Here is a 251,471-nt window from a genome sequence, read left to right as displayed (position 1 = left end):
GATTTTAACTTGTTTGCATTCTCGTTAATATTATTCACATATTATTTTGGGACCTCGGTCAAAAACAATTAACCTTTTTTTTTTTGTATTGTATTGCAAAAAATCAAGTCATACTTTGGTTGTATGTGGAGTATTTTGTGTGCTTGAAAGGTTGAGATAAACCAGGGGGCCGTTATTTGAATTCAAGTTCGTGGACATCCCTTTGAAGCGTGTGTTATAGAATTAACATACGTTTCTATGGGATGTCCACGAACTTAGACTTATGATGGTATTAATGTCACTGTAAAAAAATTACTCTTATACAACACCAAATCCTAAAAGAGCTTCTGCGAAAAAGAAAAATAGTTTTCCACTGCACTTCACTCGATGAGAAACATACAGAGAGAATAAGAAAGATGCAGTTTGACAGACTAAGACAGAGGATGTCATCACACATTTCAATCTGATTCGTATGTTTATTTCATCATAAATAAAACGGTCGACAAAAGTATTCTGGGTTGGCAGGATTGATTGGTAAATTTCAATGCATAGATAATAATAATCACAAACTAAACATCACAAAGGCACAATAAAGGAGTAGTTCTGCTTGTTTAGCAAAAAGATTTCTTACAATGGATGACTTAAAAAAGAAATAAAATCAAAAATAATTACCTCCCCCCCCCCCCCCCCCCCCCCCCCCCCCAAGGAAAAAAATATTTTAAAAAATCAGGTACCCATCATACCTCGTGTTACTTACTATTTGTTAGCTCTAGATCACACCAAGCTTACTTACTATTCTCATTTCATGTTTTATGCCCATGGATAAATTAATTTAAAAAAGAGATTTAGAAAATTCATTTTTTTTCCAGCTGGGTAAATAAACCTGACTTTTTTTTTATAGCTAATTTAAAAAAAAAAATAGAATATACCTGTAATTGTGTTTCTAGATCATCAACATACGAGACACTTTTTTCATCGAATCCAACTCTGTATTATAAAAAAAAAATTGATATTACCTTTTGTAAAATAAAAGTAAACAAGCTTAGGCATGTTAGAAAGCCATAAATAAAAGTAAAATGCATATAGAGATTGATAAATATAAACAATCCTAAAACTTATTTTCAAAAAAAGCACTGATTGGCACAAAGAAAAGAAATTCTTTCTTTAATTTTCATGTAAACATCATACTGTATAGTCTGGAGCAGCATAGTTGTACACAAGCATTCATGTATAAAGGGAATTGTGCTTTCTGCAGAGATTCAAGTCGTGGGTCAAGAAAATATAAGGTATTATACTCTCAGATAGTTACATCAAATTACACCAAATTATAAAGCATCTTCTTTTTAAATACAATATCGATCAAATGGAACTCGCCCACATCTAAAAACAGATAGATGTTTTCTACTGAGTGTCATTTCCCTGTAGGTCATATTCATATTTATAAAAGAAAAAAATATATATATATATACATATAAAGTATCAAGGTGATTTCATATTGCTTTCAATATTAATAACATCTATACTCACTTCATAATACGAATTGTTTGGATTTGTATCTAGTGCTTGATACATTTAACATAACTAATCTAACAGATATACAGATTATTTCCCCAGGTTCATGCTTGAGATTCAGATTTTCTTGCACTCAATTGCATACAACCTCCCCCTCGCTGGAGAGCGTCAGGCAAATCCAATTATTTGCAGATCAACACTCACAATGTGAAGCAATCTACAATAACTTGCCCATCCTTACTGGAAATCATTTAATACCTGGGAGGAGAGGAAAAAAATGTAGATGAAATGCCCTGCTTACAGATACGAGTGCTGGAATTGAAGTGGATTGAACCAACAACCTTCACATCTCCAGCCAAGTGTTTAAACCACTCGACTATCACATCTCTACATAGAGGTCAATTGCTCTCAATATTATGATTTACTACTATACACTGTAATACCGTGTCATGTGTACATGTATATCTAGAACAAAGTCACTGTACATGAGTAAGGCGTGATGGCTCGTTGGTAGAGCAGTGGTCTCATAAATGGGAGGCCCCGGGAACGAAACCAATTTGATGCGCGCTAGTTTCCTTTGGTAAGACATTATAATCCTCATTACCACGTCCCACAGAGAGGACTTAAAGCAGTCGGTCCCCTATAGTTTACTTTACAAACATACCCATGCTTTCTAAAACAAACAAATCCACCACAACCTGATATTAGACTTAACATGTCAGCAAAATGAGATGTGAAAAGCAGCATGTGTGTCACATCTGTATGCAACAACACACAGATCAATCTATTTTATACAGAGCATTCTTGGGCACAGCTGTTCTTTGTTTAACCTCCTCAAAATCATATCTAGCCGATCATTAACACATGAAATTTTGCCATTACTGTCTTTTCCAAATCCTGCCTCCATTGGGCTTAAGAACACTATATACGTGTAATAGATGATCACACTCAATTAGTGGATTTGGCAAACTCTTGTGAAGCAGAAAGCAGCTTGTTGCGATAATTGTAAAGGCTCTGCCAGTTCTGTCTGCTGCTATTCAACTGATTGTTCTTGGCATGTTCGTAGGTGAAGTTGGGCGTCTTCATCTCGTACCTGCATCAACAAAATTAAAAGGAAAATGGATAACAAGCATAGAACTTGAGTAATAAAAAAAATAAGGGAAATGTAACATTACTTCCTAATTTATGTTTACCCATGAAATAACCCTTACCTGTAACTTTACAATTGCCTTATATTTTAAAAAGATTGTAGAAACATGTAATGATATGAAACATAATGGTATATAGAAGCAAAAGCAAAGCAGTTTTTGTGTTAATAATTGTGTATGGCATATACATGTAAGACATTGTATTAGAAGAATATAGCACAATGTTTTGATGTTTTGATAATTTATTGCAGCGATAACTACTTGTTAGGAACCACACACATTCAATCCAAAACAGAGATTTGATTCTTCAAATCTTTGACAGAGTTCATACCCATATTTACATGTACATTGTATTTTGTTTTCGGAGGCATTACATGTTATTGTAACAATAAAGTAGCAATAAATTGAAAATATTATTGTTGCCAATTTGAAGAACAAAATGTAAAGAATTCTTACCACTTTGGTACCGGACCTCTGATTCGCTCCAGCTCCTCCTGCCTCTTGGTCTCCAGGATCCTCTGCTCCTCTATCCTGAGACGCTCCATGCGGAGCTTGGACAGCTCGTATTCAAAAGGAGACGCCACCACTTTCTCATCTACAAACTCCTGGGATGCCTGCATGGGGTCAACAAGAATGGGATAAAGTAGGGTTTTTTTTTAAAGAAATAGTTTTATTCTCAAATACTGGTAGATAACATTGTAAGATCATAATTTATCGCCTAAAACCCCTGACCTTCTGGGGCTCTGCCCCCTCAACCCCAAGCCAATTAATGTCCTGACAGTGTCACAAGCAAGTTAACAAAATATGCTCATCTGACTGGAATTAAATGCCTAAAATCCCTGAGCTTCCGGGGCTCCGCCCCTCGACCCCACCAAAGGCCCTAAGGTGGTCCCCTGAATGCTTATCTGACCATTATAGAATGCCTCAAATCCATGAGTTTCATGGGGCTCAGCCACCTGGACCCAACGCCAATTAGGGACCTGCCAGAGTCATGAATAAGGTATCAAAATATGCTCATCTGAGCGTTATTAAATGTCCATACCCCCTGAGCTTCTGAGGGCTCTGCCCTTTGACCCCACACATATTTACAATACGCTCTACCTGATCGTAAATACTTTAGCCTTCCCCAACCTACTTTGGAAAACGTTCAGCGGCGCCTGCATGTAAGAGTGGTGGTGATGCTGATTTTGTTTCTACTGCTTAGTCAATCCTTCACATCTGGCCCCCCCCCCCCCCCCCCCCCCCATTGAAAAATCCTGTCTACTCCTGAGGACACTTGTATTATGATTGTTGTGATACTCAGTAACAAGTTCATAAATTATCCACAGAAATATAGTTATTGAAAAGGATGGTTGGTTAATGGTTATGGCTATATTTGCTCTTTAACCCTTGGAACTAACAACATACATTGTACATGTACATGTATCTTTACATGGAAACATTCACTTTAAATAAACACAGTAGTTGGTAACATTAAATGAAATATTACCTTTAAATAGTTATAATCTTTCACTGCCTTCATTTGTGGATCCTGGGTGGCTACACCCTGCGAGAGTCGGAGGGACATTCCATTGGTGGGGAAGCCATTCCTAGATGAAGACCTATTCATAGCTTTCAGATTGTCCTGACTGTTAAACCTGCCAGAGGAACTCATTGGTCTGCCGTTAGGGAGAGGAGGCCTGCTAGAACTGGTCCTCCTTGGACCAGAATCACTCATAATACTCCTTGTAGTCCTGTCTACTACACTCCGTGTGGTTGAGTCCATAGGTGGCGGGGGTGTCAGGGTCTGCATGACTGCTGGCACTTCGTTGAACGTAACTGGAAAATACCTCCTTACTTCTTCATCGGATGAGATGCTTGACGCGACCTTCTTCTGGGCCATTTCTGTACCTAGCATACCCGTAGTCCTTTTTACTGATGACACCGTGTGTTCATTAGCTCCTAGACTTTTGAAGACAGGATACTGGGTTTCTTGTGAAAGATGGATTGGATCTGTAAACCACTGCGCAGTGGCTTTATTCTTGACCTTGCCAGCAAGGCTTTGTTCTTGGAGATGATTCTCACGAGCATCGTTTGCAATCAGCCGCTGAAGTTCCTCTTCAAACGTGTCATCGAGACTGTTCTCGTCTTCATCTCGTGGCTTTTTATAAGCATCTAGAGCTGCACTGAAAGTCACACTCTTGTTCAGGCTTTTGTTCAGGCTGCTGTTGAGGCTTCGTAGATCAAGGCTTAGCTCAGAACTCTTAGCCCGAAGGTTGTCCTGGATCTCTTCGTAAGGGTTTTCTGGTGAAGGACCTTCTGCCCATGACTGCCTGGTGTCCCTGAACGACTCTCGCCCTGTCCATGCTCCATTTCTGGTGTTGTGTAAAGTTGAGGTCTGTGACAAATTCTTTGTGCTCAAGGTTCGCTGAGAGTTGGTCAGATATCCTGAGTTTTTATCCCTGTTTGCGCAGAGAAAAAGAGAGAAAAAAAGGTTATTTTCGATAAGAAACATCAGGAAAACATGTTCACAAAGAGCTTAGTCTACTGAGCATTTATATTCTTGTAAAAATAAGTTGATAATTAGAATTAAAAAGAAAGGGTCAGGGTTTTCCACCACTCCTGGGTCATATGCAACCTGCCTATTCTGTGTGGGGGCTGACCTCTAAATCTAAGTTGAAGAGGTCAAAATACATCAGAGACATCTACAGGCCTGATAAAAACCCGATTTAAATCGGTTTCCCGATTGTTTTTATTTTTCCCGATTTTTTCCCGATTTTTTTTTTCTTCCCGATTTAAAAAAAAAAAAAAAAAACAGATTTTTTTTTTATTAACCAATTTTTTTTCTTCCGTTTTTATCCTGATTTTTCCCGATTTCCCTCTTATTTTCTCTATTCTTCCCTATTTTGCCCTATTTTTTCCCCCAATTTTCTTACTCCTAAGGGGGGAATGTTGTTAGATGCCATTTTTTCCCCGCGAATCCTCGTTTTTTGGGTTTTTTTTACAAGGGGGCGTGGTTGAGGGGAAAACGAAAAACCTTTTTTTTTTTTAGTGCTCACTATCACCCCTGCATCTAATCAGCAAAATTCTTGGAAGATATTTGATTTTTAGTTACATTGTATTATTGTAGACTGTAAGTAGGCTAGACCCTACATGTATTTCCATACGAATCATTCATGGACATGGCTTCAATGTGATCTCTATTAGAATCAATGAACTTGATCAAGTAAATTTTTCTGGCTGTCTTCTGTCAGTTATCTTGTTTCATTTTGAGAAACTCTTACACAAGATACATGTAGCACATGCAGGGAAAGGTGAAATTTAGCCTAGGTAAAAATGGCAGCTCCTTACTAAAGGGCTATTCTTCCCTTCAGTGCGCATATGATTGAATGATAATTGATATGTGCCTATTAACAACACTCAACAGTAACACATTATTATTCAGACTATAATTTCAAATGATTTTAGATCTAGAGTATAGTAGACTTTTCTAGTCTATTAGTCCAACGTTCTTGGATCTTGGATTATTTTCCTCCTAAATACTCCGAAGAAGAGTTTTGACTGGAGGTGGGGGAGGGTGGACGATTACATTTTGGAAAAAAGTTCTTTAGTAACTGCATTTTTAAATGAGAGCGGGGAGGTTTGGTCGATGGTTGATTGTTGTAGGTTGTTCCATGTCTTTACAGTTAGACCTCTACTCTAGACTAGATCTAGATCTAGATCTAGGTCTAGAATCTTAGTATTAGACTAGACCCTAGGTCTAGATCTAGGCCTACTACTAGATCTAGACCCTATTACTAATACTAGATCTAGACAATTGAATTCAGAAATTATTCGACAGTAAAATAAGAGGATGGGCATACATGTACGCCTGTAATCCAGCTAACAATGCAATGGAACTGGCAGTTAAAATTGATTCAGCCGAAGACGCTGGTTCGAAACCGAGTCGCGTCTTTCGGAAGACGGAAGATAAGGGGGTCTCGGTCCACAGACGTAAATAATCATATCTGATTGATACACATCTGTAAATACCTAATAACACACACACGGATGTCTCAGGCTCGACAGTGAAATAAGGGGATGGGGATCCGGAGGTCGATCTCAGGCTCGGAGGGGGCAATTACTGAATTAGATCTAGATGTCACATTCGCCGATGTGCATGTAGCTGCCGTGTTGCGGATTACAAGCCCCAGAGTTCTGGTTAAGAAATAGCTTAGCTACCGCTCCTCGCTAGTCGCATAGCCATAGGCATAGGCCCGTGCCTACATTGATACAATTAATTGTCTGGTTAAACGATGCGGTAATTGCTCGACAAAACAATAATAAGCATTTAACAAAAAGAACGGTCTCATGCTCACCTGACTGGTGTCTTGCGACCTTGCAGGACAAAATATTTATCTGGATTATGTTCCATTTTTCATCAAAAAGCATCCTCTCATTTTCTTCAGACCACGCAAATAACGCGGAAGTAAATCTTGCGCTGCATTGGCAACGCGCATGCGCATTTCCGGCTGGCGGATCATTCAAACAACGTGCATTGCATGGGCGTCGTATACTGATCTCATTGTGGGGCGTCACAAGAGAGAGAGGGGTGGGAGGGAAGGGTGAGTGGGAGGGGGAGGGGGTGGGGGAGGGGTGGTGGCTGATATTAGATCATCAATATATTCTGTCCATGAATGATAAACTTTTACCGCCAGTCGGCTGCCATAAAAATTGCAAGATTCATAAATGGGGGGGGGGGGGGGGGGGGGGCGGCGGGGTAAAAAAAAATAGAACAGAATGATCGCGAAAGCCTGATCTGTAGAGCCACTTAATAATATGTTCAAATTAATTTGTATTATTATCATTATCATTATCATTATCAATATTATTATCATGATTAATGTGGTAATAATGTTATTATTATAATTTTAAAAATGTCCCTTTCATTCTAAACAGCAAACTCTTATTTCGAATATAATTCAAAAAATTTAAAAAGTATAAGTTGGTTTAAAATATTGTGGTTTTCCTTCGGGAAAGTAACGCATGTACGTCACAGACATAAAGGTAGGATAGACAAATGTAGATGGAGTTCACATATTCTAATTCAAAATAGCAAACTATAACTTTAAATACTAAAAAAATATGGAAAGTAACGTGTGTGCCAAAGACATGGACATACATTCGTAAATAACTTTTCTAATTCTAATCAGCAAAGGTTGATTTTGAAAAACAAAGCAACGAACAAATTAAACGGTTTCATTTTGCAAAGTAATGTCTCAGCTATAGACTCTATGCCAAAGACGAAAAGAAATATACATAGACATTACAAAACTACAATGTACTCTAATTCTCAACAGCAATCTTTTATTTCAAGCCAGCGACGCAATATGAGTTTATAGCTACCTTGTATAATATATTTGAGAATACTTAACAGAAAACATTATCACTCTATACTAGACAATGTAAGCCTATGCAATTGCTTCGTGTAAAGCAATGTCTGTATGCCGGAAAGTAAAGAAGTTTATAACCGTATATTTGCAAACAGTATAATTATTTCTAAACAGAAAACATTCACATTCTTTACTGGACAATTTAATTCTAAGGAATTTTCTTGTGTACAGTGATGTTTGTATGCATGCCAGAGACGTAATTGAAGTTTATAGACGTGTAATATATTCGCAAAAAGTCTAATTAATTTTAAACATAATACATTCACATTAAATACAAGACAATATCAATCAAAACATCTTCCTTGTGTGAATAATGTTTGTATGCCAGAGACGTAATATAAGTTTATAGCCATATATATATTAGCAAATAGTCTAATTCTAAACAGAAAACATTCAAATTCTATACCAGACAGTATCAAACTAAACTAAACAATTTCATTGTGTAAAGTTATGTCTGTATGCCAAAGACGTAATAGATGTTTATAGACGTATAATAATATTTGCAAATATTCTAATTAATTCTAAACGTAAGACATTCACATTTTATACAATACAATGTCAATCAAAACATCTTCCTTGTGTGACTGTTTGTATGCCAGAGACGTAATATAAGTTTATAGCCATATATATATTGGCAAATAGTCTAATTCTAAACAGAAAACATTCAAATTCTATACCAGACAGTATCAAACTAAACTAAACAATTTCATTGTGTAAAGTTATGTCTGTATGCCAAAGACGTAATAGATGTTTGTAGACGTATAATAATATTTGCAAATATTCTAATTAATTTTAAACGTAAGACATTCACATTTTATACAATACAATGTCAATCAAAACATCTTCCTTGTGTGAATAATGTATAGACGTATAATATAATATACACGTAATTGCAAAAAGTCTAATTTTAAACAGAAAAAATATGTATTATATCAAACAATGTCAATCTAAAATTGTGCTTGTTTAAAGTAATGTCTGTATGCCAGAGACGTAATACAAGCTTGTAGCAGTATAATATATTTGCAAAAAGTCTAATTCTAAACAGAAAACATTCACATTCTATACAAGACAATGTTAAACTAAAATAAACAATTTCTTTGTGTAAAGTTATGTCTCTAATTAAAGCCAGAGACGTATACAAATATACACTGCCTTGAGAGGTTCTGGTTAAAACTATGCGCAAGAGGTGACTCCAATAGTACTAGTTTGCTGAGGGGCGCAGCCCCGAAGCAAATGGTACTTTTGGAGTCATCGAGGCCCATAGTTTAACCAGTACCTCGAATAGGGGGCATGATATATTTGTTTTATATCCTGCATCAAAAATTTATTTTAAAAAAAAAAAAAAAAAACATTTTTGGGAGAAAAAAAAATTTAGAACAAAAAAAATGTCAATTTTTATTTTAAAAGATTTAAAATATTTTGTTTTACATTAAATTAAGATTTGAAGAAAAAAAATTGATTCAATTAAAAAAAAAAAAAATCACATTTTTTGTTCAACTCCCAAATAGTAAACCAAAATAGTACTCTCATATAGTACTTTCTAAAATAGGTCAAGTATTTCTGGTCATGTGACGAGCTCTCAACCAATCAAAATCCAACAAATTTTTGATGCAAGATATAAAAGTTTATAGACGTATGATATATTCGAAAATAGTCTTATTAATTCTAAACAGAAAGCATTCATGTTTGTATACAGGACACCGTAATCTAAACAATTTCCTTGTTTAAAATAATGTCTCTATTCCAGAGGCGTAAAACAAATTCATAGGCCTATAGTATATTTGCAAATAGTCTAATGCTAACCAGAACACATTCATATTCTATACAAGACAGTGCAAAATTACAATTTTGCCGGAGATGTAGTCCTAATTATCAAAAGTTATGTCTGGTATATACAACCAATGTAATATTTAACGATTTTCCTTGTGAACATGAACGTCTCTATGAAGAAGGTGCATGGTGCATTCTTATGTAGTGTTGTTAACAACGTTGTTGGCCTTGTGACTTCTATAATTATGTCAAAGAAATCAAATATACAAAGAGATACACAAACAAGTTGCAAATGTTCTAAAGCCTAAACAACAATTTTGTTGGTTTAAAACAATGCACAATTCTGTGGTTTCCCAGACGTTTATAATTTTATGTTACAAAACATTACAAATTTTCCTTACTACATGTACTCAATCATATACCAAATACAAAAAGATAATCAGATAGTTGAAATTATCCTTATCCAGCAAACTTAATTGTTTGTACAAAATAATGCTCAATTCAATGGCTTTCTGACGTCTATAAATGTCATAGACATCAATATACCAATGGATAAAAAGATAGTTGCAAATATGATAATCCTAAACAACAAATTTGTTTGTACACTAAAAACAATGCACAATTCAATTGTTTTCCTGACGTCTACATGTCAAAGACATCAAATATACAAAGAGATAAACAGATAATTGCAATCATTCTAAATCCTTAACAAACTTGTTAGCCCAAAACAATGTTAGCCCAAAACAATGTACAATTCAATGGTTTCCCACACGTCTCTAATATGTAGCAACACTTTACACATTTTCACTTATTATTCTTACTACCTAATTATATATAGTTGTACCAAATACATGAAATGTACAAAGAGATTAACAGACAGTTGCAATTATCCTCATCCAAGATGTTGTGTTTACGAATCAGTATACAATTCGATGGTTTCCTAACGTCTGTAATATTATGTCATTAAAATCAAATATATACAAAGACTATAAGATAGTTGCAAATATTATAATCCTAAACAACAAACTTGTCCGTAAAAGACAATATACTATCCTATTGTTTTCCTGACGTCTATATGTCAAAGACATCAAATATATATACACAGAGATAAACATAATTATAGTTGGAAACATTCTCAATCCTTAACAACAAACTTGTTAGTACAATACAATGCACAATTCAATGCTTTCCCAGATAATAATGTAGCAAAACATTACACATTTTCACTTTTCTTTTTCTTACTACCTATATACCAAATACATGAAATGTACAAAGAGATTAACGGATAGTTGCAATTATCCTTATCCAAGTTTGTCCAAAAAAATGCACTATTCAATGGTTTCCTAGGTGGCGCCGATATGTCAAATACATCAAAATATACAAAGAGATGAACAGATTATGTGCAAATATTTTAATTTTAAGCAACAAGCCTGTTTGTATACAGAACAATTCGCAATTTATTGATTTTCCTTACGTACCGTTTATATTATGCCAAAATACATAAAATATTGTTATAGTTGCAAATAACAATTCCCCAACAACAGCTCTCTTGGACTTAACAATACACATTTCAATGGTTTTCATTACCTTTATTCCAAAGACATGAAATATACACATACATCAAGAAATAGCTTCAAATCATGTTATCATTTTGTCATATTCAGAGCAGGATTCATTTAGAAGACAGCATTTCAGCTAGTTAAACATCAGAATTAGGCCTCATGGACATAGAAAAAAAACAATCGTGAGGAGTATATTTAGCAAATTATCTTTACCACATTAAATATATTATATATATATATATATATATATCACCATAATGGCGCATGATGTATTCTTTGTTATGAATTGGAGTTTGGTGATGAGAAAATACTAAAGCAAATTAACTGCTAATGATCCTGAAATGTCTTAACCACTTGTTATAACTTTATATTTAGAGGCAAAAGGGCGTGAACAGTCATTGTGTGTCTTTCTTGTCTATATTGTCTCTTTTTGTTCAGAACTCGCTCCATCTAAATTTGCACACGCATTTATTCATGTTTCTGTCCTTCCATTGCGTTTTCTTCTCTAGCACGCCGCCCTCCTTTCCGAATCTTTATGTTTCATGTCTCGTCCTTTTGTGTTCTTTCTCTTCTCACTGACAGCCACTATAGCTCTTCACAGTCCCAGTCCTAGTCATAATCATCCCACTCTCTATAACGAACTTCCCTAAGTTGTCTTTCGATTTCGAACTGTTCTTGAAGATCGATCCCCAGCTCCTGTGCGTAGTCGATCCCCTGATCTTCCTCTTGATAGTCCTCGTAGCCGATGACAGCAGCGGTCGGCCATGCAGCTTGAGTAGCACCATCCATCTCGTTCGCCACTCGGTTTCCAGCGGTCAAACGGTGTCTCCCTCCACCGATTTTCGCTCCACACTCGGGGCACTTGGTCTCTTCCATAGCACCCCCACATTCGCCGATCGCATACACGTGACCTTTTGGACATTTGTACCAATGGCCTTGACTGAGACCGATGGCTTTGACAATCTCAACGCGTTCTTGATCGGTGATGCCGAGAACTACATGGCCCACCTCCTGCTTAAGTTGTCGAAGAAGCCGAGTTGCCTGAACTTCCTTCTCACTGGTAAATGGTGTATCCTTGTCAACGACACTGTCGAAGGCTCTAAGATGACGACTCTGCATGTTTCGATTCAACATGGCCATGTTGCGCGTAAGTGCCATCATGGCCTGTGTCTGAAGATTAGCCCGAGAAATTTCTTGTTGTACATCGTTCATTTGCTGATCCGTGAACTTATCCAGCTCTCCCCAGACGACTTCGTTCTTCAGTTCTCGGATTTGCATTTCTACCGCTTGTTTTCGAATGTTAAACTCGAAGTTCGCACCTGCAGTTGACACCTTGGCACGGATATCGGCAATCGCTCGCAAGAACGCGCATCTGTTGAGGCAAGCGAGTATCCTCTCTAGATGTTTCCTCTGCGTCAGGTTCTCGATCAGTTTCTGCAAGTCTTCCTCGTTGAGAAATCTGTCTCTAAAAGCCGTGTGGCTTCTGAGTAGAGACAATTTAGCTCTGAGCTCGTTCATCTTGCTTTCGATCTCTGATTCGCTTCCTCTCATTTTAGTCTTCACATTCTCCACGTCTCCTAGGGTCTGCTTGATGATATTACCATAGCGGAGATTTCTTCGAATGGGCGTTTTGCATTTGGGACAGCCTTTCAGCTGAAATTTAAAAACAAAAGAGAAAATTTTATTGAATTGGGCTAAAATGAAATAAATCGATAACTATACAGCATTCCTATTTTTTATATCTCATGAAAATCAAACATTTTATTCACTCATATCAACTTTACATAAGTACTTTTTTAAATGCATATAATATGTGCATTCCAGTTTAGCCACAATGATGCCTTACACCATGTAGGAATAAATGTTATATCATTAATCACAGTTACATTTAATAATATGTGAACAACAGTTTGGTTATTATTTACCTTCATTATTTCTCAGAACATAATTGTTGTTGGACGTATTGTATAAAGTCGTGTGTAAATTTTGTTTAGTGCATCCACGTTAATAACGATTGTCATCACCTAAATTAGTGACTAGACTTACATAATTATATCCAACTCACTACTACTTTTAAAGTCACGGCCCTGTAAAAATCAACTCCCATAAGGCAACGGGCAATCTTTCATACATTTTTCAGTTTCATCATTTTTTTTTGTTCGTTCTCCTAAGTTGCCTGACACTACATTATTCATTCAGACGTATAGACAAGATTTAATGAAATTATGCCCGAATACATGTACATACTGTAATTAGAATAGAGACCTGAATGTGCATAATATAATTAATATATTTTATGATTATAAAATATATGAACCTGAATAGTGACGTCATCACTGCTATCTTGGGTCATGCTCATGTACTGATCCAAGGCCTCGACCTCGATCACATGACCACAGTCCTCCAACTGAACAAACCTGTAGGATAAAGAAACAAAAACAATACTCATTTCTTTCAGTATCAAAATGAACTAGATATCACGTATTAAATAAAGCAAAGATAATTTTGTACATAAATATCTGAACGAGTTCGGGCTGTATAATACCTTTTTGAAGAACGTTGCTGCTTTCAGTTACTCTTTGAGGGTTGGTTAAATTAAAAACGGTTTAAATGTTTTAGTAAAACACAGTTTAAAAATGCAGGACTATACCACATCATTCATTAAAGCTATTAGAAGGAAATCTATACTGACGTCATATTCGGTTCCCCCCCCCCCCCTTCCCGATTTTTTGTTCACATTACTCCACATCCCATCATCCTCTAAGCTTTATTCTTTCATTTTTTTCTGAAATTAATCATATATAAATCCTGACTGAATGAATGTTAGAATCCGGTTGCACACGAAACGTCATGACTGCCTTACATAATGAGAAAGCATCAGCGACTAGTGGGATATCTGACGAGTCAATTAACATCGTCAAGAATTTAGTTCTACCAATGATTTTGATAACTGGCAGATGTGCTACTTTTTTCACGAGCTCCATCAGGGCTTGTAATAACGCAATCAAATGACGTCTCATGTGCAACTGGCATAACATAATTATTCCTACCTTGCGCCTTCTTCGTCCTCGCTACCGAAAAGAAGCTCTGTGACCTCCTCTCTGTTGCACACACGGCACTTGGTTGGACACCTTTCTCCACACATTCCAATGCAGGGATGTCCGCAAGGGAGATTCTTCTTACAAGGTTCATTACATGGCTTCCGGTTGCAAGGCTCTCCACACAACTTCGCACACGAGACATGAGAACATCGCCAGAGACATGATTCCTTACATGGTATACAAGCTTCCCCGCAAAGCTTCCTGCATTCACTGTGCTGACATCTATTTTGACATTGCTTCGTGCAAGGAGGACACTGTGCCGCACAATTACTCTCACAAGAGTGGCCACAGACAAGTGTCCGACCACAGGGCTGTTGACACACCACATGGAGTCTTCCACGCCGACATTTTCCACAAGTTCCGGAGCACGGGTGCCCACATGCTAAGACAAAGTTACATGGTTCTGGACACGATTCTGGGCCATCGCAGCAACGCACCTCCACAGTATGTTTGCAAGGCCAGTTGGATTTTTTTGTCTTCTCAACACAGATTTCCTTCTTGCATGGGTTTCCGCAAATGCCAGCGCATTTGTGACCGCAGCTAAGCAACCGTTCACATTTATCTCTACATGTAGCATGACTTGGGGATAGAAGGCATGGGAGACGTTGGAAGTGACCGCATGACAGCTGTTTTTTCCATCTTCTCTCTGCACTTCGTTTCACATGGTTCGGAGCAATTCCTGGTGCACTTATGGCCATTTTCACAGATGGTTTTGTTGCAAGGCTGCTTGCAAACGACTTTTGCTTGCTCAGAGTCATGATCATGACACGGTTCCTTACAGCCATGACCACAGTCCAGGCGAGCTTGACATGGTAGTCCACACCCATGCTTCTCCTTAAGCAGCTGAAATCCATCTACTGAGGAAACGTTGATTGGACTATCCGGGTGATGAGGGCATGTTAACTTCAGACAGCTATCAACCAATTCAAGTCGTCGTGCTTCTTCCAAGAGCCTAGCCCACATAGTACACTGGCTGGACAGAAATGAGAAATTGCCAATGATGTACAATCCTCTTCCTGCGCCGCTCAACACAGTGGCGATACGTTGATCCGTAAGCAGACCTCCCGGCCTGCTTCCTCTTTCGCTTCCGTTACTCATGAACAAGACGATGTCATTCCCACCTCGGAAGTTATCAACGGTGAGAAGTCGGTCCTTCATGTCATTGCCGAAGAGTTTCTGCTGGGCTGGGAATGAGACAAGGATTGAGATCTGTTTCCGTGAAAAGCCCTGACCTAGCAGATAGCTAAATAGTTCCAATAATAACGAGGCTTCGTGATTTCCTGGAGATGTGTGTATATTGTGATCTATGAGGAAGACGTTGTGCTTAATTCCAGTAATTGATGGTAGGTCAATGACTGACTGGTCACTCTGGTATTCGTAGCTGAACAGTTGGCGGCTTAGCTTGGATGAAGCCGGGCTCATTCGATGTTGCGTTTTAAGCTCATACACGGAGTAGTTTTTTTCGACCAACTGTTGCATAAGAGTAGCATGAATGCCGTGCACGTCTGCGATTTTCCTTACTGCTTGAAATTGGTCTACTTTGGGGACATTGTCTCCGATGATGATGAGCTGTTGACAGGCAGATGGGATTATGCCCGACGTTATTGACTGAAGAACATCGGCTCCTTCTTCAATGATGATGACTCGTGGGTTGATACGTTGTAGAACCCTTCGGTTCTTAGCAGCCGATGAAGCAGTCATGCCTATTACAGACGCAGAACTAAGAATAGATTCATCAATGACGTCATGCATCTTCTGACAATCAAGGCAGATCTGCTCCATCTCCTTGAAGATGGCTATGGCTCTTTGACGGCCTCTGGCTTCCAGTTTTGAAATCCAGAATTGATAGATTCTCCACCGGTCTCGCGAATGCAATCCCCAGACATCTTCTACCTTCTTTGACTCTGAATCTGTCATCTTGTCCCTGGAAGTAAATTGCTTACTCACAAAGATCCTTGTCTGGTATGACAGGTTTGGAGCTAGAGAGTCGAGTACAAATGGAAGACTTTGTTCAAACCAGGCATCTCCGTCTCCATCCTGACATGTAAAGCGGGACAAACCGAATGGGATACCTTCCTCAAGTTTATGCATATCGTCTCCACAGCTGTTGTCTGACAGAAGCCACTCCAAGATTACTGAACAGGAATTCAGTTCTGTCCCGGCTTTCAGCTTCTGGTAGTGTTTTTCATCCATGACCACTTTGAGGATCTCTTCCGGGAATATCTTGGTTCGAAGATTTGCGATGTTGACCTGCACATTCCCAAGTCTCCTCTTGCGATTTTCCAGTTTCTTACTAGACAAATGGTCTTCAGAAGCTATTGATGCAGCCTTATCTTCACGCAGATTTTCAATTTGATATCCTTCCAAAGTCTTTCGTGTATATTGACCAGCCCATCTCACTATTCCGCTCCGCTGAAAGAACGAGACTCCAGTAAGACAATCATCAAGAGTTTCCTTACTGGCACACATGAAGAGAAGGGGTCCACCATCATTTCCCTTGGTAGGTGAATCTGCAACATGACTCCATCGATCCTTATTAAGAACAAAGATCTGAATAAGCTTCAGACCTACATACGTTTTTCCGGTCCCTGGTGGACCGGTGATGACAGTTAACTTCTTCGTGAGAGCTGCCTGTATCGCGGCCAGTTGGTGCTCATCGACACAAAGCTGATCAGTTGGAGGCCACATTTTCTTGTTCAGTAGCAGCGTATGCCATGTTCGATTTCTAGACCTCCTTGCAGTGTGCTCGTCCTTCATCAGAGGACCAACGTCGTATTGCATGTCGGGAATATTCTCATTTTCTGCCATTTGGTAGACAACATGCGATACCAGAGGAAAGGAAGTGGTGCCGATTTGTCGCATGGCATCCAAAACCGTGTGTGATTCTTCAACATACTTTCGAGAGTCGATCATGAAAAAGTGAGCACCTGATACGAGCAATCCTGTATCTTCCTGCCTGAAGAGTCGGAGATCTACAAATCCTTGCTTCAGCCACTGTGGGTCTCGCTTCGCAACTGTGGCGAAAATCATATCATGGAAGTGGTTGTTGGTCAGACAAACCATATTCCCAAAGGACATGATCCTTGTTGTCTCCCATGACACATTCTGTAGGGAAGATGTGTCAAACTGAACTCGAAACGTCACACCTTTGGATGGATGTGTTGTGATGATCTCATGCAATTTGACATCATCAATGATATGGCATTCCCTCTTCGCCGCATCTAGCCCCATTTCTCTCTTTACTTGGTGATACTTAGAAATCACTGCACGAAGGGGTTGTACGATGTCTTCCCTCAAAAGTCGGTAGTGGCATTCCAGATAGTTTTTCACAGAAGGACCCTCCTCAGTGGTTGCATCACAAAGTACTGCAATATCTGGATCAGCTACTTCTCCAGCTGTAGGAAATATGGGAATGTTGCATATGTCTTCGGCGGATTCTTCTTTACCACTTTCCTCGTTGTTGAGTATCATCGTGACATCCGTGAGCCCGTTTGCATATCTTTTTCTATCGGGGATGTTCACACCATACTCAATTGTATCATGTAATACTGCGGCAACCATCTGAAAACTTTTGACGCTTTCGAGTCCTAACTGGTAAAATGCCATCAATACCGATATGACTTTGAGAAGAATATTCCCACTACAGCACGAATCAATGTTCATCCTGCACTTCAGGACGAACAGAAGCATATGAACCTTGATGAACTGCCTGCTTGCTAAGAACCGATATACCTCCTTTGCATCATCACCTCCTGTCTTTGAAACTGAGAGGAGAACATCTAGGAGACTTGCCATCGTCTCATCCCCCAAGTCATCCTGAAGGAGGAGAGTTTTCAACAATGGTTTCCGAGCTCTCAACGCAACCGCGGGGTTCCTGTCATCTTTTCGCAGATGATTTAATTCCTCTGCTGTCAGTTCTCCGCTGAAAACGCTTTTGTCCGTCCGCTTTTTGTTCACGTTCCTGGGGTATCTACCTGCCATAATGGAACGGGTATCTAGGAGACTGTTCTCATGGGTGAAATGCTTTGTCCATGGATAACTTTCGATGCATTTTCCTTTACTGTACTTGTCTGGGTGGAGGAAAAGAAGTCGATCTGCTTGAAAAACCTTTGGTATAGGAAGACGTCTGGTACTTTAACCTGATCCCACGATCTTTTAGAAAATAAAAGACAGAACACAAAACCTACGAATTTACCTGATATTTCTTGAGACAATCATTGATAAACATTGAGAAATCACAATGAAATGGTTCTACAAAATATTTATTTTTTAATTTTTAGATAAACACAATATACTTCTGAAAAATCAATCAATTTGGATTTAGGTAGTGCCATTCAACAGCAACTGCAATACTTGCTTTAATTAATAACATTAATGGCACTATGAAAATGGCGGACAAAGAAAGCGGACAAAATATACAGTTCCTCAGGTAGACAAAGGAACATCCCTTCACTGCTATTATGTAAAAAGGTGAATATGCATGTGACACCTGTTCTACACATTTTTACATAATAGCAGTGAAGGGATGTTCCTTTGTCTACCGGAGGAACTGTATATTTTGTCCGCTTTCTTTGTCAGTCATATTCATAGTGTGGGGCCATAAACATTACAGAATATGCACTGACAAATTTCATTGACTTAAAGGGCCCATGACATCGAAAAACAAGTGTATTCCTGTTGGTGTGCAGTCCTGCATACATCTCATATTTTGATATGTAAACTTCTGAATTTGTTTCATAGATTTTTAGTTTTTTTTTTTAAATCTTTGTTTTTCAAACTTACTAAGTTCCACCCCAAAAACCTCCAGATCTCATTCCCCTTGTGACATCATTATGTCAGTCATCAATGAGCTAACTTGAGAAAGTGGCATGTAACTTTGCCAAAGTTGACCACCTGTTACAATGCCACAAACTATAGCAACATATAAGTTGCTATGTCAGACATGTCAGACCATGGACCTATTACGGATGGACATTCAACGTGATTCTTTCTTTGATCCAATGATAGTCACCGCCTTCTGATTATGTGCATCTTAATGAGAACATTCAGCTGTTTTAACAATAACGACTGCGTAAGCATTTTCGGTCATTGACAAAGGAGCAGTTTCCCTCTCTTGGGTTTTGATTGGATAGTCTGCTCTGTAAGAGTGTGTCTTAAATAAAAGCATCCTCAATGGGGAGCAGCAAAGTTGAAAAAACAGACGATGTTGGTGATATGAAATGTATTATTACTGATTCGCAAACTTTCGCACACACATGTGACCTTATAAAACAATTAGAAGGCCATGATCTGTATCAGACCTGTGCGTTGTAACTCTGGAATATTATGAGGAAATAGGGGGAAACGGGATTTTAAATCATAACCAAAAAATCCAAAAATAACCTCTATCTGGTAATATCAACATGTTTTTCAAAATAAAATACATGTACAGTACACGGAACAACAATTTCCAATTATAAGCCAGAACTGCACATCTATTTTCCATGATTTAGGCGAGTTATTATCTTCTGCGCATGTAGATTAACATGTGTAAAATCACTATCTTGATTCTGTCCCGGCTTTTTGGCGGTGACCATCATGAGATCAAAGTGAAGAGACATGTAGGGAATGTTATTGAGACGACATTGACGGAGACAATCACAATGAATTCGTTAAGAAAACGATGAATGTCCATCCGTAAAAGGTCCATGGTCAGACTAAACTAATATTCTAGAATAGGCAATGGTATGTAATTTCCCCCAGGCAGCTTAGCACACGTTCATAATAGAATTGCATGCTTCCATAAATTATGTACAATACATCATTACCTTTGTCTTCCTGGTGAGGCTACAGCATGTCTGACATAGCAACCTGTATGTTGCTATTGTATAACGTATTGTAACAGGTGGTCGACTTCGGCAAAGATATATACCACTTTCTCAAGTTAGCTCATTGATGACTGACAGATGATGTCACAAGGAAATTACACTTGTATTTCGATGTCATGGGCCCTTTAAGCATTTGACGTTAAATAGACCATTCATTTGTAGTAATTAAATTACACTATTATGGTATCAGGGCACTCCACTAAAACTTTGTACAATTTACAGTTAACATTTATCAACGGAATTTCATCATATAAAAAAATAAAGTGTTGAGTACCACAAAGATATATTCTTGGACCCATAGGCCTTCTTTTGAAAATTTATATCAACGATTTACCACATTCTACTAAACATTTACAACATGTAATGTTTGTAGACGACAAAAGTATGTTTTTTTTTAAGGCCCCGGCCAGATCAGACAGTTTTACTTAATTATTTCACTGTTCAACTCACCAAAATCAGTGACTGGATGAAAGCAATTATGTTTTATTGTTACATAAACCATCATTGAACAGAGTTTATGCCTAAGCTATATGGAAATAAGAAAATAGAAAGAGTTTACAGTACCAAATTTTTTAAAGATATTAATTGTTATAGATGACAGACTTTCCTGGAACCCCCTTTAAAAAAACATTCATATCATATTCATGAGCGGAAGGAGACCGGTTTTCAAAGCTTCCGCGCTTTGCGCGTGAGGGGAGAAAGTCTCACCTGCACCAACCCCCCCCCCCTCCCCCAGTTATCGCATTATATGATTATGTTTGTATTGAAGAATGTATACTTCTGTTTTTATCTTGACGTGGATAAATGAAATGAAGAAAAAACTGAAACGCCGCTTGTCTGATACTGCAAGGAGCAAATCAGCACCATCTGCCGAATACGCGTAGGTGGGTGCAAATCTGCACCCCAATTGCACCCTTATTTCTTAATGTATATAAAATGCCTTGCTCAAGGACATAAATTCAGTGCCCGTGCCGGCAGGCGCGGATCCAGGGGGGGCGGAGGGGCGAGCGGGCCTTGCCCCCCCCCCCTCCCCCCCGCAAAAAAAGGAGAGAGAGAGAAGGGAAAGAAGGGAAAGGGAAAGATGAGAGAAAAAAAGAGGAAGAAGAAAAGAAAGAGGGAAGAAGGAGATCGGGGGGGGGGCAAAAGGACTTGCCTCCCAGGAGATAAAGGGGAGGAAAAAGGAGGAAGAGGAAAAGAAAAGAAGGGAGATATCAGTTGCTATTTTCCCGCCAACAAGTTGTGGATCGGGGGGGGGGGGCAAAATGCCCTTGCCTCCCCCCCCCCCCGCCCCGCCCCCCGTCCCCGCTATTTAAAAAAAAAGAGAAGGAAGGAAAAGGAAAAGAGGAGTGCTAAAAGCGGGGTGGGGGCCAAATTGACCCCCCAAAAAACGCCGGCCAAAAAAAGAGAGGAGAGAATAGGAAAATGACGTAGGAAGAAAAGAGAGTAGATAAGGAAATTTTTTGAAATTCAGACAAGGATTAAGAGTCGAAAACGGTACAACGATTCGTCTTCTTTCTCTAATAATTTAATAAAACGTCAAAGCTTCCGCGCTTTGCGCAGGAGGTGGGGTGGAACTGAAATCAGACAAGGATTAAGAGTCGAGAATGGTAATACGAGTCGTCTTCTTTCTCTAATGAATTAATAAAACGTCAAAGCTTCCGCGCTTCGCGCGGGGGGAAGGAGGAAAGAGGAACTGAATTCAGACGAGGATAATTTTTGAAAACGGTACAACGAATCGTCTTCTTTCTAAAATTATTTAATAAAACGTCGAAGGGGGGGGGGGGAAACTAAATTCAGACGAGAATTATTTTCGAGAACGGTACAATCGTCTTCTTTCGCTAATGATTAATGAAACGTAAAAGCTTCCGCGCTTCGCGGAGGAGGGAGGGGGAAATTTGCCCCTGCCTGCACCCCCCCCCCCCAATTACGTCACTGCTGGTCACCATTACGTACCAATATTTGCTCGCATAATTTCAAATTTGCCCCCCCCCCCCCCCCTAAGAAATCCTGGATCCGAACGAACCAACGACCTTTGCATTGCTGGCACATTCGACTGATCATAAGACCATTGCGCCTACGAGACTCCTACAATGCAAAAGCAAACATTTAGCATTAAAACAAAAGGAAATTTCCTCTCTGTATCTGACTTTATAATGTAAAAAATAACAACATTGGTTCAGCATAATACTTACATTCAATCACAGACCCCCCCCCCCCCCCCCCCCCCCCCCCCAAAAAAAAAAAAAAAAAAAAATGTGTAACTACTGTGAGAGCATGGACGGCCATATAACTACGCCAGCCAGACGTCTCCCCAAAAATATATAAAAAGGGGGAGGGGCTGATATTCCTGTTTCACTATATGAATATTACTATTTCCTTACCATGCGGCAAAAGTACTGCAGTTCAGTTCCACATAAAGTCCTTAAGATCGCAGCTGACTCAAGTTTCTACATCATAAGCCAAGGATGAGAAGGATGCATTGAAATGTTTCGTAAACCATTCTCACAGTCTTAGTGGCAGTCGAAGCAACAGCAACATGCTCATCGATGGTTTGGTACAGTTATACGGATCGAGGGCGTTAACGATCAGTGTATAGTCTGGGTGTATAAAAGTAGCTCTACAAGTCTGTACAATTATTTGTTCCACTCTGTAAACAGGAACTTCCCCATATCGGAGTTCATTGACGTGGGATTCCCCACCTCTTTGTCTTGTATGTGGATAAATGCCTGTACGTTTCTAATAATAGTTGGGTTTTCCACATTACACAGGCAGATTCTGGTGAAACTTGCCTCGGTGGCAATATCTGGGGGGGGGGGGGGGGGAAGGGGGGTTGTCATCAACCCTTAAAATCGATTTGATGAAACAGCTCACAAGTAAAAATTTCAAGCTTAAATTAATTCGGCCTTGAAATCATTTTTTTAAATCGAAATCAATTTTAGTTGATGAAACACCCACAAGGCTACAGGACCCGTATTCGATCTCACACTAACCTCTATAAAGAACGGGGTATTTGCGCTAGCCCCTTCGAATTTCAGGCCAGCTCCGCCTGCCCCTTCAATAGACTATGATTGTCGATCCGCCACAACGTGTCACGTGCCTGCATAATCTTGTCTCGGTTGAGTCAAGACCCTCAGTATGTTTATGCAGCTGGGAAAAGCTCAGCTATAGTGTCGGCCTACTTAGTAACCGTAAGGGGTGGGGGCGGAGAGTCATCCAAAGAGGGGGCACCAACAAAAAAGGAAACCTATAAAAGAAACCTTAAAACATTTTGTATACATTAGTATATACCCCTATACATTGTCATGATTATCAGAGATGCTTTCAATATTGTTTCTGTCTTGCAGTTGGATGTGATTGTCTGAATATAATTGCGAGCGAGCAAAATTATTTAGTAGTTTTTAGGTCGCAGTTCGAAAAATTACATCTTTTATAGAAAAAAAAAATCCTGATCAAGTTGTTTTTAAGCACAATCTTATCATGAAAGACTGAATATACCTTTATAAGTAACATAATTAGATCAAAATTGAGCGAGTGTAGCAAACGAGCTTAAGAAAACAAATTGCTTTAAGTCGCTTTAAGTTTGGGGCGCACGATTTGGAGAAAGGAAAAGTGGGCACTTATTAGATGGGAAAAGGACACGTATTAGGAAAAAAAGGCACGTTTCAAAATAAATGGGGCACTTATCAGAGTTAAAAGGGGTATTTATGTAAAGGGATTGGCCTGTAAATAAAATGGAAAACGGGCATCTATCAGATTTGAATATGATTATCAGGGGTGAAAAGGGGCATCTATGAGAAGAAAAAGGTGATTTTCAAAAAAAGGGGGGGGGGTATCAGAAGGGAAAAGGACACTTATTTGAGAGGAAAAGGGAGCATGTGTCAATATAAATGGGGCACTTATCAGAGATGAAAAGGGGTATTTATATGAAGGGATGGGCTTTTCATGATCAGAATAAGGGGTATTTATCAAATAGAAAGGTGATACCTGTTAGAAAGGAAAAATGAGCATGAATCGAAAGAAAAGGGGGACACACAGAGGTGACGGGGTGACTTAGCAGTGAAAAGGGGGCACTTATGAGAAAGGAAAAGGGACACGTATTGTAGATTTTGATAGGCGCACTTACCACAAAAGGGGCACGTGTAAAAAAAAGGGGGGCACTCATCAGAGGTGACATGGGACACTTACCAGAAGGGGAAGGGCACAGTAGCCATGGAAGGGGCACTAGTAAAAGTAAAAGGGGCACTTTTCCTGGAGCACCGCCTCTGCCAGTAACTTATTATAAATGTGAATAGTTTTATATATCGTTTTCAGATGATGCAGCCTGGGTTTCCCATACCGTGGTATTCCCCAATAGCCTCATCTCATGCAATCGTTGACGACAAGATCGAGCGACCCTAATAACAGTTGCGATTCCCGTTTATATACGCGTTTCGCGCATGGAAAACGTGACTTAATTCGTCAGTAATAACGGCCGTGTTTGTATTTTCGCCATGCACAAAGAATGTACCCCCCCCCCTCTCTCTTACAACTCATATTCTATTGCTATTTATTTATTTAATGTGTTCAAGGTGATTTTTTTTTAACAGATACAAACCTGGTAAGGAGACTAATCGTGTCGCGTCGGTGACCTTTGAGCTAAATGTGGTATTCCCCGTCCCACTATACTGCGCAGATGCAGTGTACCGTCGGCGTTTATAATGATGCATGTACTAATTCCTATTTACATTCTGCATTTGTGCATGAGATTTGTTCACTGACAGACCTGTGATTTATGTTGAACATGCTCGAAGATACACCCTCCTGAATTCTGAGGGATTTTGTATACTATTGTTCTCTGAGCAGTTTATGGTACATGTGCGTCGACGTGTCTTCAAGTTGGCTGTATGGATGACTCATGACACACTGTTTGTTATTCTGCTTCAAACCAGTTCAAGTTCAACTCCAGTGTTGATTCACTCAGCGTTTATTGATTATGCTCGGGGCTCGTCTGGGACTTCGCTGCATTGGACTCTAGAAAACTGCCGTATGGTAAGAATATGATAACATCTCTGGTGGAAAAAGCTGCACTTGCATTTTGTTAAAACTATTAATTACGTGATTACTTTTCAATTTTTCTTCCTAAACAAAGACCTAAGCTCAACACTAAGTCAAGTGGTTGAGAGAACCCTTTCACATGCAGGGCCTAATTCGCTGTGTATGCTCTCCCTCAAGGATCATATTTAGCAGATCAGCTAAAGTGTATACAAATATCATCTCTAGTTCATGTCCGTATACATGCAGGCGCGTATTCAGGGGGAGTTGGGAGGTGTTTTGGAGGAAAAAACCTTCCCCTTTCCCTTTTTTAATTTTTTTTTAATAATAATATTTTTATTTTTAAAAAAATATTTAAAAAAAGTATGCTAACGGGCGGCCTAAAAAAAAGGGTGACATTACCCCCCCCCCCCCCCCCCCCAACAAAACGAAATGTCGATCGGTCAAATTTTCAAATTTCGGGACAAAAAAAAAATGAGTCGTTGCAATTTTTGTGACCAAAAAAAAATGTCCTCTTACCCCCCCCCCCCCCCCCCCCCCCCCCACCTTTAAAAAAAATCCTGCGTTCGCCACTGTCCGTATATAGTCTATATAGAGTCTAGATCTATATCTTACTCCTGTTTTTGTTTGTTTTTGGTTACACAAGTGCGCCTTGATTATTTGATTTTAAGTGGACTTTGATTGATAATAGACTAGATCTAGACTCTAGGTCTACATAAACCAGTGAATGCCTTTCGATTAAAATGGATTTTAGTAGGCCTAAGTGGATTTATATTATTAGTGAGTGGATTGATCATTGATAAAATGGTTAAGACTGCATATATATCTTTCCTTAATATCTACATAATTTACGTTAACTTTCTGTTGGTTTGAATCCGCTTGATCTATTGCGCAATCCGTAGGCTGGCGGTTTGAAGAATTTCACATTTTGTTTATAAACACATGAACAGTATGATAGTTCTACGTTGTTCTACGAGGATTACGTACGTGCGTCCTGCAATCTTTGCAATATACGCGGGAGGCAAAGCATAACGAACACTAAAGGCAGTCGATCCCGGGGGGGGGGGGGGGTACTCACATATTAAGACATACGGGTGTGTGCCGCTCTAATGGTAACTTTTTCACTAAAAATCCCAAACATGGGTCCCATTTTTAATTAAAAAAATACCCCTAAACATTGGTCCGCTTTTTCAAAATTTTCCTGGTGTTTGCCATGCAAACACCCAGTGATTACCTGTAGTGATGACCTTACGCTGAACTAGGAAGCCCCCGTCTAAACATGGCTAATGTGTTCTGAAAGAAAAGAATTTCAATTGATAAAGGCTAAATGATCCCGACTGCATGCACTAACCTAACGTTCAGTGCATAATCACATGCAGTGCTTTACCCTCATGCTATTATAACTGATTTAAAGCAGGATGCAGTTGACAATAGAAAGCCCTTCAGGAAATAAGTTTGGGCAAACCGAGCCGTGCATGGTGAGAAAAATTGACATTTGTTTACATTTATTGATGAGTGATGACTAAACTAAATATTTGCGGCCTTTCAAATATCATCAATTTAAGCATGAAGTCGTGAACTCCCTGGTAATGCGGTCTTTTGTGTTAGGAATTCAGGCTCAGGAGCTACGAAACATGTACATGTATACGAACCTTCCGGAAAATGAGTACACCACCCGCTATTATGTGTGGGGTGATACTTTCGGGTGCCCCTCTTTCTATTTGAATCAAAGCATTGGTGTAGATTATTCCATGTCTTGTATGTGAAATGTTTATTTTATAAAATAATAAAGATTAATAAAGATTTCCTGAAATAAATTGTCATACTGGTCATATCGATTCATATGGATACTTCTAATATATTTTGTTGATCATGTTAATTATAAAGAAAAAAATGCACTAGAAAATGTAATAAGTTGGATCATGTATGTATATGTACAATAATAATAGGTTACCTTCTATTTTTGATAATATGTTCAAAATAAGACATGCTAATGAATTTATATATTCCATTGTTAAAATATCATACTTCACGTAGATCTGTAATATATTGCGGAGTAATTACTTGGAATGCAACACCTACTGATGGAAAGATGTACCCATCTTTTGCCTCATTCAAACGAAAATACAAACATCATCTTATGAAGGAATTTCTATCTTATGTTTAATTAGCCTGTACACACTTGTTTTACCACTCTTTCTGTTCTCTTTACTTTGTATAATTATCTGCGGCCATTTGAGCCCAGCCTTTGAAAGGCCGATGGCCGCTGCTGGCTCCTCCATATTCTTTGTATTGTTTATATATTTGCTTAAATGTATAAAGTATTGTTGATTGTATTTTTTTACGAGAATTGGAAATAAAATGAATGTATGAATTAATACAGTAGAGAATGTGAATCACACTGCATTGCTCTGTTGATACACTATTCAACAATATATCTCATAGAATCTCCTTTAGCATCTTCAGTTTGGGACTGTATCAGGCGAGTACGCAGGGGGGGGGGTTCCTTCACCTTTTTTTATGTGTGTGTTTTTGAGGAAAAAATTCCCCCCCCCTTCAATTTGTTTTTTTTAATTAATTTTTTTTTTTTAAATGTGGTAATGGGTGGGCCCAAAAAGCTGACCCCCCCCCCCCCCCCCGAAACCAAATATCGACAAACCAAATTTCCAAATTTTGGGACACACACACACAAACAAATGTGCTCTTACCCCCCTAAATAAATATAAAGATATAATTTGATCATAACCATGATAACAATTTCTTCCTCAACGTCATGTCCTACATGTACGTGTACCAGTAACTTTGTTGCGGGGTTATGTTTCCTTTTTTGTGCAAGCTGTGTGATCAACAATCACTACCCAGTGGTATCAATGATTCAAACCAATGTAAACGCTCGTCCTGCTATAATGTTATTGATACTACGCAATGCAAATAAGTGTTAAGTCCCCACCCCCCCCCCCCCACACACACACACACACGCACACACATAAACTGCAGTTTCGTTTGAAGTGGTGTAAATGCTCTGGGGCCACAAGAATTTAAAACAAAACAGAATTTGGAATTCATATCTTACATATTAAGCTTCTTCTATTTATATCATTACCTCATGTCAATATTAGTCACTGCTTATCTTAAGAAAAATTATTCTAATTCGTGATTTTTGTATTGTTTATTTTCTCATAGATTTCGTCAAATTTGGTCGGATATAGAACCGGACGTCCTTCTAGCTAAGGTATTTCAAGCAGATCGTCTTCTTTTCCTCCACCCAGACAAGTACAGTAAGGAAACATGCATCGAAAGTTGTCCATAAACAAAGCATTTCACCCATGAGAACAGTCTACTAGATAATCATTCCATTATGGCAGGTAGACGCCCCACTCCGTGCAGTGTAGATGTACTAGATGATGACAGAGGAAGCACTATACTAAGTGATACTGAATCAGTATCATCAGTTTCAAGCAGTACCACAGGCCAACGTAAAAGGACTAGAAAGAGAGACAACAGGAAAAAAACGCAAACCCACAAGAACCTTTTCGGTCCAGAACTTACAGTACGAGAACTGAATTATCTTCGACAAAAGGAAAGCGACCTGGCGATTACACTGAGAGCTCGGAAACCACTCTTGGAAGCTCTGCTTCTTAAGGATGACTTGGGGGATCATATGATGGCAAATCTCCTAGATCTTCTCCTCTCAGTCTCAAAGATAGGAGGTGATGATGCAAAGGAGGTATATCGATTCTTAGCAAGCAGGCAGTTCATCCAAGTCCATCTACTTCTGATTGTCATGAAGTGCAGGATGAACACTGGTTTGTGCTCTAGTGGCAATGCTCTCCCGAAAGCAATATCGGTTTTGATGGCATTTTACCGGTTTGGGTGTGGAGATACCGAAAGATTCCAAATGGTTGCAGCGGTGATACATGATACAATTGAGTATGGTCTAGACATTCCCGAGAGAAAGAGTTATGCAAAGGGGCTTACAGATGTCAAGAAGATACTCAACAACGAGGAAAGTGGTAAAGAAGAATCCGCCGAAGACATATGCAACATCCCCATATTTCCTACAGCAGGAGAAGTAGCTGATCCGGAAACTGCAGTACTTCGTGATGCAACCGCTGAGGAGGGTCCTTCTGTGAAAAACTATCTGGAATGCCACTACCGACTTTTGAGGGAAGACATCGTACAACCCCTTCGTGCAGTGATTTCTAAGTATCACCAAGTAAAGAGAGAAGAGGGGCTAGATGCCGCGAAGAGGAAATGCCATATCATTGATAATGTCAAATTGCATGAGATCATCACAACACATACATCCAAAGGTGTGACGTTTCGTGTTCAATTTGACACATCTTCCCTAGAGTATGTGTCATGGGAGACAACAAAGATCCTGTCCTTTGGAACTATGGTTTGCCTGACCAACAACCACTTTCATGATATGATTTTCGCCACAATTGCCAAGCGGGACCCACAGTGGCTGAAGAAGGGATTTGTAGATCTCCGACTCCTTAGGCTAGAAGATACAAGATTGCTGATGTCAGGTGCTCACTTCTACATGATCGACTCTCGGAAGTATGTTGAAGAATCATACGAGGTATTGGATGCCATGCGGCAAATCGACACCAATGTCCTTCCTCTGGTACCGCATGTTGTCTACCAAGTGGCAGAAAATGAGATTTTTCGTAATCTAAGGAAGGATCCCGACATGCAATACGACGTCGGTCCTCTGATGAAGAATGAGCGAACTGCAAGGAGGTCTATGCCTCGAACATGGAGAACGCCCCTACTAAATAAGGAGAAATGGCCTGCAACTGATCAGCTGTGCGTCGATGAGCACCAACTGGCCGCAATACAGGCGGCTCTCACGAAGCAGTTGACTGTCATCACTGGTCCACCAGGGACTGGAAAGACGCATGTAGGCCTGAAGCTTATTCAGCTTTTTGTTCTAAATAAGGATCGATGGAGTGATATCACATGTTCATCTCACGAGGGAAATGATGGTGGACCACTTCTCTTCATGTGTGCCAGTAGGGGAACTCTTGATGAATATCTTACTGGAGTGTCTTTCTTTCAGCGGAACGGAATAGTGAGATGGGCTGGTCAATATACAAGGAAGTCTCTTCAAGAATATCAAATTGAAAATCTGCGTGAGAAACAGGCTGTGTCAACGGCTAATGAAGACCAGTTGTCTAGTGAGAAACTAGAGAAGTGCAAGAAGAGACTTTCGTATGTACAGGACAACATAGCAAACCTTCGAACCAAGATGTTCCCGGAAGAGATCCTCAAAGTGGTCATGGATGAAAAACACTACCAGAGACTGAAAGCGGGGAAAGAACTGAATTCCTGTGCAGTAATCTTGGAGTGGCTTCTGTCAAACAACAGCTGTGGAGACGATCTTCGTAAACTTGAGGAAGGTATTCCATTCAATTTGTCTCGCTTTACATGTCAGGATGGAGACGGAGATGCATGGTTTGAACAGAATCTCCCATTTGTACTCGACTCCCTAGCTCCTCACCTGTCAAACCAGACAAGAAACTTTGTGAGTAAGCAACTTACTTCCAGGGACAAGATGACGGATTCAGAATCAAAGAAGGTCGAAGATGTGTGGAGACTGGATTCGCGAGATCGATGGAGAGTCTATCGACTTTGGATTACCAAACTGGAAACCAGAGGCAATCAAAGAGCAATGGCCATCTTCAAGGAGATGGAGCAGATCTGCCTTGATTGTCAGAAGATGCATGACGTCATTGATGAATCTATTCTTGGTGCTGCGTCTGTAATAGGCATGACTGCTTCATCGGCTGCGAAGAACCGAAGGGTTCTACAACGTATCAACCCACGAGTCATCATCATTGAAGAAGGAGCCGATGTTCTTCAGTCAATAACGTCGGGCATAATCCCATCTGCCTGTCAACAGCTCATCATCATCGGCGACAATGTCCCCAAAGAAGACCAATTCCAAGCAGTAAGGAAATTCGCAGACGTGCACGGTATTCATGCTTCTCTTATGCAACAGTTGGTTGACAACAGCTACTCCGTGTATGAGCTTAAAATGCAGCATCGAATGAGCCTAAATGCATCCAAACTCAGCCGCCAACTGTTCAGCTACGAATACCAGAGTGACCAGTCAGTCATTGACCTACCACCAATTACTGGCATTAAACACAACGTATTCCTTATAGATCACAATGTACAATCATCTCCAGGAACTTACGAAGTCTCGTTCTTACTGGAACTGTTTAACTATCTGTTAGGTCAGGGCTTTGCACGGAAACAGATCTCAATCCTTGTCTCATTCCCAGCCCAGCAGAATCTCTTCGGAAGTGACATGAGGGACCGACTTCTCACCGTTGATAACTTCCGAGGTGGGAATGACATCGTCTTGTTCATGAGTAACGGAAGCGAAAGAGGGAGCAGGCCTGGATGTCTGCTTAGGGATCGACGTATCGCCAATGTGTTGGGCAGCGCAAGAAGAGGATTGTACATCATTGGCAATTTCTCATTTCTGTCCAGCCAGTGCACTATGTGGGCGGGGATCTTGGAAGAAGCACGACGACTTGAATTGGTTGATAGCTGTCTGAAGTTAACATGCCCTCATCACCCGGATAATCCAATCACCGTTTCCTCAGTAGATGGATTTCAGCAGCTTAAGGAGAAACATGGGTGTGGATTACCATGTCAAGCTCGCCTGGACTGTGGTCATGGATGTAAGGAACCATGTCATGATCATGACTCTGATCAAGCAAAAGTCGTTTGCAAGCAGCCTTGCAACAAAACCATCTGTGAAAATGGCCATAAGTGCACCAGGAACTGCTCAGAACCATGTGAAACAAAATGCAGAGAAAAGATGGAAAAACAGCTGACATGCGGTCACTTTCAACGTCTCCCATGCCTTCTTTCCCCAAGTCATGCTACATGTAGAGATAAATGTGAACGGTTGCTTACCTGCGGTCACAAATGCACTGGCATTTGCGGAAACCCATGCAAGAAGGAATTTTGTGTTGAGAAGACAACAAAATCCAACTGGCCTTGCAAACATGCAGTGGAGGTGCGTTGCTGCGATGGCCCAGAATCGTGTCCAGAGCCATGTAACTTTGTCTTAGCATGTGGGCACCCGTGCTCCGGAACTTGTGGAAAATGTCGGCGTGGAAGACTCCATGTGGTGTGTCAACAGCCCTGTGGTCGCACTCTTGTCTGTGGCCACTCTTGTGAGAGTAATTGTGCGGCCCAGTGCCCTCCTTGCACGAAGCAATGTCAAAATAGATGTCAGCACAGTGAATGCAGGAAATTCTGCGGAGAAGCTTGTATACCATGTAAGGAATCCTGCCTCTGGCGATGTCCTCATGTCTCGTGTGCGAAGTTGTGTGGAGAACCTTGCAACCGGAAGCCATGTGATGAACCCTGTAAGAAGAATCTCCCTTGCGGACATCCCTGCATTGGCATGTGTGGAGAAAGATGTCCCACCAAGTGTCGGGTGTGCAACAAAGAGGAAGTCACAGAGATTCTCTTCGGTAGCGAGGACGAAGAAGACACAAGGTAGGAACCTGAGATCAAATAATACTTAAATTTAACAGGACAAATTGTACAGTCAATACAGGGGACATTATGCTATTTTTTCAAAGTAAAATAGATCACGTACCGCAGTACTTGGCAAAACAACCTGATATGTCGTCACTAGACATACGTCTAAATGCCGCAATTTCAAGTTATGATATATTTCTCTTTTTCGATGATAACTTTAAAGACGTTTCAGTAGTTTTCAAGACAGAAGAAGTTTTGAGAGCGGTAACCTATATTCGAAGTAAACGGCAACATTAGCCCGAACTCGTTTTGATGTACTTTATTCATACATGCATGCATTCTTCGCTTTGTTGATGCAGAAATAAATTTATATCATTGTTTTTGTTTTGTTCATTCTACAGGTTTGTTCAGCTGGAGGACTGTGGTCACGTGATCGAGGTCGAGGCATTGGATCACTACATGAGCATGACCCAAGATACCAACGATGACGTCACTATTCAGGTTAGTATTTTGTCCTTATGGTATTATGGCCAATGGGTCTTCATTCAAATTACATTAAGTAATCATAATTACATTTACCCTCGTCCTTACATATGTGTAAGAAGATCAAGAAAGCGCCGGCGTTTTATTCAAGCGTCATGAATGAAATGGCCATAGTTCGGGCGAGGAAATGTAATAGCCGCCATATGTACCAAAACGATGGGATTTTGACATGCATGGAAGCCGAACATATAGTCGAATTCTAAAGTCCTAAAGCCAGTTTATTAAGAAGATGACTATTATAAAATAGGCAATTTAGTCGATTTTCTTCATGTTAATCATTCCCTATGATGAATCGTTATTCCAATGAATGTACAGACATGGCCTACTTCTCGGTTTAACAAAATAATGTTGAAAGCACGAAGAGAGCCTTACATGTAAGTCCCACAATGTTTTAAATCAAATATTTTTTTGTTGTTGCTTTAAGCGGAATAACGACATTTTTTCAGATGAGAAACCAAAATTTGGCACCTATAGGCCTAGTTATGGTTTATTATTTGTTTTGCTATAATAAATTTGTGATTTGGTTTTAAATTTCAGCTGAAAGGATGTCCGAAATGCAAGACGCCCATTCGAAGGAATCTCCGCTATGGTAATATCATCAAGCAGACCCTAGGAGACGTGGAGAATGTGAAGACTAAAATGAGAGGAAGCGAAGCAGAGATCGAAAGCAAAATGAACGAGCTCAGAGCTAAATCGTCTCTACTCAGAAGCCACACGGCTTTTAGAGATAGATTTCTTGCCGAGAGAGACATGCGGAAACTGGTCGCGGACTTGACGCAAATGAAACATCTAGAGAAGATACTCGCTCGCCTGAACAGATGCGCGTTTTTGCGAGCTATTGCCGATGTCAGAGCCAAGGTGTCAACTGGAACAAACGTCACCTTTATGTTGAAAACTCGGATGCAGGCCTTGGAAATGCGACTCCGAGAACTGAAGAACGAGGTTGTCGGGGGAGAGATGGATAAGTTCACGGATCAGCAGATGAATGACCTACAAAGAGAAATTTCTCGGGCTAATCTTCAGGCTCAGGCCATGACGGTTCTTACGCGCAACATGACCATGTTGAATCAAAACATGCAAAGTCGATATCGAAAAGCTTTCGATAGTGTCGTTGAAAAGGAAACACCGTTTACCAGTGAGGATGAAGTTCAGGCAACTCGGCTTCTTCGACAGCTTAAGCAGGAGATGGGCCATGTAGTTCTTGGCATCACCGATCAAGAACGCGTTCAGATTGTCAAAGCCATCGGCCTCAGTCAAGGGCATTGGTACAAATGTCCAAAAGGTCACGTGTATGCAATTGGCGAATGTGGGGGTGCAATGGAAGAGACCAAATGCCCCGAGTGTGGAGCAAAAATTGGTGGAGGAAGCCATCGTTTGACCGGGGGTAACCGAGTTGCGAACGAGATGGATGGTGCTACTCAAGCTGCATGGCCGACCGGTGCCTTCGGCTATGATGAATATGAGGAGGAGGAAGAAGTAGAACAGGAACTTGAGTTTGATCACGAAGATATTGAAGAACAGTTTCAAATTGAAAGGCAGATCAGGGAAGATCAGGAAAGAGAGGAAAGAGAACGACAGGAAAGAGAACAGGGAAGAAATCGACTAGTGAATGAGGAAAGAGAAGGAAGGGCAAGACAATTAACATGGTTGGAGAGGATGCAAAGACAGGAGGTGGAAAGAGAGAGACAAGAACAAGAACGACTTGTGAATCAGGAACGAGCAAGACAAGAAACACAAAGATTGGCAAGGGAGGAGATGGCGAGGGTGGAAAGACGGAGACGTGAAAGAGAACGACTTGTGAATCAGGAAAGAGAAGAAAGGGCAAGACCGGAAATACAAAGATATGCAATGGATGAGAGGGTGAGAATGGAAAGAGAGAGACGCGCGAGAGAAGAGAGAATATTGGAGAGACAGAGACAAGAAAGAATGCGAGAGCAGCACGACTTTGAAGAGCAACAACGTAGACTAAGTAGAAATTACCAACGACAAGAAGAAAATAAAGGTTGTATAATTTCTTAAATGTACTACTTCACATTTTCAGGTAAAAAAGACAAATGGATGAAGGTCCGGTGAACTCTGAGAAGATCTATGTTGAAAAGTTAATGCTTTAAAAATCTTGTTCACTTAAATTTTCTTATAGTGTATACAAATAACAATTAAAACCTTTCGATCGTCATTAATTTCATTTTTGTCAATTTTGAATTATGGAGAGAAGTGTCATGGGTAGACCATGTGATTTGTAACTAATGGCATTACATACGGTACATGTATATAGTTATTGTATTTCTTACATACTTACAGTTAACAACTAAACTATGCATACCCTTACCAAGTTTATTATTTGTTTAAGTATGTGAAAAAATGATTTGTCTTGTGCTTCTTGAGAGTGGTACATAATATTTATTATAGATTGTATCTAATAGTATTCAAGGAAGGCAGTAATTGCACCAGTCCCCCTTTCATTCTTGTGTTACGAACAACAAACTAATAACATCAAATTTACAAGGGGTATGAATAATTTAGTTGTTAACTATAAATGTTATTTGTTTGCTTGTCATTGCTTATCATTATTCTGTAATGGCAATATGTAGGTTATTGTTCGCAGTTGTATTAATGTCCTTTATCTAAAAATCGTTATTTTGAAAAAATAACAGAATAATCTTGATTTCATACTCACATAATAGAAATGTAATGTTGTAAATATACTAAAGAATTTAATTGTGCTATTGATGTTATTGAAAAACTACTATCCATTGACAATTGTGTAGTCATCTGCATACGTCAACAAATGAAAATATAAGTTCACTAGTAGTTCATGTAGCAATTCTACTGAAAGAATATCTTATATAGAATACATGTATATATCATGTTGATCATACGACTTGAAAACGATTTGAATAAGTAATAATCATAGTTGAGGTGTCGCGGTCTAGTGGATATGTATTCGACTGTGGATCACATGGTTCGCCGTTCGAATCCCGCCGCGGCACAAATGTCATTTGGCAAAACATTAATCTAGATTTGCCACTCTCTACTAAGGTGTACCGGTAATGTGTACCGGTAGGAAGGAGTTCCTTGAATGTTGTGAGCACAGAATTCGGTCGCCTAGCACAGCCGATGTGATATTGGAGCGCATTGAGTGGATATGTGCGCTATATAAAAATCCAATAGTATTATGTTATTGTTACTGCAATTTAATTGCATTTATCACAACACTTTTTGTTGTTGCTTTTAGTGTCCTGTGAATTTATCATACCTATTTCGTACTGAACACTTATACTACAAAAACACTACATTCTCAATATATTTTACGCGTACTTATACTTGTTTTTAATGATATTGAGGAGCCGCCAATTATTAGAATTTGAGGAATTGATAAGTATGCAAATGTGCATTTTTGTAAATTAATTTGAATTCATCAAAAGACGGCTAACGGTAATGCATATCATACCAGCTATGTAAACGCTTTATCTGCTTGAGCACTTAACAGATTTTGACAAATCATAATATGGGTACATTTCATAGTAATTAAACAAAGATTGAAACGTAAATAACAATGTAACTTATTTAGAGGTAAGGATCAATCAGTAAGTATCACATTTCCTCCCTCATATTATTGTACATTCCGTGTTATTTCTTTGGACTATATTACCAGAGTATTGGTTATCGCTTTATAGTTACTCCTTTCATATTGAATTAAAAATAAGTCATTACTATGTGTTTACGTCCTCCCGTAAACACTGATCGTTTGTGACATGTTATCCCTTGTTGGTATTAGGGACTTTTAGATTTGCACAACGACAGCGTGGATTGCTACGATCGACGTCCTTTTAATGCACTGCCTTGAATGGACGTCACACGTATCAGTCCACGCAAATCTAAAAGTCCCTATTGTTTAGAAGAACACGATTTTAGTCAACTAATTATTTCATCGCTTGTTAAGGTTCTGCAATTTCATTTTGTTTGAAATATTATTATATACATGTAGTTAGTATAAGGTTATAGGAGTACTGAAAATCGGTCGTTACGCTGGGGTGTCGTGGTCGAGTAGACACGTCACCGGACTCTGGATCACACTCGACCCAGGTGATGTAAATGGGTACCTGGCAGGAATTAATTCCTTGAAATGCTAGAGCACCATAATTAATAACATGATAAAGCCGGGGTAATAATTGTGGAGCGCCAAGAGCAGGCGCGGATCCAGGATTTCTTAGGGGAGGGGGCCCAATTTTTTTTTTTTTTGCTCCCGAAAATTTGAAAATCGCGCCGGCCGAAAAGTCGCTCAGTGGGGGGGGGGGGGGGGGGGGGGGGGGGGGGGGGTACAGAGCACATTTTTTTTTTTTGCTCCCGAAAATTTGAAAAACGCGCCGGCCAAAAATTCGTTCAGTGGGGGGGGGGGGGGGTAGGGAGCACTTTTTTTTTTTTTGATCCTCAAAATTTTTTCGATTTGCACCCCCCCCCCTTGAGCGCCAGGGGGGGGGGGCCCAACCCCCAAAAAAGGTAAAAATCACGTGATTTTACATGATTTTTTTCTCAAGGGGGGGCCCGGCCCCCCCCCCCTGGATCCGCCACTGGCCAAGAGTGTCAAGTCTGACAGACATGAGCACTACACAAGATCCCACTATTATTATTATTAGTAGTAGTAGTAGTAGTAGTAGCAGCAGTATAGTAGTAGTAGTAGTATTAATACAATGGGTTCATGATGTTTAATTGGTCAATGTCACAACATCTTCTGGCTGTACACTGTGTAAACATGGAAGCATATGGAAATCAATCCTTCATTGCACCAGGGCCCTGTTTCATAAAACTTGATATCAATATCAAGTTACAAGCTACTGTTATAAGCTACTGAAATCACGGCATCTGATTGGCTGAGAGCAAGTTTGTCATAGAAATTTAATATTTGTTATAGATAACAAGTTTTATGAAACGGACCCCAGCTCCTTCTCCGTGGAATTCCTCCAAACTATGCGTTGATTCGGTTGAATAATTTACAATACAATATTTGTTGTTGATTTTGTTTTCATAGTGAAAATAAAGGAAGAAGTTTAACGATGACAAAGGTAAAAGACTTGTACTTTTAGTCCTTATTTTGACATAAGTACACAAATTTGATTTATCAAAGTGGATTGTATTAAAGTAAAATGCTCTTGTGTCTTAGATAGAATTTGGTGGAAAACAGAGTTAAGGGTTTGAAATCCTAAAGTGTGTTTTGAATAATTATATCTTCCATTATTTGTGTACTATCTTTCCCGACTTAGATGAGAATTATTATTGTGCGATTATCGGTTGGTGACAGAGAGCATTTGCTGTTTATTCCTTAATTCTGATTTGTGATTCAATTCCAGAAAGATTGTTAACTTGTTCATTTCAGATAATGTTTTTGTTGCATGAAATAAAGTTTATCGAATCAGATTTCACACTGCTTCACCGAGTCTCATTTCTTTAGGATATCACTTGCCGGAGAGATTGTACTTTCCCACATTATGAACGCAGTGTTGTGAATTATTTTTGAACACTTAAACAAAAAAGTTTATGTAGTTCCACATTTTACTCTGATCAATCAGTGATAAATAACGTCGGTGGTCCAGAAAGTTACCCCCGCCCCCCTCTCCTTCTCGGTGGCCTAGAAAGGAGAGGTCAGACCTGGACAACCGTCTCCATCAGGTAGTCCAAGTTTAAATTTCTTGATTTGTTCACTTTCCTATAAAAACACAATCACAAAGACATTCATACACCAAAATAAGTCCTTCGTCACATCGTCTAACCTCAAAGTTCATGTTAATTTCAATTTGTAGGCCATTAAAAATATTATTTGAAAAATATTCCCCTTTAATCTAAACCAACCGATATTGCGCCATTGTGGATGATGTGGCATTTTGTTGGGTCCATTGTCGGTCTGGTGTTGGTCTCTGTGGTGAGACTAGGATATGACAAGTTCAATGTCAATGTGCGACAATAACAATGACATAAGTATTACTTAATCCGAAAATAAAACAGCCAAACATTTCAATCACATTGCTTTTGACATTGTTCATCTCTTCAACATTGTTCACAGAAATAGTCTGTTCCACGATGCAAACACCCTCATCGTATGACCCCATTTCCTGTAGCAACGCCACTGTGACCAGACAGGCGTGATGATTACATAAACTTATCTTTATCATCTGATAAAAATCAGCTCGGTTTCAAACACCAAGACGTGATGCTCATTTCGCTTTATCATTAATGCGCCGTGTCCAGACAAAACATAACAGTTAACCCTGGATAATGTAGGGTAATGGGTGTTACGCATATCATTTGATAATAATAATAATATGTAAAATTTATATAGCGCTGGTATACACATATAGTTTCTAAGCGCTTTACAAAACAAAAGAAAATTACGTTTTATCTAAGTATGTAATAAACATCAACAGGAAACGTGAAATGAACATTGTGCATAATTAAGACGAAGCGAACGCTCTTACTTTAAAACTAACATCGATTTTATTATTTGATTGGAATGTTAATCATAGGAGTCGTAGGCTCATGTAAATGAATGTAATATTTTGTTCTTGAAAAGAGAAGGTTGAGACTATATCGTAACCCTCCTCCCCCCCCCCCTCCCCCTCCCAAGTACCATTTATCTCATCTCTTCTATTTGAATCTCTAACAAACCATGTCTATCAAAACGTGTGGTTTGGTCTGTTACCACCATTTGTTGGGGAGTTTATGCATTGATATTTGATATTAAACGAGTAGTGGTGTATGGTCACCCTTAGTACGTGCGCCCCACATTAGACTTTCCCTTTTTCGTGAGTGAGAGTTGGTTCATAGTGACGTGATTATGTAAGTCGGGTAAAATGCACAAGTCATACAACTGGGAAAAGATGCAGGTTTTTGAAAGGGGGCACGCTTGCGGAATGTCTGACAAGAAAAAAGAAAGTTATCACATTTTAGGTCGAAATTTTGAAATGGGGAAATGGGAGTATAGGTCTGAGGTATGCTGAATGTTGTGTATTCTTTAAGGTACATGCATGCTAAATGTTGTGTATACAGTTTAAGGTATGCTAAATGAGTTCTAAAAGAGTGTACGGGACGATTACGTCCTATATCCCTTAAAGGGACTTGGTAACATTGTTCAGATAAAAGAAAATGGTGAAAAGGTAGTGACTTCAATGCTAGATGGACAATTAAAGATAATTTGAAAGTTTGAGTGAAAACAAACCATTATTAATGATAAAAATTGGGAAAACTAATCTGATCGATCCTTAAATGATTCTCCCAACTATATTATTGCAATTGAATTACATTTTAGGTGAATGTAAATCGTCACAAAACAATGAATTGGCTCTGTATACCATTCCAAACATTTAAGTGTTGAAAGATTTTTGAAAGCCTGTCTTATGTCTTTTTTTCATGGAAAAACGGTTGTGAAAATTCAAAAATGGTTAGGATTATTACTGTAGAGGGTGTCGCACAGTGACGCCCTCAAATAAACCATAAATATCTTTGTGGTTTGAGATTTTGTTCAGGATTGTTTGAATGTTAGAGGGTTAGTACAGTAGAAGGAATCTAATAAGTAACATTTCATCCAAAAATTACGCATTTTCATCAACCTTCAACAATGTTACCGAGTCACTTTGCATACAACACTGCAGGAAAACAGTGGTGTCAACTCGAATGTGATGCAATGAAGGAAATGATTTTGGTTCTGATCTTATCACCTTCATTAGGAGGTACATTAGAATATAATAACAATGACTCAATAGAATTAAAATTTACCACAAAACACGGTCACCATGGTAACAGCCATCAGAACTTTTCAGAATTTTAGAATTAAGGAGCATATCAGAATTAAAGAGAATATCAATCAGAAACTGAATCTTTAGAAATAGAAAGCGTTCGACAAATTGAGTCGAAATTTGCTTCTGCAACAATTATTGCACCGGGCTTTATTTCGTCAAAGATTCATGGTTAAGATTGCAATTGGGTTGCAGGTTGGGTTTAGGGCTAGGATGAGGGTATAGATCTATAGGTAGAAGATAGGAATTCGCTAAGTGTATGACATGAAAGGGAAGTAATAATCACTGCACGGTAATCATGATTTATATTCAAATAAACAAATCCATGAATTACAAATTAATAATACATCCTCAATAGCCTTATTTCATTCGGTGACCTTTGATCTAAATGTGGTATTCCCCGACCCACTACTGCGCAGATGCAGTGTACCGTCGGTGATTGTAATGATGCATGCAATAATTTCTATTTACATCGTGTGCATGAGATTTGTACATTGACACGTCACTCATTAGTGACAGTTCTTTAACATGCTCGAAGATACACCCTCCTGAATTTTGAGGGATTTTGTATACTATTGTTCTCTGAGCAGATTTTATGGTACATGTGCGTCGACGTGTCTTCCACATGGATATAATTACACGCTGTTTTGCTTCAAACTTCAAGTTCAACTCCAGTGTTGATTGACTGAGCGTGTATAAATTATGCTCGGAGCTTGTCTGGGACTTCGCTGCATTGGACTCTAAAAAACTGCCGTATCATGGTAAGAATATGATAACATTTCTGGTGAAAAAGCTACACTGGCATTTTTTAAAAACCATTTATTACGTGAATACTTTTTAATGTGTACATTTTTCTTCAGGCTATACTCAACACTAATGCTATGGTCACATTACTCAAAAGTAGGCTGCTCGGCGGCCGAGCGGCGAGTTTTTAACCAATTATGCCCGGCGGCTGCCCGGCCACCGAGCGGCGGCCACCCAGGCACCGCTCGTTTTTAGGGGATCGCTCGGTCGCCGCTGAAGTTTTAGCGCGGAGTTAAAATTTGGGCGGCGCCTGCTCATTTTTCACTCGCCGCCCAAAATACGCTCGGTGCCTGGGCGGTCGCCGCCCGGGCACCGACCTAATCGCTGGGCGATGCTTAATTCCAGCAGCGACCGAGCAGGCTACTGATCGGTCGGTCGCTGCTCTGATTTGTGACCATAGCTTTAGTCAAGTGGTTGAGAGAACCCCTTCACATGCAGGGCCTAATTCGCTGTGGTATGCCCTCAAGGATCATATTTAGCAGACCAGCTAAAGTGTATACAAATATCATCTCTTTTATGTCCGTATACAGGCGCGTATGCAGGGGGGGGGGGGTGTGGGGGTTAACCCCCCCCCCCCTTCATTATTTTTAATGTGTGTGTTTTGGAGACCCCCCCCCCCCTATCCTTTTTTTCTTCTTTTTGTAATATTTTTATTAAAAATTCAAAAAATCCTAATAATTATAATGGGTGACCTAAAAAAGGTGACCTTACCCCCTCCCCCCAACGAAACGAAATATTGATCGGTCAGATTTTCAAATTTCGGGACAAAAAAAAGAAAAATTATGTCCTCTTATTCCCCCCCCCCCCCATCCCTCCCCCGCTTATTCAGCGGCTGGCTGAGTCGTTGCGAAATTTTCGGCCCGATTTATAAATGTTAACCCCCCCCCCCCTTGAAAAAAATCCTGCATACGCCACTGTCCGTATACATGTATAATGTATATAGTCTATATAGAGTCTATATCTTACTCCTGTTCTTTTTTGTTTTTTTGTTACACAAGTGCGCCTTGATTATTTGATTTTAAGTGGACTTTGATTGATAATATTTGATTTTAAGTGGACTTTGATTGATAATATTTGATTTTAAGTGGACTTTGATTGATAATAGGTCTACATGAACCAGTGAATGCCTTTCGATTAAAATGGATTTTAGTAGGCCTATAGTAAGTGGATTTATAATATTAGTTAATGGATTGATCATTGATAAAATGGTTAAAGGGAAAGTCCACCCCCAAAATAAGTTTGTTTCGATAGAGGCAGAATAATAAGAAAATCAGGTGAGTGAAAGTTTGAGCAAATTCTGAATGAAAATAAGAAAGTTATGAATTATTGAAGTTGTGATCAATCAAATACAAATTGGCAACTCTGTGACTTATTATACGAGCTCTCCTTCATTTGCTTTGTGCATAATATTCCATAAAATCATGTTTTCTTCGTTATTGATGACGGAATATGTATTTGTTCCTTGCAGGGGGAGTATAGAAACATATTTGCAATTATTATATTTAGGGTGCATGTATGGTTGAAATTTTTCTTGAGGGAAATTGAAAATTTTAGATTTTTTTAGTACTGAGCAAATGGAAGTTGAGCTCGCATGATACGTCATAGAGGTGCCAATTTGTGTTTGATTGATCACAACTTCAAAAATCCTAACTTCCTTATTTTTAATCGGAATTTGCTCAAACTTTCACTGACTTGTTTCTCTCATTTTCTACTCCTATTAAAACTAACTTAATTTCAGGGTGGACTTCCCCTTTAAGACTGCGTATATATATCTTTCCTTAATATCTGCATAATTTACGTAAACTTTCTGTCGGTTTGAATCCGCTTGATCTATTGCGCAATCCGTAGGCTGGCGGTTTGAAGAATTTCACAGCATTTTGTTTATAAACACATGAACAGTATGATAGTTCTACGTTGTTCTACGAGGATTACGTACGTGCGTCCTGCAATCTTTGCAATATAGGCGCGGTGCGGGAGGCAAAGCATTACGAGCACTAAAGGCAGTCGATCTCGGGGGGGGGGGGGGTACTCACATATTAAGACATACGGGGGTGTGCCGCTCTAATGGGTAACTTTTTCACTAAAAATCCCTAAACATGGGTCCCATTTTTAATTTAAAAAATAGCCCTAAACATTGGTCCGCTTTTTCAAAATTTTCCAGGTGTTTGCCATGCAAAAAACACCCGAAATTTTTGGAAAATGGGCTTTACTTCGAAAAAAATCCACCAAAATGACCCTTCAAAATGGATACCGGTTTTGAGGTTTCAGCGGCACACCCCCGTCAAAACCAAATCTGAGTACAAAAAGGGAAGGCAGTTTCATTAGCTATATATATATCCGCATAAAGTTTGAAGCATTTCATAACACTTTGCTTAGCAGTATGATAATTTCTACGTTGCATTTTATAGGTTTGATATCAAACAGTGTATATATATTATGATGTTACATCCAGGCTATAGAATACCGAAGATGTAACGGTTGCTCGTTCCAATCAATGTTGTACTAAACAAAGGCGTGGTGATCACACCAGCGCCAAACACTGAATTTGCCTGCAGTCCGTTGTTGTTGTCATTTGGTATAATGGCAATCAGTCAAAAACTGACTATAATCACAAACGCATTTCTTTCTAATGTTAGTTTACTTCTTTCTCTCTCTTTTAAATAATTAATGACATTAATTATTTAAAAGAGAGAGAAAAAGAGAGTGTGGATAACTGTTAAAAAATAAAGGCTTCTCTCTCTTTTTCTTTCTCTCTCTTCCAATATCCTATCCTTTTAATTTTAATAACCCAAACAAGGAATTAAAAACAAAAAACAAAAACAAAATATAGATTTTTGTATCTAGGTAAGAGGACACTTTTTTTTTTTTTTTTTTGGTCTCGAAATTTGGAAATTTGACATTTTGCTCCGTTGGGGGGGGGGTAAGGTCACCTTTTTTAGGTCGGCCATGGGAATAATTTTTTTTTTTTTTTTTTTTTTTAATAAAAAAAAAAAAAAAAAAAAAAAAAAAAAAAAAAAATCCAAAAGGGGGGGGTTTTAGGTTTTTTTTAGGGGGGTTTACACACAAAAAAATTCCAAAGGGGGGGGTTTAACCCCCCAAACCCCCCCCCCCCCCCCCCCCCCCCCCCCTGCGTACGCGCCTGCTTGTCAGGCCCGGTTCAAGGGATTGCAAGTTTGGTCGACGCAAAGGTCGTGTTTAGAGCTTATCGTGGCAAGTTGGTCCGAGTAAGAGGGTATGGACAACTAATGGTGAAAGTCAAATATTTATGGGATATTTACTGCTGCAGTGATTAACTAACGCTGACTAGGAAGCCCCCTTCTGAACATGGTTACTGTGTTCTGAAAGAAAAAAAAATTTAATTGATAAATTATCCCGACTGCATGCACATTAAGTGCATAATAACATGTAGTGCTTTACCATCATGCCATCATAACTGATTTAAAGAGGCTGCAGTTGGCAATAGAAAGCCCTTCAGAAAATAAATTTGTTCTTGTTGACATTTATTGATGACTAAACTAAATATTTGCGGCATTTCATATACTTAACGGCGTGATCAAATGTGATTTCGTCAACTTAAGTATGAAGTCGTGAACTCCCTGGTAATACGGACTTTGTGCTAGAAATTCTAACCTCAGACTCAGGAGCTATGAAACAAGAATACGAACCTTCCGGAAAATGAGTACACCACCCGCTTTTATTTGTGGGGTGATATTTTCGGGGGACCCCCTTTCTATTTAAATCAAAGCATTGGTGTAGATTATTCCATGTATTGTATGTGAAATGTTTATTTCATAAAATAATAAAGATTAATACAGATTTCCTGAAATAAAATGTCATACAGTTCATATCGATGCATATGGATACTTCTAATATATTTTGTTGATCATGTTAATTAGAAAGAAAAACAAATGCACTATAAAATATAATAAAGTTGGATCATTTATGTACACTAATAACAGGTTACCTTCTATTTTCGATAATATATTCAAAATAACAAAGGATGTTCATCCACATTACACAAGACATGCTAATGATTTATATATTCCATTGTTTAAATACCATACTTCACGTAGATCTGTAAAATATTCCGGAGTAATTACTCTTGCCTCATTCAAACGAAAATACAAACATCATCTTATGAAGGAATTTCTATCTTATGTTTAATTAGCCTGTACACACTTGTTTTACCACTCTTTCTGTTCTCTTTGTATAATTATCTGCGGCCATTTGAGCCCAGCCTTTGAAAGGCCGGTGGCCGCTGCTGGCTCCTCCATCTTTTTTGTATTGTTTATATATTTGCTTATATGTATAAAGTATTGTTGAATTTATTTTTTACGAGAATTGGAAATTAAATGAATGAATCAATACAGTAATGAATGTGAATCAAACTGCATTGCTCTGTTGATACACTGTTCAACAATATATCTCATAGAATCTCCTTTAGCATCTTCAGTTTGGGACTGTATTGTAAAGAATTTCATCATAACTTAATCACAATTACAATTAATAAATCACACATATTTGTAAAAGTTGGATCCTCCTTTATCATTTGATGTAACTAATATGATACATAATCATTGAAGAAAGTTGGCAAATGTTATTTTAATTTCAAAGAGAGAATCACATTTCCAGAGAATTCATTTTCTGTACTTTCATTAGTTTCATGACACCTCAACAGGAAAAATGAGCCAAGAACAAAAAATTTCTTTTAGTTTAAAGTAATGCTTGCATTTCCATAGTTTTATTAAACGAACTCGTTTTCACTGGCTGCCTGCCGTAGCAACAAACAACAAACTCCGCTTCATTGACGATCAGCCATGCATGAAGTGTTTCGTCTTCTTTCTTGTCATCCGTTTATTTACAATTTATATAAACCTAAAGATGCAATTTTTCAATGTTATCATAACAGTTTTTTCCTCAACGTCATGTCCTACGTCTACCAGTAACTTTGTTTGTTCCGGGGTTATTATGTTTCCTTTGTCGTGCAAGTGCGATCAACAATCACTACACAGTGGTATAGAAGGATTCAAACCAATGTAAACGCTCGTCCTGCTATAATTTTGTTAATACTACGCAATACAAATACGTTTTTAGTTCCCCCCACACTGCAGTTTGCTCTATTTATGGACCCAAAATTTTAAAAAGAAATAGAATTTGGAATTGATATCTTACATATCAAGCTTCTTCTATTTTTATTATTACCTCATGTCAATGTTAGTCACTGCTTATCTTAAGAAAAATTATTCTAACTCGTGATTTTTGTATTGTTTTTTTCTCATAGATTTCGTCATATTTGGTCGGTAATTCAAGCAGATTGACTCCTTTTCCTCGGCCCAGACAAGTATAAGGGAACATGCATCGACAGCTGTCCATGCGAACAGTCTACTAGATACTCGTTCTATTATGGCAGGTAGACGCCCCACTCCGTGCAGTATAGATGTACTAGATGTACTAGATGATGACAGCGGAAGCACCATACTCAGTGATACTGAATCAGTATCATCCGTTTCAAGCAGTACCACAGGCCGACGTAAAAGGACTAGAAAGATAGACAACAGGACAAAAATGCTTACCCACGAGAACCTTTTCGGTCCAGAACTTACGGTACGAGAACTGAATTATCTTCGACAAAAGGAAAGCGACCTGGCGATTGCACTGAGAGCTCGGAAACCACTGTTGGAAGCTCTGCTCCTTAAGGATGACTTGGGGGATCATATGATGGCAAGTCTCCTGGATGTTCTTCTCTCAGTCTCAAAGATAGGAGGTGATGATGCAAAGGAGGTATATCGATTCTTAGCAAACAGGCAGTTCATCCAAGTCCATCTACTTCTGCTTGTCATGAAGTGCAGGATAAACACTGATTTGTGCTGTAGTGGGAATATTCTCCCGAAAGCCATATCGGTTTTGATGGCATTTTACCGGTTTAGATGTGGAAATACTGAAAGCTTTCAGATGGTTGCAGCGGTGATACATGATACAATTGAGTATGGTCTGGACATTCCTGAGAGAAAAAATCATGCAAAAGGGCTAACGGATGTCAGGATGATACTCAACAACGAGGAAAGTGGTATAGAAGAATCCGCCGAAGACATATGCAACATCCCCATATTTCCTACAGCAGGAGAAGTAGCTGATCCAGATACTGCAGTACTTCGTGATACAACCGCTGAGATGGGTCCTTCTGTAAAAAACTATCTGGAATGCCACTACCGACTTTTGAGGGAAGACATCGTACAACCCCTTCGTGCAGTGATTTCTAACTATCACCACGTAAAGAGAGAAATGGGGCTAGATGCGGCGAAGAGGAAATGCCATATCATTGATAATGTCAAATTGCATGAGATCATCACAACACATACATCCAAAGGTGTGACGTTTCGTGTTCAGTTTGACACATCTTCCCTAGAGTATGTGTCATGGGAGACAACAAAGATCCTGTCCTTTGGAACTATGGTTTGCCTGACCAACAACCACTTTCATGATATCATTTTCGCCACAATTGCCAAGCGGGACCCCCAGTGGCTGAAGAAGGGATTTGTAGATCTCCGACTCCTTAGGTTAGAAGATACAAGATTGCTGATGTCAGGTACTCACTTCTACATGCTCGACTCTCGGAAGTATGTTGAAGAATCATACGAGGTATTGGATGCCATGCGGCAAATCGACACCAATATCCTTCCTCTGGTACTGCATGTTGTCTACCAAGTGGCGGAAAATAAACATTTTCGTAATCTTAGGAATGATCCCGACATGCAATACGACGTTGGTCCTCTGATGAAGAATGAGCGAACTGGAAGGAGGTCTATGCCTCGAACATGGAGAACGCCCCTACTAAATAAAGAGAAGTGGCCTGCAACTGATCAGCTGTGCGTCGATGAGCACCAACTGGCCGCGATACAGGCAGCTCTCACGAAGCAGTTGACTGTCATCACTGGTCCGCCAGGGACCGGAAAGACGCATGTAGGCCTGAAGCTTATTCAGCTTTTTGTTCTAAATAAGGATCGATGGAGTGATATCACAGGTTCATCTTACGAGGGAAATGATGGTGGACCACTTCTCTTCATGTGTGCCAGTAGGGGAACTCTTGATGAATATCTCACTGGAGTGTCTTTCTTTCAGCGGACCGGAATCGTGAGATGGGCTGGTCAGTATACAAGGAAGTCTCTTCAAGAATATCAAATTGAAAATCTGCGTGAGAAACAGCCTGTGTCAACGGCTAATGAAGACCAGTTGTCTAGTAAGAAACTAGAGAAGTGCAAGAAGAGACTTTGGTATGTACAGGACAACATAGCGAATCTTCAAACCAAGATGTTCCCGGAAGAGATCCTCAAAGTGGTCATGGATGAAAAACACTACCAGAAGCTGAAAGCGGGGAAAGAACTGAATTCCTGTGCAGTAATCTTGGAGTGGCTTTTGTCAAACAACAGCTGTGGAGACGATCTTCGTAAGCTTGAGGAAGGTATCCCATTCAATTTGTCCCGCTTTACATGCCAGGATGGAGACGGAGATGCATGGTTAGAACAGAATCTCCCATTTGTGCTCGACTCCCTAGCTCCCCACCTGTCAAACCAGACAAGAAACTTTGTGAGTAAGCAACTTACTTCCAGGGACAAGATGACAGATTCAGAGTCAAAGAAGGTCGAAGATGTGTGGAGACTGCATTCGCAAAATCGATGGAGAATCTATCGACTTTGGATTACCAAACTGGAAGCCAGATGCAATCAAAGAGCAATGGCCATCTTCAAGGAGATGGAGCAGATCTGCCTTGATTGTCAGAAGATGCATGACGTCGTTGATGAATCTATTCTTAATTCTGCGTCTGTAATAGGCATGACTGCTTCGTCGGCTGCTAAGAACCGAAGGGTTCTACAACGTATCAACCCACGAGTCATCATCATTGAAGAAGGAGCCGATGTTCTTCAGTCAATAACGTCGGGCATAATCCCATCTGCCTGTCAACAGCTCATCATCATCGGCGACAATGTCCCCAAAGAAGACCAATTTCAAGCAGTAAGGAAGATCGCAGACATGCAGGGCATTCATGCTACTCTTATGCAACAATTGGTTGACAACAACTACTCCGTGTATGAGCTTAAAATGCAGCATCGAATGAGCCCGGCTTCATCGAAGCTTAGCCGCCAACTGTTCAGCTACGAATACACGAGTGACCAGTCAGTCATCGACCTACCGTCAATAACTGGCATTAAACAGAACGTATTCCTCATAGATCACAATGTACAAGCATCTCCAGGAACTTACGAAGTCTCGTTCTTACTGGAACTGTTTAGCTATCTGTTAGGTCAGGGCTTTGCACGGAAACAGATCTCAATCCTTGTCTCATTCCCAGCCCAGCAGAATCTCTTCGGCAGTGACATGAGGGACCGACTTCTCACCGTTGATAACTTCCGAGGTGGGAATGACATCGTCTTGTTCATGAGTAACGGAAGCGATAGAGGAAGCAGACCTGGATGTCTGCTTAGGGATCAACGTATCGCCACTGTGTTGGGCAGCGCAAGAAGAGGATTGTACATCATTGGCAATTTCTCATTTCTGTCCAGCCAGTGCACTATGTGGGCTAGGATCTTGGAAGAAGCACGACGACTTGAATTGGTTGATAGCTGTCTGAAGTTAACGTGCCCTCATCACCCGGATAATCCAATCACCGTTTCCTCAGTAGATGGATTTCAGCAGCTTAAAGAGAAACAAGGGTGTGGATTACCATGTCAAGCTCGCCTGGACTGTGGTCATGGCTGTAAGGAACCCTGTCATGATCATGACTCTGAGCAAGCAAAAGTCGTTTGCAAGCAGCCTTGCAACAAATCCATCTGTGAAAATGGCCATAAGTGCACCAGGAACTGCTCAGAACCATGTGAAACGAAGTGCAGAGAGAAGATGGAAAAACAGCTGTCATGCGGTCACTTCCAACGCCTCCCATGCCTTCTATCCCCAAGTCATGCTACATGTAGAGATAAATGTGAACGGTTGCTTAGCTGCGGTCACAAATGCACTGGTATTTGCGGAGACCCATGCAAGAAGGAAATCTGTGTTGAGAAGACAACAAAATCCAACTGGCCTTGCAAACATACTGTGGAGGTGCGTTGCTGCGATGGCCCAGAATCGTGTCCAGATCCATGTAACTTTGCCTTAGCATGTGGGCACCCGTGCTCCGGAACTTGCGGAAAATGTCGGCGTGGAAGACTCCATGTGGTGTGTCAACAGCCCTGTGGTCGGACACTTGTCTGTGGCCACTCTTGTGAGAGTAATTGTGCGGCCCAGTGCCCTCCTTGCACGAAGCAATGTCAAAATAGATGTCAGCACAGTGAGTGCAGGAAGTTCTGCGGAGAAGCTTGTATACCATGTAAGGAATCCTGTCTCTGGCGATGTCCTCACGTCTCGTGTGCGAAGTTGTGTGGAGAACCTTGCAACCGGAAGCCATGTGATGAACCCTGTAAGAAAAATCTGCCTTGCGGTCATCCCTGCATTGGAATGTGTGGAGAAAGATGCCCTACCAAGTGCCGTGTGTGCAACAGAGAGGAGGTGACAGAGATTCTCTTCGGTAGTGAGGACGAGGAAGACACAAGGTAGGAACCTGAGATCAATACTTAAATTTAACAAGACAAAATTGTACAGTCAGGTTTAATTTCTACAGGAGACATTATTCTAGTGTTGTCTTAGTAAAATAGATCGCGTACCGCAATACTTGGCAAAACAACCTGATATGTCGTCACTAGACATACGTCTAAATGCCTCAATTTCAAGTTATGATATACATTTCTCTTTTTCAATGATAAATTACTAAGACGTTTCAGTAGTTTTCAAGACAGAAAAATATTTGAGAGCGGTAACCTAGATTCGAACTGAACAGCAACATTAGCCCGAACTCATTTTGATGTTCATATGTATTCATACATTCATGCAATCCTCGCTTTGTTTGAGACGTGATATTTAGCTGATTTTGATGCAGAAATAAATTTATATCATTGCTTTTTTTTTTTTTCATTCTACAGGTTTGTTCAGCTGGAGGACTGTGGTCACGTGATCGAGGTCGAGGCCTTGGATCACTACATGAGCATGACCCAAGATACCAGCGATGACGTAACTATTCAGGTTAGTATTTTGTCCTTACGGTATTATGCCAAATGGGTCTTCACTCAAATTACTTTAAATATTCATAATTACATTTACCCTTGTCCTTACATATGTGTTAGAAGATTAAAAAAGCGCCGGCGTGTTATTCATGTGTCATGAATGAAATGGCCATAGTTCGGGCGGGGGAGGGGGGGGGGGGAATGTAATAGCCGCCATATGAACCAAAACGATGAGATTATGACATGCATGGAAGTCTACATGCAGCTATATGGAAGCCGAACATAATAGTCGAATTCTAAAGCTCTAAAGCCAGTTTATTAAGAAGATGGCTATTATAAAATAGGCATTTACTTTAGTCGATTTTCTTCATGTTAATCATTCCCTATGATGAATCGTTATTCCAATGAATGTACAGACATGGCTTACTTCTCGGTTTAACAAAATAATGTTGAAAGCATATAAATAGCCTTACATGTAAGTCCCACAATGTTTTAAATCATATATTTATTTGGTGTTGCTTTAAGGGAATAACGACATTTTTTCAGATGAGAAACTAAAATTTGGCACCTATAGGCCTAGTTATGGTTTATTAATTGTTTTGCTATAATAAATTTGTGATTTGGTTTTAAATTTCAGCTGAAAGGATGTCCCAAATGCAAGACGCCTATTCGAAGGAATCTCCGCTATGGTAATATCATCAAGCAGACCCTAGGAGACGTGGAGAATGTGAAGACTAAAATGAGAGGAAGCGAAGCAGAGATCGAAAGCAAGATGAACGAGCTCAAAGCTAAATTGTCTCTACTCAGAAGCCACACGGCTTTTAGAGATAGATTTCTTGCCGAGAGAGACATGCGGAAACTGGTCGCGGACTTGACGCAAATGAAACATCTAGAGAAGATACTCGCTCGCCTCAACAGATGCGCGTTCTTGCGAGCTATTGCCGATGTCAGAGCCAAGGTGTCAACTGGAACAAATGTCACCTTTATGTTGAAAACGCAAATGCATGCCTTGGAAATGCGACTTCGAGAACTGAAGAACGAGGTTGTCGGGGGAGAGATGGATAAGTTCACCGATCAGCAGATGAATGACCTACAAAGAGAAATTTCTCGGGCTAATCTTCGGTCTCAGGCCATGACGGTTCTTACGCGCAACATGACCATGTTGAATCAAAACATGCAAAGTCGATATCTAAAAGCTTTCGATAGTGTCGTTGACAAGGAAACACCATTTACCGGTGAGAATGAAGTTCAGGCAACTAAGCTTCTTCGACAACTTAAGCAGGAGATGGGCCATGTGGTTCTTGGTATCACCGATCAAGAGCGCGTTCAAATTGTCAAAGCCATCGGTCTCAGTCAAGGGCATTGGTACAAATGTCCAAAAGGTCACGTGTATGCAATCGGCGAATGTGGGGGTGCTATGGAAGAGACCAAGTGCCCCGAGTGTGGAGCAAAAATTGGTGGAGGAAGCCATCGCTTGACCGGTGGTAACCGAGTGGCTAACGAGATGGATGGTGCTACTCAAGCTGCATGGCCGACCGGTGCCTTCGGCTATGATGAATATGAGGAGGAGGAAGAAGAAGAACAGGAACTTGAGTTTGATCAGGAAGATATTGAAGAACAGTTTGAAATTGAAAGGCAGATCAGGGAAGATCAGGTGAGAGAGGAAAGAGAACGACAGGAAAGGGAACGACTTGCGAATGAGGAAAGAGAGAGACAAGAACGAGAACGACTTGTGAATCAGGAAAGAGAGAGACAAGAACGAGAACGACTTGTGAATCAGGAAAGAGAGAGACAAGAACGAGAACGACTTGTGAATCAGGAAAGAGAGAGACAAGAACGAGAACGACTTGTGAATCAGGAAAGAGAGAGACAAGAACGAGAACGACTTGTGAATCAGGAAAGAGAGAGACAAGAACGAGAACGACTTGTGAATCAGGAAAGAGAGAGACAAGAACGAGAACGACTTGTGAATCAGGAAAGAGAGAGACAAGAACGAGAACGACTTGTGAATCAGGAAAGAGTAGGAGAGGCAAGACATTTGGAATGGTTGGAGAGGAAGCGAAGAGAGAAGGTGGAAAGAGAGAGACAAGAACGAGAACGACTTGTGAGTCAGGAAAGAGAGAGACAAGAACGAGAACGACTTGTGAATCAGGAAAGAGAGAGACAAGAACGAGAACGACTTGTGAATCAGGAAAGAGAGAGACAAGAACGAGAACGACTTGTGAATCAGGAAAGAGAGAGACAAGAACGAGAACGACTTGTGAATCAGGAAAGAGAGAGACAAGAACGAGAACGACTTGTGAATCAGGAAAGAGAGAGACAAGAACGAGAACGACTTGTGAATCAGGAAAGAGAGAGACAAGAACGAGAACGACTTGTGAATCAGGAAAGAAAAGAAAGAGCAAGACAAGAAACACAAAGATTGGCAAGGGAGGAGAGGGTGAGGATAGAAAGAGAGATGATGGTAAGAAAGAGACGAGAAAGAGAACGACTTGCAAATCAGGAAAGAGAAGAAAATGCAAGGCAAGAAATACAAAGATTCGCAAGGGAGGAGAGGGTGAGGATACAAAGAGAGACGCTGGAAAAAGCGAGACGAGAAAGAGAAAGACTTGCGAATCAGGAAAGAGAAGAAAATGCAAGACAAGAAACTCAAAGATTGGTAGTGGAAGATTGGGCGAGGATACAAAGAGAGAGGCGCGTGAGAGAAGAGAGAGTAATAGAGAGACAGAGACAGAACCCTTTTGAAGAGGGACAACGTAGACTAAGTAGAAATGAGCGCAAAGATGATAATAAAAGTTGTACAATTTCTTAAATGCGCTTCTTCACATTTTCCAGTTAAAAAAAACGGGTGAGTGCCCTATGAACTCTGACTAGATTGATGTTAAAAAATGAATGCTTTTTTTTAAAAAAATCAGGTAAATTTTCTCATATTGTATAAAAATAAAGACCTGTCGATCATCATTAATTTCATTCTTTTGACAATTATGATTCATGGAGAGAAGTATCATAGGTATTTAACCAACCTAGATTTTGCAAGAGCGATCTGTAACTAATGGCATTACATACACGTTTATAATTATTGTCATTGTATTTCTTACATACTAAGTTTTGTAATTTTAAAAATTGATTTGTCCCGATTTACGTGTCTTGAGAATGGAACATAAAAGCTTACATCTAAAAGTATTCAACAAAGAAAGTAATTCAACCAGTCCACCTATCATTCTTGAGTTACGAAAAGCGCTATATAAGAACGAGCTATTATTATTATTATTAAATAATTGAGTTAACTGTAGATGATGTTATTTGTTTGCTTTCCAATGCTTATCATTATTCTGTTATGGCAATATGTAGGTTATTGTTCGCACTTGTATTAATGTCCTTCGTCTAAAAATCGTTATTTTGAAAAAATAACAGAATAATCTTGATTTCATACCCACATAATAGAAATGTACTTTTCTAAATATACTAAAGAGTGTTATTATGCTATTGATATGGTTGAACAAACTGCTATCCATGTTTTTCTACATACGTCAAAAATGAAAATATAAGTTGACTAGTAGTTCGTGTCAGTTCTACTGAAAGAATATCTTGTATAGATATATCATGTTTATCATACGACTTGAATACGATTTGAATAAGTAATAATCGTAGTGGAGGTGTCGTGGGCTAGTGGATACGTATTTGGACTGTGGATCACATTGTTTGCGGATCGAAAACCGCGGCGGCACAAAAGTCCTTTGGCAAAACATTAATCTCTCTATAAGGTGTACCGGTAGGAAGGAGTTCCTTGAATGTTGTGAGCACCGAATTCGGTCACCTATATAGCACAGCCGATGTGATATTGGAGCGCCTTGAGTGGATATGTGCGCTATATAAAAATCCAATAGTATTATGTTATTTAATTGCATTTATCACAACACTTTTTGTTGTTGCTTTTAGTGTCCTTTGAATTTATCGTACCTATTTCGTACTGAACACTTATACTACAAAAACACTACATTCTCATTATATTTTTGGCGTACTTATATTTGTTTTTAATGATATTGAGGAGCCGCCAATTATTGGGAGACTTCCTTTACGTGGTACATAAATATTTTGTTTTGCGAGTATTATAACGAATTTGAGGAACTGATAAGTATGCAAATATGCATTTTTGTAAATTAATTTGAATTCATCAAAAGACCGCATATCATAGCAGATATGTAAACGCTTTACCTGTTTGAGCACTAAACAGATTTTGACAAATCATAATATGGGTTAATGTCATATCAATAATGAAACAAAGATTGAAACGTAAATAATAATGTGACTTATTTAGAGGTAAGGATCAATCAGTCAGTATCACATTTCCTGGCTCATTATTATTGTACATTCCGTGTTATTTCTTAGGACTATATTAGCAGAGTATTGGTTATTGCTCTAATGTTACTCCTTTCATATTGAATTAAATATAAGTCATTACTACCTTGTTTATTCGTCCTCCCGTATACACTGATCGTTTGTGACATGTTATCCCTCGTTGGAATTGTTTAGAAGAACACGATTTTAGTCAACTCATTCTTTCATCGCTTGTACAATTTCTGCAGAGAATTCGATGGAAAACATATTTATGGGTTAGGAATCCCAAAGTGTGATTTGAATAAGTATAGCATCTATTATCGTTGTATGCTATCTTTCTCGACGAAGATGAGAATCATTGTTGGTAGATTATTGGTTGGAGACAGACTTATTTGATGTTTATTCTGAACTCTGATTTGTGATTCAATTCCAGAAAGATTGTTAACTTGTTCATTTGAGATTATGTTTTGTTGAATGAAATAAAGTTTATCGAATCAGATTTCACACTGCTTCACCGAGTCTCATTACTTTATGATATTACTTGCCGGAGAGATTATACTTTCCCACATTGTGAACGCAGTGTGGTGAATTATTTTTCAAACACTTAAACAAAAAAGTATATTTATTTCCAAATTTTACTCTGATCAAGCAGTGATAGAGAACGTCGGTGGTCCAGAAAGTTACCCCCCCCCCCCCTTCTCGGCGGCATAGAAGGGAGAGGGGAACGGAGATGGAGAAAAAGAAGAGAAATGGAATTAAGAAAGAGTGGAAAAGATAAACCTAGAATGAGAGATAAAGAGAGAGAGAGAGAAAGGGGAATAGAATAAAAGAAAAGCGAAATGGAAGGGGAAAAGGAGGAAAAGACAGAATGTGAGATGAAAAGAAACAGGGAGAGACTGGAAATATGAAAGAGACTTGAATGGTATTGAAATTATAATGGAGGACAAAAAGATAATGAAGAACAAAAAGAAATGCGGAGTCTTCCGTTTGTGTATGTTTTCATTCAGTTATGGTACAGGGGTACCCCCCCCCCCCCTCCGGGGAGTGGCAAAGGGGAAAAAGACGGGGGAAAGAGGACGAAAAAATGAAGGAAGAAGAAATGGAAAAGAAAGAAAAATAAAGCATTGGCTTGAGAAAGAAACAAAATTTCTTGCATATCAGCATAATTACTGAAGACCTGGCTCATGCAGTTACGAACAAAGACAGTCATTTGATAACCAATCACAAATGTTTGGATTAATTGCAAGATTAATACTGGTCGAACAGCTTCCTTTTCTAGAGCCTGTCCCATGCACTTGACCCGCGTCCGAACTCACCCTTACGACCCAGATCATAATAACAAAGATTTGAAACCACTTTGTCTCTTTGAATCAGTTACCAATTTTATTTTAAAAAGCCAGTTGTACAAAACTGGAAAACCCATCGATCGGGACGATTGTTCATGATAGTATGCATCGGCGGTATACACACAAGGGGGAAACTAAATGTATTTATGAAGCACCACCATCACTTTGGCAATAATAATTTAGGGCGTCTCCGTGTGTAAAAGGTCTGGGATATTTGGGAGTCATTATTTTGTACAAGTGCTATCTCCAAAGTGGCTTTAAAAAAACTAATAATAAATATAAATCTACCGATGCATGGTGTTCAATAAGTATTCTAATGACCGCCATCTACGTTGTATTTTTGTCGTTCGGTGAGAATCGTCTGCTTTCGTTTGGTTCAAACCGAGAGAGGAAACATCACGAGTTAATACATACACCCAGGCCATAAACCACTCAGTAAAGTAATCACGATTTGATTAATCTATGCATTGGTGTCATAATTCTGTCAGCTTACTGTCGGCGTAAAAAATCTGTGCGAATCGTCACTACTTCCGGATCAAGCCAAATAATGTTCTTTCAAGATCATGAGCAAATGTTTCATCCGTATAGGGGGTACATGATAATTATTATACCTCCGTGTTGAGTCGAATCAGAGCCTTTTGTCATTGCAGTTCGATAACAAATCAAAACATGTTGGTGTTTATAACTTAATGTGGCCTTTGAAGTGCTGGTACCGGAGATCGATGTACATTCGAGGCAGGTACTTTGTGTGTTTTTTTAGCAAATACTTCCAAGTTAAATGACTGACCGACCGATGCAGTGATTGCGTGTTTGTCGTCGTCTGCATACTCGAGTAAACGCTTAAATAACTGTTCAGCTTCACCAATAAATTGATATATTAAACTTGTTGCGGAATGTCAAGCGCTGACACTCGGAATGTAGGCCAACATTGATTTTCCCGGTGTTATTAGAAGAGTTTTGGACGTTGAGTGACCAAACTGCTTCAGTAATATTATTGGTTGTCAGGTTCTTGATGAGACGTTGAGAAGTATCTTTAAGAAGAAGGCGTTGTCTGCACGTTCGGGTGAGCGCTTCTACAAACCAGTGGTGGCTGTTTGATCGGGGGCGAGTCCATGATGGATTCAAGACGACAAGACTTTGCTTTGCATTCCATCGGAAGTTTGAGCAGCGGAAGCCTTTCAAGCGGTCGGTCAGACCTGGACAACCGTCTCCATCAGGTATTCTAAGTTTAAATTTCGTGATTTCATTCACTTTCCTTTAAAAACAAAAACGCAAAGACATTCATAAACCAAAATAAGTCCTTCGTCACATCGTCTAGACTTAAAAGAGAATTAACTTCAAACTACATGTTAATTTCAGTTTGTAGCCCATTAAAAAAAAATATCTGAAAAATATTCCCCTTTAACCTAAACCAACAGATATTGCGCCATTGTGGATGATGTGGCATTTTGTTGGGTCTATTGTCGGTCTGGTGTTGGTCTCTGTGGTGAGACTAGGATATGACAAGTTCAATGGCAATGTGCGACAATAACAATGACATAAGTATTACTTAATCCGAAAATTATTTCTAAAGGCAATATACAATGAGGTATTGTAATGGTCCTAAAGATGATTTCTTGAAAGTCTATGTGATCGTGTCAGGAGTGCAATATAACCTGTATATCTGAAGCGAAACATATAAATTTCACAACGGATTGTAGAAAAGGGGGCCATGTTTTCTACCTTTCTTTTTCTGTCAGGATGAGGAAGTAATCAGATATATTGTTTTAATAGGACAGTGCCAAGGTTCATCATTCACAATGACAGTCGCTCTCTGTCTCTCTTCCTGTCTGTTTTCTCTCTCTCTCTCTCTCTCTCTCTCTTTCTTCTCTCTCTCTCTCTCTCTCTCTCTCTCTCCCTTTCTGTTCATTCTCTTCTCTCTCTCTCTCTAAAAAAAAAAAATGTGTTCATTTAACCTATCTAAATCCAGACCTTTATAACCTTGGGCCATACATTATTCAAACCTTGTATTTAAAAAAAAATAGCAACATATTTCAATCACAGTGCTTTTGCCATTGTTCATCTCTTCAACAGTGCATGTTCACAGAAATAGTCTGTCCATGATGCAAACACCCTCATCGTATGACCCCATTTCCTGTAGCAACGCCACTGTGACCAGACAGGCGTGATGATTACACAAACTATCTTTATCATCTGATAAAAATCAGCTTGGTTTCAAACACCAATTAAGACGTGATGCTCTTTTTGCTTTATCATTACTGCGCCGTGTCCAGACTAAAGCATAGCGTGACGTGATTATGTGAGTCGGGTAAAAAAAAACATACAACCGGGAAAGGATGCAGGTTTTTGTGTAAAAAAAGAGGGGGCATGGTTGCGGAATACCTGACAAGAAAGCTGAAAGTTTATCACATTTTTGGGCCGAAATTTTGAAATGGGGAAATGGGAGTATAGCCTACATACTTTTGCTGTGTATTACTTAAAGGTATCCTGAAAGTTGTGTATTTTTAAAGGCAAGCTAAGTGTTGTGTATACTTAAAGGTATGCTAAATGAGTTTTAAAAGAGTGTGCGGGACAATTACGTCCTATACCTCTTAACTGCATTACATCACTGCAGGAAAATAATGGTGTCAACTCGGATGTGCTGCAATAAAGGAAATGATTTAGGTTATGACCTTATCACCTTCATTAGGAGGTACATTAGTATATTATAACACTGACTCAATAGCACAAAACACACCATGGTAACAGTAATATAAGTTTACGCAACGGCATAAAATTCGTCAAAGATTCATGGTTAAGATTATGGTTGCAATTGGGTTGTAGATTGGGTTTAGGGTTAGTATTATGTCCAAAGGTAGAATATATGAATTCGCTAAGTGTAGGAAATGAATAGCAAAGTAATAATCGCTGCACGGTCATCATTCAAATAAACGAATCCATAAATTACAAATTGATAATACATCATACACATATAGAGTGAGTGGCGTGAGTGCGATGTGTTTAGTTTCTCCATATAGGGCATATAGGCTATTCAAATGTATAATAAGATGCCGATACTATATACTAAGGCACGGGTGGCCAACCTTTTAAAGCTCGCGGGCCACATCTAACGATTGTCATAACTTGGCGGGCCGTAGGCCAGGCGGGGGGGGGGGGGGGGGGTAATCACATATTGAGACATACGGGGTGTACCGCTCTAATGGGTAACCTTTTTTACAAGAAGAATCCCTAAACTTGGGTCCCATTTTTAACAGAAATATCCTTAATATGGGTCCGTGTTTTCAAAAAATTTATTTTAAAAAAATTCAGGGTTTTAGCCATGCAAACACCCGAAATTTTTATAAAATGGGCTTTACTTTCAACAAAAATCTGCCAAAACAAGGCAACCCTTAAAAATGGGTTGAGGTTTATACGAGGCTTCAGCGACACACCCCGTCAAAACCAAATCTGAAATCCCCCCCCCCCCACACACACACACACTCATGTACACACCTGCAATGTTGCAAACAACAAAATCAGTCGAACAAAATCAGGCTCGTTTTTTTAGAGTGATTTCTGGCTGACAAAATATGAGGCAAAGTTGTTTACCTTTCTCTTCTATGAAGAAATACTTCAGAGATCAATCCGATTTAAAGTTTCTGTCTTCATCAGAAACTTTCCTTTTCTTCGCACGTCTCGAAATCGATACCATGTTGGTTGTTATTTCAAACAAAATCAATGACACAGCAGAAAGAATATAAGGGGACTATCCACGATTAAGATTAATGAAAAAATTAAACGGCGGGAGAAAAGGGTTGTAAGTTTTAAGACAAGTATGGCATTTCAAACATATTTCTTGATTCACGATCGATTGGGCAAAAAGAATTTCCATTTTCGGTTTAACTTAATAAAATTTGGAGTGGATTTTAAAAGATTATTATTATTGTTATTATTTGTATATTTACAAAGGTTACTGCATGTGGAAATAACAAACTGAAATTAACACGGCGAGTGATGTTAATGTCGTTAATGTAATGTAATGAGAGGGAATTTGAGGAGTTTTGTATAAGCCACGTAACGAATCAATATGTTGTGAATGATGAAAACAAATTATGGAAATAGAGATAGCTGTGTGTAAATGTTTTACTCTATTTTATCGCTGTTATGCGGGCCGCATTTCATTCATTAACCATTTTTATAATTACTTTTTCAATGCTCCGCGGGCCGCACAAGAAGAGCTCGCGGGCCGCATGTGGCCCGCGGGCCGCAGGTTGGCCACCCGTGTTACTAAGGTAACCCATAGCAGTACAGCGTCGCCTTTTAGTGACTTTTTCGCATTATCTTTTGACAGGCCAGAGTACTAGGAATTACGCATTACATACATGAGCAAAAACAGCAAAAATTACAGAAAATATTTAGTCTATTTCCATTACTGATGGTACTTTGTGCCATTCCCAAATAAGAGCGTTTTAATTGTAACTAATCATTATGGTCTTTAAATCGGCCACGCGGCATGAAATATAAAATCACGTGTCATTTTTTGGTTAAATATTATTTGGCAATTTTATTTCATTTTCGTGAATTATTAATTTTGTTTAACAGACTATGAAGAAGTGGAAAGTGAAAATGAGACAATTCTGAACTGCTATGAGTTAACTTATTTACACTGTTTCATTTTAACCTCCCACGATAGCTAAACTGAAAGGTAGATTATAATTGTTACATTATCATGCACAATATCAACCGGGGATATTCATCATAATTAAGATAAGTTAACAGTGACAATTTGCCATAGTGTTTTTACGAATAAATCCATCAATAATATTTAATGATCCCATAACAAAATTCGTTTACTGAAATTGAAAGTTATTTGAATGATTTATTCAAGTACACCAGCCAGAAATGTCATAAAACAGTTTATAAATGCAAACTTAATATGTTCATTTATCATAACTATATAACCAATAAGTATTGAACATAACAATAGACTGCACATTTATACATTTGTGGGATATTTTAGAAGCCCACGAAATACAAAGGTTATAAGGGCATTGAGTTATGGGATATTCCTTTTGAATTTAGGGTCCTCTAGGTCCATGATTATAAGGTTATTCTCATTTAAAACAAATTAAAGCTCATCATGTCCGTCACAACGTGACGCCCTGGCGCTTCGTCATTAGGCTTCTTGTTTTCTTCTTTTTTTTTTACCCCGGGCATAGTCTAGCGGACAAAATGTAGCGCTCTATATCGGGTACCCATTTACACCTGGGTGGGGAGTAGCAAACGGATATTATTGTCTTACCGAAAGGCGTTACTGGTGTGATTGGTTTTACTATACCACGATACCTCTTACATCTTATCCACGCGAAATTTAGAAAAAAAAATCAACTATACAAGGCGATATGAAAATGTTGAACCATCCCTTTAATCAAACATAACTTACACGTCACGTCTCCTTGATTAATATCTCTAATCTTTATTCTATTTATAGTGATGCGTGGGCAAACACATTGCGATAATCACCGTGATTATTTCACCATAAGAGATCAACATTAGTCAATAAACAGGCTGTCAAAATAATATATAAATTTGAGACCGCAACGAAGAATGATTTAACTGGTATCCAATTTAAACTTATTTCCAGGAAATGGGGGAATCCCCATGGTCGCATGATGTTGTTTGAATACGGTAAGTTCATGGTTTTACCAGGAACTCTTACATCATCCTGGTTTTACCATGCATATAGCTTGTGCGAGATCTAACCATAAACAAGAGAGCAAATACCTCGGCAATCCAGTGAATATATATATATATATATATATATATATATATATATATAACATACAAGATATAATTACAAAACAAAATAGCCGGTATATAATGTACATAAAGGAACATACTAGTCAAAATGAGGAGATTACAGCAATACAACGGGAAGTTTGTAAAATATATACAATTTAATCTGCAGGGGCAATTAAGAGGGGAGACGATAAAAAAATGTGAGAAGAACAGTGGAATAGCACTGCAAGAGTCCACTTCGACGGCAGAAAAAAGCCGATGCCTGGATAAGATACCATGGTAGATACCATAGGGGCACGCATTACCAAAGAAGTAATGGACACACCATGCATGTTTTTAAGAACACGATGCCATAACTGATCATTAAAAAAGATGCCCTTGTCTATGATTAACTTTACCATTCTTCATTAGATAGATTAAGGATTATAAAGTGGATGTAGACTTTAGTGATATGATCATTCTTAGAAGTATTTAGAACGTTTAATTGAACTATAATTTTTCATGAATTAATACTTAATGCATTCTATTATTAGAAGGGTAAAAATCCTCTATTATCCTTTTATAATACATACCCACTCACATAATCTTACTGAAATGTATGCATTTTTAATAAAATACATTCAAATATAAGTTGGCAGAATTTCCAGGTGCCTTTTGGATTGAATTTGAAAAAAAATCACAATAAAACAATAGTATGTAATATTAATGTTGTACTAAATGCAGGTTCTATTGTGTTTCTCCGGGAGGGGGATGGGTAGGTTGTGCCCCCCCCCCCCCCCACCCTCTCCTTAATATGCTAACACCCTGATAATGTCCGAATGTCCACGATCCCTTCCTTATTCCTTATTCCTTATCCCTTATCCATGTTGTTGTCTGTTGGAGTAAGGTTCCACGTTGTTTGCTTTGTGACTAATGATGATGGCTATCTTCCTTAATTGTCATTCACATACAAACAACAAAACACGTCTAAATCAACGTTTGAGCTTAGCTGCGAGGAAATGGCTGCATGCCTGTTTCCCGTTATAGTTTGAAGAACCCTTCGCTCACGATACTTATATCACTTCAAATGTCAAATGCACCATAGTTTATTAGCTCTTCAGTTTTCTACGCTTCTTGTGCAAAGACACTGTTATCCATAGATCTGGAACAGAATCTTCTTATCATTTTTGTCATGAAATAATGAATTAATGATTGTAACAATATGATTTATTCTTGATTAATAAAGTTTACATCTTTCCCGGGATTTATTGATCAATAATGTTATCATTATGGTCGACAATGTACATGTCATCACTCTTTTCTAACGTCTTTCTTCATTGCTATCGAATTCAGATACAATATGTTTGTATTTTATTCGGGAACCTATAATATACAAGCCTGCTTCTCAATATGTCCCCATATATTTCACATCATTATTTCTTTATGTTACAAGTCTATCATTGTACTATTATTATACATTCTCTTGATAATTTGTTATGTATGAGACCAACTTATTAGGTGGAATTTGGAACAATAAAACAAAACAAGAGGGGAATACCCAAATATTTGATGCATTATCATTACAAATCCTAAATACATTGGAACTTTCATCCTGTTGGCGGAAAACATTTTCAAATCAATACGTCATCATACCAGCATTTTATTTTGAACGTCTGAAATATCACGCTCGTAAACAAGCGGGTTGTTTCTACACTGAGCGTATAAGTACAATTATCATTCATTTGGAGGTACGCCCGTTAAAGAGAATGCTGAGTTCTGGAAAAAGTGAAGAAATATAATTGAGAGCATAATCTTCCTGTTTATGTACGTTTTAACGAATATATTTGCTTTGATGGAATTTATTTATTTGATTTATTTATTACCGTTTCACTATGAAGATGATAAGCAAGAAAAGAAATATTGGAGAATTGAAAATGATAACGGAACATTGTTGACCTAAATGCAAACATTGAATAGGAGGGGCATGTTAAAGAAGCAATGCCTCCCCTCCCCTTGGCAAAAGAATAAAACTGTTAAACCCCTCGATCCCCCTCCCTTCTTCCCACCCCTCCACCTTCCCCTCCCTCCTGCCTCTCTCTCTCTCTCTCTCTCTCTCCCCCCCCCCCCTTCCGGACACCCTGGTGATACATCATAATGTCATGGCTGCAATCCATAGGCTCTATTGTGTTGTGCTCTGAAACGCTATGTATTAACATCTCATGTAGTCATTTTGCATAGGTCATAATCAATACATTTTCTACGTAGACTGGAAAATAGTCATTTCCATGAATGCCCCGTTTTTTCCTCAATATCCAAGTTAAGCTCTTAGCGGCTGTCTAAATTATTCTTCAGTATTATCACCCTTGATGTGTAGTCTTGGAAACGCACAATTCTCTCGCTTGGTTGCCATGGTGCCCGAGACGAGTATTTTCAAGAAAGACTCTTATTTTTCTCCTACGCGCTGCTTTGCACACCCAAACCTTGATGGAATTTCAATAGAGTATCATTCTAATAATTGCCACCGAGGTAATTTTGCAGCGTGGTATATGCATTTAAAAAGAAAAATCTATATTCGAGTACAGGCTTTCAGAGAAATCTATCCTAATTCTGATTGACAATAGTTTTAAGTAAAAGGAGCATCACTGACCGGTATTATAATCCCCTCTTCTTTCTTTGTTTTCCAAATGCGCTTGGACAAAGACAACTGAAGAAAAAAAAATATACATAAATATACCTACTTAAATAAACACAATTCAGTTTTGGAGGAAATATTACATTTGGAGTGCGTTCTTTCCTAGTGATTCTGTAACAATTGAAATGATGTTTCACTCAGTCCTCTAAAATATATTCCACTGTCTCTTCATTACATGGAGATTCCCCTAACAAGCTTGTCGTTTATTAGGTCATATTGATTAGGGTATGACCTCACAGCTACCGTCGTCGACCCTCCGGAATGCTTGAGCTCTTGCCTATTGCGAGTTTCGTACCATTTATGATTGCAAAAGGACGCGAAATCTTGAACCAATCTTGACAATATTTGCTTGAAAATCAGCAACAATGTTTTGAGATTGATTCGTTACGTAATAATTGTGAAATACCCGTGCTGATTCAAACTATCTAAACTCGCATAACTTGTGCTTTGGAGACGCCATAGCCAGGCCTATTATTTGTCCGTACGGATAATGACACCACTGAAAGAGCTACATGTGTAGGGGACTTGAAAGCAAATGAGTGACCAGTGAATAGCCACAACGGACAATATTGAATGGTCACATCGGACAAAGGATAGAATAATACGACCAAGAACGCTCCAATGGATCTCTATAAGGTATATATGCGTAACAAATTTGCACATTTTTTTTCTCTACGTACCTCTGCGTGTGGTATTGAAGTTTCTGAAATGCCCTAACCATGCTAACTTAATAAATAGTAAAGTTAAGTAGCATACGTATAGCAACTACCCAGCAGTGGCAGTTAACATGTTGGACAGGTGACCGATTTGTTTCTTCTTCTTCTCATTGGAGTCTTCTTCTTCTTCTTCTTCTTCTTCTTCTTCTTCTTCTTCTTCTTCTTCTTCTTCTTCTTCTTCTTCTCGTAAAATACAGTCCACCATCGCATGTATTGTCCTATTGATTGGTGCATATACAAATGTATGCAATGGAAGGTATTCATCAAAACTCTTCTAGAAGCAGTTCTATGTTTGTCTTTCCTGTAAAATATCGACCCTATAGGTTTTAAATCATCAAGACAGGAAAACTTCTTAGATATAATATATTATGCTTTACTTTTTTAAGGCATATTGTTTAACGATGTTACCAGTTTGACCAGATGCATGGCCCTACGTGTTATCAGTGGCTGTAATATGGTGTAATATTGAAGCCCTAAACAAATTGCGCTTCAAAATGATCATGAAGTGCTTCAAAAAAGTAAAAAAATCTTGGAGTGACCGGTTTTACCATATTCATTTTCCCCAATAGACTGTAGTGTAGACATTTTGAATTCCAATCATAGATATCTTGATAATCAAACATGCGATCGGCTTGTAAAAGTCATGGGATTCCTGACTGACCTAACGGTTTGTACTTATGATTGCAGCAGCCTGAGCTTAATCCAGGATTTTGTTTAGAATCTGAGGCAAAGATACCCAATCCCTTTAAGGTAGTATAGACAACGGTTTTTAAAATAGTGCAAGTCACTTTATTTGTCTATATAATATGTTTATTTAGCTACATCTTTGAGGTCTGGTCATCAGCATTGTTACTTTTAACAGATGCTTTGACTTTGTTTGGTGAAAAGGGCTTTCAGATTTAGTGGGGTTTAAGAGTATCACATATCTATTTAGGGGGAGGGGCACGCATACTTCAGGTATCCCCTTGGATGGATCCATATCTGGGTTTACTTTAAACTAGTTAACCATTCTCATATTATAGTCTTGTTCGTGTTTCTATGATTATCATTTGGCCCATGTGAGAATTCGAAAAAAATCGCGTTGAAAATAGCCATGATCACTTCAAGTCGGATATCCGCTCGTCATCCGAAAGCTATTTTCGTTATTATTGATTGCTATACAGTACGTTTACAAGGAGATTCTGGTTCCTAAATGACCTGTTTCAAAGGGAAAATAACGAAGGCCATGTTATTTACTGCCGATGATCTAGGAATTTGTATAGTGATGTTGGGTTTTTTACGTGTACGGTATTGGTGTGGTGATTTGCATAAAGATTACCAATGTGTACGAAATACGTAGCAGTCACGAGGATTTCAATGAAATGGCAGAAGAGATTGATTTCCATGGTAACACTAGCTCAGTAGTCTTGTTACCATACTTGCTTGGTGAGTGGAAGGCTGCTAATTCGAAGGAAATAACGCGTGCCTGTGCATATGGCCGTGCATGCAAAACACAGCCAGAATTATTTTTCTGCAAACTGATATTAATAGATGAATTGAAGTTAATAGAAAGATTAATATTTATTTCAAATTATCAGCTTGAGCTCATGAAGAGTGCTGAGAGCATGTACTGTAGATTAGACGTTTCCAAATCATCTATTTGGTGGGTAAATTTCACAACGCTTTCATTATTCCATTCTGTCCGTTTGTCTGTACGTCTTTCTTTCTTTTTGTTTTGTATCTTGCTTTCTATCTTTAATACGTTCTTCTCTTTCATTCTCTCCTTATATTTATTCATTTATTCATAGCTTTATGATTTGTGCAAATGTATCTATTTAATTGATTAATTAATGTTAATTAATATGTTTATTTTGCAGGCAGCAAAGTCTGGAAACTTGTCTGAAATTGGTCGGCTCTTGAAAGACGAAGAAGACGGTGGTAAAGATAGACTGAACGAACCTGATAAGAAAGACCGCACACCCCTCCATCACGCCTCTCAAGCGGGACATGTCAATGTCGTTAAATATTTGATCGAAAATGGCGCAGGTATGATGGTGATATAAATGGTAGTAATGACGATGATGCTGATAACTATAATGAGATAATAATAATGATAATACAAATGATAATAATAATCATGATAACGATAATAATATTAATACTAAGCATGATAATAATAATGTATAGACACTACTACTAGTAATAACATTAGAAACAGTATAGTAGTAGTAGTAATAATAATAGTAGTAGTAGTAGTAGTAGTAGTAGGAGTAGTAGTAGTAGTAGTAGTAGTAGTAGTAGTAGTAGTAGTAGTAATAGTAGTAATAGTAGTGGTAGTGGTAGTAATAGTGATGGTATAAGTAGTAGTGTTGGAGATTTTGGTAGATCGAACAAACCTCAACGTGGTAAATCCTTTGATAAAAAATGGAACACTGATATATATATAATGATATGGTAATAATGATATGATAATAATAATAATTAAAGGCTATCGTGTGACTGTCTAGCAGTTTCCTGACACCAAAGTTAAGATAGTCAGGTATTTTTGATGATGTGTACCGTAATGTGATCAAATTTTGGCTGTCCAGCTTCTTGATTCTAAGCTTACCATAAGGATATTATTATGGACTTTTCAGCTTACGAAGTCTTAACTTATGTAAGTTCATCATTTTTCTAATTGTTTGTCTTCCATTCTCTTCAGATATCAACGCTGAGGGCGATAATAAACGTCTGGCCATACACTTTGCGGCCATGACCAAACCAGGAAAAGCTAGCAAAATAGAGGTCGGTTTATTTTCTTGTTGACATCAATCGAACATGAATAGTTATATCATTTTATAAATAACGTAAATCACATGAAAATAGCATCTTACATATAATACAACCATTCACTTTAAACGTCTTTTCATTACTTTTATCAAATTGCAGTGAATGGAAAGTATTATTAAGTAAAGTAGTAACATAGTCCAGAAGATGATGGAAACTTGTAATTACTGTTTTGTTTGAAAAAAAGTCAGCCATGTTTTTTCATAATTTTCCAGACCTTTTTTAATCATGATAATGCATAGTGTTTAAAAATAGCGGTATTTCTAGCAAAATGATTAGTCATTCTGCTCATTAATGTAATATCTCTCGCTCTCTCTTTCTCTCTTTCTCTCTCCCTCTCTCTCTCTCTCTCTCTTTCTCTCTTTCTTTCTTTCTCTATCTCTCTCTTTCTTTCTTTCTCTCTCTCTCTCATTTTCACTCTCTCTCTCTCTCTCTTTCTCTCTCACTCTCTCTTTCTCATTTTATTGAGCGGCAATCGGAGCATATTCATAATTCGTCACTGTTTTCACGAAGTGACGGTAGTGAAAAAAAATTGCATTCACTTTGCGTTACGATTTTCCTCCCCACCGTCACTTCGTGAAAACAAGGACGATTTATACCATTTTTTTCTTTATGGAAAGAGCTATCATTTGTAATTATTTCAATGATCCATGTGGACTCTCTGAATCAGTTAAATCTAGTTTATTTCCTAATCAATTCATATATTCTTTTTCGAACTAAGTTTTCACAATCATAATATACACATTATATCATTAAACGTAACGGTAATATATATTTTTTTACAGGAATCAAGTGTGATACTGTACCTACTCTCACAGGAAGTCGACGTGAACGCCCGGGACACTTTCGGCCTGACTCCCCTCCACATCGCCGCTATGAGGGGCAACAAACCAGCGGTCTTCAACCTTCTCTCGGCTGATGATATCAATATAAATGTAATTATTTGGATTTCCGTCAGATTTTCATGATTTCCTTCATCGAGCAATTAGGAATCATTAGGGTAAAGGCCTTTACTAGACATGAATGAGAAAGTGTTGTCGTGACAACGACTGAATATATTATGACATCAGAAATATTGTTTGCTTGATGTCAGTAATTCATTTTAGGAGAAAGGGGTTAAAATTAAAGAATACTACTGACATTGTTCTCTTATTGGTATCATGATCATACATTTCCATGAGATATATTATTGTAAACAATTAGAAACGATGGAGACAATATTTGGTCGTGTTCTTTTTTAAACAACAAACCCGAATTCGTGCTGTTTCTGGAGGCTTGTGATTCTTTGAAGAGAAAGTACAAAAATTATGAGTCAACCATAAAAGATGGAAACACAATATGTATCTTTCTGAAAGATTAGTTTGAATTGAAACTGAATGAATACGATCCTTCTTTACTTCGCCATTGTTTAACCCCTCCCTGTTTGTCTCTCTCTCTCTCTCTTTCTGTATTTATCTTTCTTTGTTCTCCCCTTATCATTCCTGTTATTATTAATGTATAATATTTTTAAATAATTATTATTCATATTGTGTTTTTTGTTGTTAATATCATTATATCATTATTATTAATACTATCATTATTATTAATACTATCATTATTATTAATACTATCATTATAATTATCATTTTCTGTATTGTTATCATCATTATCTTTATTATCATAATCATTATTGTTCTCTTTGTTATTAAAATAATTATTATTTCTATTTCTATCTTTCCGTCTCTCTTACATACCACTCTCAGGAGAAGGATAAAAACGACATGACGCCCCTCCATGTAGCCTGTCTCCATGGCAACGATGACATTGCTGCGATGTTGGTTGGGGTCGGAGCAGAGGTCCAGTCTCAAGATTCGACCTTCTCAACGCCTTTACACGCAGCATGCCAGGGAGGACATAAGAAGATTGTTAAAAGACTACTCGATGTTTGCAAGAAGAAGAGTATTCTGCATACTGTAAGTTGATTGTAAATAATTCAAATTTAATCGTGTATTTTATTTTTGTGCATTTGTTGGTGTATTGATTTATGATGCCTTTGTTTGTTCATTTATTTCTCATTGGTCTATTCATTCATTTATGATTTTTTTTTTTTAACAAAGGTTATAAGATCTGCAACCTAGCAGAGCATTATTTTCCTTCTGAAAAGCTATCGTTAAAAAATCAATCAAAAGATAATGGAGAGCATGATTATGTAAGTTTAGAAATTTCTTCATAATTACATAGGCCTATCTTGTCTATATAATCAGAAAACTAATCCTACCTCGCTACATATTGAAATATGGATATTATCGTCTGCTTTTCGCATAAGAGCAGAGCTAGGTTATCAAATGTTTTTCAGTAACAAAAAACAAAATCATGATCTCCTTGGCGGGGAATCCTTTGGAAAGTGATCGTTGAAATATCAATCATAAGAATAACGGTGAAACATGATTACGGTGAAACATGATTACGGTGAAACATGATTACGGTGAAACATGATTACGGTGAAACATGATTACGTAGCTATCATAATACATTGTTAATTACAGATCTTGTCTTTACCTTATCATTTGGAGACTTCCTCGTAGGAATATGAATACAATCGTGACCTTTTTGCATAAGAGCAGAGCGAGGTTTAAAGGTGTTTTTTTTGTAACAAAAAACAAAAACATGATCTCCTTGGCGGGGAATGGAACCCCGGTCTTCCGCGTGACAGGCGGAGATACTCACCGCTATACTACCAAGGAAGAGTTGATAATGAAACAGAACTATTATTATTGCTTGAACAAAGGATTTAAGATTTGCAACCTAGCGTAGTAGTATTTTTCATCTTGAAAATGTTCGTTAACAAATCAAAGAAAGGTAAATGGAAGGGACACTTTAACGTAAATTTCGTAATTTGTTTAGAATAGCAGATCTTGTCTTTTATCTTATCAATTGAAGTCTATTTTTTTACCTCGCTACGTAAATATTTCAATTCGAATATGGATATCATCGCCTGCATTTCGGATAAGAATTAAGCCATAAAAATTATTATCAAAGTTTTTTAAGGCAAAAAACAAAATCATGACCTCCTTGGCGGGGAATCGAACCCCGGTCTTCCGCGTGACAGGCGGAGATACTCACCACTATACTACCAAGGAAGAGTTGATAATACAGAATTATTATCATCGCATGAAAAGGTGATATCAAATTCAAAAGCGAGCAAGACATTATTTTCCTTTTGGAAAGTGATCGTTGAAATATCAATCATGAGAATAACGGTGAAACATGATTACGTAGCTATCATAATACATTGTTAATTACAGATCTTGTCTTTACATTATCATTTGGAGACTTCCTCGCTAGGTTAATAATTCAGTAGGACTTATGAATACAATCGTGTCCTTTTTGCATAAGAGCAGAGCAAGGTTTAAAGGTTTTTTTTAGTAACAAAAAACAAAATCATGACCTCCTTGGCGGGGAATCGAACCCCGGTCTTCCGCGTGACAGGCGGAGATACTCACCACTATACTACCAAGGAAGAGTTGATGATTCAGGATCAAAATTATGATCCCATCAACAAGGGATATCAAATTTGGAAGCGAGCAGGTCATTTTGTTTCCTTTTGAAAAGTGATCGTTGAAAAATCTAAGAAAAGTTAATGGGAAGCACGATTACGTAATTATCGCAATTTCTCGTAAATTACAGATCTTGTCTTGTCCTTATTATCTGAAGACATTTCCTACCTCGCTTTACGAATTGTGGGAATATGGATTCTATCGTCTGCCTTTCGAATAAAGGAAAGCTAGATTTAAAGGGGTTTCTTAGTAACAAAAAACAAAATCATGACCTCCTTGGCGGGGAATCGAACCCCGGTCTTCCGCGTGACAGGCGGAGATACTCACCACTATACTACCAAGGAAGAGTTCATAATACAAAATTAATATTATTTGTTGAACAAAGAATGTAAGATCTGCAACCTAGCGTAGTAGTATTTTCCTTTTCGAAAATGTTCGTTAAAAAATCGAAGAAAAGTTAATGGGAGGCACGACTACGATTTTGTTTTTATTTTATTTAGAATAGCAGATCTTGTCTTTTACCTTATCAATTGAGGACTGTTCCTACCTCGCTACGTAAATAATTCAATTTGATTGTGGATTTCATCGTCTGCTTTTCTGATAATAATAGAGCCATGTTATCAAAGTTGTTTAAGGCAAACAAAAAAAATCATGAAGTCCTTGGCGGGGAATCAAACCCCGGTCTTCCGCGTGACAGGCGGAGAAACTCACCACTATACTAACAAGGAAGAGTTGACAATACAGAATTATTATTATTTCTTGACAAAGATTGTAAGATCTGCAACCTAGCGTTGTAGTATTTTCCTTTTGGAAAATGTTCGTTAAAAAATCTAAGAAAAGTTAATGGGAAGCACGATTACGTAATTATCGCAATTTCTCGTGAATTACAGATCTTGTCTTTTCCTTATTATCTGAAGACATTTCCTACCTCGCTTTACGAATTGTGGGAATATGGATTCTATCGTCTGCCTTTCGCATAAAAGGAAAGCTAGATTTAAAGGGGTTTCTTAGTAACAAAAAACAAAATCATGACCTCCTTGGCGGGGAATCGAACCCCGGTCTTCCGCGTGACAGGCGGAGATACTCACCACTATACTACCAAGGAAGAGTTGGTAATACAAAGTTGATATAATTTCTTGAACAAAGAATGAAAGATCTGCAACTTAGCGTAGTAGTATTTTCCTTTTGGAAAATGTTCGTTAAGAAATCGAAGATATATTAATGGGAGACACAATTACGAAATGTTCGTAATTTCTTTATAATAGCAGATCTTGTATTTTCTTAGTTAATTGAGGAAACTCCCTACCTCGCTACGTAAATAGATGAATTTGAATAAGGATATCGAGCCAGGTTATCAAAGTTGTTTAAGGCAAAAAAAAAAACATGACCTCCTTGGCGGGGAATCGAACCCCGGTCTTCCGCGTGACAGGCGGAGATACTCACCACTATACTACCAAGGAAGAGTTGATAATGATACAGAACTATTATTTTTGCTTGAAAAAAAAATTTAAGATCTGCAACCTAGCGTAGTAGTATTTTTCATCTTGAAAATGTTCGTTAAAAAAATCAAAGAAAGGTAAATGGAAGGGACACTTTAACGTAAATTTCGTAATTTCTTTAGAATAGCAGATCTTGTCTTTTACCTTATCAATTGAAGACTATTCCTCCCTCGCTGCGTAAATAATTCAATTTGATTAGGATTCTATCGTCTGCTCTTCGCATAAAAGGAAAGCTAGATTTAAAGGGGTTTTTTAGTAACAAAAAACAAAATCATGACCTCCTTGGCGGGGAATCGAACCCCGGTCTTCCGCGTGACAGGCGGAGATACTCACCACTATACTACCAAGGAAGAGTTCATAATACAAAATTAATATTATTTCTTGTACAAAGAATGTAAGATCTGCAACCTAGCGTAGTAGTATTTTCCTTTTGGAAAATTTTCGTTAAAAAATCGAAGAAAAGTTAATGGGAGGCACGACTACGATTTTGTTTTTATTTTCTTTAGAATAGCAGATCTTGTCTTTTACCTTATCAATTGAGGACTGTTCCTACCTCGCTACGTAAATAATTCAATTTGATTGTGGATTTCATCGTCTGCTTTTCTGATAATAATAGAGCCATGTTATCAAAGTTGTTTAAGGCAAACAAAAAAAATCATGAAGTCCTTGGCGGGGAATCAAACCCCGGTCTTCCGCGTGACAGGCGGAGAAACTCACCACTATACTAACAAGGAAGAGTTGACAATACAGAATTATTATTATTTCTTGACAAAGATTGTAAGATCTGCAACCTAGCGTTGTAGTATTTTCCTTTTGGAAAATGTTCGTTAAAAAATCTAAGAAAAGTTAATGGGAAGCACGATTACGTAATTATCGCAATTTCTCGTGAATTACAGATCTTGTCTTTTCCTTATTATCTGAAGACATTTCCTACCTCGCTTTACGAATTGTGGGAATATGGATTCTATCGTCTGCCTTTCGCATAAAAGGAAAGCTAGATTTAAAGGGGTTTCTTAGTAACAAAAAACAAAATCATGACCTCCTTGGCGGGGAATCGAACCCCGGTCTTCCGCGTGACAGGCGGAGATACTCACCACTATACTACCAAGGAAGAGTTGGTAATACAAAGTTGATATAATTTCTTGAACAAAGAATGAAAGATCTGCAACTTAGCGTAGTAGTATTTTCCTTTTGGAAAATGTTCGTTAAGAAATCGAAGATATATTAATGGGAGACACAATTACGAAATGTTCGTAATTTCTTTATAATAGCAGATCTTGTATTTTCTTAGTTAATTGAGGAAACTCCCTACCTCGCTACGTAAATAGATGAATTTGAATAAGGATATCGAGCCAGGTTATCAAAGTTGTTTAAGGCAAAAAAAAAAACATGACCTCCTTGGCGGGGAATCGAACCCCGGTCTTCCGCGTGACAGGCGGAGATACTCACCACTATACTACCAAGGAAGAGTTGATAATGATACAGAACTATTATTTTTGCTTGAAAAAAAAATTTAAGATCTGCAACCTAGCGTAGTAGTATTTTTCATCTTGAAAATGTTCGTTAAAAAAATCAAAGAAAGGTAAATGGAAGGGACACTTTAACGTAAATTTCGTAATTTCTTTAGAATAGCAGATCTTGTCTTTTACCTTATCAATTGAAGACTATTCCTCCCTCGCTGCGTAAATAATTCAATTTGATTAGGATTCTATCGTCTGCTCTTCGCATAAAAGGAAAGCTAGATTTAAAGGGGTTTTTTAGTAACAAAAAACAAAATCATGACCTCCTTGGCGGGGAATCGAACCCCGGTCTTCCGCGTGACAGGCGGAGATACTCACCACTATACTACCAAGGAAGAGTTCATAATACAAAATTAATATTATTTCTTGTACAAAGAATGTAAGATCTGCAACCTAGCGTAGTAGTATTTTCCTTTTGGAAAATTTTCGTTAAAAAATCGAAGAAAAGTTAATGGGAGGCACGACTACGATTTTGTTTTTATTTTCTTTAGAATAGCAGATCTTGTCTTTTACCTTATCAATTGAGGACTGTTCCTACCTCGCTACGTAAATAATTCAATTTGATTGTGGATTTCATCGTCTGCTTTTCTGATAATAATAGAGCCATGTTATCAAAGTTGTTTAAGGCAAACAAAAAAAATCATGAAGTCCTTGGCGGGGAATCAAACCCCGGTCTTCCGCGTGACAGGCGGAGAAACTCACCACTATACTAACAAGGAAGAGTTGACAATACAGAATTATTATTATTTCTTGACAAAGATTGTAAGATCTGCAACCTAGCGTTGTAGTATTTTCCTTTTGGAAAATGTTCGTTAAAAAATCTAAGAAAAGTTAATGGGAAGCACGATTACGTAATTATCGCAATTTCTCGTGAATTACAGATCTTGTCTTTTCCTTATTATCTGAAGACATTTCCTACCTCGCTTTACGAATTGTGGGAATATGGATTCTATCGTCTGCCTTTCGCATAAAAGGAAAGCTAGATTTAAAGGGGTTTCTTAGTAACAAAAAACAAAATCATGACCTCCTTGGCGGGGAATCGAACCCCGGTCTTCCGCGTGACAGGCGGAGATACTCACCACTATACTACCAAGGAAGAGTTGGTAATACAAAGTTGATATAATTTCTTGAACAAAGAATGAAAGATCTGCAACTTAGCGTAGTAGTATTTTCCTTTTGGAAAATGTTCGTTAAGAAATCGAAGATATATTAATGGGAGACACAATTACGAAATGTTCGTAATTTCTTTATAATAGCAGATCTTGTATTTTCTTAGTTAATTGAGGAAACTCCCTACCTCGCTACGTAAATAGATGAATTTGAATAAGGATATCGAGCCAGGTTATCAAAGTTGTTTAAGGCAAAAAAAAAAAACATGACCTCCTTGGCGGGGAATCGAACCCCGGTCTTCCGCGTGACAGGCGGAGATACTCACCACTATACTACCAAGGAAGAGTTGATAATGATACAGAACTATTATTTTTGCTTGAAAAAAAATTTAAGATCTGCAACCTAGCGTAGTAGTATTTTTCATCTTGAAAATGTTCGTTAAAAAAATCAAAGAAAGGTAAATGGAAGGGACACTTTAACGTAAATTTCGTAATTTCTTTAGAATAGCAGATCTTGTCTTTTACCTTATCAATTGAAGACTATTCCTCCCTCGCTGCGTAAATAATTCAATTTGATTAGGATTCTATCGTCTGCTCTTCGCATAAAAGGAAAGCTAGATTTAAAGGGGTTTTTTAGTAACAAAAAACAAAATCATGACCTCCTTGGCGGGGAATCGAACCCCGGTCTTCCGCGTGACAGGCGGAGATACTCACCACTATACTACCAAGGAAGAGTTCATAATACAAAATTAATATTATTTCTTGTACAAAGAATGTAAGATCTGCAACCTAGCGTAGTAGTATTTTCCTTTTGGAAAATTTTCGTTAAAAAATCGAAGAAAAGTTAATGGGAGGCACGACTACGATTTTGTTTTTATTTTCTTTAGAATAGCAGATCTTGTCTTTTACCTTATCAATTGAGGACTGTTCCTACCTCGCTACGTAAATAATTCAATTTGATTGTGGATTTCATCGTCTGCTTTTCTGATAATAATAGAGCCATGTTATCAAAGTTGTTTACGGCAAAAAAAAATAATCATGAACTCCTTGGCGGGGAATCAAACCCCGGTCTTCCGCGTGACAGGCGGAGAAACTCACCACTATACTAACAAGGAAGAGTTGACAATACAGAATTATTATTATTTCTTGACAAAGATTGTAAGATCTGCAACCTAGCGTTGTAGTATTTTCCTTTTGGAAAATGTTCGTTAAAAAATCTAAGAAAAGTTAATGGGAAGCACGATTACGTAATTATCGCAATTTCTCGTGAATTACAGATCATGTGTTTTCCTTATTATCTGAAGACATTTCCTACCTCGCTTTACGAATTGTGGGAATATGGATTCTATCGTCTGCCTTTCGCATAAAAGGAAAGCTAGATTTAAAGGGGTTTCTTAGTAACAAAAAACAAAATCATGACCTCCTTGGCGGGGAATCGAACCCCGGTCTTCCGCGTGACAGGCGGAGATACTCACCACTATACTACCAAGGATTGGTGAAAACACCAAAGAAATATGATCCGATTATCAAGGGATATCAAGTTTGGATGCGAGCAGAACATTATCTTCCTTCTTAAGAAAGATCGTTGAAAAATCAAACAGAAGATATGGGAAGCATGTTTTAATACATTATTTCTTTGTAATCAGAGATCTTGTCTTTTCCTTATTAATTGAGGACTATTCCTATTTCGCTACATTAATAATTCAATGTAAAAACGGATAGCATTGTCCGTTTTTGTATAAGAGCATGCAGTGCTGGGTTTAAAGGCTTTTTGAGGTAAAAAAAAACAAGAACAAAATCGTGACCTCCTTGGCGGGGAATCGAACCCCGGTCTTCCGCGTGACAGGCGGAGATACTCACCACTATACTACCAAGGAAAAGTTGATGATACAAAGTTGATATAATTTCTTGAATAAAGAATGAAAGATCTGCAACCTAGCGTAGTAGTATTTTCCTTAAGGAAAATGTTCCAAAAAAAACCGAAGATATATTAATGGGAGACACGATTACGAAATGTTCGTAATTTCTTTATAATAGCAGATCTTGTCTTTTGTTAGTTAATTGAAGACACTCCCTACCTCGCTACGTAAATAGATGAATTTGAATAAGGATATCGAGCCAGGTTATCAAAGTTGTTTAAGGCAAAAAAAAAAACATGACCTCCTTGGCGGGGAATCGAACCCCGGTCTTCCGCGTGACAGGCGGAGATACTCACCACTATACTTCCAAGGAAGTTCTGTATAATGATACATATGGTGGCCCTGAAGGGACATCGCGAATAGACTAAATCGTGAAAAATATGCGATAAAATTCACGATATCGTCAATTTTATCGCATATTTTTCACGAAGAAATTCACGAAATTGACGATATCGTGAACTTTATTGTGAACTTTTCACGATGAAATTGACGATATCGTGAATTTTATCGTGAAAAGTTCACGATATAAAGTTCACGATATCGTCAATTTTATCGTGTACTCTATCGTGTACTCTATCGTGTACTCTCCTGATGGGCGCTTCGTAAACAAAACCAGCCCTAGCTGGGGGAGACAGAGAGAAGGAAAAAAGGGAAAGGGAAAGAGAAGATAAAAGGAAAGAAAGAATAATAAGAAGAAAAGAGGGAAACGGGGGGGGGGGCGAAGGGCTATTGCCTCCTCCTCACTCCCCCCCCCCCCGCCAAAAAATAAATAAGGAGAGAGAGAAGGGAAAGGGAAAGGGAAAGAAAATATAAAAGGAAAGAAAGAAGAGGAAGAAGGAAAGAGGGAAACGGGGGAAGGGCGAAAGGCTCTTACCTCCCCCCCCCCCCCCCGCCAAAAAAATAAATAAGAGAGAGAGAGAGAGAGAGAGAGAAGGGAAAGGGAAAGAAAGAAGAGGAATAAGAGGGAAACAGGGGAAGGGCGAAGGGCTCTTGCCTCCTCCCCCCCCAAAAAAAAAAAAAATAAGAGAGAGAAGGGAAAGGGAAAGAAAATATAAAAGGAAAGAAAGAAGAGGAATAAAAAGGAAAGAGGGAAACGGGGGAAGGGCGAAGGGCTCTTGCCTCCTCCCTCCCCACCCCCCGCCAAAAAAATAAATAAGAGATAGAGAGAGAAGGGAAAGGGAAAGGGAAAGAGAAGATAAAAGGAAAGAAAGAAGAGGAAGAAGAAGAAGAAAAGAGGGAAACGGGGGCGAAGGGCTCTTGCATCCCCCCGCCAAAAAAAAAAAAATAAGAGAGAGAGAGAGAGAGAGAGAAGGGAAAGGGAAAGAGAATAAAAAAGGAAAGGAAGAAGAATAAGAAGAAAAGAGGGGCTCTTGCCTCCTCCCCCCTCCCGCGCCAACAAATAAATAGGAGAGAGAGAGAGAGATAGAGAGAAGGGAAAGGGAAAGGGAAAGAAAATATAAAAGGAAAGAAAGAAGAAGAAGACGGAAAGAGGGAAACGGGGAAGGGCGCAAGGCTCTTACCTCCCCCTCCCCCCTCCCGCCATAAAGGGAAAGAGAAGGGAGAGGGAAAGAAAATATAAAAGGAAAGAAAGAAGAGGAAAAAGAATAAGAAAAGAGGGAAACAGGGGCGAAGGGCTCTTGCCTCCTTTTTTTTCTTTCTTTTCCTTTCTTTCCTATTCTCCCTCTTTTTCGTTTTTCTCTTTCTTTCTTCTCTTTCCCTTTCCTTCTCTCTCTCTCTCTCTCTTATTTATTTTTTGGCGGGGGGCGGGGGGACGAGGCAAAAGCCCTTTGCCCCCGTTTCCCTCTTTTCTTCTTCTTCCTCTTCTTTCTTTCCTTTTATCTTCTCTTTCCCTTTCCTTTTCCCTTCTCTCTCTCTCTCTCTGATTTATTTTTTGGCGGGGGGGGGAGGGGGGCAAGAGTCCTTCGCCCTTCCCCCGTTTTCCTCTTTTCTTCTTCCTCTTCTTTCTTTCCTTTTATCTTCTCTTTCCCTTTCCCTTTCCCTTCTCTCTCTCTCTCTGATTTATTTTTTGGCGGGGAGGGGGGGGGGGAGTGAGGAGGAGGCAAGAGCCCTTCGCCCCCCCTCCCCGTTTCCCTCTTTTCTTCTTATTATTCTTTCTTTCCTTTTATCTTCTCTTTCCCTTTCCCTTTTTTCCTTCTCTCTGTCTCCCCCAGCTAGGGCTGGTTTTGTTTACGAAGCGCCCGTCAGGAGAGTACACGATAGAGTACACGATAGAGTACACGATAGAGTACACGATAGAGTACACGATAAAATTGACGATATCGTGAACTTTTCACGATAAAATTCACGATATCGTCAATTTCATCGTGAAAAGTTCACGATAAAGTTCACGATATCGTCAATTTCGTGAATTTCTTCGTGAAAAATATGCGATAAAATTGACAATATCGTGAATTTTATCGCATATTTTTCACGATTTAGTCTATTCGCGATGTCCCTTCAGGGCCACCATAGATACAGAACTATTATTTTTGCTTGAAAAAAAAAATTAAGATCTGCAACCTAGCGTAGTAGTATTTTTCATCTTGAAAATGTTCGTTAAAAAAATCAAAGAAAGGTAAATGGAAGGGACACTTTAACGTAAATTTCGTGATTTCTTTAGAATAGCAGATCTTGTCTTTTACCTTATCAATTGAGGACTATTCCTCCCTCGCTACGTAAATAATTCAATTTGATTATGGATTCTATCGTCTGCTTTTCGCATGAAAGGAAAGCTAGATTTAAAGGGTTTTTTTAGTAACAAAAAACAAAATCGTGACCTCCTTGGCGGGAAATCGAACCCTGGTCTTCCGCGTGACAGGCGGAGATACTCACCACTATACTACCAAGGATTGGTGAAATCACCTAAGAAATATGATCCGATTATCAAGGGATATCAAGTTTGGATGCGAGCAGAACATTATCTTCCTTCTAAAAAAAAGATCGTTGAAAAATCAAACAGAAGATATGGGAAGCATGTTTTAATACATTATTTCTTTGTAATCAGAGATCTTGTCTTTTCCTTATTAATTGAGGACTATTCCTATTTCGCTACGTTAATAATTCAGTGTAAAAACGGATAGTACTGTCCGTTTTCGTATATAAAGAGCATGCAGAGCTGGGTTTAAAGGCTTTTTCGAGGCAAAAAATAAAACAAAATCGTGACCTCCTTGGCGGGGAATCGAACCCCGGTCTTCCGCGTGACAGGCGGAGATACTCACCACTATACTACCAAGGAATAGTTGATGTTTCAGGATTAAAATTATGATCCCATCAATAAGGGATATCAAATTTGGAAGCAAGCAAGGCATTATTTACCTGTTGCAAAAGGATCGTTGAAAAGTCAATTAAAAAAGATAATGGAAAGCGTGAATGTGTAATTGTCGTAATTTCTTGTTAATAATAGATGTTGTCTTTTACCTTATCAATTGAAGTCTGATTCTACCTCGCTAGCGTAGTAGTATTTTCCTTTCGGAAAATTTTCGTTAAAAAATCGAAGAAAAGTTATTGGAGGCACAAGTACGAAATTTTCGTAATCTTTATAAAAACAGATCTTGACTTTTACCTTATCAATCGAGGACTATTTCTACCTCGCTACGTAAATAATTCAACTTGAATATGGATATTATCGTTTGTTTTTTTCTAAGAGCAGGGCGGGGTAATCAGAGGATTTTAAGAATAATAGACAAAAAATAAACAGAGACTCCTTGGCGGGAAATCGAACCCTGGTCTTCCGCGTGACAGGCGGAGATACTCACCACTATACTACCAAGGATTGGTGAAAACACCAAACAAATATGATATGATTATCAAGGGATATCAAGTTTGGATGCGAGCAGAACATTATCTTACTTTTAAAAAAAAGATCGTTGAAAAATCAAACAGAAGATATGGGAAGCATGTTTTAATACATTATTTCTTTGTAATCAGAGATCTTGTCTTTTCCTTATTAATTGAGGACTATTCCTATTTCGCTACATTAATAATTCAATGTAAAAACGGATAGCATTGTCCGTTTTTGTATAAGAGCATGCAGTGCTGGGTTTCAAGGCTTTTTGAGGTTAAAAAAAAAAAAAAAAAAAAAAAATCGTGACCTCCTTGGCGGGGAATCGAACCCCGGTCTTCCGCGTGACAGGCGGAGATACTCACCACTATACTACCAAGGAAGAATTGATAATACAAAATTAATATTATTTCTTGAAAAAAGATATAAGATCTGCAACCTAGCGTAGTCGTATTTTTCTTTTGGAAAATTTTCGTTAAAAAATCGAAAAAAAGTTATTGGAGGCACAAGTCCGAAGTTTTCGTAATTTCTTTAAAAAAGCAGATCTTGTGTTTTACCTAATCAATCGATGACTATTTCTACCTCGCTACGTAAATAATTCAACTTGAATATGGATATTATCTTCTTTTTTTTTTTCTAAGAGCAGGGCGGGGTAATCAGAGAATCTTCAGAATAATAGAAAACAAAAACAGAGACTCCTGGGCGGGGAATCGAACCCCGGTCTTCCGCGTGACAGGCGGAGATACTCACCACTATACTACCAAGGATTGGTGAAAACACCAAAGAAATATGATATAATGTTCAAGGGATATCAAGTTTGGATGCGAGCAGAACATTATCTTCCTTCTAAAAAAAAGATCGTTGAAAAATCAAACAGAAGATATGGGAAGCATGTTTTAATACATTATTTCTTTGTAATCAGAGATCTTGTCTTTTCCTTATTAATTGAGGACTATTCCTATTTCGCTACATTAATAATTCAATGTAAAAACGGATAGCATTGTCCGTTTTTGTATAAGAGCATGCAGTGCTGGGTTTAAAGGCTTTTTGAGGTTAAAAAAAAAAAAAAAAAAAAAAATCGTGACCTCCTTGGCGGGGAATCGAACCCCGGTCTTCCGCGTGACAGGCGGAGATACTCACCACTATACTACCAAGGAAGAATTGATAATACAAAATTAATATTATTTCTTGAAAAAAGATATAAGATCTGCAACCTAGCGTAGTCGTATTTTTCTTTTGGAAAATTTTCGTTAAAAAATCGAAAAAAAGTTATTGGAGGCACAAGTCCGAAGTTTTCGTAATTTCTTTAAAAAAGCAGATCTTGTGTTTTACCTAATCAATCGATGACTATTTCTACCTCGCTACGTAAATAATTCAACTTGAATATGGATATTATCTTTTTTTTTTTTTCTAAGAGCAGGGCGGGGTAATCAGAGAATCTTCAGAATAATAGAAAACAAAAACAGAGACTCCTTGGCGGGGAATCGAACCCCGGTCTTCCGCGTGACAGACGGAGATACTCACCACTATACTACCAAGGATTGGTGAAAACACCAAAGAAATATGATATAATATTCAAGGGATATCAAGTTTGGATGCGAGCAGAACATTATCTTCCTTCTAAAAAAAAGATCGTTGAAAAATCAAACAGAAGATATGGGAAGCATGTTTTAATACATTATTTCTTTGTAATCAGAGATCTTGTCTTTTCCTTATTAATTGAGGACTATTCCTATTTCGCTACATTAATAATTCAATGTAAAAACGGATAGCATTGTCCGTTTTTGTATAAGAGCATGCAGTGCTTGGTTTAAAGGCTTTTACGAGGCAAAAAATAAAAAAAAATCGTGACCTCCTTGGCGGGGAATCGAACCCCGGTCTTCCGCGTGACAGGCGGAGATACTCACCACTATACTACCAAGGAATAGTTGATGTTTCAGGATTAAAATTATGATCCCATCAATAAGGGATATCAAATTTGGAAGCGAGCAAGGCATTATTTTCCTGTTGCAAAAGGATCGTTGAAAAGTCAATCAAAAAGATAATGGGAAGCGTGAATGTGTAATTGTCGTAATTTCTTGTTAGTAACAGATCTTGTCTTTTACCTTATCAATTGAAGTCTGTTTCTACCTCGCTAGCGTAGTAGTATTTTCCTTTCGGAAAATTTTCGTTAAAAAATCGAAAAAAGTTTTTCGAGGCACAAGTACGAAATTTTCGTAATCTTTATAAAAACAGATTTTGACTTTTACCTTATCAATCGAGGACTATTTCTACCTCGCTACGTAAATAATTCAACTTGAATATGGATATTATCGTTTTTTTTTCTTCTAAGAGCAGGGCGGGGTAATCAGAGGATTTTAAGAATAATAGAAAAAAAAACAGAGACTCCTTGGCGGGGAATCGAACCCCGGTCTTCCGCGTGACAGGCGGAGATACTCACCACTATACTACCAAGGAATAGTTGATGTTTCAGGATTAAAATTATGATCCCATCAATAAGGGATATCAAATTTGGAAGCGAGCAAGGCATTATTTTCCTGTTGCAAATGGATCGTTGAAAAGTCAATTAAAAAAGATAATGGAAAGCGTGAATGTGTAATTATCGTCATTTCTTGTTAATAACAGATCTTTTCTTTTACCTTATCAATTGAAGTCTGTTTCTACCTCGCTACGAAAATAATTCGATTCGAATATGAATATCATCGTCTACTTTTCGCATAAAACCAAAACCAGATTTAAAGGTTCTTTTTAGTAACAAAAAACAAAAACGTGACCTCCTTGGCGGGGAATCGAACCCCGGTCTTCCGCGTGACAGGCGGAGATACTCACCACTATACTACCAAGGAATAATTGATGTTTAAGGATTAAAATTATGATCCCATCAATAAGGGATATCAAATTTGGAAGCGAGCAAGGCATTATTTTCTTGTTGCAAATGGATCGTTGAAAAGTCAATTAAAAAAGATAATGGAAAGCGTGAATGTGTAATTATCGTCATTTCTTGTTAATAACAGATCTTGTCTTTTACCTTATCAATTGAAGTCTGTTTCTAACTCGCTACGAAAATAATTCGATTCGAATATGAATATCATCGTCTGCTTTTCGCATAAAACCAAAACCAGATTTAACCCTAATAAGGCCGCGCTATTTGAGGTCTTAGTATGGCCGGGGGGAGCCATTATGGCCCCCCTTAAGATCTCGGCCGCGAAGCGGCCGTTCGCCGCGAAAATTTGCACGCATGTCAAGTGAAGTGTATAGAATAATATGATAATTTCAATTTTTTGAAAAATTCACTCATTAGCATATTTATGGTAATTTATGCAAATAAAGTGATAAAACTCACATTTTTACCCATAAATCATATATCATTCATAATTAGGCATTCTTTTTCACTACATATATTCATTAGACCATTCTGAATAATAATACAACAACAAAATTCGGAAGAGCCAGCTTATTCCTTATGTTATCCCTTGTTTTGATAATTTCTTATGTATTTCATTGTTTTTTTAACTTATGTATTTCATTGTTTTTGTTGTTTTATTTCATTTCTTACTACAATTCAACTATTTTGACACCCAAAACAACCACCTAAACTTTAAACAAGACCCAATAACCCATGTTTGATATGTTTTTAGGAAAAATGACTTTTCCTTATGTTTTGTACACAAATCACGAAAATGAGCGATTTTCGGGCTGACATGCAAAGACAAAAGGTCACGTGACCTTGTAACCGTAGGTCGGATTTTCAAAAAAATTCTTTTAAAAGTTGCGCAAGACTCGAAAGAAAAAATTCAGCGAGTGGCGGGCCGCCATCCATATGCGTTTTCGAGCAATTAGAAAAATCATGGAGGGGGGGGGGGGGCCATAATGCCCCCCCCCCCCCCCCGGCCTTACAAGGGTTAAAGGTTTTTTTAGTAACAAGAAACAAAATCGTGACCTCCTTGGCGGGGAATCGAACCCCGGTCTTCCGCGTGACAGGCGGAGATACTCACCACTATACTACCAAGGAATAATTGATGTTTAAGGATTAAAATTATGATCCCATCAATAAGGGACATCAAATTTGGAAGAGAGCAAGGCATTATTTTCCTGTTGCAAATGGATCGTTGAAAAGTCAATTTAAAAAGATAATGGAAAGCGTGAACGTGTAATTGTCGTAATGTCTTGTTAATAACAGATCTTGTCTTTTACCTTGTCAATTGAAGTCTGTTTCTACCTCGCTAGCGTAGTAGTATTTTCCTTTCGGAAAATTTTCGTTAAAAAATCGAAGAAAAGTTATTGGAGGTACAAGTACGAAATTTTCGTAATCTTTATAAAAACAGATCTTGACTTTTACCTTATCAATCGAGGACTATTTCTACCTCGCTACGTAAATAATTCAACTTGAATATGGATATTATCGTTGTTTTTTTTCTAAGAGCAGGGCGGGGTAATCAGAGGATTTTAAGAATAATAGAAGAAAAAAAAACAGAGACTCCTTGGCGGGGAATCGAACCCCGGTCTTCCGCGTGACAGGCGGAGATACTCACCACTATACTACCAAGGAATAGTTGATAATAATATAGAACAATATGATCCCATGAATAAAAGATATCAGATTTTCGACTAAGTGTGGCGTTATTTTATTTTGAAAACCGATCGTTGAATATGTATTCAAAAGGTAATCAAAAGTAGATTATGTAACTATCGTAATTTCTTTATAATTACAGATCTTGCAATTAACGATCTTTTCTCCTTTTTTCAGATGTTGACATCATGTGATTCCCAGAACTACACCCCACTCCATCTCGTGGTCGAGGGCGGCTTTTGCGAGATTGTCGACCTCGTACTCAATTACGGTGAGTTTGTGACTGTTCGTATCCAGCTCTCCCTGAAAAACACGGACGCAAAGATTTTCGAGAAAAAAAACAACCTATAATTTGCATAGTATTGTCCATATCCTCTTTAAAAATAAAGTTGAGTTCTGGTCATGCGATTGCATTGTGAAAGAAACGTTGTGGAATCGATCAGAAAAGGTTGATCATCTAGCATATACGTATTGGCGTGTACTGCAAGGTTCGGGAATCATCAGAATGATAAGAGATTTGGCCTGTCTTAGTAGAGTTACAATCACAGTACACAGAAAGATGTTAACGAACATGTGGCATAAAAATCCGCCCCGATTTGTATGATGTTACATGCCATATTTAGAATATTAAGGCATTTAAAGAGTCATGCTTTTCAGGGAACTTTTTTAATCTGATGTTCTTCCACACTTGCATAATAAAACGATAACGCTCAAAATTTATTTTTCACCTCTTCCCAAAACTTAACCTTCTCTGTAAAGATGTGCATGTTACAGTGACGTATTATGTAACCCGAACATGATTTTGGAGATATAATAAGGGAATCGAAAAATTGTTAATTAGTTGATTCTGATGTGTGATTGGGTGTCGTCGTGATTTTACAATTATTGATTGAACTGATATAGAAGGAGACCATAAACTTTCATGCTCCTTTCTCTCTCTCTCTCCCTCTCTCCCCCCCTCTCTCTCTCTCTATCTTTCTCTTTTGGTTATTTTTTTTCGTCGCCATAACATGGGAAGGGGGGGGGGTGCCTGCAGTAGTTCGGATTTATTAAGTGTGAACCTGATTGTGTAGGTATTGCCAAAATATAAACCTATGGCCCACCTATGGCTCTACCCCTATCCTCTCTCTCTCTCTCTCTCTCTCTCTCTCTCTCTCCTAAGTACTGTATTCAACTGTTTCAATTGCAGAAACCAGGTGTGATCAATGAGTTGTTGAAATAAAGGTAGTGCATTATTTTGTAAAATATTTTTACATCAAAATAAATATGGTACACAAAGAGACATAAATGTTTTGAAATTTCGACATGTTTAAAGAATCAGACATAGCAATTTGTAATAAGGAAATAGAAGGACTTTTAAATATTGCATTGTAATCAGAATAGAAACGAACAAATCCACGCAGACGAATAAGAAACAAAATTGCATTAACTCGGTGGAGTAACATCTGGTTTTGTGTGAAAAAAGAAAGAAAAAATCTCTTGAGGGCTTCCACTACCTCGCTACGTCAATTGGAATATGGATATTAGTATATGTTTTTCGGATAAAAAGAGAGCGAGATTATCAAAGTTTTTTAGCAAAAGAAGAAAAAAACAAAATCAAGAGCTCCTTGGCGGGGAATCGAACCCCGGTCTTCCGCGTGACAGGCGGAGATACTCACCACTATACTACCAAGGAGGAACTGACTTTAACTAAGCGTTTTGTTGTGAGTTTCGTCCAGGGGTCAAAGTCGCCGATTGATTATCGCTGGCTGACGTCATAATATCCACAATGAATCATCGTGCATGACGTCATATGAATGCCATGCAGTAATGTAAATAATCATACGTAGTAAGGGGAAAATAAATCATCCTCATTTTTTTTTTAATAGCTACCGGCGCCCCTCCAAATCCCATCGATACCGACACATCCCCTCCCTATTAAAGAGAGAGAGAGAGAGAGAGAGAGAGAGTGAGGCGGGGGTGAGAGAAAAAGAAGAAAGAAAAACTTGCAGTATAAGCCCTGTGATTTGTAGTTTATTATAGGATGTGTTTCGCATATTTCTATGTAAAATAATGTTTTAGAGAGAAAATTCGCATTTGAGAGAGAAATAGAGAGAAAATCGCTGTTCCTATCGCCATATTCTGTTTTTTGCATTTCTAATTTTTTTTTTCTTATCAAAACTTGCGATCCTTGCGATGACAAAAGAAGTATTTATTCGTTTTTTTTTATTAAAAGACTTTGATGCCTCTCTAATTTGTATTTCTTTTAATCCTTCTTTTTATCCTACTTCAAAGGACGATAGCATGCAGAATGCGAAATGCATCAGCAACATTTTATTTTTTTAAACTAAGAAAATATTATAAAGAATATTTTCGAACATTTTTTTCTTTTAATTCCTGTCACAAATAGGATCAGATAAGGAGAGCCAGCTAGACCTGTTGAATTTAGAGGGGTCCAACCTGGATACGCCCCTCCACACGGCGTGCGCAGGGGGGCACCTCCACATCACCAAGCTCCTGGTGGAGAGGGGCGCCACGGTAGAGAGCGTCAACTGGGACATGTCTACCCCCCTTCATCACGCATGCGCAAACGATCACTCGGAGGTGGTCAAGTACTTGCTTGAAAAGTGAGTGAATATTTGATTTTTTTTTTGTTGTAAAATGTAAGACATAAAATTAGTCCCGTTTGTTAGTTATTTTTAATCCTGATTATGTGGATGTATATGTAATATCATTTATGTATGTATGTTTTGAACTTGAACATGATGTACACTTTGGTTTAGGAGTAAGGAGGTAGGGATAAAACTTAATCCCCCCCTCCCCCATGTCACCATATGGGCAACATTTTACCAGGGGGTCTAACGGCATTGCCCAACGAATATTAGCTTTCCGCTAACCTCTTAAAGGTACTATATGTCCCATTTGCAGGCAAAGAAATCAAAAATTAAATTCCAACTGCATTTGAAAGATAATACTAATTTAAAACTTCCCTAAAATAGATGGGGCTTGAAAATGTCTTCAAGTGGGAAAATAACGACTATTAGTTGTCAAATCGACTTTAGGGCTATAGAGCCCAAAAGTAATAGTCTTGATTTCAGACAATTGTACCGTATGTTCATACGTTTTATGCTGCGCAAAGATTCAATCAGTTTAATCTTGGCCATCACAAGAAGTGGGTTATTGATGTAGACAAATGCTCATGTACCCTTTACAACTCTTTTCATGTATGTTATTACCAAAGAAGAAAAAAGCCAGTCAGTCACTCAATAGTGTCTGACAGTGAAGTCTTGCAAGTAAACGGGTTTCCTTGCATAATTTGAATATGAGGACACTGCTAACGTTTAAATTTCACAGATAGGACATACATGACATATTCATAATTCCTGCAAAGTTCTACAGAATTTGAGGTTGGCTGCAAAAGGGGCATAGTACCTTTAATACATTTCTGAGGGCATTTACACTGTCTTCCAAACACGCCAAAAAATGCCAAACCGGAGCCTGGCCGCGATGTTACCAAGGGCAACTACGCTTTACCGGCAGAAACGCCAAGCCCCAAACATTCCAAAACGAAGTGTGATCTTTTGGCGTGTTTTGGCGTGTTTTGGCGTGTTTGGCAAGTATAAACGCTCGCAGTTGTAACATCGCGATGTTAGGTAAAGTGACTTGAGGAGCGGGGCTAGATGTCGTCCTTTTGAAGACAATGATAGAACGATTAATACAAAGAATAACATAAGGATAGACAGAAAGAGAAAGTAATAGAAGGAAGAAACAAAGAATAACATAAGGAAAGACAGAAAGAGAAAGTGATAGAAGGAAGAAATAAAGAATAACATAAGGAAAGACAGAGAGAAAGTGATAGAAGGAAGAAACAAAGAATAACATAAGGAAAGACAGAAAGAGAAAGTGATAGAAGGACGAAATAAAGAATAACATAAGGAAAGACAGAAAGAGAAAGCGATAGAAGGAAGAAATAAAGAATAACATAAGGAAAGTGATAAAAGGAAGACAGAAAGAGAAAGTGATATAAGGAAGAAACAAAGAATAACATAAGACAAGGATATAGAAGGAAGAAACAAAGAATAACATAAGGAAACACAGAAAGAGGGATTGATAGAATGATAAAAAAACAAAGAATGACATAAGAGAAGGTGATTGAAGGAAGAAACAAAGAATAACATAAGGAAACACAGAAAGAGGGATTGATAGAATGATAAAAAAACAAAGAATAACATAAGAGAAGGTGATTGAAGGAAGAAACAAAGAATAACATAAGGAAACACAGAAAGAGGGATTGATAGAATGATAAAAAAACAAAGAATAACATAAGAGAAGGTGATTGAAGGAAGAAACAAAGAATAATATAAGGAAACACAGAAAGAGGGATTGATAGAATGATAAAAAAACAAAGAATAACATAAGAGAAGGTGATAGAAGGAAGAAACAAAGAATAACATAAGGAAACACAGAAAGAGGGAGTGATAGAATGATAAAAAACAAAGAATTACATAAGAGAAGGTGATAGAAGGAAGAAACAAAGAATAACATAAGGAAACACAGAAAGAGGGAGTGATAGAATGATAAAAAACAAAGAATTACATAAGAGAAGGTGATAGAAGGAAGAAACAAAGAATAACATAAGGAAAGACAGAAAGAGAAAGTGATAGAATGATTAAAAAACAAAGAATAACATAAGAGAAGGTGATAAAAGGAAGAAATAAAGAATAACATAAGGAAACACAGAAAGAGAAAGTGATAGAAGGAAGTGATAAAGAATAACATAAGAGAAGGTGATAGAAGGAAAAACAAAGAATAACAAGGAAAGATAGAAAGAGGAAAGTATTTGCATCGGAGTGCCGCGCATGCGCATTACCAACTGAAACACGCCAAAACATCACTGAGCTTTTCAGTCGGTGATGTTTCCGCACAAGTGTAAACGGCTGCGCGAAACATCGCGACTTTTCAAAATGAGGTATTTGACAGTAGGGGCAGTTACACTCACATTGTAAATTGAAACTTGAGCTACTTAACGGTATGAGTCAGTCACTTTGCCTTTATGCCAATACTCATCTTATATCAACATTCTCTTTCTTTGTCTCTCGTTCAAATTCAATTTTGTTTTTGGTCATTAATAGAGGAGCCGATACTTCTGTACGGGACGAGCTCCATTTCACCCCGCTCCTTACGGCAGCTGACGGGGGTAACATCGACACGCTCAGGGTCCTCCTGGAGGAGGGAGCCGAGACGGGGAACCTCGGTGAGCTGGAGCTCTTTCATTGGACCGTCAAGGAGAATAAACCCGATGTTCTCAAGGTGAGAGAACATATCTGGAATGATTTTATTCTTTAAGGTATGTCAAAAGTTTTAGGTTTTGCCTGGGAGCATGTGCACCCGCTCCCCACCCTTACCCCCTCTCATGGTGGTATATGAAATGCACCCCACCTCCATAATGCTGCCCCTGCATTGATTAGAGGATAAAGGAGATTGTGAAAAAGAGGAAAGGGTGCCTGTAAACAAAAGAGGGTAAAGTTACACCTGATGAAAGAATGAGAAGATACTGATATTGATGGTCACTTATCTTCGCTCCAGTGATCTCAAGGCAGCAGACAGCAAGAAACTGTGTGAGTAATCACTTGGCTTGAGAAAGTCTACAGGTCTGGAGTGGACGAAAGCTTGCCTACTAAACGTTAAGGTAATATCCAACCGACGACAGTTTGTTTTTATCATGTTATGAATCTGATTCATGATGTTGTATATCAACAGATTCAGTTATTACAAAACAATCATTATATAATGGCATAATTTCCTTTATTTTTCTCCCCCCTTTTCACTTCTCCAGCTTCTTTTAGCTCATCGATCCGGCGTGCATGTCATCGTAACTGATGATGAGATTGCTAAACTTATTTTACCAGCCGCTACCAATGGTTGTACAGGGTAAGATTGGAATATACTGTATAGGCGTGAGTGAGGGCACAATTTCGCCGGTGGGCGGAGTTAATTATTACCTGAATACTAACTGTTCAGTGTCTACATTTTGTGAGTAAACTAATTTTTGGTGACAGAATGAAGATATTTAAAATTTCAAAAGAGCACCATGCACTTTGCAGCCTAAAGATCATCCGAATATTGACAATTATCCGAATCACATGGTAGCATACATTCAATATTCTAGGATAATTGGCTCCAAGCTTTGCGAAACTTTTAAAAATAATGTATTTTAGTCTACCGGCATGAATATAATACGAATACAGATTGTACAATATAACTACAAACTCCAAATGGATAAAATTTAATATTGAAGTTTCTTTAAAGGCATCCGTCTGCTTTGTAGAAGTCGGATGATAGGAATTTCAAAAAGAAAATCATTCCAAATTGACTTCAAAAGGCCCAGTCATAATGTTAGGTCTCTTTTAACTATAAGCGTATACTGCATCCTATAAAGAAAACGAGTTTGATCTTCTCCTGTTTTAATTAAGTACAGTAATGAAGTCCTTATGCAATTGTAAACACTCCAATGATGAAATACAAATTTCATCACCGAAATATAGAATCGATGTTTCAAGTTTCACATGTTCTAAACAAAATAAGTTCTGGTCGTAAATAAAAAATAAAAATGATCTCCTTGGCGGGGAATCGAACCCCGGTCTTCCGCGTGACAGGCGGAGATACTCACCACTATACTACCAAGGAGAAGATGTTTCTTTATAATCATTTTACTGAGGCATAACTTTTAAAAAAAATCAGACTATTCTCAATTGAAAATAAAATGGAGTATCATTATCGAAACTCGTCGACAATTTATATTTCCCCCTTTTAACACTATTTGTGTCCATTACCCCGCGTGCCCCGACCCCTTTATAGATGTATTTTTTTCCTTTTCATTATAATTATGGTGTCATTTTTTTTCTTGCTGCTTTCTTCCCTTTTATGTTCTTTTAAAATTACAGAGTTTATATGTGTGAAATAATATAAAGTCAGCAAAAAAATTAGTATTTCAATAAAGGCAATAGAGTATATAAGTCGTTCAATAAAGCGCACACTTTACTTGATTTGTGACATGCATTAAACATACCAAAATAAAACTGAGTAGGCTATATTTCTTTTGTATTTTTTTCTGTCAAAATTCGGTACAATGTATTTGATAGTATAGATTAATATAGTAAATAAATGGAATAGATTGGAAAGAGGGGGTGACATTATAGTATAAGCATGATCATAACAGTATCCCTTCTTCATTTCTTTTTTTTAATTTCACATATTTTCAGGATTGTATCTGAGCTGATTCGATGGAAGAAAGAAACGATTAATCGTAAGGATGAACTGAACAACACACCCTTACACCTAGCCGCTGCATCGGGCTTCGACATGACCGTTCAGGAGCTGGTGAAGGCCAAAGGAAACGTACAGGCGAGGTAAAAGTGAAATCAGCAAAGATTATTCTAGGACCACTGCCCCCTCTCCCGGAATATAAGCTCCGGAAAACTGCCCTTTCTTCCTCAAAGTTTGTTTTTTTTTGCTTGTGCGAGAACTTTGGATGTATCCCCCTCAACGCAGCCCATTTTTCAAAAGTCTTCTTTCAGAATATGAGTATAATAATTTTCACTTACAAATCCATGATTGGGGGGATTGTAATTAATGAATACAGAAGCGTCTGTTGTTGTTGTTGATTTTGTAGGACATCATTCTCCAAAATTGTTTAAAAAAAATATGGTGGTGGTGGTGGTTATTTTACTTGACTGCTAAGAAAGCATAAATGCTTGTAAGTAAGCAACCAGGCGACCGACGGCTTTAGGTCCTCTCCGGGGGACCTGGTAATGAGGATTAATGCCTTACCAAAGGGCATCATTAAGTCATTCACTTCAGGCTAACGCAGAACTGCCTGCCTTCAAATTACAAGGAATTATTTGTATACATCTTTTAGATGAATTCAAATTTGACTGAGATTTATACTATTTTTTTTTTGTTCTTTTGAAACAGAAACTCCCATGGACAGATGCCCCTTCATTTGGCGGCGTCGAACGGCTGGAGTCGGACAGCGGAGGTCCTGTTGAAAGCGAAGAGTATCGTTGACCCGGTGGATGGAAAGGGGGTAAGTCAGTCAGACGGAAGGGCCGACTTTCAATTTTACTTCTTGACTGAAATACATGCAGGAGAGGTTTTGAATTCTCACATCTTTATTATTCTATCGTTTTCTATTACCTTCTGTTTTCGTCTATCGTCTTCCTGTTAGGCTGCATGAGTTCAAGTTCAAGTTCAAGTTCAAGTTTTATTTCCACATGTGGTTCATAAAAAACAACAATTTTACATACATGTTCAGACGTATAAAAATACACAATTAACAAACAATAATATTAAGATAAACAAAAAGCGAACAAAATCTAAGAACAACTAAATACATGTAGATATAAAAAACATGTGGGGGGACCAACAAAGGCCAGGGGCCTGTCGAGGCTAATCCCCAGAACAATATTAGATTTTTTGGATATTTTATATATAAAAACAAATAAAAAACAAAAACAAACCAAAAACCCACAAACAATAGCGACGTAAAGTACATGATAAAACAAAATTAAATTGGCAAATTAAACAGGCAAACAAAAAAATTATATTGTACCACTATAAGTTTGTGAATTGTTTTTATGTAAAATATACAGTTTAAATTTACGTTTAAAATTAGAAAGTGTCGGACTGTTCTTAATCTCTACTGGTATTGAATTCCAGGATTTTACACCAGTGTAAGAAATTGTTGTTTGAGAGAAACTATATTTATATAACGGTAATCTTAAGTGATTTGAATTTCTGGTACTATGGCTATGAATTGTACAATTTGAAGTGAAATAATTATTAAAACTATCTGGTAAAATGTTCTTAAAATAGGAGTACATAAAAATTGCAATTTGCAAACTACACATTTGATCCACTTTTAAAATACTCAACTGCTGAAATAAAGGGGTTGTGTGGGCAAGAGGTTGTGAATTGCAAATAACACGTATTGCACGCTTCTGGAGTACTCCAATTCTATTTCTAAGATACAATGCACTGTTACCCCATACAATATTGCAATATGATAAATAAGGTAAAATCATTGTGTAATACAGGGTTAAAAGAATCCTCATTGGAACAACAGTTCTTAATCTATTCATTACCCCTACGGCTTGAGACATTTTTGAACAAATGTAATCAATATGTAATTTCCATGTTATTTTATCATCAATTGTAACTCCTAAAAATTTTGTTTGTTTAACTTGATGTATTAAGCAATCTCCAATAAATATTTGTATTGAGTCTTCATTAATGAACTTATTCTTAGGTTTGAATATCATGTAACAAGTTTTATCAATATTTACAGCCAATCGATTAGCAGAGAACCACTTAGTAACATTTTTCATTTCTACGTTCAATACATTATTAACTTCTGCTACATCATTACCTGAAATAAAGAGACTTGTGTCATCGGCAAAGATAATTGAGTATAATACATCACTAACAAATTGAAGATCATTTATGAACAATAGAAATAATAGGGGCCCCAAAACGGATCCCTGGGGCACACCAACAGATATACTACATAAATCAGATTTGTGGTTGTCTATAAATGTATATTGTTTACGATCACTGACATAACTCCGAAACCATTTTAGGGGTGTACCTCTTATACCATAGCGTTCCATTTTGTTTAAAAGTATTTTGTGATTAATGCTGTCGAATGCTTTCGATAAATCTAAAAATATACCAATAAGAAATTTCTTTTCCTCGAATACTAGAGATATTTTGTTAGTTAATTCTACAAGAGCCATATATGTCGAATAACCTTTTCTGAATCCAAACTGTCTTTTGTATAAAATCTGATTTTGATCAATATATGAAATAAGTCTCTTATAAACAAGTTTTTCGAAAGTCTTGGAAAAAATTGATAAAAGCGAAATTGGTCTATAATTAGATACTTGGGCTCGATCCCCCTTTTTAAAAACTGGGATAACTTTAGCAATCTTAAGTCTATGAGGAAACACTCCTTGATCTAGAGAGAGATTAAAAATATTGCACAATGGTTTTAAAATAAAACAGATAGATTTTTTAAAAACTTTTGTATTAATGTCGTCGTCACCTGGACTTGCATTATCCTTAATTTTTTTTACAATATCTAAAATTTCTGCAAATGTTATGGATTCACAGAACATTGATTGAGAGTAATTTACATTATTTAAAAAACTGTTAAAATCTACATTAAAATTCGGCAGGTTGTCAGCAATTTTAGTGCCAACAGTACCAAAATATTCATTGAAACCATTAACAATTACATTTTTATCATCAGTTAATTCACCATTATACAATATAGTTTGACATTGTTTCTTGCCATTAGATTTCTTCAAAACATCATTTATAGCTTTCCAGGTCTTATGGATATTTCCTCTACAACTATTAAATTTATTATTATAATAATCACGTTTACATTTTCGTATTTCATCGTTTACAACATTTCTATAACATTTAAATTTAGCTTCCCTATGAGGAGTAGGATTAGTTATAAACCTATGATATAATTTATATTTTTTTTTGCATTTTTTCTTCAAAGATGCATTAAACCATGGTTTATCACTTTTTTTTTTTTTTGCACAGTTTTTTTCAATGGAAAACATGCATTATAAAGTAAAATATATTGATCAAGAAATAAACTAAATTTTTGATCAGCATCATTTGATTTATAAACTTCTTCCCAACTTTGATTACGTAAAAGTATACAAAATTTTACAATGGAATCATCGTCAATCTTACGTTTAAATGTTACATAACTTATTATTTCATTCACAAAATTGCAATCAATGATTAAAAAAATTGGTAAGTGATCGCTGACATCAGAAACAAGTATACCTGACTTAATAACATTATCAGATTCGTTTGTAAATATATTGTCGAGGAGGGTTGCAGAGTGAGGTGTAATTCTGGTTGGTTTTGATATCACAGGTAAAAAAGAGTATGACGTAAATAAATCAACAAAAGTACTGACAGATGGACTTGGAGAAAGTAGGTCAACATTAAAATCACCAAGAAAGTAACATTCTTTCTTCTCATTCAATATTTTATGCATGATTAGTTCAACACCTTCCAAAAATGTTGATAATGGTTTACTTGTAGGTCTATATACTACAATAATAACAACATTGTTATTATGACAATAAATTTCAGCACAAATCGTTTCTACACAGTCATTCAATATCTCTAAGTCTTCTCGTCTTTTAAATTTTAAACAATTGTTAAGATAAATACCTACTCCTCCACCACACTTGTTTTGACGGTTGTTTGTAATAAAAATATAATTTGGCAATTCTAAAAGGGGTGTATCTGTATTGGTTAACCATGTTTCTGTTAATCCAATGAGTGAAAATGTATGTGTAAAACATTTCAAAAAATTACTCATATTTTCGAAATTTCTCTTCAAACTTCTACAATTAAAATGTGCGATAGAAAACATACCATTTCCTTCACAAGAATTAACATAATCATCAAATTCATTAGGTAAAAAATATTTAGATTCAAACTGTAAATATCCCAGAGAAGTATTATCCCTTGTATTATTCAGTTAACGATATAAGGATACAGATATTTTGGTACATATGTATAAGTTTGTTACTTTTGGTAATTATTTGCCTGTTACATATAAAATAAACATTTACAACTGACATTACAAAAAAACACATATGCAACAATGAGTAAAAAATGTTGGGTAATAAGGAATTAACTAATTAATTAATTTAGCTAAAACTGTTTGGTAAAGAAAGAATTAATTTAAAAAAATACAATAGTAAAACTTAGGCTATAAAAAGACATGATCAGGGACGTGTATTGAGGATGCAATTAACTCTATTTGAATCACTATGCTTTCAGTTCGCTTTGGACAGGATGTCAAGATCATGGGTACAAGTGATAAGTTTTCGTACCTTGAAGCTAATTAAAGTAGAAGAAAAAGGTACGATTTCAAACGAGAAAAAAATCTTTTATCGTATATACGCATGGAATATGCATTATTTAAAGTAAATTCATGAAACGAACAAAATGGCAAATCAATTAAAAAAGAAATCAGTGGTAAATTTATGGTAGTTCAATCGTAAATCTAAGGTAAATCAACGGTGGATCTGTAAAAGCCAATTCGTTGTACATTTGTAGTGGATCCATATAATTATCTACCATTCAGTTACCATAGATTTATCACTCATTTACCATAAGTTTACCATTAATTTCCGATTCATTTTCTGTAAATTTATAATCTAATTGGCAAAGATTTGCCAATAATATGATATAGATTTTTTTTTTAAATCAGAAATTACCATAGACTTACCATAGATTAATCATTTCTACAGTCTACCTTTATGTTACAAATTGCTGTATTTTACCATTGACTTACACCGCTGGTAATGTGTAAACCCTCATCTTCCATCCATAGAACACACCCCTTCATCTCGCCGCCATCAACGGCCAACTCAAGACCATAAAGCTACTCTCTTCACGTGACGCTGACGTCACAATCAAAGACTGGGAGTGCATGAACTGTTTAGATCACGCGATAAAGCATGGCCATGAGTAAGAGATCCACTCTTTAGTTTGATTTTTATTTTGAGTTTGAGTAATTGAGTTTGAGTTTATTAACAACAACAATAAGAACAAGTAAAACATTATGTATCAATCACGATTACATAACATATAACAATATAACACAATATAAATAACATTATACATCAATAATATATATACATTGTTTAAACATATTTGTGTCTCACACCCAGTTAATAAGATCAATTGATCGATCTGTAATTGAAACCAAGTCAGAAAAAATCTTGGAACCAGCGGGATTTGAACCTGCCATATACTGCTCGCTGGGTGTAAGCCACAAATAATTGACATTTTTCCCAGGAAGCGTAACATTTATTAAAAAAAATAATTAAACATTGTTTTACAAAGTATGTTATATACAAAATATTTTGAAAGAAAAGATTATGTGTACACTTTGTTGTTAAAGGGGGTACCAGAAGTTAGCATAAGTGCAAGTCGAGTCTGGTTCCATGTCTTTGGTAAGAATTGTTGGTACTATACTCAAATGACTATTCAAGAAATCTTAGCTTTTGTTTCACTCAAAATATTTAGATGACTCATTAACCCTTCTGAAAAGTATTTCTAGATCGTTTTGCTCTTAAATCATAATGGTATGCTATTCTATATTTTCACGCTCATAAATTATTATATTAAGAATTGACCTTGAGTGGTTTTGCATTGCCCCCCTGTGCAATATAACGTGACAATATTCTTTATTTGAAAAATAATGACAAATGTCAAATATCAAATATGTCAAGAATGAAGAAGAAGAAAAAAGTAAATCACGCACCTAATTTTGGAATGAAAATTCTTTGGGAACTACAAAGCAAAAGAAGAACTCCTTGGCGGGGAATCGAACCCCGGTCTTCCGCGTGACAGGCGGAGATACTCACCACTATACTACCAAGGAGAAGCTGGAATGGCACTGCCAATTAAGAAGAGCTGAAATAACTATGAATTCGTTCGAGATTAAGATTATATGTAACCAAGAAAAGACCTTCTGTTATTCATGATTGGTCGGACACGGCTGAACATAAACAATAGCCTTCTTTAATACCCAGAGTCGGGTTTAGTATTGTCAAAAGCGTATAGAGCGAAGGGGTGGGGACAACATTTCCCCGATTTGATTTTCATAGGAAGACTATTTTGGGTAAACCTCTCTCTCTCTAAACCTCTAATAACCTCGCTCTGTTCTCATCCGAAAAACAGATGATATTAACCATATTCTAATTGAATTATTTATGTATTTAGATAAGAATAGTCCTCAAATAATTAGGAAAAGAAAAGATCTGTAATCATGAAGAAATTGTGATAATAAATTACGTTATCATGCTTCCCATTATCTTTTGTTTGATTTTTCAACGATCACTTTTCAAAAGGAAAATAATCCTCTGCTCGCATCTTAATGTGATATCCCTTGTTCATGGGATTTTATTAGTTCAGAAATATCAATTATTCCTTGGTAGTATAGTGGTGAGTATCTCCGCCTGTCACGCGGAAGACCGGGGTTCGATTCCCCGCCAAGGAGCTCATGACTTTGTTTTTGTTACTAAAAAACTATGATAACCTCGCTGTGCTCTTATGCGAAAAGCAGACGATGATATCCACATTCCCACTATTTACGTAGCGAGATAGCAATAGTCCTCAATTTAAAAGGTAAAATACAAGATCTGCTATTAAGAAATTGCTATGATTACGTAATCATTCTTCCCATTAACTTTTCTGTGATTTTTCAACGACCATTATCCAAAAGAAAAATACTAGTAGGTTGCAGAACTTACATCTTTTGTTCAAGGAATAATATAAGTTCTATAGTATCAACCCTTCCTTGGTAGTATAGTGGTGAGTATCTCCGCCTGTCACGCGGAAGACCGGGGTTCGATTCCCCGCCAAGGAGGTCACGATTTTGTTTTTTGCCTTAAAAAACTTTGATAACATGGCTTTATTCTTATCCGAAATGCAGGCGATAATATCTTTAAACCTAACTTACCCCCGAGGACAATTACCCCGGAAAATTACCTCATACACTTTGGTAGGGAATGTTGTAGATTGATGGGCAAAAATGCAATACATCTCTCTAAACAACTAAATTTATTCTATAGGGTTAGTTCTCCGGTTTAATGGACCGATTTACGAACATATTCAAATTTATGGATGTTTCTTTCCTGGGGACTTGGCTGACGAGTTATTCCATTAACCTGTTATTTATGAATGAACTACAATGCTTGGAATCCAGTCTGCATACATTACTTGTTGCTAAGTTGGACAAGCCTCGGGCAAGCTACCTGGTCGTCAAGAACAACCTTTCTTTTAAAAGTATGCATACAATTTGAATATGTTATTAACCTGGTCCATTACAGAGACAGCTTACATAATTGAAACGTTATTTTTTACTTTTATTTTATTACAGATCGGTCGCCATGTTGATTTTGAACCATGACGAGTGGTGGAAAGTTTTGTGTTCTGCAAGGACTGAAGATTTCACAACACCCATGAGAGAACTCATTAGGAAAATGCCAGGTAAAATGATATATTACGGAGTAAATACTTTATATATACTGCATGCGTAAAATCATATATTTAATTGGTAAATTACTATATTTTATTACGGAGAAAATAGAGCTGTTTACAATAGTCTAAAAGTTTATGATTGCTTCTTCCCCAAGGCCTTCAATGGTGATTGTATTAACCTGTATCAGTTTATTTGAATAGTCAATATGTAGATTTCATGATGAGTTGTTGCTATGTCGGACAAGCCTCTGGTATGCTTTTACTAGTCGAAGCATGCATATAATGGTTGTTTTGAACCTGTCTTTCGTGCTTAATTATTTTAATTTAATTTTAATTTTTCGTCACCATAAGTTTTATTGTGATTATAACACGTGACGTGCAAGACCATTACAACTGCCTTGGGTGAGTTTTTCAAAAGTAGTTGCCACCGTATTGTAGAAAATATATTTTTATAAGGACATCCCCCAACGCTGCTTCCCTACTTGCTAAATCAATATTTATTTCTTTAACACGCAGGCGTAGCTGAGAAGGTACTTGATAAATGCGTGACCGTGGTCAATGACCAGTGTTCGTCTAGCTACGAGGAGATCGAATTCAACTACGAACTCATCGATGACGCATTTGCAGAATGGATGCATCAACCACCAGGTATGCGTACATAAATTGTCTATCTCTAATCTCCCTCTCTCTCTCTCTCTCTCTTCCTGTTTCTCTTCTCTCTCTCTCTCTCTCTCTCCTGTCTCTCTTCTCTCTCTCTCTCCTTGTCTCTTCTCTATCTCTCTCTCTCCCTCCCCCTTCTCCTTTCTCTTTTGCCCTCTCTCTCTATCCTTGCTGCTATCCCTAAAAAATCATGACCCTTCCTTTCTTTCCCTCAACGTTTTCTTCCGTCAGCAATATAGTTCTTTGATTTTTCAGTCAATGATAGCACGAGAACATGATACAAATGTAAGGATTGAAATATATATATATATATCCAAGCTTACGTTTTACATTTTATGTAATTTTGTTCTTTCTTCTCTCTCTTACATCTGCAGCACAGACTGATTCACCGAGCCCCATCCAGAACAAACCCAAACCTTTCACAGGTGATGGAGTCCTCAGACACGGAGCTGTACCTTATACCAAGGTCTCTAACATCTTGACAGACAATCATCCATTACTTATTATGGTAAGCTCGATCAACACCTTCCTTACACCAGGTTCTGAAACACCAGCACCGTGGTCTTAAGATCCCAAAGACCAACTCTTTGACACCAAGATCCCAAACACCTTTACAAACACCATATTTAACAACCATCCATCACTTATCATGATAAGCTCAATCACCACCTTCTTTCCACAAGGTTCTCAAACACCAGCACCTTGATCTTAACATCCCAAAGACCAACTGTTTGACACAAAGATCCCAACACCTTAATTAACAACCATCCATTACTTATCATGGTAACCTCGATCAATACCTTATTTACACCAAGCTCTCAAACATCAACACCGTGGTCTTAAGATCCCAATGACCAACTGTTTGACACCAAGATCCCAAATACCTTAATTAACAACCATCCATTACTTATCATGGTAAGCTCGATCAACACCTTCTTTCCATCAGGTTCTCAAACTCCAGCACCTTGATCTTATGATCCCAAAGACCAACTCTTTGACACCACAAGACCCCAAACACCTTGATTAACACCTTCTCTACACCACGCTCTCAAACAAGTTGACATCGATAGTGTGTGAGTTATTGAATAATAACTTTGGAAATAATTGTTGGCGATAATTTCACCTCAAGCGGATCATTATCACCTCAATCACTTTTTTTTTAAACACATAAAAACACAGGTATCGTCACAGAGGGAGAAACTACTCGCCCATCCTCTGGTTTCGAGTCTCCTCGATCACAAGTGGAGTACAGTCGGGAGGAAACTCTACTCTGTCTCGCTCGCCCTCTACATGCTCTTTCTCACCGCTCTCACGGGATACATAGTCGTCACACCGCCAAGGTAACTATGAGGTTGCGGACACAGGTGTTGCCGAGGCAACAGTGTTAAGATAGACGAAAAAGAGATGAAGAGAAGATGAAAAATGATATGATGAGATTAAAAATATAAAGAAAAGTAGAGATGAAGATATCCAAAGGCGATGAGCACATAATGAGAAGAGATGAACTTAGATGAAGAAGAGATTAAACAAGCGATGGAAAACGGTTAAAAGATATGAAAGAGGAGTAGCAATGTGAAAAATAATGAAAACAGATGAGACCAGGTTAAAAGAGATGAAAAAGAGATGAAAAGGAAATGAATAGTGATGAAGAGGTGAAGGAAAATGGATTTAGTAATTAAAGAAATAATGAAAGGGAAAAGAACAAATGATAATTAGACAGATGAAATTATATGATTTATTTGTTTTTGTTAAGAGGCGAAACAAGATGAAGATTTAGAAAGGATATGAACAAAGATATTAAGAGGTGTAGAACAGATGGAAAGAAAGATGATAAAGAGTTTGAAAAAAGGAAACCGAGATGATGAAAAATAATATGAAAAGATAAAAGAGATGAAAGTATTACAGTTTACTAAAAAAAAATCGTCCTCCCCTTTCTCCCTCCGCAGGTACTACATCAAGAACGCCACTTTAACGGAGAATGGTGAGAGTTTGGTTGAGTGGTACGTGGACGGAGCAGAGCATTGGACGGATAGATTCAGTATCCTCACTCTATTTCTCTTCGGTGAGATCGGGCCGTGGATTATCCTAGGTCTATCGGGGATAAATTTGCTTAGAGAGGTAAGAATTTGTGGATTGAATGATTTGTTACTCAAATTATTTGATTGAGTGATTAATGTATTGATCTGTTTATTTATTGAATGATTAAGTAGTACGAACATGGAGAATAATCATTTAGCCGCTATGACCACACAAATATTTTTTCTTTTATACAGTGCGTCCTAGAAAAAAACGAAACCGAGAAGTATCGATGTTCTATCATAACTTAATCACAACTATAATTACTAAATGATACATATTTGGAAAGCTTAGAGTCTCTTCTTTCATGTGATGCTACTCAGATAATACATATTTCACGCATGAGTGATTAAAAACAATTCGAAGGAAGGAAACCAAAAAGACATTTGGCGGGCGGTATCTGAATTTCGAAGAAAAATTCACATTTCTAGAAAGTTGAGTTTCTGCTCTTTCATATGACACCTCAATCAGGAAAAATGAGCGAGGAATGACAAAGTTCTATTTGTTTAAAGTAGTGCTTGCATTTCCATAATTTTATTAAACGAATTCGTTTTCACTGGCTGCCTGCCGTATCAATAAACGAAATTAACAAAAGACTTAACTCCGTTTCGTTGACAATCAGCCGTAGACGAGAGTCTTCATGCATGGCTGATTGTCAACGAAACGGAGTTAAGTCTTTTATCACGTGAGTAGCATCAACTGAAAGAGGAGACTCTAAGCTTTCCAAATATGTATCATTCATTAATTATGGTTGTGATTAAGTTATGATAAAACATCGATACTTCTCGGTTTCGTTTTTTCTGGGACGCACTGTATAGTTTGATATCATAATATCAGAAACCTTTATCATCAGAGATGTATCTCATCTGACAACATGAAGATTTATATACTTACTTAGGATTTAATTGTATGATATTGATTGATTGATTGATTGGGTGAGTGAGTGAGTGAATGAGTACTCCAGTGATTGTGGAAGAATAAGGGATCGAGTGATTTATGTATTGGGTGAGTTATTTATTAATTGATTGAGTGAGTGATTGAGTGATCGATTGATGTTTTTATTGGGTGAGTATTATTGTTTGATTTTTTGATTGGGTAAGTGAGCAAGTGAGTGAGTAATTGATTGATTGATTTGAGAGTGAGTAATTTATTTATTTATTTATTGATTGATTGATTGCTCATACATGATCTATAATGTATCTTCTTCTTTTTTCCATTGCACTACGTATATGTGATTGAGTGCTCCATTGATTGGGAGTGAGTCAGTGATCGATGTATTTATTATTGAGTGAGCTATCGATTGATTGAATCATTGGGTGAGTGAGTGAGTGAGTAATTTTATGATTGATTAGTTGGTTGATTGGTTGATTCAATGAATGGGTGAGTCGGAGGGAATAGAACGATGAGCAGATGGATTAAATTAGGTCATGGATCACCCATGGTCTATTATAAATCAATATTTTCATACTACGTGCATAAATTATGAATGAATCGATTGAGTGATTGCTTTTCATTGTTCAAATCTCGTCACCAGGTGTGTCAGGTTCTTTGGCAGCGACAGTCCTACCTGAACTGGGGGAACTTCTTGGAGGTATCCCTGTACCTGCTTGCTATCTTACTTGTCCTACCAGTGAGTGGGGTGTACTACAACGAAAACATCATGGTTCGGGAGGTAAGTGATGCCCGATCCTATCCTACCCTTAAAATTATATAGATAATCATCAGAGTGATAATAATTATGATAATTATGATTATGATGATGATAATTTATTGTCATTATTTTTTAACTTTACAATGGCTGCTGTCTAGAACTTGTATTCCAAAGCGTACAAGGAAAAGGTCCAAAATGGGTGTCACATCCATGCATGTGCGAACATTGTGAGAAAAAACAATGTATTTGTTGTTAATCTACGGCTTTTTCTCAACACCAATGGTACTTAATTCCATAGTAATAGTACCACATCTGCGGAGAAAGTCCTAAATCCACAAGCAACTTTTTTTGTTGGCATCTTAATCAGTTATACTGATGTGATTGATGCACAAATTGTGATGTAAATCTGCCGAAATAAACATTCCTTTTGCATTTCTTGAATAATTATCTATGCTTTTGTGATATAATTTCTTTAGTAATGATCTATTTGTTCTTTTCACTAGGCATGGCAGTGGCAGTGTGGAGCTGTAGCCATCTTCGTAGCATGGCTTAACTTTATTTTGTTCACGAGAAGATTTTCAACTTTGGGGATCTACGTTATCATGTTTACATGTAAGCGCGAATGTGAATTTAATAATGATAGTATTGTAGTAATAGTAGTAGTGACGATGATAGTGATGATGATGATAATGATGATGATGATGATGCTACTGATGGCGATAATGATGGTGATAATGATGATGATATTACTACTTAATAGTGATGAAATTATGATAATAATTATGGAGATTATGATGGACATAAATTGGCTTGGAGAAGACAGTGTGAAACGAAAAACGGGAAGAGAGTTAGACGTGGTTCTAGATGAATATTCTTTAAAGGGGTAGGCTTTTGGTGCTTGGGGTTCTGTTGTCATTTTTAACATTATGATCAAAAGAATTGGTGGGGGCGGGGGTTGGGCTTGTAGACTCCCCCTATAAGCGTTTTTCTTAAGAGGGTCATAGAAGATTAGAGTGTTAAAAAGAAGAAGATAGGGAATTATAAAGGAAGTAATGGTATTGTATACAAGAGAACGTACACCAAGCCATATAAGTCTGAAATCCTTTTCATAATACTATTTTTCGTGTTTTCTGAACCAGATATATTGCGGACATTTCTGAAGATCGTCATTCTACTACTATTATTTCTCGTTGCCTTTGCCTTGGCTTTCTACGCTTTACTCATGAATCAGGTTAGTTTGATAAATATTTTATTTTGGATTATGGAATGATTTATGCTTCTTCTATGGCTATAATCATTAACGTGATTATTGAAAGTTTTATTATAACACTTATTTTCATTCTTGAGAGGATTTCACTTCATTTCATTTTTTTCTTCATTTCATTTATTTTCATATTTCTCATGTTACATATACATTTCTCATATAGTACAAGTTGTTTTTTCAATGATACATAATAAATAACATAAAGATAAGCTTATGCTTAAGCTACCCCTTTTCTGTATATACAATTTCATTATCATACATCTAAAGCTATCAGATTGTAAATGTAAATAATTATGTTGATGTGTATGGAATAAATAAATCATCAAACCAAATCAACTTTAACATTTCTTTTACAACATTCAAGAGAAAGATATAATTTTCTTCCTCCTTGGAAAACAGTTTAGAACAAAAAAACCCTGAAATTTCAGGATTAGTTTTACCCTTTTCAAAAAGATCAAAAACATGGGAGAAATGTTATCTTAGTATCGGAGGACCCTTTTTATAAACGATTTTATCTTGTTGGAAAATTTCTTCTAACTTGACGATGAAATTACATAGACCCACAGTCTCCCACTCCCCATACTTTAAAGGTCTAGCGACATCTTTATATAAACCTATTCTTAGAGAAATATGCCTCTCTTTTGTTATCTTTCTCATCGATCAGAACTCTGCCCAATTTCATTCAAAGGTTCAAAATTGTAATGATTGCAATCGATACGAAACAATCCTGAATTCCTGACTATCCATTTATTCGTATCCCCTTTTCCCTATTCAGAATAGTTTTCATCAACTGGAGTACTGCTTGATGAAGGTTTTCACAATGCTCCTGGGAGAGTTCAACTATGATGATATATTTCATGGTCAAGATTATCTCGGTACTTCCAATACACTGGAGGGGGATGGAGAAAAGGCTTTCTTTTTAAACAGTGTGTTTCACCCCGAGCTGACGGCTATCATGTTCACCGTTATGCTGGCAGTCATGCCTATATTGTTCGGAAATCTATTGGTGAGTATACAAATGATACACATCAGTGAGGGCATTATCGCCGAGGCTGTTTGGGCTGTTTTGAAGGTACCGAGTGTGGGTAATTTTACTAATGCCCGAACAAAATGATGTGTATTATTTGTTGCATAAATTGATGTTTTATAACATGATTTTGATAATGACCGGTCATTACCATTGGATAATGACCGGTCATTATCCAACTTACGCGTTACGCAATATAAATGCCGGGTCACATGTTCGCTTTCTTATTGTAGGGGGCATGTGCCCTTCCATGTCGAAAGGGAGGATAGATAGGCCTAGGTTGAGAAGAGGGGAATTGATTGAAAAGAATGTAGACACGGGGAAATAGGCAATGTGCATATTTTTCGGTGTGACGAGCTGCAAGAAACCTTTAAATTGGTTCTGGACATGCTAATAAGATTTGTTTTCTTTCTCAGAGTGGTAAGATACTCTAATCATGATTCTATAATATATTCTCTTCAAGGTAGAAATGGGTGTTTTAATATTTATTTTTTTCTAGCTGGCATAACATGATTTTTCATGGCTATAACATGCCAATAAAAAAATAATATGAAACATGCGATTTAATGAGATTTCTCGAATCTATTGGCAATGGAATTTTAATTTCTAAAACCACAGGTCGGTTTAGCAGTGGAGGACATCCATGGTATCAGAGAGAAGGCAACTCTTCATCAATTAGCTATGCAGGTGAGTAGTGGTGGTGGTGGTGGTGGTGGTGGTGGTGGTGGTAGTGGAAGTAGTTGTAGTGGAGATTGGTTGTGATTGTAGAGTGTTGATGGTGGTGAAGGGGTGTTTGTTGGTAAAGATGTAGTTGTACTATGGAAGTGGTGACGATGTTACTATTGGCAGAAGTTGTCGCGGTGGAAGGATGTTGATGAATTTGTAGTATAATAATTAGTATTTGATTCTGACCCCATGCATCTTTAAATATCTTACGTATATCTTTTTTTTTTGTGAAAGAGTTATAATAATTATGTACAACATTATTTTTTTTGGTGAAAATAAGATTTGCAAAGATTTGCAAATCACTAATCACCCACAACATGCGTTACTCCAGAATGTTATAAAGTTCTTATGCAATATGGAAAATATGCCTTTAAGGGAAATGATGATTTATTGATACCGACATCTAAATAATATTGTAAACTATTTTATTATTATTTTCTCTTTAAAAAGGTGGACCTGGCTATGGAAGTTCAACGGGCTCTACCGCTCTTCATTTGGCGTTCTGCGATTGTGAGTAAGAAGATGATCAGTACAAAACCAAGCCGATTTCAAGGCGTTATGGGTTACGTCCGCCGGATGAATGGGGAAGATGACTTCTTGGCTAAAGCAATGCCCATTGCCAACAAACCTGACAAGGTATATTATAGGTCATTATACACGCCCACGTGATGTCAATTGACCAATCGGATTGCTTACATTCCAGAATCCGTCTTATAAAACATCATAAGTTTTGTATGTTGTGTTAATTATGTTAACAATAAATTAGTAATTTGATTCAGCAGCAGTTCATTACTGGTAGGCCTACTTCTGAAGTCAGATAGCTTGATTCTTGTGTAGTCGAAACAGCTACCCCTATAATAACTTTTCGGGAAACCCATCCACCCAATTACCCCCCCCCCCCTTCCTTCCCAGCCAAACACAATTCTGTTGTAATAATTACTGAATGGAAAATATTTTACTTGTATACACCTCGGCTTCTCCCACATTCGCCCTGTTCAAAATTGGTTTTTGCTAGGGAAAAAAATTCGAGTCGATACTATACCTTCCCGATGGAATCAAAATCATAAAAACTTTAAAAACGTCAGATATTTATTTCCCATGACCATTTTGGATACCACTGCGATCTATTGGCATATAGCCCTGAATTCATAGTTATCTCTTTATAGAGTTAACAGAATGTTATGTGCTTATTGATTTTGTACTCAGCAAACTGACCAATATTCTTCTTACTACTATTTCTCATTATTTTCGCTGATCAGGATGTCAGCATCGATTCCAACCTCGCTACCATGGACAACATGAACGACCTTCGACATCGCCTTCGTCTCCTCGAGAAATCCATCCTCGAACTCAAACGGGGCGGATCCCGCCGCTACGACAACACCCGGCGGGGCTCCAGGCGAATGACCACCAGGAGACGTACCGTACGCGCCCCTCATGGAGCCACCAGTCCCGGTGGCTCCTGCACGCCCCGGCATGACGGGGAGGGCTTGAAGCCAGGAGACGGTGGAGAGCAGGAGCTGCTCGGAGTGGAGGTCGTGAAGATGGAGGAGCAACAGTTTAAGCTAAAGGGACAGCTGGGCAAGATGGAGAGGATGCTGAAGACGTTGGTGACGCCCGAACAGCTGGCGGCCGAGTACGACGATGACGACGACGATTAGAAGATGAATATTAAAGTGTTTTCCCAATTAATTATTCTGTGAACTGCGAACAACCATGTCAATCCTACTACAGGATAAGTTAGCTTCTGAACACTGTAATTCCGACAACGGTCTGATTTTTTGAATTAATTTCTTTTCTGGGGACCTATTGACGAGTTATTCCATTAACATTATTATTAAAACAGGGGAAAAGAGGAATGGGATACTGAGACAAGAAAGAGATAAAGAACGCACATAGTAACTAGAAACAAGATAGAAAGAAAACAAAAAGAAGTGGGTAATGGAATACTGACAATTAACTGGTGCCTACAGGCCTAAGACGGATTTTCATAGTAATGACGTGTCTGATTTGCATCAAGTTTTATTGAAATAAATAGTTGTGTTTCAGTCCAAAATCAGTACTTGTTGTACCATTTTTTGTATTTGATGAACTATATCGTTGTTTAAGATGGTACATGTATAATTAAGTTAATCTTCAATATTGTATTGATTTTGATCACTAATAATTATTGATAATGAGTGCACAAAACAATTATTTAGTATAAATTCAGGGTTTAAAGTTGTGAAAGATAATGTGCTACAAAATTTTGCTTGTTGTTGCATTGTGTTCTCGATTGTTGTTTTTTCACAGGAGAGAATAAAGCACCAAACACGATGTTTGTAAACAAAACATATTGCAAAGGGAAATCGTGAAAAATAATGCTGTATTATAGTATAATTGGACATTTATGTTTACTTGCCCTAAAAAAAAGTTCAACCGATCTTGGAAGAAAAAGAACTTTGGGCACGTGCCCCCCCCCCCCCCCCCCCCCCCCCGTGGCTACGAGCCTGGCCCTGTACAGGTGTGCTATTTAGTCTACAGGTTGGTTAATGACAAATTGACAGATAAAAGTCGTAATATGCAAGATATTTTCGTCGTAATACAGCTTTTCAAGTTTAGAACAATGGTGCGATATATTATACCTGACTCTGTTCTGCAGAATTTGAATATAACAAAATCCAATGATACATGAATTTTGCAATGTATTGTTTTTCTTTTTTTCAGTGAAGACTGGTTTTGTAGTATAAGTGCAATGGTAGTTTCTATCCATAATACATTGCAAAGTAAATTAACGATTTTTTTTTTCCTCCAGATTTTAGACGTTGTTTTGGTACATCTATTCTACATTGTATGATGCTGCTGGTATAGGCACTTACATGTATGCACATAAATTATGATACAGTGTACCTAACATTATTAATTTTCATAAACAGTTCATTATGTTCTGTAATTGTTCAATATTGTATCATGAATGAAATTATAAATATGACAATAACTTAAACACACTCTGAAAACAAAGTCATTACTATTCCCATTGTACTTTTTTTTTTATAGTTAGCTAATATTGTACTATTTTACTATTCATAAACTTGTCTATTTTTTCTTACATTACATTTTAAGTGTATTATGCAATACAAGACTCTCTTGCAAATCGTTATTTTATGTACTCAATAGACCACCCTGTATAAAGAACACAGATACAATAAATAAATAATTAGATCACAATATTTCTTCAGTTACCGTACCACAATGGAATATACATAAATCAGCTGTTATTGTCAATATGGACATCAATAATTCTATTCAATTTACCATTCATATTTTAGTGGGATAAGCGAGAAGGAAAAATGTATGCAAAGATCGAATTAGCAGAAGAATTTTTGATTTTGTTTTTGTGTTTTGCTTTTTTAAGAAAATGATGGTAATGTTCTAAGATTAATTTTGAAATTGTAAGATGTAAATATTAATTAACTTTGCGTGAAGAAAGAAAGAGTTGAAAATGCAGTGTGCAGTATTACAAAGTGTCTTTTCACTATTAAAATTCTCAAGTGCAATTTATCACACGTAATCACAGTTATTCAGACATTTGCATTCATTTGTTGTTCTTACGGCGTCTTATTAAACCAGAGAGACGATATGGTACGAGTGGTACAGCAAAAGTTAATGTTGTAGGACGTTGAAGTGGTAGGCATAGCGACCATGGGCTTACGGGCGGCAAATAATTGTTCTAAAATAGCGCGGACGGGACACATTATATTGTATTTGACATTAATTTCTCTTTCAATATTAATTTGTAAAATATGCCCCTTCCCCTTTTCACTTCTTATAAGTGCCCCCTTTTATGTACGAGAAGTGCCCCTTTTCACTGATGATAAGTGCCCATCAACCTCTGAAAATTGCCATATTCAAATCTGAGAAGTGCCCCTTTAACTTTGACAAGTGATCCTTTTCCTTCCTAATAAGTGCCCCTTTTCCTATGATTAGTGCCCCCCCCCCCCCCATTGTAAAAAAAACAAACTTCCCGTTCCGGATCAATGAAATTGTCCCTTTTCATTCAAGTGCCTCCAATTCAAATCTGAGAGATACTCGTTTTACTTCGACAAATGCACCTTCCCCTATATAGTGATAAGTGCTTTTTTAATCTCTGATAAGTGACCCTTTTCACCTCAGATAACTACCCCTTTTTTCAACAAATGCAAATTGTCCTTTCTTTATAAGTGCCCCTTTTTCATTCTCATAAGTGCCCCTTTTAATATCTGGTCAATGCCCCTTTTCCGTCGACAAATGCGCATTTCCTATTCTTATAAGTGCCTTAATTTTTTCATCCCTGGTATGGTGAGCTAATGCCTCTTTTTTGAGGTGTAAGAAGTACCCTATTTTTCATTACCTTTGATAATTACCCTTTGTAGGCTATATACGTGCCACTAATTTCCACCATAGATGATTTTTTACTTTAATATCACCAGGTCTTTTTCAGTCTTCCGTTATGAGAATGAGCTTATAACCCCAACGGGAAGGGATTTTTCCTTTTTATAAGATATAATATTTCGCATTGCACCTCATAAATTAATATTTTTCCTCGCAAAAGAATTTTCTGATCATTACGCCCAAAGTATGAATACAGAGAAATAACAATTGAAATCATCCCTGATAATTTAAGCACAATGAATGGGTATATACCAATGTCTAAACATTTTCGCTTTGAGATTTCCAACCCTTTTTCCAAGAAAGTGCTAAGTTTTTTTTGTTGGTCTCCCCCCCCCCCCCCTTTTTTTTTTAATTGGAAGTTGCTACGCCGCCCCTGTGCTCGCATGTGTGTATCATTATGGTTAGTACTGACTATTACCAGTTAAATTTGATTCTTTTAGTTTTGGGACTGAATTTTAATGTTTTTATCCGAAACGATGCACGGGAAATATCGAACCCTGCTAGATCGGCATAGTACCACCAGGGAGGTGTTTTACCCTGGTACCACCACTGATCTCTACGGAAAAACTTCCGTAGAGATCAGTGGGTACCACCACCAAGTCGACCAATTGACCATTCCGTTGATTCGGACAATTGTGTAAGTCATGCCGTATTTGTAAATGGTAAAATATTTGGAATATGAAAACCTTTAGTGGTATATAAAATCATTCATTAAAATTCCGTATCCATGTTAAACCAGATTCAATCAACAATAAAAACATCTTAAATTTCAAAATCGAGCAAATTATCGCCGAGCAAATCCCCCCATTATAGAATGAACGAATCCAGGTACCACACGAGGGTCTTGCGGTCAAAGGGCACGTATCGCACTATCTTCTGCGTGTGTATGTCGTGTTACGAAAAGGCGTCTGCTAGATCTTGGAGTGCATCGCCAAGCGACTGTGTTTTTCCAGCCCGCTACACTACCGGCGCCGTGACTTCATTACATGCTGGGAACAGTTGCTCGGACTCTGAGAAAGTAAGTCATTTTCATTCGATTTTTTCTGTCATATTACTTCGAATATTGATTGCATAGCCTTAAGGAAAGTGTACACAAATTTTAAACTGGAGTTAAACTATACATTTTCTACTATTTTCAGGTCAAATAAAGTGTGATTTGAGCTGCAAACATGGCGAATTCAGTCAATATTTTCGAGTCCGTGGGCGGTGTATTCGGAGAGATGACATTGGCAACAATGATTCTTGTTTCAACTATATTTGTCCTTGGCATTGCATGGGCCTTCAAGAGTCTACTTGGACCTCAGAACAAGGTAATGTTAGATCTGTAAATATGAATTTAAATTTAGCTTTGCTGCTATCCTGTGTGTGAGTGAGTGAATGTGGTGAAACTGTAGGCCCTATGAAAGTTTTTCCATCTTCACTTCAATTCAGATTCAAAGTCTCTAGACTGTCAGAGTCATTATGTCATGAATAAATTGTCAATGATGCTTGACTGTAAATTTGTATTTTCTATTTTCTTGTTGGTGCTGTTATTGTTAATTCATGAGCACTTCAAGGCTCAACTGAGTAGACTCGGTCTGAGTCTGACTGCATGAGCTCTGACTCAGGAGTCTGAGCTGAACCTAGATTTTTGTAAGCATTATTTTTTTCAGATGTTCAAATGCGTCTTTAGTTGGTGGACTTCATATGATCATTCATTTTCTCTCCCATTTGGACCAGCAAAGCATGCCAAAAGACAAAAGGCAAAGCCTAACTTAAACTTCATAATGCTCATTTGTTCGTGTCTTCGGCCTACTCTCCTTACTTACTAACTTACTACTTAGCTTAGATCTTGATCTTCGGAGTAGTAATGCTACAGTACAACCGGCCGTGACAAACACTTTGCCCAGGGGTGCGAGATAGGACTCTTGTAGCGCGGCGTGTGCCCCCATATACAATAACAATTAACATAAAAGAGTAAAGCTATTCAGTCTAAATTCATTAAAATTACTCTTAATTTTAGTTTCTTATATACTAATACCACTAATCGCCGCGGGGGGTCCAAAACGGGGCAAAACGGTTCCTCAAAAACGTCTTTCCCCGACCCCGCCCGCCTCAGACGTGGCGCGGGGACGGCAACACAATTCAACGAGGCCTGTCTCCCGTAATCCGCATGCCAACTCGACCCCGCGATCGACGTCCATACCGTTAAACGCCGTTTCGGGATTCCGGGGAGGACGGGCGGACGAGAGCACGGGGGGCATCGTGGATTGCAAGGAGGCGACGAACTCGCGAGAGCGAGTCGGCAAGGCGTGCACCCGCCCTCTGTCTAATCAAAGAGAGACAATTAAGAGATACACGATGGACGAGATTCCTCTCGCGTCAACGGGTGTAGCAAATCTCATTGTAACGGGTGTGGCTTACCCTGAGTTAGGCATCTCACAATAGGATGTGCTTTAATATGCCAGGCGCCCATAGTGTACGTGTATTACATGCTCAAGCCACACACACACACACTCAGTACAGTCGATTCGAGTTGAGGCGATTGCTACAACTGGCGCAAACCATGGACCTTTTTTTGCGTAAAATCTTTACTCTGAAAATAATTATACAAATTCTGTGATCTATGCCAACATAATCATAGTCCAAATTTCTGTTTATTGGTCTTTTCATGCAAACTACATGGAAAGCACAACAGAATAGCGCAAATAGATATGTGATAGTACGCCTTGAGTCCACACGTACACACGTGTGGGTGTATTGCCACTGCACTGCAGCTGAGGGCTGCTTTCGGTCCCCGGTGCTGCCGGAGCTGAGTGTGTGAGCATGAAGTAGCGGTGACCGGAGTAGCGGGTGTGAGAGACTCTAAACAACACTTTGAAATTGCTATTATTGCCCCGATTTCCATATAGTTTTGTGAAAAGAGGTATGAAACCTGAGCTTAGGTTGTGATTATTCTGGCCATGTATTGTTGTATACTGAATTTCGATAATCAATTTTCAAAGTAAAGTTTCCACAAGAAAATCAGACGGTCGCAATACTTTTACTATGATAATATACAGTTCTTGCATCAAATCAATGCATTAAAACGTTTTTCAAAGTGTTGAGGGGGGGGGGGATCAGATAGCTCAAAGCGGGTTAAATGCAGGCGTGGTGTCCACGGGGTTCATAGGGCTGAACCCCCGAAAGCTCAGGGGTTCTTGGCATTTAATTACGGTCAGATGAGCATATTTTTAATACCTTATTTCTGATACTGGCAGCTAGGTCACTAATTGGCGTGGGGTCCATAGTAGAGCTGTGTACCAACTACGCTGAGAGTACGCTGGCCTACTACCCTGAGAGACGCAAGATGGACGCAAACAATTTAACATGTTAATTTTTTGTTCGCGTACTTTCGGCATAGAAACTTCAACGCAGAAAGTACACCTTTGTTACGCAACACTATGCTGCTACACGGTATGCTTAATGAATTAATGAAAAAGCAGCCCAAGAAAAAAGAGCCCCCGAAAGTTGAAAAAGTAGCCCCCGAAAACTTCCCCCTAATTTGATATGGATCGAGCCCCCCCAAAAATATCTTTCACTGGATTCTACGCTCACAGTCACACACACACTGCTACATATTGGCATAAACCGTCGGATTGTTCGCGTAAATTTTTTACTTTGAAAATAATTATACAAATTGTGTGAACAATGCCAACATAATCATGAGCCAAGCTACTGCCTTTTTGGTCTTTTCATGAAAACTACATAAAAATTACAACAATAATAACGCAAATAAATCGTAATTATGCAAGATCATACCTGACATAGTTTGTTTTACGGTACGCCATTCATGGTCAAACAGCGTGTAGTATACAAATTGTCTATATAAAATTACTCTAATTTTATTTTCGATAGCAAATAGGCCTCTACCTATTTAACCCTGCCCCCCCTAGCATCCCGTGGATTTTCCACGGGCCCTGCTAGTAGTACTTATAGTCTATTGCAGCAAAAATCACACAAAACAAATATATACATGTATACATGTAAATTATGAATCAATTGATTTGGTCGATCAAGTTCGATTACACAAACATTTCTTCTGGACAGAGATCCTAACAATTACAGAGCTTGGTCTCGTTGCTCTGTTAGCCAGCAGTTCGGTGATATGGAATCTTGCAACACATTACTCACAAGCAGGGGCTGCGATTTCTTTTCATGAAGGGGGAGGGGGATGAGATGTGAGGGACATATAGTGTAAAATGTGCTTACGTGATAGATACCAACGGAATACAGATTTTCTACAATACTTTCTTGTACATTTTGAGTGAGAAGATTTTTGCATTTGTATTAGTCTAAACACTGCACTCTTGGGCCCTCAGTTCCTTAAAGTGTGTCAGTCTTTAGTCAGTATTTGCTATACATTTTTTGGAGGTACTTTTTCACATTTTACAGGGGGGGGGGGGGGAGGGGGGGATGATTTAGACTTCAACTTCATCACAGTTTGTCTACAATTGTCAGCTGATTTTACTACACAACCATCAATTGCCTTTCATAATCAACAGACCGGCAATTCCTTTTGAAATCATCTCTTTTGTTCACTGCTGGTCAGCCTTTTCAATATTGTGACTCAATAGAATATAAATCAGGCAAGCTCACCTGTTGTTGAAATACCTTCACTTCTGTACCCTAGTAGATGTTTTTGTATCATGGCAACAACTGGCCAATCAAGAGACAGTCTGGAAAAAAGCACATGACACATTTTTCTAGATTCATTCCATGCATGTGCACCATCTTGGTAGAAGGACTTCACCCTGGTAGCAAGATTTTTGCTAAGTCACATGCAACTGCATATTAAAACTCATCTGCACTACATTATGTTTTATCAGCTGCAATTATCACCAAGAGGAATTCTCATATAGATTTAATCCATTGGATATCATCTCGTAATGTAATAACATTCATCGCTTGACTATCCAAGGAGGAGTTTTAATTTCAAGCGCATTTTCCTTTCACAGACCTGGTTGCTTCATTTCCTATAAGCGTTTTGACACCTATGGAAGGAAATTTTTGTGTATATATCTAATGCGTGATAATTGTATGGACATCATGTCTCCAGGCTCCAGATGAGTTATTTTGGTGGATTCCCACATCTGATACTACCCTAGCAGTTCGCATGAAGAGTCATTTATCAAGTTACTGGTGAGCTTATGTACTTATCTTTTATGTGAGGATTCATTACACAAATACCAACAGTCCCTTGTGTTTTAAAGAAATGTTCTCCTTTTCCTTTTCCTTTCTTGCAGGACATCAAACTCCCTCCACGCTTGCCCACCGGTATCCCTTTCCTAGGCCAAGCTGTGGCATTCAATAAGAGTCCCATAGACTTCCTCGAGGATGCATATGAAAAGGTATGGTATTGTAGAGTGAGGACAACTGTTACCCTGTGACTATTATTCCAACTCCCCCTTCATTCATCTACCATTAGGTATTTAAATCCCCCTGGAATTCTAGCTCCAGACGATAACCTCCCACCCCCCCCCCCATTTTATTTTCCTCCTGGATCAGTAAGGATTTTACTTAGATTTTGTCTTGGTAAAAATATGATTTGAATATGAATATACATGTATATGAATATTGAATACCGTCCTAGACCCCCTGTGAAAAAAAAATGTTTGCAGCTCTGGTATGTGTAAAATAATTTCAGGTTTTAATTCATTCCTAGCAATACTAGATAGGGCTAGCTTTTCTTGTACTTCAGCATGAGATCATGTACTTTGATAGAATTATATCAATGGATATTTATAAATGATATTCCTTCCGGAAAATTTTAGTAGTGGACTCTTAATGCCTTTGTCCAGTGCACTGTAAAAGCTATTCTCAACACGTCCTTTGTTACATTGTTATGAAGCAAAAGAGTGACTACACTGTTCACCATCTCATTATGAATGATTTGTCTGACAGTACGGTGATGTGTTCTCCTTCACGATGGTTGGTAAGACGTTCACCTACCTGATCGGGTCCGAGGCCAGCGCTCTCCTCTTCAACAGCAAGAATGAGAACCTGAACGCAGAGGAGGTCTACAGTAACCTCACCGTGCCTGTCTTCGGAAAAGGCGTGGCCTACGATGTACCCAATCCGGTAAGTTTAATCAACTTAATAATTGACTACATAAGGGGGGCGTAGATATATCTCTTTTAAAACTTCAATTTGTGAAAGATAAAAGGTTAGGATTTGGTTGTAATTGGGCTTCAGGTTTGGGTTAGGTAAAATGTTACACGGTTCAGAGTTGAAGTTTTGAAGTTTTGAATTTAATTAGTGGTAAAAAATTGAACACATGCAGAGTCAGTTTAGCTGATGCATGGACTAAACACCCAACATTGTAAGGTGATCTGACATTTACTTAGCAGACTTTATTTTGTCAAAGAGAAATGGTTATGCAATATTCTTTTTGATAAGAGTTAACTTAGGTTAGGTATAGTTCCTGGATCAAAGTTTGCAATTAGGTTAGCTACCATAGACTAATTGCCAGTAGAGTAAGTGTCATACAACTGTCTTTAAAGACCAGACCTGTTTCCAATGAAGCATATTTTGTATGGAAATCTGTATTAAAGGAAAGCATCCAGATCGACTGCCTGCTCAGAAAGAATGCTTGTGTGCTGTCTCCTTTGAGTGGTCTTTTTAAACAGGTTGTCGTTGCACCACTTTGGTTATGGTAGAGGTCTCATGGTCCAGTGGATAGGTCACTGGACTGTGAATCACATGGCTCGCGGTTCAAGTCCTGCTGTGGCAAGATATTAATGTGCATTATGCCACTCTCCATCCAGGTGAGTGTTTCACAAAGACTAAGATCGACTTTTAGTTGGACTTAACTATGGCAGGCCGTTCATGCCACTGTTTGCTCTCACCATCACGATCTTTAGATTTTTTTTCCTTCAATAATGAGTTATAAAAAATGTAAATTCTGTAGATTTGTGACCATGATCAGTATGTCCCTTGAGAAACCAATGCCAGTAAATGATGAGAGCAAACAGTGGCATGAACGGCCTGCCATAGTTGAGTCCAACATAAAATTGGTCTTAAGTCTTTGTGAAACACCCTCGGGTGTAGTGAATGCTTGAGCGTCTTATCGTCGTAGCTTGGCTAAAGCCGGGGTAATGATATGATCACAGGGCCCTAAGGGATACTGACGAGGCTACCCCGCCCAAAACATAATATTATTATTATTATGGTTGTTTCTTGCTAGGTGTTTGTAGAACAAAAGAAGATGCTCAAGACTGGTCTCAACATCCAGCAATTCAAGAGGCATATACCACTGATAGAGGAGGAGACGAGAGAATATTTCAACAGATGGGGAGACAGTGGAGAAAAGAGTAAGATTGGATTGTAGAAAAAACAAAAATTGTTTCCACAATATACTCAAAATTCTTTTCTCATTTAAGCTTTATGCGATATCTAGAAAAATGAACAAAGTGACTGCTGTACTTTTAGTCTGCAAAAGAAATCAAATTGTCATTAAATATGGTCAAAATTTCTAATAGATATTATTGGCAATATGAAGCACGAGGGGGAACATTTCAGCATTCAATTTGAAATACCTATTTTAGTTTTACATCATTGGAATCATAAGTTAATGGGTTTTGAAAATGTCTGTGCCAATAAAGTAGTGAAATTTCTGAATTTTGACAGACATGACCTTAATAAGGGCAGTGTATACATTACAGAAAAGATAGAACTTTAATACTAGTTGCATTAGCGTTATCATATTTCATTCGTCTCATTCTTCTTATTTTTTCAGATCTCTTCGTTGCCTTGTCCGAGTTGATCATTTTGACTGCTAGCAGATGTCTACATGGTAAGGGTGTATTCACTTTCTCACAAAACAGAAACCAAATACCTATAAGGTGTTGCATATGATATAATTAGCATGTGATACAATTACCATATTAACAAACTGTTGTGCATACATGCTACATGCATATTTGACAGTACAACAGTACTGTGGATTTTTTGGTCTGACATCTATGTGAACTTTGTTTATCTATTTTTGTGTGTGATCTTCATATCTTTACATTTATTGATATCAAACACTTTGAAGGTTTGAAGTGCAGTGTATGTCATACCATTCCCATTTGCTTGTGTACTCTTAACCGTATATGCACGTTTACAAGAAAGATCGATATGCAAGTGCAATAACCGGAGTCTATTTTTAAATATGTTTCATTAGATTTCATAGATTTGTTAAAGTTCATTGCAAGTCAAACATGTTAGAACTCACTTTTCAAAGCCCTCTTCTTTAAAGCCTCACTGCACTACTTATAGCTGCTTGCGCCCTCTATATAGCAAACAATGCCTAATCGATTTTTCTTAGGTTAATTGAGAGCTGATTTGATGAGATAACCACCTGTCAGTGACCTTGCAGGGAGGTCCAATGCCCCCTGGCCAAACTAGTGCAGACGGGCTTTAAAGGGAGTGGGTCGTCAGTTTCCATGTGCAATTATTTGCTGACATCAGACACTTCTGCACACAGTAAACCTGTAAGCCTGATAAAGAAATACCCCTAGTCTCTTGGAGCGTCTTAGGGAGAGGGACAGGTTAGATGATAAATTTACCATATGGGGGAATGGATGGGGAAATGCAAGCATTACTTTCAAAGGCCAGTTGGTCATAAAACTGAAGGCTAATCCTGGTGATTGACAACGCCTTTTATTGGGTAAACAGTAAACACCTCAAACCAGTGTTGAATTCCTTGTGAGAACCCACTCCTATGCATCTTTAAAAGTATAGACCAGTTTTAGAAATGCCCCCATCTCAAAAGAATGAAATGGAAGCTCTTATTACCAACCATGTGAAAGAATATGTTTAGACTAAGGCGCCACGGATTTATTCAACTGGCATTCGGAATGCATTCCGAATGCCCTTGTTAATCTTTCTGGAATGTATCTGGAATGTCCCCATTCTAGCCACATTCTCAAAAAATCGATGCGACCTGCGCCTATTGTCTAGAGAACAAAGGGGCATTCCAGAATGCGCACATTCTGGAATGCATTCTGGAATGCGCCTTTGTTCTCTAGACAAAAGGCGCAAATCGCATCGATTTTTTTTGAGAATTGGGCGATTAAAAAGCATGCCCGAGACGCTGGCGAGTGGCGATTAATCAGAATTGCGTGATTTTAAATGCCTGCCAAAGTGACTACAGCGCGGCGCAAAACATGCTATAACATTCGTTCTCTCAACTTCTGATTTTCTGAAGTTGATAACAGCGGAAACACGTTGTCTCCTAATTGAAGGGAAAAAATATCTTGGAATTACGTTTCCATTTTCCAATAATAAAAAGTTACGATCGCTTTATTTCTTAACCGTTAAAATGAATTTTGACGCTACGAGCTTGTTTTAATACAAGTATTTTCCTGCTCGAAAAAAAGATTGCATTTATATAAAATAACTTGTTTGTCTTTTCAAATTTCTGCCGACATAGTGTTGGAATATGAATTAGTATCATATTTATATAGACAGCGCGGAGCACTTTTAGAAGGAGTAAGAGCTATTTTTTATTATCTTTTTAAACAAGGTATAACATTCGTTCTCTCAACTTCTGATTTTCTGAAATTGATAACAACGGAAACACGTTGTCTCCTAATTGAAGGAAAAAATTATCTTGGTATTACGTTTCCATTTTCCCATAAAAAAAGTTGCGGCCGCTTTATTTCTTCCCCGGTAAAATGAAATTTGACGCTACGAACGAGTTCTAATACAAGTATTTTCCCGCTCGAAAAAGATTACATTTATATAAAATAACTTGTTTGTCTTTTCAAATTTCTGCCGACATAGTGTTGGAATATGAATAAGTATCAGTTTATATAGACAGCGCGGAGCACTTTTAGAAGGAGTAAGAGCTATTTTTATGCCTCCGCCACCGAAGGTGGTGCCGGAGGCATCATGTTTTCGGGTTGTCCGTCCGTACGTCCGTACGTCCGTACGTCCGTCCGTACGTCCGTCCGTACGTCCGTACGTCCGTCCCGTTTGACCGTTATCACAATATCTCAAGAACCATTTAAGATTTAAACTTAAGACTCGGGAATAGTATTTATCACCATAGGAAGACGATCTGATTAGATTTTGGAGTACGTAGGTCAAAGGTCACAGGTCACAGAGGTCAACTTATGAAATTCCTTGTATTGAGTTTGTTAGCGCGATATCTCAAGAACCATTTGAGATTTAAACTTCAAACTTAAGGATAGTATGTATCACCATAGGAAGACGATCTGATTAGATTTTGGAGCACGTATGTCAAAGGTCAAGGGTCACAGAGGTCAACTTATGAAATTCCATACATTGAGATTGTTATCATGATATCTCAAGAACCACTGGAGATTTAAACTTCAAACTTAGTGATAGTGTGTATCACTATAGGAAAACAATCTGATTACATTTTGGAGCACGTAGGTCAAAGGTCAAGGGTCATAGAGGTCAACTTATGAAATTCCATACATTGAGATTGTTATCATGATATCTCAAGAACCACTGGAGATGTAAAAACTTCAAACTTAAGGATAGTATGTATCACCATAGGAAGACGATCTGATTAGATTTTGGAGCACGTAGGTCAAAGGTCAAGGGTCACAGAGGTCAACTTATGAAATTCCATACATTGAGATTGTTATCATAATATCTCAAGAACCACTGGAGATTTAAACTTCAAACTTAATGATAGTGTGTATCACCATAGGAAGACAATCTGATTAGATTTTGGAGCACGTAGGTCAAAGGTCAAGGGTCACAGAGGTCAACTTATGAAATTCCATACATTGAGATTGTTATCATGATATCTCAAGAACCACTGGAGATTTAAACTCCAAACTTGTTTAAATTGCTCTATGGCGGAGGCATCATTTTCGACTGCGCGCAGTCAAAATTCCATCTAGTTATTTATCTTTTTAAACAAGGTATAACATTCGTTCTCTCAACTTCTGATTTTCTGAAGTTGATAACAGCGGAAACACGTTGTCTCCTAATTGAAGGAAAAAATTATCTTGGTATTACGTTTCCATTTTCCCATAAAAAAGTTGCGGCCGCTTTATTTCTTCCCCGGTAAAATGAAATTTGACGCTACGAACGAGTTCTAATACAAGTATTTTCCCGCTCGAAAAAGATTACATTTATATAAAATAACTTGTTTGTCTTTTCAAATTTCTGCCGACATAGTGTTGGAATATGAATAAGTATCAGTTTATATAGACAGCGCGGAGCACTTTTAGAAGGAGTAAGAGCTATTTTTATTTATCTTTTTAAACAAGGTATAACATTCGTTCTCTCAACTTCTGATTTTCTGAAGTTGATAACAGCGGAAACACGTTGTCTCCTAATTGAAGGAAAAAATTATCTTGGTATTACGTTTCCATTTTCCCATAAAAAAGTTGCGGCCGCTTTATTTCTTCCCCGGTAAAATGAATTTTGACGCTACGAACGAGTTCTAATACAAGTATTTTCCCGCTCGAAAAAGATTACATTTATATAAAATAAATTGTTTGTATTTTCAAATTCTTTAAACTCGGTCAAACTATCATCAATCTCTTTCTCTCTCTTTTGTTGTTGTTGCCACTTTGCTTTCGTTCAAATCAACTGCGTGTCAAGTAAATTGCACTACCTGTTCAATAAATGCAAGGGAAAAGATTTAACGGTGGAGGCAAAGGACGTATTTTACTCAGTGGGAACATCATAATTATTCTGTATTAACATCGACTTCCATTACGACTGGTTCCTAGGAAACTAAAAAATATTGATGGACGATGCTCCCCCCCCCCCCCCCCCCTCTTCCCCGAAAGATTGAATGGAATATGAAACATCTGAGACTTGGCATTTATAAACTGTACTTAATTAAAATAAATGGGCAATCCAACCCTGTGGTGGAAATTTGCTTTAAAGGAAAGCAAAACAAATCAGGGGAAAACATTCATAAAAATTTGAAAAAAGATCCGATAAACAAGAACAGATAACAAAACAAAGGCCTTTGCGGGTTGTGAAAACAGCCATTAAATAACCGACCCCTGACTTGGTAATTCTTCTCCCCTGTAATTACCAGTGTCGGAACTCTGACAATACGGTTTTCATGTTATCAACTTGATCAATTTAGCGAATCATTCATGTATGGACCTCCTCTATTATGAAACGCTTATCTCAGCTGCCTGGACCGGATCCCACAATAAGAGGAACAAACGAATGTAAAGGTGTAACTACTCTGGAAGATTACCGTGTTGAAAGAAGAGGATGTAGGCCCAAACGTAGGTCAAGCTACATGACAATACAAACAACCACTCTAACTTATGTACCTTTACGAGGGCATGTAACCATTTTAGAGCAGGTTTGAGTTATAGGTATAGCCACGAATATGAGAATTTTCCTGGGCAAATATGCTACCATTGTTAAAGGGGAAAAAAAGCAAGGCAACATAAAAAATAAAAAAAATAAAAAGTTTTCTGGCAATAAAGAAAAGCGAGTGCAAGATGAAGAAATTAATGTCTATTATCATTACTATTCTATTACAATATTGTAAGCATCATCATCGCCATCATCATCATCATCATCATTTCATGTATACATGTACATGCCATCTACAGAACTGATCATGAAACGAAGATTAACAAAGTTTTATTGAAAGGATAGGTTGAACGAGAACACAGATGGAGACGAAGACAAATAAATTGCATTCTCACGAGGGATAACCAAAACAAGTCTAGCTGTTCAATGGTTATCCTGATAAATGGGATTTGTGTGTCATTTTATTCCATAAAATATATTTGGGCAATAGTGGTAAGATTGTAATATGGTAAGGCACACGACAAATGAAGATTTCTAATTATGAGAAACAAAGTCGAAAGTATTCAAAGTAAATATTATTTTTGTTTTCGAGAATAAAACAATGTTCATTTCAAAATGCATAAGTTCCCCAAATAGTCCTATATTTGATTTGCACATTTAAAAGAAAGGGCATTTAGTGTAGATCATGGCATAATGTTGGTCAGAATATAGTTACAAAATGTGTCGAAAACCCATGTAAAACGAAGGCTTAGGCCTATTATTTATGGCTCGGTTGATAATCGGCCGAGCTTTAGCACACGACAATCATAGACAATGGGGGAATGAATGGAGGTATCGACCGATCTTACGCAATTTGTATCGTGAGTGTATTGAAAAGGAAAGACGTGAAGCTTCAGCAAAATAAGACGGCAATTTCCCTCAAAAATAACAGACCTTATTTTTCGTATTGATGAACATTACTTATATTTTTAGAAATAAAAAAAAGTCTGAACTTTCATTTTTATATTTACAAAAAGAATCACGAAATTGACTGAATGAGGCGCAATGAAAGTAGAAAGCACCGCCAAATTTTCCATTACTTGCGATGTAACCGAAATCGCTCGAGAACCCCGTATTTCTTTGTAGGGGCACATTACGGTGCGGGATCAGTCTAAAGGCTGATATTTTGTTATGCATACCATTTTTAGATACATGTATTCATATTACCGGACGTCTCGTAGTTTCACGGTTCAGACCTAGTGTTATCCATTACGACTGTCAATTTAAGTTCACGAGATAGGAACCAAACAAATATCAATGGATGATGCTCTTACCCCCCCCCCCCCCCCACCTCCTTCCCCCACCACCCCACCTCCTTCCCCACCTCCCCACCTCCTTCCCCCGACCACGAAAGGTTGGTGGGGATTTGAAAGTTGGATTGATGACTGTATCTTAGAAATGTTGTAATCAACACCCAAGTTCGAACAGACCGCGATATTTATTGTTAAGTCGCCTCTGTTCTGAGAGCGCCGACATGTGGCGGGAATGTCATAATAAACCTGTCATTATTTGAATGTCGTTTTGCGACTGGTCAATGGTGAGGAGCAATTATTTACGATGACAAAAACATTTGTGTATTACAAAATAATCCAACATTTTAGGATTGTTATACCTTTAATCTCTCTCTCTCTCTCTCTCTCTCTCGATAATAATAAATCCATCTCTATCTCGAATCAACACTGTCTCCCCTTATCTAATATGAGGCGTCATGTCAATCAACACCAAAGTTTAAAACGCGCGTATATTTGACATTGTTAAGCGCCTTCGTTCTAAGAGCGCCGACATGCTTATGGCGGGAATGTCATAATAAATCTGTCATTATTGGTATGTCGTTGTTGCGCACGTGGCATGTTGTTGTCCACATGCCATGTTGGCGTGAGATAACATTGTTAAATTATTAGAGCATACGGACTATTTAGATTGGAAATAAGAAATAAGAAATCTTTTTACTTCTCATATATATATATAAAAAGACTAAAATCAGATTTCACCACCTCATATGTCAACATTCACCATCTCTTGCATCCTCTTTCTTTCCCTCGTTCTCTCCAATTCCCCTCTCACTCAGTTATCATCTCTCCCCCACTCTCTACTGATCTATATATGACCTTCTCTTTTTTTGTTTGGAATAAATAAGCACACCCTCTACAATTTTTATGAAATTCCGTAGAGAAATATGATATAAGTCATATTTTATTTATTATTGAAGAAGAAAAAAAAGAGATATAATTAAACAATTAGAGAGGGAAGATGAGGAAGGTGATGAAAAAAAAGGGGGGGGGGTTAGGATAGTGTGCGCTAAACAAACAAATGATACGCAACATATAAGCACAGACCACAAACAAAATTATGTCCGTCTCGGTTTGGGAATAAGATTATTCGAAACGACATACTTCATAGGTTTACATTAAAGCATGTGCTTTCCTTCATGCGCAGACTCGTGGAGGGGGGGGGGGGGAGGGGGGGAGCAACGGGGCCAGGCCGCTTCCTCCCTGGCCAAAAAAAAGACGGACCGCCCCATCCCTGCCCCCTAAAAAAGTTTAAAAATAAGGTGGTAACCACAAAATCCACTCTCGCTTTTTATCTATAACAAGGATAACAGGATAACGGAATAGGGGCAGTGATGAGAGAGAGAGAGACAAGCGAAAGCAATTAAATATCGGGATTCTGATATGTCTATTGATCTTTTTGTGGGTACGATGAAAAGGCACGAATGGAGTAGAAAGTTGGATTGATGACTGTATCTTGGAAATGTAATCAACACACAAGTTCGAACAGACCGCGATATTTACGATTGTTACGCCTCTGTTCTGAAAGTGCCGACATGTGGAGGGAATGTCATAATAAATCTGTCATTATTTGAATGTCGTTGTTGCAACCGTGGTCAATGGTGAGGAGCAATTATTTCCGATGAACAAAAACATTTGTGTATTACAAAATAATCCAACATTTTAGAATTGTTATAGGCATACAGCCAATTTACACCTGTAATCTCTCTCTCTCTCTCTCTCAATAATAATAATAAATCCAGATCTAGAATGAACACTGTCTCCTTCTTATCTAAAATGAGGGGTCATGTCAATCAACACCAAAGTTTAAAACGCGTACATTGTTACGCGCCTTTATTCTGAGAGCGCCGACATAGTAGTGGCGGGAATGTCATAATAAATCTGTCATTATTTTATTTATAAATAGCACACCCTCTACAATTTTTATGAAATTCCGTAAGTCATATTTTATTTATAATTGAAGAAAAAAAAAAACACACACACACACACACACAATTCATTATTTATAAGAGAAGGAATTTAAAAAATAGAGAGGGTAGATGAGGTAAGTGATGTAACAAATTAAAAAAAATGATACGCAACATAAGTACAGACCACAAAGAAAATTATGTCTGTCTCGGTTTAGGAATAAGATTATATGAAACAACATACTTCATAGGTTTACATTAAAGCATGTGCTTTCCTTCATGCGCAGACTCATGGAGGGGGGGGGGTGGCAACGGGGCCAGACTGCTTCCTCCCTGGCAAAAAAAAAAAGACGGACCCCCCATCCCTGCCCCCAAAAAAGTTTAAAATAAGATGGTAATCACCACAAATATCCACTCTCGCTTTTTATCTAAATGTATCATTTCATTAGTCCTCCGATCTTTCAACACCCACCATCTCTTGCATCCTCTTTCTTCCTCTCATTTTGATCATTCAGATTCATCCGCATTTTCATGCAAAATATTTTCTTCATTTTTTCTCAATCTTTCTTCTACTCTTTTTACCATCTTTAATGAGGCATCGTGTCAATCAACACCAACGTTTCAAAACACCGCGTATATTTGACACTGTTACGCGCCTTTGTTCTGAGAGCGCCGACTCACGACATATTTGTGGCGGCCTGGCGGGAATGTCATAATAAATCTGTCTTCATTCTTTCTCAATCTTTCTTCTACTCTTTTCACCATCTTTAATAAGCTGAAGAAAAGAAAGAAAATCAATTACAATATCACCGACGCTTGATAAATAAATAGTGAGAGAAAGAGAGCTAGAAGCGAAAACAATTAAATATCGATGATGTTACCGGAGTTTATGACAAAAATTAAGCCGTCGGAAAGAAATCAAAGTAAGTCCATTATCACCTGCGCTCGAGAAATGCAAAGAGCGACCGATCGCGGGAGAGACGGAAGCAAAACCAATTCAATATCTGTTGATTTCTATCAATTCTTATGGTGCATTCTATATCGAAACTCTTCCGGCACGCAATATCCGGCAAGCAATAAGAAGGTAGTCGCTGTCGATCGATCTCGCCTTTGTTTGGATGGCCTATTCATGGAGCATTCCAGAATGCGCCAATTAAGTCGTTAAGTACCGCATTCTAGGTACATTCTAGGTACATTCTGGAATGCGGATTAACAGAACAATAGATTCTGAATAGGGCATTCTACATGCATTCCGAATGCCAGTTGAATAAATCCGTGGCGCCTAATACAGGATTATACAAATTTTGCCGGGAAACTGCCAACTAATTGATATATTTGGTAAATTATCATATCGATCCGGCCTGGATGGATATCGCCAATTCACTTAAACATGGAACATTGGGGTATATAATTCTGCTTTTTTGCGAATTTAGGTTGAATTATTGCCATCTGAACCTCTGAAGGCAATATTTTAACAATATTGAATGGATATTTTGCACCCAAAACCCATGAACCGCAATTTTACCACTACCGGTCTATGTCTTTAACCTTTGACCTGTAGGTAAGGAGATCCGCAGTATGCTGGATGAGGAGGTAGCCCAGCTGTATGCAGACCTTGACGGAGGCTTCACCCATCTCGCCTGGCTGGCTCCGAGCTGGATACCCTTCCCTAGCTTCCTCAGGAGGGACAGAGCTCATAGAAAGATCAAGCAAATATTCTACAAGGTGAGTGGGTTCCTCCCTCTACGGATGCAGTTTGATTTATCCCGTTACCAGTTGATTGCCATAGGAAGGGATTACTACCCAAAATCGTATATTCAATCTAAAATGTTTTGGCTATAAATAAGCTTGAATTCAGAACATTGTTTGTAAATTGTATAGTTGAAGATCAAGAAAAACATTGAAATAATCGGCCATAAATAACTAACATTTAGTGAATGGTGAAACACATTGGTTAACTTAATGGCAAAGTTGAGGGCATGCATGTATGCCGGGTCTTCAAGATTCTGCACATTCAGATACCCATTTTTCTAAACCTGGGTGTAGAATGGCAAATGTCTTTGCGAAAGGACATTCTTGCCTGTGGCTGGACTCGAACCGCAAAACATGTGATCCAGAGTCCAGTGACGTATCTGCTAGACTGCGACATCTCTCAATAAAAGAGAATAAAAATGTCTATTATCCTACCACAGGCTATCGCCAAAAGACGCGAGACTGGAGTCGAGAACGACATGCTACAAACCCTGATTGATTCCAAATACAAGTCGGGGCGCCCTCTTTCGGACGACGAGATCGCAGGGATGTGTATAGGTCTGCTCCTGGCCGGTCAACACACTTCATCTACAACCAGTGCTTGGCTGGGATTCTTTCTGGCTAGGGATAAAGAAGTGCAGGTAATATTTGACACATTTTTATTCTAATTCCAATATTCAAATTCAATTTCAAATCCAATTTTCAATTTACAACCAGTGCATGGCTAGGATTCTTTCTTGCTAGGGATAAAGAAGTGCAGGTAATATTTGAAAAATATTTATTCCAATTCCAAATATTAAAATTGGATTTCAAACCCAATTTTTTCAAATTCAATCTCAAATCCAATTTTCAAATTCAAATTCAAATCCAATTGCCAATCCAATTTCCAGCTTGAAAAAAAAAATGTCCTTTATGATGATTTACGTGTGTTAGGTTAGGAACGGTGTTACTAGAGAGGAATTGCAGGTACAATCGTACTGATACTCTTAAATGTGACGTTTTTAGGAGTCAAAGAAATCAACACTTGCATGCATGCCTCTGCGCAGATTGGTATATTCAACAACAAACAAAAGTCTGTTAATCCATTTTCAATTTTGATACTCAAATTTAATACTTGATTCTACATTCCAAATCAGAATCTTATTTTCAGTTGGGCAGTAAAAAGAAATACAGATTCTTCAGGGAATAACAGAATTTGGATGGACCATTTTATGCATATATTATTAAGTAATTACTTGTTATGTTTTCGTTTAATTGTTACAGGATCGATGTAATGCAGAGCAGATCAAGGTGTGTGGTGATGCATCGACCGAGGTCTCGTATGATCAGGTGTGTATGAGAATAAATCATTAAGAATTATAAAAACCCTCAATCAAGCTCATGCACAGTGCCATTAACAGCATTGTGGATATTATTTGGAAAGGTCTTTTATAAACCTCAGCTCTGGGCCCTGTCTCATAAAGAGTTGTGATTGATCTGAACCAATCGCAAGTCCTCCCATTAATTGCAAGTTTGCAGTCTCCTATGTACATAGTTGCTATCAACTCTTTAAAGTAGACGGGGCCCTGATGTGTTGTAATCATGTATCATAATAGCTTAATTCCAAAAGGAGCTTAATCCACTTTTGATAAAAATTGAGTGAAGTACCCGTCTTTCAACAAAATTATTTTTCCTTAATTTTGGGAATAATTATGAAAAAATGCACCTTTTTAAATCACTTTTCGGCCATAGATGCCTGCACAAAATCTGGTAAACAATTTCTTTTTTCTCTGAAGTTACACAAATGGATTTAGCTCCTTTTGGAATTAAACTCATTTATTTTCTGCGTTTCGTTTCCAGCTCAAAGACATGCAACTGCTGGACCACTGTGTGAAGGAAGCACTGAGACTGAGACCACCTATCATGACTATGATGAGGGTCGCTAAATCTCCCCTGGTAAGTGTACCAATCATTGGTCCCGTGGTGCCAAGGGAGTCGTGAGGTCGACTGGGGTGTGTTGGCAAATTTTCAAACAAGAAAAACTCAAAAAAGCAACTATAAGCGAGAAAACGGATTTGTTGTTGCGTACATTTGCAATAAATTGTTCAGATGTGGGTCGTTACACTCCCACACACCCAGAAATATTGAAATCCTGTAAGGCGCCTTGGATCAATTCGAGTGGCAGTAATCACGCGGCTTTATGCAACGCGGCCTAGTTTGCGTGAAAGCCACAATCGTCCGAAACCCTCTATTCAAAAAACGCGTGCGAAAATCCCGTATAAAAGACCGTACGCTCCAACGACTCTAGAATAGAACTCGACCTACTCATATTGATTTCAACTGATACCAGTTGACCGCCCTCTATAGGCCATTTAACTCTCAAACTATGCAGGGGCTGCGGAAGCGGGTGGCTGTGGCTTTTCTTTTTTAGTAGACACGTTTCATAAAAGCTCCGAAAAAGGGGTTTATAGATTGTTCGCATGCTCAGACCTCCCCACCCCCTACTCTCAAAAACGCTCCGCGGCCCCTGCTATTTAGGGTCAGAATTCAGATTCCCTTCCTCAAAGGGATAACTTATTAAGAACAATTATTTATCACACATTTATACTTAGCATAATAAACATTTTTTGTCATATCAGTTTGATGCAACAGAGATTTATATTCAAAAGTTTTACTTCTTATAATTATTATTGTACTGTAATATTCTTCTCTCCGTTCATTTTAGTTTCTTCTGAATGTTTCTTAATCTCTTGATGAAATATAAACACCAGAAGCTAGAATTTAGTGGATGCAAACAAAACATTGCAGCTGATGGGTTCGAAAATCCAAAACATGAATAGACTTCCTGCTTTTTCACTGCAGATCATAACAAAGCGAATGAAAATGGGCAGACCGTAGTTCAGATAATCCGGCTATTGTTTTCTATCATTGGAATAATCCACCCGCTCCATCTTCTCACGCAAACAGGCCGGTGAATGTACTGTCGTTGTTGTTGTTGTTTTATTTAGGAAAGTCAGTCAGTTTATGACCATTTGTGCCGAATAATATGAACAAGTTTGTTTTTAATTCTAATTTACGTATATGCACTCACATAATATGCGTGTATATTATGAATAATATATAAATAATATTTGTTTTGAAGATATATAATTATATATTACATTTTTTGGTCACGCTTTGCTTAAAATAGATTATGATTATGTCCATCATACAGACAGAATTAATTGAATGTGTATTTTCATTATATCATATTGCAAGCAAGTGGCGGAATAGAAAACAATATGAAAGATGAAGATGGAAAACGACATTGGCAGATATAGACAAAGAGAGAGATAGACAGACAGACAGAGAGAGAAAGAGAGAGAGAGAGAGATGAGAGAGAAAGAGAAAGAGAGAGAGAGAGAGAGAGAGAGATGAGAGAGAGAGAAAGAGAGAGAGATGAGAGAGATAGAAAGAGAGAGAGAAAGAGAGAGAGAGAGAGAGAGATGAGAGAGAAAGAAAAAGAGAGAGAGATGAGAGACGGAGAGAAAGAGAGAGAGAGAGAGATAAGAAAAAGAAGAAAAAAAACGTTGAAAAAAACGAAATAACGCCTTTTACGTCGTATTTCAGCCAATGCCGATGTTGGCCTTTTTGTTGGCATTTTCGTGTTGCTTTTATTACCTACAAATAGCTGGCCCATTAATTAAAAAATAATTAATGGTCGCCGTGGTTTTTTTTTAAAGTGTAGCTGGATTGTTATCGTATTGGCTAAATTTCACACATTTTGGGGTCTAAAATTACCTCCATAGCAATTTTAGGTTCTAACAGGGCACTATAAATGTCATACATATAGATAAGAATAAGAGCAATAACCATGCACTTTGAAGGCATTTGCGGTCTGAAAACAGAACTCAACTATCCCTTTAATACAAGCGTTACAAAATACCCGGTCATTGGATACAGTGCCCCCCTTCCTGAATACAAACACCTGAAGCTAGTATTCAGTGGATGTATACAAAACATTGCAGATCACTGCAGATCATGACAAAGCGAATGCAATGTGGGCAGACCGTAGTTCAGATAATCCGGCTATTGTTTCTTTCATTGGAATAATCCCCCAGCTCCATCTTCACACACAAACAGGACGGTGAATGGGCTGTTGTTGCTGTTGTTTAGCAAGTCAGTTTATGACCATTATTGCCGAATACTATGAACAATTTGTTTTGAATTCAAATTCAAGTATTTACACTTACGTGTATAAATATACATGAATAATTAATATACACAAATATATATATTTATAAGATATACTAATAATATAATGATTTTCTTTGGTCACGCTTTGCTTGAACTAGATTATGATTGTACTATGTTCATCGTACAGACATAATGGATTGAATTTGTATTTTCTTTATACTATATTGTTTTCTATAATACAATCTTGAACAAAAACACATAATAAATACTTGAATTTCTATAATATTATTCATTACTTGACTGAATGGCAAAGTGATTGCGATCAATATCAAGTCATACATATCATGTGCATTATTAGTTAATAACGCTTTCTTTCATACAAATACTCCCAACAAAGCTCCAAAAGCTTAAATGCATACTATTTCACAAGAATCGATAAAACAATATGAATAATTATAATGATACACTCACATGCCAATGCAAGATCTTTTTTTGAGTTTCTTTCTGCCTGACTGAAAAAACTAATATCCATGTTAAAATTAATTGTTAACATGAATATTTGAAGCGATGCTATAATTTGTATTTCACCTATCTGTTGAAAATAGGGGAAACTATTATTAACAGTATCTAAACGTTGTTTTGATTTATTCATGATATTTATTAACAGTGTCATGAACAGGGTATAATTAACGATTAACATAATCATTCATGATCTAAATATTATTTCCATATAATAATATGGTGATCACTGAAGAATGATGATCATGATCATAAAGCGTTCAAACCTTTTAACCTTAACTTGCAGGTTTTATATTACACGTGTTTAATAAAAACAAATATAAAAAGGGCGTGTGTATATCATTATGTACGAGTGTTGTATGAAGTGTAAACGTGCGCCTGTGTATTATTGCGAGAGGATGGGAAGGCGTGCATGTGTGTTTTTATTAGGGGTGAGAAGACATGAGCCCCTGGAGGGTGAGCCCTCTGGAATGTTTGCCCGCCCGCCCACCCCCCCCCCCCCCCACCCATCACAAACTGCATCCGGCGCGCCCGGCCGGGTTGTCTGTCCGTTCATCCCGCTTTTCCGTTATCTCGATATCTCAAGAACCACTTAAGATGTGAACTTCAAACTTAATGATATTATGTATCTCCAAAGAAAAACAAACTGGTAAGATATTGGGGACAGCAGGTTGAAAAAATAAAAATCGCAACTGAAAAAAAATTAACAGCATAAATACCCTTACAAAAACAGAAGAAATCTTAAAGAGAGAGAGACAAGAAAAATGTGAAAAGGACCGAACAAATAAAAATAAATAAATAATAGTATTCTAGAGCGGAAGATGATAGGGAAAACGTAATAGTTTGGTGATATTGGCAAATTTTGACAATAATAGTTTGTAAGTAAATTGACAAAGTCAAACAAAAACGACACAAAATATTTGAAATCATTTTAGAACTACCGGTATATAGAATGATTATACGAAAAGAGTTATGTATGAAGCCTATCTACATCTATGTTACGTAAGAGGAACAATGAACTTGGCCAAAGGGAGAGTTCGTTGTCATGGTTATAAACTCGAACAATAGAAGGGCGGATTATGAGGTACTAAGGTGCTTGCCGTCATGAGATTTCTTCAGGGCGAGCGCGGATTACGCTGCTCCCAATGAAGTACCAGCAGTATCAGAATTTCATGTGAAAGAAAAATGGACATGCTTATGAAAAAAAAAAGATTATAATGAATAACGTGAAAGTACAACAAACAGGAGCAATTGATAATGTTAGTTTATATTTTGCACGATTGGAGAAATAAAGTATCGTAATCTTGAATCTTGTGCAAGAGTATTGATTTATCCTAATAAGATTTTTGTTTGTGATGTGAGCAAAATTAACGCAAATTTCTAAACGAATGTCAATCAATGATTTGTTACCTTCCTTCCATTACCCCCACCTAACAACAACAAAAACAAATAGCCGGAGACACAGTAGTATACTTGGGGAGGGAGGAAGACAAAAAAATGTATAATGAGTGCAGTAAAATGTGTTTTGCCTCTATGAGTTAAATGACAATGGAATAGCATAGTCTCCAAACAAGAATTCATGAATCAACACATTGGCTTTATGGCCAGCACGCAATTGTTTATACCGGCGAGAGAGAATAAAAACCTCTAGTCTTTATTTCTAATAATTGCTGGAGAATTAAATTTGAATGGGGCTCCCATAACCCGTGTGTCTAGATTGACACCTCCAAGTTACCTCCCCGAAAAAAATCTATTTTTTAAAAATTCATTCGGTTATATATACACAGATAAAACGTAATTGTTTAAAATGCTAACAGTTCATTACAATACAACAACTTGTTGCATTTTTTAAACAGGTCTTATTACTTGTAAACAACCCTTTTAAACGGTGTTTTTTTTTTGTGCATAATGATCCATTCCAAATATACAGAGTACAGTGCTAATTAGACACGAACTCAAGCTAAGCTAAATAACTTAGTTTAGCCGCAGAGGGAGCTAAACAAGTATGACGAATCTTTCAATGGGTTGAAAATTAATCGCAGTTTTTCTGGCTTGAAAACGACGTCGCGGTCTTCGGACACACACAATGCAGCTTTTCGTGGGCAAATCGTGCATCCGGGATTAACCCAATCGGCTTTGATGCATGCGCTCTCTGGTTAATAAGGTGCAGCTTCTCGCACATGAGAATTAATCCAAGGCGCCTAAATAAAACCCTTAATATAATTCCAAATTCACTGATCATGAGAAACATAGATATGAGCAAATGGGACTAAGAAATAATCTGAAGGCCTATCAGAGCAATTTGTAATTGAAATGTCGTTGCAGTTCCATGGGTATTTCAGGTTGAGGACTATTTTTTCTCACATGCCTTTGCTATATATCTTTTTTGCATTTTGATATGAAAAGGAGAAAGCTAAGAGGCATATTGTGATTCACCTGTATTGTAACTAGCGATATTTTGTTTTGAATGCTACAGCTTTTGTGAAATTACAGGAAATTTAGTGTTTTTGTGGCATGCAAGGTTTTTGTGAGATTGGATTACTGGTCAATTCTAAAACTTTGAGAGGAAATCACTTTTTATAAACCATTTCTCGCTTGCAGACCTACAAAGACATGACTATTCCTGCTGGTCATCAGGTTTGCGTATCACCAACGGTCAACCAGAGGCTGAAGGACAACTGGATGCCTGGACCTAAAGAGTTTAACCCAGACAGGTAAGATGATGATGATGATGATGAAAATCTTGAGAAGGAGGAGCAGGAACAGGAGGAGGAGGAAGAGGAGAGGTAGGGGAGGAGAAAGAGGAGGAGGAGGAAGAGGAGAGGTAGGGGAGGAGAAAGAGGAGGAGGAGGAAGAGGAGAGGTAGGGGAAGAGGCGGATAATATTTATGGTGGTGGTGGTGGTGGTGTTGGTGGTGATGGCGATGATGATGGTGATGGTGATGGTCATGGCGATAGTGGTGACTGTAAGGATTATGATGATAGTTTTGGTGGTGATTATGATGATAATGTTGATAGTGATTACAATAGTTATGATGATGATGATGATGATGATGATGATGATGATGATGATGATGATGATGATGATGATAGTGATTATAATAGTTATGATGATGATGGTTATGATGATAATGTTAATGATAATGATGATAATAATGGAAATCTTGAGGAGGAGGAGCAGGAACAGGAGGAGAGGGAGGAGGAAGAGGCGGATAATATTAGTGGTGGTAGTGATGATCATGGTAATGGTGGTTGTAGGGGGTGATTGTGATGATGATGGCGATAGTGGTGACTGTAAGGATTATAATGATGGATGTTGTTATGATAGGTGGTATTGATGATGATGATGATGCTGATTATAATAGTTATGCTGGTGATGATGATAATGTTGATGTTGATGATGATGTTGATGGTGGTGGTGACGGTGATAGTAATAATGACAATGCTGATCATAGTGCTGCTGCTGCTGATCACGACGATAAAGATGATAATGAATGTGAGCATGGTGATTGTTGCATTCCAGCATATTAATAATTTTCTCCTAGTACTTCAATTTTTTTGACCTAGTCATTATTTCAAATTCTAGTCACACAGCTATTATAAACCGACCCCACACCGCACATTTTTTGTGCAGTCTGTTGTTGGTCTAGGGTTGGTGTGATTAAGGATCCAGTGAATGTGTTGCTCAGCTGAATTTTAATTGATCAGGAACAGAGGGCAACTTAACCAGTTAATGGATATTAAGATTGACAGGAGAAGATATTATGCATTTGAAATATGTATTGCTTCAGCTTTTCAACTATTTTGTGAAACTGTTTTCTTTGAGATAGGGAGTCGAACTGAAGTAAAATTCAATTGAAATTTCAGTTCATGATCAGTATTTGGACAGTGTTTTAAAGGTAAAGACCAGTATTGGAAACGCCCCAATTTCAAAAAATGAAATGGAAGCTCTTATTACCAATCATGTGAAAGAATATGTTTTGACTAATACTTGATGATAACAATTTTGCCGGGAAACTGCCTACTAAATAATATATTTGGTAAATTGGTTTATCTATTGGCTTGTGAGAGATAGACGCACGTGTCGCGCACGTGTGCGTAGTCCCATATACATCTTTCTGTGTACAGTGCTTGTAACTTTACCAACACTGGCCAAATTTCTTATCATTTAGATGATTCCAGAACCTTGCAGATGATCAACCTTTTCTGATCAATTCCACAACATTTCTTTCACAATGCAATCGCATGACCATAACTGGTCTTTTTCTTTAACATGGCAAAACATTATTTTAAACAGTTTTATTTTCTTTCTTCTCCTTACAGATTCCTTGATGAGAGCAAGTCCAACAGCGAGAAGTTCTCCTACGTGCCCTTCGGTGCGGGTCGCCATCGATGCATCGGCGAGAACTTTGCCTACGTCCAGATCAAAACCATCTGGTCGGTCATGCTCAGGATCTTCGAGTTTGAGCTGGTCGATGGCTACTTCCCCGGGATCAACTACCAAACCATGATCCATACCCCTCTTAATCCCATCATCAGGTATAAACGCAGGACGGAATCATCATGAGGGGTTAGATTAGAAAGCCTGTTGTGTGTGTCTAGCTAATTCCATTATTGTGTTCACGTCTGTGGTAGCAATTTCCATGTGTATGGAGGATACATGTGATAGCATACTAGCTTCTTGTCTTTTATATCAAAAATGTTGATTGTAACCGAACAGTATGAATCAAATCTCTTACATTCTTTTATGTCTATTTTGGGATCACAAAGGATTTAGAAGCACATAATATTAATGTAATCAACACTTTATTTTATTTTCCCCTTTTGTGAGACGTATTTGTCTGAATCACAAAGAGCAGTCCCATCTATTCATTTTCCTGTAATGAGACAGGGAGCTTGATGTTGTATGTGATATATGATATGATATACTAACCTAATAATGACAGCTCCCTATACTTATACTTGAGGAAATTAATTGTTCGTCCACTAGTGTTGCTTTGAAATTCTAATGGAAATAGTTGTTCTTGCATATGTTTTAGCAGCAGCTGTTTAAGGTTAGCTCTCTTAAGATTTTATTTATGATTCCAAGGTCCTTTAATTTCTTTTTTAAAACATGAACCAAAATGGTGGTTGTGGTGTGAATTAACAAATGTCAGTATTCTTCTACTGTGTGTATATCTGATTGTCGTAAGTTTACCTAATATTGCTTAGATACAACTGCCTACATACATGTAGGAGTTATCTCTTTGTATGCCATACAGATAATCTCCCTGTGCCACAATGTATTTATTACAAGACAGATATAATGTTTTAGTGGTGGTTATTTTACCTGACTGCTACGAAAGCACAAATGCTTGTCAGTAAGCAACCAGGCTACCAGATCATTTGTTTGTTTCCAGACTAAACTATACTGAAGTTAAAAGGGTTGCCATAGAGCTACAATCTAATCAAGATAGGATATAAATAACTTTGCAAAGCCTCCGTGTTGCACGAAGCAATCCTTCAATCATTTGGTGTCTATTCTTTTGTGCAAGATTGCACTTGTGGCAAACGAGCGTAGGGGCAAAGAAAGCATTCAAAGTGTTATTAAGGGATTGTTTTCCGGAGATTTACTGGGGTACTTTTTTTGAGGAGTTGTCAAAAGAGTGGGGGGGGGGATTAGGTTATATTATCCAAGGCAGTACATGTACATGCTTGGGCTATGACAGTCGAGAGGGCAAGTGTAGTAGAATTTGTGTGTGAAGTTTGTATTTAAAACTCATGGCAGAACCTAGTCATAATCAAGATTGTGTAGGGTTGCACTGCCCAATAAAATCATTTGCATTGTTCTTATATGATGGACAGGTTGGCTTTATTGGACAAGCTCTGCTTTGAACTTGGAATTTCATATTTTTAAAAGTATTTTTATGCATTTCATTGTCTGGATTAACTATTTCACCAATTGCTTACAAAATATCTAGTAATTTGTATTATTACTACAAACAAATGTTATGAAACATAAATGTTGTGATAATTGAGCAATGCAAATTAGTGTTTTGAATCCAAAAAATAGGAAATTTGTTGAATTGAAAAAAGGTAGCTATTTGGCAGTCATCAAGAAGGCAATTGTATAAAAATTGAATCTGTAGAAGTACATGTTTTGCTGTACTTGTCAGAGAAGCCCCGTTGTTGGGAGGCCCGAATTCACAAACGAGGTTTATGTGCGTCATTGATTTTTACAAACCTGGTTTGTAAAAACACGTCTAAACCAACATATGACACACATTAACCTAGGTTTGTCGGCAAACCTTTGTGAATTTGGGCCAATATGTGTGTAAATGTTTATGATTTCTGAATAAAAGTCTGATGAAGTGAACTTGCATCATATCTTGCTTACCAATTAGTGACAGACAGGGAGACGGACAACCCTCTCGCCTTCACTCAACAACAAGTAAGCCGACGATTCAGCTTTCTCATTTACTGCTTCCGAAGTCTAAAACGGCTCCCTCTTCAACTGAAATCCTCGCCAATAGAACGATTCAAACAGAGTTTGAAGACATATGCATTCATTTGTCTTCAAACTGTTTGAATTGTTCTATTGGCAATGATTTGAGGAGGGAGCCCATTTTAGACTTCGGAAGCAATAAGCTGCATCGTTCGCTGACCATGCTATTAAAACGAGTGCCCTGACCTTGAAAAAAAAAGAGTTACATTCACACAATTTTTTATTTTATGTGTAATTTTCCAGCACATTCATTTATTTCAGGAATGTCTTACTTGAACATCTCCACATCCGTTTACGTTTTCCCTGTAAACACATTTTGTTTTGTATCTTTGAAGGCACCATATATAATAAGACATGAACGAGTGTTCTTAAGTGAACATAAATGATCTACTCTACTACTGCCTTTCTAGCTAAGCTACAAACTGCACATATACGTGTACCTATGTAGTCGGGTGTTGAAGAACATTCATATATATATATCTGGAAACGTGCCTTCCAACAGTTTTATGGTATTTTACCTCGCAAAGGTCACTAAACCTACTAAGGATCTTGCAAAATAATTTGAATGTAGGCCTTGAGTGAATAAAATCCCATGGTGCTTCTAACCACAGCTTAAATGCCCCAAATTATGAACAGTTTTCCTGTGACAGGTTACTTGATCTAGTCAAAAAATGAAATGATACTCACAAAACTTGAGTAATATTGCGTAGAAATGAATGAAAAAAGATATTACTCTATTGGTTCAGAATCCCACGAATACCCTAATTATGTTAAGAAAATTGTTCTTTCACAAGAGGTTCCAAAGCCTAATTAAAATTCGAAATTTGATAGTTAATTTACATGTATAACAACTATTAGCAAACTTTTTGGCACAGAAGAGAGGCCCTCTGCTTTACATTCTATCAATTAAATTCCTTATCTGACCAATACAATAAACAAACATTTCTTACATGATGATGAATAATGATACTGTTTTAACTTACCCATTTTGAGTTGCAAGTGCATACAATTTTTTTTTTTTAATTTAACAAAAATAAAGGGAATAGAATATAACAGACTGATTGTGATTTAAATATATCTATGATATTTCATGAAATCAAACGTTAAAGTAAATGACTGGAAGAAGTTTGAAGCAAAACAGAAATAGAAAGAAATCTTAAAACTAAACTAGTTTATCTACGAATGTAAAACTATAAAGCTTGGTAGAATACAATAGCTAAGAACAAAGATTTGTATATTTTCCTTCATAAATTAATGACTTTTGGAATACTATGCTACAGATGCTTTTCTAAAAAGCCAATAATAACAAAATTGCACTGATTGTTTTTCTCTCCCTTTCTTATATACATCATTATATAATCCATCTCTTCTTTCTCAATTTTGAAGTCTTGATTAAAACAAGATTTTTTTCTAATCCAGTTTACAATACAGCATGCAAATGGCCCATTAATTGTATGTACAGGAGAAACATAATATACATGTTATAATGGCTATATACAGGGAAAAGATGCAGTATATTCAAGTGGAAAAAACAAGTATACAATTACATTTTCAAACATATATTCATACTATCATACATATCTTAAATGCTTTACTTCTTTTAAAAGCAAAATTACAATTTGTCGTTGAAGCTGGTGAATACAATATCATGTACAAATTCAGTGCAAGACGTCATTGAAGGCAATACTCATAACTGAGGTTATATAATAATATATATACAAGAGAATTTAAGATACAATGTACATTTTGTTTCGACGACATTGGTATATTAAGTAGATGGGCTGTTTACATCAATCTATCTTTAAAGATAATTACTGGTCAATAGACACAGAAAGAACTAAATCCTAAATGGCAAACGGATGAATGGAGTGCCATGGGCACCGATGTATGGGTTAAAGAAAGCAACTGAGAAGGTACAAAAAAGAGAATGAGAAAGAAGGAGACTGAATGTGATGTAGGACAAGCAATTTAGGAGAGAGATTGGAAGATGGGAAGAGGGGAATAGATAAAGACAGAAACAGAAAAATATAGCATAATGAGAAGAGAGAGAGAGAGAGATAAGGACATATAGAGATAAAGATATAAGACAGCTAGAGAGAGAGAGAGAGAGAGAGACAGCATGATGATATATAGAGAGGGAGAGGTCTAAGAAAGAGAAAATTAGTGAAGGAGACGGATGAGCAGTAGGGTAATTCTCGGCATTTGGTCCAACAATTGGAAAGTATGCAAACTCAAAATAAATTCTCTCATTGCTTTTTAGATAACAATTACATTTGGATTTATACTTATCATCACTTAATCATACAGTAGACAATAAAGTGTACCTCGGTTTTTTTTATGTACAAATTGAATGAGGAACATGGACAAAAATGTTTACGAGAAAAAAAATGAAGAAATACAGAAATGAAGTAACACACTTGTAAGGCCCGTAAGAAAATATATCACAACTCCATTTGGCAACAATCAGCATATACAAAAAACATTTACAGATTTTTGATACATCCATGAATTTTCTCATTTCATACTCATGCACACATATATTTTTGCAGGCACAAACTGATATTGCAGTACGCAAATGTGTCGCCCCGACGGCCACATTAGCACATACAGAACAAATTAGTTGTAAGACGAGCAACACACACACATAGTTACGTTTTCAAACAAGTCATGTACATATACATAAGAATAACCTGCACTTTATGTTTTGCATTAAACCTCGTCCACACACGATGCAGTGAAACGCCTTCTATACAGCAGCAAATTTGATAACAATTTTAACCCTTCTCCTCTGGGAATCAAGTTGTTCTTGTACTGAGCCAATGGGAATTACAGAATTTGGTAGTCAAAGGATTAATTGTAAATTAAAGGCAAGTGGGGTGGAAAAAAAGAAGAAGCTGAGAATATGAATGTGCCCTACATATACATGTACTGTACTGTCCTATATGTGTGTTATTAGACACAGTAACGGGAAGTCTACTGTTATGTCTAGGCCCTACATGTATGTAATTTGATTTCGCTGTGGCAAGTTTTAGGCGTTTCACCGGGTCTGGTGCGAACGAGGCTTTATGGTGATCAGTCCAGCAAAATGTCTGTCTAAATATGAGTTCAATGTTGAAAGAGGTAGACCTTTTTAACGTTTTGTCAGCGCCGAGCCAGAGAAGTGTTAACTCATAACAATTAAAAACACAGAGTTAATTAGCGCCCATCAGGCTCTCGACGGACAATTTATGTTGTACAAACAAAATCAATTGCCAATGTTTACAGCTTACATGCTTACAGGTTACATGTATATATGTCATGTTTCAAAAAACAATTTATGGTAATGCTTCAGTCACATAGTTTTGCATGCAAAGATTACAAATTGTAATTTGAAGTTACAAACCAAAATGTGAATAGACCAGAATTTGATTGATATAACCCTGTTATTAAATGAAACATCTTCCTTAGAACAACATACATCTGTATACGTGTGCTAACATATACAAGAATTGTGACCTCAGCATTTCAAAATGAAAACATGATTAGGCTATTAAAAGCAAAAAATAAACTCAAAATTTTCAAAATGGAAGAGCGAGCAAATGAACCGTTTTGACACAATGTATCTGAGTAGCTAGCACCAGAGCTTGACAACGAAAGTCAGTGGGCTCTAAACAAGAATATAGATGGAAATAATAACCTAATCACTTTCACTATCCATTGATAGCAAAGGTTGCAATTTTGAGACCATAATTAAATGTGAATACTAAGAAATATCTCAACTCCAAAGCTGGAATATTCTAATGACTTGATACAGGCAATAATTGTTTGTATCATTAAATCATAAAAATGCATTGCAATTATTATTTTTTTAATCCTGATATTTTTCTCCTCATAAATACAGATTTTGTGAATGAATTCAATACATGTGAAGTTGAAAAAAAGGATATCTATCATCAGTTATCCTGGATAACAAAATAATTGAATTCATTGTGAAATTGTTAAAACACAAGAATCTAAATGTATATTCAATGGCTTGTAAACTCCCACAATGTATTGTTCTGTTCAGTTCAGTTCACTTTTTAAAAAGGTGGAAAGCATTACGTTTTTTTTTTTTCCTGACCAGCTGATTAATTATCAATGAATCTCCGTACAGAGATGCAGATTCTAGAAAGAATGTTTACCTTTAAAAAAAAAAGTGAATTTGGATGCAGAAGCCAATTATGCACTGTTTGAACTTGCACTGACCATAAAACATCCAGGAAAATGCACTTTGTACAATGTGGATAAATATTTTCACTTTAAAATCAGTAGGATTAAAATAAAAGACGAGTAGGCTTGAATAAGTGCATACATATTGAATACATGTGCTTGATTATTAGTTGCTTCGGCAAGTTAAACTGCATGCTCTTTTCTCCAATAATTACACGACTCCTCCCAAAATCTAGTATTTACTATCATCGGCATGTTAAGCTCGCTGAAATCTTGTCCAAGGCCCTTGCTAACATGCACCTCTCATTCGGTTGCCAGCCTAACAACCAACCTACATGTACCAGTAGACGATGGCTTAGCTAGCGAAATGCACTAGCATGAAAAGATGCTTCCGGAATGCAAAATGCGTAGTTGGTGAGAATCATAAATTTGCCACACAGAGTTGGAACTACATTGTTAGGATATTGAGATGGTAGTCAACTTGATGAGGCTTAATGTTATTCAAACTTTCATTCACGTATGACAAAAAAGGACTTTTGATTATAAACAAACATCCACAACTATTGCGCAATTTGCATTCAGGATGCGTCTTATCGTTCCAATGCATTTCGCTATTATAAAACTACCTTAGGTTGCCTGATTAAAACTTTGGTTGTCCTTTACAGTGAACTGCACAGGATTCACATCAGAAAGCACCATAAGAGTGAGAATTTTAACTTGCTATTTGGGCAACGAAGGCTGGATTTTAGGCTGCCTCGCGTGAATTTATGTATTAAAAAAACGAATCCCATTCTAGCCAAAGTTTATACATGTGTGATGCTGCCTAAAGGCTTCATCTACGTACATGAAGACTAAAAATGCTCATATTTGCCTTCTGCATTTAGAGAGGTGCTGGTGCAAGTACTCTACATCTACCTGTGTATATTATGCTATATTTCCTTGCTCTGACTTCCGAACTCTTATGGACATGAAACATATAGGCATCTGAACCTCAGGTCACATGACATCCCTTGATCACATGATTCATGTAGTCACCTGACATTCCATGGTCACATGTGTCTTAGCACTACCCCTTATAACAACCAAGAAGTGCATATGTTTGAACACACCATGCATACCACCCTCACACGTCTCTTTGCCACTCGTACATCCTTCACAACCTGCCAGAGCATGTGCGCATCTCAAATAGTCCATGGCACTCCGACGATACCAGACGACCGGGCCACGCCCTGACTACGCCCTGGAAGGCGTCGTCATACTTTGGCGGTCATCTTGAGGTGCTCCAGGGCTGTCCGAAGCCTTCTGGTGTGCTTGGGATCGGTCACTCCGCATCGCCTCAAGTCCTCCTCCTCCATGTCCATCAGGATGTCCAGCTCGTCCCACCCGCCGCCGATGAAAGCGTCCACATACATGGGCATGCCCAGGTAGGTCAGCCAGTCGCAAACGGTAGAACCTCGCCCGGCGTAGATCACATGCTGGGCTTGGTGTGCCAGAGTGTCGCTTCGAAACTGAGAAGAGGAAATGGGAGATAAGGGAGTTTGGTAAAAGTGATTGTAATCATTCATATGAGATATTCAAGAGGTTACATCAATGAAAGAGCATTGAGGGGGAGAATGACTGGATATTTATGTATATCAAGGCCTGTTTGCATATCAATAGTCACAATTTTCACCCCAAAAAAAAGACATTTCCTAATCCAGAATATAAAGGGAAGTTAACTCCATGCATACTTAATTTCATGTTCCCAGTCTACAAACAAGACCTGTTTTCACGTTAATCCACAATTACGATCTTTGCAATATCTTTTTACAAATGCAAAATCTGAAGCAGATATCTTAAATACACGATACCAGTATGATACTAGTAGTATGGAATCCCAAATATGTACATTTAGAGCTGATCTTTTTCCCCCCATTTTTTCAGGGGGGGGGGGGGGCGGTACATGTAGGTCCACTTTGAAGTTGAGGAAAGAAATACATTTCTTACCCAGCATCGACCCTCTGCGATGAGAGATTTGACCCTCAGAGCTTCTAGACAGACGGCCACGTCAGGAACTCTCATCTGAACCTCTTCAGCATAGCGCTGGACCAGAGCGGCTGGGAAGCCACAGAAACCCATCTACATGGAGAGAGAGAGGGAGAGAGAAAGAAAGAGAAAAAAAGAGTCGAGCTACAATTAGACATTAATGAAAGTAGGTTCATATCAATAATGTGGATAGTGCTTGCCTTCTTCTTTGGTCATCGTGTAGCTGAGTCTAACTCTTGCAGAGTTACTTTTGATATTAGTAGTCCAACCATAAAGGACAATAAAAATGCGTACATTTTTACAGTAAATGTGTAGGGAAAGGAAAATCTTGGTGTGGTGAGAGAGGGTGTGGTGAGAGAGGGAGGGGGGGGGGGGGTTCTGAGCAACTAAAACTTTCCTTTATTTACACATGAATACCGGTAATACAAAATTTAATCCTCATAGTAAGGTATTTTACATGCTCAATTTGTTCTTCTTCAAATTGGGTGAGGGGTAAAGAACCTGGGTGGGTGAGGGGTAAAGATCATGCATGGGTGAGGGGTATAGATCATGGGTGGGTGAGGGGTAAAGATCATGCGTGGGTGAGGGGTATAGGTCATGGGTGGGTGAGGGGTAAAGATCATGGGTGGGTGAGGGGTCAAGATCATGGGAGGGTGGGTGAGGGGTAAAGATCATGGGTGGGTGGGTGAGGGGTAAAGATCATGGGTGGGTTAGTGAGGGGTAAAGATCATGGGTGGGTGGGTAAGGGGTAATATTCAGGGGTGGGTGAGGGGTAATATTCAGGGGTGGGTGAGGGGTTAAGATTATGAGTGGGTGAGGGATAATCATCATGGGAGGGTGAGGTGTAATCATCATGGGTGGGTGAGGGTTAAACATCATTGGTTGGGTGAGGGGTAATCATCATGGGTGGGTGAGGGGTAAGCATCATGGGTGGGTGAGGGGTAAACATCATTGGTTGGGTGAGGGGTAAGCATCATGGGTGGGTGAGGGGTAAACATCATTGGTTGGGTGAGGGGTTAGCATCATTGGTTGGGTGAGGGGTAAGCATCATTAGTTGGGTGAGGGGTAAACATCATGGGTGGATGAGGGGTAATCATCATGGGTGGATGAGGGATAATCATCATGGGTGGGTGAGGGGTAATCATCATGGGTGGGTGAGGGGTAAACATCATTGGTTGGGTGAGGGGTAAGCATCATGGGTGGGTGAGGGGTAAACATCATTGGTTGGGTGAGGGGTTAGCATCATTGGTTGGGTGAGGGGTAAACATCATTAGTTGGGTGAGGGGTAAACATCATGGGTGGATGAGGGGTAATCATCATGGGTGGATGAGGGTTAAACATTATGGGTGGCTGAGGGGTAAACATCATGGCTGAGGGAGGATAGAGATCATGGGCGGGTGAGGGGTAAACATCTTTGGGTGGGTGAGGGTTAAACATCATGGGTGGGTGAGGCCAGGGTAAACATTATTGCAGGGTAAACATTATGGCAGGCAAAATTAAGCCACTGAGCGAGATTCTAATCAAGGAGATTAAAGTATGATATGAAAAGGAATTAAGTTCTGAGAACGGGAAAGGAAGAGAAGATTAAAAATTCAGGAGCAGAAGAGGGAATTGGGTTGGAATGGTCTTAACGGCGTTAATCCAACAAATTTGGTTGAAATTACCGAGATAGGAAGAGACGGATTGGAGAATGTGTCACGATTTTAACACTTAACAGCATTACATAGGATTGTACAGAAAAGGATGCAATGCCTTCTGTGCCTAATTAGTTTGCATGAAAGACTATCAGAAGTGAATAACAAGAAATATTGAGGATTTTCATACTGCCAGTTCTTAATATAGACACTGTACAAAATAAACTATACTATAACAAACCATAACAATGAGAGTTGACACGAGATTTAGATTGATAAAAATCGCGATACTGTACATGTATAACCTATATCACTTGCTAAAAAAGCCGGAAGGGTATAATTTTGCACAAATTAACATTCAAGAGTTTAATTCATAGCTTTAGCCCATTTAATACCATTTTGTTTGGTGTCAATTTCATTTGGTGTAACATGAATTTTTCATAGACTGAACAGTAAGTTATATTTGGCTTGGAATTCAACAGCTTAACACCTTGTTTTATTGTTAACCCTTTTTGAGCTACACGCTAATTTCATTTAATTGCCCTCCTTCTTGAGTTATATGAAACTATCCCAACATTTTCGGATGAAGAAAAGCGAGTCTTTCCCTTTGAAAGTCATATGATGCTCATAACATTTTGAACTCTTGACATCATAGACCACTTACTATAATAATTTTAACCCTTTGAATGCAATTTGATTTGGTAAAGCACACATTTTCCACAGACCCCAACTCGATGAAAAGGGAATCGTGATCACAAACTTGGCTCCTTAAACGGTACCACTAATTAATCTTTGGGCCTTAATTAAACATGAAGGCTGATATGAAAATAAAGAGAATTTCTATGTCCATTCTGGTTTCTGTTTCTCAGAGCATTAAGAATATTCATAGGTCAAACCATTGCGGGTATAAATACGAGAATCATTCTTTTGAGCAAGGTTGATGACCAGGGCAGAATTTTTTTTAACATGATAGGTAAGAACTGAAAGTCTAAATATAATCGTGATGAACAAGATTAATCTAGGCCTTCAGTACACGAAACTGAAACCATCTTAACGAGGGGCAGAAATAGTTTGAATGGAAGGTTTAAAGAGATACAAGGAGAGAGTGGGTGAGAGAGAAAGAGAAAGAGAGAGAGATAGAGAGAGAAAGAGAGAGAGATAGAGAGAGAGAGAGAGAGAGAGAGAGCGAGAGCAAAGACAGGGGGACAGAGATGATAGAGGAAAGAGTGATAGAGACAGAGAGACAGGCAAAGAGTGTGAAAGAGAGAAAGAGACATACAGAGGGAGGAAATGAAAGCAAGCTGTAGAATAGCATCAATACTTCAACTAATGACTTATACCCCATTCACAGTGGCCTCAAACACCGCGACAGCAGCGGGACTGTCCCGCTGCTGTCGCGGTGTTGTCTTCAGTGTGAAGGCTCGGACCCGTTATAAACTATCGCGGGATAACACCGCCTAGCGATAACGCCGACACAAACTATCGCTAGGGACGCCTAGCTACAGCAGCGGGACAGTCCCGCTGCTGTCGCGGTGTTTACTCAGTGTGAAGGCTCTCCGCTATAACACCGCGACAAACACGTGTGATTTGTTTACTTACCTATCACTGACCTCTTTTCTACAGCAATGGGGAACATAAAGTGAAATAGAAATAAAGTAACCAGTGGATTCAAATTGATTTTATTATTATGTAGGTATTATAATTATCCAAATATAAATATTTCACACTTCAAAAAATTAAAATATTCTGACTGGAAGCAATAAAAATGCTAGTTTTTTAAAAAGTAATATGATCGAGGATACAAAAAGCAACTTGACATGTTTACCGCGCAATTTCAAGCAAGTATTTCCGGTCATATCGGGGTCACTCGCGGGTCATGAGCCATGCATACACGTGTTTGTTACGGAGGTAATAAAAATCACCCGCTGCAGCGTGAATGGGTACATGATATTTATCCCGCTGCTGCAGCGGGATAACTTTTCTACTGTGAATGCATTTGTAGCGGTGTTATGGCGGTGTCGCCGCTCCGCTACAACGCCGCTACAAATTTCAAAACCACTGTGAATGGGGTATTAGTGATAGAACAGAAAGTAAGCTACAAGATGCATTTACCTTGTCTGAGTAAGGTTCCTGTCTAATATCAATGCCATCAGCCATCAGCTTAGCATCTAACAGTTTCTCCAACGATTGGCTGTGCATGCCTAGCCCCGTATGCATCTTCTTCAGAGGCAAAGTAGGCGATCCGTGCATAGGGTCTCGCGAAACAGTGTCTTTCTTATTGTTCTGCCTCTTGTGGGGCGACACGCTGCGAGACTTGCGCCTCCGGCTGTTGAGTAGCAGGGCGGGGCAGGTGTCCGTTTGCCCTACGGCGCGGAGAAGCTGAGGGGAAGGCACGACCCCGTTGACCGTGTTGGACCATCCGTTGGAACAAGTGACAGTGCCGTCCACAGAGGCACTTCGCTTCCATTGGATGGATCCAGAATCCCCGACGGTGAGTTGATTCTGCTCGGTTCTAGGAGGATAGTTCATGAGGACGGGGCTACTGGCCCTCTGGGTGAGCTTGGAGTGTACTTGGTGCTTCGGCGAGCAGCGTTGCTGACGTGTCATATGCAGGCTACGATCGTCCATCCATGGGAACTCGTAATAGTTCTCAAGGATCTGCGGAGGTGTGGCGTGTGAGATTGCCGCGACCGTGACGGGAGTAGCGCCATTGTTGAACTGGCTGTGCCTCTGGAGAAGGTCAACCGCCTTGACATCTGTCCTGACTGGTTTAAGGGGCTTGTCCCGCGGTACCTCCCCGCCCCAGCTCCCCGAGTCTAGCCCAGAACACTGGTCGCACATCCTTAAGTAGTGTCCATCGACTCCTGGGATCAAGATCCCTGATATATTGTTGGAGTTATTGCAGTTTGACCCCGGAGCTAGGACTCCACTGACCTCCGTCGAAGGCCCCTCCTCCTCCTCTTCCGCACACAGACTTCCCAACCCTGATTCTCTCAGCATTTCAAGGCTGCTCATGCTGTTCTTGCAGTGCTTGCGGGCAGGGGAATGAGAGTTGTCTCCACACAATCCTGCATCTGTGCTTGCATAGAACCCGGAATCTCTAGCTGCTATCCTAAGCTTGTGTATACTGGTGCTCAGGTCGGCATCGTCTATCCTAGGGGAGGGGCTTTGGGTAGGGACAGGGGAATCTCCTAAAGCGCTGGTGGATATTGTCCTTACATCGACACCTGGGCAAAAAAAAATGAGACAACTCTGTCATATATAAAAGTATAGATAATATTCTAAATCAAATATGAATTCTAACCAGAGCACTAACAACTACATGTAATTGCAACCCTGACCCTATCCCTTACCTTATACCTCCAACAAAACAAGGTCCTGAACGATTATTGCTGAAGTGAAGGTCAGATCACCAAAATGTCCTGAGAGGATATTTGGACAATCCAATATCCACTCTCCATTGGACTGCTCCTTTTGAAACCTTTGCCACAGTTGGCAGTTTGACCCTGCCTATGCATACAAAGTTTCTAACGCACCTGGTTTGAATCTGAATCGTGTCATATTGTGATGATGTGAAAGTTCAGTCCTCATACATAAATTATCATATCTCAGCTATACAAATAGCTAATGCACACACCCACAAGTATTCACACCACTTACCTTTGATAGGTTCTAGTAAGAGTTTGGCCACGGTCAGTAGCTTGACCCTGTGCTCTAGGTTGGTGATCTCCAGACTATCCAGGTCACCTTCCGTCAGGTTCTTGAACCTCTCCAGCGACGCTAGATCGTGAGACTTGAAATCTGACAGGTATTTCTGAAAGTCAAGGACAATAATCATACCGGAATTATGAAAGGAGAAAGCAACATTCTTCTGCCTGACCTCCCTCTCTCTCCTCCCATTTACTCATTAGCAAACCAGTTCATTCACATCTTCAGTATTACATTTGTCTACTCTCTACAGATGCAGCACATAAGAAGCAACTGCCAGGTTGGTGCCCAAGGAGATTGTATACCCCTTTTCCTTGAAAGGGGTATACAATCCCCTTTTTAAGGACCCCTTTCAAAGACCCTTGTGCCCCTCCTCTTTTTCTCATTTCCGAATATAGCCTCTCCTACAGTGTAACCCCAAATATACTCACTTTACTCTGTCCTCCCAAGTTGTCCGACGACACTCTGTACGTACAGTATATCTTACAGAAGCATTAATCTCTTGGGGTTAGAAGGGAAAAGGATGTGCCCCTTCTGCATATAAGCCTCTTACCCCTCCCCTTTCCAACCTCTTACTTAAAAACTTTCTCATATATACTAATATCACATTCTATCCTTCTTAGTGCATGTAGCTCCTCCACACTTTGTAGAAGCAGTGCATGAGAAGCATGAACCCGGTTGAGACCCAGGGGGAACGTATGCCCCCTTCTAGGGCCTTGTCCTTATTCCCCCCACCTCCCTCCCCCTCCCCTACTCGACCTCTACTAGTACTACCCTTACAGTAAATGAACTCACATCACATTCTATCCTCCTCAGCAGCTCCTCCACACTCTGTAGATGCAGTACGTAAGAAGCATTGGCCTGGTTGTGACCCAGGGGGAAAGTATGCCCCCCTTCGAGGCCGGGCATCTCCTCTCTGCTCAGCTCTTCCACGAAGGTGAACTTGAACTTGCCACTTTTGTTCTGACAGACCCCTTCCCAGTATCCGCCTGAAGGCTTGCGGGTGATGTAGACCAATTCTCCTTTCTGAAATTTAAATTTAAAAATGATTTAATTGCAAAAATAACCATGGTGTCATTTTACATGTGATTATTAGCTTTGTTGTCTTTTAAATTCATAATCTAAAAAGATTTTCAATTTTTCAATTATAACTGATTAAAAAGTAATTGTTTATTTCTACATACATGTTTTTTCCTTTATTGGTGTAGAGATTTCGGTGGAAAGCACTTTATAAGTTCTGTTTTTATTATTATTATTATTACCTGTGCCTTGGAAGGGAAAATGGAATTAATCACGGCAACCCTTGGCTCTCTCCTTCCAGTATAACTAGTTTGTGATGTGTAGGTTTACTATTGATTGATTGATTTATTTATTTATTCATTTCATATAACAATTGTTTGCACAATAAAGAATATAGTTGACAAAGTAAGATCAAAATTATGGAATGAAACAGGAACCTACTGGAAAGCATAGCATGTTTTTCTAGGTTCCCAAGAATAAATATAATATGAACATTATTATCATAAATCATTTTACAGTGTCTTAATAATCACAGTAATAAAATAGATATAATATAATAACATATTTTCGCAAACCATTTTTAAAGTATCTAAATAATCCAAAAAAAATACAGAAAGAAAAGAATGACAAAACGAGACACAAAGTCCCCCCACCCCCTACTCTCTTTAAGAGACCAATGGGTTCTTAAAATCTCTAGGTAGTGCCTCTCCTCTCCTACCCACCGGGCATCCATTTAACATCCTATTTGCGGGACAAGCAGTGTCTGGGGTAACGATAGAATGTGAGAAGGGACCCTGCTTACCTTGAATGCCAGTGCTCCTGTGTCGTACGGGCTGGGAATGTAGTCCATCTTGGCCCGTGCCACAGAGCAGAAGAGTGTGGGCTTGAGTTGAACGTCGGGGCTGTGTGACTGTTGTCTTCTCGTAGATGGACCTGTTACAGACAGGAACAATGATACCATTAAAGAATAGGAATAGATGAGAACAGTATAAAGAATGAGAACGAGCATTTGAATCTCTAAATTGGCAACTTCAGAAGGAATACATCATCACTACTTTCACTCACAAACTGTTTTTTAAATTTTTTTTTTTTTTTTTTTTTTTTTTTGGGGGGGGGGTGTTTTTTGTGTATTTTGAAGTTTGCATTCACATAGGCTCATTAAATATAATTTGGTAGTGAGTGTGAAAGAATAAAAACAAATGGGTGTAATTGAAAGAAGAAATGATGTTGATTCATTTTATCGTTGGGTAAATTCTGTTCCGATATCAGCCCAGTTCAAGGGAAAAAATTAACAGATGAGTTCCGTGACTTTTACAGAAACTGTATCTCCCACAACACATCTAGCCTGCAAACACAGACTGTACTTGATACAAAATTCCATAAAGCCTGGAGCCCAACCTAATGTTGCAAGTCAAAGTCTATGGGTGTGTCAGGTTGCTGGAACATCTTCAATGCAATGTGATGCAGTTTATAGTCTTTTATTTCAGACCCTGAGTAATGTCTTGCAACTACACAAGGGTTTGTTCCTGCAAAATTTAATACAGCTTCAGGTCCAACCTACTGTTACAATTTGAGTCTTTTGCTGTGTTCAACTGACAAGAGCAGCTAGTGTAGGCCTAAAGTGCCTACGTGATGCATACTATAGTGCAGACCCTGTGTAAAGCTTTACGAGTGACAAGGATTTGTTCCGGCAAAATGACATAAAAGTCTTGAGTCAGACCCAACGTTGGAAGTTAAATCTCTTGCTGTGCCAAAATAGGCAGGAGCTGCAGAGCCTACATGATTGTAATGCAGCCTAGCCATTTAGTTCAGACCCTGCATTATGTTCTGAGAGTGACAAGGGTTTGTTCCTGCAAACTACTTGTGCCACCCACCTGATGACATATTTCTTGAAGGCACACCTAATATCAGGTCATCCTATTCTATCGTCGTCGGCTTCTCAAATTGGAGCACAGCACCTTCCTTTATACTTGACTTTTATTCCAATGTGGCACATTTCTTAGAGGCATTGTGAGGATTATGTTCATTCAGTTATATCAGTGTCTTTGTCTTCTCCTTTTTTTCTACTGTATGTATGTCTTTCTCTTTGTGTCTGTCAGTCTGTACTGCTGTTTCTCTTATCTTCCCCCCTCCCCCAAACCTCCTTCCCCTCCTCTCTCGTTTTCCTTCTTTCTTTCTCTCCAAGTCATTCTGCCTACATCTCTTTGTACCTTTGCTGTCTTGCTCTGTTTCTCCCCTCTCTTCCTTCCTTTCTGTTTATCTCTCTTCCATTTGTTTGTTCTTTCTACCTCTCTCTCTCTCCCTCTCTCCCTTCCCCCCTTCTTTCTCATGAACTCCAAACTTACCATCACTACTGCTGAAATCATCGCTGGTTGTAGAACTAACTGTACTCCTACCCAGGCTACTGCTTGGACTATCACTCCCTCTCTGAAAGAAAAACAGAAAATACTTAATTATAATCACGATTTCATCTCTAAATTCATAACTATTTACTGTATTATATAATCCTGGAGAACAATAAAATTAGCTGAGCGTAGAAATATAAAAGAAAAAGTAAAGCATCATTACATAAAACAAATGAAAAAACTTATTAGAGAACATTAGAGAATGAGTCCTGGGGGTGTTTCACAAAGATTCTAAGTCTAACTTAACTCTAAGTTGGACTTAAATATTATGGAGAGCCATTTGTAGCCTTATAATGAAAAAATTCAAAAGCAAAATTCAAGTATTTTAGACTTTTCATAAATTCTACATCAAAAACATGAAATCTCCCAAGATAATAGAAAATATGAATGATTTGAATCAACATTTTATGCCTTTTAAAATGACAAAATATTTTCAATGATGCTAACGGCTTTCCATAATTAGTCAAACTTAGAGATAAGTTCAACTTAGGATGTTTGTGAAATACCTCCTGGAATCTAAATACAATATAACTCTTAAAAATTATATTAATTTCTAGGCTTGAATAAAATACAATCTGTATTCAATCTGTATTTTGGCAAAGCCAATTGTGCTGACAAGGTTCATTGTCTCTAGATTCAGTAGGTCCCTTTTGAATTTGCAAGTCACTGAAACTATGCATGTATCACCAAAACAAACAAAAAATCTCATTAAAATTCACTATGGATCAAAAAAGAAAATGATAACAATATCTTCTGGATTCAATAAAGCTCAAAAGAGAATGATAATCATCTTAAAAGGAAAATAGTAATGAATGATAATAATCTAGTCCATTGTTTAGATTTAACCAAGATACTATCTTTCATAGCTTCTGGACAAATTCCAAGTATGATGTCTTGTCTTGTATGATGTCTTGTCTTGTATGATGTCTTGTCACTTGTGTTATAAAGTGGTTTCATGCTGTACAGAATACTATTTATGAAATTAGGTCACAAATTTGACTCATTTCATCATAATGTAAAACAGTGAATACAGATCTGTATCTGAAATTGATTTTCTGCTACTATGTAAAATGGCTCAAAAATATGGCAATGTTAGTCATTTAAAAACCATGAGCACCCATTAATAGCAGACCTCGGCGCTATAGAATATAAAATTAAATAAAACATCCATTCCTCATGCACATGCAATATATAACAATAAATCGCAAACAATCTCAATTAGTCAGATTATATGATATAACATTTTCAGAGTATCATTACATATTGTTAAACAAAATTGGTGAAAATCATATCATACATAAAAAATCTGGTTGAAAGTAGGCAAGAAAAGACAGATACTCTACATGTATAAAAACTCAGACTCTTTCATTAAAAAATAAACATACATGTAAGTCTAGTAAATGGCATTGCAGGAATATGGTGTTCCTGATGGAGACATGCAATGCTTCGGCAGGCTATTATATGAGGGGGGAAAAGACATTGCAGGTGTTAGTCTTTTAGAACATTGTCTGCTGAGAACCAGAAGGGCACTATACTCCTACACATAAAGTTAATGACCTCCTGGATCCCAACAGACAGAATAAAGTCAAATCATTAGTTAAAGATAAGGTTGAGTTCTGGTCATGCGATTGCATTGTGAAAGAAACAGTGTGGAGTCGGCAAAGGTCTAGATCTAGCATTTAATCATTGGTGTGTACCGCAAGGTTCTGGAATCATCAAAATGATAATAAATCTGGCCCAGTCTTGGTAAAGTTACAAGCACTGTACACAAAAAGATGTATATGGGACTACACAAACATGTGGCATAAAAATCTCTCCCAATTTCTATACCGTTACATGCCATATTTAGAATAATAAGGCATTTGAAGAGCCATGCTTTTCAGGGAATATTTTTAATCTCGTGTTCTTCCACACTTGCATAATAACAATGATAACGCTCACAAATTATTTGTCACCTCTTCCCACAACTCAACCTTCTCTTTAAGAACAATCTGAAAATGTTAAGTAATTAAAAAATGAATACTAAGAACATGCTGTTCGTAATGATGTTAATCTGTATCCCATGCTGGCAAGCATCCATGCAAGTTAGGTCCTGCTTGCTCTTGCTCTCACCTCATACCCAGACAGGGACCCATCAGGGGACGTCATGGGGGACGAGGGGTTGGACCAGGGACTACTAGCCCCCCTGGAGGAGTAGGCCACCACGGGGGAGCGGGTGAACTTGCGGAGGAGGCGGGGGCTGCGACTGCTGATCATGACCTTGAGCGACTTCTTGGGGGTCTGGCGTCGTTTGAGGAAAGAGAAATCCAGAGACATGTTGGCCATGTTGGTGGTAGTGATTTCAACTTGGTTTTGCCTATCTGGGGAGGTTGTGGTGGGTGTGGTTGTGGTAGAGTTGGCTGCAACAGCAGACTGTACACAAATAACAGGTGTTTTTTATATTTATTTGTCAATGTGTTGTTGATGGCATGGATGAATGCTAAATGTAAAGTGTGACAGAAGATGGACGTGTGTAACTAAGGTTTAAAAGCTGCAGATGTACTAGTGATCAAGAACACACATGCATCATATCATGGGTTACAAGATGGACATGTTGCCAAGGATTCTGAATAAAGCAGCATAGTATAGGAGAGTATGTCATGTATCCATCATGATAAAAACAAATACCGGTCCAAGGGAATTCTGCCTCAAAAAACCACATCCACAAGAGTCCTTGATTCCGTTGTACTGATACAATCAAACACTACGCAGAATTCAAATGGATTTAACTTTTTGCTTTAAATCTCAGAAAATGATGGTACGATCGTGACAATCCACAGTAGACATAACATTTCTGATTACGGAATCCATTTTGTTGAAATTTTTCCTCCCGCAGCAACACTCGCAGGTAGCATAAAACAAATTTAATGTTTGAAGATTTTTTACAGTTTTTGATGTGGCATGATCCATTAAAAAGAAAGAAGCCTTCAACGGATGTAATGAAACATGCGTCTCATGGAGTCAATGGTATCTGTGCAATGACGCAACGAGTAGTCAGGGTGCCAGGAAGTGGTTTTGTTTAGTTGCGGAATCATTTGGGTTAGAGAGGAAGAGGGGGAAGGGAAGACTTAAAGCAGCATCTTAAGAAACCAGGTTGGTAGAGTGTCACTCAACAAAGTTCTCAAGGAGATAATCTGATACAACCTTGGCTGAATGGGGATGAACCAACTACAATCTATGGCTTATACTGAAGTGAACTTTGATACTGCTTTGCAAAATGGAATGGTTCCTTGTAAGACAGCTCTGGTCCAAAGCACTGTTCTGGATGATTTCTCAAAGACATCAGTATCTAACCTTGTCACATTTCTTCAGTTCCTTAAACACATAATCAGTCACAAGCATGATGGAAATGGTCCAGGTGTATTCCACAAGGCTATTGAACTGGAAATACAGTCAGAGCTGTACATACAGCATGGTACCTTCTAGCGGCCAGCAGAACTGTCAAATCTCTCAAACCTTCTGCACTCTGTGATTCCTTTCGGTTCTAGAAATAAGTGCATGCGATGAGTAATGGAATTTTCCATGAATTGCGACCGAAACAAGAGAGGAACTGCAAAATATAGCCCAAATGTTGGACCACGTCAGCAACAAGTTCATGTTATTATCTGGTACAAACATATGGATTGCATTTCTCTCGGAACCCTTCTTTAGAAATATAACACAGCCATCCGCTAGTTCATCTATGTCCTCTGTGGCTGGAAACGACAGAGACACTATGAAAAGATCCCTGTTCCCCTCTTCCCTTTGTACATCACTGAATTGGCAACAATCCCTGGGGCAGAGGCATGCAAGTGCTCTAAAAATTGTGACATCATTGTCGCCTGCCAAGAATAATGAGGATTTAGCCTCACAAAACTGCCAAACATCTGTCTCCGAGTACCCAAAAAATCCTTGGAGATTTTGCCCAACCTATGGTAGGTTCGTAAGTCGATATCACCTTATCTCGTGGCGGCATCTGCGATCAGTGTCGCCAGCACTTTCTTGTTTCATACTTTCAAGAAAATTGTTGGACATGAATGCCCTATCAGGTTATCTTAAAGTAACAGACCCTTACTGCCCCCTTCCCCCCTTTCCTGAGTGAGCTCAATACTTACACTGACCGCTGCAGGAAGGAAAGTTAGATAACGCTCCTTCAACAAACAGTTCCCATCTTATCATGATTCACATTAATACATATAGTTCAGCTAACATACATATAATCCTTTTAAAGAACTTTTAGTCCAGGAAGACTATATCTCCAACTTGGAACAATTTTACTGCGAGGGTCCCCAAAACCGTAATTATATTGACCTAGAGAAGATCCACCCTTTAAAAAATATTACATCATCCACGGTCCCTCTAAATAATAGCATTTAGTTGCTTTATTTCTTATCCTGTCAAAATTTGTTCTCATGAGTTCGCTTGAAAGTTACAGGGAAATAAAACATTCTGATAAAAGTCAGTTTTTCTCTGCATACACAAGAAAATAACTTCCCAATAACAAAGGGATATTTTACCTATCAATTAGTACATATACAGAATTACAAAACAAGATAGACAAAAATCTTTACTAAAAACTTTAATTTCATTTAAAATAAACCCCATTAAATTCTTTAGAACTTGTGAAAACTATTCAAGAGCTACACATTGACAGCTGAGTGATCCCTTGCATTAAAATAATTGATAAGGGCTTAGGGTTTTTAGGAAACTTAAGAAATGAATAGATTACGCTCAACAAAAAACTTCCAGGTGACCCAATCGAATGACAAACTATTTCTTTTTGCCTCTTAATTTGGCGACAAACATTTGTCAAACACCAATTAACCAATTTTCCCAGAGAGGAAGTTCACGGTTCGATGGTAGTACCATTTCTATTTTTAGAAAGCCCCCTCTGTTGACAGCTAGGGTATTCCCTACCCATGACCTTTGCCCTAATATGGAAACAAAAAAGGAGGGTACAAGCTTTTGTACCAGAGCATGTATGCTTAATTTAAAGGATCTAGTCTGGTAAGACTGGTAAGACTAGATAGGTAATGTGTAACTGTAAGAAAGGTAATCCAATAGACCTGGGCCTATATTTATAAAACCTTTAAACTAAGCTAGTTGTCAACTTATACATAGTTAGTTGACAACTAGGCTTAGTAAGCTTTCATGAATATGGACCCTGTTTACTAATTAATGTAGTTCAATTCATGTTTTTCTCCCTAACCTCTTGTTACCAGCAATATCATATACCTGCTATGAGTAAGGCCATCCCTGTGGATGGGATCCACTATGCGTACTGTGGTTGCTGCTATGTTGGGCAAGCTTTTTAAATGTCAAGAGCAAATTTTGTTCAAAAGCTATGTACACAATAACAGGTCGATTGCCCCCTAAGTGGGGATCCATTGCTAATACTAATTGAATCCACCTTAGCCTAAGCCTATCCCACCGCTGGCACCAATTTATGATGCAGATATTTTATGTGAGATTGAAAGGAGCCATCAGAAACATCAACAGCAATAAAGTAAGCCCACCCTAAACATGACGGAAACCCAATCACAGCCTTAGCCCTAACACTATGACTTAAATGAAATAAATCCAGGAATAAATGTCATTGGAGCAAATGTTGGATCATGACAAAGGCTTCGCAACAAAACACTTATACGCAAGTAAATGTTGTTACGGATAAACTGAATTTTCAAATATGTGTGGTAATGTTGATGTGAATGAAGTATAAATGAAAGTGGGAATAATACTATTACAAATGACACAATTTTCTATGTTTTGAATATGGATTAATAAAAGAATCGATATATCTGCATTGTGATGTGAATGAAATATAAATGAAAGTGGGAATAGTACTATTACAAATGATACATATGTGCAGCAAGAAAACAAAAGAAAGCTAAATAAAACTTCACAAGACACAATTACGCTATGGAATAAATAGATATAAAGAGGTTATAACTGTAGTGTGATGTAAAATAAAAGATGGCTGCAGTGATGACAGTAATATATATATATATATATATATATATATATATAAAAAAAAACATGCTAGAAGGTCATTAACTTCATAAAAATGATTTGAGTTAATGAACTTCTGTCTCTCAACACATAACATGTAACGTCTTTTATAATTTATAGTACGACAACAATCCAATCTAGATATGCTACTTTTTTCTGGGGAAATATCGAGCTTAAGGAATATCAAATTTAAATTATAAACAAAAAGTTTATAGGAGCAAATCTTAAAGCGAAACATATAGGAAACAGACTATACAGTATATAATATAATTTGTGAAGTTGATTATATGGTACATAAAGTGATGATTAAACAATGAAATGGAATAGCTTTAAAAACATTAATTTAATTACCTGATGCAGATAAGGAGGCATCTGTGATTCCTCAGGTACTCTTGTTAATGTTGCTTGAGTCTACATATTGAGAGAAAGACATAACAAAATCAATACAAAAATTGAAACCTGAATAAACATTGGTAAAAGACATAACTTAACAAATGTGTGATACATATAGGCTATGTGATATTAATACTTTTTTTTACAGATCGAAGAGTGCCTTACAACCTTTTAAAAAATTCTGGTTTTAAAGCATTTCCTGCAAAGTATCAATATAATGTTCAAAAGTGCTGGCTAGCTTATTCGATTTGTGTACACACGTTGCAAGATTTGTCAAGAAAAGATGATCATGAAAGAGTGAGAGACAGAGTACATGAAATATGGGGTGGGTTGTGGATGAGTATGGCAGAGTGGAGGAGTACATAGGGGGAGAGACGGACTTCAAGATAGCGAGGAGACAGAGATGGAGAGATGACTGCAATGAGAGTCAGAGTAAATGATATATACAGAGAGAAATGGAGGAGGGGAGAGACAGGTAGGGAGGGGAGAGATAGAAGAGAGATGGAGAGAAGGGAGAGAGAAGAAAGAAGCAATATACACTAAGGGTGAAGGGAATGAGGAAAAGAGAGAGATAGATAGAGAGGAGGAGGGAGGGGAGAGGGTAGAAAAGGAGAAGAGAGTCAGAGGTAGAGGTAAATGAGCATGAGATAGAGAGAAAGAGATAGAAGATGGGGAAAATAGAAGAGGAGAGAGAGAAAATGGAGGAACTTCAGGAGAGAGAGAGAGAGAGATGAGGGAGGGATGGGCAGAGAGGCACAGGGGTCGAAAGGAGATTCAACTAGTTACGCACAAAGTGGGATGAACCTTAATTATATCTTCCTTTACCCATCGTCTTTGATAAATAGTACATAAGTTGTAACTTCCATCTCAAAATATTCGTAGCCAAGAAAAAATGTGTACGTGCAAAAAAGTGTACATATATTCACAAGAACATTTTAAAGATAAGGTTCACACGTAACACAATGTGACTACATTACATCTCAACATGATTCATGATTGCAATGTAAAAATGAAGTGAAAGTAAACAGATTTAGTTAATATTCTACTAAAAAAATTTAACTTGACACTTGAATTCAAGCTTTTGTCCAAACTCAGAATGAAGTTATTCTAAGATCTGCGTTGTTCTCTTGTAATACACAATTTTTGACCCAGGGTCAGGTTTGACTGAAATAGTAGAATACGGACACAATATTAGTTTTAAGAATTTTTAAGAAAATAACATTCTTGCCGATTATAGTTTTGATTGCCTATCTTTGGGTGTTTCTTCTTTGCTCTAAGAATATCATTAGGTCTGGAGTCTTTTCAAGAGAGACTAATTTGCTCTCAGATTTATCATGTGAGATATATAGGCTACTTTAGCAAATCTGAATTTTGAGCTCAATACAACAATTTTCATACTCCCTTGACATAGGTAACAGGATTGTAATTATGATATAGAAAAAGTTTGGATATTGGCTAATGGCTATTGGATAACACATTGGGGTATTTTTGCACCATTCTTTCCAACTTTGACCAGCAAATGAAAAATATGAAGTCCCACACTTTATAAATCCATTACACATACACACGTATTCCATGAAATCTGAGGCATAGATACTATGAGTAAATTTTCTGTTTCTTGGCAAGCCACGTTATTCCTAATTCAGTAACTATCACTGGCTTTCTTTCTCTGACATGGAATTTCTGCAACTCATCTTCCACTTCCAGGGGCATCACTTGAACAATTTCAAAGTGGGGGTTGGGTGAGGGGGGGGGGGGGGTGGCAGACCAAATTTGGTGACAAGTTTGAAGGATGCTACCACAGCAGAAACTTTCATGAATTTTTTGGTTTTTAGTTTTTAGATTTGGGAAAGAGAATTAATGGATATACTAAAGACATACACGCAATCTGTTGAATAATTCAGTTTCTTTCCAAATTATGCAATGCTACCAACCAAACCATCAAAATTGTACGAGTTATACTCCTAGTGAAAACGTCAGGGTGTGTGAGATTGAATTGCAATCTACAGATGTTTAACGATCAATGGAAGCATTAATGGTCAGTGCATTCACATGACTGCCAAATTGGCAACAGCTGAAGACGAGTTGCTTAGTTACCGTGTGTTTACTATGAAGCGTATTCAAAATAATTTAACTTTGAAATTTAGTATTTCTTTCTGGCATGAGTAAGGAGTGACTGGTGTAAATAAAATATACCTTTATCTTGGCATGCAATGTCAGAAAATGAATGATTTCCCAATTTGTGATAATGTTTTGCCAAAGATTGCCAGAGCATTTACCGCTCTTCTAATTGAGATGAGGAGATAGAGGCATTTGAATAAAAAAATCATTCTGACTGAAATGACTGCTTATCTATCTTTAGAATCTCAGGTGGAAGTTTTTTCTTTTAATTGTCTAAGGGCGCGTTCATGCTTGATTTTGAAGGCAGAATGAGCGATTTGAAACGCTCATCGTAAACGCTCATCGTAATCGCAGTTCCACGGTGCACTGTTCATGCTCACTTCTCCAAGCAATTCTCCTTGGGTGGCCTTCAGCTGGATTCGCAAACCTGTGTGCGCATGCTACGTAGACCCACTAGAGGTCAGTGCGTTGACCCCAATTAAACGTGTTTACAAATTGTAAACGCATCTTTTTGTGAGTTTACGATCGGCGATCGTGATCGGCGATCGGCGATCATGATCGCCGTTTTTCGGTGATTCTACAAAAGTGAGCATGAACGCAAGCGTGTTTTAAACTAAACGCGTAACAGATGCCTGATTCTGGCCATCAAAATCAAGCATGAACGCGCCCTAAAGCAGGTGCATAAATTGGAGTAAAATAAAAAAATAAACATATACCAGTATGTAACCATCTAGAAAATGCTGAATATTCCAGGTTATCATTGCATAAAGTGGACAAATTGGAAGCAAATATATTGACATGTAGTTATACCATGATCTGTTCGGAGCTGGAAGGGCTCAAATGGTTTATGACAAAGTTAGTGCCCTACTCGCTCCAACAAGATACCATATTCTTTACAACAAACAGGGTTAACAGTATTAGCTCCAGTGCATACATGTGCATGTGAAAAAGGGAAGATTATTCAGACAGTGTTACAGGGTGAGTGCATCACAATATTCAGTTTGTAAGAAGGTATTAATTAGGTGGTGCTGGGATACACAGGTAAGACCAAAGTGAATAAGGTTGACAGTGCTATAAGAAGAGAAGCCCGTCATACACAGTATAATTCAACTGTGAAAGGATTTAGAAAGATATATAGCAGTATCATTTGATTTGTAATATCACCATTTAAAACTATCCTCAAGGTTCCTAATGATCAAATACAGTGAAACCTGTATGTAAAGACGGCTCAAGGGAAAAGTAGTCTTCATAGGCAGATGGTCTTTATGTACAGATTCCTTTAGTACAGGTTTCAGTGAGAAACCATATTCAAGAGAAATGAAAAATCTGGTCCTTACAGACAGGTGATCTTTCTATACAGGTGGTTGCTTAAGAGGGATTGACTGTACTTGAAAATAATTAAATCATACATGTTCTGTAGGGTACTGTGAGTACTTTGATGATAAAATAAACTCCACTGTGCAGAGTATCGTAGCAACGTCAGACCAATTGCAAAACTGTTTCCAATTTGAAAACAATTTTCCCTTTTCTCATACTGAAATGCCTGTAAAAACCTCTTTGATTTACTACTGGTGTTATCATGGCACTTTAAAACCCCAATCAGACAGATTCTACTGATTTTGTTTGAAGTATCATACTGGTACTGCAATTTCTTTCCAAATCAGACCATGGATGGATCACAAAGTGTGTCTAGTGGGCTTTAGAAGTTGTTAAACACTGTTATGTTTCTAATATACACTGCATGCACTGTGATCATGTATAATTTGTTAAGAGTGATTATATTCAAACGGATAGTGAAAATTATTTCATAGATAGACATTGTGTTATAAAGAAGCAGAGTAGTGCTAGAAAATTAAGTCCATATGTGAATTGTTCTACCATGCAAGGTTTGTTAGAGCTAAGAAATGCAAGGCACCCACTTTTGTTACGTTACAACACACAACAAGCTTCGAAGCTGTAGCCTATTCTTAAAGAAGAATTGGTTTTCACTGCTCTATGCGCACCAGCGTTCAACAGAGCCTGGAATGAGTAGACTATTAAGGAAAGGCAGGAATAGACGGGGGATTAGTCTACCTAGTCCAGACTCAAAATACCATGGTCAGATTGAGAGCAGGAAAGGAAAATACTGGTCCATTTAGAGCAGGGAAAACTGACTCTATCTTGAATGAAGCTACAGATTCCGATTGAGTTGAGAGCCAGAACAGAGAGTTCATGATGATTTGGACAATTATGATTTGTTTTTGCAATGATTAAATAAAACCTACAATATTTATATCGCCTGTTGAGCGCAAGAAGGGTATTGACTCTGTGTTTAAGTATGTACAGGTTTAAAGCCCTACTAGCGTTAGGCAGACAATGAGTGCACTGCAAGCTCAACGAACATGTTGTTCAGCTTGGGACAATGTTAGCTTAGAGTATACTCTGTGAAATCAATGCCTGTCTGGTTCTCGGCAGATGATATATTAGGGACTTTTAGATTTGCACATCGACATAGTGGACTGCTACATGTGACATCCTTTTAAAGCACTGTGATGTCATTTTAAGGCAATGTCAGTGCCTTAAAAGGACGTCACACGTAGCAGTCCACTATGTCTAAGTTGTGTTGTAACTTCACAAAAGTGAGCAGCAGGCATTGGAAGTGATAGTAGGAAGGGTGATTACCTGTGCAAGTGCATGTGCAGGAGGAAGGAGGGCATCAGAGGAATGGGCGTTCCAGAAATCGATTGGCCCGACCCCACTTACCGATACCGATCCCGAGGGGGTGGTCGCGTCCGTCGTCGTCGAGTCTCCGTCGCCGTTCTCCTCATCGCTCGACTCGTCGTGGGACTGCGCATCAATGTTCTGAACCACCGTGCTTTCAGACAGCTCCATGATCGGTTCGTTCAACCGCTTTTCTTCGATGAACCTCGAGTCCGAGTTTAGTCTCTTGACTCTGCTGCCATCATCGGCAGATAAGTTCTTGACGATGACCCCGTCGCCGAGCATGTTCTCTCGCGAGATTCTCGCCTTCTCCCGCTCGCTGACGAGTTTCTCGATGGGTAACGACAGATCCGGTTGACTGCTCCCGTCCCCGTCTTCGTCTCTCGTCGGCGGACTCTCAAGACCCTGAGAGATTTTGGAAGGTGACGGCGATGGCGATCGCAGCAATGACGACGATGACGATGACGACACCACCAGTCTGCCGTCCTCGACGTCGGCCTCTACGACGTGGCTATGTGGAAGTCTATCCTCATCGTTTCTCCGCTTGGTGTCCTTGTAGATTTTATCGGAGTAGTACGGCGGCGGGGATTCTTCGGTGGGGGTGTCGTAGTCGTGACCAGGGAATGCAGGCACTGAGTTTCCTTTAGACAAAAAGAACGGAATTTTCGAAATGTTAGATCATTGTCTTTGATATGTGGCTAAGTATACATGTACACAAAAATGCAAGGAATCATTGTCTTTAAGAAACGACCAGTACAACAGGAGCGTAGATGTAAAATTACATACATAACCATGGATAAGTGTCTATCTAAAAACCTGGCAAAGACATTTTATTATGGCATATCTCATTATGAATATGACAGACAAAGAAAGCGGACAAAATATACAGTTCCTCAGGTAGACAAAGGAACATCCCTTCACTGCTATTATGTAAAAAGGTGAATATGCATGTGACACCTGTTCTACACATTTGTACATAATAGCAGTGAAAGGATGTTCCTTTGTCTACCTGAGGAACTGTATATTTTGTCCGCTTTCTTTGTCAGTCATGTTCATAGTGTCTAACACACCATGCAGCAGTCGCACAAGACACAGATGCAATTCCTCATTGACAAGATTTATTGTGTGGCACATATTGCGAAGTACATGCACGCACACGTTTTTCATTCAGGTAGATTATCGAAACATACTGCATTTGGAAGACTTGAAAATGTCACGGCATAAACAATGAAAATGCCAAAAGGCAGAGCAATTACTTGAAGGTGAGTTGTACCCCTACTACCTTGCTAGAACTCGGTAATATTAAAAGCATCAATTTACATAATTTATTATATGTCAAATTGAACATATTTTAGAAGCAATATCAACACCAACATTCAACCCTCATGCATTCTGGATGCAGCTTTGTTCGACTTTGTTTGCTAAATAAGCAGAATGGCTCTCAATATAATTTAACCATGGCTTTTGGTTCACCTTTAAAAATAAGTTTCATTCTTAGTCTGGGAGCATGCTTAATCAATGTGCCCATGAGATGAAAGTGTTTTGAAGTCACTGATGCAAATTAAATTAACAGTAAAGCAATAACGCAAATTCATCAAAATACGTGAAGGCTACATGAAAATAGTAAAAAAGTAAACAATTATTAAGAAATTAATAGTGGAGTTAACATGATTCTAAAAAGGTGAATGCAAAAACTTCAAAATAGTATTATCTGTTGATCTGAAAGCCAGAAAAGCATTAACTCTGCAAAGTGATATAAGTTGACACCCTTACTGGCTCCCAGCAGACAGTATTATCATGAAACAAAATGGATAAAATATATATGAAGAAAATAAGGTGTCTGAATGGAGAAATGTAAACAAATCCAATAATAACATGAAATGCTAATCAAAATAAAAAGTAAGATGGTTGGTGCTACTCACGTGCAGGCAGGCAAACTTATAAAATCACTCATTCTTGAAACATGCTCAGCAAGGGCTTAAAACAAATATAAACGATAGATACCTTTATTATGTCTGTCTTTGTCTACGCGTTTCCGCTCACCTGTGTATCTCTGCAGAGAAGAAGCGAGAAATGAGGGAAGAAAAATGAGAGTTAGACGGGGGATTCGAAAGCAATGACTCAAGAAACAGCTGAGAGGATGGTTATTTTTCATGTTTAACCTTGTCGGCGTGGGAGGGGAAAGAGGACGTGCCTTGAAGATCTTTCTTCCTGGCTGGGGGAACATTAATGGTTAGAGGTAGAGATAAATGATGGGAAAACATTGGCAGTTTCAGTATTATGATTGTTTACGAACAGTAGCCTTGGCAACATTTAAGATAAAGAGATGAAAACTGATGAAATAATGGTGATTACAAGAACCGACCCAACCCGACCCCCTCCCCCCCCCCTCCTCTTTTTTTAAATGATAAATCATACGAATATAATTTGTGCACAAATGTGTATTTTTGAAGCATGAATTTAAGCCATCATTTTTGCATAATTATTCAGTTCCAGACCAATAAAATGTTCTCATTTTTCATCAATACAAGCAGTTTTTAAATGTTTTTTAGAACACCCTGAGGCCTCTAAGTTTCTAAAGAAGACCTCTATTTTATCTTGTCTTATTGGCACTAATTAAATATTACCTAAAGCGGAAGCTGTATTACACAATGCCTTCCCCTATATGTAAGCAAAACCTGAATACTTTTTAGGGGAAAACCATAAAGGCTGCAATCCTATCACAAAAATGACAAAGTCATACAACTCAAATTAATTTTCCATTGGTGAATACTGCAACTTAGGTCAATTTATAAAATGATAGAAACTTCACATTTTGTAAATAAATTCCCATTAAATTACCCCTTTATAGTGCATTTGATGTTATACAATAAAGCATTGAACTCTATGATTGGGTCATTACCGGCATGTCTGCATGACATGACAGTTTCAGTATCTAAATTTTGCAATTGATTTTTGCAAACATGGGGAATTCGAAGCAGTATTTCCCTACAGTTTTTGCAAAATAAGTGGATGGTATGTATCAGGAACAGCTAGTACAAATATGTTTACTTGTAATTATACATGTTTTCAAATTACTGTCATACATAGAGCCAATGTTGAATCAATCAATAAGGCCAAATAAAAACACAAACATGTTTAGCGTCCTGTTTTTTTGAAAAATAGGAAGAAAGAGGCCCTTTTTTCTTTTTCTTCAATTTTTTTTTTAAAATCGGAAATAGATCTATTTTAGCAGTGTTTTTCATGTTTTTTTTTCTTTAACAAAAAAAATATTCAAAACAAATTAAAAAAAAAGAAAATTAGGAGGCGGCGGCCCCCAAAAAGGAAGGGGGCGGGGACGCTAAACATGTATATTTTTTAATGGCCTAAAAAGATAATGAACATCAAATTAAGGCAGTAAAACCAGCTACGGCGATGATAAGTTTAATCACCTGATCTCTCGAAGCGGCTCCGTTGGGGACGTATGACCCTAAGGTCATACTGCCTTGGACTCTCCTCTTCTCCCGCTCTTTCTCATAGACCTGACAAATCAAGAGATTGAAAAATAAACAGAGAATGAATGATGAGTTTATGGGAAAGGTGAACTGAATGACATCAAGAGATGGAAAAATAAACAGAGAATGAATGATGAGTTTATGGGAAGGTGAACTGAATGACATCAAGAGATTGAAAAATAAACAGAGAATGAATGATGAGTTTATGGGAAAGGTGAACTGAATGACATTTGATAGAAAAGCACAGACGATTGAATGGAATTTCTTATCAGAATATAATAATTATTCAATCTATAATGAATACAGCTTTTTGATTATTGTGAGGCTTTGTTTGAGGATGGCCAATGCTAAATGCTCACCACCTCGGGTTATAGCTGGGCTTCCAATTAGAGCATCGTTTCGAATGAAAACTTAATGAATCAGCATCTCGCTGTAGCCTGATCATCGCATAATACGAAAATCGTATAACTGGGCGGGGCTTATTATGAGCGTTCACAGATGATTTGTTTCTTTAAACAGCGTTTATTTTTGTACGATATTATTTTCTAATCTGTACGCTCCTTTTGGTGTATGATGGTTCTTTATACAATGATTCTTTATACAACTTTTCTTTATTCAATGTTTCTTTACACATGTACAACATTTCTTTATACGATTCTTTATACAACGTTTCTTTAAAAAACATTTCTTTAAGCAACGTTTGTTTAGACAACGTTCTTAATACGTTTCTTTATACAACGTTTCTTTAAAAAAAATTCTTTACACACTATTACTTTATACACATTTTTTATAAAAAGTTTCTTTATACAACGTTTCTCTATACAACATTTCTCTATACAACTTTTCTTATGCGATGTTTCTTTATACAATGTTTCTTGATAAGAGTTTCGTATGAATTTCCCTCAGCCTGAACGGGCTATAAATGTCATTTCCAGAAAGTTATCCAAATCATGATCTCCCAGTCTTTCTCCCATGGTGACCTGAAGGAGGGGAAACGTGTGAGTCACCTTTTCTTTTGATCTGATAAAGAACTTATTCTTGCCACTAATAACAACCCTCTCTCGATCTTTTACCCTACTTGAGCTATAATGTCTGTTTTAGGCTAGAAGAGTATTTTGTACAACTAGCTGAAAGAAGTGGTGGATCAGTAACTACATAGTTCTTCAAACTCCACATCTAGATCATAATCTGACTTTCTTTCCATTTTCCAAATTGTCCAAGGGCTGTTTTCCCAGTAATAATTAAAAAAAAAAAGTGTGAGATTTACAGAGCAATCCCAAGTTGAATAGCATTTTTTTAATCTAAAAGAAAACAAGAGGAAATTCAGTAAATCTAACTTAAATGCGATTATTTACAAAGCTGACAAGATTTATATAAGAACTTGATTCACAATACTATTACCAGCAAAATGAAGTAAAGACTGGGAGTCTGTATGTATATCGCATAATGTCATGAATGTATCCAACCAAATTAAAATGTTTGCTCTTGCCAGGCCTAAAATAGTCGTGATTTACAATAGTAGATTGCACATTAGAAAATCCATTCCACTCAGATCCACAAGGGAGTACTGCTAAATGTAAATGTAAATACATTATAATGCTACGTAAATACACTATAATGCTACGTAAATACATTATAATGCTAAATAAATATATCATAAATATCTTAAGCATAACTTATCATCGTTCTGGCTCTCAACAAACAATTGAATAAACAAAGCCAATGCCATTTCCTCCATTAAAGGGATCCGGTAACTTTGTCTCAGATTCTGAAACAAAATCCTGGATTTAGCTCATGCTGCAATGATAATTATAAACCTTTAGGTCAGTCAGGAACCCCATGACTTTTACAAGCCGATCGCCTGTCTGATTATCAAGATATTTACGATTGGAAATGGAACAAAATTTTGCGTTTGCCAAACGGTTTTCATAACACTACAGTCTATTGGGGGAAACAAGTATGGTAAAACTGGTCACTCAAAGATGTTTACTTTTTTGAGGTACTTCTTGATCATTTTGAAGCGCGATTTTTTTTTTAGGACTTCAATAGAACACCATATCACAGACACTGATAACACGTAGGGCCGTGCATCTCAGATTTAACATTGGTAAATGATGCCTTTAAACACTTACTGCCGTGAAATTTATCATATAATTCAATAGTGTTGATCATTTGCAAAGAAGTTTCATGTCTCTAACAATATGCTTTACCAAAAGTATAAGGGTAAGAACATGTCCCATGATTTACCAAAGACAAGTCTAAGGTAACATGTATTTTGTCTGATATTAGAGATGATATCATCTGTTCAGAGCAAGAAAAATACCACTTTGCATGAACTTTAAGTGTAAGGGTTGATGCACTTTGAGCTCAAAACACATGATATTGATTCAACTCAAATCAATTTGTTGGTCCTGCATATAAATAAAAGCATGATTGGCCTATAAATCATGTCCTGGCTGTTCCCATAAAAATACAAAATGTCAAATAAACATGGTTCATTACACCTCTGTAATTCCTACTAAATCTTGGATCGGAGCAAAGATGAAGTAAACTGATACAGTTAAAAACTAATAAAAGTAACCTCTCACCAATATAAATTAAAACCACCAATCATCCACAAACCACTGCCAAACTCAAATAAATCTTCTCTCCTAAGTCTCCAACATGAAAGTAGCAGAGCCCTAAATCAATACAACTGACTCAGATGATGTCCAGTCCAGGTCTGTCTGTCTTTTATTGTAGGCTCCTATGCAGCCTCATGCTGTACATTTTTAAGCAAAGTATATTCAAATGAAAGACTTCATAAACCAATAGCAAAATAGGATTTGGGAGTGAGACTGAATATTCAAAAGGAAAAGGAGAAGAGAACCAATGATAAGTAAGAAGTGAAAATACCTAAAGCATTCACACAAGATCCACGAATAAAGAATGAGAAGAGAACAAAGGAACATACCAGGTGAGATGGAAGACTTGGTATGTAGAGGAGATGAATGGAGGAAGGGATTGGGTTGAGTAATTGAAGTAAATGAATATGTAAGTGAATAAGCAAATGATGTGAAATGAATATGTATAGAGAGAAGAGACTAGAGAAACAAATAGTCATTGTAAAAAAAAAAGGAAGGAATGAGTCTAATTTTGACTCTTACACAATGATACATTAGGTATTGAATTGCGTTTACTGTTCTATTTTACTTAGTAAAGTACTTGAGACAATGTAAACAAATATGTTAGATTCCCCCCCCCCCCCCCACATTCATCTCATTACGACACACAGTTTTTGCACTTACAAAAAGTACTGAACAGTGAACACCTGTACAAAAACTCAAAACGCCCAAAACGTAATAAGAACATGGCTCTATTTCTGTCTTGTCATTAATCTGTGTGACCTTGGCAGGTCGTGGGGAGGGGTGAGAGAACTTGAGGAAGGAGGAGATAAGCCAGGAACGATTAGTTTGAACTTCAGGCGCTCCCCCATTAGCCACCCATTAGCCAACTAAGCTTGTGCATAACATACTAATCAGTAATGCTCAAGAAAATAGAATAGAGTTTGACATTCTCTGTCCCCATCAGCCCAAATTAAGTGTGATTCCTTGAGAAATTATGTAGCTATAGCTTTTGAGTGCGTCTCCAGTTTTCACTGACAAATAAATTGGCCTAATATAAATGTAGGCCTATTAGCCAATTAAGCTTGAGCATAACATACTAATCAGTAATGCTCAAGAAAATTGAGTTTGAAATTCTCTGTCCCCATTAGCAAAGTGTGCTTCCTTGAGAAATTATATAGAGCTTTTGAGTGTGTCTTCACTGACAAATAAATTTGCCAATTATGAATGTATTTGGCGTTTTTCATGAACAAGGCCTAGTAAATGTGGTTGGGATAAGATCATAAGAACTTACTTTATAGGTAGCTTAAAGCGAATTGAAATGGCACAAACTGCGAATCTGAAGTACAAAAGGTACAATTATTTTCAGATCTCAGTGAATTGGGAGTTTAGATTTAACATATCTGGATGACAGTTAAGGAAATATCATGCCTAATCAATGTAGTATATTCAGTTACTAGCCACATATCCTGATAATATATTTCTACATGTAACTCTGTGTGATCAAATTATGACTTTCAACAATTATGCATTCCAGCTTTCAGGCGCTTCTTTTTGTGTCATTATAACTTGCCAAGTTGCCTTAAGACAATCATCCCAAATGCTTCAATAGAATAGCCCACATATGTGTCTTCTTCAATGTGAATTAGCTTGAGATATTAGTGATCTATTTACCTATTAGTGAGAACTGAAGGTGCGCACTATTTGCACAACTCATGCTCGTGAGAACAGGCCTATAGAGACTTTGCAATGGAGTGACTTGCCTGGAGGAGAGGGGGTAGGTCTGCATGCAGCAGAGAGAGGTGTATGACTTGGTAAATTGTAGTATGCAATGTAGAAAAGAAAAGAATATAGTGATAAAATAAAGAATGGTAGAGAGAGTGAAGGGTGGGGGGGGGGAGGGAGAGAGAGAAAGAGTGAGTGAGTGAGTGACAGAGAGACAGCCAGACACAGAGATTGGAAGAGGAAGGGCATAAAAGAAATAAAAAGGTAAAGTTGAAAAGAGAAGGAAAGACACAGATGCAGGGAAAAGGAGATAGATAGATAGAGAGAGAGAGACAGAGACAGAGACAGAGACAGAGAGACAGAGACAGAGAGAGACAGAGACAGAGAGAGACAGAGACAGAGAGAGAGAGAGAGAGAGAGAGAGAAATACATGGACAAAATAAAGAGAAAAAGAGAGAGAGAGAGGGGGGAGAAAGCTAAATTGTGACAAAGTACTAGAGACTGATACAGAGATGTGGAAAAATTGAAAGAGAGGGAACGAATGGACAGAGATATACAGAGAGGGTGTCAGACAGACAAGCAAACCATTAATCACAAACTATAGAGGCTCCTTTAAGTCATCTAGGGAACATGACAGAGCTTCATTTGACACGCAAGCTCTCAAAACCTGTACGTTATCATTGGAAGCACTGAAGTATATTACACCCTGCCAAGAATATTGAACATTCCCTTAATGAGAATGCACTTCACAAGAGGCGAAGAAAACATTAGTCAGAGCAAATTCTTTCCTGGATGTAGATGTCATCGCTTAGGGGGAAAGCGAGAGGGCTAACATTGATCCTCAGGAAGCTAGGGGTTTCCCCCTTCTCCGCTCTCCGGCATCCTATTCTCACGATATGCGAAGCACTTCACCTGAAGAAGGGCAACACTCTTGTAGATGTAGATGTATTCATTGGTTTCATGGAAACAGGAGTCAGCGCCCCTTCTACTTATCCTCTTCGGTGCCACTTTAGTTAACGAAAACTTTTCATATGTAAACTCAAGAGCAAAGTTTTAAATCAAGTCTCTGCTATGGCTTTGAGTTGGACACTTGTGTGCAAAATAAATGCAGGCCTATGATTAAATCCACAATGTACTGTGTACCGTGCCACAGCCAGTTTTGCAGGGAGGGCCAGCTATTCATGGGAAAATAAAAATGGATAAGACTTTGCCCACCATGAAGTTCAAGTCTAGATAAAGTCCAACAACTACGCCACACTGTGGCGATGTTTCACATGAATTATAGAAATGATATGTAACTCGACAAAACTCAACAGAAATGGGCATATAAAACTGCCCAAAGTCAGACATAACATAGTTATCAAGATGCTTGGCATTTATTATCCCCAGAATAAAAGAGTATACATTAGATATTTTGATTTTTTTGTAACCCCTTGTTCACATACGTTTCAAATTGAAATATCAACAATCCTGCAGCAAAATGCTTCCATCTCTGTAATTTATTAAAGACAGATTGAAATTTTGGAGTCTTAAATGTTAATTGTAATTTCAAATTCTCAATCATTTAATAATTCATACATAAATTGTATTTGTACATAAATCGCCCGTATTTTGCCACACTTTTTTTTTCTTGGTAGGAAGTTTTATACTGTGTCCTACGTGAACATGACATCGGGGTTCAACCTGGTGCATTCTGTGAGCCTTCACATAGAAACAGATTAGTCAGAGCTGACAAGCAATTAAGGGTCTTAATTGATGGACCGGGAAAACCATGAGGGTGAAGCCCCAGGATTCTACGAAACCCCATGAATGTGGTTAAAAAGTTCTGTGCCCTGTATGATATTTTACTTTTAAAGCCCCACTGCACTACTTATAGCTAATCACGCCGTCTATATAGCAAACAATGCCTAATCGGTCCCTGCTGGTCCCCCATGATCCCCTTTTTCTTATGTTAATCGATAGCTGATTTGATGAGATAACCACCTATCAGTGACCTTGCAGGGAGGTCTAATCTCCCCTGGCCAAACTAGTACTGACAGGCTTAACATATTCTGATGCAGGTCTCCAAAGAATTCTGGGGGTGTTTCACAAAGACTAAGATCAACTTAAGTTGGACTTGAACTATGGCAGGCAACTTATGCCCTTAAAATGTCTTGAACCAGATGTAAAATTAGAGGGAAAAAACTTTAGAAATTATGATCTTTAGATAATGTTTTTTCCTTCAACAATAAAGTATCAAAAAAAATGTAAATTCTGTCCCTTGAGAGACCAATGGTGAGAGCAACCAGTGGCCTGAATGGCCTTGCCATAGTTCAAGTTCAACTTAGTCTTGTAAAGGGTTAAACTCTTTCTTACCCTGTTCCAAAGTTCATCTTCTCCTATTTGACCTCCTTTGAACTCTGTCATGATGTTAGCCAACTCCTCGCAAGTCAGGTTACAGTTCACCGCCAGCCATTCGTCTGAAATAAACAACAAGATTAAATAAATCATTTAATATCGCACTTTCATTTCAACTGACCAGTTTTTGACCAATTGTAGAACTCATTATTTATTCAAACAACATATATTATATCACATGAATGTATGCCTTCTTCCGTATATGCTCATTTAAAGGGAGTGTAGCTTGGTAAATACTGGTTAACCCCATCTACGTCTTCTTTTGGATATCTGCATGTAAACGAATGGACTTGATTAACAGTAGTCTGCGACTTAATCTCTACATGTCAACTTTTGCAAAATAGACCAAAGTTTTCCTCACGATTCATTTCTTTCATATGTTGCACGCACGTGGTTGCTGCGGTGGCATTGTCCGTAGTTGTATTACACCCGATTGGCCGGAGTCAGGCCACAGGAAAGACACTCCCTTTAACATCTATAACTTTATTGACTATTTTCACTCATGTGAAAAGTCAGATAGTTGTAATAATCTATCTATTCTTAGAACCCTGGGACTGATTAAACCCAATATTTAAAACCATGAAAATATTGTCGTAACCGACACCAAAAGCCACGAAACAAGGGGTGCATATGGATTAATATGAGCAACAGACCAAGTGTCATTTTGACTCATACTTCTTAATCCCCTCTTTAATCCCTGGTTCAGGAGTGTGGACTTTGATAAAAGGATATCTCACTGACCATACCTTAGTGTGTCACACTGGTCAGACACCTCAAGGCCATGCGCAAATCTAGCTGACATAGCAATCGCCGACTACTGAGCTTGTATCTATACAGCTATGTTCCAACAGTAAAGTTTGCAAAACCTTGACGTTTTAAACAACGATCCACTAACAATGACGAGAGTTCACACGGGACCAGAGTATTCAAAGCTAACTACGTGCTGGGAAGTCATTCATTTTAAATACCAGTTGATGTAATCTCAAATTAATTGCATCCACAAAGCGCATAACTATGAGTGAGGACAACTCGCTGTTCGTAGTTGACCTTAAGATTTGTCATGGTTTGTTTCATACTACGAGTTAAGTTAAATTTTCGTGACCATGAGTGCGTTCGCACAATTCACACCATACCTGAACAAGGCTTTAGTATCGTCACATGTATGGAGCAGCACTCCTTAATGTATGAGTGACCCTAATATTTTATCAAGAAAGAGTTAAGGGTTTATCGAGTCTCAAGTACATGGACTCCTAAACAGATAATCAATGCTTATATCCTGTAGGGAAATGGGCTAGGAATCTCCTCACACAGAATCCACGTCATCCACCAACTGGGTCACCAAGTCGGCAACCATGTAGCGATCGGTCCAGGCATGGACAACACAAGTCTAAAGTATTTGTTAAGGTGCCTTTATACCAACTGATACTTATTTATCTTTCTCTTTTAACATTTTTGTAACGTAACCAAATTTAATGCATAAGTCTTTGTGAAGTGCCTCAATACAAATTATTTCATTCCACTGATAAGAATAATAGTATTTCAATAGTCAGAATCCCTTCTCCCTCTCTTATTCATTTTCTCCCATTTCATCCTTCTATCTCTATCTGTCTTTCCATTCCATATTTCCCTTGTCCCACCCCTTCTCTCTCTCTCTCTCTCTCTCTCTTATTATTTCACTCTTTTTTAATTTCCTCATTCCTTTCTCTCCCTCTCTCTCCCTCTCTCTCTTTCTCTTTGGTTCTTTTTTTCTCTCATCACTCCCTATCCACATTTTGAAAATCCCTCAGAATCAAAGCTGTTCATGCATCTGCTTTATCCCATCTCTGTTTAAATTAATGAGAGAGAGAGACATACCGGTAATAAAATGCATCAAGAATATACCCCTTTCTCCCTTCAGACAAGCAGAACTATACAATGTTTCTTAATACGATCATATAGATCCGTTTACTAACATATATTCAAATGTATGGACGTTTCTTTCTCAGAGACCTAGTGATGAGGTGTTCGATCCACCTGTTATTAAAGAATGAACTACAATACTTGGAATCCAATCTGCATACATTACTTGTTGCTATGCCAGACAAGCCTCAGCCAAGCTTTCAGGCTGTCAAGAAATACCTTTGTTTTAAATGTATGCATAAAATGTGAATATGTCTGTAGACCAGTCTATTGCATAGCCTATACAATACATATTTATATTTTCCCTTCATTTTTCAACTTTTGTACAAAATATTTATTCATACATTATTTGTATAAAAGTTTAAAATAACACTGTGTCATTCTTATCACTGACCGTTAAACATGTAAGTTTTTTACATTATTTTGCATATATTTTTTCTTTTAATAATGGAAACAGAGCCCTCTGGAAGAGCATCTTTTTTATACATGTGCTTCATAGTACATTCTCGTTTATTATAACCTTATCTAAAAATTGCAAATCAAAGTTCATGTATTCTACGTCTTACATTTAAAATACTTTTGTGAAACTGTGTTTGCTAGCTTAACATTCTGAAATGAATGATCCATAAATGTTTCTTTATACAATATTTTCTTTCGTCTGAAAGTGCTGCACAAAAGCCGATTCTCACAGGCTGGCTTTGTGTAGCAAGATCGCGCCTGTCAGTATGGGAACAGATGCAGAGAGACAGCTACGCTCTTAGAAAACGCTTCCTCCAGGCTTAATTGGCGAATTAGCCTGTTGGCATCACATTAAAACAATAGGGTGGGACAGTGGAGTTAATGGAGCCATGCCTGGGGGAATGGGGGAAATTAATGACCCGTTTAATCTCCTCATTTCATCTTCCATAATTTGAAAGAAATTGTTTTTTTAAAGGTTATTAATAATAATAATAATATACCGTACTTATATAGCGCATATCACAATATGTCTCTATGCGCTGTAAGAAAGAGTAAGAAGGAAAGGTGGATAGAGTAACATAAGAAGAGTGAGATCTGCTCAAAATACTTTCTCTCGTTAACATTGGAAAGTATATTTGAAAAGAAATGTTTTAAGACGCGCCTTAAAGTTGTCAACAGTATCAGTATCCGGTAATTTATTTCAAAGTTTGGCCGATGCAACCTGAAAAGAGCGAGACCCGTAGAATTTAGTATTATATTTGTGGAATGGTGAGGAGAGACTTTTGGGAAGATCTGAGGGTTCTGTTTGGAACATATAGGGTAAGAAATTCCGTTAAATAATTACACTGTATTACATATACAGGGCTACCCTGAAAATCTAAATATATGGCGGTCAAAGGTTATATACATTATTTCAAATCCTGAACATGTTTCCCGAGAGAAACTAAACAACTTTTAATTATCTTCTGTTAAGAGCCAACATAGCTCTACATCCCGAAGTATTATGAGTTCACTGCCCTTTTTTCTGTAAATTCAAATCTACCAAGGTTAAACTGAGCATTAGACCTTTGCACAATATGCCTTGACGTTGATAATTACTAATTATGATGACTTTCACTGTTGAAAGGCCATGCCAAATTTCTGTATTACATAAATTGAACATTATTTTAGCCAATGTAGACTGAATGGGTTTTTAATGACTTGTGAAGCATAATTCATAAAAGCTAACGACAAGCTGTCATTATAATTAAACATAAATTATCATGACATTCTCAGACTCTTTAGGCATTTTGTTTCTAATGTAGTTGGTTCATTGTTTTACTTAAAAGCCAGTACAGTGCTGTCTCCACCCCCTTCTTCTTTACAGTGTAACTTTACGCAGGTATATCATATTATATTCTTTTGGAAAGGCACATTTGGGGCAACTGCAGGCACCAAAAACGTGGCTGCAATGCTGCAAACTTGAAACTGCCCATGCAGTAACAAAACAAAAATCAAATGTAAAATATTTGTAATGAAACTTGTCATTAATATTCCTCTACTCCTCTTGTGTTCAAGATTATTAGCTCTGTTCTGAGCCTTTAAAGCTTCATTTCTTTCTCTTTGTTTACATTTTCTTTCCTTGTTGTTAGGAGGCTTGTGCCTTATTCATACTAATAGGCAAAAAATTACATTAATTTCATTTTAAATCTAATTTTGATTCATTTGTGATCGTTTGGGCCCGGATCCAATGATTGTTCAGCAGACAGCCATGTGTTTAATGATCATAGTATTCTGGATTTATATAGCACCTAATACATCTACAATGTCTCTAGGCGCTGTAAAGATATATCATTATCCCAGTCATCCGATTCAGGCCTGCTCGCATAAAATTCATACAAACTTCTCCACTCCCTGGGGAGTCTTTTAACAGATGCTCACAACCGTTTCATAGACACAGGCCATTAGCCTGTTGATACTGTTGCTCTGTTCTATTTACAGCTAAACTTATAAACGTATCAACAAGGAACTTAATTTTGTGGTTCTAAAAACATTCTCTACAGCAAATATAAAGCAAAACTTATTATAAATAGAGTGAGAACATCCACAACTGTTCACTTTTCCAAGTATTGTTCATAAATTTCTTTTCAACGCAAACCTCCTACACCTTAATGCAGTTTGTGAGCTGATATCTAAAGACAGGAACATCAACTTTTCAATTTTATATAAAGTGGCATAATAATTGTACCACAGTTATTGTCTTGTATCCTTCTATCAAAATTAGATATAATTCATAATCTCCAATGGCAATATTTGGCAAGTAGTCAAATAAAGATGCAAGATAGGAAAGTATAAAAAGTACAAATGGGGGGCACTAACTTTATAGTTCTTTTGGGGTAGAAAATCTAGAAATAGGATTTGTTTTAATCACTATCGGCTTGTTCGCACTATCAGAAATCTTCACTAAGTTATACAAAGAAATATCTATAAAATCAGTTTGCAGCAAAGAGTCATATTAAAGACTGTCAATACAACTGGGCCAGAAGGGATTAGACCACTCAGCCAGGTCACTGACAGGTGGCTATCTCATCAACTCAGCTCTCAACTAACATAAGAAAAAGAGGATCATGGGGGACCAACAGGCACCAATTGTGGAAGTTTTCTTTATAGAGGGAGCAAGTAGCTACAACTAGGACAGCGGGGCTTCAATGTGAAAGCAACATTGTAGAAACAGGTCGGGTGAGGATTTCAATGGCTGCAAATCAGAAATGGTCACTCGCAATTAGTACTGCCCAGTTATCATTTTTTTGGCATTCACATGAGCAATGGACCCTGATGCTTTACTGAGTCTTAGGGCGCGTTTATCGGGGCTTGCCACTAGATATGTACATATCATACCCCACTATCATACCCCACTATCGAACCCCACTATACGATCGTGATTTGCGGGATGTCGCGTTTATCGACTCTTCAAGATTCACAATAAAGGCCTTGTCTCTTCGCAGCTGCTCAGCGCTATTTCTCCGAACCGGAAACTAGCCTGGGAATTCCTATTTGTATGTGAGGTTCAAAACAGCTTTGCGTTTATCGATCTCTCAGAAACGTGATTCTGGCTGTATGTCACATTCAAAACACACCTTTTTGCGTCTTTAGATATGCCCATATCTAAAGCCCTTTAAAAAAGGCTTTGCGTTCATCACCTTCTAAATTGGCCTGAAAGACGTTTGAGAAACCTGATTCTAGCCAAAAATTTGGTTGAACTGGTGACAACATTTTGTTGTACCACATTCAAACTACAGAAAACCTCGATAGTAAGCAACCATTGGACCGACAGGTCTGAGGGACTCGGTAATGAGGATTAATGCCTTACTAAAGGCCACTAGCCCACTGTCTTGGTTTCGAACCCTGGACCTCCCGATTACGAGACCACCGCTCTACTACCAAGCCATCGTGTCGCCTATCATACAAAATATAGTTATAACGTTCTATTATTATTAGGTGATGAATTTTGCAAGCCTGAACATGGGATATTAGTCATAAAAAAAGAGCAGGGGTCAGGAAAAAAGGGGGTCATGGCGGGGAAGCATTTTGGTCAAGAAGTCGTGACTGGAACAATAGCTGAAAAACGGATATGGGCATCCTTACTGTACTTTATTTAGGCCAAAGGAGGAAAGGTTTCAAAAGATGCTTTTAATGTACATATATACTTTTTTATGAGAGAGAGAGAGGGAATGGGAGAGAAGGAGATGAGAAAATATCAAGAGAGAGAGAGGAGGGGGGGGGGGGTAAGAATTCAAGCAACTTCCGACAAAACTCTGTAATGTGAGAAAAAAACGATGGTTTGTTGCAGACATTGTGACTTCTTTTGCTTTGTTCCGTTTAAATTAGGAGGGTAATGAACTTGGATTGGCGGAGCAGGAGAAAAAGACATTAAAGAAATTAGAGGAGAAGGGTAAAAGGGTAAAAAGGAACAGCGAAGCTAGAGGCTATATCCCCTTGTCAAACTTGTTCACACCTCATCTTGAGCTGGAGAGAGGAAAACTAGTCAGACTTGAAACTGGCCTTAGTTCGGCCCTTGGGATTTGATATAGTTTTAAAGAGCGTAGTAGGTCCATGATATAAGCCTCTTTTCTTTTTGGAACGGGGAGGGGGGTCGGGTCCTGGCAAGATGTAATGTATAAAGTGTATTACAAGAAGACCCAAATATATCTTGTGTGTTTTGTGGACAGATCAGAACCACTCGTGTGCATAAAGATGGGAGCTACATAATCAGAATTGAAAATAGCTCTAGTTCTGCTCCTGCAAACTGATATTCCTGCATTCATTAAAGCAGGTTCTAAAGTTAAAAGGCAGGGGTAATATTCAGGGGAGTGTTAATGGTGTGACTATCAGCTCGAGTTTGCCAAAAATCCCACTATTTTCAGACTCGGATATTATCCCAAAGCTCGAAATTGCGTCTTAACTAGACTGATACGCTTATTACAAACTAGCTCGGGCAAGCGCAAATTAGCCTGCTATTTCCCAAATAGCTGGATATTTTGGAAACAAGACCAAGATTTCTCGTGATATTTTCTCTACCAAATATCCCGCTAATTGCAACAGCGGGTTGGTGAAGATGCAAATTAACCAGTTGATTTGCGTCTTCATCAACCCGGGATAGTTAAAATAGCAGGTTACTTGGCAAACTTAAGCTGACGAGGACAGTCTTATGGAGAATCGTTACACTGTATCCAGGGTTCTTTTGAATAGACGTCTTGGGAGGGCAGGAAGTAAACCTGGAAATCAAGACAGGAAGAGAGGGGGGCCAACCTCACTAAGATCAACAGGTACTGTACTCTCAAGACAAGACAATCAAAAACTCCTTCCCTGTTTCTCTCTCTTTCTCAATCTCTCAATCGCGCTCCTGTATTACCTTAATTTCTCTCTCTCCCTCTCTCTCTCGCTCTCTCTGTTTCTTTCCGTCGCTCTCTGTCTGTCTCTCTCTTGTACCTTAGTTTCTTTCCCTCAGTCTGATTCCTCTGTGCTTTCTCTCTCTCTTTTTGTCTGTCTGTCTGTCTCTCTCTCTCTTGTGTCTCTCTCAGTCTCCCTCTCCCTCTCTGTTTCTCTGTCTGTCTCTCTTCCTCTCTCTCTCTCACCCTCTCTAGCTCCCTTTCTATAATTCTTCATAATCAATCACTTTCATCAAGGCTACATTTTGGCACACCTCTACTTCAGGCCCCAATAAGCTCCCATGCCAAATCAAATGTATTCTGGACTTAGCTCCCTGGACTTAGTTATGACATTAATATGTGTAGACCTATGGGAGTTTAACACTACAGAAAGTGTTAAGGTAAAAAAAGGCTATCAGCATCTGCAAGAAGTCCACAAGAGCTATGTATTTTCAATAGCAGTATCAGTCTTCTTGACAACCTGAAAAGTTGACCCGAGGCTTGGCCGACATAGCAACACGAAATGTAAGCAGACTTGACTCCAAGTATTGTAGTTCATTCATTAATAACAGGTTAATGAAATAACTTGTCACTAGGTCCCCAGGAAAGAAACATCCATAAATTTGAACATGTTGGTAAACTGGGCCCGCCTTATATAAAGAGTTACGATTGATCCAAATTAATCGTAAGTCCTCCAATCAATCGCAAGTTTGCAATCTCCTATCTCTTATGTACAAAGTTGCCATTGATATCAATCGCAAATAAGTTGCGATTGATATCAACTCTTTATAAGACGGGACCCTGGTCTATTGTTGCAGGATCACTTGTCATGGAACTTAAGATGCTTACCTGAGTGATCCGCACAGCCCTCTGCTTTAGGAGGTGAGTTTGAGGCACTGCCTGTCTGTCCTCTGAAGTGGTCTCCAATTCCCTTCAAAATACCCTTCAGACTCAGGCTACGCTTTTTCTTCGCTGTGTCTCCCCTGTCTCTTCCCCCTGATGCTGAAAGAAACAAAAGATAAAACGGAGAATCATCGGTTATATTGATGCCGATGAACAGCACATTGCAATATTTATGACTGGGCTTGTTACAATCTCATTCGGCAAACATTTAGAATTTACTAGAACTGCACTGAAACATCAACATGCTTGATGATGTAAATCCTTCTATGATCCCCTTCAATGTGTGAAACATCCCACTTTAGACCAGCTTCTTAAAAACAGCTTCTGCCCCTCTCCTCCTAACATCATATTAGACTCCATAACACCATATATATATAGTCTGAATCCATGCACTTCAAACCCAGCCAATCCCCCCCCCCCCCCCCTCCAACACACCATTTCCCAAAGGCTGCATGGACATTTAAACAGAGAATATAGTGGTTTCAATAGAGGATGAAATAACCATGAAGATTATTTTTCAAAACATACAAACATTAATAAATAATCAAAATGCTTCCTTTACAAGCTAAAGAAATTTAGAATTTAAAATTTAAAAGTAGCTCAGGAAAAAATATGTCATTATCATAACACAATAACACAAGATTACATCAACCTATTCAGGAAGGAAGAAAACCGACATTTTTAGAAGCTCACATATCCTAATCAGTCTTCATCATTAAATTTCTTTGTTTTCTTTTTTGGAATTAGCTAGTGCAAGCTAAGATCACTTCGTATAAAGCCCTTGGTAGTTAAATATACTCCCTGGCTTTTACACAGGAAGCAATCAATGCATCAATTAATCATAATAAAAAGTAAGCTTTTAATGGATGTCTCTCTTAAAACCCTCGTTAATCTTGGAGGGAAAGTAAAAGTAAAACCAAAACAGGATGGATCATCAATGCATCTGTCATCTGTCGGGAACCAGAAGGGTGTTGACTTTGTGTTTAATGTATATGAGCTACTGCCTTTCTGGCTCTTAATACACGATACAACCATCACAAAACAGTCATGTGATGTTAAAGTGTGTATTAACATGTTCTCCAATGCATATTAAATATGTTGGGTCAATTAAATCTGGCATCTACTACTGTTATGTGGTCAATTTGTTTAAATGTGTATGTGGCCCAGCACTGCTTGAAAACAATAAAATTTGCAAAAATACTTGTACAGTGTATTGTGTATATAGTGGCAAAATTATGTGCTATAGATAGACTTGGGCTTGTCTTAATTTTTATAAATTCTGAACACATACAAGAATAACAAGAATAACAAAAGAAAGGTCCTGACTTGCATTTCAGTATTGGAAGGGAACCTGTCTGATAAAAATTGATTTTGAAATACACGTCATCTACAAAGAATTTTTAGTTTTCACAGAAATATTTGACTCCAAAAAATATATCATGTTCACACACCACATCCATTCCAAATTTTTGCTTTAGAAATCTTTGCACGTTCAAATCAAATCCAACATTCTTTTGCATAGTTTGGCACAACAACTCCTGTCCATATTAGGGATTTGACCATTTCTGGGCTGCAAACATTACTTATAAAGACAACATATTCTTGGCTACCTGCCAATAAAAATCTGCGTATGTATATTCTCATGAGACCCTGCTCCATTTTAGAAATAAGTTCAATATTTCTGATTCCAAAATCTGATTTACTTGCAAAATATCACAGCATCATAGGTCTGTTTTGTATCGTTCAATGTGTTTTGTTCTACATATTTATTTATTATTTTTATTGTTTTAAATCTTTAAATCTGTAGATTTTGAAAGATTTGAAGATAAAAAGTTTTTATCAGTGATGTGATCATAATAGGCAGGAAGGTAGCTGCACAAGGGGGACTGTCCATGCTCGAAACATTTCAGATTATCACAACGTGGAATCGGGAAGAGAAGGAAAATGGGCTAGCTACTCGTGTCCTGGACACCTGCACAACGTATGAGCTATTCATTTATTGTTAACCCTTCCAGGACAGATATTGCGTACGTGTCGAGTAGTCCCATATACATCTTTCTGTGTACAGTGCTTGTAACTTTACCAAAACTGGGACAAATTTCTTATCATTTTGATGATTCCAGAACCTTGCAGTACACACCAATACTTATATGCTAGATGATCAACCTTTTCTGATCGATTCCACGACGTTTCTTTCACAATGCAATCGCATGACCATAGCTGGTCTGTATCTTTAAATAAAATGTCTCTGAAAACAATATACAAGGGCAAGAATGTTCCTGAAAAGTTTTGAAAATATAAGATATATGATGGATGACGCCTTTCCATCCATTCAAAGCAATTTTGTTTTGAAATAAGTCCATAGCCAGGTAGGTGCACAACTACATAATACAGTTTAAAAATTGAAACTGTTGAATATTTGAAAGAAATAGCACTGAAATATTACCATTGACAATTTGTGGCACCATGTAATTCCATTTTGTTCTTCCTGGTAACTTAAAAATACCCTGCACCTGTTTTATAGATTGTAAATACAGGCCTACTGCTTCTTAGCATCTTCCGAATCTATTGTTTATCATCAATGATCTGGCACCTTGTCTTAACTCATCTCAACATAAATCTGTTTTGTATTATGATTAGTCTTGCTTCAGCGTGATCTGTCAAATACATTTATAGATCTCAAGACTTAAAATAATACCCGTCAAACAAATATAAAAGATAGTCACGCGATACTTTTGTTCATGCCTATTGTTTATATAGAAGAGTCCTGTGTATCTAGAACAATCTTCTAAGTGGAAAGAAACCTCGGATCTGACTTTGTAAATGTATATGCTTCACAGAAAAAAATATGAGAAACCGAAAGTAATGGACATCAAAAGTTATTTGGCACCTAATCATCTTGACATAAGAGCATGTCTTTGGAAACAATGATTCTGGGACAATAAAAAAAAAATAAAAAAAAAGCATTTATCATAGTCATAAAGTTTGATTTTTGGATGATAAACTACTTTTCATCCACACATAGAAGTTAAAGTGCACTCTGTATAATTGAAGGGCCCTCAGGGAGAACAGTATAAATACTGATGAGGCTACCCTGGGTAAACAAGGCATATTATTAGAATTATTACACTCAGTTTTTTTCTTTAATAACAGCTTTGACAATCAAACTGAATGATGATCTGTTCCTAGCTCCACTTAATCCAAAGTTTTTAATATTGTCTTCTTTCCTTTTCATTGCTCATGTTTTTTTCTTCATATGAGCTAAAACAAAGAACAAATTGAACACAATATCCGTATCTCATAAAGTTAACAAACAATGTCTGGTTTAATGACTGACTCATGCCATAAACCCCTTTATACAATGCCATTAAATAAAAATCTAGATTGCCAAATTGTTAATATTCTCGAAGAAGAAAAGTTTGTATTTCTTCTTTTAAAATGGAAACTTGTTAGTAGATTCTAAACATGGTTAAGTTTGATGTCATAGAATGATATTTATATCAAAATATTTTATGCTATTCTTCATTTTCTAAAAAATAGGACTACAAAAAAAAAAAAAAAACAACATATGAATAAAGGCATATAAGGCAAACAAATGCACGAGCACATGCAAGCAAATACAAACAAAAGTCATAAACTTTTATAATGAAGACATAACAGAACCAGAAAAGGTTAAGGTTAACTATGATTTGAATAACATGTACCGGCACTAATAAAGGTGAACAAACCTTTCTCACATCACATTATTGTATTTGTTATGCATTTTTGGTTAATCTTTATCATCTAACCTTAAAGAGAAGGTTGAGTTCTGGGAAGAGGTGAAACATAATTTGTGAGCGTCATAATTGTTATTGTGCAAGTGTAGAAGAACATCACAGAAAAAATGTTCCCTGTAAAGTATGGCTCTTCAAATGCCTTCCTATTCTGAATATGTCATGTAAACAGCTTAAAAATTTGGGCCTCATTTTTATGCCACATGTTTGTGTAGTCCCATATATCTTTCTGTGTACAGAGCTTGTTACTTTTACCAAGTCTGGGCCAGATTTCTTAACATTTTGATGATTCCAAAACCTTGCAGTACGCACAAATACTTATATGCTACATGATCAACTTTTTCTGATCGATTCTTTGCCGTTTATTTCACAATGCAATCGCATGACCAGAACTGAACTTCACCTTTAAAGGTTCTGGTTTATGTGCCATGAAATATTTCAATTGTTGTCTGCACTGAATACCATTGTAATTACGCCGTGAACTGCACCCAATGTCATCTCCAACCACAGATGTCAACAACCCAATTATCATTGTTTATAATATCCCTTTTCAATAAAAAAAAAAAAAAATCAATGATGCATTCATGATTGAATACTCATGTCTTTGTCATTAAAATCTAATTATAGAATCATTAGGTGATTTGCAAGGGGGGGGGGGGTCGCATGTACGTGCACTAATCCAGGTAGGTGCTAAACTGAAAATGAATGAATTAATCTCTTTCTCCAAAAAAGTGTATCACATTTTAGTGATAATAATCATATACTTTGGGTTTCTGAATATTATCTCTAATATAGCCTGTGTTTTCATAACTATCTTGCTTATAAGTGGAATTATATCAAATTCACTGTGAATAATTCAAATACATTCCAGCACATATGACTGGCATCCAGAGCACCCAGATTTGCCAGTTAGGCAATTTAGTGTCCAATTACCTTGCAGAAGTTGGCAAATCTTACTACAGAGTTAAGAATTCATGATATCTGCATGACCTGAACTGTAACACCTTTTCCAAACATTTTCTTTAGATACAAAATTATGTGTAATTCTTTATTGGAAAAAGAAATGCAACTTGATTGGTGTCTAGTTGGGAAATCAGACTTTTTTGTTTTGTTAAAGTAAGTCTCTAGTTAAGAAATATTTCCATCATTACAACACACACAGGATCGACCAACAGACAAAATTTCAGTATAGTCTGTGGTCCTCAAGTCTGGAAAATGTCCTGTCAAAACTTTCCTGTCACTACCTAGCTATACCCTTTCACATCTATGCTAGACTCTTCTACCTCTTAAAGAAGCCATGGAGTCCAGCCTTTAGACCTTAACCCTTGATAAGTCCTGTCAAATCTGTCTCACACCCCTACCTAGCTTCCCTTCTACACCTCCGCTAGTCTGCTCTGGCTCTTGGTCTTCCCAGGAACAAGCCAACAGCCATAGGAGTATACTGACAGTCTTTGGTCCCCAACCCTTGATAAGTCTTGTCAAAACTCTCCCGTCCCAACCTAGCTACCCTTACACACCTGTGCTAGTTTGCTCTGGCTCTTGGTCTTCCCAGGAAACAGGCCAACGAACATAGGAGTATACTGACAGTCTTTGGTCCCCAACCCTTGATAAGTCTTGCCAAATCTCTCACACCCCTACCTAGCTACCCTTCCACACCTGAGCTAGTCTGTTCTAGCTCCCTTTCTTCCTGAGAACAGACCGCGACATAGAATTTACAGTCTTCAGTCCTCAACCCTTGATAAGTCCTGTCAAATATCTCACACCCTTACCTATAGCTACCCTTCCACACCTGCGATAGACTGATCTTGCTTTTAATCTTCTGAGGAACAAGCCAACAGACATAGGAGTATACTGACAGTCTTCAGTCCTCAGCCCTTGATAAGTCTTGCCAAAGACTCTCCTGTCCTTACCTAGCTACCCTTCTACATCTATGCTAGACTCTTCTACCTCTTGAAGAAGCCATGGACATAGGAGTACAGCCTTTAGCCCTGAACCCTTGATAAGTCCAAATCTATCACACTCCTACATAGCTACACCCTTCCACATCTTATGCTAGATTAATCTACCTCTCAAAAAAACCAACAGACATAGGAGAACAGTCTTTGGTACCCAACCCTTGATAAGTCTTGTCAAAACTCTCATGTCCCTATACCCAGCCACCCTTTACACACCTGTGCTAGTCTGTTCTAGCTATCATTCTTCTTGAGAACAGGCCACGACATAGAATTACAGTCTTCGGTCCTAAACCCTTGATAAGTCCTGTCATATCTCTCACACCCCTACCTATAGCTACCCTTCCCCACCTGCACTAGTCTGTTCTAGCTCCCTTTCTTCCTGAGAACAGACCACGACATAAAATTACAGTCTTCGGTCCTGCATGAACCCTTGATAAGTCCTGTCAAATCTCTCACAACCCTTACCTATAGCTACCCTTCCCCACCTGCGCCAGACTGTCATAGCTAAAGGGTTTCCTGACTAACTGTCACCAAGTCATATCACATTAACTGATATCCCCCTCACACTCGATACTGGTAATCTATGGCAAATGATACGGCAGTATTCAGGCTACAAACCCTCTGGAAAATAGCAAAGTTAATTTTACCATAATTCTCAGGATATCTACTTTTTTCACAGATAACCTATTATAATCCCTTCTTCTACTGAAAAATAAAGTTGGCAAAAAAACACAGAAAGGAACTTCAAGTTCTTGCTGGAGATGGCTTATTTTCATAAAATTGTTTCAATGGGCTTGCACTTGGGCAGCAGACAATTCGTCGCTGTTTTCACGAAGTGACGGTAGTGAAAAAAAATTGCATTCACTTTGCGTGACGATTTTCCTCACTACCGTCACTTCGTGAAAACAAGGACAAATTAAGTGTCCACAGTTAAAAAGAGCTCCATGAAATATAGAAAAAACTAAATGAATAAATATAAACATTAAATAAATAAATAAACAAACTAATTAACCAATGGATGAACGAATCAAATAAATGAATGTATGAGTAAATGAATATTAAAATGAATAATAAGTAAATGAAATAAATTTCAATTTCAAAACCACCCCCTATACGATGTCTCAAGTTTTCTTTCTTTTTTTAAACAGCTACAGTGAAATAATTATGCTATATAAATCATTTTCGTCAGATGATTTTACAATTGGCTAATTGCAAATTTCAGTCCAAAATGTTAAAGTAAGCACTGCAACAACTTGATGAGGAAATGCCTCTCAAGTGTAATTACTAAGTGTACTTGAATGACTTTCCTAAATTCGCTGAGTCATTTCCTTCAGGGCACTAGTAGAAAATGTGCAAAAGAGAAAGTTGTTGATAAGGCCACCAATGAAAGAAGGAATCCCCTAAAATGTGCTGCTTAATTTTCTTAAGTCCTGTGGTAAATGTGCCCTGTGCATATCGATATCAATCTATCTATCTATCTACCTATCTAAATGTATATATTCCAAGATTTGTAAAAAAATATATATTATTCATGGTTTTCACGAATTAAGAAGCTCTCTAGTCTCCATTAGGAATACATAATTGTGCTTGCTCTTATATAGGCATATTCAGAAAAAAGGTGAAATCAAGGGTAAATATAATACCAGATATTTGCTAGTTGCTAATAAATTGTTATTCTTTCTAAAAGATTATCCCTGATATTGGGATTAGCATTCAATTACAGACACTCTATTTCAAAATCAATTACTTCTAGATGTCGTTTCAGGTCATGGCCAATTCCACGATCTCCCTTCACACTGTACACATCGAACGATACGGCACGTGGAGCAATCGAGACGTGACTCGTGTGAAGCGTACACGCCTCTTATCGCTATGCCGACCTTTTTCGGCAACCACCTGGAAGGAAATTCGCTAATTGAACGATGTGTTATACAACGTGAAGTCATGTGACTTGATGTGGTTTTCAGTGTGAAGTTAATGATGTCATATATGGCAAGTGTTTTCTCATGTTCTTTTATCGATTCCTCAATAAAGCTTCTCATGACAAGGTCTTCGTGTACAGGATTATTTTGGGGAAGACTAAAATAGAATGTGCTTTATGCATATAGCAAAAGCATAGTTACCTGCCAAAGTTCTCCACAGAAAATTAGGACTACAGGGTAATTTTGTATGCATTTACACAGAAGGTTCAGAATTGAGAGGAATCTATTGAATTGCATACGAAATGGTTTTGCATACCAGTTTAAGTATTGAGGGAAAAAGAAGAATCCAATTTGTATGCTTTAATTCACCACAAGTTCATAACATGTTCAGAAAAAGTCAATGGAATATTGGAATCTATCGCAACATTTTGAAGCCCTCCCAAATAGAAATCATTTCTCCTTTAGAATAGTTAGCGGCTCTGTGGAAAAAATATAGGACTACTTTTTTTTTAGTTGAGCCAAAAAGAAACAATTAGATAGATGTCTCTGACTTCGGTTAATTAAACATTCACTACTCTTGCTGTTCCAAAGCTGTATTTTATCATTATTGTCATTAGAGTGCTGTAGCAAGCAAATAAGAGATGAAATATCATACATGTAGATCCTGAATATACCAATATATCGTATCCCCCTTCTCTTTCTTTGTTTTGTTCCTGTCATATTACAACCGGTGCTCCCATAAGTACTTTCGAGGATTTCCCCTCTCAACAACAAACCTATTAACGATTTTTGTTTCCTTATTATTGAGAATGTTGCAATAATTATAAAAGGCCTTGAAACCATTTAAACCATTTAATAGTAGTAGTATTGGTTTTTCAAAACCATTACCAGTTATTTAAAAAAAAAACCTACTTCCTTTATACTTTGTATTGCGTCTCTTGAACTAGGAAATGATGCCATGTCAACAACAACAAGATAATTGGAACATGCTATTATCACCAACATGAATCAGTAATTAGTCCTTATTTTTAAGGATGCATAATAAATTGATGTTATCACAACATGCAATTTCAATAGTGCACATAATATGAACTATACCAATATAAAGTCCACTCAATTGGATTCTTTACATTGATTTTGATTTGATTGATACACATTTCATGTATACAGGCCTATGAAGATGTATTTGCCTGTCATCAATACAAACCACAAGCTACTGAGTAAGAAACTTCCCCTACTTTTACCCTTTTTGTAAACAATTACTTCCTTTTTGGTAGATACACAAACAATTAACAACTAAATCATTTATACCCTGTGTATGTGCAAAACTGATTTGTCCAGATTTAGTTTCTTGAGAGTGAGACATATTAAAGCTTACATCTAAAAGTATTTAAAAACTGGTTAAACCAGTTCACCTTTCATTCTTGAGTTACAATACACACAAAAACATCAAATTTACAAGGGGTATGAGCACTTTAGTTGTTCACTGTAAATTCAGTTCTTTTGGCAATTACAATGCATAGGTAGTGGGGAAGGTTGAGGGGTGGGGGAGGAATGGGGAGGGAGACTGAACAGGGGAAAAGGGAGGGAAGAGGGGTGGGTGGGTGAAAGGACAGGAAGGGAGGGGGAGTGGAAGATGGTGACAGGGAGGTGAAAGGGCACTAAGGAAGGGGGGAAGAGGGAGTAGAAGGGGGAAGGGGAGGGGAGGAGAGGAGAGGAGAGAGGGGGAGGGGAAGAGAGAGGGGGAGGGGAAGAGAGAGGGGGAGGGGAAGAGAGAGGGGGAGGGGAAGAGAGAGGGGGAGAAATAGAAAGGGGGAGGGAGAGGGCAACAAGGGAGAGGAGGGGAGTGAATTGTTGTCTGCCTTTTGATTATTTCTTACGATATCAAACAACAAAAATTTGAAATATAGAAATCATGTAATACATATATTGAATGGCATATCACCTAGTAGTCGTGTGATAGAAGTAGTTGACCCCCAATCATAACCGTAACACAAATACTGTGGTATAACATTTTGATCATGAATAATACAGTAATTAAAAAACCCTCTAATTTTGGCCCTGACCCTATATATATATATATATATATATATATATATATATATAAGAAAACAAGTTAACAAAACAGAACCAATCTAGCAGGTTAAACACAAGCACAGTGATAAAGAATATGCCTTTCATCATTATAGTAATACCACATTTTAAACTGCTCTATAATGACTATTGGTATATAAACAATAACATTTCAAAAAGTAAACACAAAGTTTGAAAAAGTTTTAACTCACCTCCTCCATTTTTCCTATTCATCGTGTGATCCGGTGATGTTTGGCTGCAACGAAGATAAAAGACAAAAAGAATAGGAAACGTCCTTATTGGTGATTAATTAAGAGCAAAATAATGACATCAGCCACAGCACTACGATGGTGTATCCTACAATAATTCCACGCAAAGCAGAGATTATCCCGTCAGAATCCTTGCTCTCTCGCTGCTTGCTATATGGATCAGATTCTAATATCATATATCTCTTTCCTGGTTGCTGTTACGGTCGATGGCTTGGGCTGACTTTCAGGTCATGATTATGCATGACAGGCAGGCCGGCAGACAAAAGTGGAGCATACGCATGCCACACAACACACAGAGAATAGAAGTCAATTGCTTACTCATACCATGCTCATACTGGGTCGAAACCCACTTTGGTAAAGGAGGGGATTAGTCTCATTAACCAGACCTCCTTGAATAACTGGAACTTTTCTGATTGATGATGCTGGGGAATTTGCCACCGAAATGGCAATAAAATGATTTGCTGGAATTGGTTTCCATATAATTATGATGAATCTTCAAAAGCAAGTATATTGATATGACATTAAGTGTATAAACTTTGTAGTTGAATTAGACATGATCACAAAAGGTCCGCAACATTATTACTTAGGTATACAAACAAAAAAATGAATATACTCTCTATCAATTGCTATCTGTTCTCCAAATATTTAGGAGTATAGTCCCAAACTTGGGTTCATTCATAACTTCTTCATACAGAGCCAGTATCATAACGGCATGAAAAGGGCCCATTTTACAAACCAATATATCAATATGCCCAGCATGAAATTACCATTCAGAAAATATTCTGTTTGAAATTGTTGATATTTTCTTCTTTGTGAAATGTAGTGGCACGCATCCAGAACTTTATCACACAGAGGTAGACCCACATTGCTAAGACATGAAGCTGGAAAATACATGAAGCTGGAAAATACATGTACTATCAGGATTAGGTTTACCGTTACGTGAGCATACATGTCTTTTAACTGTCAAAGTATAATTATTTTTTTACTAACAAACATGATTAAATATTTATTCATTTTGGGTTTCGGACGGGTCTTGTCATGCCGATACCTTTCGTTAAGCTACCTTAGAGGCTGTTCACACTGCAATGAGATAGCGCGGTCTATCGTAGCACCTCCTTTTTTCTAGCGCGCGCTAGACCGCGCTATCTCTTGTGGACCACCCCCAAGAGGTGCTCCAGTGACACGCCGTTTTGGCTCGCCGTGGCTCGCTGTTTGGCGGACCGAAACGACGTTGTACCTTCCAAACTGCAGAGATAGCGAGGTCTAGCGCGCGCTATCTCTGCCGGTGTGAACAGCCTCATGGTCTGAACCCTGAACAGGCTACGAGTATATGCACAGGACACCATTACCCTGAACACAATAGATGATGATATCGTTTATTTATATCTTGATCATAACCTTTCATGATAGTACAAAGTGAGTCACCTGACCAAAACACAATCAAGTAGCTTTACCTCGATTTATTATGGGAAATACAACTCAGGGTCAACTATAGCATGAAGGAAATACAACCCCTCTCTTAAAGGTAATACAAAGTTTTGGTACGAGGTCATGAATTTGGTTCAAATGAACATTTTGGGAAGCATATGCGTTCCTACAATATTCAGTGATCGTTGTCGCGGTTGAAATCGAGTCTAAGGTTATGAAATTGTAAATAATACACTCTTTATGTTGTATAGCTCCCTCTCAAGGTCAATATATTAATTAAGCTATAAAACAACATTTCTTGACCCAAATCGACCGATTAGCTAATCCTGTTTAGAAATTGTATATCACAACTACATATTCTGAGATTTTCATGGTCGCAGCTACCATTGTACGGCCGTAGGTGCTATTTGAAATTTATCAAAATTTACCGGGAGCACCGGTAAATTGTTATATTCCATTTTTCTCAAAAGCAAAAGTATTTTTGGGTCTAATTTTTTAGAGCTTATAAAACATCCACAGGGGCATCCAAATATATCAACATTGTAAAGAATCACTATCCACCCAATTTTCAAAATTTCCAAAAACTTTGTATTACCTTTAAAATAATGAATATGTCAAATCATAAATAAATACCGGTAAGTATAACAAAAACCCAGAAAACAAGAGAGAGCCATTGATTAGAGAAAGCCTAAGTAAGAAATGTAACAAAGTATAGTAAAACACATCAGAGTAAACCAGATTCGTTAAACCTATATGATTGTTGGTCAGAACGTCACTTGTGATCTGACATATCATCTGGCAACATTTGCTACATACTTGATTTTGTAAAAGATCTAGGTTTAGGCACCATCATAATCTGTTAAAGATAAACTTTAGTACTGGTAATGCGATTGCATTGTGAAAGAAAAGGTGTGGAAAGGATCAGAAACAGTTGACCATGTAGCATATAAGTATTGGTGTGCACTGCAAGGTTCTGGAGTCATCAAAATCATAATAAATTTGACCGAGTCTTGGTAAAGTAACAGCACTGTACACAGAAAGCTATATATGGGACAACACACATGGTGTCGGGGCTAGTACTACCTTGATTTCCTTGTCTTTCTATGCTCATTACTCAGCCAGTATACATTTTCTTCCAAACCTGTTTGGCACATGTCATTTATTTGTAATCTTGAACATTCAGTGTAAGTTTCGTTTGATTCTGTGAGAATTAATTTTCTTTTTTTTACCAGAACTGGAGTTTATCTTTAATCTGAAACTATAACTTCTATCAGACTTTCCAGTTCTCGACCCACTGTATTTGTAGGAAAACCAAAAACGTCTTTGCAAAATATACCCATCGCCGGTGCTGCCCTCTATGGCCAAAAACCATAGTTGCGGTAGCGAGAATTGGAATGATTTCTTACCAAAGGGCATTAGAGCAGTGACATGGTTTTGAATCTGTGGTCAGGAAAGCTATCAAGCCTCCTTAAAATACATTTTCAAGAGAGCAACATCAACAAAGTTAGTGGAAACTATGAATATATTTTCAAATTACTTGAGGCTGGATGGATTGGAGGTTAAGACCAGTGGTCACGTAACTGGGAGGTTGTCAAGTTGATGTAGTGGTGCCCATTGGTAAAGCATTAATGCTAAGTTACCAATTACCAAGTCCCTTGGAGAGTACCTACAGCTGTAGGTCCCCTATGCGCTTACAAGCAAATAGATTTCTTAGCAGCCAGGTAAATAAAGCGTCATTACCTTCATCGCCATTGTCAAACATAAACGTAAAGAGAAAATATGTGTATTAGAACTGTTACAGTCTGATCGAGTAAGACTATCTGAGAAAACCCAGCTCTGGATATCAGACTTTGCTTATTGGTACTTTGCTTCCTTCTGATTGGTCAGATATATTGCCTAGTAATCAAAGACTGTTTTTATTGGCCATGGTCAAGGAAATGGCTTAAGCTAAAACAAAGTTTAATAGTCTCAGTATTCTAGACCCAAGTTGAACCATGCAGTGGGAAAGAGGGCCAGGTAGAGGCGAGTGAGGGATAGTGGACAGGGAAAAAAGATTGAACAGAGAAAGAGGCAGAATGAGAGGACAGGAGGATAAGAGTGGGACAGAGAGAAGGGAGGGAGAGAGAGAGAGAGGAAGGGATAGAAAGAGAGAGAGAGAGAGAGAGAGAGAGAGACCAGATTTGCTTGGGGGCAGAGGAGCAGAAACTATCAAACAGAGGAGAGTTCTTAAACAGTTGGGGAAGACAGATAGGGAAGTGTTATTAAAAAAATCAAAAAAATCTTTAGAATTAACAAACTTATTCCACAGTATGTATTCTACAAGGAAGTTAGGATATATATACCTACAAAATCATATTTTGGTGGCAGGAAAAACAAAGGCTTTCCAGCATTGCAATGAAAATTTCACATTTTTCTATCCTAAAATGATATTTGATCAATCATCTCAGAGCTACAAAGGGGTAAACTAATAAGGGCAAAGCATTATGTTCAACTTGGTCACCATAAAAGAAGACAAATGGATGCAAATTAATTTATGAGAATGACATTGTGGAATAAATCTGTCCAACCCACTAACCCAGAAGGGATTATAGACTTTAAAATGATTGATTGATAGAGTTCATAAATTATATCTCAACAACCTTCCTAAACTTAACTTGAAGGTCTAAAGTCATTGAAGATAATGGAATGACAATTAAGTCATAAAATTGATATTTGCAATACTTAGTTGACATGAACTTTGAAAGAAACCTCAAACAAGTTTGTTCAAAATACAGGTCAAATCAGCCTTGTGCTTTTGTCCACACAAAATGGGTCAAACATATTGGTCATTTGTGATGATCGAATGAATAGCCAAAGAAAAGTTTAGCTAAAAAAAAAGTCATAAAACATTGATAAAGGTCACTTGTTAATTTCTTAATGTTTCTAAACAGGTCACAAGCACATCTTCTGAAATCAGTATTATGATTGGAGAGTTGTATTAGACATTATGAACTTTTGAAGTTGCGACCGATCAAACACAAATTGGCAGCGCTGTAATGTATCTTGCGAGGTCCTCTCCAATCTGCTCTGTACATAATATTTCATAAACTTTAATTTTCTTTGTTACTGTTGATGGAATAGATTTTCATCCATACTAGAAACATATTTGCAATACAGGTAATTATATTTAGGGTGCATGTATTATTGAAAAGTTTCTTGAGGGAAAATGACAATTTTTAGTTGGTTTTTTTTTTTGCACAGAGCAAATAAGATACATCACAGAGTTGCCAACTTGTATTTGATTGATTGCAACTTCACAATTTCATAAATTTCCTATTTGTAATCAGAATTTGCTCAAACTTTCACTGACCTGTTCCTCTCATTTTTCTGCTTCTATTAAAACCAACTCAATATCAGGGTGGATTTTCCCATTCACAACACAGTTTCAGCCACTTTTCCATTAAAAAATCAGAGCTGCATATAGAATCTCATCTTCTCTTGGGAAAAAATCTGTTTGGTATGTTGCAAATTAATCCATGATCTTTCTGTTTTTGCTCATATCTTCAAGAAAATAAAACTGGAATTGTATAAATTCATTAAATTGACTCTCTACATATAGAAATCAAGCTAGCTCGAGTCCCTTTAAGTACATTCACCTTTGAAGCCTCAGTAACGAATCCTCACTTTCATTCCAGAAACGACTGATTGGCAACATTCCAATCCATTCTTAATACATAACCTAGAGGGATTAGTTTTCATTTTAATCCAACCCAAGAGCCTCCATGCCAACATGTCTGTGTTCAGTGTCCAGGGTTCATAGGCATGAGATTAATATTCAGATATTCCGCCCTATGTATTCATTACGAAAACCCATATTTTACATAAGAACACAGAAGTCACATTTAATAAAGGGCCTTCCCATGTCAGCCTTTCTCTATTGAGCCAAGTCTCCTACCTTCATTAAAATTCACCCCAAAACTATTTGTTATTCAAATTAAAAAGCTTATTGGAGCAAAGACATAGGGAAAAAATTCAAATGTTTTCAAATTCTTTAGTAACAAAAATATCAAAAGGTAGAATCCCTTCCCCTTTAACAAAAAGTTAATTGAACCTATATCCTTGAATGTTATGCTCTCCCTTTCACCCTCCCAAAAGATGTTGCCACTTCCACTCAAGATAATAATAATAGCTCACATTTATAATGCGCTTAATACTACGTTTCTAGGCGCGGAACATATTATTACCCCGGTCATCGGATTCAGGCTTACCCGCACACAAGATATGCACATTCTCCACTCCCTGGGGAGCATTTCAGCCAGTCGCCATTTTACAAGCGCCACTTGCTAATCAAACCACATTAGCTTTCGCATCCTACCGGGTACCCATTTTAACACCTGGGTGGAGAGTGGCAAATGTAGATCAATGTCTTGCCAAAGGACATTAGTGCCGCGGCAGGACTTGAACCGCGGACCTTGTGATCCACAGTCCGGTGACATATCCACTTGACCACCTGAAATACTAATTCAGCTTATATAGAGACGTGAAAACATGTAGTCACAGCAATTCTTTTGGAACTTAAAAAAAGAATTAAATCATTACCTAGTGCAAATTTTTGTAAAGAACATGTTTATTTTCTCCCATTTCAAATATTTGCAAGTATACAAATACCAAGATTGAATCTGTATCCAAAGATTTAGCCAAAAGAAATAGACAACTTTTCGATCAGACTCAGTTCATAATATATTTGTCGTTATCATTTGAAAAAACAATAGACAATAATATAAGAGAGAAAGGGATATATGTATGTTATTATTGGAATTATGTATTATTATTTTACATTGTACCTTGTTATGTTAAGCGCTTTGTATTAAGCGCTTTATAAATCTGATTTATTATTATTATTATTATTATATATCCCTATTGAAATGGATCTTCTAAAAAGTTTATGCAAGTTTGTTCGACTTTCAGTATCAATTCCTGAAAATAATGATATTGCATATTCGGTGAGAAAAAGTGTGTCAACTGACGCATATGGGGTTAACAGAGCCGTCATCGCGGTCGTATCTACAGCGTAGGTGGCTCAGTACATTACACCAGGATTACGGATCGTAGGAGCCACGAGGAATTCTTCAATTAAGATTTAATTAGGACTGACGAAACAGTATCGCAAACTCCAAACACATCCTGTCGATCAAGTTCAGAGATTGATTTCACAAGTGTTCCAAAACAGAGTTGTTTCGACACTACAGCTAACTTTTAAGTATAAGTCTAAATACTAATCCCCTGTTAAATTGACTGAGAAATCTGGATACTAGAAGTTACTAGAAGACTTTCATAGTGGCTGAAACAAGAGTATCATCTTGTCAATCAAGCTAAAAGCATGATTTCATAATTGCTCTGATGCAGGACTAAATCGGTACTACAGCAAAACTATGTATTTAAAAGAAAATTGATATTCTCCCAAATTAAGCGTGAGAAATTAGTATCCTAGAAGGTACATCAGTCAAGGCTTTGAAAAACCTTAGCAATTTTTTTTGCGAAATATACAACAATTTTTAATCTTCTAAATAATTTTTTTTTGCGAAATATACAACAATTTTTAATCTTCTAAATTCTACTAGAATTAAAGTAATGCTTCTTGGAATATAACTTTGGATATCTATATATATATATATATATATATATATTTCTCTACCTAGTCTGGAGGAAAATTAACTTCCCAATGATTTAAGAGTCTTGTATTAAGAACTCATGCTGGTCTGACAAAAGATTGCATGATTAAAGGGGCAGTCTAGTAGATCTTGTTTCCTCTGAATATTTCCAACAAAATAGTGGATTAATTTAGCTAAACTTGAGTTTCCTCCATAATAGAAGGACCGGAAGATCAACTTAATCTAGACTAATCCAGAGAGTTGATCAACGTCTATACAGGGCAAGAAGTTAATCCATTTGACATTGCTCTGATCAAAATCATTATATTTCTATTTTGGATGACAAAATATGGGTATCCATAAACCGCTGTTTGGCTAGGAGGGAGATTTCTATGTCAGAAATGATTCCAAATAGCCTGCAAATTTATGAAACGATGACGAAATGTCCCTCAAGAACTCTTGCTAACCACCACCGAAAAACTAGTGTGCTTACTTTTCTCCAATTTTTCTTTCTTTCATTTAACGTGTTTATAACTCTAGTCACTTGCTCACCAGAACCAAGAGAGGGCACTCTTTACAATATGACTGGAAGCACTTTTATTGCAAGATCATCGATTGAAGCATTTTTTAAAGAAAATGCTTGAACCACTTCAAATCTCTCTTTGGCATACAATTGTGTATGTAACAAGGAAACAAACAAGATGTGTTAGTTTTTGGTTTCGCTATATACAGTGTAGACATCTTGAATATACAGTGTAGACATCTTGAATATACTTTTTGTGTCATTGTATCTACAAAATCTTTGACTAAATTAGTTATTCTTCTGCAGGAGCTATATATGTCTTTTATTAACATGCAGTTACAACAATATATTATATAGTTCTTATAGTAATAATAATTTCTGATCATAAGGGAGGGGGGAGACATCAATTATTTGTCTAACCTTCAATACTTTTACCTAAAGTTTAAAAAAAATTATTCTAGAACTGCCATTCAGAATATCCAAAATGTGAATGAAAATTATAATTATAATATAAACATGTAAAGTGACAGAAAGTGCACCTATAATGAAGCGCACGCTTTCTACTGCTCTTTTTATTTTTTGCATTCTCATCAAGGGATGACATATATGATTAATATTGACCATTTTTTTGGCACATCTTTGATATTTCCAACATTCTTTTTATATGATTTCCTTCTTTTTTTTCCTTCTCCTCCTCTATGACAGAAAACGGTAGCTGGTGACAGACTGGCATGATTGCAGACTTTATAGTCTACAAGCACAGACCTTTGTGTCAGTCGCGGCGATGACAAAGTGTCTGAAATGTGAGGCTATGTACACTACACTGTCTACTGCTCTCCATAAGCCCTGTACTATACAACTGCTTGAAACAGCCAGGGGCCCGCAGAGCTAGGCTCGGCTCAATGCTTTATGGAATTGTGTTCAAGTGTCAAATTGGAGTCTGCAGGCACAGACTATGAGAGACTCATGATTTTGCTTTCATACATTCTTAGTAATGTTTCCAGCGGAAGTGTTTCTTCATGACTCCCCCCCCCCCCCTCCCCCTCCCTCTCACTCAACCTTCTACAATCCCTTGCACATCTTGCCAAGAATTAAAGTGAACGTTTTAAAGTGAATGATTTAAAGGGAAATCCAGCCTTGAGAGCAAACTACTCTGGGGGAAAGCAGAAAAATCAGAGAAGTAGACTGGTGAGAGTCTACGTGAAATCAGACAAAAATTGTGGAAGTTTTAGGCCTGCATTTCTGAAAGCTGTAATCAGTCTGGTATGGGCTCTTCAAATTTGCTGAATTTGTAATGTCTCTGTGATCTAGTGGCAGACAACTTGCCCATTTGTCTCAAAACACAAATTGAGTAAACTTTTAATTTTTTCAAAAATGTATGACTCAGGAGGGGCTACTCTCTTGAGAGGACCTATAATAATATGCTATCCCGTAATATATTTTTTAGTAGTGCCACAAGGGAGAAGGCACTTGGGAAGATAACAAAAAGTAATGGTATTACTGTACACAACAAAACTTTGCCACAAATATCAACTACCATGGCAACATCACTCAATATCCAAACAAATCAAGGTTTTCATGGACTTACTATAATATAAATGGCAAAATTACCATTACCGGTAATGCTAAGTTTTGTGGAAATCAATCCAAATCAATCGTAAGTTTGCAGTCTTTTATCTCTTATGTATATAGTTGCGATTGATCATTAATATCAACTCTTTAAAGACAGGACCCTGCTGATGCCCAGAGAACAGAGATTGATTTTTGTTTTTTTTGTTTGATTGATTTTATTTCTGTGTTCAAAAAGATAAAAAATAAAAATTTTGACTCATAGACTCAAAGAAGTTAACCGGTACCTTTAACCGGTACCTTTAACCAGCACTTTATGATTCATACAAGGTGATGGTTTCATCAATTTGTCAGGGGAAACGTTCAAAACCACATTTTGCAACTTGACGAAGACAGCTCGGAGGGTAAGACAGAGTTGAAGAGGAGTGGGAGACAGGGGCGGTTCCGTCCTCTAGCTGCCAGACTCAAAGCAATTACATCTGAAGAGTTGGTTGCAAGATGCATTATCTCCATTTAAACAAAACTTTGATAAACCAGAGCTTAGAAATTGTGAGGTTGTCCCCGTCTGTGCCATTGACTATCTAAAAACCTACTGGGAAATGGGGAACCTATATATGTATGTTCTGCTTTTGTACTCCAAACGACAACTTAAATCTCATGAAAACAGTCATTGCATTAGTTTTGTGCGAATGGCTATAAATGACCACAGAAGGTTGAATTTGGGCACCTCATCATTGGTCAATATTCATTGCTAACAACCCACATAACAAGTTAAACAAGAGTACCACTTATTATTGCATTTAATTTGCCCCCCCCCCCCCCTGCGGAAAAAGAAAAGAAAAGGGAGAATGGGCGTTTTGGGATAATGCTTATGCACAGAATCGTGTTTCGTCATAATATGAGTGAAACTGCATGATATGACTATAGATTGAACAACATCTATTAATGTCATGTGTAGTGCCATGAGAGTTTTAAACTTTCAAAATTTAGAATCGGTGCTTATAATACGTTATGTGATGAATCTCTGCACATGCTAGCATGGTTCAATAACTTGAAACATTCATGGGACAAGATTGAAGTCTTTACTCAACACATAGTCTGGTCTTTCGGCAGAACAAGTATGCCAAAGACATGACTAATCTCTATAAATAATGCATGACAATGTGAAACCTTAAGTGGTTACAATCACTCTCAAGAAAAAGTTTCTATATACCTTCGTGTTATATGTTGCCTAATGGTGCCGTATTTCTTGGGAAAGTATACTTCAAAGATCATTCCATACATAACCAGCTCTTTTTGTGCCATTCGAATACCTGTACAAACCTAGACATTACCTTTTAGGGGGAAAATTATTCAAAAAGGAGGAATTTGGAATGATTCCAAAGAAAAGTAATACTTAACCAACTGGTGGTTTAAAGAGACGATTAATCTTGGTTTGGTGACTACTATATATATATTATCAATGGCACAATCTGCCTTCCTGTGGGAAGTTGATTTTAGGCCCATTTACATAGCAATACACCATTTTTTTCTTCTAAATTGTCAATTTAAACTACTGGAAAAACCTATACAAGAACAAAAAGTTTTCTCTTACAGATTTTTAGGTGAATAGTGCAATGCCCTGCATGCAACGACCAGCTAAACACAGTAATGTGAGAAAAATCAATGATTTTCGGTTGCAGTGTAAATGGAGCTATTATAGAGGATTTATGAATATCGTCATCATCCATCTTCTAATTCAATGTCAAAGGATCTATGGGGGCTTCCTGTTGTATTATAACATAATTTAAGAGCCCTTATTATGACCCCACCCAAAACTACTTTGTGTTTCTATGTAGATCCACTAAGTACTCAACGTTCCATCAACAGTTCTTTAGATGGCATTAGGTCCACATCCTACTTGCTCCTCCCTCTCTTGTTCTTTCTCCTCCCCTCCCCTCCCCCTCATAGCTGTCTTTTTACTGTCTTTTTATTTCATATTTTACTGTCTGCACTTATGGAAAGTTTAGGTTTCGTATTTGTTATCTCTCTAAGCCAAGGTTTACTTTCTTCTTTTAAAGGCATTGTTTAACAATGTTTCCAGTTTTACAAATCTGAGATGCATGGCCCTACAAGTTATCAATGTCTGTGATATGGTGTAATTGGAACCCTTAAAAAAATTGCTCTTCAAAATGATCATGAAGTGCCTCAAAAAAGTAAAAGTGACCGGTTTTACCGTACTCATTTTCCCCAGTAGACTGTAGTGAAATTTTGATTTCCAATCATAAATATCTTGATAATCAGACAGACAATCAGCTTGTAAAAGTCATGGGATTCCTAACTAACCTAAAGGTTAATAATTATGATTGCAGCATGAGCTAAATCCAGGATTTTGTTTAGAATCTGAGGCAAAGATACCCAATCCCTTTAAAAGGAGAAAGTGCTATTTTATATGCAAGCAATGAGTACATGTATTAGTCATTCTTAATGAGCTTTCACAACCAAAGCCACTTACCGTTTTCTGATAAATCATACTCGGCAATGTATGTTTAAATTATTTATTAAGAAAAAAAACTAATCAAGATTTATGTAAGAAAATTAAGCTCCTTTTAATAGGTGTTATTAATATAAAGGTTGTCATCACTTCAATAACACTTAATTTCCTTTGCCACAAGTGCCATCTTGCACAGTCATTTGTTTGCCATGCATGCTGATTTGCACAAAACAATAGGTATCAATTGACCGAAGGTTTGCTTTTTGCAACACAAAAGCTTTGCAAAACAGGTGTTATATAATTCTATGAGGCACTTCACAATGCATCTGCACAAATTTGGTTACATTGCATTACCAAAATGACCCATTTTGAAGGGGTAACTGCTGAATGTTGTAATTAATTTTTGTTTAATGGTTGTTACACCCCCCCCCCCCCCCCCTTTCCCCTTCCCAAGAATGAAACACATTCTGTATCAAACTGCTGACATTTCATTCAAATTCATTGGCCAGGTGATACCTAAACTTCTGGCTGTGTTTTGACCATTGTAATGATAACAGATGCAGTCCAGGGCAAAAACATGTTATTTTACTCAGAGGATATTGTAATGGCAAACTTTTCATTTCAGTAATTTTATGCATGAAAACAAATTGATACATTGACAAAATGAACTTCCTCTTTAATCAGATGACCCTTCTTTTCTTTTACACAGGATTTCTAAAGAGCTCTTGAAGATATTAGGCCTCAGCTCACTTATTTCCCCCCTTGTAATGAGTAAATTTGTAACATTTAATTTTCATTTGAAATAACTTTTTAATAAACTACCCTCAAATCAATGAAAGGTGTAAAATTGAATTTTAAAAAGATATATACATACTATTTCTCTAATATGGGATTTGATTCACAAATCGCATAAGGTGATCTCAACAAAATGAACAAATATTTTTGTAACAGTTTTGATAAACTTGCCTAAAACATATCAAACATATTTTGTTGTTATGATACTTTACTTGAGTAAAATGGGGGGGGGGGGGATCAGTTATATAATTTAATTAAGATAATCTAGGACACACATGGTTCTAAGAAATAGGGTTACAACAAACTGATTAGGAACTAGTCCAAAATCATTCAAATCACCCCCTAATTAAGGGACCGGCTAACTCCCCCCCCCCCCCTCCCCCGTAAAGAGTTCATAGCTGTATTAAACGTTGTGTGTCAGGACTGCTCAAATCGCAGTATTCATTTAGTATCTTTTTTGCTGCGTAAGGGTGCATTCGTGCAAGTTGTTTGAAAACAGATCTCTTCAAGAACATCAGCACTTTGATTTCATAACATAGGTTTGGATGTTGCCTTGAAATAAAAGCACTTCTTCAATGCTCAATTTCTCAAAAAGCATTTCAAATATATTAATAAATCTATGAGGCATGAGAGGGTTGCAGCCCATGAGGATTCTTTAAAATCCCATATTTAATCTACAATCCCCTCATTTTTGGGTAGTAGGGTGCCAAAATAATAACATAATGAATGTATCCTCTCTAGTAAAGTTTCAATAACAAAATGTGAAATAAACATTTCACTTTAATATTTGAATATTACCCTTCTTTTTATTTGCTCACTCGCTTCCTTCACTCACAACATTTTAGAGCTGGAAAGTAAATATTCAGGCCAAAAGGTGTCAGCCCCCCCCCCCCCCCTCTAACGAAAATGTGCCCAAAGGCCTATGAAGTCAATAAAGAAAATTATTATCATTAAAGCATATCTCAATTTCAATGGTGGAGTGCCAAGTGTGACAGACATGAGCTCTGTTTGAGAAACTGCTATCATTAATTATTCCATGTCCTGAGTTTAACTGACAGCCATTTGACAAGAAATCAATATGCTAGCTTTGTCTGATGTGATGAAATCTAAACCCTACTGTCAAACTTTCTCTGATATATCCAATCCATGAAGAAGAATTCTAGTTGTCTCCATTACATAATATTGAATAACCTTTGTCTGCAAATATGGTCATATGGCAATCATTTTCTCCTTGTGACTGCCACTCGCAGTCATATCATGATATTTTCTTTAATCCCCCCCCCCCCCTCTTTTTTTAGGAGGGAGGGGAGAGTGGAAAGCAGTGCAAGAAGATGGATGAAAAGTGATGGAATTTCCTTTGATATCCTGATTTCAGTTTCACTTAACAAGTGAAAGCACAATCAAGATTGCTATAAGAGTAATTAAAGCATAAACAATGGTAATCCTATAATCAAATTAAAATTCTACCTGATTTTGTGCCATATATGCTCATTTAGTGGAAAATAATAATCCAGCGTTCGAATATAATTAATATTCAAATATTGTATTTTGAATCAATTACATGTATATGAAAAACACAATAAACCTTTCCAACAAATCATAGCTTGCTATATATATATATATATCCGTAAGTCTTCATTAATTTTGTACAATTACTTCTTTATTGCTAAGCACTGCTCTTCCAATGCAAAATAAAATAAAATTCTGTCTAGGCATATTAGCATCTTTAGAGGTCTGTTGTATCTACAAAGTGAAAACAAAATCTGCATAATATTCAAAGTTGAAAGTGCATAAACTATCACGAAAGATGAAAATTGGCCAGGATAACCATTGTCCTGTGATTAATTCAATGGTTAACTCAATTATTAGATGAGGATGTGTCCATTTTCGATGAAAGCAAGGTCAGAAATATCAGGAACATATCTAATTTTTTCCAGCACACCATCCTTCCCCCCTTCCTTTCCATCTAAAGAGTGAGAAAATGTCATGCATTACCTACTGAGAGCTAAGAGGGCGTTAAGTTAATGGGAAGGTAGTGGACTTAAAGATACTATGTCCCTTTTGCAGACAACATAAAATTCTGTAGAACTTTGCAGGAATCATGAATATGTCATGTATGTCCTATCTGTGAAATTTAAACATTAGCAGTGTCCTAATATTCAAATCGTGCAAGGAAACCTGTTTACTTGCTAGACTTCACTGGCAGACACTATTGAGTGACTGACTGGCTTTTTTTCTTCTTTGGTAATAACATACATAAAATGAGCTGTAAAAGGGTACATGAACATTTGTCTACATCAATAACCCACTTCTTGTAATGGCCAAAATTAATCTGATTGCATCTTTGTGCAGCATAAAACGTACGACCAATCGGTACAATGGTCTGAAAATCAGACTATTACTTACTGGCTCTATAGCTCTTAAGTTGATTGACAACTAATTATTAGTCATTATTTTCCCACTAAAAGACATTTTCAAGCCCCCCTTTTATCAGGGAAGTTCTAAATTAGTATTATCTTTCAAATGGCGTTGGAATTTAACCTTTTCATTTTATTGGCCTGCAAATGGGACATAGTACCTTTAATACCCTTCTGCATGGTTCTCAACAGAGAAGAATGAAAGGATATGAGTGATTGCATTACCATACTAACTTTGACACTTTTATGACATAAACATCCTATAATAAAAAGACAGGGTAGGTATTGATATAAATCTACATGTACGCAGCAATTAGCAGACTGTTATGACACTTTTATGACATTAACATCCTATAAAGCACATGGGATAAAATGATATACATGATATAAATGATATAAATGCAGTAATTAGGAGACAGTCACAAGCTAAATGTCAATCTTAATCATAGATGTATCTCAGTAATGTCTCTGATTCAACCCCAGAAACTTGTTTCTTTTACAAATGACGAAATCTACTTCTGTAAAATCTACTCTCGCTAACTGTCTGTATTTCCCCTATTCTCTAAATAACTTAGAATCTCTACGATTGATATGATTCCTATTTATTATGAACAGGCAGATAGCTTCTCAAATTCTTAATTTCACAAGTTTGATATCATCTTTTCAGTCAGAAGCACCTTAGCAAACATTATTGTATAAATGACAATACAGAGAGAGTGTGTAATTCTACGCTACAATTAAAAATAAATTTTAAAAATGAGTACAAAATTATAAAAAATTGATAATAGCTCCTTGATGGAGCTGAATAAAGTGAAGTAAAATATGAAAAGAAAGAAATATTAACAAATTAAATGTAAAAATATATACGTATGGTTGTTTCTGGTATCTGAATAGTAAACTGAAGAAAAAAAGTACATATGATTGTTACAGACAAAATGTTAACATCTTTGATGAGTCAATGATGTGAATTTTTTTCGCAAAAAGTACCCCTCCCCCCAAAAAATGAAATATATATAATGAAGCGTTGTACTTTGGGCTAAAATACAGGTTGTTATATGAATCTTATTTCTATTTTAAAGATATAGACCGAGTAGTGGTAAAATTGCGGTGCAAGGGTTTGGGGTTCAAAATATCCATCCAATGTTGTTTAAATATTGCCTTCAGAGGTTTAGATGGCAATACTTCAACCTAAATTCGCAAAAAAGCAGAAATATATGCCCATATTTTTAATGTTGAGGTGCATATTCACGATATCTATCCAGGCCGGATCAATATAGTAATTATACATTAATAAGAGGGGGCGTTTTCAAAACTGGTCTATACCTTTAAGAATTGACCCTGAGGTAAATGTTGAAATGACAGAAAAACTGAACTAGCGAAGGGTAATGGCAGGAAATGAATGAGTGAGGTGACACTAGGCCTGTCTTCATCAGCTTGAGTTTGTGCCAAATAACCTGCTATTTTCAGACTCAGGATATTATACCACAGCTCGAAATTGCGACTTCATCAGACCGATACGTTCATCACAAACTAGCAAATTGGCCCGCCATTTCCCGAACAGCAGGATATTTTGGAAACAAGACCAATATTTCTCGGGACATTTTCATGACCAAATATCCCGCTAATTGCAACTGTGGGCTGATGAGGACGCAAATTAACTGTCTAATTTGCGATCGGGATAGTTAAAATAGCGGGTTATTTGGCAAACTCTAGCTGATGAGGACAGGCCTACTGTGAACAAGACAACAATGGGAGAGTTATCAGATTGCTCAAACAATAAGCGCTAGGATAGCGAGGGACAGATATAATAGAATTCGTTGATTCAGAGTGTTAATCATAGATAGATGCATTGTGTGTGAGAAAGGGATTAGAGGGAGATACAAGGAAGGAGGAGGAAAGAATTGTTTTGAATATAATTGAATTTTGATTTAATATCAACAAAATTGATTCTTCTGCAGAATAAAACTATAATAAATAATAAAACAAAACTATGTTCAGATGCAATATTAGAGCAGGAACAGGGAGAGTGATAGAATAATGGATATAGTCATGGTGAAGGAAAAGCTATCTTTGAAAATAAGTAATGAGAAAAGAGTTATTTTAGAAATATGAAAATTGTAAATGACCAGCAACGGAGAGGAAGATATAGTTTTCAGGATGAGATTTGACAAACCAAAGAAAGATGACTCATAGTAGAGGAAGGACATATGAAGGAGGGGGATATGAATAGAAAGAGTAGGAAGAATAATGGGAGAGAAATCCAGAATCAGGTTAATACAGAACTGATGGAAGATATTTGATACAACAGAAAGTGATGGAACATTAGAAGAAGCCTACTGTGTGAAATAGGTTTCACCATGCATTTTTAAAGACTTTTGCCAATATTCTAAAAACTTAAATATAACCTACCACTAGGATTAGACTTTTTTTCTTCTTCCAAAGTAAGGTTTATTAAAGGAACTTAGTCAAGGTTACCTCTTCACTTATTAAACCTGATTTAAAACCCAGGTCAGATTTTATCAAATTAGTAGAATACTGACCAATGCGGCCAAGCAAGGTAAAATTAACAGTTAAACTTTTAAAATGGCAATGAATTGAATTTATTCACCACTCTCATTCAACAAAAAACATGCAAAGTCAAAGAATACCATAAAAGATTTCTTACCGATATGGATAAGCCAATAAAATGTAAAGTATACTAAAGGGAGCTACAGAGTGGTTGGATCATCAAAAAGTTACAAAAACTTACAGCCTTTTCACACACAGCTAAAATTCTATAAACATGATTAGTATAAACGTGTTTAACCTAATCACCTGAACATACGACATCATTCACACAAATTTTGGTGCGATCGTTAATCGTTTCGTGATTGACTACTGCTCGTAAAATGCGCAGTAGTGCCATTGCGCATTGAAGGTCATGTCATATCAATCAAAGCGCACGCTCCATCCAGTTTAAACACGTCTGAAACAAGTTTAAACACGAATAACCTTTCACACACAAAATGTCAAGCTCTCTAGATATGAACTTCGTATCTGCAGCCTGCTTTCAGGGGCGTATGAATCGCGACTTCGTATCTATCCCAGATCATATAAACGATGTTCACACAGGGAAAATTTTCTATAAACATGTTTAAAACTGTTGAGTTAAACACGTTTATACTAATCATCTCTAGAAACGATGAATTTTAGCTGTGTGTGAAAAGGCTGTAATATGGGTACATGATCCTACACAAAATACAGAAACTAACACAATACAATAAAAAATAAATTACACAATGGTAATTACACTCATACAAAAGGGCAGTTGTCAGATTCAAAGCTTCTGCATCAGGTGAAGTTTTAGATTATGCCTAAAACTGTTTAACGATGCACCCTGTTTAAGTTTTGGGGGTTGTTTATTCCAGATAGTGAGTCCTTTTCACACACAAAATTATTTGAAAAGGTAGAATAAACATATATAGTACACAAGTGTCTGTTGAAATCCTGGTACTATATCTATGAATATCTTTGTTGCTCTGAAAGATATTACAAAAGATTGTGGGTAACAGGTTATGATAATATGAATACATAACAATACACATTTGAAAGTCATATAATAATGAAATTGGGAAAATATTCAATTTTAGGAATAGAGGTTTGCTTGGAATTAAAATTGGCTTGTGGCAAATTATACAAATTGCTTTCTTTTGGGGAGGAAAAGGATATGAGGGAGAGGAGTACTGAGTAAAGTACCGTTAATATTTAAAACTGTGTGTCTTACCTTGTCGATGAGCCCTCTGAACTTGCGAACGATGATCCGCTTCTTGACAGCTGATTGATAGATCCATCCTGTGAACGAAAATGACGTTGAAGAAATGAAGGCATGGAGTTACGATTAGGGCGTTTCACGGCCGGTAGGTACCGCTTTTTCCTCACGTCAGTCATTTTTGGGGGTTTTAATTCACAGCAATCTTTCACTTATTAGCATTTGTATTCACGGTGCGACATTTCAAGCATATCCGTGGCAAAGAGAAGTATCAACAGGTATTAGTTATGACAAGCAGAATCGCGTAAAAAGCTTAAACATGATTGATTCATAACGAGATATTTTGGTCAGAGGGGGAAGGATCCATTCCACTTAAAGCAAGTCTCACTTTCGCGCAGGCTTCAAGTCCCAGCTCAAACCAGAAGTCTTGATGAACCACAATGAATTAAAAAACCATGCCACTTTCTTTAATGATGCACAGAGATCTAATAGAGCGACGATAGTGATGAATAAATTGTCGTGGACTCAAAACTTTCGATCATTATCAAAGACACTCGACACAGAAGTGTGATCCTTTTATTTTGACACGTTGCATCGATCATATTCGTCATTGATCAACAAGTTGCATATTCCAATGACAGCATCGATGGTGTAGATTCCGACTCATAGATTGTTTGCTTTCAGTACATCTTGGCACAAAATCAAAATTACAGTAGTATGGAGTATGAGAGATAGAGGGAGAGAACGAGGGATCGAGGGAGGGGAGATATATCAAAATATAAACAAAAGTCTAGAACTCTATAAAGCAATGTCTTTGATTTGAGTAAAAAGTATGATGTCCAACTTGATCTCTAAGATGATATCAACGTCACAAAACATGTCTTCCAACGCCACGAGTCTGCATCCGCTTCTATTCTTAGAGTCAAACCATTTTCAATTACTATCACAATATCCAACCACTTTTTTCCAGGTAAACAAGAGCATTGTGTAAATTAGACATGTATCATGTAGTTAAATGAATCACACACTAATTAGTCATTCCCTATGGGTTGGACGGCGGGCCGCAGTAGGCAGAACTTGGCTAGTTGAGGATCATGTTAGATCTATTAGGTTCATGGTTAGATACAGTGCCAGACTAACAGTGTAGGGTAGGCAGGTTCGCAGGATTGGGTGTGATACGTGTGTATTAGTCCCGAGAAGGTGAGCGAGAGTGCTGGGGGAAGGGGGAGGGGGGGTAGAGGGGGGGGGGGTAGAGGGAGGGAGGGGAGAGAGATACAGAGAGGGGAGGGGTAGAGAGAGAGAGACAGAAAGAGAGAGACAGAGTGAGAGAGAGAGAGAACAAGAAAGTTTGATAGACAGAAATGAGAGAGGGGAGGGTAAGGTTGAAGATGGTGTGAGAGAAATTAAGAGAGAGAGACAATAAAGAGGAAGAGAGGGATAGAGGGAGAGAGAGAGAGAGAGAGAGAGAGAGAGAGAGGACAGGGGGGGGGATATATTGAGATATATTTTCAGAAAATTAGAGAGGGTGAGACAGACTTATAGGCCGAAAGTTAGAGTGAGAGAAAGAGAGAGAAAGGAGAGAGAGAGTTAAAGGGAGTGAGAGCATCACAGAGAGAGAGAAAGAGAACAACAAAATTGAGAGTTTGGGGGAGGGGCAGTTGGAGGTAGTAACAAACGTGGCTTAGTGAGGGATTTGGCCATAGTCCTCCTGAGTTGAGTCACATAGAGACAATATAGATCCTCTATCAACACGCATTGTCCTTATATACACAGGAGACACGATCAGTATGATGTGACATAATGCCTTAATTAACTAGCGCCCCTCCATTAAGGCATTACTATGTTCAAATATTAATGAGAGGCTGCCCCCTCCCCTCCCCCTCCCTCCCCAGCTTCATCCTCCTCTTAATTATACACATGGCTAATTGAGTCATCACCTCTTTTACAAATTACATGTTTGGAAAAAAAAGTATATGGTTAACAAGCTCTTTCCCGGCAACAAGTAATGTGTGCAGACTGGATTCCAAGTATTGTAGTTCATTCATTAATATAATGGAAAAAGTTTTGGAAAGAAACATCCATAAATTTGAATATGTTAGTAAACGATTGAGAATAAGAATTCAGATCTATTGCAATAGCCATTTTCAGATGGGGCTTCCTAGTCAGCATAAATTTATCCCTGCAGCAATTCCATAAATATGTGACTTATACTATTATTTGTCCATACGCTCTTACTCAGACCTACTTGCGACGAGTTAACACGATCTTCCACCGACCTAGTCTTACTTAGCGAAACTTCCAGAAGTGGTTGCGCCTGCACTAGATGACCTCAACCCAGCTTTCGCATCTAAACCGCGCAAAATCTAATTTAAATTTTCGATTGTAAACAAACAACCCTCGTGAAAGGTCACAAATACTCCGCGTGCCAAGTGAGAGCATCCACAGGTAACTTACGCTACCCTCTAGTCGTGTTAGCACGTTACTCCTGTAAAAAAAATTCAGGAGTAAATCGGTTGGTGTAAAGGTCGGCGTAGCTAACACGGCCAACACGGCCATCGTTCAGATGGTACCTACCCGACCTTTACGCCGACCTTACCATATTTATGTCCACTAGCTCTAAACATAACCTTTACCACCATGGACCTACTAAGGCCATGTTTACACTGACCAAATTGCCATCGTGTGAACACGGCTATTATTGAGCAATCACGAGGTGACAATATGACATAACAGTGTTCCTGGACAGAACAGTCATCATCCATTTTGACAATTGTGAGGTGAAGGAGATTATGAGTAAATGAGAGATGATGTCATTTAATAGGACGGTCAGGAGGACTACATTGAATCCATTGATAAATACATCTCCAGCAGGTTGTACCATAGATTATGTCACATGCTCTCATGACAGTTATTATTCCATGGCCATTGTTCTGAACTAACCCAATTTCTAATGCCTAGGTCATGCCAAAACTTGTTCATTTTGACGTCAATTCATTTACCGATTCGTTTCCAATGCGTTTCTACCCTACTAAATGCGTTCTTGGTTCATAGTATGCGTTTTACTTTCAATGTCACTTCGATATCATCTCGATGCATGTTCGTCATGGAGAAATAAAGTGGAAACGCAGCGAGAAATTTGATATTTTGAACATCTCAAATTTTTTCTTGGGCCTTTGCATGGTCGATCTGTTTCCACCTAAAACGCATGGGAAACGCAACAAAGTTATATTGATGTCACTTCTGATCCAATACAATCACGCATACCCAGATCAAGGTCGGCTCATTTCTCCGGTTTTCAAACCAGAATGGAAACGCATGGACTCAATACATTGGTGTGACCAAGGCATTATTTCAGCCTTAGATCCAATACTTGACCTAAACCTTTCCATAAACCTAACTTAAATACCCGATTGCAACCCTAACCCTAACCTAATCCTATACTTTGAACTCAATATAGCTACGAGCGGCTGGAGCATAGGCCAGATCACCCTGCAGGTTCTGTTTAATAATTTGGAGAGGTCATTAAAATAATAGAATGATTTACGAGAATTACAATCTACATGTACAGTAAATGAAATGTAATGAGGGACATAGGCATACAGACTCCCCCCCCCCCCCCCCCACTCTCCCTTCATTGAAAAAGTTAAAGTGCTTGAAACCCAATTTTCTGGTTCATACATGACCTAAATTTAAAAGAAAGACATGCATCATGATTAAAAAAATCAAGTTTTAATTTTCAATAATTGCTCTGTGTGTGAATAACCCCTCTCATTAATTTCTCTCTCTCTCTCTCTCCCTCTCTCTCTCTCTCACTCTCTTTTCTTTTCTCTCTCTCACTCTCTTTCTCTCTCTCTGCTTCTCCCTCTTTCATCTGTCTTTGACTGAGCATCAATGAGTAATCCATTCTCTTCCGCCAGCTGCCACGTTGATCCATTGTATGATATCTGAAACCATTCGTCAAATCCCCCTTCCTGATCTAACATTGTTCTATTCTCATCCCATACATTAAATACATTTGTCTCTCTTAATTCCCCTTTCGAACCAACATACTTTTGAATTGATTTTTATTTATTTTATTTTATTTTAAGTGGAGAGCACAAACTGTTCATCTCCCTTAGAAGCTCATAACGATGGACCAATCTTAATATAATCAAAAACAGGTAATACCCAAAGTTTTTTTGTTTTTATTTGGTCAAAAATAATGCATACCGGTAGTATGCTGAATTATAGCCAAAATATTACACTTTATCAATTCCTATGCCATAATTGGTATTGGTATGTGTGCATTAACTCTACCTGTAACACCATGGTTATGCACAGAAACCACTTTTCCACCACAAAATTATCATCATCATCATCAAGAGCCAGGTCTGTTACAGGCATCGTCGGTCATGACCCTCCATTTCTGTCTATTTATCTGCTTTTCTTAAAAAGCTGGTATTGCTGATTTCATTTTTGGTTGCCCGTTTGTTCGGGCTTTGCAAATATGTATGGCATTGCCTTCCCCCTGCGTCTCTTTCCGGCAATCTTCCCTTTTAATTTTTTTCTTTCTAGATCATACTTTCTGGATAATTATGTGACCAACAAATTGCATTTGCCTCTTTTTTATTGCCTTGATGAGTGATGGTCTTTACTCTTGCTTTTCTACACACTTCTTCATTTTGCCATCCTTTTTTTTAAACTGTTTCTAAAAGGTTGAAAATGTGTTTTAGATATTTGGTTTGGTCTCATTTTGATGATTTGCAGGTGTATGTTTAACTAATGGACTGGGGGGAAATCTGGAAATAACCGTAAAAGAAAAGATCTAACTTAACCAAAGTACAAATGCAGCATATCAAACAAAGTGTACATTGTACCTATTTCAAACAATAGATGGCCCACTTCCATTTCTAGCCATAACCACATGAATGTCCTTTGCGTGACCCTTATGATCACCCAGCTGCACAATTGATGATCCAAGTTGTAGAGAGAGAGGGGTGGAGGGAGAGAGGGAGAGATAGAGAGAGAGATAGGGGCAGAGGGAGAGAGAACAAAAATATTCTGTCTGAATTCACCACTGTGCCGATATCATTGCAAGTCCATTATCTTCTATTTTGAAACAACAGAGGGCGCACCCCCATTCCCAACCCCTTTCATCATGCTAATAAACTGACAATTAATTTACAAAAGACGAGTTATATGCTAATAAGAAACCAGAGACGGCAGATTAATGTTCAAGGGCAACTGGCTATATCAGAAGCTGAAATAATAGAAGTTGATTCTTCGCTCTTTGTTGGGATAAAGATTGATAAACACTTGACTTGGAAACCCCACATACAAATGGTTAATAAATGCATCAGACAAAAAGTAGGAATCCTCTTCCGCTTACGGCATTTTGTGCCTAGAAATATCCTAGTGTTGTTGTATAAAACCTTTATTCAACCTCATATATCATACGGAATTGAAGTGTGGGGGAGCACTTACAAGTCTCACTTAAATTGCATACTGTATACACAGAAGATGGCCATACGGACAATCACATTTAGCCATTTTATGAGTCGTTCAGCACCATTGTTTTACGAATTGAAAATCTTAGATATTAACAAGTTCTATGAGTTGTCTCTATGTACATTTATGTATGACCTAGTACATAATAATTTACCTCACTGTTTGACGGATTATTGTGATAAAATTGAGCATAGATACAATACAAGAAAAAGAGAAAAGGGCCATCTATGTATACCACTGTATAAAACAACACAAGGCAAATTTTCAGTAACTTGTGTAGGAACCCGATTATGGAATGAACTTCCCGATGAAATCAAAAACAAAGGGTCTAGAAACACTTTTCGTAAACATCTCAACGATTACTTGATGAATAAGTGATTGAATTATGCAAGTACACATGTATATATTGTAAATAATCTCCATATTACATTTTTGTTGTTTTTTTTTGTCAAAAAAATGCAATTTTTTGTATAAATAATCTGTAGATACATGTATCTATGACTTTTTAACCTGGTATATCCTCTTCATAATTATATTTGGAGTGTAGAAATTGTGCTACGGTATTACTCAACATGTATACTTCTACTGTCAAGTTTTATTTTTTGATAATGATATATTTATTTTTGCCAAGTGTGTGCTAAGAACAGGGGCCAGACTCGACTAGCACATGTGCTATTATTTGGCTCCTTTTCATCACCTTCTATATTCTATGAGAAAAGACATATGTCTAGCATATCAATACTTTGTTAGGTTTTTCTCTAATATGATCTATAATATTCATTTATGAACATGTACCATTCACGATGTATTCAAATGTTTAATCACTGATGTTATTGATGATGAATAAATAAAATCAAATCAAAATCAAATCATTGATTTGATGGAACGCCACCTGATATCCCCTGAACTCTAGTTGAACCCAATGTTTCACATAGCAGCTGACTACATTATTTCTCCCATATGAAAACCTCACACCTCTTTAGACGATCGAGCGAGCGGGTAGAAAGAAAGAAGGAAACGATATTGGAAGCATGGCGAATCAATTGTGAGCTTTTAATACCCCATTGGCAGCTGAATTCTCTTGTTCTCCTAGGCTCAATACAGGGGGAAATAGTTATCGCAGGCTGGGGGTTAACGCAAAAGTGGGATGGTCCAAAGGAAAGTCAGCTACCAGCTCAAATCATATTTGCAAGAGAGAGAGAGAGAGGGGGTGAAAGAGAGTGAAAGGGAGTGAAAGAGAGTGAAAGAGAGTGAAATAGAGAGAATGAAAGAGAAGAGGAAGAGAGAGGAAAGAAAAATTAAGAGAGAGTAGAGAGAAGAGACAGAAGAGAGTAGAGGAGAGAGAGGAGAGAGCCTAGTCCTTTTCACACACAGCTAAAATTCTATAAACATGATTAGTATAAACGTGTTTGAAACGTGTTTAAACTAATCACGAGCCTTTCACACACAGAAATTTCGTTGCGATCGTTAATAGTTTCGTGATTAACTACTGCTCGTAAAATGCGCAGTAGTGCCATTGCGCATTGAAGGTCATGTCATGTCAATCAAAGCGCACGCTCCATCCAGTTTAAACACGTTTAAACACGAATTTCCTTTCACACACAAAATGTCAAGCTCTCTAGATACGAACTTCGTATCTGCAGCCTGCTTTTAGGGGCGTATGGATCGCGACTTCGTATCTATCCCAACATCGTATAAACGATGTTCACACTGGGAAATTTTGTCTATAAACATGTTTAAAACTGTTGAGTGATTCTAATCATCTCTAGATACGATGAATTTTAGCTGTGTCTGAAAAGGCTGCTAGAGAGAGAGAGACAGAGGAGAGATAGGGAGAATAAAGAGAGGGAAAGAGGGGGAGAAAGGGTGAAGGAAATAGATAGGGGAAAAAAGAGGGGTGATTAGAAAATAATTATGACTCATTAATGATTATACAATACATTCCTAATGACCTTGATAATTGGAACAGTTTTGACAGATTGCTGGACGTGTAATTTCCGCGAGACACAGATCAAGAGCTTGACAGAATTGGATTATTAATAATAATAATAATACATAAGATTTATAAGGCGCCAAATCCACTTGACAGTCAAATGCTCAAGGCGCAAATCATGCTGTACATTCGTCTTCATCTAAAGCATTGTTAGTATAGAAATAAGCTATAAAAATGAAAACCCTTGTAAAAAGTCTCTGAAGTCTTGTTTGTTATATTTGTAAATCCAGGATTGTATATTTTGTGTATTGTTTTCAATGTGAGTGGACCCCTAGGAAGAATGAAATTATAACTGATCAAGGTGATGCATCATACAAGTGGTAAATTGGTACATAGATAATAAATAAATAGAAATAAAGAGAAAATTACACATCTTTAAACATGCTTGAATGTAAGGGATATAGGGTTCCATCTTGTTGAAAGTCGTCTCTTCTTGTTGACGACTTTCAACCAGATGGATTCATTCTTCCCCCGCCCCAAGAAATCATCTTAGTAACACTGACATCCCTCCTCCCAAAGTAAACTCCCCTTTTCCTGCATGTTCAGTCTAAAGAAACATATAAGAAATGTGTGAAACAAAATTGTACAAAAAATCACTGTATTGCGAAAGAGGCATAGGAAAGATAAGATAACTACACTGTTTAAAAGAGTGGCATATGAGGGAGCTGATTTTGATGAGGTAAGTTGACATGACAGCTGGCCAATCATCATTGACCTTTCACAATAAGCCCCGCCCACTTAAAGACTTTCATAATTTATCAAGTTTTTGTTTGAAACTATATGCTCAAACCTGCACTTCGCTATAAAATTTTGTATAATATGGCATTTAGACTAGGACAAAAAAATTGTACTTATCATATAGCTAAACGGTATTCTGAACACAGGGGCAATGTGTCATCCATTGGTACAGCCAATTAGCTAGATGGCTAACTGACTTGCTACATTAGGTAACCGATGGAGCAAATATTGAACTTTCCCGCATCGTCGTCATCAGAACTGGAGGATCTGACAGCGACATGACACCGTGATGGAGATGAGAAATCAATAGCTTGTAAGATTGACTTGAAAGGATTGCAAGGGAAGCAGGAGTATACTGAGTATATACTGAGGATTTGTCATTGTCTTTTGGAAGTGGTGTATAGCTACATATCGTTTGTGAATAGCCATTAAGGTGTTAAATGATGATATTAACACAGAAATAACGCCCGTTTGGCTTTGAACACACATGGAGGCCCATAGGGAGCACAGGAGCACCTACCCCCACCCCTAATGGTAAAAAAATAGATAAAGGGGACAAAGAGAGGGGTAAATCAACAAGATGATAGGAGCCAATCCTGCACCCATCCCCTGATTGAGGGTCTTGTTAATTCACATAAAAAATATAGAGTAGGACCAGTGTGCCAGTGCTCCGCCCCCTACCCCTCCATAATGCCAGTACCCCTTCACCCCTTTACATTTCTGGACTCACACTACACCACTAATCATTGAGAATTGAAATATTTTCACATCTCAATAAGATAAAAAATAAACCATATCATAAATGTATATAAATGTATATATGTTTATTCTCTGATATTCTATAGATTCTATAAATTGCATACATTACACACTAAATCCTTGTTAAGGACGTAGCAGCAAAACTGCGGCAGTTTTTTTTATGATGACGTAAAGGGTTATAAACTTCACATTTCTGTATATTATAACACAGAGCTCAGTGAATATGTGCAGGACATTTGTAGAGCGCAGTGGCTATTCATTTACATATTTCAAAATTGCAGCAGCCTTTAATTACTTGGTATATATATATATATATATATATATATATATATATATCTGTCAATAATCAATATGGCGATTGCATACATTACATGTAGTTGTTGCTATGTTGTACAAACCTCTACAAAGTACAAATCTCTGTCGATATGAAATTAATTTTTCTTTTTCTTTCATGGCCAATCTATTTATTTATTTATTGGTTATATAATCACAGTGATCTTGCAGAACTTAGGAGATGACACTTGGCTTTCCATACATAAGTGGTTTAAATTAAGCCAGGCTGAACTTAGTGTCGATTCGAGGCTATCTTTAAAGATGAAGGGGGACATACCAACTTAAATCCACCATCCTGACAAAGTTTTGCTGCTCGATCGTGACAGATACAAACGTCCGACTCGTTAAGCTGTGTCCTAATTTGGCCCAGAAAAAAATTGGCGGGGAAACACTTAAGAGGCCATTAAAGTGTCAGCACACAGAGAGATTAGCCTAAAAATTCAAATCTGGGATCGTCGCACACGTCTTCGGTATTTGCAGATGAGCGGTAAATTGGCAAAAGTGAGTCAAAGTTAATAAATTGGGCTAGAGGGATGGTGAAAACGTCAAGAGTCTAGATTAGCTGTAAATGTTAACCTAGTTTTTTTTTTTATCTGTCTCTCAAGGAATAAATGAATAAAAGAATGAGAGATTAACTGGTGGTACCGGTATATCAAATAGAAAACCTTTGTTAAGACCAAAGTAAGCTTTTAAAAGTTCTTTGAAAATCACAAGTGGTTCATTATTACACTAATTACATGTACAAGTATTAAATAATAATACTAATATTCAGTTCTTGTAAAGCGCATAATACCTTATGAAATAACATTTCTATGTGCTTCCAAAGAGCTTTGGAAATTATTACCCTAGATTTAGCTCCGGCAGCCGTTATCAGCGCACAGTGCATTTAAAGGAATAATCCTACCAGGTACCCATTTACCACACCTGGGTTGAGTGTGGCAAATGTAGATCAATGTCTTGCCAAAGGACATTGGCAAAAACAGACTGTGTTTCATCTCAAGTAGTGCCAATTGGCCTAAAATTAAAAAGAAACTTTGTTGTTTGCTGAACAGAAAGACCAAGTCCATAGCATATTCCAAATTTTCAATGCATCAGAAAAATCATGAAGACATCATTTCCCTTAACTTTTTCGTCATTGTCTTGAATAAGCAACATCAACAAAACAGTAAAGGGTGATGTTGTACACTAGTTATTAATACTATTACAGTTTCTTCTTCAATATCTCTACAAAATACAGGTATATATAATCAAGAGTGATTTCATTATAAATGTTGTATATTTGAATATTATGTCTGCACTACTTGTTTATTTTTTGTTTCATCTCATAATTAAGTTACTGTTTATGGTTCACAAACTCTTACATACATATGGCCTAGATTTTGCCTGCGTATATATACGTCTGTGCAAACAACACATAACCAGGAGAGAGAGATGGAGAGAGAGGAGAAGAGGGAGAAAGAAGAGAAAGGAGGAGAAAGAGAGAGATGGAGGTGGAGAGGAAGAGATAGAGATAGAGACAGCAGGGAGAAAGTGAGAGAACACAGAGAGGGGGAAAGAGAGGGGGAAAGAGAGGCAGAAAGAGAGGCAGAGAGAGAGAGAGAGAGAGAGAGGGGAGAGACAGTGAGAGAGGGGAGGGTAACAGAAAGAGAGAGAGACAAGAAGATAGAGATGAGGAGGGGGATGGGAGAGAGGGAGAGAGAAAGATACATCAGTTAAATCTATCCGGCACGGATGCCACACAGATTTCATCCGTTGTACAATCAATACCCCAGGACAATTCTGCGCAATTTCCGTCTTTATTAAGCAAATTTCCTTCGTCTTAGCTGACAGAGTAGAGAAATTTGCCCTTGGAAATCTCGCTATAGGACTTTGCCCTTGAAACTCTTCCCAATGTCGTCATTGGCAGATGTTCATGGTGTTGATACCGTGTAGACCAAGGACTTGAGTAAGGTGAAGAGGGCTATATAAGTTGCATACAAATCAATGATTAGCTATGGTCCCATTTACACTGTGCCAAATTACCAACATACCGTGTAGACCAAGGACTTGAGTAAGGTGAAGAGGGCTATATAAGTCGCATACAAATCAATGATTAGCTATGGTCCCATTCACACTCTTGCAAATTACCAACAACATATATTCCAGATGACATTTTCTGTAATACATGTATATTAACATTGTGCATAATTAAGGATCATGTTAATACCTCTCCCATTAAACTGTAAGAATACTAAGCCCAAGATAATATAGCTGTCTGCATTCTATATATAAAGGAGAAGAGTGTTACACCAAAATCAAGTCGTATCCAATGGATTAGATGCTGTAGGAGTTGTCCAGCATCAGATTAAAATTACAAGAACATTGCCTTCTTGTAAAATGCTCATACCAAGAAGTTGCTGGTAACTTCTTGCTCATACCCAGCACATGGTGCTTAAGGCTTTTCAATATTATTCCAGCTTTAGCTGGGCTGCTAATTTCAGAGGTCACAACATTCTAGCAAACTCCTTTTAGTAATCTACTTCTTTCTACCGACCCATTCTGGTGATATGTGGGGAGAGTGGCTGAGGTAGACTATCAATGTCTTGCTAAAACATTAGCCACCCTGGGAGTAGGTCATTATAGCTTTACAAAAATGAGCCAAGCAAGAGACTTGAACCCCTGACCTTTCCATCTCAAGCAAAGTGTTTAACCTCTCCAGAACACTCCTGCTATTGTTACAGCCTCCAGAGTTCCTTTCAAATGTTTAAATCAAAATTCATCTAAAGTCATGGACAGAATATCAAAATATCTGGCATCAAAAAATGTGAACAAAATATGTGGCTGTATAACTGAACAAGTTGGAATTAATTTCCATATGTTGCTATTGATGCTCTAAAAGGTCCTAATATAATTTCAATTGAGATCAGTTGATATTCAGCCTTATTCAGGAAGCAGAAATCTATTTGGTTTGATTTACATTATAACAATTATGTTATAACAAGAGAGACTACAATACAGATACAACATAAATTGTTGCATCCGTCTATGGGAGCTAATTAGGGAGTCGTAGAGTCTAACCCACTGTGAGGTGACAAATTATTGATTTTGTGAGAGCGTTGCGGTGGAAGATATAGAACACGAGACTATTTAAATGGGTTATTTTGATTAATACAGCATGACCTCCTCAATTGGAATTACAAAGCTGTGTTTGCACAATATAAACAAAATGTAGCTAATTAAGTATGGATGGTGTTTTGGTAGGGATTGGAATGTAAACGTTTTCCCTATGGATCAGAATGTCAGACTACTGCTAGGTTAGGATGATTAAATTATTATATTATTTATGTTATATTAATTCAGTAAATGATATTCATTCCCATATTTAAAAACACAGATCATGAAAAATAAGTAACATAAAAATAGCACAAAATAAATGACTTCAAAATGTTATATTGGATGCTGAATTTGCTCTATGGCCATCTCTCAGCTCACAACCTCCTCCACTCATTGAATTTCTAATTCCAACCCTAGACCCGTCACCCAACTCAAACCTAACCCTAACCCTAATTCCAACATTTGATCTAACCTAAAATTCAATCACCTCTCTTACCCTAACAACAACCCTTTTACTTTGACACACGCAGCCAGAGACCCAACTAAAACCTAACCCTAAGCCTAATCCCAACATAAAACCTAACCCTAAGCCTAATCCCAACATATAACCTAACCTAAATTGCAATCACATCTCTAACAACAACCCTTTTTCTTTGACACACAGCCCGGGGCAAATGTACGCCAAGCAAATGTCACAACTCCATGTTTGCATGTTTTCTATACATTCAAAGTTTTATTTGGGGGATTTCCCATCTTTGCAAGTTTCACAACAGATCACGTTGCCTACAAAAATAATTCTAATGAAATAACAACAAACTAATTACGCTGAAAAGTCAAAATGGCTGCTTGCAATGTATTGTATTGTTATTTGAGACAATACAATACATTGTGAAATTGATACCAACAAGAAGAACAGTGTAATATTTAACAACCACGAGGCAAATATATAATCAAATTTCTCCAAACAGCGATCAATTTACCCAAATGCCTCTAAGCCCATCCTTTGCTTTGCACAGTCAACTCGAGGCAAGCTTGTCTATTTTTCCCCAATAATTCTCCTCCAGTACCAATAGCAAATTGATGAAGATATCGTATTTCACTTGTCCGGGAGGAAAACAGCAAAAAATAGAGATTAAATTGATTGCGCCGTCATTCCCTGTCTTAGCTACTAAACAAAGTTCCAAGCAGGAATATCAAAGGAAATAATATAGAAATACTACGGAAGAAGGGGATAAGAACTTATCTTACATAAGCTTTCATCCCTTTTAGCTATTTTCTCTTAGCCATTTGATATTAATGACATTTATATCCAGGGACCTGCGCCATTTCAAGGGAATAAAACACAATGATGAGGAGAAGATAAGAATAAAACATAAAGCCAGCCATGCCAAACATATAAATACAAAGACAGAGACCCCCTGGAAAAAGAGAAAGGTACGTGTCAATTGTTTTTAAGGTGATAATTGGAAGTAGGGGAGCATTAAACAAATGGATGGTATTATGCCAGGGGGTGAATTCATTAAAGTCATGTAGTAGTTTAGACAGAGAGGAGATATGTGAAACATGAATAAAACAACACCCCAGGATCTATGGAATTTAAAATTCAGCAGAATACCTTTTTTTTCCAGGTCATTATTATTTCTCTCTGAGCATTCCACTGCATTAGAATGAAAAGCACTCGCATTTGACTAATGGGTTGTGTTGTTGTCGTACAAAATGATTATAGATAGTAGTTGGTATTTTCAAAAAGACACTGGGGATGTATTACCATGAACAGAGCATGGGAGAGCGATGGAATACATCGAAAAGCAGGCAGAAGAGAAAGATAAAGAGACAGACAGATGATTAGATAGAAAGAGAACAAGAGAGAGTGGGAGAAGGGACATGAACAATAAGGAAAGCAGGATAAGAGACAGATGCATGCATTTTGTGAGAGGATGAGAAAGAGAAATAGTCAAAAAAGAAAGATAGATGGAGAGATGAGAAAGTGAGACAGAGAGAGAGCAAGATGGAAAGAACAGAGAGGGCAGAGAGAGGGGAAAAGGATGAGAGGAACTGAGAGAGAGAGATAAAGGCAGAGAAAGAGACAGAGACAGATAAAGAGACAGAAACAGAGACAGATAAAGAGAAAGAGACAGAGACAGAGACAGATAAAGATAAAGAGACAGAGATAAAGACAGAGAAATAGACAGAGACAGAGAAATAGACAGAGACAGAGATAGATAAAGAGACAGAGATAAAGACAGAGAAATAGACAGAGACAGAGAAATAGACAGAGACAGAGACAGATAAAGAGACAGAGATAAAGACAGAGAAATAGACAGAGACAGAGAAATAGACAGAGACAGAGACAGATAAAGAGACAGAGATAAAGACAGAGAAATAGACAGAGACAGAGAAATAGACAGAGACAGAGATAGATAAAATGAAAGAGAAAGAGATAGAGACAGGGAAAGAGACAGAGACAGAGATAGAGACAGAGACAGAGACAGGGAAAGAGAAAGAGACAGGTAAAGAGAGAAAGAGACAGAGACAGATAAAGAGAAAGAGAGAAAGAGAGAAAGAGACAGAGACAGTGACAGAGAGGGAGAGAATGAAGGACTTCAGGTAGAATGCACAAGGTGCAAAGTGGTCATAAATCAAATTTATATCAGGAAGATATCAAATCATGATGCTGTCTTTCCCTCCAGCCTGTAAAACAGTGCCAAGCATGAGAAGGGCAGACCTGTACATCGACACCATTTCTCTCCTATTCACCTATACCACATACATCACTACCTACAGAGTTTTACAAGGGCAATGTCTATGTCAAAGAGAAGGTCGAGTTCTGTCAAAGAATTTTTTTTTAATGATTTATGAGTTTTGTCATTCCTTGTATGTCAGTTTGGAAGAACATTGTTGTAGAAATATCTCCTGAAAAGGGTTACTCTTTTAAGTTATGAATTTTTGAAAGCTGCAATCACTGTACTTATGGGCTCTTCAAATTGGCTTAAGCCAAAATTTGAAAATCATGCCAGCTGAAAATTCGCTCAGTGGGGGGGGGGGGGGGGGGGGGGAGGTATGAGAGCACTTTTTTTTGGGGGGGGGGTTCTCAAAAATTTAAACATTTGCACCCCCCCCCCTTTGAGCGCCAGGGGGGGGGGGGTTCCACATAATTAGAAGATTTTTTTTTCTCAAGGGGGGGGGGATCTGCCACTGCTTCCATCTATCAGATAATCACTTGATAAAACATTCACCTTTTCTTAATTTTTTTGTTACTAATACTTCATTTTCCTCTATTAAAAGCAATATTCTTTTCCTTTCTCTTCCACCTTTCAACCAGGAGCCTAAAATCATGGTAATAAACTACAACAGCTTGCAAGCTAATCAACCAAAACATCATCATCTAAAATTCATTCAGGATGCATATTCCTGTCAACAAGCAACCTAACCCCAGCCCCATTCAGACTAACATAAGTCATCGTATATTTACACAAATACTGCGAAGGTTTACAATAAATAATCAATTTTCTGTCATATGTGGTATGTTCTAAAACAAAACAAAAGTTTGAGCATCATTTCAATTAAACACTTGATGATTAATAACAAATAATAAGGGTCTATTTTCCTTGTGAACATTGTAACACCTGGCAAAGCTTGTCATGAGCATACACTGATATGATTAGATAGCGGTCATTTTACACACTCAAGTAAGCCCATTACATAAGCTGCAACTAACTATATGATAAAAAGCTTGTCTCCCCCAAACTACAGATAGTTTCCTGGAATTTGAACCATATTCTTAGCCTTTCTTTCCACCTTTCCACTATACAACTATTTCCTATACAATATTTCCTTATACAAGCTTCGTATAAATTTCCTCAAGTGTGAATGACCTTCCACTCCCTTCCATGGCAAACCCAAGACATTAGAAGCCATCTGCAGGCTTCGTTTAAAATGTCATTTACCCAAAATCACCCTACTATCTTTCCCCACTGTTACCCAATACACAGCATGCCTTAATTGTCAATAGAAGCCTAATGAGTTACCATATTCATATTTCATAAACCATCTGCAATAGATATTGAAGTTTATTAAAATCCTCTTCAGGTGGAATTTCAATAGCCTTTCTTTGTTTAATGAAGGCATGAACTGCAGAGGGAAAGTGTATAGGTCTATAAAATTCTGCCAAAAGAATTGTATACAAGATTAAAATCAATGAAAACAAATTATGTCTTATAAAGAAAATCTTTAAAAATTGTGGATCCTAACCACAACCTTAAATTAACCGACAATTAACTCAAACCCCAATGCTCGTCCTATACCTTCGATTAGATAAATTGGATTGAATAAGTTTGCAGGCATAACAATAATCGTTTATCATATGACCAACAATTTTGAATAACCAGTAATGCCTGCTGTTAAAGTAGAATTTTAAATGCAAGTTTACATTAAAAAGGGGACAGGGATAGGTTTCAAATTCAAGACTTAAATATTTCTCTTCATAATTCTTTCCCATCAACATACATTTATATACGAGGGAGTTGGAGAGTTGGAGAGAGGGAGAGAGAGTGAGAGAGAGAGAGAGTGAGAATGTGAGAGAGAGAGTGAGAACGTGAGAGAGAGGTAGGGAGGGAGGGAGGGAGGGAGAGAGAGAGAAAGAGAGGGAGAGAGAGAGTGAGAGAGAAAGAGAGAGAGAGGGAGCGAGAGAGAGAGGGAGTATGAAAACAATTTTTTTTAAAGAATATTATAACAAAAGGCAGAGACAAAAAGAATAATACTTTTAATAATACTTTCAACATACATGTAGCCAGTCTGTCTGCAAGATGCTGATCTGCAATAAGGCACCAATTATTAGTAGTTTTAAACATTTTTCTTGTTAAAAGTAATCTATATGCTAATTGGAACTTTCCATATATTATCCTTTATAAGACTTTTCTCATGAAGAGGTCTTATTCAGATCATGTAGGTGGAGAGCTCAATTTTTCTAAAATAATCTTCTTCTTTTTTTTTTTGTCCCATGATGAATTTCTCTGAAACTATAGGAATGGAATAATCTGACATATGGATGGTTGATGCTTTACAAGGCAACAACAATACGTTGCTGTTTTCACGAAGTGACGGTAGTGAAAAAAAATTGCATTCACTTTGCGTTACGATTTTCCTCACTACCGGCACTTCGTGAAAATAGGGACGAATAGATGTAAAGGTACATGGACAACTAACGACTGGATTATTCATAGCTAGTGTAAATTTGATGTGTTTTTGTTTTGTTTTTGTTTTTATACCTCAAGAATGAAAGGTGGACTGGTTGAATCTGGGCCTTTGTTGAATTGTCTTTGATGTAAGCTTTAAAGGTAAAGACCAGTATTGGAAACGCCCCAATTTCAAAAAATGAAATGGAAGCTCTCATTACCAATCATGTGAAAGAATATATTTTGACTAATACTTGATGATAAAAAATTTGCCGGGAAACCACCTATTAATTCATATATTTGGTAAATTTGTTTCTCTCATGGTCTGTGAGAGATATAGGGTAGTCCCATATACATCTTTCTGTGTATAGTGCTTGTAACTTCACAAAGAAAGGGCCAAATTTCTTATCATTTTGATGATTCCAGAACCTTGCAGATGCTAGATGCTAGATGATCAACCTTTTCTGATCGATTCCACAACGTTTCTTTCACAATGCAATCGCATGACCATAACTGGTCTTTACCTTTAATATGTCATATTCTCAGGAAACTTACATCAGAACTAATCAATTTTTTTCTGCAAACCTCTGTACTTTACAAAAAATTACAGAACTTGGTAAGGGTATAAATAATTTAGTGTACATGTAAGCTTGAGTGCTGGTCATGTTACTGCATTGGAGCAGAACTGTTGGGAGAAAAACTAAAGCTTTTTCAACTTGAGTCTCGTTCATGTATGCTGCGGTAAACTGCCGTGTTATTTTGTGTACTAAATGAATGGCAGGTGGGGATGAAAAAAAGAAGCTGCCCAAAACAATGGCATTACTCACTTATCTATGCATCATGAGATACAAAAAGATGAAGTGGCATATACTTAAGTATGCAATAGAAGGAACTGTGGCAAATCACTGTTGTAAAAGCAACAAAAAATGTGAAGAAGCTACAACTCATTGGTGTGTGGATGCGTAATGTTTTTTTTGTTTTTGTACAGATGTGTATCAATCAGAAATGATTATTCACGCCTGGGATCGATTTTTAAAGGGCAAGTCCACTCCAAAAATAAATTACTTTCAATAGAAATAGAAAAATCAGACAAACCGATCAAAACAAGTATGAGCAAAATTGGATAACTAATAGGAAAGTTATGAATTTTTAAACACATGAAAAACTTTGAAAATCACAAGATAAATTGGCAGCTCACTCATGAGTCTGTCATTGCCTCACTATCCACTAAATGTTTACTTTATATATTGATAATATAAATTTCAAATTTTCTTTTGTTTTGCTCTGTTTTTCTTGTTTTTCTGCATCTATTAAAAGCAAATTATTTTTGGAGTGGAGTTAGCCTTTCATGTCACCATCCAAATTACGCAACTCGATTTTGAACCGGGGTCCGATCGAAGTCAGTTCGTAGGTTAAAGACAGTGAGTTTGGCCGCTTCCCCCAGACATTACCACTAGACCAACTCACATGGTGCTTTTAAAGGTAAAGACCAGTTATGGTCATGCGATTGCATTGTGAAAGAAACGTTGTGGAATCGATCAGAAAAGGTTGATCATCTAGCATCTCCAAGGTTCTGGAATCATCAAAATGATAAGAAATTTGGCCCATTCTTCGTAAAGTTACAAGCACTATACACAGAAAGATGTATATGGGACTACCCTATATCTCTCACAGACCATGAGAGAAACAAATTTACCAAACATATGAATTAGTAGGCGGTTTCCCAGCAAATTTTTTATCATCATGTATTAGTCAAAACATATTCTTTCACATGATTGGTAATGAGAGCTTCCATTTCATTTTTTGAAATTGGGGCGTTTCCAATACTGGTCTTTACCTTGAAGCTCAAGAATTGCATCTAGCAATTACAACGTTTAAAACAAAAACAGTGATAAATACGCAGAGCTCACTGAGCAGCACTGGTAATGAAAAAGTGTGAAATTAGTCAAACTCATCCATATTCTAAAAGCGGCAAGTTACCCAATACTGCTGTTTTTTCAGCTGGAAGATGGCATGAAACTTTTGTTTATTTGCCTTCTCTTAAGTGGTATCTTTAGAGGACTAAGAGTTTGGAACCACGTCAAGTCCCAGATTCATTTGCATTGCATCGATCATGAATTATTCACCTGGGGGATAAGCAATCCGCTTTTAACGAGAGCAAGGGAATCTGAGGAAGGTAAGGAAATTGGACTATACAATATTACTTGTTTCTCTAAAAGGACACACAATAGCTTCCTTAAGTTTTTTTGAAAAAGGAATAAATAACAAAATAAAAAATGAATTGATTGAAAACAAATATTGACGATTTGTTGTATGTGTATGAGATGCCGAAAGATAGACAGTGCTTTACAATTAAAATTATACTATTAACAGGCTATTGCAAACAATTACATTATATGTAATTTTTTAGCTCTAGCTCTAACTCTAGCTCTTACTCTTTCTCTCCCTAGCTCTAGCTGTCACTTTCTACCAGCAGCTCTCTCCACATCTCCCTCTCTTTCATCCATCTCTTGCTTTCTCACAATCTCTCTCTATCTCTTTCTATCTTGCTCTCTACTCCCCTCCTACCACCAACCCACGCTCTCTCTTTTACCCTTTACCCTGCTCCTTTTGCTCTCTCTCTCTCTCTCTCTCTCTGCCTCTGTCTGTCTCTTTCTACCAGTATGTATATCTCTTTTCCTGTTTTCACTCTCTCTGCGTCTCTCTGTTCTACCAGTCTCCCTCTTTCTATCTCTAGTACCCACTAAGTCTCCTCGCGATATGACAAGTCTCTCTCTCTCTCTCTCTCTCTCCCCTCTCTGTCTGTCTCTTTCTACCAGTATGTGTATCTCTTTTCCTCCATTTTCCCTGTCTCTCTGTCTGTCTGTCTCTCTCTCTCTCTCTCTCCCTCTCTCTATCTCTAGTACCCACTAAGTCTCCTCGTGATACGACAAGTCCTTCATATTTTGCTAATGGCGGATCATAGGAATCAGAAGCCCATGAATATTTGATATAGATCTGCGGAATATCCACCATCCCTCTCCTCCTAGCCATGCTTTGCATCTTGTTTATCTCAGTCGGCGTCTTGCAAGAACGTTCCAAGCCGTTCCTACTTCAAAAAACGCTCCTTTGGAAATAGCGGTACAAAGGAGTAACATAGAACGTACTACCACAAAGTAATCCAACAGAATATGCATACCGGTAACCATCCCTTCTTCACAAAATATTCTAGAATAACGCAAAAGAACATTCAAAACAATTTACACTTCACAGAATACCTCTATGATATGTTTTTTAACTTCGCACTCTTTCATCTACAGTGAAAGCAGCATCACAGAACAAGCATTGGTACCTATATCGCATATTATTTGTTATCATGTTTTTACGTGCAGGGGCTATTACCCTCAGACTATCTGCTAAAAACCTTGAAGACAATAACTGCTCATAAAATGCTTGTAGTAAATGCTTCTATGGCCATCACCTAACAATATTTTAGAAGTAAACGTAGGAGAAAGTAATGTAAGCATAAAAATACAGGATTTTTTTTAGAAACGTTTTTTACTTGTACTTTGTCAGCAAGCAAGGCCTTCAAGCTTTCTGTGAGGACATACCTTATTCATCAGGAAACGAATAAGCTACGAGTGCATCAAAAGAAAAAACATGAAGACTAGCTTCCTGCATGTTTGAAGATAAAACTCCACAAACAAAATGATCTGGGAGACATTATAACAAAAAACAGACGTGGGAGTTTTGTCTGCGTTATCTCGCTCCCCAGGGAGCTAAATATCTGGCCAACTTTTGTCCTCATGAAGCTATTCCTTATTCTCTTTCTTGTTCTTCATGTTTTTATCTCGTGATCATCCCCGGCTTTCATCCTTCATATTTCATGAATAGTCTAGCTAATGTAAGCGTAGGCGGCTCTGATGCAAACGGGCAGGATAAGCCTGGTATCGGCATCAGGCGGGCTTTACACACAAAAAAAAGTTTTGTTGGAAAAATGTCTTTTGAAGTACATCAGTTAAATAGCAATGTTGTAAGAAAGAGTTAAGTTGTTGTTGTTGTTGTTTGGTTTGGACATTTTCTCACTCCCTCTCTCTCACACGATTTCTTGTTTTATCTCCGCTATCTACATTGTCCATACCTTTTCACTCAAACTATTTCTTGTATTCCTGGTACCACATTCGTCCCCCGCCCCCTTTCTCTCTCTCTCTCTCTCTCTCTCTCTCTCTCACTCACTCACCCACTCACTCACTCACTCACTCACTCACTCTCTCTGCTTCCTTTCCAACATTCAGTCCTAACTTCCCTTATTTCCTAATCTCTTTCTCTCTCTCTCTCTCTCTCTCTCTCTCTCCTGCTTCATAACTCAATTTACCATATTAACAGCCTTTCGCAAACACATTTTATGTAATTTTGTATATATCTCTTCTTCTCTTCTCTTTCTTCAGATACATTAGGTGTATATAGTCTGTGTTTATAATTGCCTGTCTTCAATATTCCAATGCATAGTCTGATTGATGACCTTAGCCTTTTATTGTCTGTCTGTCTGGCTTTTATTTCTGTCTCTGCCTTTGTCACCCTCCCGAGGAGCCTGTTAATCTCTGTCTTAATTGCTTGCTTTGGACTCTCTGCAGTGCCAACCATACAGAGAATGTAGCAGACTCAATTTCAATGGACCGGTTTACTAACATATTCAAATTTATTGATGTTTCTCCCCTGGGGGGACCTTGTGACGAGTTATTCCATTAACCGGTTATTAATGCGAGAACTAACAGTACTTGAAATCCAGTCTGCATATGTTACTTGTTGCTATGTCGGGCAAGCCTCAGGGCATGTTTTCAGTTTGTCAAGAACAACCATTGTTTCAAAAGTATGCATACAATTTGAATACGTTAGTAAACCAGTCTATTAAAGGCAACGTTATGTTGCTATATTAGGCAATGAAATGTCAAAATAGTGTTGCCATATTAATAATCATCATTATCTTTATACACCTCTCCTCACTACCTTGCCGTACGAGACTCTCTGTTTACACTGTGTTTACTCTCCGTTTACTCTGTTAACTCTCTTTTACTCTGTGTCTACTATGTCTTTACTCTCTTTTCACTCTCTGATTACTCTCTATTTACTCTCTTTTACTCTCTGTGTACTCTCTGTGTACTCTCATTTACTCTCTGTTTACTCTTTATTTACTCTCTGTTTACTCTCAATTTACTCTCTTAATTCTATATTACTCTCTGTTTGCTCTCTGTTTACTTCTGTTTGCTCTATGTTACTCTCTTTTACTCTCTATTTACTCTCCATTTACTCTGTTAGCTATCTTTTACTCTGTGTGCTCTCTGTTAACCCTGTTTTACTCTCTGTTTACTCTTTGTTACTCTCTGTTTACTCTTTGTTACTCTCTGTTTACTCTCTGTTCACTCACTGTTTACTCTCTTTTACTCTCTTTTACTCTCTTTACTCTCTGTTAGCTCTCTTTTACTCTCTGTTCACTCTCTGTTCACTCTCTGTTACCCTCTGTTTACCCTCTGTTTACTCTCTTTTACTCTCTCTTGACTCTCTTTTACTCTTTTAACTCTCTTTTACTACCTTCCTAACCCTTCTCACTGTTTGCTCCCGACCATTATCCTCTGCTTTAAGTGAGCTTCCAATTTTCAGAGGAATATTTCATGTTAAGCCAGGATTATATCTTCCACTGTAAAGTTCACATGAACGAAGATATTGATGACAGATTAAAGAAGTAGGCCACTGTGCTCTTTAGTCTTGCTCAGCTGTAATCTTTTGAAAATCCTCTCAAAATAAAGAGCTTATCGCCTGATTGCTTGCCTTATTGGAGGAATTTGCATCAGCATGTCCGGAATAATTATGAAATATTAATCACTAAGAATACAAAATAAAAGAAGAACAGTGGAAACAACAAAGAGATTACCAAGCAAAATGGTTCCTCTCATATCCTCCACAAATGCATAATTAATTCACTAATAAACCTATAAGAAGACAGAGAAAGCTTCTTCTAATTGTTTGTCGAAGGCATTGTATAAGATCGTCTGTTTGGAGCTAGGGGTTTTAATTCGAATACTTCACAAAACAGTCAATGCCCTTTTGGCCAGATGATATAAGAGGTGTCCCAAATATAGTAGAATAAGATATTTGCCCAGTTGAAATTAATAGCTTCATGATTCTAGTTTTCAAACACTCTTAACCTGCTGACTACCAAACTTTCTCATTCCCCATAGACTTAACACCTGGACCGCCAGGTTCATGTTGATATTGGGTTAACTTTCTTATAGTTTGTCTGATTTGGGTCAAACTTCACCTTTTTCTCTCTCACTCTATGTCTCTCTGACTCTCTCTCTCTCTCTCTCTCTCTCTCTGAATTACCTGCTTTTCATCAAGGATAGAGATTTATTCATAATATAAGAATAGAATAATGTAAAAACAGTGACTTACCTGCTTTAGAGGAGTGTAACGTAAGCAGACAGAGGCAGGGCAGCAAAGGTACATGCAAAGATAAGAGAAGATAATAAAATGATTAATACAGGCATTGTTTCAGACTTCATGAATACATATATCTTCTATTAATTTGGTCCATAAAGACACGTTCACCTATGAATCCACAGGTCTACACATAATGTGATCTCAATTTAAATTCAATCTGAACATATTTATACAAGCAATACACACTAGGGTATTGAAACTGAGTCTTTGTAATTTTAAAGATCTTTTTTCCAGTGCAAGTTACAAGGATGTCTCTGGAACAATTACTATTTTGCTAAAATGGTATTATCAACATGAACATTTCAAATTTGCAAAGATATTTCAAGAGTTCTGTAACTGCTTCATACTCCATGTTAAGGTAAGCTGGGTGGCGCCCTGCCAGTTAGCACTGTTGCATTGTATTAAAGCCCCACTGCCCTAGTCTGGCCAGGAGGGATTAGACCTCCCTGCATGGTCACTGACAGGTAGGTATCTCATCAACTCAGCTCTCAATTAACATAAGAAAAAGAGGATCAGGGGGGGGGGGACCAATGGTGACCGATTAGGCATAATTGTTTGCTATACAGAGGGTGCAAGTAGCTATACGTAGTGCAGTGGGGCTTTAAAGCTTTCCCTGGCAAACTGGTTCAAAGTATAGTTCCTCTGCCCCCTCCTAACCGATCCCAGCACAGACTTCTAAACCAATAAACTTTGCTAAATAATAGAGGTTATCTCTTTCAATCACACACCAAACAACAAGAGGAATGTAGGTTGATTAAGACAAGACACTCGTAAAGTGGGGGTGTAGTCGACAAGACGGAGTCAAACTCCGTAGCCGAGTCGAGTACCTGCCAACGAAAAGACGGGACGCGAAACACAATTGTGTCAATCGCCGGACTATAGCCTTCAATCAAGCCCTGGCTCTAAATGAATAAAAGAACAACAGAGAACAACCCACTTCTTGGGGCTGGTAGACGACACACTTGAAGGTGAAAAGTTGGAGAGGGACACAGCGCGAGGAGGACTTGTGTCAAACGATTTACAAACAGACTCGGTCAAGAGCCCTTGTTGGTGAGGGAACCACTTTGATTTTTCTTGTAGGGTTCGTTTGATTTTGTCTCGTCGTCGTCGGTATGGAGGAGCTAATTAGAGCGCGGAGGGAATGTACATGCCTGCTGGAATGTGATTGGTCACATGACCTGGAGGACTTTGGCTGCAGGTAGGGTAAACAGGTAATGTTTATCCAACGTCTGTGTGGTGTGGGTGAGGGTGTGTGTGTGTGTTCTGGAGGGAAAACAGTTTGAACTCTGTTTGATACCACAGAACCAAAAATGAGATAGTAATGATTACATTGATATAACATTTATTTTTAAAAAGAAAAGGTGATGGTTATCATGAAATAATGTTTAATTGGTATCTATGTGGTGTGAGTGTGGGGTGAGTGTGGGTGTGGGTGTGTGTTTGGTTGGGAAAACAGTTTGAACTCTGTTTGATACCACACAGCTACATCTGATACCACAGAATCAAGGAGGTTTGAAAATCATGAAGTGCTTATGATTCTTTACAGGAATGTTTATTCTATGTGTATGTCTGATTGAAGCGGGCATGTGTGGGTGTGTGTTTGGGAGGGAAAACAATGCAAACTCTGTTTGAAACCATTATTAGATTTGGTAGTTTAGTATCAATGAGGTTTGAAAGTCATTAAATGGTTATGATTATTTTGTGGCAATATTTATTCTAAGTGTGCGTGGGGAGATGATTGTATTGTGGTGGTAAAAATCTGGAAAGTGACAATGATGATGAAGATGAGTGGCATTATGACCACAATTTTAAACTTTTAAATAAGTTTATGATGCTACAAGAATGTATACAAAAATTATATAGTCCTATGTACAATGTAATACTTGTAGCTCTGTCATACTTCCATTACACTCTATGTGCAGTAAATTTATAATAATTTTAATGACTTTTCAATAATAACTATTGTTACACTGTCAAATACTAAATAATCAATGATCCAGAATAACTTCTCTACAGTTTCCTTCAAAATGATATTTGATAGCCGTAAATTGACATCATCTTTAAACAAAGATAGAGCTACAAGCAGGACACACAAAACATATAAGAACCATAGAACAAAATGAAGAGATGATGTATTGGTCTATAGGGGGGATAAAGATGGAGAATTACGGGAAGATTTCAGGGAAAGGGTCGTGAAGAAACCAAACCGGGAGAACTACTCGTCCCAGCTCAGAGAGGCTTATCGTTCAAACCTTGATTGAAAGCTTGGAGAGAGCAGGCCGGCTCAGGTAGCAGAATTATCTGCCTCTAGCATAACTTTGGCCTAGGGTGGCCTGCATCAAGGGAACCACTCGCTTGTTAGGAAGGAAGAGAGGGAGAGAGAGAGAGAGAGAGAGAGAGAGAGAGAGGGGTGAGGAGAGGGAGGGGGAGAGAGAGGGGAGAGAGAGAGAAGGGTGGGAGGCAGACAGACAAAGAGAGGTGGAGGAGGTAGAGGGAGAGGGGTAGAGGGAGAAGAAGGAGGAGAGAGAGAAAGAGGGGGAGGGAGGAAGAGACAGAGAGAGAAAGAGGCAGAGGGGAGGAAGAGGGAGAGGGAGAGATAGGGGAGTGAGATAGGGGAGGGAGAAAGAGAGAGAGATGGAAAGAGAGGGAAAGAGGGAAAGAGGGAGAGAGAGGGGAAGAGGGAGTGAGAGGGGGAGGGGGAGGGAGGGAGAGAGAGAGAGAGAGAGAGAGAGAGAAGAGAGAGAGAGAGGGGGTAGAGAGATAGAAAGAGAGACAGAGAGATGAGGAAGGGTGAGACAGGGAGAGAACGATGTAGAGAAAATAACAGACAAGAAGAGAAAAATGGAATGAAAAGAACACACTCAAAATAAACTATGAATTGTTCATAATTACAGGAATATGATAATGTGGTGTGGAAGAGAGAGAGAACATTTTAAAGCAGAAAATAAAACCTCTGACTTGTGTAGATTCAAAAAACAAAAATAAAGACACAAAAAGAAATAAGGAAATGCAGTTGGCTGATAAGATGCAAGAAGAATAGAAGGAATAGGATTAAAACTGAATCGATACTTTCAACAACAACAAAAATAGGAATAAGTGATAAATGCAATACATGTTGAGTCGATATCTAGATAAAGTTGTGGGATCAGAAGACTAGGAACACACTTTATTTACCACTAAGAGTTTGAGACAAAAACAAACCCCAAAGTGATTTATGGTATAATAATCATCATCTTAGACATAAGATGTTTCAGAAGATCTTAATCTCACACCTTTTAGTCCATTTCGAGAATTCTGATTGTCATTTTCAATAAATGATGAGTCCACATCTACTGAAGATGAATGTCACTTTGCTGCTAAGTAGTCAGCTACTAAAAGGGCATGTACATTATCATTAGATTACACAGCCATCTGAAATGCTGTATTTTTTAAATTCATATTTCATCTAACTTGGATAAAGAGGGTGTAAATCATAACCTTTATCACATTTCTTTTGCTTTTAACTGATGATTTCATCTGATTTGTATGCTGCAGAAAACGCCAGGAGGATGTTGACTTCACATCAAGGAATAGGAATTACTGGTAATGTCTTCCGGCTCGTACTATTCTCATCTTGCCTAACAATTCACATCAAAAGAAACTCTTGTTTCAGTTTCACATGCACATGTATCCTTACACCACTACTGTGTAGTGAATATATATATATATATATATATATGTACAGTTTGAGTTTTTGAGTTTGAAGTTTATTATCCAAAACAAAAAGTACATTAATATAACAATCAAATGTGAATGATTAATTAACATTGAAAGGATAAATGGGACCAGAAAATAGCATGTAATGCTAATCGTGTCTAGTACCACTAACACACAAAAAGTATCACAGCAATAAATGAGAATGTAATGAATAAATATGAATAACTATTGAATACATACTTAAGCTACAAACTATTCTACATCTAGGGTAAATATGTTCTGTGCTTATATACAAAGCTTTGGTATTTTACACTAAATAAAAGATGAAGAAGTATATAACATAATATTTACAAAAAGGCAAGAGCCTTGGTTCTAAGTTATAAACAACTATTCTATTAACATTTGTGATATAAGAGTTCTACGAAGGCAAGACACTGATGCTTTCTTCCGCACAGTAAAACCAGTATATAGAGACCAAGAGAAACATGAAAAGTGGTCTTTACAGGCAGGTGTCTTTGTGTACAGGTTCCTTTAGTACAAGTTTTAATGAGAAACTCTATTCACAGAAACAAAAAATGAGATCTTTATCGACAGGTTGTCTTTCTATACAGGTGGTCGCTAAAGCAGGTTTGACTGTATTACCATACTTGTGACTGTAGTCCACAAGTTAGTGTTTAGAAGAAGAAAGGCATTAGCATATACTTTTACACAGTTAACACCATGCCAGCTCTCAAGAGACCATCTATACCGAGTGAGTCAAAAAAAAGTTTACACCTAAAAAATTGCTAATTATTTTTAAAAAAATCATCGATGAACATTAAACTGTTATATGTCTTATGAAAGAGTGTTTTATCCCAAATCATTTGGTACCATTTTTGTGTGGTATGTGTTCACGCTTGAATAAACAGGAGACATTGTTTGCGATAGTGCATAAATCGAATTGCGCCAAAGTTGCCTGTGTTATGTTTGAATAAAACAATTGGGATTTGGGTATTAATTCGGTCTTTGCAGATCCAAATAACAACCCTAACAAAATTAATCATGCCACACATCAAATATCGAATATCAAATATCAACGAACATTTGTGCGCGTGTGTGTGGGTGTATGCGACTTTGTCCTTTACAAACAACATATGCAATGCATTTCATTTCATACATTCAATCCATTCTCTCACTCCGCTAATCCCAACATAATACATACCGAAGGCATCACTTTGGCGCAAGTCAATTTTTGCACTCTCGCAAACAATGCCTCCTGCTCATCCAAGCGTGAACACATACCACACAAAAATGGTACCAAATGATTTGGGAATAAACACTCTTTCATAAGATGTATAAAAATTTACTGTTCATAGATGATGTTACAAATAATTAGCAATTTTCTAGGTGTAAACTTTTTTTTGACTCACACGGTAGTTAGTCACATTATATCTATCAGATACTTATTCAGGCATATTTTTGAAATGGACGCACGATGTGATGATAATGTACACGTCCTTTTAGCACTGCTAAAAAGACTGCTTGGTGACAGAGTGGCATTAATCTAAAGTAGATGTGGACATAGGCAACACGATATGATCTTCACTATTCTCCCACGATGCATGTATACTCCCAAAAGAGACAAAAACTGAATACATTACACATGGATTATTTCGAAAATATCTGGGACCTGTTTCATAAAACGTGTAATCAATAACAAATGCTAAATTTGCATGACTAATTTGCTCTTAGCCAATCAAATACCACTATTTCAGTACTTGATATTGATAACAAATTTGATGAAACAGGACCAAGGTAATGTAACTAATATCACAACAGACATTTATGAAATCAAACCAAGGCAATATCAGCAACACTGTTATACAACGATTGAGAGTTCAAACATTCAAATGACATGTTACTTCATCCAAACATGGTTTCTATGGCATGACAATGTGGCATCGAAACTGCCCTTGAGCTGATGTCTTGGGAATCTTTGCGATCTTTTTCTGTGGATTGTCTCGCTAACATTGCTGTATTATTGAGTAACAGGCCTAGACATTCTACCCCCCCCCCCCCTGCATACCCAACCAAAAATAAACCCCCCACAAAAACTCAAATTACATCACACACCCAAATAAAAAAGGCAAACTAAACTTTAAATTCACTTACAAAATTAAGTTCTAAAAACACTATCATGGACCCGTGGGTAGTTTTTCATGGAGCTTTATGACGCACTTGCATTGGTTATCTTATCCTGATAGTATAGCCAGGGGAAATTATAATGTTATTTTGGGGTAAAAGATAAGGAGAACGAGCCAAAAAGGTGTTGGATCTATTGTTGGGGCCATTAATAAACAACACCCTGAAATGATTCTTTGAACTATTTTTGCAATGAATTCTAAAATAAATGGCGCCCCCCCCCCCTCCTCTCTCGTTCTCTCTCTCTCAAATTTTGTATTACCACTCCCTGCCTGTGTATAATGATGCTCTTTAGTAGTCTTTATTCTTACATCTCATGTTTCTGTATGTTTATTTTCTCTGTGTCTCACTCCTTCCCCCTTTCCAATACCCCACCAACTATCTCTCTCTCTCTCTCTCTCTCTGTCTCTCTCTCTCTCTATCTCCTCTTTGAGTTCACAATCTGTTTTTTTGTTTTACCCAGTCTCCTTTTTTTCTTCATCCACCTCTCCCCCACCCCCCCCCCCTCTCTCTCTCTCCCTATCTCTCTCTCTCTCTCTCTTTCTCTACCTTACTAAATCCTTTGTTTTGCATCGCCGGTAGGATGATTTTTATCTCTCCAAAATGGATGCTCTCGGGACTAGAAATGAGATACCCGCGCTGAATTTAATGATGACCAAACTGGGGCTTGCGGCTGAACAATGATACGCATCTAAATAAACATCTGGCCTGGCCGTCTCTTACAAAACGTGAAAACATTTTTAACTTACAATGTCCACTTCACCGTATACATACTCAGAATGAATTGTTAATGCACATTTACATAGTTAGCACCGGCTGAAATCATGCCGCTTAATACGGCAAGTTTCTCAATTCAGATGAAAATTTCAAAACCGTGTTTGACATAAGATTGAAAAGAGGAGTGAAACATTTTACAATTCTTTTCTTTAGCAGAAACTGGACTGACAATTCTAACTTTTGACAGAATTCATTGATCTTCTATCCATCCTAGCATCCTTCATTCTCTGCGCATTAGCTCAAAGTCATTCCTTGCCCTCTTCCCGTCATCAGTTTTCCTCATATAATGGCTCTCACTTTAATTTCTGTCATTCTATCTCCTATATTATTCTTTTTTTTCTAATAATGTTATCTTTTTGCACTACAATAAATATTTCAATGCCAGGACTCCTTCCCCCTTTCCCTCCCCCTCCCCCTCCCCCTTCCCCTCCCTTCCCTTCCCCCTGCCCCCCTTCACATGTAAGAACAAATTTACTTGTGCTGTATATTCAAAGAAAAGATTCACACTGCATTTCAACTCCTGCATGATCATGGTAAATAAAGAATAACATTGGAGGTGCAAATGCATTCAGAGATCAATTTCAGGGGTTTCCCTTTTTCTTTAAGGGGGGGGTGTAAAGAGGGTACAAGTATTTTGGTGACATCTTACTTTATATTCAATGAAAAATGGTTTATAAATAATGTAACTTCTTTTTACCTTAATTATATTTCTCTCAAGGGGGGGGGGGGTAACAAAAATGATAGCAAATATCAAAGGGACATCACTCAGTATATACAACCAAATTTCTGTTTATATCCTGTATTTTCTGGTCCTAGTAGTTCTATTTCTATTTTTTGTTTAGAGAAGAAACGGATAGATACAAACTAAGCTAGTGTCAATATATGCTAAAAGTCAAACTCTGTAAATACACAGATCTATTACTGTCATTTGGCTTGTCACAAGAGATGACAACTGAATTCAAAGCAGGAAGATGAATAGGAGATAATTGGATAGGACTACAACGTTATGTGTGTAGAGCATCAGCCGAGGACCACTGGCGTACCTATGGGGGGGGCAGGGGGGGCAGAGTGCCCCCCCCTGACGGGCTCCAGGGGAAAAAAAGAAAAAGGGGAAAGAAAAGAAAAGAAAGGAAAGGAAAGAAGAAAAAAAAGGGAAAAGGGAAGAAAAAAGGAAAGAAAGAGAAAAAAGGAAAAAAAGGAAAGAAAAAAGGAAGAAGAAGAGAAAAGGAAGAAAAAGGGAAAAGAAAAGGAAAGGAATAAAAATGGGGAAATTTATTTTTAAAAAAAGACCATGGCCGTACGCACCAAGGGGGGGGGGGGGCAGTTGACCCTAGATATTTTGAAAACGTACAGTTTTTTTCCCTGAAAATGTAGTGTACGCCTTTAATTACCAAATCCTTCAATTCTACTTTTGAAAATGCAAAAGTACCCTCATGACCAGTTCGGTCGCTCGAACTCCCTTCACTCCTTTTGCTTTTGAGATTCTTCAAAAACTTTTAACGCATCTTTCCCCCTCCCCCACCTGAAAAATATTCCGCATACGGCCCTGAAAAATTAAAACATATGAAAATAGGAAAATATAAGTGATATAACAAATTCGAAACTCTTCGCTGGCGCGAACTGCTTGCTAGCCTATTTTGTATTAAATGTTTTCACCTGCTCGTCCCCCTGAAAAAAGAAAAGGATTAGTATTGCCTAGAATAAAATTGTGCCTGCCCCGACGGGCCCCAACCTGCAACCATGGCAACAATAACACACAATATATGTACCAAATGTTACTAAAAGAGACTAATTCATAAAATGAATAGACATTGCTTTGGAAACAATTGTGCCCACCCTTGACCTGCAACAATATCATTAAAAGTGGGAGAGTTTTTTCGCCCTCTCGCCAAAAAGGAATTGAATCGCGTTAAACGCGATTGCGTCCATCCTGACCTGCACCAATAAAAACAAGTTTATTTATTAATTTTTATTAAAAGAGAATTTATTGTTTTTGCTTGCTCGCTATGCTCGCTCGCCAAAATGGAATTGACACCGCTAACGTTCCCGCCCCAACCTGCAACAACCAGTTAATAATTATGTACCAAACGTTATTCAAAGAAGTTTTGGTGTGCTCGTGCTCGCCAAAACGGAATTAACATCACCTTAGACATGATTGTGTAAGCCCTGCCCTGCAACAAAAAAATCTGAAATTTATGAACCAATTATCATTACAAAAATTTTGCTCGCTCGCTACGCTCGCTCACCAAAATAGAAATAACACTGCTTTTAATAATCACGTCCCTGACATGGAACAATGAACCCAAGTTTATATATACCATATTTTCCCTATAAAAGAGAAGTGATTTTTTTTGCTCGCTCGCTACGCTCGCTCGCCAAAATAGAAATAACACCACTTTTAATAATCACGTCCCTGACATGGAACAATGAACCCAAGTTTATATATACCATATTTTCCCTATAAAAGAGAAGTGATTTTTTTTGCTCGCTCGCTACGCTCGCTCGCCAAAATAGAAATAACATCACTTTTAATAATCACGTCCCTGACATGGAACAATGAACCCAAGTTTATATATACCATATTTTCCCTATAAAAGAGAAGTGATTTTTTTTGCTCGCTCGCTACGCTCGCTCGCCAAAATAGAAATAACACCGCTTTTAATAATCACGTCCCTGACATGGAACAATGAACCCAAGTTTATATATACCATATTTTCCCTATAAAAGAGAAGTGATTTTTTTTTGCTCGCTCGCCAAAATAGAAATAACACCGCTTTTAATAATCACGTCCCTGCCATGGAACAATGAACCCAAGTTTTATGTACCATATTTTCCCTATAAAAGAGAAGTGATTTTTTTTTTTTCGCTCGCTACGCTCGCTAGCTCGTGGAATTATGTGCCCACCACTAACCTGCTACAATATCATTAAAAAGAGAAATGTAGGGGGTTGCCTGCCCGCCAAAATGGGATTGACATTGCCTTAAACACGATTGTGCCCGCCCCCTACCTTCAACAATGAAACAAATTTTATATAGCAATTCATTGAGAGAAAGATGTATTTTCGCTCGCTAGCTAAAATGGGTATAAAATCACCCTAAACACAATATTGTTCCCGCGCCCTGCATGGGACAATTGAACCAAGTTTAAGTGGCAATTCTTAAAAAAGAAGTGATTTTTTTTTCTTGCTCGCTACACTCGTTTGCAAAAAAATTAAATTAACGTCGCTAACAAGTGAATGTTCCCACCCCAACTTGCAACAATACCAGTTTATATACCAAACGTTACTTAAAGATTTTGTTTTGCTAGCTCGCTCGCCAGAAGTGAAAATTAGCATCGCCTTTTTCGTTTGTTTCGGTCGCTTGCCCCCCCTGACGGAGTATCCCAGGTACGCCACTGCCGAGGACCATCTGGTCGTTGATGTCTGAAATCCTATTACATGCCCTAATTGATAATTGCCCATCAGTGGGTGCTGCATGGTAGTGAGCCTTGCATTCCGGACGCTTGTTGATTGCATAATAATAGTAATATTATTATAAAGACAAGATGTATTGATAATTGTCGCCCTGGGGTAGAGGAGTCGTATGATCGTGTCGCTTCCACTGGGGGGAAAAACCCTCAATGGGTTTTGTATGGCTAACAGCTAGAGGGACCTATATCTCCGTTGTTGAATTTGCGGGAAATATGCAACCCTCCAAACACTATGCAAATCTGCATAAAAACAAAATTAAACATAATCAGAGTTCATTGATCTGTATGATAGCAAAAAGAACAGCATTTTTTCTTCCCTGTTGAGGTTTGAATACAGAGGTCTTAGAGAAGAAAATACATGCACATTGCAATAAAATATAATCCATAATTAAAAAAAAACATATTTTCGAATTGCCATCAAGACTTGCAGTGGGTTTTATTAACCATCAGTTCTCTGTGTTAAATCATTTAAATGTTCATTTCAAAACTATAATTAAAGAATTTATGCTGCACAAAATATAATCACCTCACAAAAAGATAACTCTCAACATCAAAATTTGCTTCACATCTTCACATATTTGAGACCAGTGCACAAAAACCACTACCTTTTTGTCAATCAAAAAACACAATTTCCCTTAAAATGGAGTTGGACCCTTTTTCCAGAGATGGGTTCACTTACAGGCCAATCAGACATGATTGCATTATGCTTTATTCATGGCGAGTGTGAGTCACTTCTTTTAACACATTCTACGAGACATACAACCATACGCTTCTCTAAATATTGATGAAATTAACCCAACAGCTATGCTAATGACATCTACTATGTAATTTACCAGGCAGACATATCATACACTTTTCTTTCGCTCTGTAACATGTGAATTACAGGTTACACCCCATTCATGCATTTTATATTCATTTTGAAGGCATCCAAAGATTTTACATTCTTTTCTATCTATTATATCATTTCATAAAGATGGCCGGATACATGTTGAACTGAATACCTCTTAATATATTGAGAAACCATTGGAATTTGATATGTATGGTTTCGGGGAGGGTCATATAGTTCTTCATTTCATTACCTACTTGATCTTATATTTCACTAC

The 251,471-nt window shown here is 37.7% G+C and overlaps 8 protein-coding genes and 33 non-coding genes across 47 annotated transcripts; 7 read left to right on the top strand and 34 right to left on the bottom strand.

The window, feature by feature from the left end:
• Positions 1–702: 702 nt before the first annotated feature.
• Positions 703–7,097, bottom strand: LOC100889052. The gene is made up of 4 exons (XM_003728553.3): positions 6,977–7,097; positions 4,129–5,080; positions 3,096–3,253; positions 703–2,584 (listed from the first exon to the last, which is right to left on the bottom strand). Exons 1-4 carry the CDS (start codon positions 7,030–7,032, stop codon positions 2,440–2,442), a joined length of 1,311 nt encoding a protein of 436 aa, XP_003728601.2. The 5' UTR covers positions 7,033–7,097; the 3' UTR covers positions 703–2,439.
• A 2,508-nt stretch (positions 7,098–9,605) lies between these two features.
• On the bottom strand, positions 9,606–18,464 carry LOC100889321 (NFX1-type zinc finger-containing protein 1). The gene is made up of 4 exons (XM_030994267.1): positions 15,490–18,464; positions 14,433–15,326; positions 13,700–13,799; positions 9,606–13,035 (listed from the first exon to the last, which is right to left on the bottom strand). The coding sequence occupies exons 1-4, from the start codon at positions 18,462–18,464 to the stop codon at positions 11,992–11,994; spliced, it is 5,013 nt and encodes a 1,670-aa protein (XP_030850127.1). The 3' UTR covers positions 9,606–11,991.
• Positions 18,465–24,926: 6,462 nt separating this feature from the next.
• On the top strand, positions 24,927–35,751 carry LOC115928332 (NFX1-type zinc finger-containing protein 1-like). The gene is made up of 4 exons (XM_030995489.1): positions 24,927–25,378; positions 28,565–32,908; positions 33,295–33,394; positions 33,974–35,751. The coding sequence occupies exons 2-4, from the start codon at positions 28,740–28,742 to the stop codon at positions 35,453–35,455; spliced, it is 5,751 nt and encodes a 1,916-aa protein (XP_030851349.1). The 5' UTR covers positions 24,927–25,378; positions 28,565–28,739; the 3' UTR covers positions 35,456–35,751.
• A 5,925-nt stretch (positions 35,752–41,676) lies between these two features.
• LOC115927917 (NFX1-type zinc finger-containing protein 1-like) lies at positions 41,677–48,812 on the top strand. Its single transcript, XM_030994266.1, has 3 exons — positions 41,677–41,984; positions 47,309–48,754; positions 48,808–48,812. Exons 2-3 carry the CDS (start codon positions 47,431–47,433, stop codon positions 48,810–48,812), a joined length of 1,329 nt encoding a protein of 442 aa, XP_030850126.1. The 5' UTR covers positions 41,677–41,984; positions 47,309–47,430.
• On the top strand, positions 48,809–54,951 carry LOC100893454 (NFX1-type zinc finger-containing protein 1). Its single transcript, XM_030995490.1, has 3 exons — positions 48,809–51,608; positions 52,035–52,134; positions 52,753–54,951. Exons 1-3 carry the CDS (start codon positions 48,832–48,834, stop codon positions 54,925–54,927), a joined length of 5,052 nt encoding a protein of 1,683 aa, XP_030851350.1. The 5' UTR covers positions 48,809–48,831; the 3' UTR covers positions 54,928–54,951.
• A 3,595-nt stretch (positions 54,952–58,546) lies between these two features.
• On the top strand, positions 58,547–112,238 carry LOC575287 (transient receptor potential cation channel subfamily A member 1 homolog). 2 transcript variants are annotated; one of them, XM_030995486.1, is made up of 24 exons: positions 58,547–59,016; positions 68,821–68,989; positions 69,645–69,727; positions 70,555–70,704; positions 71,512–71,721; positions 87,881–87,974; positions 90,093–90,309; positions 92,815–92,992; positions 93,519–93,613; positions 94,945–95,091; positions 95,657–95,768; positions 100,119–100,255; positions 102,675–102,784; positions 103,292–103,423; positions 103,810–103,943; positions 104,615–104,775; positions 105,382–105,553; positions 107,046–107,183; positions 107,666–107,774; positions 108,302–108,393; positions 109,202–109,432; positions 110,072–110,140; positions 110,630–110,815; positions 111,439–112,238. In XM_030995486.1, exons 1-24 carry the CDS (start codon positions 58,912–58,914, stop codon positions 111,838–111,840), a joined length of 3,633 nt encoding a protein of 1,210 aa, XP_030851346.1. In that variant the 5' UTR covers positions 58,547–58,911; the 3' UTR covers positions 111,841–112,238. The 2 variants fall into 2 exon arrangements, with proteins under 2 accessions (XP_030851346.1, XP_030851347.1); XM_030995487.1 differs by lacking the exon at positions 58,547–59,016 and adding an exon at positions 66,474–66,884.
• Positions 72,421–72,492, bottom strand: TRNAD-GUC. Its single transcript has one exon. It is a non-coding gene; the product is annotated as a tRNA-Asp (tRNA).
• TRNAD-GUC lies at positions 72,817–72,888 on the bottom strand. Its single transcript has one exon. It is a non-coding gene; the product is annotated as a tRNA-Asp (tRNA).
• TRNAD-GUC lies at positions 73,197–73,268 on the bottom strand. The gene has a single exon. It is a non-coding gene; the product is annotated as a tRNA-Asp (tRNA).
• Positions 73,578–73,649, bottom strand: TRNAD-GUC. The gene has a single exon. It is a non-coding gene; the product is annotated as a tRNA-Asp (tRNA).
• TRNAD-GUC lies at positions 74,339–74,410 on the bottom strand. The gene has a single exon. It is a non-coding gene; the product is annotated as a tRNA-Asp (tRNA).
• On the bottom strand, positions 74,694–74,765 carry TRNAD-GUC. The gene has a single exon. It is a non-coding gene; the product is annotated as a tRNA-Asp (tRNA).
• TRNAD-GUC lies at positions 75,083–75,154 on the bottom strand. Its single transcript has one exon. It is a non-coding gene; the product is annotated as a tRNA-Asp (tRNA).
• TRNAD-GUC lies at positions 75,844–75,915 on the bottom strand. Its single transcript has one exon. It is a non-coding gene; the product is annotated as a tRNA-Asp (tRNA).
• On the bottom strand, positions 76,199–76,270 carry TRNAD-GUC. Its single transcript has one exon. It is a non-coding gene; the product is annotated as a tRNA-Asp (tRNA).
• On the bottom strand, positions 76,588–76,659 carry TRNAD-GUC. Its single transcript has one exon. It is a non-coding gene; the product is annotated as a tRNA-Asp (tRNA).
• Positions 77,349–77,420, bottom strand: TRNAD-GUC. Its single transcript has one exon. It is a non-coding gene; the product is annotated as a tRNA-Asp (tRNA).
• TRNAD-GUC lies at positions 77,705–77,776 on the bottom strand. Its single transcript has one exon. It is a non-coding gene; the product is annotated as a tRNA-Asp (tRNA).
• TRNAD-GUC lies at positions 78,093–78,164 on the bottom strand. The gene has a single exon. It is a non-coding gene; the product is annotated as a tRNA-Asp (tRNA).
• TRNAD-GUC lies at positions 78,854–78,925 on the bottom strand. Its single transcript has one exon. It is a non-coding gene; the product is annotated as a tRNA-Asp (tRNA).
• Positions 79,239–79,310, bottom strand: TRNAD-GUC. The gene has a single exon. It is a non-coding gene; the product is annotated as a tRNA-Asp (tRNA).
• Positions 79,594–79,665, bottom strand: TRNAD-GUC. Its single transcript has one exon. It is a non-coding gene; the product is annotated as a tRNA-Asp (tRNA).
• On the bottom strand, positions 82,130–82,201 carry TRNAD-GUC. The gene has a single exon. It is a non-coding gene; the product is annotated as a tRNA-Asp (tRNA).
• Positions 82,516–82,587, bottom strand: TRNAD-GUC. Its single transcript has one exon. It is a non-coding gene; the product is annotated as a tRNA-Asp (tRNA).
• TRNAD-GUC lies at positions 83,053–83,124 on the bottom strand. The gene has a single exon. It is a non-coding gene; the product is annotated as a tRNA-Asp (tRNA).
• Positions 83,444–83,515, bottom strand: TRNAD-GUC. The gene has a single exon. It is a non-coding gene; the product is annotated as a tRNA-Asp (tRNA).
• TRNAD-GUC lies at positions 83,829–83,900 on the bottom strand. The gene has a single exon. It is a non-coding gene; the product is annotated as a tRNA-Asp (tRNA).
• On the bottom strand, positions 84,219–84,290 carry TRNAD-GUC. The gene has a single exon. It is a non-coding gene; the product is annotated as a tRNA-Asp (tRNA).
• TRNAD-GUC lies at positions 84,603–84,674 on the bottom strand. The gene has a single exon. It is a non-coding gene; the product is annotated as a tRNA-Asp (tRNA).
• Positions 84,986–85,057, bottom strand: TRNAD-GUC. The gene has a single exon. It is a non-coding gene; the product is annotated as a tRNA-Asp (tRNA).
• TRNAD-GUC lies at positions 85,519–85,590 on the bottom strand. Its single transcript has one exon. It is a non-coding gene; the product is annotated as a tRNA-Asp (tRNA).
• Positions 85,908–85,979, bottom strand: TRNAD-GUC. The gene has a single exon. It is a non-coding gene; the product is annotated as a tRNA-Asp (tRNA).
• TRNAD-GUC lies at positions 87,074–87,145 on the bottom strand. The gene has a single exon. It is a non-coding gene; the product is annotated as a tRNA-Asp (tRNA).
• Positions 87,611–87,682, bottom strand: TRNAD-GUC. The gene has a single exon. It is a non-coding gene; the product is annotated as a tRNA-Asp (tRNA).
• On the bottom strand, positions 89,307–89,378 carry TRNAD-GUC. Its single transcript has one exon. It is a non-coding gene; the product is annotated as a tRNA-Asp (tRNA).
• Positions 94,298–94,369, bottom strand: TRNAD-GUC. Its single transcript has one exon. It is a non-coding gene; the product is annotated as a tRNA-Asp (tRNA).
• On the bottom strand, positions 101,103–101,174 carry TRNAD-GUC. Its single transcript has one exon. It is a non-coding gene; the product is annotated as a tRNA-Asp (tRNA).
• TRNAD-GUC lies at positions 101,721–101,792 on the top strand. The gene has a single exon. It is a non-coding gene; the product is annotated as a tRNA-Asp (tRNA).
• On the top strand, positions 102,090–102,161 carry TRNAD-GUC. Its single transcript has one exon. It is a non-coding gene; the product is annotated as a tRNA-Asp (tRNA).
• Positions 112,239–115,417: 3,179 nt separating the features above from the next.
• On the top strand, positions 115,418–143,173 carry cyp51 (cytochrome P450, family 51). The gene is made up of 12 exons (XM_030995485.1): positions 115,418–115,607; positions 115,729–115,899; positions 119,854–119,958; positions 120,512–120,688; positions 121,794–121,920; positions 122,346–122,402; positions 131,662–131,825; positions 132,293–132,493; positions 133,116–133,181; positions 133,692–133,787; positions 139,128–139,240; positions 140,849–143,173. Exons 2-12 carry the CDS (start codon positions 115,759–115,761, stop codon positions 141,090–141,092), a joined length of 1,491 nt encoding a protein of 496 aa, XP_030851345.1. The 5' UTR covers positions 115,418–115,607; positions 115,729–115,758; the 3' UTR covers positions 141,093–143,173.
• A 52-nt stretch (positions 143,174–143,225) lies between these two features.
• Positions 143,226–217,374, bottom strand: LOC100893663 (SAM and SH3 domain-containing protein 1). Of its 6 annotated transcripts, none has more exons than XM_030995480.1 (16): positions 216,208–217,374; positions 197,553–197,596; positions 187,564–187,716; positions 179,408–179,511; positions 172,662–172,751; positions 171,274–171,283; positions 169,192–169,871; positions 164,368–164,427; positions 160,102–160,269; positions 157,930–158,011; positions 156,387–156,517; positions 155,360–155,590; positions 154,517–154,670; positions 152,969–154,083; positions 149,184–149,315; positions 143,226–148,705 (listed from the first exon to the last, which is right to left on the bottom strand). In XM_030995480.1, exons 1-16 carry the CDS (start codon positions 216,369–216,371, stop codon positions 148,451–148,453), a joined length of 3,573 nt encoding a protein of 1,190 aa, XP_030851340.1. In that variant the 5' UTR covers positions 216,372–217,374; the 3' UTR covers positions 143,226–148,450. The 6 variants fall into 6 exon arrangements, with proteins under 6 accessions (XP_030851340.1, XP_030851339.1, XP_030851341.1 ...); XM_030995479.1 differs by having other exon boundaries at positions 171,235–171,283; positions 216,208–217,373; XM_030995481.1 differs by having other exon boundaries at positions 169,273–169,871; positions 171,235–171,283; positions 216,208–217,372.
• Positions 217,375–251,471: the final 34,097 nt, after the last annotated feature.

The sequence above is a fragment of the Strongylocentrotus purpuratus genome, unplaced genomic scaffold, assembly GCF_000002235.5.
Source record: "Strongylocentrotus purpuratus isolate Spur 01 unplaced genomic scaffold, Spur_5.0 spur5_scaffold_21, whole genome shotgun sequence".
Classification (NCBI taxonomy): Eukaryota; Metazoa; Echinodermata; class Echinoidea; order Camarodonta; family Strongylocentrotidae; genus Strongylocentrotus; species Strongylocentrotus purpuratus.
This window is presented reverse-complemented; position numbering and strand designations above follow the sequence as displayed.

Excerpts from the sequence above, each read along its gene's own strand:
- LOC100889052 (XM_003728553.3), bottom strand. The coding sequence starts at position 7,032 with ATGGAACATAATCCAGATAAATATTTTGTCCTGCAAGGTCGCAAGACA. Across the intron at positions 3,254-4,128 it reads AAGATTATAACTATTTAAAG|GCATCCCAGGAGTTTGTAGA; the intron begins GTAATATTTCAT and ends GACCCCATGCAG. Across the intron at positions 2,585-3,095 it reads AGAGGTCCGGTACCAAAGTG|GTACGAGATGAAGACGCCCA; the intron begins GTAAGAATTCTT and ends TTGTTGATGCAG.
- LOC100889321 (XM_030994267.1), bottom strand. The coding sequence starts at position 18,464 with ATGGCAGGTAGATACCCCAGGAACGTGAACAAAAAGCGGACGGACAAA. Across the intron at positions 15,327-15,489 it reads AGCGGCGCAGGAAGAGGATT|CTGCTTAAGGAGAAGCATGG; the intron begins GTACATCATTGG and ends GATGGATTTCAG. Across the intron at positions 13,800-14,432 it reads GAGGACGAAGAAGGCGCAAG|GTTTGTTCAGTTGGAGGACT; the intron begins GTAGGAATAATT and ends TTTATCCTACAG.
- LOC115928332 (XM_030995489.1), top strand. The coding sequence starts at position 28,740 with ATGGCAGGTAGACGCCCCACTCCGTGCAGTGTAGATGTACTAGATGAT. Across the intron at positions 32,909-33,294 it reads GAGGACGAAGAAGACACAAG|GTTTGTTCAGCTGGAGGACT; the intron begins GTAGGAACCTGA and ends TTCATTCTACAG. Across the intron at positions 33,395-33,973 it reads ACGATGACGTCACTATTCAG|CTGAAAGGATGTCCGAAATG; the intron begins GTTAGTATTTTG and ends TTTAAATTTCAG.
- LOC115927917 (XM_030994266.1), top strand. The coding sequence starts at position 47,431 with ATGGCAGGTAGACGCCCCACTCCGTGCAGTATAGATGTACTAGATGTA.
- LOC100893454 (XM_030995490.1), top strand. The coding sequence starts at position 48,832 with ATGCCTCGAACATGGAGAACGCCCCTACTAAATAAAGAGAAGTGGCCT. Across the intron at positions 51,609-52,034 it reads GAGGACGAGGAAGACACAAG|GTTTGTTCAGCTGGAGGACT; the intron begins GTAGGAACCTGA and ends TTCATTCTACAG. Across the intron at positions 52,135-52,752 it reads GCGATGACGTAACTATTCAG|CTGAAAGGATGTCCCAAATG; the intron begins GTTAGTATTTTG and ends TTTAAATTTCAG.
- LOC575287 (XM_030995486.1), top strand. The coding sequence starts at position 58,912 with ATGATGGATTCAAGACGACAAGACTTTGCTTTGCATTCCATCGGAAGT. Across the intron at positions 71,722-87,880 it reads AGAAGAGTATTCTGCATACT|ATGTTGACATCATGTGATTC; the intron begins GTAAGTTGATTG and ends TCCTTTTTTCAG. Across the intron at positions 92,993-93,518 it reads ATAAACCCGATGTTCTCAAG|CTTCTTTTAGCTCATCGATC; the intron begins GTGAGAGAACAT and ends TCACTTCTCCAG.
- cyp51 (XM_030995485.1), top strand. The coding sequence starts at position 115,759 with ATGGCGAATTCAGTCAATATTTTCGAGTCCGTGGGCGGTGTATTCGGA. Across the intron at positions 131,826-132,292 it reads TCAAGCAAATATTCTACAAG|GCTATCGCCAAAAGACGCGA; the intron begins GTGAGTGGGTTC and ends ATCCTACCACAG. Across the intron at positions 132,494-133,115 it reads CTAGGGATAAAGAAGTGCAG|GATCGATGTAATGCAGAGCA; the intron begins GTAATATTTGAC and ends TAATTGTTACAG.
- LOC100893663 (XM_030995479.1), bottom strand. The coding sequence starts at position 216,371 with ATGACTGACGTGAGGAAAAAGCGGTACCTACCGGCCGTGAAACGCCCT. Across the intron at positions 187,717-197,552 it reads GAATAGGAAAAATGGAGGAG|CATCAGGGGGAAGAGACAGG; the intron begins GTGAGTTAAAAC and ends TGTTTCTTTCAG. Across the intron at positions 179,512-187,563 it reads GGGCTGTGCGGATCACTCAG|ACGAATGGCTGGCGGTGAAC; the intron begins GTAAGCATCTTA and ends TGTTTATTTCAG.